At 41.1% G+C, this 264,270-nt stretch overlaps 5 protein-coding genes across 27 annotated transcripts; 3 read left to right on the top strand and 2 right to left on the bottom strand.

Annotated features, from left to right (window-relative positions):
• Positions 1 to 4,225: 4,225 nt before the first annotated feature.
• CCDC71 (coiled-coil domain containing 71) lies at positions 4,226 to 63,206 on the bottom strand. 15 transcript variants are annotated; one of them, XM_039324979.1, is made up of 6 exons: positions 62,974 to 63,201; positions 60,408 to 60,519; positions 55,643 to 55,720; positions 54,924 to 55,003; positions 44,807 to 44,966; positions 42,512 to 43,814 (listed from the first exon to the last, which is right to left on the bottom strand). In XM_039324979.1, exons 4-6 carry the CDS (start codon positions 54,993 to 54,995, stop codon positions 43,297 to 43,299), a joined length of 750 nt encoding a protein of 249 aa, XP_039180913.1. In that variant the 5' UTR covers positions 54,996 to 55,003; positions 55,643 to 55,720; positions 60,408 to 60,519; positions 62,974 to 63,201; the 3' UTR covers positions 42,512 to 43,296. The 15 variants fall into 15 exon arrangements, 14 of the variants coding, with proteins under 14 accessions (XP_039180905.1, XP_039180908.1, XP_039180909.1 ...); XM_039324976.1 differs by having other exon boundaries at positions 54,924 to 55,027; positions 62,974 to 63,200; XM_039324978.1 differs by having other exon boundaries at positions 54,924 to 55,048; positions 62,974 to 63,200.
• Positions 63,207 to 66,552: 3,346 nt separating this feature from the next.
• Positions 66,553 to 93,705, top strand: LOC120299794. Of its 3 annotated transcripts, none has more exons than XM_039325000.1 (7): positions 66,573 to 66,619; positions 68,792 to 68,882; positions 70,512 to 71,018; positions 80,918 to 81,303; positions 83,546 to 83,706; positions 88,858 to 88,990; positions 93,124 to 93,705. In XM_039325000.1, exons 3-7 carry the CDS (start codon positions 70,610 to 70,612, stop codon positions 93,304 to 93,306), a joined length of 1,272 nt encoding a protein of 423 aa, XP_039180934.1. In that variant the 5' UTR covers positions 66,573 to 66,619; positions 68,792 to 68,882; positions 70,512 to 70,609; the 3' UTR covers positions 93,307 to 93,705. The 3 variants fall into 3 exon arrangements, with proteins under 3 accessions (XP_039180933.1, XP_039180934.1, XP_039180936.1); XM_039325002.1 differs by having other exon boundaries at positions 68,795 to 68,882; XM_039324999.1 differs by lacking the exon at positions 68,792 to 68,882 and having other exon boundaries at positions 66,553 to 66,619.
• Positions 93,706 to 103,219: 9,514 nt separating this feature from the next.
• KLHDC8B (kelch domain containing 8B) lies at positions 103,220 to 161,238 on the top strand. 5 transcript variants are annotated; one of them, XM_039324989.1, is made up of 7 exons: positions 103,220 to 103,515; positions 109,666 to 109,767; positions 132,659 to 133,471; positions 148,289 to 148,453; positions 150,926 to 151,150; positions 152,657 to 152,758; positions 160,547 to 161,238. In XM_039324989.1, the coding sequence occupies exons 3-7, from the start codon at positions 133,087 to 133,089 to the stop codon at positions 160,741 to 160,743; spliced, it is 1,074 nt and encodes a 357-aa protein (XP_039180923.1). In that variant the 5' UTR covers positions 103,220 to 103,515; positions 109,666 to 109,767; positions 132,659 to 133,086; the 3' UTR covers positions 160,744 to 161,238. The 5 variants fall into 5 exon arrangements, with proteins under 5 accessions (XP_039180923.1, XP_039180921.1, XP_039180922.1 ...); XM_039324987.1 differs by lacking the exon at positions 109,666 to 109,767 and having other exon boundaries at positions 132,656 to 133,471; XM_039324988.1 differs by lacking the exon at positions 109,666 to 109,767.
• Positions 161,239 to 164,947: 3,709 nt separating this feature from the next.
• On the bottom strand, positions 164,948 to 201,126 carry CUNH3orf84 (chromosome unknown C3orf84 homolog). Of its 3 annotated transcripts, none has more exons than XM_039324984.1 (4): positions 199,904 to 201,126; positions 183,069 to 183,182; positions 167,665 to 167,742; positions 164,948 to 165,515 (listed from the first exon to the last, which is right to left on the bottom strand). In XM_039324984.1, the coding sequence occupies exons 1-4, from the start codon at positions 199,934 to 199,936 to the stop codon at positions 165,030 to 165,032; spliced, it is 711 nt and encodes a 236-aa protein (XP_039180918.1). In that variant the 5' UTR covers positions 199,937 to 201,126; the 3' UTR covers positions 164,948 to 165,029. The 3 variants fall into 3 exon arrangements, with proteins under 3 accessions (XP_039180918.1, XP_039180920.1, XP_039180919.1); XM_039324986.1 differs by having other exon boundaries at positions 200,234 to 201,125; XM_039324985.1 differs by lacking the exon at positions 199,904 to 201,126 and adding an exon at positions 190,775 to 190,891.
• Positions 200,249 to 233,631, top strand: IHO1 (interactor of HORMAD1 1). Its single transcript, XM_039325003.1, has 9 exons — positions 200,249 to 200,255; positions 200,291 to 200,309; positions 200,418 to 200,475; positions 203,818 to 203,886; positions 212,413 to 212,570; positions 213,875 to 213,923; positions 214,128 to 214,203; positions 228,915 to 229,018; positions 232,030 to 233,631. Exons 1-9 carry the CDS (start codon positions 200,249 to 200,251, stop codon positions 233,140 to 233,142), a joined length of 1,653 nt encoding a protein of 550 aa, XP_039180937.1. The 3' UTR covers positions 233,143 to 233,631.
• Positions 233,632 to 264,270: the final 30,639 nt, after the last annotated feature.

Raw genomic sequence — 264,270 nt, forward strand, 5'->3', positions numbered from 1 at the left:
ATAAAACTCTAGTAAAACCATACCTGGAATACTGCAGCCAATTTTGGTCACCATGTCACAAAAAAAAATATAGAGAGTTTGGAAAAAATTCAGAGAAGAGCAACTAAGGTGATCAAAGGCCTGGAGACTAAAACATACGAAGAACGGCTGCAGGACTTGGGTCTGGCTAGTCTAAAGAAAAGAAGAAATAGGGAAGTCATGAAACCAGTATTTCAGTATTTGAGAGGCTGCCATAAAAAAGGGATCCATTTGTTTTCCAAAGTACCAGAGGGCAGGACAAGAAACAATGGTTGGAAACTGATCAAAGAGAGAAGCAACCTGGAATTAAGGAGAAAGTTCCTGACAGCAAGGACAATTAACCAGTGGAAATTGTGGGCACTCCATCACTGGAGATTTTTAAGAAGAGGCTACACCCGTGGTGTCGAACCTATGGAACACATGCCACATGTGGCACAAAGAGCCCTCTCTGTGGGCATGTATACCATCATCCCAGTCCTAGGCCTTCAGCTGGGTTTTATAAAACCTTTTCGCTTTAGGCCTCCACCACCATGTACAAAAAAAAAAAAAGGTTCAATCAATTTCTTGCGGGGAAAAAAAAAGATCTTGCAAAGTTGGAATTGATTGATTGAACTTTTTAGTCCCACCCAGTCTGCCGTTACCACGGCAACCATGCCCACCCAATTGGCCATGCTCACCCAGTTGGCCACACCCACCCAATGGGCCATGCCCACTTGGCACCTGACAATACATAAATGGGTTTTGGGTTGCAGTTTGGGCACTCGGTCTCTAAAAGGTTCACCATCACTGAGTAAGACTGATAGTCAGTTAGTCACTTATCTGAGATGATATAGGTTCTCCTGCTTGAGCAGGGAGCTGGACTAGAAGACCTCCAAGGTCCCTTCCAGCTCTATTCTATTCTATTCTATTCTATTCTATTCTATTCCATTCCATTCCATTCTAAAATGTGACCACATGACCCTGGGACACTGCAACCGTCATAAATACGAACCAATTACCAAGCATCTGAAGTTTGATCACATGACCATCGGGATGCTGCAACAGTCGTATGAAAAACAATCATAAGTAAACTTCTTTAGTGTTCTTGTAACTTTGGTCACTAAACAAGCTGTTGTAAGTCAAAGACTACCTGAAAAGCATATGAGAACAATTAAGAAATAGCCCAATAGATGCAGCATACCCCCTAAAACCTCTATTTAACACTACTTTTATAGGAAAAGGGTCTCCATAAATGCAACTAACGTTCTTCTGTGGAGTTAAATTAATTGAAGCAAGGAATATTAGTAGTGGAGTTTGCTTTGGAAGTGAACAAACTTTGTTGGAGTACAAGCCGAAGAAAAATTTGTCTGCTACATTCAAATTCTGTTAAATTTGGCATTCTGGAGAATTATGGCTTTTCTGTGATTTAGCCAAGAAGGGAGAGTAGTCAGAATCAGATAACTCAGTGTTTCTCAACCTTGACAATTTTAAGGCATGTGGACTTCAACTCCCAGAATTCCACAGCCAGCAATGCTGGCTGTGGAATTCTGGGAGTTGAAGTCCACATGCCTTAAAATTGTCAAGGTTGAGAAACACTGATATAACTTAAAGATATGCTTTATGACTTGCTGCTGCTGCTCCTCCTCCTCCTCCTCCCTCTCTTTTCTCATATTTATCTGTAGTCTCTGGAGTTCTTGTCAATTGTCCTAAATGGTTCATTTCCACCTATATAGGATGACAGCTAATATTTGCTGAAAGCTTTGAGCTTCAAAAAGTGGTTTTAAAACACCTCCACCCCCATTTCTAGATTGTGTCTAAGAATATGTGTAGGTCAGATTCATAACATACAAAATCTTCTGAAGCATTTTTTTTTGTTGATATTCAAATAGTGAATTTGCATGAAAATGCCATCTGCCTGTTAACATTCTCCTTAGAATATCCATAGCTGTTTTTTTTTTTTTATCCCCATGTGGTCAATTGCTCACTTCAGCTGAAAGGTCTGAATGTCTTGTGCTGGATGGATGCAAAGTGGAACGTCAAAAGGTATGCAGTTTTCTCAAAGGCAGATGACCCCAAATGTACTCCGACATCTCCGATAAAAATGCTCACAAAGAGACAATGAGAAAAACTCTGTTGCCAGACCAGAGAGGAAATACTAGATCAGGGGTGTCAAACTTAATTTCATAGAGGGCCGTATCAGCATTGCAGTTGCCCTCGGGGGGGGGTGCGTGTGGCAAAGGTGGGTGCAGCCTACTGGGTGGGTGTGGCTGGAGTGTGTGTGGCCTACTGGGTAGGCGTGGCTGGAGTGTGTGTGGCTACTGGGTGGGCATGGCCAGCTCTACATCGTTCGCGTCAAGGGTGCCTGTGGGGGCCTGGGCAGGAGTGGGACAGATCTGAGGGTCTCTGGCAGAAGAGGGTGGGACCGGGGCAAGTGCCAAGGCGTGGTCCATTTCTTCCTTCCTCACAAAGGGTGACACCTCCCCAGCATGCACCCAGGGGACGGGGCTGACACGGCAGGGGCTGGTTCCTTGCTGGTTCCAGACACCTTGTGGAGCTAAGACTGAATGCGTTTCAGCACAGATGGCCACAAAATTGTACATTGGCTCCCGGACGGCCTGGGCCAGGGCCAAGGCAATGAGAGCCGTTCCCTCACTGTTTCCAGGATGGCTTCGCAGGCCACATGAAACCACTTTGCGGGCCGCATCTGGCCCCCGGGCCTTGTGTTTGACATGTCTGTACTAGATGGACAAAAAGTGGGCTCTGGCATATTACAACTTCCCACCTTCTTATGATTCATAACGTTAAGGATGCGTAAAGCTTTAGCACTCTCACGCAGACCCAAAACAGTCTGGTCAGAAGTGTCAGGAGGGGACAAAAGAGTGTTGTGAATTTACAGAGGTCTAAAATACCACAAGGATTCTGATAGCTGAGAACAAGACTGCAAACACACTGCAATCCAAAACAATGGTGAAACAGAAGGGAAAGCTGTTCCAAGTCTTTTGTAGAACAGGAGCTAGGAGGTCACCTAGTGGAGTACCAAAGTAACTTGACAGAATTCCCCTCCTCTACATGAAGAGCAAGGCTCTCGTTTCCTTATGGCATATCTGGGAAAGCAGAAAATAAGCAGAAGTTAAATTCCTTTTTTAACCTTCTCTTTGATGGGTTCTCTATACATTCTAATTCAGGGGTATCAAACTTGCCACGTCATGTGAGGACGTATCACCACTTTCCCCCCATTGCCGAAGCTGGGGGTGGGCATGGTTTCGGCATGACACATCCGACCCATGGGCCGGCAGTTTGACACCCCTATTCTAATTAGTGACTCTACTAGAATGTAGAGTGGGGGTTCTTTTTTTCTCCAATGTAAATGTTTTTAGCAAGTTGAAGTAAATGTATTTAGAAGCCCGTAAATTACCCACCTTCCCAAGGATTACCACCTTGATGTGATGGGAGAACTCAAATGCTTCAGTAATTCTGAGAACAACAGGCAGAGGAACCTAGATCTCCTTTTTTCTACAGGTGTTGCAATGTCATAGGCATGTGTAAAACAGGAGACGCTTGCATCACAACACAGCTCTTGTCCCCAGTAAACAGGTGCACTCCATGCCATGTTTTCCCAGGCTGATCATCCTCAGCTGCTTCTCATGGTTAGAATAGAATAGAATAGAATAGAATAGAATAGAATAGAATAGAATAGAAGCTGGAAGGGACCTTGGAGGTCTTCTAGATCAGGAGTGTCAAACTGCCAGCCCACAGGCCGGATGCGTCACGCCAAAACTGCGCCCACCCATGACGGCAATGGGGAAAAAAATCACGATACGTCGAGACATGTCACATGACATTGGGAGTTTGACACCCTTGTTCTAGATGTATGGAAGGGAGTACCTAGTGTTTCCATTGGTCTTCCTGGCTTTAAATGTTGGGAATTACAATCCAACTTAATCTGAAGACCATCAGCTTGATTCAGAATATTAAAAAAAATATCCAGTTAAGTAAAATACTCTCTCAAGTGTTAATTAACTTCTGGTGCTGGTGAAGCATTTTGATAGAGGTTCAAGAGATGTGAATGAAATATCTGAAAGCATTAGCCAAACATGGCTACCTTGCTTCCCGTGCATAAAGCTAGCATTTCTGAGCTGAAACAATCATTCTCACATTGTTTCTGGTTCAGTTCCTGCTACGTCCCCAGAAGAGAAAGGACACGAAAAACAAAAGAGACAGCACAGTGTACTTTGAAGCACCATTTTTACTGTAGAAGAATGGCAGAGTGGGATAATCTGCTACAATTTCAAAACCAAAAAGGGGGGGGGGAAATCCACTTTAAAATAAAGACAATCCGATTTTGCTCCCTTCATCCTCATTGAAAACATAATTGCACCACCCAAGGCTGCCCGAAACGTACAAACATTAAAACTGGGAAACGCGGGCTGCGTGTGTGTAATGCTGAAACAGAGAAACAGGGAAACATCCTGCAAGATAAACTGAAAAAAAAAAGAGTGGCACCCATTCTCTTGAGGCCACTGAGACGCTGATTCAAACCAGTAATACCAGACAGGAGTTAGAACACTCTGCACCTCCTCTTTTCAGCAACTGCCAAACGGTGGTCCTTGGAAATAATGTTTTTGAGAATCCAAGTAACCAATGGCCAGAGGAAATACGAGATAATGTTGTGCCGACGTTTATGCAGTATATTGTACAAACACCTTCTACAACCCAAATTCAAAATGGCAGAGGAGATCCATGGCAAAAGCTAGCTTCCGTGAAAGGAGACCAGGTTTGTGCTTGGCAATGTAGAAGAGTTCAGAGGAACCACATGCAACTTATGGAGTCCGGCTGGCATCTACCTGCTGGACAGATAACTTATATTAGGGAACAATGCATCAAAAGCACAAAGGAATAAAGGAGAGATGGATGGTATCTGCTACAAAAATCAATACCCCCTTTGCAGTTTCTGTGTCCTTCAGGCGTAAAAAGGAAACAATTCAAAGTGCTTAGCATATGGAGTTTGGTAGAAAGGAAAGCCAGGATACTGTGATTCTCAAGTGCCTTGTGGTTAACAACTGCTTGTCTAGCAATATGGTCAGAGACCTCTTCCCTTCCAGGCACTGATGTAGCAGCAATACCCTGTCCACAGTGATAGGAACAAAAACAAGAGAGGGGACAACGCAAGAGTGGCAACTCCAGGGGACTCTGTGGAGGACACAACCATGTCGTTCTGACTAAGAGCACTGATTTTAGTACTTTTGTTTTTTTTAATCTGCAGGGCACAAAAATTCTGTCAATTCTTTTCAAGCTAGCCTGCACGACAGAGGTGAATAACCCATGTCTTTGGGTTGTTCCCCATTTTACTAAACTGCATTGTCATATGTACCAACTAGACATGCCCCCCCCCCAGGAGAAGCACCTGAACAGACCTTGGTTCTGGAATCAAGATAGAGACAGGGGAAATGTATTTCAAACAAAGCCAAAAGAAGCTCGGCTTGGAAGTCATTCTCATGTCTTGTTAAGTCTGCGGTTCAATTGAAGGGCCCAGCTCCTGCCATTTACGGAAAATCCCGGCTCTTCTCAATAAAGGAGAAAACTCTTAAATTTACATTCTCCCCAAAAAGTGCCACAACAAGCTAATTAAGGGAGAAGGATTAGGCAATCACATTTATCTGTAGTTCAGCCTCTGCTACTCCTCAGATGTGTTGGGCTTCAACTCTTGTTATCTTCACTTTCCCATGCTGGCTCGAGATAGCAACAGTTATAGTCTGAAACATCAGCAGGCTGTCCAGGGTAACCATCTATCTTGTGACTGTTTTTCTCCTATTCCATATCTTCCTATAGCCCCCCCCCCTTTTTTTTTTTCACAGAAGCAGCACTTCTTCACATTTATCATATCCAGAGGCTACACACAGTGTTACCAACCAGCAAACAGAGCATAAACCAAGGATGTCAATGCATCTGTTAATGGACAACCGGGAGGCAACAAAATGTGTAATTCCTTATTAAAGGAACATTATCAACTTTGAAGCTGCTGAGATGTTTCCCGGTTATGGATTTATAAGTCACATTAAATAGAGAAGAGCCGAAGGGGCACAAACTTAAGTTGCCCAGCCTGAAGTCTCATCTCCAGGTACAATTGCCTATCGCAAGGCACTTGCTTTAAATCTAATTCTCATCTCTAAATTGGCGAGTATTTCAATTAAGAAATACAGGTAGTCCTTGATTTACAACCATTCGTTTAGTTCAAACGGCACTGAAAAAAAAACACGAGTTTTTCACACATATAACCATTGCAGCATCATAATTTGGATGCTTGGCAACTGACATTTATTTATGATTGCCGTGAGGGGGGGGATCACGTGCTCACCTTTTGTGACCTTCGGACAAGCAAAATCAATGGGGGAAAGCCAGATTCACTTAACAAGCATATTACAACTTAACAACTGCAGTGATTGTTTAACTGGGGCAAGACAAGTCATAACATGGAGCAAAACTCGCTTAACCATTGTCTCCCTTAGCAAAGGAAATTTTGGGCTCAATTGTGGCCGTTAAATCGAGGACTACCTGTGCAGTACGCAAATATTCAGTCCGTCCAATGACTCAAAAAGCTTTCCCAAGGAATTCCTTTTTTATTCGTTTGGTACAGATTAGCAGAAAGGAAGTCCTATATGATCTGTATTAACTACTGATTAGGACCCAAAAATGGAATTCAAGTAGCCATGTCAGATGGCCCATTTGTAGTCACAGGTATCCTTCCTGGTTAAATGTTTACAAACAGATGAAGTAGCTTTATAACCAGTTCCACTGCTGATCTATTCTACATCAGGACTGTGTGTTGCAGGAGTGGGTCTCTGTAGTTTCAAACGAAACATTTCTTTCTTTTTTTCCCCCCATCCTAAGATCTTTTTTTAGAATGCTGGAGACTGAATCCAGGTGGGCTGCGAAGGAATGGCTGCTGAACCTGCAATAAAAAGGACACAAGGCAGAAAAACACCTGTTTGAAGAACAAATGACAGGAAGTAAGGATAAATGAAGCAATAATCAGGCAGGCAAGCTGAGTGCTTCAGGGTGATCCTTCCAAATATCTCCGGAAAGGTATCGGCAGAGGCTGCGTACCCATCTGAAACGTCACTTTTCTTACTGCATGAAGCTGGTCTTTAAACAATTGGCACTGTGCATCAGCGTTTAACACAAAACACTTTCTCTCTTATAAAATTCTTATAGCAAATGGAAAACAATGTTAAAGCATCTGAAGACAAGGCAAGACACAACCTCTGCCTTATTCTTAAGTTGCTGCCAAAGCTGCCGGCGACTAAGGTGTCACAACTTTCGCCTCCATTTCAGCTGAAGGACCCCTAAGATCTTCTAAGCCATTCTTCCAATTCAAGACAGTGCACAAGCCACTTTGAAAACCGATTTCTGCTAATTGTACAGACTGTTTAACCGTCAACTGGGAAATGGCTGCATAAAAAGATAAGAAAATTGTAAAGGCACAAAAACTGTCTAGGTTTTAGCTTTAGATGTTTCTTTATAGGTTTAACTGCTGTGATGCCAGCATCTTCTGGGATCAGGATGCCTAACCACAATGAGTTCAAAGAATACTTTTTCAGAGTCACCCTTGCACTCTGGTTCTCTAAATCCAGGTTGTTGGGGGGGGTGGGTTTGGGCCTGGTGCTATTATCTTTGCAGATCAATATTGAGAAATAAAAATGGAGAACATTGTTATCGAAATTACCTTCCCTTCATCAGTCAAAGCTTATATTACTTCGCCCAGAAAGAGACAAGTCTAGGAATCAAGTGAGTAATTGCACAGTTTCATTCCCTATTAAACCAATTGCTGGGAACAAAGAAAACACTCTCATGAAGTACACTGCCTCCAGTGAAGTAGAATAGCCTCTTCTAACCAAGTCATTGGACTGACAAAAGCCAGCTCAATGATCTTCTGGGATTGCTAATTACTACAACCCTCCGATGCTAACAACCAAACAACAAAGCCTACCGTGAATATGGTCTAGAGGCCTCAACCTTGAATCAGTGACTGAGCAGCAATTTGTTGTGTAGATCCAATCTCTTCCACATAGGGGTTAATTAGCAATCTCCATCTGGCAAAAAAGATCTTCTCTACAGGAAGCCAGAACAACTTCTAATCTCCTGTGATTTCAAAAGCCCCCCAATATCTATCGTTCATGCAGTTTGATCAACACTTCAAGTCTCACACCAACACATGAATGCCAGGCTATTAGAACTCGACTTTCAGAGATAGTATAGACCAGGCATGTCAAACATGCGGCCCGCGGGCTGGATGCGGCCTGCGCAGGCCACACCCACCTCAGCCTCACAAAGGCAAAAAAAAGTCCCGATATGTCACAATATGATTTGATACCCCTGTTGTAGACAGAGCAATCCCCCCAGTGCAGATTCTCCAGCTGGCAACATAAAAGCGAAGAGAAAACCAACAGTGGTCTTAATTGATCTATGAAAGGTATTACCTGCATTGCTATATCACCTTTTTTCTTGAGGGTGGAGCATTCCTCTAAAATGCTTTCGCCGCATACTTTCACCTCAAAAGCCCAAATGTTTTTTTCCCCCCTAATGCTCTCTATTCCTTATTTCTTCCAGTGGTTTGGAAGGCATCCTTCTGCAAATGCAGAGACTACATAGAAAAAAAGAACAGTCTCCTTCTTTCCACGCTGATGTTATGCCAATGTATCTTTATGTTTTCAGATATTTTGTATGTGCATGTGATAACACAAAGGAAGTTTAAAGGGTAGCATGGAAAGATCTAAACAAAATGGTGTGTGTGTGGGGGGGGAGCTGTAGCTATTATATTTGGATAACAAATATCCCAAACAGAAAGGTTCACAGAAAGCCAGGGCTATTATAATTCAGAAAAGAATTAATTCTAGAAAAATCTGGGACACAACACCTGGAATCCAGTCAGGGTTGTAGAGACCCAAGCAGGACAGACTGAGGTTTCTCCTTGCCTTTTTCCTTAGCACAAATAGGGAGAGTAAAAGTTCAGGATCCTAGGAAGAATGCCAGGTAGCTAATTAAGGTTCTCTGCAATGTAAGCAAAGATTTGTCTCAACAGTGGCTCAGCAGAGAGCAGATTTTTCAAAGTCGTGTTGCAGGTAGAACTGTCATCAAAACATCTATGGAGGGCTCAGAGGAGGCTCCTCCCCCATCTTATGAAGCCTTGAAACTAACAAATTAACCAGATATCCTCCATGAAGCACAGCCTATCTATCATTGTTCAAGGGAGCCTCCAGAACCCCAGTGATGGGTTGATCTCATTTGAGGTTTGTTCCCCCAAAACAAACTACTTATGGGGAGGTCTGGCAAGCAAAGATCTTCCTTTCGTGAATTCCCACATAATGAAGGCAGTCTAATCCAAAGTGGCACAGAACAAATATTGTCTTTGGGGGTTAGAAATGTACTCGTTAAATCACCAGAGGGCTGGTTTTCTACATATTTACGGTGGAATTTCTGAATATACATCTACAACAAAATTTCCGCATGCGTACAGAAAATTAGCACTTGAGGGAGAAATTTTCAATACTGTCTATGGGAGGTAATGCTTAAAAATATTACCAATCACCATCACCATCTGACGTTCGCAAATAGCCCGAGTCTGATTTCTACTCCTCAAATCCATTCACCTTATTTTGCGTAAGTTGGAACAGGGGTTATTGGTTTTGGCTGGCCTAAATAGTAAAGCCCAATCAGTATTTTACAACTTATTTCAAAATCAGTCAACAGGACAAACTTAAAACTGCACCGAGAAGCAGCAGAGAAAGTAACCGCTATGCCTCCTAATAGCAGGGCTACATGAAAAAAAACCTGAATCGGTTTTAATTGTTGTGGTTTTGACAATCTGAATATCACAACTTCAAAGGAAGACGGAATCTCCCACGCTGATCTCAATACTTTCACTTAACTCTTACTGCCGTTGTTCTGAGTAGGGGAAAAAAAACCACAGTGGTAAAATAAGAGTAGATGTGGCACAAAGCAAATATAAAATTACACTTCTGAAATACTGAAAGAACGTATGAACCTCCAATGGTTTTAGGCCCGAAATTTCTATTATAGTTTAGCTCCACATTTGCAACACTAGACAAAAAAAAGAAAAACAAAAACAAAAAACCACACCCAACCATCTCTACGTCTAGCCCTAAAACCTCCTGCTTGTGTGAAAGGAGATATTAACACAGCCTGTTCAGATGCAGCCGATACATTCAAAAGCCCAATGTCTACAAGCCAGATTCACTGAAATGTCTGACTGCAGACATTGTCTAGTGTAACAATTGCACTAGAAAATTATTATTTGCCAATTTTACCAAGTTCTGAGGCTCATCAGCAGCCAGGGATTCATTTAAACAAACGAAAATAACAGAGGGACACAATGTTAACAATCTCGCTGGGTTCCTTAATGATCCCCCATAGGAGACCAATACATAGAAGAATACAGGACATTGATTGGTGGACACTGCCCCCCAGGGAAACACCGTAAAGAGGCACTGAGTCTTCAAAAAGTATATTCCGAAGAGGAACTTCCTGCCTCTGTGGCACAAATGTGGTACTAGCCACTTGGACAACATTCTTAGATTGCCTGGGATGCACTGGGGATTAGACCTGCCTTCCCTTCTCTAACCAAGCAGCCATGCCTCCATGCTTGGGATATGAAACTATTTTTCTCCCTCTCTCTCATACTCTGTTGGGAGATTTTAAAAAACTCTCTTCCAAAAGAGAAAAAGTGTACCAGAGAAAGGATGTTTCTCCAGCTCTCCCTTCCGGTGGACTCGGAATACTCCTCCAGCTTTCATGTACTTTTTCACTATGGTCAGCTAAGATGTGACAATAATGGGAATAAATAGGACCAGAGACTAGATGACAGCAAGCCACTAGCTTTTAGAGAAAAGAGAGGCAGTGCTGGAGACAAGCAAAGGCCTTTGTTGTGTTTTTCAACAAGTAACTGGGGGGAGACAAAGCTACGCCGGGGGGGGGGGGAGACGTCTGAACCCAGTTCTTGAAACAGGAAGAATTGAGGGATCACATTCTGACAGCCCTTGGGCAATGCATATGTACGAGTCAATAGATATTTATATTTCATAAGTATATAAAATAGGATCAAAATAAAGCCAAGTAGATTTACAGATCGAAAGATAAAAGGAACCAGAAATATCACAGTACGGGAACAGCCCAAGTGCCACCACATCCCAGATGTGCACTCTGCCATGTTTACAAAAGTACGTGTAAAAAAGTGTCCCAGAGGAAAGCCAGTGGTGGTCTCTATTCTTCTCAACGGGGCCTTAAAGATCTCCTCCGGTATTTCTAAACATGATTTTGTAATCCAGTTGTTGCTCAGCTCTGCGGAATTTCCCCCAAATGCCAGCCAGGACCTGAGGATCAGCCGCCTGAGTAGTTCAGACGTGTAGGCCCTCACCCGGTCCGAGAGACTTGACGCTGATTTGATCATCCTCACATGGTGGCCTTGGAGCTCCAACTCAACTGAATGACTCAAGGGATACTGAGAGACTGAGGCAATGGCCGAATTCTGATCACAGGGGACAGGTTAACTTTAAGGATCTGTTGTGCTCTCCTCCTCAATTCATCGTCTGAAGAGTTGTCCACTTTGATGGCCTGGAATTTCAGCAGGTTTGGCGTTTCCGAAGCCGGTTCTGGTTTATTAGGTGGTGGAACAGAACCGGGCGTCTTTCTACACGGCAACTCTTTCCCTTCGTCTGCTCGTCTTCTTTTCTCCCCAATTGCCTGATGATGGCTGTCCCCACTTTTCCATTCAGTTTTGGCCACCAGCGGTTCCTTAATTCTGGAGGCCCCTGTGCTACAGCTCTGGGAGTTGCTCCCAGAAATCCGGCCATTCAGGATTCCAGATGCTTTGCAAGCATAACTTTCCTGAAGCACCCCACCCTTTGGTCCTTTTATAAGGTTCATCGTGAGAGCAGCAGAGTCCGGCACTTTTGTTATTACCGGTAAATGCCTATATCCTTTGGGGTCCAACTGATTAGACGACATCTTAGCGGCCTTCCCTGCTGAAGACTGCATAGATGCAGTGGATGCTTTGAGATGCTTAAGGTCCGAAGGAGAGATCCCGAGGTGCCCTTGTTTGCATTTTGATTCCAAACAAGAGGCAGTGGCTTTCAGAGGGACTAAGGCTTCCAGCACCACTGAAAGCCTCATGGCTGGATAGACACCAGGGTACATATTAGCAGGGAAGCTCATTGCTGAAGCTTTTGATGTGCCCGAACGTGTCCGTTTCAATGAGTTCAATAGGAGGTTTGTGGAGTTACTGCTCTTTGACATCGGCTTAGCAGATTCTTTTGAAGAGTTCACGGTAATACTTGCCAAGGAGGCAGGTACTTTTTCTATGGTTACTATGTTCCTTGCTGGAGCCTTGGCAGACTTTGAAATAGGAACAGCTGTTTCTGAAATGCCTTGAATATTGCCTTTTGTTTGGCCAGGTGCATTGGCAGTGCAGGAACTATAACCATACACGTCTTTGCTCCGTAGGATTGTGGGTTGGTGGCCTTCTTCTTTAAGGCCTTGGAGAAAAGCTACTAACTGGGTCTCCGTGTCAGACAGGTCCTTGGACATGGGGTTAAACACCCGGAGAGCTTCTTCCAAGGCTTTCTGTCCTGCAGAGGAGATCCTTGACCAGGAATGGACAGCTTTCTCTTCCACATTGTCCGCTTCAACATTCATGGCATTAGGCTGGCAGGAGCTTCTAGTAGATCCAAACCCCACTGGGAAACCAGCACAGGTCACCTTAAAGGAAACAGGAAAAAAAAGTAAGTAACTTACAACCCAAGAAACGTTTACTTTGAAGATTTTAGGAGGTGAGGAGAACTGTAAACCTTTTCAATACACTTTTTCATTGGAACCAAACTTTACATATACTATTAGACCTCTTCTCCTCTATGTTGGTTTTTTATTTAACTGATTTCTGGCTTCCGTTATAAATTACGGTGTTTTTTTAAATGTTTTATTGATTTTCTAATTTTACATTTAAGCATTTAAAAAGCAACGTGGCGGTTGAGTTAATCAAAAATTCAGTGACAGTGACATCTTTACTACAAGTCTCAAACTACCACATTAAATATTTCCCCTCTTTTCCCCCTGGTATTTACTGTCTCATGTATAAACTAATACAATTCTTATTATATCAATTAAATAAAAATAACCTTCTTACATTTATCAATAATTTTTAGCTTATACATATCCTGGTTGTTTTAACATTAAGTCTTTATAGACAATCAATGTCCTAATTAGTTTTTCCCAATTTTTAGTTTCCCATTAATGTTTAAATTTAACATTTAATATTTATAATTTCCAAGTTTTAAGTGACCAAAGTTTCCTTTATCACAATTCATCACAAAGTCTAATATTCAGGATACACGTCTTATCTATTTGAATATATTCTATTTCTCACCATTTTACTTCTAATTAATAATATAGTATAACATTATTTTCTATTAATTTCCAAATGTCTTAAATTTAGTAAACAAAATTTCTCTTGTTTCAACACCAAATACTTCCTCTTTTTTTCTTAATGTCTACTATCTCATATTTAAGCTAGTACAGTTCTTATATCAGCTAAGTAAAAACATGTTTATTACATTTATCAATAGATTTTTAGCTTATATATATATACATATACATATACATATATATATATATATATCTTAATTACTTTTACATTCAACCTTTATAAACAAATCAATATTCAAATTTAACTTTGAATATTTATACTTCCAAGTTTTAAATGACCAAAGTTTTCTTTATCTCAGTTCATAACAAAATCTAGTATTCAAAGTACACATCTTGTCTATTTGAGTATATTCTATTTTAATCCTCACTAATAAGTCAAAACCCCAATTTTCTTCAGCCTTATTCTAGCTTTCTTTCTTTGCCAACTCGGCTTCCATATCCGTGCTTTTAAGTCATCAAATAATTCTCCCTCTGTTATTATATATATTGTTTGAGATAAAAGAGGCCATCCAGTCACCATTTTTTTGGAAGAGCTAACAAATCATCTCTCTATTTTCCCATCTCGACGTAGTTGTCCTGAAATGTTTATCTTCCCTTCAGTGTGGTCGTCTTGATCCTCAGGTTTCTTCTGGTGTGATAAATTAAAAGCTTTACAATCAGAGAATGAAAATAATTTTGTCACTGAGAATAGAACACAGCTGGGCTTCTCACAGTTGATATCTGCCAAGGTTGCAAAAGTCTTATCTATAGTCTGGGCTTCAAGCCTTTTAGACAATAACAAGTTGTAATATCAGGTTTAGCCACAAGATGTCGCCCATATCATTTAAGATTTTTGTCTTTTTTTTTAAGTCCAAATTTTTTATAATCCTTTTTCAATTTTACTTCTTTTTTGTAAGTAAAAACCCAAATCTTTAATAAGAATAAGAAATCTTTTAGTCCTCAAATTTTAGAAAGATAAAAATCCAGTTAGAATCAAGTTATTCTTTCAGCATTTTAAACTCCCCTGGATAGTCAGTCGCCACTGTTTTTAGAGGGTGGGATACAATTTCCCTTCCCTCTCTCCACAGGAGGGAAAATACTTTGGGCAGCTTATACAGGTGGAAAAAATAATTAGGCTTGAAGAGAGGTTCAGATCTCATCCAGTCTCATCCGCGCTGCGTTATAGGTGCCTGATGGTAAGTTTGACTTCGGCTTTCTGCAGCCTAGTGACAGGCCATATTTCTTTTTTCTTTTTAAATATATTTTATTGGTTTTATAGTTTTAACAAAAAGTGTTTAAGACACACCGTGGTGTTTGGGTAAACAAAGATTCCAATATAAAATCACACAATAACAGCTCAACTTAATACATTCGCTATCATCTCTCCATTTCCCTCAAGTAACATAGTAAATGTAATATATTTCATTTCTATCCTAAATTTCTATTACTACTAAACCTGTTTATTAAAACTTTAAATCAATTTCAATTACCATAATAGTGTTTTACATCAACATATTATTATTTCAAATACCTCTTGCAAATATATTCAAGTTCTTAATCCCTCTCATCCCTTTTTTTATCACCAATCTTATTTATTTCTTCTTCCAATAATAACAAGTTTAATTTAAAAAAACCAATATTATCATATCTTATCAAATCATATTATTATACACAAACATCTCTTAAGTAATTAAACTTACACATGTATATAATTATAGTTTTCTTACTTCTAAATCTAAATCATCATCCTTAACCTTTCAGCCAATAAGTCCATTTTTTTACTTATAGTAGTCTTTAACTTAATTCATTTCCATTCATTAAAGAAAACAAATTCTATCCAATTAATTATCATACCATATCAAGACGTATTATTATACACAAAAATCTCCTAATTAATTAAGCATTTCAAAATTCCAGTCTAAATCAATCTATTATTCCAAGGAATGCATTCTTAGTCTCTATAAAGCCAAGTTTCTTTTTTCACTCCACATTTAACTTTCATATTTCCATATCAAATTTCCATAAAACAAAAAAGTCATCAAACTAAATTAAACACACATAAATATTATTGTAGATTTCTTACTTCTAAATCTAAATCATTATCCTTAAAACAATCCATAGAACCAACATTGCCTTTTAATCCATTAAAGAGTTTTTACTAATTTAAACACGCATGTATATAATTGCATTTTTCCGTTCTAGATCATTATCCTTAAAACAATCCATGAAGTCAACATTGCCTTTTACTCCATTAAAGATTTTTAAATTTGTTTTTCAATCTAATTCTGGGTTTCTTTCTATGCCACACAGGCTTCCATAAAAATGCTTCCCTTTCAACCAATAAGTCCATTCTCAATGCTTGTAATAATCTTTGAGCAAATGTACGTCTCTTTCTCTGCAGTAAACATCTTTTTTCTCTTTCAACCAATAGATCAGTTCTTATTGCTTGTAGTAGTCTTTGAGAGAGTATAGATCTCTTCCTCTGCAGTAAACGTCTTTTTCTGTTCTCTTTGCAATATAGTTGCTTTGTATTTTGAAGTCTTAGTCTTTGCTTCTTTTGGTTCTCTAAGTTGCTAAAGAGGGGATTGTCAGATGAAGTAAATTCCACTTCTATCTCTGTAAATTCCTCTTCTGGTACATTTTGATTTATGACATGATCAGTTGTAACCTGGACATCAGTTTGAGCAAATGTAGTAGAGTCTCTGGATCTTAATTCTAAAGTACAGTTTTTAAATGTAGCACAAATTTCTGCAGTGGCCTCATAAATATTTTCCAATATAAGTGCACAGTTCAGTTGTATCTGAGGTTTCTCCATTTTAATACTCTTAAAAGGAAATCTCTTTTTCTTTTTTGTAGAGGCTTTGTTTAATGTAAAAACATCCACCCCCCATAGCATCACAGGTGTACAGCTTATCTTTAATGTTTGAAGTTCATAAAAAAAAAGTAAGCAAAGTTACAATATTAAATTTTTGCCACTAGATTTCCTCAGTGAGTTAGGAAAGTCTTTTCCAAAAATCAATTCTTTTTTTCTATCTTTTAAGGTATAATATGTATATATATATATAAAAGTAGAAATAATAACGTTCTTAAAAATAAAGGAGAGAGGAAACCTTTTCCTTCTTTTTTTCCCCTTTTTCGTGTCCAGTTTATAGCCTTTCAATATTTGTAAAATGCCTTTCTTCCCCCCCCCCCAAAAAAGTAGAAGCCGCCTTTCCAAGCCAGGTAAATAATTTCAAAAGCTCTTTACAGGCACACACACAAAGAAAAAACTGGAATAGAGAGAAAAATAAGAAAAAATTCTCACCCGGATTCACCACGGGGGCACTCAAAGCTTAGATGTTTTCTGACTTACGATCTGAAGCGGCAGGGCGATCGGCCATTTTCATGGCCGATCTTCTCCGTCGGCCCTCAGAGATTCATCCGGATAGCTGGAGGAGCTACCGCTCCTCCGCAGCCAGACCACAGCCTCCTCGACAGAAGTCGCACTCTCCAGGGTGACTTTGGACCCATATAAGGGTCCACCGACGAAGGGAAACCTAGTCGACGAGGAGAGAAGTCTCCCCGTGTGACTAGTGACGCCGCAAACAGGAACCGGCAGTCCGTGACGGGCCATATTTCTATGGCCGGTCTGTCGTCTGCCGGTTTGGAGGGCTGCCCCGGATCACGCAGGAGGGCTACCACCATCCTGTGATCTAGCAGGGATCCCCTCCTTGCTTGTCACCCTTACAGGGTGACTTTCTACCCTTTCCAGGGTCCCCCAGCAGTGCAAAATCGGACATGGAAGACGGGGCTCACCTTTCAGCATCCGTGGCGGCCGCATCAGCAAACCGGAAGTCTATGGTGTTTACCTACACATCCAAAGACAAAAATACTTAACCGCATGCCTGCTTCCACAGAATTTGTCTTTAAGCATCAACTTCATTTATGAATTCCCTAGCAGGGTGTGTCCAATATATTCAGAAGGTTGTCATGAAAGGGAGGGCCCTTTTCTCTCCTCCCCCATGGCAGCTATGGAATTTTCCCCCTATCATTTTGCCTGCCAAAAATTGCAGGCTTTTAGAATACATTACTATATAAATACGGATTGTATATAAATATGTGTTTCATTTATTTAATGTAATTTCAAACAAAGATGCTCAACTGCATGAAGGGTCCCTTAAATAACATGAACAAATTAAGATATAGTTAGGAGTGGGTTTCCTTCCAATAATCATAATTAAGAATAATTACAACATGTTGGAATTGGACATGACTGACTGAAGTAAATCTAAGATCAAATGAAAACTCCTGAACGATTATTTATAACCAAGATAAAGGAGAAAGCAAACAAATCCATGTTTCATTCTGGCTTGTTCTTATAAGCTAACTACTCGGTTGCTTGAAAGTACAAATGAACTAAATCTCTTACCGCTAGCATACATATATATTCTTGTAATATTTTTAAATTACAAACAATGAACAACAGTTATTTCTTTATTGAGAGACTTTTGTGATTAGTAGTTTTCTTTTTCCCCCCCATTTCCAATTCTTGGAGACTGCCTGGACACATCCCTACAGTTTTCTTTTCAAGGTTTTTCAGAAGTGGTTTGCCATTGCCTTCTTCCTAGGGCTGGGAGAAAGTGACTGGCCTAAACTGGGACTAGAACTCACAGTCTCCTGGTTTCTAGCCTGATGTCTTCAATAGTACAGCAAACCAGTTCTTGTCTTTCTCTTAAAGCGCTATAAATGGTGTAAATGTTTAGTCCACTTTTAAATTCTTTCATTTTAAAAAGGTTAACTTTCTAATCCTAAAACCAGATTTATCATGGGGATGTAAACACAAATGTCTGAACCATCAAATACAGGGGACCGTAACATGCTCTAATTCAGACATGTCAAACTCGCGACGTCACGTGACGTCGTGCAACATGTCGGAATGGTTTTGCCATTGCTGGCAAAGGGGTGGACGTGGCTTCCAGATGATGCGTCTGGCCCGCGGGCCGGCGGTTTGACACCCCTGCTCTAATTGTAATCCTAATTTTCCATTACTCTCTTAATAATTTAAGTGTGATCAGATGAAATCATCTGTCAATTCTTGTTCTAATAATGACAGTTCAATCCTTCAACAGAGGTCTTCATTTTGTATTTCTCCCAAACAGTAGTGTAGTTTTCTGGAAACCTTTAAATAATGGCTCTCAGAATTACCTAAAACACTTTCTGATAAATTCATATCATCCCTCAGAGTTGGCTCAATTGTTCTATGTTCATACAACCTTCTGGGACTGTTGTTTTTCTGATGTCCTTGTATTTTGAAGGACACTTGATCCACAAAGCTAAACACTCTACGTTTTCAATAAGGTAGACGGAAACAAAAATTACATAATCGCTCCAAGAAACTTAAGTCATTTGTATGTACTGTACAGTAACTCCAAACTCAGGCTATTAGCACAAACAATTCCCTTTCCAAGCCTAGAGACATTGCCAAAACATGTTATTACAGTACAGGTTTACAATGTTTTACAAGAACATTACAATAACTTGGATGCCAGACATTTGTAGATTATAATAGCTGTGTGTCAAGATTATAATTGCCATTTTGGATAGAAATTTTGGAAACAAATCTCCAAACTTATATGAAGAACACCAGATAAGGGAAGTTGATAATCAATTTCAGATGAAACCCCACACCCTTCTCCTCATCTTGTACCTGAAATTTCAAGGACTGAACTGTATGCCTTCAGCATGCAAAATATGTGCTCTACAAGTGAGTTATGACCTGCTTAGCTGTAGACAATAGCAAAATAAATTCCTTAATCAGCAACATTCCAATATTTCATGGAACTAATGTTAAAGTACTGGGAGATAGGCTACCCTTAAATAGCAGAGTATGCATCTATACCAGGGGTAGGCAGCCTTGGCTCTTTTATGATTTGTGGACTTCAACTCCCAGAATTCCTGAACCAGGCATGCTGGCTCAGGAATTCTAGGAGTTGTAGTCCACGAGTCATAAAAGAGCCAAGGCTGCCTACCCCTGAGCTATACCTTTCTTTGCAGTATGTTTTCAAGTGACAAAAACTATTCTCCAGGGGTGGGCACGACTCCCTCACTCCATGATACTGGGGGACACATTGCCACTGTTGCACCTACTACTAGCTCGTGGCTCACTAAGAGAGTGAACAGGGAAAACAGGGCTGAATTTGCCAATGGAGCTTAACGAAATAACAGAATTGGGAGGGATTTTGGAGGCCTCCAATTCAGCCCCCTGCTCAAGCAGGAGACCCCGGCCTACACCATTCCCAACAAATGGAGAATGTTGTTATGGACTCACCCACCAATGGCTTGGTGGCTGAGTCCATACAATATTTTCCTCAAAAATGAGAGTTGGTACTTAACCGGAGACCCTGAGAACAGAACAGAACCATTCTGTGATCATGATTTAAGAAAACAGAGTATGACCTGAAGGGCTTGCAGGGTTGTTGTTGTTGTTGTTGTTATTGTTGTTGTTTGGGTATTCCTGCCCTAAAACAATTTGGCTTACGCTACAGCAATTTAGAGTATGTAGCAATGCTTGAAGAAAATTATAAGATTAGAGCAGTGAGCAGCCATACTTCAGCTCACATAAGAGGACCAACAAAGCAGCCAAGAGAGGAAGCAATATTCTATACAGAGGAGAGGATCGTTTGTTGTTTGGAAAAAGCCCAATGAATGAGAAGCTGAATACACACCATAAATTCTACAGCGCTGGAACCATCTTACAGCTCCTCAACAAAGCAACTGGCTGTAGTGAACGACCAAATCCCATCAGGCACTTCCCTTTCCTGCATTAACTGAAAGAGTCGAAGACTCCTTAGTGTGCCTGAGTACACAGGTAGGAATATCCATAATGGCTGCAAATGGTATACAGTAGATAGGAACAAACCTTCACTGACTCGTACTTGCAACAAACGGAATGGAGGTACGCATTGGATAGAACTGGATTTGTGTTCAGTTTGAAGTCCAAGGAAGATGAAGGAAAGAAAGACACTTTCCTAGCTATTTGCCTAGCAGATCTTTCCCTGTCTCACTCTTGAGCAATTAAAGCTTTTGTGGCCAAGCCTAAAGAAAGGAAATTGAGGGGAAAGCATCTGAGTGAAGATTAAAGAGAGAACACGTGGAAGAAGGAAACTGGGATTGTCAAAAGATACAAGGGCAATTTGGAAATAAACCTCCATTTGGTTATCAATGACAGACACTCGCAGGTACAGACCTTTTGTTATACACATTAGAAAACTACAACATTACATTACGTTTCGACATAATCGCCATTCAAATTGAGGGACTTGTCATAATGTCTTACAAGGTTTGAAATTCCTTAGTAGTAGTTGCTTGGTGCTATAGGGGTGGGGTGATCAAAAACCTCACAACAGAACTGCTTCTAAAGTTCTGGGGTGTGTCTAGCGGTGTGTGGGCGAGCATTATTGTGAACCAACACACCAGAAGTGCCATAGAAAAGCCTGCCAAATGTGAAGATGCCAAAGGAGTACTGCTAGTGAAGTAATGGAGCATGGTTCAACCATCAATTCAGAAGTCTACTGTGAAACATTACGAAAACTCAGACAAGCCATACGTAACAAGCGTCGGGACATGCTGACTTCTGGTGTGGTGTTGGTTCACGATAATGCTCACACCACTAGACGCACCCAAGAACCTTTGAAGCAGTTCCATTGGGATGTTTTTGTTTTAATGTTTTATTGATTTTCTAATTTTACATTTAAGTATTTAAAAAGCAATGTGGAGGCTGAGTTAATCAAAAATTCAATGACATACAAACATCTTTAGTGCAAGTCTCAAACTACCATATTAAATATTTCCTCTCTTTTCCCTTAGTATTTATGGTCTCATATTTAAACTAATACAATTCTTATTATATCAATTAAATAAAAATAATATTCTTCCATTTATCAATATTTTTTAGCTTATACATGTCCCGGTTATTTTAACATTCAGACTTTATAGACAATCAATGTCCTAATTAGTTTTCCCCAATTTTTAGTTTCTCATTAATGTTTAAATTTAACATTTAATATTTATAATTTCCAAGTTTTAAGTGACCAAAGTTCCCTTTATCTCAATTCTTCACAAACTCTAATATTCAGGATACATGTCTTATCTATTTGAATATATTCTATTTCTCACCATCTTATATCATCTAACTAATAATACAGTATAACATTCTTATTTTCTATTAATTTCCTAATGTCTTAAATTTAGTAAACAAAATTTCTCTTGTTTCAACATTCCTCTCTTTTTCTTAGTGTCTATTATCTCATATTTAAGCTAGTACAGTTATTATATCAGATATATATATATACACACACACACACACACACACACACACACACACGTAGGTCTTTGGTTGTTCGGGTTTTCTCCCGCGTAAAATTGGAAGTGTCTTGGCGACGTTTCGACGAAGTCCCATTCGTCATCTTCAGGCTGGTGTTTTCAGCTTCGTGCTTTGAGCAGCAATGTGTGGTCTTAGCTGTTTCTTCCTTTTAACTGCCAGTGGGGGTATGAACTGATTGGGTGGGAGCTTGGCTGTGTTCTGATTGGGTGGAGGTGTGTTCTGAATGGTTAGGGGCTTGGCTGTGCTCTGATTGGCTGGGGGAGTGTTCTGTTTGGTTGTGCTCAGGTTAGTCTGAGTTGCAGAGGGGTTTAAGATTTTGGGCTGCCTTGCTATTTTTTGGCTTCGCGTTCGTGGTCGTGCCTCCTCTTCATGGAGGGTGTCAGTTTGCTTCATGTATGGATTGGAGGGGTTTAAAGTGGCTAATGATGCAGCTGTGGTCTGGCTTCTGGTTTGTGGTCGTGCCTCATCATCGGTGTGGCTTTGGGTTTGTTTTTTGCGTGGATGTGTGGTGGTGACATCCTGTGTGGTTTTTGTGAGTGTGGGTCTGGTATCATTTTTTGTGTTAGGGAGTCGTTTGTCAATAAGGGCGGGTTTCCAAATGGCTGGTAGGCGGGAGGTATCATCTCGCTTGTTCATGCTGTGTGGGCGTTTTTCTATCTCGATGGCTTCTCTGATTATTCTGTTATTAAAATGTTCACTTTTGGCAATGGTTCTGGTATTTTTAAAGTCAATTTCATGTCCTGTGGCTTTAAGGTGTTGGACCAGGGAAGATGTTGGTTCCTCTTTTTTGACTGAGTTCTTATGTTCTTCAATGCGTGCACTTATTCTTCTGTTGGTTTGTCCGATGTATGTGGTGGGACAAGTGGTGCATGGGATTTCGTATACTCCTTGATTTTCTAATTCAATTTTATCTTTGGGGTTTCTAAGGATGGTGGATATTTTTCTGTTTGTGCAGAATGCTGTTTTGATGTTGTGTTTATGGAGGATCTTACTGATTCTGTCTGTGGTGCCTTTTATGTATGGGAGGAGGGCTTTGCCGTTTTCTTGTTCTTTGTCTTGGATTTTAGTGGGGGTTTCTTTTTGGATTAGATTTGTAATCTTATTTCTATGGAATCCATTGGATGTTAGTACATTGGTGAGAGTGTGTAGTTCGGGTTTTAGGTGTTGTTCGTCAGCTAAGCGTTTTGTTCTGGAGATGAATGTCTTGGCTACAGAGTTGATCTGTGCTGGGTGGTGGTGTGAGAGAGCGTGCAGATAGCGGTTTGTGTGTGTTTTCTTCTGGTAGATGGTGTGTCCTAGAGAGTCATTGGATTTCTTGTAGACTAAGACATCCAGGAAGGGAAGATGGTTGTTAGCTTCTGTTTCCATGGTGAACTGTATTTTGGGGTGTAGGCTGTTGAGGTGTGTGAGGAAGTTGTCCAGTTTTTCTTTCCCATGTGGCCAGATTATGAAGGTGTCGTCTACATATCTGAGCCAGAGTTTGGGTTTGTGATCCGATTTTTCTAGAGCTTGGGTTTCAAAGTGTTCCATGTAGAGGTTGGCAATGACAGGTGAGAGGGGTGATCCCATGGGTGCTCCTTCTGTTTGTTTGTATTTTTGTCCATTATAGATGAAGTATGTGTTGGATAGGCAGTGGTTGGTCAGATCTAAGATGTGTTTGGGGGGGTTATATTTGTTTTGAATAGCTGTCAAGGAGGAGTTTCTAACTAGAATCAAGACTCTTAGAGTGGAGGATGACGAGACAATGGTGTCGTTCGACGTCACCTCCCTCTTCACCTCCATTCCCCAGGACTTAGCCATCTCAGTCCTGAGAGAACGGTTGACGTGCATGGGAGGAGGGCACCATCAGGACTCCCTGCAGACAGAGGACCTCGTGAAACTTATAGAAATATGCCTCCAGACCCATTTTACATTTCAGGACTCCATCTATGAACAGATCAAGGGAACTCCGATGGGCTCCCCCATCTCTAGTATTGTGGCTGAGGTGGTCCTCCAGCAACTTGAACATAAGGCTATGGCTTTATACCAACCCAAGTTTTGGGTGAGGTACGTGGATGACACGTTCGCGGTTGTCAAAAGACAACATGTAGCTGCATTTATGGGAATATTGAATTCCATCTACTCTGATATACAATTTACTGTGGAGGAGGAAAAACATAACACCCTTGCCTTCTTGGATGTATCTATCCATCGCCAATGGGATGGATCCTTGCATACTAAAGTGTTCCGTAAACCAACTCACATGGACAGGATCCTCCATTATCAGAGTAATCATCCAGTTTCCCATAAAATCAGCTGCATTAAAACGTTATTTAAGCGCGTTGACTCCCACTGCAGTACGGATGAGTATAGGAATGAAGAGAGGAGACACCTCTTTCGCATATGCCATTATAATGGTTACCTATTAAGATTCATCAGACGGCATAGCGTAACAACCCGTCTTCGGGCCAACCAACGTAGGGAAGAACCCTCCTTACAGAGAACACGCGTCTCCCTCCCATACATTAACAATATCTCAGAGGCCACGGCCAGATTGCTGGCCCCCCATGGAATAGAGGTGGCTCACAAGCCAAATCAAACTTTACGGTCTAAAGTCATGCGTCCAAAAGACCCCCTGCCTCCTATGGACAAATCATCTGTTGTCTATAAGATCAACTGTAGGAATTGCCAAGGCAACTATGTGGGGGAAACAGCCAAACGCCTGAAGACTCGTCTCCATGAACACCAATTGGCTATAAAACGGGGCGAGCAGCATTCACAACTTTGGATGCATATGGCGCAGGAGGGCCACCAATTTGACTTTGCTAATACCTGTATCGTAGCTAGTGATGCCACGAAGGGAGGCCAGCTACTGAAAGAGGCCTGGTTCTTGAATGACAGCTCAATTAATCGTTGCATTGACTTGCATTCAGCGCAACAAGCGCTGCGGAAATGGGACTCAAATTACCACTCATTACATCGCAAGCGATCTTACCAACACTTGCGGCGTTATGCAGCTTATTTCTTCATTAGCTGTAAGAACAGTTTCATAAATTGCTTTCAACATAAAAATAATTTCTTCCTGGTCTTATTCCATGTTCTCTTAGTAGTGTGTTAAATTAAAAGCTTTATAATCAGAGAATAAAAATAATTTTGTCACTGAGAATAAAACACAGCTGGGCTTCTCACAGCTGATATCTGCCAAGGTTGCAAAAGTCTTATCTATAGTCTGGGCTTCAAATCAAGTCTCTTTTAGACAATAACAAGTTGTAATATCAGGTTTAGCCACAAGATGTTGCCCATATCATTTAAGATTTTTGTGTTTTTTTTAAGTCCAAATTTTTTATAATCCTTTTTCAATTTTACTTCTTTTTTGTAAGTAAAAACCCAAATCTTCAATAAGAATAAGAAATCTTTTGGTCCTCAAATTTTAGAAACATAAAAATCCAATTAAAATCAAGTTATTTTTTCAGTGTTTTAAACTCCCCGGATAGTCAGTTACTGCTATTTTTAGAGGGTGGGACAGAATTTCCCTTCCCTCTCTCCACGGGGGGAAACTACTTTGGGCAGCTTATACAGGTGGAAAAAATAATTAGGCTTGAAGAGAGGTTCAGATCTCACCCAGTCTCATCCGCGCTACTTTTTAAGTGCCTGATGGTAAGTTTGACTTCGGCTGTCTGCAGCCTCATGATGAGCCATATTTCTATAGCGGTCTTTCGTCCGCCAGTTTGGAGGGCTGCCCAGATCGAGCGGAAGGGCTTCTGCTCTCCTGCAATCAAGCAGGAATCCCCTCCTTGCTCGTCACCCCTACAAGGCGACTTTTGACCCTTTCCAGGGTCCCCCAGCGATGCGAAATCAGACATAGAAGACGGCGCTCGCCTTTCAATCGTCTGTGGCAGCCGCGCTGGCAAACCGGAAGTCTTCCGTTGGGATGTTTTTGATCGACTCCCCCCAATGCCCAGATTTGGTGCCGAACGACTACTACTAAGGAATTTCAAAACTTTTACAATGCTATGACAAATGCCTCAATTTGAATGGTGATTATGTTGAAACATAATGTAATGTTGTAGTTTTCTAACGTTTATAATAAAAGTTCTGTATCTGCATGTGTCTGTCATTGATAACCAAATGGAGGTTTATTTCCGAATTGCCCTCGTATAACCAAAATGATTGGAAACAGCCACATAACCTTGGTATGTTAGTTTAGAGGAGAAAGCTAAATAATGCTTAGGTGGGAGAAACTATGGATGGAGCAAAGTCTTTTTTGGAACTAGAATATATTTAGGAGAAAAATCTCCTAAGCAGCGAGAAGGCAGAGACTCTAGCGCAGTATTTCTCAACTTCAGCAATTTTAAGATCTGTGGATTTTAACTCTCCATATTCCCAGCCAACATGAAGTCCATATAGTCTTACAGTTGCTGAGGTTGAGAAAAGCTGCTCTAGAGCAGGGGTCTTCAAACCTGGCACTTTTATGACTTGTGGACTTCAGCTCCCAGAATTCCTCAGCCAGTGTGCCTGGTGAGGAATTCTGGGAGCTGAAGTCTACAAATCATAAAAGAGCCAGGTTTGAAGACCCCTGCTCTAGAGGAATGGCATTGGCTGCCTGGTAGAAATGAACTAAGTCCTGGGTCAGAAGTGAAACCAGATGCCAAATTATGTCCCCGTAGCACTTTTGGGGATGGGTATTTGAGACACCGCAATTTTTCAGTGTTAAATGCCTTAGCTCATCCCACTGTGTAAAAGGAGAATAGACATGGCTCTGAAGAAGATATTCAACAGCCATTAGGCAAACACAAGCAGAGCTTTGAAAGGGAAGAGTGAGGAAGAAACTGAAGATCACCCCACCTTCATTCATTTGGAGTAAAAGGAAGGGGGGGAAACTTGGTCAGGCTTTCAAAATTCTGGTTTAAACATTGCAACACTGGAGTTATGGTAATCCTTGTGCAGTTTACTTCTGACTTTGAGCATTTGACTAGCCAACATAAAAAGAAAGCTTTAGTTTCCCCTCTGATTTTTTTTTTTTTAAAAATAATTCTTAAAGACTGAAGCTTTTGCTTTCATTTCCTTAAAAGGAGATGGGATTGCTGCTCTTTAGTCACATGCCACAAGCACAAGGTGATGCTACAGAGCTGGTTTTTCTTTTCTTAAAAACAAGTATCGTCTTCATCACCACGCATATTTTAGAGTAAATTGCTCAAGCTGTAAGAATCTCATCTGTCACACAAGCCAGTATTAATGGGAAGGAGTTGGTCAATGTATTTCCTTCCTGAGAAGGAGAGAGATAAGGCAAGAGAACAGCTGATAGAACAGAGACCCTTTCAGCCATTTTGTATCCCTCCCCTCAATAGAGTTAGGGAAATGGAATGGAATGGAAAGGGATGAGATGGATCCATGATGTGGATCTAAAAAGGAATTGTTAAAAGAACCATTAGAAACAACCCCCGTGAGGGGAAAATAATTGTGGTAGAGGAAGAAGCTAACATGGCTGCACAGAAAAGCGGGGAGATTCTCCAAACAGAGAGGAAGATGTTAGAAATACAGATTAACTCAGTTGGTCAAAAGACGCTGGGAGCAATAAAAATGGTTTAATCAAAATGATAAGCAAACAATGAGCATATGAGTTGCTCAACAAAAATGACATTTTGATAAACAACAAAATGAGAGAATTGGTTAATTACTATTTTGGATCCAACTTCTGGGCAAAGATAGCATATATTCTACCACAAAACTGAGGTGCAAGGTGAAAAGGCAGCATTAAAGTTTGAGACTGGTATCATAATAATAATAATAATAGTAAAGTTGGAAGGGACCTTGGAGGTCATCTAGTCCAACCCCCTGCTCGGGCAGGAAACCCTACACCATTTCGGACAAATGGCTGTCCAGTCTCTTCTTAAAAACTTCCAGTGTTGGAGCATTTACTGCTTCTGGAGGCAAGCTGTTCCACTGATTAATTGTTCTCACTGTCAGGAAGTTTCTCCTTAGTTCTAGGTTGCTTCTCTCCTTGATTAGTTTCCACCCGTTGCTTCTTGTCCTGCCTTCAGGTGCTTTGGAAAATAGCTTAATTCCCTCTTCTTTATGGCAGCCCCTGAGATATTGGAATACTGCTATCATGTCCCCCCTTGTCCTTCTCTTCGTTAAACTAGACATACCCAATTCTAGCAACCGTTCCTTATATGTTTTAGCCTCCAGTCCCCTAATCATCTTTGTTGCTCTTCTCTGTACTCTTTCTAGAGTCTCAACATCTTTTTACATCGTGGTGACCAAAACTGGATGCAGTATTCCAAGTGTGGCCTTACCAAGGCATTGAAGAGTGGTATTAATACTTCACGTGATCTTGATTCTATCCCTCTGTTAATGCAGCCTAGCACTGTGTTGGCCTTTTTGGCAGCTGCAGCACACTGCTGGCTCATATTTAAGTGATTGTCTACTAGGACTCCGAGGTCCCTCTCACAGTTACTACTATTGAGCATGGTGCCACCTATGCTGTACTTGTGCATTTGGTTTTTCTTGCCTAAATGTAGAACCTTGCTTTTTTCACCATTGAATTTCATTTTGTTAGTTAGTGCCCAGTGTTCAAGTCTGTCCAGATCCTTCTGTATCTGAAGCCTGTCTTCTGGAGTGTTGGCTATTCCTGCCAGCTTGGTGTCATCTGCAAATTTGATGAGTTCCCCATCTATCCCTTCATCCAAATCGTTGATGAAGATGTTGAAGAGTACTGGGCCCAGAACAGAGCCCTGGGGCACCCCACTACACACTTCCCTCCATATAGATGCAGTTCCATTGAGGACCACTCGCTGAGTACGGCCGGTCAGCCAGCTACGGATCCATCTGGTGGTGGTTCTGTCTACCCCACATTTTTCTATCTTGTCAAGTAGTAGGTTGTGATCTACTTTATCAAATGCCTTACTGAAGTCCAAGTAAATTATGTCCACAGCATTCCTCTGATCCACTAATTTTGTCACTTGGTCAAAGAATGCAATAAGATTTGTCTGGCATGATCTATTTTTGACAAACCCATGTTGGCTTTTAGTAATGACTTTGTTTGCCTCTAGGTGTTCGTTGATTCGTTGTTTGATTATCTTTTCCAGGATCTTCCCAGGTATTGAGGTCAGGCTGATAGGTCTGTAATTTCCTGGATCCATTTTTTTTCCTTTTTTGAGGATGGGAACTACATCAGCTCTTTTCCAGTCCTCTGGTAGTTCCCCTGTGTTCCAGGATCTTTGAAAAATATAGTTCAGTGGCTCCGATATCACATCTGCCAGTTCCTTGAGAACTCTGGGGTGTAATCCATCTGGTCCTGGCGATTTGAACTCATCTAGGCTGGACAGGTGCTCCCTAACCATTTTCTTGCCTATCTTAACTTGTGTTTCTGTTTTGTTTTTTATGGCACTATTTTTGATAGGTTGGTCTGTTTTTTCCCTTTGTGTAAAGACAGATGCAAAAAATGAGTTAAATAGTTCTGCTTTCTCCCTGTTGCTTGTCACCTTCTTGCCACTTCACCCACTAATGGACCAATCATTTCCTTCACTTTTTTCTTGTTTTTTACATGTTGAAAGAAGCTTTTTTTGTTATTTTTGACTTTGGTCGCAAGCCTTAGTTCATTTTGAGCCTTGGCTTTCTTCACTTCATCTTTGCAGGCTCGGGCTATTTGCTGATATTCTGACTTAGTTATGTTCCCCTCTTTCCACTTTCTGTACTTGTCCTTTTTATCTTTCAATTTGTCAGAGAGTTCTTTATGCAGCCATGCTGGTTTCTTTTGAGAGCTGTTATTTTTCCTCTTTGTTGGTATTGTGCTAGACTGTGCTTTTATTATCTCATTTTTCAAAATTTCCCAAGCTTCTTGAGTTGTTTTCCCCTTGAGGATTCTCATCCATGGAATCCTTCCCAAGCCCTCTCTAAGTTTATTGAAATTAGCTCTCTTGAAGTCCAAGACTCTAGTTTGACTGTGTTCTATTGGTTGTGCTTCTATAATGTTGAATTCTAATATTGCATGATCACTTCCTCCCAGGGTTCCTATGGCTTCAACACCGTCTATCATTTCATCTCTGTTAGTGAGAATTAGATCCAAAATGGCTAATCCCCTAGTTCCCTTCTCTACTTTTTGGGAGACAAAGTTGTCTGCTAGGTTTGCCAGGAACCTGTTTGATCTTCCACTTGGTGCGGAGTTTGTCTCCCAGTTGATGTCAGGGTAGTTAAAGTCCCCCATTACTATTGTGGTGTGCTTCCTACATACCTTAGTTAGCTGACTAGCAAAAAGTTCATCTATTTCCTCTGTTTGGTTGGGTGGTCTGTAGTATACACCTATGGCAGTGTCATTTCCCCCCCTTTTATATTGACCCAAATGCATTCAAGACAGTTTTTATCATTGTTGTACTCTATTTCTGTGGAGATGTAGTTATTTCTTATATAGAGAGCAACTCCACCTCCTCTTTTATTTGGTCTGTTTCTTTTAAATAATTTAAATCCCTCTAGCTGTGTGTTCCATGTGTGAGTTTCATCCCACCATGTTTCCGTAATGGCAACAATATCGTATCTGCCCTCGTTAACCTGAATTTCTAGTTCACCCTGTTTGCTGTTCATACTCTGTGCATTGGTGTATAAACATTTGAGTCCTTTGTGGGTGGCCCTGTGTTTCCTTTCTACATAACCTGTGTGGTGCCTGAGTTCCCCTATTGTCTTACCACCTATTTGGTTAGTGCACTTTATGTAGCACTCGCTATTAGAGGCTTCATTTTGATTGGTAGCAAGGTTGGTATTCTTGTCCACACACACATCTATGCTACATGCACTGATAGCCCTCATCCTTCAGTACTGAGAAAAAAACAGATGATGTTTTGGCCAAAGGTTTACATATTATGTTTGAGATATCCTAAATAATGGATTAAGTACCAGATGACTGGAAGAGGCAAAATTTTCCCTATCTTCAAACAGGAAACAGAAGAATGAAAGAAACTATAGATCAGAAGACTGCTGTGTTTCAGTTTGAAATGCTTCATTTCTTCATTATTAGAATTATATTAGCCAACCCATGACCTCTTGGGTCATCATTTCAGACATATTTGCTTACCAGATTCTTCACCTTCAAGAGTGGCAAAGCTTCTAACATACTTGAAAAGTTATTTAAAAATTCAGGGAGATATTCAGAGATGTATTTGCCTTGGACGTAGCGCACGTTGAGCTGCACAGCACAGTCCAGCGTCAGCAGCTGACCACAGGAAATGTTTTATGACATTTTGCAGTATGTCATAAAAGGCTTGATAATGTTTCTGTCACAAGGTATTTTATAAAATTTGCCAGATTTCAATTCCACAGTAGTCATGAACTCTGGATTCTGAACACATTCGATACGTTGGTCCATTTGAGATAACGTGGTCTCTCAGCAGTTGGTCTTCAGAGGCAATCACACTATTTGTTGTACTTTCACAGCTACAGAACTGTCTTCATTTCAAAATATACCAAATGTTGCATCTAAGTATGTTCTGCACTAGCTGGGAGATGTTTGTTACCATAGCAAATGTCTTCTTGTAATCTATAGTTTATTATTCTTTCAGAAACAATATGTCTCTACCAACACTCAAACTCAGGAAAAGGTGTGGAAGTGGAGTGGAAGCAGAAGTTTGAAATAAAGGAGATCCTGCCTCCAGAAGCAGTGAATGCTCCAACACTGGAAGTTTTTAAGAAGAGACTGGACAGCCATTTGTCCGAAATGGTGTAGGGCACAGGTCGGCAACCTGTGGCTCCAGAGCCGCATGCGGCTCTTTGAGCCTTCCCCTGTGGCTCCCAGCCTCCTCTGCCATTTGCAGAGAGAGACAGAGACAAAGCGAGGCAATTGTGCTTCCCTGCTTCTCTGTCTCTCTCTCTCCGTTTCTCTGTCTCTCTCTGTGTTTGTGTGTAAAACAGAGTACACTCACAGTGTTCTCCGAGGAGCTGAAAAGCTTATTGGGCAGAGCTCCTCCCTTTGCTGCGTCTCTGCAGGAAGCAGGAAGCAGAAAGGGCAGGAGAGAGCTAGCTAGCCCAGCTATGCTGACTCAGGAATTCTGGGAGTTGAAGTCCATGAGTCATAAAAGAGCCGAGATTGCCTACCCCTGAGCTTGTGGGAGAACAGCTTGAAGCCAGCTTGCCAGGTGACCAGCAGATAGGAGAGAGGGAGAGAGGGGGGAGAGAAAGAGAGAAAGAGAGGGAGGGAGGGAGAGAGAGGAAAGAGAGAGAGAAAGAAAGAGAGTGGGGGAAGAGGACTGGCAGACCAAGGGCAGATAGAGAGAGAGGGAGGGAGGGAGAGAGAGAGAGAGACCCTTTTGACATCTAAAATGAAGATAACACTGCATATATCCCTTTTTACCTGTGTGTGTATGTATATGTATGTGTGTGTGTGTGTGTGTGTGTGTGTATACACACATACATACACATACACACATACATACATACACACAAACAAACACAGACACAAACACACACATACCTATAATAAAGGTAAAAAAGGATATATGCAGTGTTATCTTCATTTTAGATATCAAAGGGTTTTGCGGCTCCCGGTGTTTTGTTTTCGGTGGGGAACGGGTCCAAGTGGCTCTTTGAGTGTTTTGGGTTGCCTACCTGAGGGTTGGGTTTCCTGCCTGAGCAGGGGGTTGGTGTACGGTTTCCTGCCTGAGCAGGGGGTTGGACTCAATGACCTCCAAGGTCCCTTCCAACATCATCATCATCATTACTACTACTACTACTACTACTACTACTACTACTACTACTACTACTACTATTATTATTATTTGTAGCTCAGGGTTGAAATGAAGGGTCCTTGGTATTCTCTGAACTTGCTTGTTTTCTTGCAGATGTTTAATTACCCAAACTAGGTATCATCATCAGTGCTAGATCCCTAGATAACGTCACTAGCACTAATGATGTTACCTAAATTTCGGTAATAAAACCTCTGCAAGAAAACAAGCAAGCTTAGAGAGCACCAAGGACCCCTCAGATGTTTGAAAGCCCTACATGAAATCTCATTGAACAAAGGGTTCATAAATGGAAATAACTTTGCTTACTTGTAAGGGATTTCACAAATTGTATCAATTAGTTTCCCATTTTACCTGTTGGATTAATCAACTGGTATTCTTTACAGGTTTTTGGATGAAAAGTTTTATAATAAGCCAGGGGTCTTCAAACTCGGCCCTTTTATGACTCATGGACTTCAACTCCCAGAATTCCTCAGCAAGGCATGCTGGCTGAGGAATTCTGAGAGTTGAAGTCCATGAGTCATAAAAGGGCCGAGTTTGAAGACCCCTGTAATAAGCCAAACAACATGGCCACCTATTATGACCACTGTAGTTCCAAAACAGTTGGATGGTTCCCTACTTCTAAATCAGCAAGAAGATCTGGTGAGCAGTACAGGCATTTAAGGATTTGCGTGTGGGTTCCAAACAACAGGAAGAAGAAACCTGCCTCCAAAAATAATGCTGTATTGTGTGGCAGAGGATTCTGGAATGCATTCAGCTTTAGGGAACACATCGATTTCTCTTCTCTTTGTTAGACCTTTTAAGTCTTGACACTGATCCACATAAATTCAAAATATAACACATCCGGTACTACTTGGTCACTGCCATTTTAGAGGACGAATAACAGTCTTAATTTTTTCAGATAAATCTGTGTCTTAGATCTTCACAATGCAAAACCTCAAATTAAATAGTGATTTGAAACCAACAAATATTTTCCTTTTGGCTATATGAGTCCAACAGCTAGTTAGAAGATTATATTTAACAAGGAGTAGGAGTGCTTTCAAAATAATTCAGGCTAACAAGTATAGTTTTAAATTCACACATAGCAATCGCTTCCCAACAAATATATGGTTATATTAAATGCAGAAATGAAATTACACTTCTTCATTTTGGTCACTTTTTAGATCGTTATTCCAGGATATGTTTAGAAATCTGAAGCGTATGAAATATCACACACAAGAAATGCTTAATTTAAACTAGGTTTTTTTAAAACACCCTATGACAGTGGTTTTCAACCTGTGGGTCAGGACCCCATTTGGGGTCGAACGACCATTTCACGGGCATCGCCAAACAATGTAGTCCACCATTTCCACCCCCCCTTTTTTTCTTAGCCGTGCTACTCCCTTTTATTTTATTTGCTTTTGAAAGCCAATAGAATAGACTCTCTTGAATAGAGTCTAATTCTATTGGCTTTCAAAAGCCAATAGAAATTGTCCAGGCTGTCTCCGCCCTGCTGAGCCCGCCAAAAGTCCCATTCTGCAAACGGTGCTGCACCAGTTGAATAGTCCTCAACTTACGATTGGTTGAGTAGTCCTCGACTTACGACCAATTGGGAGGTCGCGGCATTAAAAAGGTTGAGAACCACTGTCCTATGACTAAGTTTTTAAAAAAAAAACACCCTATGACTTCTAAATCTAGGTTTTAGTGCCAGGCTTCAGTTATAGTTCATGAAACAATAATAAAGATGATGCTCTGTTAAATAAATGCAAAATTTCACCTTCCAAAAACTATGCAACTTCCAAATAGTAGAGCATGTTGAACTGTATAACACAGTCCAGCATCAGTAGTTGACCACAGGAAATGTTTTATGACATTTTGTATTATGTCATAAAACATTTAACAAACAAATAATTAGTCATTGGTCAGCACAGACATGGAGGAATTCTAGATACATATTTTTATTTTAAAACTGAAACACTAGGACACAAAACAAAAGAATACAGGTTGGCCCAACAACTCAATTCAATAAGCCATTAAGGTTGAAGTAAACTATGGAACAAAGGCACAAGGATTCACATCTATAGTTGGACAAAAGTGAATGGAAAATTGGATAAGGCCACAATTTGCCACCAGTCTATGTTAAAAAAAAAATTACAACATACCATGTTAAAAAATAATATAAATTACTCTCTATTATGTTAAAAGCCAAAGGGGCTCATGAATAACAATCAAAACAGATAGCTGGTTCATTTATTATTTAAACTATTATGTGAGTTGTTTAATTTGGGCACACCATGTCGTCCAATCCTAATAAAATATAATATCTAGCCAAAATATGATTAGCCAAAATATGACTGATTGCAATGATTAAATATTCAACAAGGTTCAATTCGTACAAGCTCTACTTTTTATTAAATCTGATGGCAATTGAGACCAGATTTGGATTTAACAATAACTCAGCCCAGTTCATTTTCTCCATTCCTCATGTAATATCGTATGTTATGAACACAGAAAACATATCAGTGTCAGCACTGCAGCATGACACAATCCTATCATGTAATTAGGATGTTCAGTCACTAAGGGAGGAGAAAAATAATGACACAACACTGTTGTGCACCCAAAGCAAACATGCCTCTTCCAAATACAGTATTAGTCACTCTATATCAAAGCCAGCTGGTCCATTTGTAGGCATTTGATTTTTGCACATCACATTGTAATTTTTCTATGAAATGAAAAGATAAATTAAGCAAGTCTCTCACAAGTCTCTGGACACATTTGTAAAACAGAAAATATTTCAAATAACTGTTTCAAAGATGCACAAAGCACATTATATAAAAAGGTTTTCAAAACCAACGCTCTCATACCCCAAATAATTATCTCTATCATACACTAAAGTACCACTCAACACCACTCATTTAGGATCAAATTCAAACTCAAATAATCCAGTACCACTCAAAAGTCCTGCTGGAAATAACTGTTAATCAAAGCAACACACCCAGTTGTCACAATTGTGAACACTTATCAGGAAATAAGCTCTTCTTTATACAGGCAGAGTAACTTTCAAATAAACATGCATAAAGCTGCAATGCAAGACAGCTTTAGTGTTCTCACACAACACATTCATTATGCTTTATGACCTGTTTGTGAATAGATCTTAAGTTCTAGCCAGCTTCTCCTTACAACCAAAATGGCTCACTTATTAGTTTATTTTATGCTTTGGGTAGTTGTGCCAAAATTTGGGTAACAAGAAAACCAAACCTAAAAGAACTCTCAGCTTATTTTGTTTTAGCTTCACTTCTTTTAGTGATGGGTAAAAGTTTTTACAAAGACTTTGATTGGGGAGGAGAGAGACTCTAAAAATCAAGACTAATTATTAACCATAGTGAATATGTGAAGTAAATGATCCTTTGTAACAAAACTGGTGGCCAATATTCACAACCCCAAAGAGAAACTAAAGCCACCAAATTTTTAATGTAACAAAATGGTTTTGGATCTTCACATTAATCAGTCAAAGATGTAAGTTGGTTTTGAAAGAGTAGATGATATATTAACCAAATGAATTAAGAGCTATGGTACAGTAACAAGAGGATAATTTGCCTTTTGATGAAAGCTTGCTTGATAAAATAAATTTAAGAGTTACTTTGGATATTTTCTCAAAGACGTATACCACAAATTAACTTCATACCTGTTGAATGAAAAACAAATACTTCCAAGCAAAGATATATTTAATTCATTCCCAGAGTCTTGCAGCAGGTGTTGTGATACTGAAATAGATATAAGCAAATAACTGCAACCTTATGTATTGTCCACAAATGACTGAAGAAGTCCTAGAAATGTTGCAACTACTGCTTCTGAATGTATTATTACAGTACCTTTTCTTTATTGGCCTTCGAAATAGTATCTGATCTCTGCCATTCAAGACAGCAAAAATCTTGAGAATAAAAGCATTTCTGCCCTAATCATGTCTAATTCCAAATATATATAGATAGCCGCCGTATCCCCTGTGGGATGTTATTATTGTTTATTCTTTGTGGCAATGAAACTTGTGTGGAGCAATATATGAAGAACTCACATCAATTCATCCAAGAGGTGCACCCAAGCTGGGGCAAAACCATAGTCAAAATCCTTCTACAAAACCCAGTGACAACCACTTTTTTCTCCCTCTTTTTGAGAAAGCAGCCTAGACGCAGGGCCAAGGCAGAAGCAGAATTAGCGCAGCCTTGGCCAAGAGGATGGATCTCCCAAAACTAGTCCAGATCTTGAGGATGCCAGCTCCGTCTTGACAGCTGATCAGCTCGACCAGATCAGGCGTGGGGATGGGGCTTCCCTCCTCCCCGAAAACTAAGCCAAAGTAGCCGGGAGAAGAAGCAGGACGAGGGGACGACGATGCCAAGGCAAAAGAGGGGCGGCGGGGCGGGGCCAGGCGGCGGGGAAGGCGGCCGGGCTGGGGAAGGGGTGTGTCGGCGGGGGAGATCCCGCGCAAGCGGCGGCCAGGGGCTACCCGCAGACCGGCCGGGAGAGGGCGGGGAAGAGAGGCGGGGGAGAAGAGGCGGGAGCGCGAAGGGAGGAGCACCCCATAGCCGGAGGGGGAGAAGGCGAGGCCGAGGAGCGCCCCCCCCCCACGAGCCGCCACGCCTCGAGCCGAGTCCCAGCTGCAGCGCCCCCGTCGGGGATTCACGGCGCCCGGGCGGCGCCAGCCCGCAACCTACCGGCCACCGCGGGACCCAGCAAAAGCCGCTGCGCCGATCCACCCCTGCAACATGGCCGCCCGCCCGCGGAGCGCCGGAAATATGAGGCCACTTCCGCTTCCGGCCGCACGAAAAGTGCCCTAATTGCCCCCTCGGGGGGCCCCTCGTCCCCCCCCTCCCTTCAGCACCTGGGCAGCACCTCCACAGAAGCAGCTTCGGTCCCTCCTCTACTTGACCCCTCCCCTTTCCTTCCTACGTGTTGGCCCGCCCACCTTCAGAGCCCCGCCCCCAAGCCCCTGCCTCATTGGCAGCACTCAAGCCCCGCCCACCCCTTTGCCCATCTTCTGTCCACCTTCCCTGCCCACCAATCTTTGGGGGGGGGGGCTGTCCTTGCACCTGCCTCTCACCTTCTGCTCATCTCAAAAAGTTCTTCTGCCTCACAATTTTCCTCTTTCTTTTCTCATTTGCCAGAGCATCTTTTAGGTCACCTGATACCTTCTTGCAGCTTCCACCCCATGAAGACTAGATAAGGTCTCTAGATATGGATTCATATGGTGGGGAACCTCCCATAACAGTCTCTTCTGGATGATGATGATGATATGCCATTAAGTCATGGTTGACTCCTGGCAACTGTATAGATTTTCTCCATGACATTCTGTCCTTAATCTGGTCTTCCAATGGTGTCTTCCTTACCGCTGCAAGATGCTGGTCATCCTCTGGTTTTTCCTTCCATCTTTCCCAGCATTAAAGCTTTTCAAGGGAGCTTGGTCTTTGCATAATATGTCTAAAATAGGACAATGTGAGCCTGATCATTTGTGCCTTGACTGAGAACCTTGGGTTGACTTATTGAATGATCCGTTGATCCAAAATTCAGAGTCATCAATACTCTTTCTGTTGTATATCTTCAAATCCGACTTTTGCTTCCGAAGAGTGGGATACCATAACTTGTACAATTCTGATCTTTGTTAAGTGCAGTATAGAAAATCATCATTTGAATATCTTTTCCAAGACTTTCATGATTTCTCTACCAAGTGCTAGTCTGTGGCATATTTCTTTACTGTTGATAGTTGTGAACTGAAACATCAAATATTAGTATTCATCAATTGATGTCAAAGTGTTAAGCGTATTCTTAAATCCATGGCTGATTCCATATTGCGCCTATGATGACTCAATACTTGTAGTCCCTTGACTTACAATCACTGTGGAATCAGAATTTCCACTGTTGAGCAAGGCAGTTGTTAAGTGAGTCACGCCTCATTTTGTGATATTTTTGCCACAGTTATTAAGTGAATTGTGCAGTCATTAAGTAAATCCGCTTTCCCCAATTGACTTTGCTTGTCGGAACCTGACTGGGAAAGTTGTAAATGGCAATTATATGGCCCTAGGATTCTGCAATCATCATAAATACATGCCAGTTACCAATCACCCACATTTTTATCATGTGATTGTCCGGATGTTATGATGGTCACAAGACTGGTTGTGAGTCACTTTTTTCAGTGGAACATTGAACAATCACTAAACAAATGGTTGTAATCTGAGGATAATCTGTACCGCATTTGACTTATTCATTTAGCCAGCAGATGTCTTCAGATATGTTGTAACCACAATGTCTGGATTTCCCAGCTGATCGGAAACACTGCAAGCTGTAATTCCAACAAAACCTGCAGGCATCAATTGGGCAAGGCATCATTGCATCAGGATGTACTTGTCCTGCATATTATAAGCAGTACTGTTTTGTATTACTCATAAATTACTTAATGACCAATGTAGTGTATTGTGGGGGTCACCAACTTTTGATCCATGGCCCACTACCGGGCCGTGGGCTGTTGGCCACTGGGCTGTGAGAGTGGCTGGCCAGTGCATATGCATGTGTGCGCTCATGCCCCCCACTTGCCGTAGTGTTGCGGCGGTGCGTGGACACTTGCAATGCCATTGAATGTTGGGCAGGCGCTAGCCTTGCCACGAGTGCACCCCCACTCGCGCTAGAATTGCAACATCATGCCAGTATCATTGTTGCAAGCACAACATCCCCACTCGCGCTAGTATCACACGGGCACTAGCATTGCCCGAGCATCGCATGAGTGTTCATAGCCCCATTTGCATCGCACACGGAATCACGGCCCTGTTTGTGCACACGCAGCCCCATTTGCATGTGCACGTGCTCACACATGTAAAGGTGTCTCCAGCCCAGGCCGCCAATCCAGAAAGGTTGGGGACCCCTGGTGTACGGTTCATCCAGAAATGACCCAGATGACCACTAAAATCTTTGGATGACCTTGGACTGATCACAGTCTTTTCAGCCTATTTTCCTTTACATGGTCGTTATTGAAGATTCTCTCCTTCCTCCCAAACCTAAGCTGAAAATTAGAATCAATATGTGTTTTGGAAAAGTACTGAAAAACCGGATGAAATAGGTGCAGTGGCGTATGAGCTAAGTCTTATCTTTTACAACTTACATGCTCAAAGGTCAAGAACTGTACATTCCATCATCATAAAGTCAGCATCAACAAAATCTTGTTGTTGCATCCTCCAGCACTATTGATCAGTGGCAGGTATCTGGCAGAAGCCATAACATCACATGATGTCATGACACATCATAAATTGTATAATTTGCATTAATGTGCAGTCACATAATGAAGTCCATGGCTATAAAAAAAATAATTGCTCCTCCTTGCTCCCCTTGTCGATGCTTATGTGTTCACTGCCTCATACATTCACATGCAGTATATGTACACATGTACATCCTTACACAACTCAATATAAACAGCAGACAAAACTTGAGTTTCAGAAGAGTTGATGCCTTCAAAATACTAGAATTTTGTCCCTTTTATAACTTCTGAGAAGGCTTGGTCATAGTTTGTGCTTCTCATTCCTATCAGCACTTTCAATTTGAGTGCCATCACTTCATCCAGATAGGATCCATCTCTTATCTTGAGAAACATGTTTTGGGTACTGTTTTCTAAGAACTATCCTTTGTTAAGTCTTCTGGTATTTTTCCATATACTGTATAAGCTGAAATCCTCCAAAACATGTTGTTTTAACTCTCTGGTCTACTTTGACTGGGTTTCATGTATTTGGTCAATACTTCAAGACAGGCCAGATCAGGAACTTGGCATCACAAGGAATCCAGAAAAGCTACTTTATTATTATAGAGTATCATAACAGAATCTTGAGAACCTGTCAGAATTTCTGTGTGCCTCATCTTATATCAAACAGAACCAAGTGGACGCTGTTTTGTGTTTCTTTCTCATGCTTTCCACTGTCCCAAAAATTACGTTGCTGTTTTATCTCCCTTAACATTTCTTCCCTTTTGCAGTCATCTCTTCATTCCTTTACACATTCTTACTATCACAAAAAATATATGGCAAAAGATATATATGAACAAGATAACTATAAATTAATATGGATGATAAACTTTATATGTTGGTAACATGATTGCACAGATCATCACTCCTAAGGGTCACATGGGCATTTTGGAAAAAAATATGTCAATTAATAGTCTTCCAGCTAAGTACCAACAACAACCACCTGCCGCCACCCAGGCTATTATAAATACTGGCATTGTGTACATAATAGCTGTAGTTGAAGATTCCTTACTGGACAGGGAGTTGGACTAGATCTCTAAGATCCCTTCCAATTCTGACATTTTATCATTCTAAATCCCTTCACATTTTGACAATACGGGGTTTTTATCCCCCACGCCTCATGAGAGAACCACCTGTACAATTGTACAAAAAACCTGTACAAAAGATCTGTGCATCTTTAAGGTTGTTTAATTTTCCTTCTCTCTCACTGTTCATTTCTCCCAATTGGAATAATCATTAGAACCTTCAAAGTTAAACTTCAAGAAAGTGGTGTGGCAATGGAGGTTGAGTCTAATGCTCATGGATGCCTCCAAATGAGCATTTGTCACATGTTTCATTATTAATCTTGTATGGATCAAATCCTGTCTCACTCGTCATGGGAAAACTCATGATGTCTGACCTATGGTTTATGTATAAGCATAGTCAGTTGTCAGGCATGGCTCAGAGTTATTTCCTTACCAGATTCCTCAATGTCTTTAACAATGACAGAGCTTCTAACATGCTGCCTTCAGTGGAAAAACTGGGACACATTCAAAGATATATCTGCCTTGAAAATAGCCCGTGTTGGACTGTACTGTATAGCACAAATATCAGCACAGGACACAGGACATTTTTTATTATGTCATAAACCAGTGGTGGTGGAGCCCTCTCTGTGGGCACATGTGCTGTCACCTCAGCCCCACCTCCCCCCATGGCTCCCTCCTTACCAGCAGCACTCCTGGAGGAGAGTCGCCCCCACGTGCAGCCAAGGATGTGGCAGCCAGGCAGTGGGGACAAGACTCTGCCTTCGTGCCCCATCACCTGCAGTTGATGCTGTGGGGCACAGGTGGACAGTGTGGCCACCATGGTGCTGCTGGGCTGTGTGGGCAATCTGTGGCGGGCCATGGAGGCGGTGAGTGGCCCTGCGGGTGGGTACGGCGGGGGTGACAGGACGGGCGGTGGGCCCGGGTTTTGGGCACTCAGTCTCTAAAAGGTTCGCCATCACTGTCATAAACTGTTTATGATAATTGCTGTGTTAAACCGTTTTATAAAATTTGCCAGATTTCAGTTCCACAGGAGTTATGGGCCCAAGATTTTGGACCTAATAGGATTAACCCACCACCATCAGAATATCAGAAAGGCACACTGAACCTCAGGTCAAAATTCATGCCACAGAAACAGGAAACAACCTCAAAAGCCCAAGAAAGCATAAAAATCCACCACTCCCAGCAACATGTAGTCAGCTTTATCAGAGCCATCTTTCTGTCTGGCTCTGCTCTTCAATAAACTACAACCTTCTTTTTAAAGCAGTCTCCATTTTGTTTACTCCTGGCTTGGACTGGACCCTGATAATTTATTTATTTTTTAACAAACCAAAGGTGCTTTAGTATAACTTGCTTAGCTAAAAATGTGCATTTACTACCATTGGAAATATAACATGTTAAACTGAAAGAAAACAAAAAGCAACAAATTCTTGGAAAACTAAATGTTTAATTGATTTCTCTCGAAGGAATATGACATATTAATGCAAACTTATTGTTCAGAAACCTGAAAACTAATCATTTAATAAGAGTTTTTCTTGTAGAACATTTCCCAAAGTGATGCTAATATTAACACAAAATCAGTAGGTGATACCTTTCGTATATGTCTATGTTTTTTGACCGAAGTTCCTTTTTGGGTATTTTGAAGAATTTTTAAAAATATAGAGAGATAATAAGGAAATAAAATCTTGTTTCTGTAAAAAAAAAAAAAAAAAAAAAGGACATTGCTTCCTAATGAAAACAGCAGTTGGCTGTAGCATCAGTTGGAATACATGGATCCCTTATGAAGCAAATGTGATGGTCTTCATTAGAGACCTAGCAGATATTCCTGCCAGGGATACTTATGTTCTAATTTGTGCTAGTCAAATGTAACATTCCAAAGAGACCTGCTCTTGGACAGTTAAAGGGATCTTAGCAATGCATTGCTCTGGGTTCCCCTCCCATTAAAATACTGGAAGTAGCATTAGCAAAACGAAGCAATGAGCAGAAAGCAATATTGTTTGCATCATCTATAAACTTCGAGGAATAAGACGAGGAGACTGCATAGTAAAAGCCAAGTCTGCAAGTACTTCTGTGACCTTGAGTGCATTTGCTTTGATCTTATAAGTAAAGGCATTGGGCTTATTCTATAGGAAGGAAACTGGCCTCCATTTTCACAAAATAATTTCTCTTTCATTGTGCCGGGGATCAAGGATGCAATATTAAGAAGTTTAGAAATGAAATTAAAAGCCAGCATGATGCATCTCAACTAACTATTGTACCAATAAGATGCACTGTGCAAAAAAAAAAAAACAAACAAGAAATGCTATTAAATGAGTTCCTATAAACTGTACATTGCAGGTTCTGTATTCTGATCCCATAGTATTTTGCAGAAAATAATCCAACAAAAAGGACGGTTTCACTCGATACCCTATCAGAAGAGATGCTCTAACCGTGCTTGGCTTTCAGCTGGCTTAAGAAAGCACAACTAAGGGTCCGTAACAGCTATTATGGACACTTCTTAAACATGCGGGTGGAACCTGCAGTTGCCTCTTTGCCTGGCCTTTCAGCGCACAGAAGCTGGATGTGTTGATGTGCATTCAGAAAAGGTTTGTCTCTCTGAAGAAAGCCCAGCTTCTGCATTGCTTCATCCCGTGTAGATCTTTGAGCATTGGACCAAAGTCTCACAGCGTCCTTTGCTGGTTTTTTGGCAGGAGCAGAGTTGTCGAGGTGGTGCAGGAAATGCAAACGGAGTTCCTGAACGTTGACTCCTGACTTCAGTATGGTGTCAAACTTCTTTAAGTGGGTGGGGTGAGAGTTGGCTGATCTAGGAGGAAGTTTAGCTCGAGGACAATGAAGATCAGACCTTCTCCGAGTGATTTCATCAGACTCCTCTGAATGGGACTTGATCATTTTACTTTTAGAAACTGCTGGGCAGGGACCAGGTTTCAGCGGGGTGTCCTCCTCAAATTTACTTTGTTGCTGCATGCTACAGATGACATTATGCTGGCATTGGTCCCGAGAACCTGTACATACAATTGACATGAGGTCAGGTTATTAGAAGTACAAAAAAAAAAGGAGGCTATAGGAAACAGACAGAGGGATGTTTTTAAATTATTCTATCTAGTCATGGAAGATCACTCATATGTTATAGGGCAACTGGGGTGGCTGCCATGTAGCTCTTCTGACATGACGTTCGTCAGTAAACATATGCAGCACTGGGGCAAAAAGCAGGTGATGCTGATTGGAAATATGTAGCTACTGATTTTGTTTATATGTACATAGAGAGGACTACAAATAGCCCTTGACTTACAACACAATTGAGTCTGCTGTTTTGGTCGTAAGTTGTGAACAAGACCATATGACCATGCCTGATTTTGCAACCTTTTTTTTTTTTTTGCAGCAGCAGTTGTTAAATGAACATCAGTCGTTAAGCCAAGCCATTCTTAGCTATGGAGCATTTTTCCCATAAACTGAAAAACATCAGATTCTGCGTAAAAAAAAGTCATAAATCACAGTCACTTGGTTTTAGGATGCTCTAAATGGCTATAAATGTGTGCCAATGGCCAACTGTCCAAAATGTGGTTGTGTGACCATGGTGGAAGGCCTGGATGTTAGAACTTTGAATCCAGATCGCAAGTGGCTTTTTTCAAGATCTGTCATAATGTTGAATGATCACTAAGTGACTACTCGTAAGTCAAGGAATACTTATACACGTGCACACAACCTGCAAGAATGAATGAATGAATGAAAAGTGACAACTACAATCTAAATGCTGGGAAAATCTGCCACAGAATGACAAGAATAACACTGGCATGGAAAGGCAGTATGCTATCTCTTTGCTTTTATTGGATAAAAGTTAGAAAAGCAGGAGTGTAGTTATGTTGATTGAAACAAAGTTGGCCAAATCATATTTGGGGAAAGATCAAGTTTGACATTCAAAGGCCTACTCCATCAGCCAATTGGTTAAATGATAGTGCCCAGGGATCCATGTAAACAAACTACTACATAATTTTACCTAGAGATCCTTCCATTTTCTCATGACTCCACTCATCGTCTTCTAAGATTTCCTTATCCAAGTTGTTGATTGTCTGAATCAAGAATTCCAAACATTCTTTCTCCTCTGGATTCAGTCCATCCTCTTTTGAAAACTCTTCAGGATTAAGTCCCGGGATCAACTAATGACAGAATTAGAAGATTTAATATAATAAGCCTTCTCAAAGGTCACCTCACTTTCCTGGCTGGTTGCAAGATGATGTATTTAAGGAAATATAGTTGTTGGGGAGTACTAATATTGGAACAGAATTTAAGCATTAGGACAACTATTCCCATCATAGTGCACCTTAGTAATATTTGTTGGACTAAATATCTCATTGATGCATAGCACAAAATGATGCAAGCCACAGACCCATACTTCTGAAGAGCACAGGTTGAAACAGACTAAGGAAAAAGTTGGAAAGTGTTGGCTGGATGATGATTGATGATATAGCATTACCTATAAGATACTTCACCCCTAATAACAAGCCCAGGTCTGCTCCATGTTCCCACTGTTGAAACTCTTTTGAAAAAGTTTTGAAAGTGATCTGCAATTCTTCTCAACACAGTTAATCTTGAGATGTTGAGATCCCTTGTGAGGCTATTAGTTTTATCTCTATGTCAGAAGTCAAAATCCTATATTTTCTTACTTTAAAAACTTCCCTTTTTTCTATTTCTTACTTTTATCTTTTCAGTTTTTCACACACACAAACATACAAACATACACACTTGCCCAATGGAAAAACATTTTGCTTCCATGTTGTATCACCTGTACAATTCTGATCTTCTAGATCAGGGCTTTTCAACCTTTTCACCCATTGTACCACTTTTAAGATATGGCAATATCCGAGTACCACTAGTCGCCTAGCAAGGTGTCAAAAACTTGATGATCCAAAAAAAAGAAAAGAAAAAAAGTGATAAAATACAGGTAGTCCTCGACTTACAACAGTTCGCTTAGTAACTGTTCGAAGTTACAATGGCACTGAAAAAATTGCCCCCCAGCCACAGTGGAGCAAGACACCTGCCTGCCCGCCTGGCAGCGCTCTTCCTCCTGTCTGAGGTTTTCATTGTTATGAGCATTTCTGTTGAAAATTGGCAGTGGGGGTGGGGTGGGGGATGTTTGGTTTTTATTCCCTCTGCATGCTGGGTGGTTGCAGCAGGTTTTGGTCACTTCACATGACCCTGGGACATTGTGACCATCATAAATATGAATCAGTTGCCAAGTATCTGAATGTAAATCACAAGACCCTGGAGATGCTGCAACATTCCAGATGATCAGTGCTTCTGGGCTCAGCAGAAGTGCCAGGATCAGCACCGAGCTCCAGCTGGAGCCTGGTTCTGGCACTTCCGCTGAGCCCTGACAACCCTGCAGGGCTTGACACCAGCCATCTCTCGCTCAGGCTTGTGCGGTGCTGCCACCGGTTCAGCTCATTCCCCTCCCCCACTACCACTTTTCTAGGATGGTCGCGTACCACCTGCCAGGGCCAATGTACCACAGGTGGTACCCGTACCACTGGTTGAAAAGCCCTGTTCTAGATATAGCTATTGTTGCGTCCTTGGCGGGAAAACAGACACGAGAAGCAGCTGGAGTTCTCAGGTTCTTTTATTCAGCGTTCAGCTTACAGGAAGATGGCTTCAGCTCAGCCCAAACGCCTCACAGCCTCTTATATAGGCAACTCCCGGGTAAATGGGTTACTTTTCCCGCGCCAGCACCCGCGCATGCGCACGGCGCTGGCGACAGCCTGTCTGGTCCCGGGCAGCTTTGCACCTGCCCGGGACTGCCTGCAAACGCCCGAGCCGTTTGCAAGGCTCGGGACATAACACCCCTTTCCCCCGGGCTAAAACTACTATCAACATACAACATTTATTTTACACGACAATTTGCTCCCCAGTGTTCCCACTGTTTACTGGCTTTTGTCTTGCCAACAATGTTATGTAATCTTCTAGGTACTTAGGAGATTTCTTTGCTCTCTGTGACCTTCTTAGCTCTGGGTTACTGGCATAAGTCCCCTGACTGGAGGGAGGCGTGAGCCTGTTCTCTCTACTGTGCCCTGGTGTCTTCCAAGGACTGTGCCCCGATGCCTGGCCTGCTTGCTTGCCCACCGGGCTCGTCAGGCCAGGGCTTCTGTTGCTTTGTGACCTGGTTGTCCTACCTAGCTGTAGACCCTCAGGCCCCTTGAAGTGATAGCCACTGCTGGGCGTCTCTGTAGAACCCCCTAGGTCAGTCCAAGACCTGTCAGGAGGCTGTCTATTCCCTGAACCCCATTCTGTGTTTGGGCTCGTGTGGGTTTCTGTACTCTCCCAAAACTCAGGTGTCCCCTGATTTGTGCTAGGGGTGTTGTAGTCGGGACTTGGTTCCTCGACTAGCTCTGTGTATGTTTGACCCCCTGTAGGATTTGGGGTAAGGTCAGGCCAACCTTGGGCATTGTGTGCCAGCTCTCTTGCGGGGAATGATTTGTTGGGATGCCCCCGGGTATCCTCCGTTGCTGGAGTGCTGTGTGCTGTGTGTGGAAAGTGAGTATGCCCCCGGGGTAACTCCCTGGCTGGAGTAGGCGTGAGTGCCTGTTGTGTGGGTAAGCTCCAAGACTTCCTTTTCGGAGCAATTGCAGAACCTTGGGACGAGCCGTTTGTGGCTCCCTCAGTGGCGATGGGCAGTAGCTCTTGCCCTTCCCTTTGCTCCAAAGGGTCCCCCTCCCCCCCTGGAAAAGACCCAGGAGTTTCAGCAGAAAAGTCCCGCCTAGAGCGGAGTTGGTCGATGTGCCGACGCAGGACACGACCGTTGTCCAGGGCAACCTCGTAGGAGAGAGGACCTGTGATCCTGGACACAGAAGCGGGGACCCATGTATGACCAGGCCCGTAATTGCGAGCCCAAACCGGGGCACCCACAAGTAGTTGTCTAGGTGCCCTAGGATGTGAGGTAGATGAAGGCAGTCTGTCCGGATGCAACCGGTCAAGTCTCGTAGTAAGTTGGCGCCCCCAACGAAGTTCAGCTGGACTTCTCCCTGTAGAAGTGGACGGTGTGGTGCGATAAGAAAGGAGAAAGTCAGCCAACCTGTGATGCCAGTCCCCGTAGGTGAGTCTCTTCAAGGCGTCCTTTGCGATGCGCACCATGCGTTCAGCCATACCGTTGGTGGATGGGTGAAAAGGCGCAGATGTGGCATGACGAATCAGGTTTGCCTGTAAGAAAGCTTGGAATTCGGAGGAGGTGAATTGAGGGCCGTTGTCAGACACAATGACATCTGGCAGCCCGTGTGCAGCAAAAATCCCCCTCAGTACCTGAATAGTCTTTGCAGTGGTGGTGGACGAGACAGGCACAACCTCAAGCCATTTTGAATGGCTGTCAACAAGGACCAAGAAGAACTGGCCCTGAAAGGGCCCAGCGTAGTCAATGTGCACCCTAGACCATGGGGACTGTGTTTCCTCCCATTTATGCACAGGAGCTTGGGGCATCTCTGGGCGAGATCGTTGGCACATGTGGCATGCGTGTACCTTAGCCTCAATATCTTTATCTAAAGCAGGCCACCACAAGTGGCTGCGTGCAAGAGCCTTCATACGAACAATGCCAGGATGACCCTCGTGGAGGGATTCTAAGACCCTAGTCCTCATTGAGGTGGGAATGACAACTCTGTTTCCCCAAAGCAAACAACCCTGAGAAAGGGACAATTCGTTCCTTTTGGACCAGAAACTCTGAAACTCAGGACTAGGGCAGTGCTCAGGCCACCCGGACAGGACCCAGGAGCGGACACGTGAAAGTGTGTGATCTGTACCTGTTTCAGCGGTAACATCCCTGGCACTAAGAGGAAGCTCGGGCAAGGCTTGGATTGATAGAATGTTGACAGCTGGCGCGGGGTCAGCTTCTACTACTGGCAGAGGCAACCTACTGAGGCCATCAGCATGGCCCATTTCTTTCCCAGGCTTGTGGAGTAATGAAAAATCATATGCAGACAAAAAAAATAGACCACCTAAGCATTCTAGGGGAAATGATGTGGGGAGTCTGCTTACGTGTGGTAAACAGTCCCAGCAGAGGCTTATGGTCAGTGAAGACCGTGAAATGCCTGCCATATAGAAAATCGTGGAATTTTTTAATTCCAGCAACAACAGCCAGAGCCTCCCTGTCTATCTGAGCGTAGTTGCGCTCGGCAGAAGACAGTGTTCTGGAGTAGTATGCAATAGGAACCTGAGTTCCATCAGACCTGAGGTGACTCAGGACAGCTCCAACCCCGTAGGGGGATGCATCACAAGCGATGCACACAGGAAGAGACTCGTTGAAATGTGCAAGAACACTGTTAGAAGTGAGCAAGGCCTTGACTTCTTTAAAGCAAGCCTCATGTGCTTGTGACCACAGCCACACAGCTTGTTTGTCTAGTAGCCTGTGAAGAGGCTCAGCTACACTAGCTTTATGTGGAAGAAAAGAATTGTAGAAATTCAGGAGGCCTAAGAAGGCCTGAAGTTCGGCCTTAGACTTTGGCCTGGGTGCTTCTAAAATAGCAGTTAGTTTGGATTCAGCAGGATGAATCCCAGCAGCATCAATTTTGAATCCCAGAAATTCAGTAGAAGGCACCCCAATCTTGCATTTGTCTTTTCTGAGCTTAAGGCCTGATTTCCTGAATCTTGACAGGACAGCCCTAAGCCTTTCAGCTAGAATGTGTGTGGAGTCTCCTGCAATCAAGACATCGTCAAAGTAGGGGCAGACCCCTGGTATACCTCGTAGTGTGTTTTCCATTACGCTTTGGAAAATCCCAGGAGCGACATTCACTCCAAACTGCAGCCTTTTTACCTTAAAGGCTCCCCTGTGGGTCACAATAGTCTGAGCTATGGCAGCATCATCATCAACAGGCAGCTGTTGATATGCTTGAGCTAGGTCAAGCTTTGCAAAAACACGCCCCCCCTTGAGAGAGGCCAGGATGTGACTGACCACAGGAACAGGATAGGCATGTTGCTGCAATGCCTTATTGAGTGTGCATTTGTAATCAGCACAAATGCGAATGTCCCCATTTGCCTTTAGAGGCGTGACAATGGGGGTCTCCCATGGGCTGGAATCAACAGGTTCTAGGATTCCTTGTTGGATTAGTTTGTCTAATTCAGTGTCAATCTTACTTTTTAAAGCAAAAGGGACCCTTCTTGCTTTAATCCTAATGGGAGTGACAGTGGGGTCTAGCTTTAAGGACACAGGTGGTCCTTTGAATGTGCCCAGCTGGGGGCTGAAAACATCTGCAAATTCCTTGCAGACTTCCTGTAGGTCGAGTGTTTGTAAGCTGTTGAGTCCTGTGACGTGTATCCCCAGGGCCTCAAACCAATCGAGTCCTATGAGACTCGTTCTTTCACCCCCTACTACTAACAAGTCTAGTGGACCTTCAAAACTCTTGTATTGCACGTTAAGGGTGGCCTCCCCCTTAACACACACTCTTGAGTTCTGAAAATCAGTTAATACAATATCAGAAGGCCTTAACTTGGCCTTAGTCCCACTACTGGAACAAATCTTCCTAAATGTATGCAATGAAATGATGGAAAGGGCAGACCCTGTGTCTAGTTCCATAGATAATGGAACCCCTTGTAGCTTCACGTTGAGTGACAGCTTTTTCTTCATGGGCTTGTGTGTGCCTGTCCTACAAATGTTTCTACGCGAAGCGCAAAAACCTACCCTATTCTGGCTGGGGACTCTGGTACCCTTCAGGCGTTCTTCTTGAGGTTGTGCCTTTCGTCGGCCCAGACACACAGCTGCAATGTGCCCTTGTTTGCCGCATGCCCGGCAGGTAGCGGAGCGGAACTTGCAGTCGGTTCTCCTGTGGCGACCTCCACAGCCGATGCACTTGAGCGGAGCTGAAGAGCTTTCCTTCTGATTTTCTCCCTTCGCGGGGTGTAGACGGTCGACTTCTTCGTCCGGATCCTCCTCGGAGTTTCGTCGGACGTCTTCTTGGTGCACGGACGCACCCTCTGCACTGCTTCTGATCGGCCGCATGTTCTTGACGGCGCCGCCTGCTGCTTCTTCCGCGGTGGCTTCCCTTAAAGCGTCTTGGAAGGATAATTCTTCCTTAGCGAAAAGTCTCTGTTGTAGCTCTCGATGCCTCAACCCGCACACGAATCGGTCCCTCAGTCGTTCCTCGAGGTCCTTGAACTCGCAGGGCTTGGCGGCCTTCCGTAACGCGGCGATGTACTCCTTGGCTGACTCCCCGGACCGTTGATCCCTCTGCTCGAAGGTGTGGCGCCATGAGATAACGGACACCTTGGGGTGGAAGTGGTCCTTCAGCAGCTTCTTCAGGTCTGCGTAGCTTACAGACTCTACTGGAACAGGTGCTGCAAGGTTTTCTGCGATTTCGAAGGCGTCTTGGCCGCAAGCGCAAAGCAGGGTGGCAGCCTTCAAGCTATCTTCCCTCACTTGGTTTGCCTTGAAGTAGTTCTCCATTCTGGATACGTAGGACTCCCACCGCTCTGGATGTGAGACGTCGAATTCCGCAAGCCTTCCGATTTTCGCCATCTTCGGATCTTCAGGAGACGGGTCTATCAGCCAGCCTACCCCCGAATGCGCACTGGATTGGCGGGCAGCTGCTGAGTCAACACCGTTCCTCTTCCGCCGCTCAGGACTCCTTGGGTAAGCTTACACTTTTTCCTTTCCAGGTAGTGCAAGGCATCCCACCTTCGTCGCCAGTGTTGCGTCCTTGGCGGGAAAACAGACACGAGAAGCAGCTGGAGTTCTCAGGTTCTTTTATTCAGCGTTCAGCTTACAGGAAGATGGCTTCAGCTCAGCCCAAACGCCTCACAGCCTCTTATATAGGCAACTCCCGGGTTAATGGGTTACTTTTCCCGCGCCAGCACCCGCGCATGCGCACGGCGCTGGCGACAGCCTGTCTGGTCCCGGGCAGCTTTGCACCTGCCCGGGACTGCCTGCAAACGCCCGAGCCGTTTGCAAGGCTCGGGACATAACAGCTATAGTCCAGCATCTGAGTGTTTTTCCCAAGGGCTTCATGGCTATTCTACCAAACACTGGTCTACCAAGCATATGTCTTGACTTGATGTAATGGGAAGAAGGAATAACCTTGAGGAACAAGAGGAAGAGCTGCTACAAAGATAGAAGTCAGATAAAAGAAATTTGAGTCCAGAACAGGACTGTAATTTGAGAAAGCTTCTCAGATAAGACCATTCTAATTCTCATGAAGATAAAGGAAGGAGATGCATTCAGACTTGCAAGATTCTGTTATTACAGTCATAAAAAAATAGTCTGCATGACATGGGCTGAGAATTACTGGTTAATTCCTTGCTTAATAGTTGATCCTAAATGGCAGAAGCTATTCGCCACTTGAATGTCTTCATTGTCAATTCAAAGACTGGTTGATATACCTGTTGTCATTTGTCTGGTCTTCTTTCAGACTTTATGCCCTATCTGTGTGGGCTTGGACATGTACAACATAAATACTGTGGACTAGCAAACACAACTTCCAATTCATTGTGCAAGGGTAGGACAGTGAACTGTGTCAGGAATGTACATGACAAATTACCCGGCTATTAGACTGCACAACAGAGAATATGAAATAGGATCCCAGAAAACACTCCCTACTTCAAGCAGTGCTGTAATAATTATAATTAAAATAATTATATCCTAATAATTATAATAATGGAGAGTTGGCTTTTATATAACTAGACACCAATATGACTACTTAGTGATTTCTTCCCTCATAGGAGAACTCTGGCAAACCTCTTTTGTGTCAACATAGCATTCCCCAATGGATTGATTAACTGCTTTTTAAAAAAATAAAGAGCCATCACTTTGCTGCATTCTGCATCTACAGATAGACTATGAAAAAGATTAGATACCTGCACTTATTTATAAAAATAACAAAAATCAGGATGTAAATTAAATAAAATATATATGGCAGCTTTCTGTCTGCTTCCTTCTAAATACTTAAGTATTGCAGTTCCTAGAATTCTTCACCTGGCAGCCTCAATGCATTTGGAAGTTGCCAATTTGGTGTAGTGGTGAAGGCACCAGGCTAGAAACCAGGAGACCATAAGTTCTAGTTCTACTTTATGCAAAAACCAGTTGGGTGGCTTGGGGCTAATTCTCTCTCATCCTTCGGAAAAAAGCTAAAGGCAAGCCACTTCTTAAAATCTTGGTACATAAACTGCAGGGACTTGTCCAAGCAGTTACCAGGAATTAATGCTGACTCAAAAGGCACAGATAGACACACACACACAAAAGGTGACCATTTAGTTAGCTAAGCACAACTATCCCATGGAACTGCTTGTTTGATTACAGATAATCACATCCGTAATGATTGACCAACGACTTTGCAGCATCCTCAGTCTTCATCTGATATGATTAAAGGCCTCACAAGTCTGTTTTATTCCTCGTTAGACTATTAAGCTAGATGTGATTGGATCTCCAATTGGCAAGGATCTTTCCAGAAGTATCCAGACAATTCTTTTAGCAGACGATGCTAGGAAATAAAGGTGAGGCTTTTTGCATACAGAGGCAGAGGCTCTGTATGCAAAAAGTCCTCTTGTCCTCTTGTCCTAAAATCTGTTGTAGTTACGAAATTATAGGCAGCCCTCAACTTACAGCCATTTGTTTAGCGACCGATTGAAGTTACAATGGCAGTGTAAAAATACATCACAACCATTACAACATCCCCATGGATGTGTAATTAAAATTTGTGCGCATAGCAGCCGGCCTATTTTTACAATGGTTACAGGATCCTGGATTCATGTGATTCCCATTTGGAACCTTTCCAGCAGGGTTTCCCATGAGCAAAATTAATGAGGGATGTTGGATTTGCTTATTGACCATGCATTCACTAACTAAACCAGGGGTAGGCAACCTTGGCTCTTTTATGACTCGTGGACTTCAACTCCCAGAATTCCTGGCTTAGGAATTCTGGGAGTTGAAGTCCACGAGTCATAAAAGAGCCAAGGTTGCCTACCCCTGAACTAAAGAATGGCAATGATTCACTTAATAACCATGGCAAAAAAGGTAATAAAACTGGGCATGATTCACTTATCAACAGTCTTGCATAGCAACAAAATTATGCCCCTCCCCATTGTGGCTGTAAGTCGAGGATTACCAGTAACACATTTCTAGGCTAAGTTTCAGGACAAAAACTCAGCAAAGGCTGCTTAAGTTTCGCAAGGTCGGAGTGACTTAGATAACAGGCTTGTGATAGTAGGGTGTTGAGATATGTACCATCTAAGGCTTCTGTAATGGCAGGTGATTATAAAAATCAAGATGGTAGCTGCAACCATGTCATCAAGGCCCTGTCACTGTTTTTTTTTACATGGACTCCCTCCCATGGATACCCACAGATTGTCCCTTCCCCCCTGTGGGAAGAATCCAGAGAAAGAAATATTTTGGGAAACATTAAAAAGGCAGAATATATTTATCCAAAGGAATAATGGAGAAGATCTTAAAGGCAGAAAAGCAAGCCCAGTTTTCTTAATAACCCCAAGCAGAAACTACCAGGGGTAGGCAACCTTGGCTCTATGACTCATGGACTTCAACTCCCAGAATTCCTGAGCCAGCCATACTGAGGGGAAAGGCAGAGGCTTCCAAGCTGAGCCATGCTGGCTCAGGAATTCTGGGAGTTGAAGTCCACGAGTCATAAAAGAGCCAAGGTTGCCTACCCCTGGACTAGGCAGAGGCCAGCTTTTAGAAATGCAAATTCAATAATCCATTCAAGAAGGTTGAGGCCAGGAAGCTAGAAGCTATGAGATTAGGAAGACAAAGATCTCTAAAATCTGCATGCAAACTCTAAAAGACATGACCTTTGGGTCATAATAAGATTAACCCATCAATACCAAAAGGGCACACTCAGACTCAGGTCAAAGTGCATGACACAGGAAATACAAAGCCTCAAACAGGAACAGGAAACAATCTCAAGAGCCCCAGAAGGTATAAAAACCCATCATTCCCAATAACATGTGGTCGGCTTTCCCAGAGCCATGCTTCTGTCTGGCTTTGCTCTTCAATAAACTCCAACCTTCTTTCTAAAGCAGTCTCCATCAACACCCCCAGAAATATCCAATAATATTGGATATTATTACTATCCAAACAATAGTGATTAGTCCTCATGAAACAGTATTTTGCAAAGGAGAAGGGAAGTTGCCTGTACCTGCGATGTTTCTTCATTTGGCGTTTGCTCCATTCTATAGTGGTTATTTCTTGCTTTCTCAGCAGACTCCATTTCCAATCCTTACAAAAACAGCTTCATTAAATCTATAGGTTACAGGATAAAAGCTGAAAAGTTGAATTGTACAAAAGCAGGACTCTGTGTGAATAAAAGTCCAGCAACCCTCTTCCATATTCTTGACAGCAAAACCAGATGCACTGGAACTCTCCAAGAGTCACCAGTTGCCTCAAGAAAGAATTTGCCTTGATGGGGGGGAGGGGAGGGGGGGAGGGAAGAATGAGAGGGAGGAGGGGGTAAAGGAGAGGAAAAAGGGAAGAAAGGGAAAGAAAAGGAGAAGAAAAAAAGGAAGGGAAAGGGAGGAAAGGGAAAGGGGGATAAAAGAAGGGAAAGGAAAAGAAGGAAAGAGGAAAAGGAGGACAAAAGGAAAAGAGTGGAAATGAAAAGAAAAAGGGAAGAAAGGGAAAGGAAAGTAAAAGAAAAAGAGGAAATGAAAGGAAAAAGGGAGGAAAGGGAAGGGAAAGGAAAGGGAGAAGAAAGGAGGAAAGGAAAGGAAAAAGGAAGACCAGGCAAGGCACTGGCCCCCTTGAGGACTGAGAACAAGCAAGCATCTGCCCTCAGTGATTCAACAGTTTGAACTATCTCTTCCCTAGCAGCAGGCAAATTAGCAAAGATATAAATAACCCAGCACATCTGAATGGTACCTGGCTGGGAAGGTCAGAGAAGATGAGCAAGATCAAATCCCAGTTCGGTTCTTTCAGAGAGAAAAAAAACTCTTGATTCTGTGAATAAAAAAAGGCAATGCTCATTATGCAAAGCTATCGAACATGGATGAGAACGGTAAAAAAAAGGAGGCTGAGAGACTGGGAAGAAAACAGAGGTAAGCCATCAAGAAATTTGGCAGCTTTTCACATAAATGATAATTTGACCCTGGTGAAGAGAGGAATTCTGGGAGATGACGTACACAGGCTTTAAAAGTTGCCAAAGTTGAGAAATACCAATAGCAGTAGCACGTAAACTTATATACCACTTCGTAGTGCTTTACAGCCCTCTCTAAGCTGTTTACACAGCCAGCATATTGCCCCAAACAATCCGGATCCTCATTTTACCGACTTTGGAAGGATGGAAGGCTGAGTCAATCTTGAGCCAGGATCCAACCCCTGGCAGTCAGCAGAATTAGCCTGCAATACTGCATTCTAACCACTGCACTACCGTGGCTCTGCCCTAGATTCTCTGTTCTTGAGAATGGAGATAAGGAGGAAATGGGTCATCACCCGTGTTTTGTGTGCTGTCTTTAAAAGAAATGAGTGATTTATGGGACAGGGCATTCCTTTTTTGGATTATAAACAACTTGCAAATAGGGATCATTTCCTTGTAGCATTCAGATTATGTCAACAAACCAAAATCCTTCTGGATATTCAACTCTTGCTCTTAAAAAAACAAAGGTTTCATCTCTTCAAGCTTTGTTGCCAGCCTGAGGATCCAATACTCCCAAAGAGAAGAGCAACAAAGATGATTAGGGGACTGGAGGCTAAAGCATATAAGGAACGGTTGCTGGAATTGGGTATGTCTAGTTTAACAAAGAGAAGGACAAGGGGGGACATTATAGCAGTGTTCCAATATCTCAGGGGCTGCCACAAAGAAGAGGGAATCAAGCTATTTTCCAAAGCACCGGAAGGCAGGACAAGAAGCAAGGGGTGGAAACTAAGCAAGGAGAGAAGCAACCTAGAACTAAGGAGAAACTTCTTGACAGTTAGAACAATTAACCAGTGGAACAACCTACCTCCAGAAGTGGTGAATGCTCCAACACTGGAAGTTTTTAAGAAGAAACTGGACAGCCATTTGTCTGAAAATGGTATAGGGTTTCCTGCCTGAGCAGGGGGTTGGATTAGATCTCCAAGGTCCCTTCCAACTTTATTATTATTATTATTATTATTGATCATCGCACAGTCAGCCAGATGTTCAGACTGGATTTGGCATTTTGTTTACCTATCGAGTCCTTACCCAGGACCTGGGATAGGCAGATGTGGATGTTTGATGGTATTACAGGTATCGTCACAGGATGGAAGCAGTTCCTAGTAAGGCCGCCTTTTGCAATTGACTAATAGCGAATTTGTCAATGCCAATGGTGTTCAAGTGGTGCTCCAGTTGTTTTGGGATTGCACCCAAGGAGCCTGTTACTATTGGTACTACCCTTGCTTGCTTTTGCCACAGTCTTTCTATTTCTATTTGTAGGTCTTTGTATTTGTTATCTTCTCCAGTTCTTTCTCGTCTATTCTGCTGTCTCCAGGCACTGCCACATCCACTATCCAGACTTTTTTGTCTTTCTTATCGACAATTGTTAAGTCTGGGGTGTTATGTTGCAGGTGCTTGTCTGTTTGAATTCTGAAGTCCAGAGCAGTTTAATTTGATCATTTTCTATGACTTTCTCTATTTTATGATCCCACCAGTTTTTGCTTACAGGCAAATGATATTTTTTGCTTATTATTATTATTATTATGAAGAAGGAGAAGGAGAAGGAGAAGAAGAAGAAGAAGAAGAAGAAGAAGAAGAAGAAGAAGAAGAAGAAGAAGAAGAAGAAGAAGTTGGAAAGGACCTTGGAGGTCATCTAGTCCAACCCCCTGCTCAGGCAGGAAACCCTATACCAGTGATGGCGAACCTATGGCACACGTGCCAGAGGTGGCACTCAGAGCCCTCTCTGTGGGCAAGTGCACCGTTGCCCCAGCCCCCTCCTCACCAGCAGCCCCCCCCCAGAGGAGAGTTGCCCATGCAGGCACAGCCCATGCAGAACAGCGCAGTCAAAGACATGGCAGCCAGGCAGCAAGGACAAGACTCTGCCCTCACGGCCCATCACACGGAGATGATGCTGCGCGGAGCAGGTAGAGGGCGTGGAAGCCATGGTGCTGCAGGGCCGCCTGGGTGATCTGTTGCGGCGGGCCATGGAGGCGGTGGGTGGCCCTGCAGGCAGGCAGGGCAGGGGGCAGAACGGTGGCGGGCAGAGGGCGGGGTGCATTTGGTCACTCAGTCTCTAAAAGCTTCGCCATCACTGCCCTATACCATTTCAGACAAATGGCTGTCCAGTCTCTTCTTAAAAACTTCCAGTGTTGGAGCATTCACCGCTTCTGGAGGCAGGTTGTTCCACTGGTTAATTGTTCTGTCAGGAAGTTTCTCCTTAGTTCTAGGTTGCTTCTCTCCTTGATTAGTTTCCATTCGTTGCTTCTTGTCCTGCCTTCAGGTGCTTTGGAAAATAGTTTGACTCCCTCTTCTTTGTGGCAGCCCCTGAGATATTGGAACACTGCTATCATGTCCCCCCTCGTCCTTCTCTTCATTAAACTAGACATACCCAATTCCAGCAGCTGTTCCTTGTATGTTTTAGCCTCCAGTCCCCTACTCATCTTTATTGCTCTTCTCTTTACTCTTTCTAGAGTCTCAACATCTTTTTTACCTCATGGTGACCAAAACTGGATGCAATATTCCAAGTGTGGCCTTACCAAAGCATTGTAAAGTGGTATTAATACTTCACATGATCTTGATCAGGCATGTCAAACTCGCGACGTCACATGATGTCGTGCAACGTATCGGAGCTTTTTTGCCATTGCAGGCAATGGGTTGGGTGCGGCTCTGGTATGATGAAACCAGCCCGCGGGCCGGCAGTTTGACACCCCTGATCTTGATTCTGTCCCTCTGTTAATGCAGCCTAGCACTGTGTTGGCTTTTTTGGCAGCTGCAGCACATTGCTGGCTCATATTCAAGTGTTCATCCACTAGAACTCCAAGATCCCTCTCATAGTTGCTACTATTGAGCAAGGTACTGCCTATACTATACCTGTGCTTTGGTTTTTCTTGCCTAAATTTAGAACCTTGTTTTTTTTCACCACTGAATTTCATTTTGTTCGATACCGCCCAATGTTCAAGTCTGTCAAGATCCTTCTGTATCTTAAGTCTGTCTTCTGGAGTGTTGGCTATTCCTGCCAGCTTGGTGTCGTCTGCAAATTTGATGAGTTCCCCATCTATCCCCTGATCCAAATTATTGATGAAGGTGTTGAAGAGCCCTGGGGCACCCCACTACACACTTCCCTCCATGTAGATGCAGTTCCATTGAGGACCACACGCTGAGTACAACCGGTCAGCCAGCTACGAATCCATCTGGTGGTGATGCTGTCTAACCCACATTTTTCTATCTTATCAAGTAGTAGGTTGTGGTCTACTTTATCAAATGCCTTACTGAAGTCCAAGTAAATTATATTCACAGCATTCCTCTGGTCCACTAATTTTGTCACCTGGTCAAAGAATGCAATAAGATTTGTCTGGCATGATCTGTTTTTGACAAACCCATAGGGAGCTATCATTGGAGAAACCCCTGTACTTGATAGGGCACAAAACTCATCACTGTATGGCTCAGGGTAGCAGACTAAGCAATAATATTGGTCTTTTTGACAATATGACAGTGGAATAAGACTACCATGTAGAACAGTGTTTCCCAAACTTGACAATTTTAAGACATGAGGACTTCAACTCCCAGAATTCCACAGCCAGCAACGCTGGCTGTGGAATTCTGGGAGTTGAAGTCCACATGCCTTAAAATTGTCAAGTTTGGGAAACACTGATGTAGAAAAAACTTGGGCAACTGCTTTTTTGACATCTAGGGTAAGATGCTCTGAAGCTGAGTTTGACTGCTAGCAATTCAATGAACTCAGCCATGGCATTTTTGTGACAACAGTATGAAACCACTTAACCCTGCCTGCTTTCATACACTATTTTAACCTTCTGGTTTAGTTTAATGCCATGGGATTACCAGATGGTCTCCCATCCAAGTTCTAGTCAGGCTGGGTTCTATGCCTTGGCAAGTTCAGCTGGGTGCTAGCTCCTGCTGGGACATAATACACTGACACGCCATTTGAAAGTTACTTCTAAAGAAGAGATAGAAAAGAGATGATAAACAACAGCTTTGTGTAAAGCTACACATTCAAACCATTAAAAAAAAACCAGCAGGAAAAACACTATAACAGTGATGGCGAACCTTTTAGAGACTGAGTGCCCAAACTGCAACCCAAAACCCACTTATGCATCGTCGAGTGCCGGCTGGATGTGGCCCATTGGGTGGGCGTGGCCCATTGGGTGGGCGTGGCCCATTGGGTGGGTGTGGCTGCGGTGATAACGGCAGACTGGGTGGGACTAAAAAGTTCAATCAATCAATTCCAACTTTGCAAGATATTTTTTCCCCCCGTGGGAATTTGAAATTGACTGATTGAACCTTTTTTTTTTTTTTTTTGCACATGGCGGCGGAGGTCTAAAGTGAAAAGGTTTTATAAAACCCAGCTGAAGGCCTAGGACTGGGGTGATGGCGTGCGTGCCCACAGAGAGGGCTCTGAGTGCCGCCTCTGCCACCCGTGCCATAGGTTCGCCACCACTGCATTACAACAGCTGCTGATGGAATAATAACAATACATCTACCGCAATGTTTCCCAACCTTGGCAGCTTGAAGTTGTGTGGACTTCAACTTCCAGAATTCTCCAGCCAGCCCGACTCCTAGGGAATTCAATTCTTCAAGCTTCCAAGTTTGAGGAACACTGATCTAATGCCTGAGAGAAAAGAAGATGGTGCCAAAATGGGATAGCTGCCTTCATACAACATAACAAACCCCATTGTAGCCTTGGGTGTCTCAGCCTTCACCCCATAGGAGGAATGAACTACTTCAACTGGTTTACCAGAAACCAAAAAACTTCAAATGTATCATTTTTTGAAGAAAACTAAAAGCCATACCAGCAAATCTCAACACCTTTTGTAATTCAAAAACAAGCTGAGAACAACCATGCAATTATAAAGCCTTTAAATATTAATCAACAAATATAGAATAACCATGTTCAAACCCCTCTTGCATTTAGCTTTTTTACTTCCTGTCCTACAGAAAAGACTTTTGGGTCCAATCCTTTGCTCTCCTCCATCGCTCCCTTGTTTTTTGTAATTGTTCAATTGGCTATTTGTGAGTGAATTCTGATTCACCATAAGTCAACCTGTGCGTTTAGTTTCTGGTTAAGTGTATGACTTGAATCAGGACTCTTGAGATAATTTAACAGAGAAAATCTGAACAGTTTGGGGCAACCTAGAACTAAGGAGAAACTTCCTGACAGTTAGAACAATTAATCAGTAGAACAACCTGCCTCCAAAAGCGGTGAATGCTCCAACACTGGAAGTTTTTAAGAAGAGACTGGATGGCCATTTGTGCAAAATGGTATAGGGTTACCTGCCTAAGCAGTGTGTTGGACTTGATGACCTCCAAGGTCCCTTCAAACTTTATTATTATTACTATTATTATTATTATTATTGGCACATTAATAGTTGGGAAGTACATTGAAGGCACTCAAGAACATGGTTACCATACAGGAGGGCCTCTCCATTGACCAAAGACACTATTCTTGCAAGGATTTCGCCAGGCACAAAATATATGGGCAAATTCCCTTGTCATATTTTGTAACCTCTTAGAGTATTATCTATCAACTCTCCATCTTTTGTTCAGGCTACAGGCCCCCAGCATCTTTATATCCTAACAATGCTGTTGAGGCTTATGTTGAATCAAGAAATAAACTTGATAGTGGAAGCTGACACGTTCCCTCACAACAGACAGCATGTCTTTCCTTTCCATATTGAAGCTCAGAATCTTAAAAACAATACCAAACGGAATGAGGCCATCTGGTTTCAAGGGCTTATCAATGAGGCCTCAAATGAAATCAAGATGGTGGCCCCTTGAAACCCTTCTCTCACAACCATGGGGCAATTTGGCTGCCATCTTGACTTTTTTGATCCAACCTCACCCCTCATGGCCTTTTGCATACCCTGGAAACTTAAAGGCAGGTATTTTATGAAAACAGCTTCTAAGACTGGATGCCAACTGGAAATAAATAGTTTTTAAAATGATATACTTGGATCAAAAACTTTTTAATTACTACATGGAGAATTACTGGAAATATGACCTCAGCAAGAGTATTCATTTAATGAATAATAATTTATTAAAATTGTATGCCACCCAATTTTCACAGACTCTGGGCAGTTCACATGAACAAAAACACACAAGGGAAAGTTCTCTTAGGACCTGGATTTCTAGATCCTAAGCTATATGCAGCTTATATATGTTTGAAAACTAGCTGAGATGGGCAGCATACAAGTTCAATGAATAAATATAGGTCATCATAATTAAGCTTGGTTTGCATTCATTCCTGTTTCTCTGCTCTTTCACCTTGCAAATACGCTTAATTCACATTTTCAGCTTAAAATTGGAAAAATGTAATTGTCCTCCCCTGTGGCATAAACAATTTTGCCATAAATAACTAGCAAAAAAAGCCTTTATCAATAATTACCGCCTTGCGTGGAAAGCAGAATTATTAGTAGCTGAGCATATGGAAGCATTGGCTCCAATGTAAGAGTACCAGATTTAGGATTTGGTAGCCTTGCTTCAGTATGTTTCCAAGAAATTCAATATTTGCATCCCAGAATTTAAGATATTATATACCCTAGCCTTTTAGAACGGGTTACTGTAGAAAAAAAATAAGTGAAGCCTTTTGCAGGAATATAAAAATGGGATCTGTATAGCCAACAACTACTTTTAGTTAAGGTTTGTTGTAATCCCACAGCCAGTTACCTAGGAATAAAGACTGCATAAAAACCCTTGGAGTACATACACCACTTTCAGTATAGTAAAGCAGCGAGTATTTAAAAACAAATCTCCTTAAAGATAATAACACAGGAACAAAACGAAGCAGTCATTATTGCTAGCCAAAAGGGAAAAGCAAAAAAACTGAGCAGAACAAAGCACAATGTGTGAGAGAATGTGTTCTTCCTAGGATAGGATTTCTGCTGTACCTTTCAGGGTCCCACAGAGGAAACAAATTAACTTCCTTAAACTCCACCTTTTATAGCACCTGTCCCTCCACTTCGGAGCCCTTTAAACAATCTGAAATCAGTCTCAACAACACCTTGGTTAGCGGCAGTGACCACTTTCAAATCGGAGTTGCACCTGTAGAAGAAGTTGGTTGACTCACCTGGTAGCAATCGGCCTAGAAAGTGTTTTCAGGATCCAGTGTGTGAAATATATTGTACTGTGAAACTGCTCTGTATATGTTAAATACTTTGAGGTGTTTTGTTTGCTTTACTGCATAAAAAAAAAAACCTGTTGCCTTGACACTCCTCCCTGGCCTACAGCTTTAAAGTGTATGAATTTGATCACAACTTCCTTGTTCACTTGACAACAGCTCTCATCGAGGTTACCTAGATGGAATTGAGTCTAACTGCATTAAACCAGAGCATATTGAGATATTTAGGGTGGGGCTGAGAAGTCCAGCTGATATTTGCGTAGTATATTGGAGGCTACTATCAAAAAAGGGAGGGGGCTACAACAACAAAAGTAGGCAAACTCCAGGTAATATGGTAAATACACTGAGCTGTATTCATCTGGATGTCTATTAGATGGAGTAGAGCAGGGGGTTTTCAAACTTGGCCCTTTTATGACTTGTGGACTTCAATTCCCAGAATTTCTCAGCCAGTGTGCCTGGCTGAGGAATTCTGGGAATTGAAGTTCACAAGTCACAAAAGGGCCAAGTTTGAAGACCCCTGGAATAGAGTATAGAGTAGAGTATGCTGCTATTCAACAGTTTTATAGCCCAAATGAAATATTTTTTCCTGTTAATATCTTTGGTATGTGGAACTATCACTTGGGACAGCCTCTCCCTGGGGGCTATTTTAATCTACTTCATTTTATTGGTTTGGTTATATTTTTTATGAAGCTTTTGTATGAATTTCCTTATTGGACAACTGAAAACTTGTATGATGGGCAGGTTTTAAATAAAGCCTTTCAGGAAACATGAGCCTTGGAGCCTTTTTCTGTAAAGAGGTATAAGCTTACAATTTCTTCTTTGTCCTTTGTTTCAGATGATTGATTGGTGTGAGCAGAAATGTAGTATTTGTCAGAAATAATCCAGATAGAACATGTTGCTGAGAAAGCACGCTTAATTTGTCTGTTAAATATTGATGTGTATATTATGTAAATTATACTGCACCAACTGATGCATCCTAATAAACTTAACAGTAGTGTAGCTTCTAACTTTGATAGAAACAATGGATTCTTCCCACTTCTGACAGATGATAGATCTAAGCTACTTTTCTCTAACTGGTGGCTTTAGGATATGTTAGATATTTCTATCAGCATTTTGAAATTTTGCAAACTGGATGCACCATGGGGAAGGGCAAATCTTTGTTTCTTGGGGTATCTCAAGGCTGGTATAAATCGAATGAGATAGTGACATTATAAATGAACAGGCTAAATCACACCTCATTAGGCTGTACACAGGGAAATTGTTTTGGAATTGACCCTTACATTTATTGATTTGTAAGTTAGTTTTATAATTCAGGTTCTTAGATTCTTTCTCCCAGAAGAGAAAATTAGTACATCCAGATATAACGTACGCTAGAATTTTATCCATGACAAATTGATTTTCAACTTGCAAAGAGCAATTCCAATCAAAGCGTACTTGTATAAGCCAAGGGTTGTAACCAAGTTGAGGAAATGAGCACAGTTTCTGCAAACAGGTAGGTGCCACAAAGAACAAAGAAATAAGCCGGGGTGGGTGGGTTAAAAAGAGTAGGGGCAGTAATTACTCAGGGCAGATCAGAGCAAAGAGGGACAAAGATCAGAGGATGAGATGAAAAGGCCCCAAACAGCAGGGAGCCTGCAAAGAAATCTGAACTGGAGTCTTCTGAGGTGTGTGTGTGTGTATGTGTGGGTGTTGAGGGAGTCACCCATAAAATAGAGGGGAAGAAACAAAACTTGGACAAGTAAACCTGAGAAGTAAAAAAGGAGCCAGGGGTTTTAAAGTGAGACATAAAGATGACTTGAGAATAAGACAGAAAGCAGCTTGATTTATGGTGGGGCAGCCAGCTTCAGAAGCCAAAAGGGAGGGTGTATACAGGGCAGGCAAATTTCATCTTCCAAGGCAGTCAACCCAGTTGTCAGCAGGAGGAAAGACTGAAGCCAAAGGGAATGAAGAGCTTGCCAAATCCATATCTGGTGTCTGGACCCAGCAATGATCGCAGAGTATGTTATTTTTATTCTGTATTTATTATTGTTTCTAAATAACTCAAGGAGGCAAACGTATCAATACTTGTTCCTCCTCCTATTTTCCCCACAGTAGCTACTTTGTGAGATGAGTTTTGGGTTAGGAGGAAGTGATAGGCCCAAAATCACCCAGCCAAAGGCAGGACTACAATTCACAGTCTCCTGATTCCTAGCCTGTTTTAACCATTAGAGATTAGACCAAACTGGCTCTCTGGATAAATATGGTCCAACATGGTGATATGATCCAAAATATCAAGATGGCAAATGGGATGGTATAATGAAACTTTACCTGTTTTTAATGGCCCATGCAACATTTATTAAAATAGGCAGAGCTTTGATTGCAGGTTATGGCTGCCATTTTGACTTTTTGGCTCACACACTGCAAACATCCCTGCAGCTGCTGGAACAGATCATGTCTGGAAGAAGCGAAGAACCAACACTGTTCTAGCAGCTAAAAAAGATTTTGCTTAGAAAATTTCTGGCAGCTTACAGCCTTTGGATCCAGGGCTGGTTTAACGTAGTGTTTTCCTTCTAAAAACAAACAGCCCACTAAACAATCTTACCCCTCTCTGATTATGTGTCTTCCAATTGGCATTGATTTTTAGCAACCACATAGATTTTCTCTAGGGTGATCTGTCTCTAATCTGGCCTTTCAGGTCTTCCAATGGTGCACCTATCACCATTGTAACCGTCCATCCACCTTGTTGCTGGTCATTTTCTTCTTCCTTCCTTCCTTCAACCTTTCCCAGCATTGCAGCCTTTACCAGAGAACTGTTTTTTTAAAAAAAATAATATTGTATGTCTGAAGTGGGATAATTTGAGCCTAGTTATTTGTGCTTTGAGTGAGAACTCTGAGTTGATTTATTCAATAATGCCTTGGTTGTTTTCCTTGCTTGTCCATAGCATTCCCAGGAGTCTTCTCCAACACCAGACTTCAAAGGAATCAATATACTTCATTGAAGGCTAACTTTTGCCTCTCTAGCATGTCACAGGGAATTAACATGGCTTGTACAATTCTGATCTTTGTTAAGTATAGACACATCACAGCATTTGAATAGCTTTCCGAGGCCTTCACTAAGTTTACCAAGTACTAGTTTGTGGTATATTTCTTGATTGCTTGATCTTTTACTGTTGATGTTCAGTCCTAGAAGACAGAATCCATCCATCATTTTGATATCTCCATTGTTAGTGCTAAGTCTTGAATTGTTGTACCTCGTGTCTATGATATCTTCCTCGTATTTAACTTTTAGTCCCATTTTTTTCCTGGGATTCTTTACTTTTATTACTAGAACTCGCGGGTTCTTTGGATTTTCGGCTTTCAGGGCACCGTCATCGGCATCTCAAACCCCAGTCCTTCTAAGGGACGAGAAAACAAGATTATTGCACTTGTGGAGTTGCCAACCCATATGGAAGAGACTCGAGCAAACATACTCCGGTCACTAGAAGGCGCTACGTTCTTCGGCTTCGAAATAGGAAGTCCAAAGCCAGGAGTCTTTCTAGGCACTGGTGGGAAAAAAATTACTGGTGCATGGAGAGTTCTCCGGAGAGGAAGTGAGAAGCCGGGTGTCGGGAATTTGGTAATATTACATGCGGGACAGGGGGGATCGTTTTCTCCGGTCAGAGGGCGAGCCGGGTCTCAGCTCTTTTTGGGGTAGGAAAGAGAGAGAGCAAGCAAAAGTAGAAGCTGAATCCCAAGGATCCTCCCCGCATAAGTGGAAGGAGCCCGAAAGGTCGTGGGCACCGGGGATCATCTGGTGGTCTCCTTTTCCTCTCCGCCTGGTGGGATTTTTATTTTTTTTATTTAGCGAGGTTATAGTTTAGTGGTTTGCACCACTTTCCGAGGTTAGTTTTAAATAACTAGGATTGTGTGTGGTTGTACGCTAAACGCCTGATGTAAGCGCAGCTCATAGAGTAACCACGCCGCTTTGTACAAGGGGAGCCCCCGAGCTAATAGGTTTTTCCGTGCCGTGTAAAGGGAGGCAGCAAGTCGGGTGAGAAATTCGAAGAAGTTAGGACGGCAGCATCTCTTGTTAAGATTGACCGGTGGGAAACGAGAGAAGGGACTATTTTGGGCATTGGGTGGGGCTCACGTGCGGGAATCATTGGCGATTTTGCCTTGCGAGCCTCGCTGGGACCCCAGCCTGAGGCTCCTTATACAAAACCTGCACACATGCTGCGTTCAGGGAGCCTCGTTCCTACGGAAGTGGGGCCTGTGATTGTTGCCTTAGGCAGGGTAAGCGTATGCTTCCTTTTTTCTTTTCTTTTCGTTTTTAAGTATCGAGCACCTTGGACAAAATCCCTGTAGTTTTCCTGGTCAGAATTTTGGAAGTGAATTGTCCTTGTCTCTTTCTTCTCCCTAAGGTTGAGACAGAAGGACTGGCCCGAGGTCACTCAAGCTGGCTTCGGTGCCTAAGGCAGGACTAGAACTCACGGACTCCTGTGTTCTAGCTCAGGGGGTCTCCAAACTTGTGACTCCAGACTTATGGACTCCAGCTCCCAGAATTGGTTGGTGAATTTTGGGAGTGGAAGTTAACAAGTCTTAAAGTTGCCAAGCTTGGAGACCCCTATTCTAGCCTGGCATCTTAATCTCTACACAAGACTGGCTTTCTACATATGGTTAGGCTGTTTTTTGGGGTTTTTTTAGTAAGTAAAGCCAGTTTGTTATTCAATTTCTGTAGCTGCCCATTTCAATGACTCTGAACAATTTACAATTTCAAAACTATAAACACAATTGAAGCAATAAACATTTAAAACAATAATATCCAAAATAAATATACCCAGCAGCTGAGATAGTTAAGCATATAGAAACAGGGCCTTTAGCACATTCATCACCCGAGGCTCTGGAACAGGGGTGTCAAACTGCCGGCCCGTTGGCTGGATGCATCATAACGAAATCTTGCCCACCCCATTGCTGGCAATGGCAAAAAAAGTCTCAATACGTCATGATACGTCATGTGACATTGCAAGTTTGACACCCCTGCTCTGGAAGAAAGCTAGGTTTTTAAAGCCTTATGAAAAGCTAACAGGACTGGGGCCATTCTAGCAATAGCACTTAGACTTATATACCGCTTCATAGTGCTTTACAGCCCTCTCTAAGTGGTTTTACAGAGTCAGCATATTGCCCCCAACAATCTGAGTCCTCATTTTACTGACCTTGGAAGGATGGAAGGTTGAGTCAACTTTGAGCTGGTCAGGATCAAATCCTTGGCAGTCGGCAGAGTTAGCCTGGAATACTGCCTTCTAACAATTGCACCACGGCTTTTAATCTTTGAGATTATGTAAAATGTCTCCAAGATGATATAAGACTATATTATGCTGATGCCATTGTCAAGGCTATTTACCATTTTAATGACTTCAGAATTTTGTTATTTTTAGCACATAATTGGAGGCTTCTCGCTCCTAGGGATGAATATTATCAATCTCTATATATTGTGTTAAAGTTGGAAGTTAAAAATCTCACAGGTGGTATCTTTTGACATTTTCTGATTCTAGGATTCCAAGTTACAACTTAACTTAGTTTTCTTTTGAGAAGATGAGAAACAGGATGATATAGGCAGTGATGAGAAATACATTTGAGAAGGGACTATGATATTTATAGAATGCCCTATGTATGCTGAGCTTCCATATTAAAGTGTCACAAGTTACAGAGCTGATTCCAATTTGCATAGATTTGGCAATGACTAATCCTCTTTAAACTCAACCCTACTCGCACATGCACACCCTGTTAATGGCTTATGCTATATTTACAGCAGTGAGTTATTCAGGACGGGGATAACAAAATCTGAACTCTAACACAGCTGGAGTGTAAAGACTGCTCAATTCCTAGATCTGATCAGCAAGGTATGTCAGGATCTGGAATCCTACTTCCTGGGTTAAATTAAATTTAGTGTTTTAGATTAATCTCAAGAGAATGATAATGGTAATAGAAGTGGAAGGGACATTGGAGGTCTTCTAATCCAACACCCTGCTCAAGCAGGAGATCCTATACCATTTCAGACAGATGGTTGTCCAGTCTCTTCTTAAAAGCCTCCAGTGATGGGGCACCCACAAAGGCCAACAGTTCCACTGGTTAATTGTTCTCACTGGTAGGAAGTTTCTCCTTAATTCCAGGTTGCTTCTCTCCTGGATTAGTTTCCATCCATTGTTTTTTGTCTTGCCTTCTGGTGCTTTGGAAAGTAGGTTGGCCTCCTCTTCTTTGTGGCAGCTCCTCAAATATTGGAACACTGCTATTATGTCACCCCTATTCCTTTTTTTCACTAGGTTAGTGAAAAGTAGCAAGTGTGTAAATAAAAGAAAAAGGAATAGTTCAGTTGTCTAACGAATCCAGCTTTTTTTCACGGACCAAATTTCACTTGTGTGAAGAAGTTACAGTTTGCTAAAACTCTGAGTGAGACTGGAGTCAATAAATATAAATTAGGGCTATGCAGGGTTTTGGGTTTAAAGGCAGACTTTTTTTTGGTACATAGGTATGTTTTATATCCTCTTTCAGCAACTCTTTATATTAAGTGAATGTTCTTCCAAGTTTGTACTATTGTTGGTAAAGGAGCTATGCTGCTCACCCAAAAAGACAGAACAAGAAGCAACGGGTGGAAACTAAGCAAGAGAGAAGCAACCTAGAACTAAGGAGAAACTTCCTGACAGTTAGAACAATTAACCAGTGGAACAACCTGCCTTCAGAAGCGGTGAATACTCCAACACTGGAAGTTTTTAAGAAGAGACTGGACAGCCATTTGTCCAAAATGGTATAGGGTTTCCTGCCTGAGCAGGGGGTTGGACTAGATGACCTCCAAGATCCCTTCCAACTTTTATTATTGATCATCGTACAGTCAGCCAGATGTTCAGACTGGATTTGGCATTTTGTCTACCTATTGAGTCCTTACCCAGGACCTGGGATAGGCAGATGTGGATGTTTGATGGTATTACAGATATCGTCGCAGGATGGAAGCAGTTCCTAATAAGGCTGCCTTTTGCAATTGACTAATAGCGAATTTGTCAATGCCAATGGTGTTCAAGTGGTGCTCCAGTTGTTTTGGGATTGCACCCAAGGAGCCTATGACTATTGGTACTACCCTTGCTTGCTTTTGCCACAGTCTTTCTATTTCTATTTGTAGGTCTTTGTATTTTGTTATCTTCTCCAGCTCTTTCTCGTCTATTCTGCTGTCTCCAGGCACTGCCACGTCCATTATCCAGACTTTTTTGTCTTTCTTATCGACAATTGTTAAGTCTGGGGTGTTATGTTGTTGTTGTTGTTGTTGTTATTATTATTATTAAAAGATGCTGCTACTTTAAGGAGATACCAACAGAGGTTGTCTGAGGGTCTCCATAATCTTTTATTTTTGAATCCAAATTGCACACTCCTATGGTAAATCACTACACTATATAAGATAAAGATGCTGTGATTTGTATGTTAATAATAATATTCATCCAGACTGAGCTGGAAGCAATATATTTTCTTCTAATTTATCCCAGCCTAGTGTGATCCACTGGATTTGAGGGAGAGAAATCCCTCTGACCGTTGGACAAAAAAAGATAATTTATCCAACAGAGGCACTCTAAAACCTGAGCAGATGCCGTTACATGATGAGGTGTCGGTTGGACTGGTAGATGCAAAACCCATCTCCAACAGTGCCAGCAAGAGGAAGAGAAAAAGTTCTCTTTCTGGGATGAACAGTTGTGAGAACAGCCTCAGAAGTTCAGGGGAGCCAGTTGAGATGGTCGGCTGCGCAGAAAGGCCACACAGCCAGTCTCCCGAAAGGATGCAAGACGAAGACCAAATAGCTTGCGAGCCTTTAGGAACCACCACTCTCTCCAGACTTCTTCCTGGGCCAATCTCGAGTCCTAAGAAGCGAAAGCTGATTTTGCACATCGATTTGAACAACACCATCCTGGTGTCTGATTCGGTTACCAAACAGGACCCCGGTGATGCTTTAAACTATTACCTGAGTACGGTGACCTGGGGAAAATTTAGCCAGACAGGTAAGATCATTTGGTATGTTGGGGAATTTACAATCTTCCATTTTGGGCCTGGGATAGATTTTTTTTTTAAATCAATTACAGCAATTATGAACTAAGAGTTTCATGCCCCAAAATGTCATTAGGCAAGAAAGAACATGTGCAAATAGTCCTCGACTTATGACCACAATTGGGATCAGAATTTCTGTCACTAAGAAATACAGTCATTAAGCTGAGTTGCACCAAATTTTATGACCTTGCTGTGGGTTGTTAAGCAAATTCCCATGGTCATTAAGCAAATCATGCAGTTGTTCAGTGAATCTAGCTTTCCCCATTGACTTTGCTTGTTGGGAGTCCCTTAGGAAGGTTGTAAATGGTGATCTTATTTATTTATTTATTTATCATTTATTTATTTATTTATTTGATAGGCTGCTTGTTGGGAGTCCCTTAGGAAGGTTGCAAATGGTGATCTTATTTATTTATTTATTTATTTATTTATTTATTTATTTATTTGATGGGCCACCCATCTTACCTCAAGAGGACTCTGATGCTGTGACTGTCATAAATACATGCAAGTTGCCAAGTGCGCACATTTTGATCACATGACCACGGGATACTGTGGTGGTCATAAATGTGAGGACTAGTTATAAGCACGAGGACCAATCTCAAATCACTTTTTATAGTGATTGAAATCATTGTAACTTCAAACAGTCATTAAAACAATAGGTCGATGACTACCTGTATATCTAATATTCTTTTTCCTCTGGCAAATAACTTGTGTTGTAGGTATGGAGATAAAAATGGATACAGTTCACCAAACATTATGGGGTCAAATAATTTGTGGGGAAATATAGAAGACATTTTTTTAAATATTCTCCAAAAGTATGCTGGAATTTTGCTTCTTGTCAGTTGAGAATTTCTTGCGTACTGTTTTCTTCAGGTTATTCAAATTCTGCTCACGGGTATCTTGAGGACTATAAGCAATACATTTGGAATTCTTTCTCCAAAATCTCTGGCTGTAATAGCCCCATCAGCCCCATCCTATAATTTGATACAGTATAAAATTAATACATATACATCAGCCTTGCTGAAAATATTCTGAGCTTGAAACAAGGCCATTTAAAGATTAAAAAAGTGAAGTCAGAATAACCCACTTCACCTATTTCAAGCTTGAGTTGTTTTGAGTTCAGTGTGTTTTCTACAGTTTTATGCCAAATGCATTTTGAACTGCTTCAAAATGATGATCACTTCTTTTCTCCTGAAAGAAGAGTTTCACTGCTTTTTAGGAGAGACCTTAAAAGCTGTGAGGCATAACAAAAAAACCCAGATGATTTTCACAAATAATAGTCTGGGGTCCTTAGTGCTCTCTGATCTTGATGATGTTTCCTAGTTTGGTAATGAAACTTCTGCAAGAAAACTACCAAGCTCCGAGAGCAACAAGGACCCCACAGTTAAACCCTGAGCTACAAAAATATTCTCTTCTATTAAAACAATACTATGTTTTTGAACCTGGAATTGAAAAGTTTTTCCCTTAAAGCTCAAGCCATTTTCGTCCGTTTGACATCTTTAATTTTTGTGTTTTATGTTTAGTTGATTTGATTGTAATTTGATTGCTGTGAGCCACCTAGAGTCGGGCAGCATATTGGTGGTGGTGTTATTACAGACCTAGAGAGCTTAAAGCTGCGGTTTTACCCACACCCTACTTGGAAGCAAGCTTCTGAACTCACTGAGGTTTTATGGCTGAGTAGCTCTGCAGAAAATTGCTCTGGGAAGATTGCGTATGTCTCCTTCCCAGCTTCATTGTTACATTGCCCAAGAGCGGTAATGTACGTGACACAGGTAGTCCTCAACTTATGATCACAATTGAGCCCAATATTTCCATTGCTAAGCAAGACAGTTGTTAAGTGGGTTTTGCCCCATTTTATGACCTTTCCTGCCATAGTTGTTAAGTGAATCACTGCAGTTGTTAAATTAGTAACACAGTTGTTAAGTGAATCTCGCATCCCCATTGGCTTTGCTTGTCAGAAGGTCACAAAAGGTGACCACAGCACCCCGGGACACTGCAACCGTCATAAATACATGACAAGTGTCCAAATTTTAATCATCTGACCATGAGGAAGCTGCAACGGTTGTAAGTGTGAAAAACGGTCATAAGTCACTTTTTTCAGTGCCATCGTAACTTCAGATGGTCACTAAAGGAATGGGGGACTTGTCAGAAGGGGGACTACCTGTATTTTCAACAGTGAGCCTGCAGTACCCATTTTGAGTCTGATTGTAATTTGGAAACCTGGAATTTCAAGCCTCTGGTGTTTACAGTCCCAAACCTTGCCTGAACTGCCATTTTGCTTATGAAAAGTTCTGGAAAACATGAAAGATTTTTTTCTCTCTTTTAGGATTGTTTGGTTCATCTCAAGAAAGCTGGCAACCAGTTATGAACATTATGTTAATTGCAGTTTTAAGAAGGTTATCTCTTCCCTCTAGCCCAGTGATGGCGAACCTTTTAGAGACCGAGTGCCCAAACCGCAACCCAAAACCCACTTATGCATCGTCGGGTGCCGGGTGGCCATTGGCTGAGTATGGCCCATTGGCTGGGTGTGGCCCATTGGGTGGGTATGGCTGCAGTAGTAACAGCAGACTAGGTGGGACTAAAAAGTTCAATCAATCAATTCCAACTCTGCAAGATCTTTTTTTTTCCCGCGAGAAGTTGAAATTGACTGATTGAACCTTTTTTTTTTTTTTTTGCACACGGCAGCAGAGGCCTAAAGCGAAAAGGTTTTATAAAATCCAGCGGAAGGCCTAGGACTGGGGCGATGGCGCGTGTGCCCACAGAGAGGACTCTGAGTGCCGCCTCTGGCACCCGTGCCATAGGTTCGCCACTACTGCTCTAGCCTGCCTGTGGTGGTGTGTGATTTTTTGGGGAATGCTGGTATTTGGGCCCTACTTTGGTCATGAATAAATAATGCGTAGTATTTATATAGCTTTTTATTTTTAGTGTTTTCAACCTTGGGGGCATATTATCTCAGCCCTACAGTGCTACAGAAAATCTTCTAGAGATCAGTTGTTCTTCCATGCTGCTCATTTACCTTACCCGAATCAGGTTAAAAAAGAGCTCTATGGCTTAGGTTCAAGTAGTCCTTACAACCATTTGTTCAGCAACTATTGGAAGTTATAACGACACTGAAAAATGTGACTTACAATTAGTCCTCAAACTTACGACTGTTGCAGCATTCCCAGTCACAAATTCTAAATCTGGGCACTTGGCAACTTGCATGTACTTTCAACAGTCACAGTGTCATGCGATTGGCAAATACATGCAATTCAAATTCCTGAGTTTTGGATAGAAAGTCCAAGAGCTTTTTACCTAACCAAGAGGAACCTTGCGGAAAGAACCATGGTTGCATTTAACTGCCACTAAGGAAATAAGCCATCATCCATTATCTTTGAAAAGGCTCCCCAGCAACAGCAGCGGCTGCAACCAAGAGGGATTTTGTTCCTCACAGTTCTCATGATCATCTTTCTTGTTTCATCTTAACATTATGTGGGCTCACTATTTAGTATTAAACATCCTGCCTGTGGCTGACAGATTGGTTGAAAACAATTTAATTCTGCTCGACTATTAGCAGTTGGTAGGCATTTGTTTGATTTTATTAATACAGTGTCTAGCACAATATTAGACGCATTATTAACAGAGCCTAATGCATGTTAAACACATTATAAATAAAGAGCTGCAGCAGAGTAAATGAAAAAGAGGCAAGGTAGAAAAGAGAGGCTGGGGTGGGGGGGGCACACCTGCTTGCTAAGTTCTGTTCCCAGAGAGATGGTGTGTATCAACAGAGAGGATTTTGAAAAGCATTGTAGTACATTTGAAGCAGTTTTGTGTTAACTTAGTGTTGTAAATGAAGTAGTGCAACTTAATAAGCTTTAAATGATTGCACCAGCAGCTGATGGGCATTCAGCTTCTTCTTTTTTTTTTTTATTGAAAATTTTTAAAAGTTTTACAAATATACAACCCCCCAAAAAATCAACCCTCACCCCATCCCTCCCAAGCCCACCCCTCCCTCCCCCCTCCCCGAACTTCCCAGAACTGAATATAGGCTTATCTAAAATTTTAAAATATCTAAACAAATTTTACGTCTTGTAATAATAAAATATATATAAACATTAATAAAAAAAATACTTAAAAAAGAAAAAAGAAAGAAAGGAAAGAGAGAGAGAAAGAGAAAGAAAAAAAAATAAAAAAGAAAAAACAAAAAACAAAAAAAGAAAAGAAAAAACAATCTATAAAAGTTATAAAAAAGCTAAATGATATTTTTCCATATCCAAATTATATTGTATAAAATTTATCCATTTTTCCCATACAACAAAAAATTTCTCTTGGGATTGCTCCTTTAAGAAAGCTGAAATCTTTGCCATTTCCGCCAAATAAGAAACTTTATAAAACCATTCTTGCAAAGTAGGCAAAGAATCCTTCTTCCAATATTGTCCAACTAACAGCCTAGCGGCTGTGATCAAATTTAGTATCAGTATAACTTCCTTAGCATCACAGTCAGTAATAATACCTAATAAAAATAATTGCGGAGTAAATTTTACCCTCCTTCTAAAAATTCTTTGAATATTCCACCATATCTTAATCCAAAAGGCTTTTATATTTTTACACGACCACCAAATATGAGTCTGCTTCTGTCTATGAAAATTATTCATATTTATCAAAATCCCACACATAAAGGCTTTACTTGCATCCCATACCATTGACATTGATGTTCCCTTGTTCATATTTAAAACAAAATATTCCTTTAAACATTCCTTTAATTCTTGGACATTTTTTTCTTGTTTAAATAAATTCTCATTCAACCTCCAGGATCTCCTCTCTTCTTTCTCAGCAACCAATTCCATCCAGACTGGACTATGATCTGTCTCAATTCCCAATCTTCTTTCAATTCAAAAAAGGCTTTAGGTAGTTTAGCCTGTTTAAAAAAAATAGAAGAACCTTTTTTGTCCTTTTGTGTATCTAAAACACCATTCCAGTCTCCCATTAATATCACAGACCTATAGTCTAACAGAGTTATTTTCTGATGTAACAACTTATAAAATTGTTCCTGTTGCTGGTTTGGTGCATATAATCCCACAATAAGTATTTTCTTGCCATATAAACCAAGTTCAACCATAACATATCTCCCTTGGGGATCTGATTCTACCAAACAAGCTGGTAACTTTTGCTTAACATAAATTACCACACCCCCTTTTTTCCCAGGGGCAGGAGATATAAAATGAGATCCCAAACGAAGATTAGCTAAGTATTTTTGATCTTTAAGTAAAATATGAGTTTCCTGCAAACAAATAATGTCATTGTTATGTTGCTTTAAATAATGAAAAATTTTCTTCCTCTTCTGGGGAACGTTTAAACCGTTAACATTCCAGGCCAGGAACTTTGCCATCTCCCTCAACCAGGAGCCTGGAGAAGATTCCCTCAAGATCTGCTACTGAAGAATGTGTTGCAGAACTTTTAGGTCTTGCTCCTCCCACCGGCATTGAAACAATCTGATGAGCAGATTCGTTAACTTCTTTCTTCTGTTGCTCCTTTTCCTTACGTTTATGTGCTGCATGGGTCATTCTCTGTTCTTTAACCTAGCCTTGGGTTGTTGCACCGGTGGTGTTACTTTAAATTGTTGTTGGACAGTTGCAGTAACAGGAGAAGAAATCACCTTAGAAACTATAGAAGCTGGTTGTCTCTTTGAAGCCATTTTAAACTATCTTTCTTTCTTCTTAAAAAAGGGAAAAAAAGGACTTAAATCCTTACAAGTAAAAAACCAAGAAAAATACAATAAAAGTAAAAACTCCCAAGGCAGTTTAAAAGAAGAAAAAAGACTTAAGAGAAAAAACAATATTAAGCATACAGTTCAATCAGTCCGTCTTTTCTTTCCAGAGATAGGAAAAAAAACCTTTCAAAACGCCATTTTACTTTCACTCTCACTTTCCGCCCAAAGAAAAGAAAGTGAAAAAAAAAAAGTCAGCTTATACTAAAAAGAAGAAATTTAAAGAAAATAAATCTCTAACTCTAAGTAAAATCCTTTAAACAGTTCTGTCCGCTTTAAAAGTCACTCACCAAGCAGCTTTGAGTGCGGAGATGGTAGCGGCATTTTGCTTTGCTTCCGAAGAAGCAAAGACAGCTGAGAGGCGGAGAAGGCAATGAACTCTGAGGGAGCACTCTTTCTACCCCCCTAAAAAAAAAATCCAGGGAAGGTTAAGAGGTTCTACCTCTATTCATGCAATCTCTACCCCTTCCCTTCGCCTGGGAAGGGGATTTCGAACCGCGAGCCAGCTGATGAACGCTGTGCTCCGCGGATCTGACACCGTCTCAGAAGGACGGCTACAAGGTAGCCGCCATCATCGCCGCTTTAACCACCGGAAGTCGGGCATTCAGCTTCTTGACAAGGAATAGATTCTGCCCTAAAGAGCTAGACTGCTGAGTTTCTTATTTGTCTCTTTAAAAACTGAGTCAGGAAGCTGCTGTGCTTATAACAGAAGCATCACCTTGATAGGACCAATGACATTTGAGACTAAAACAGATATACACTGTAATACTTATTCCACTTTTAACCCACTCTTGGCCTGTAGGTTTTATTTCCTCCAGTTCTGATTTTTCACAGTTCCTAGAGGAAATAGGCTAGCTCAGTGTTTTTTCAGCCTTGGCAACTTTAAGATGTGTGGACTTCAACTCCCAGAATTCTTCAGCCACCCCTGAGGGCTGAGAAATTCTGGGAATTGAAGTTTAAAGTTGCCCTGGTTGAAAAATACTGTAGTAGGCAATGACAAATAGTTCTAGAGCCATAGGCCCTTCCACGCTGAATAGGGCTCATTTAAGGACTTCCAGGTTTTAGGCTGACAGTATATGTACAATGAATTAGTAGCTATGTTTCAAATGTGAACAGGATTGTGGGGAGGTAGGAAGAGTGGATGTTGAGGGGAGTTTCAAGAAGCAAAATGGGTGTCTTAAGTCTTTGCTCACCTTTTGTTCCATAATCATGCAACTCCTGCTTCTCCCACTAATAGCCACACAGATAAAAAGGCCAAAATCTGTTGCCCTACTCTGATTGGGGCATCCTTTTGGAATCACCTTCCCACTGAAGTAGTAGAATAGTACTTATATATCTACTAGTACTTATATATCTACTTATATATCTACTAGTATATTTTATATATTTACTTATATATCTACTAGTACTTATATATCTACTATTGTATATAATAGTACTTATATATCTACTCTCTTTACATAATTTTGAATTCCTAGGTGGACAGGACCTGCGGCAAAACAAGTGTTAATTTTATTGTGTCCAGTCTCAACCTGCATTTTTCACATTGCTCAAATCATGCTAAAAATAAATGTGTATACTTTGAATTTATACTTCTGGGATATATTTTGATATAGAAACTATTAGGGATGGGAATGAAGAATTATACCTACTAGGGTAACAAAGGGTTAACAGTTTGCAGTTTAAAAATTAGAATCTGTCCACTGAGGAGTGACTAAATTGGTTTATGTCATCCATGTGGGATTGCTGTCTATAGTAAACTGTACGCTTAAATATGGGAAAAAAATGCTTTGAAGTTCTCAGTCCATTTGATAATTGCCAGCAGCCATTTATCTTTCTCTGGATGAAGTACAGGAGTTTGAGGGATGGTAAGGACCATTAAGATCCTTTTCTGTTCTCCAGCTGGTTCTATTCCTTGGTGATAAGGATGTAATTCAGAAGAACAAAACTGTTTGTCACATTTGCACAATGTCATAATGTAAATCAAGTAGACAAGAAACAATTGATCCGAAAAGTGGGAAACAGACTCACAGGTAAGCCTCGCTTAAGAAACCATTCATTCAGCGACTGAAGTTACAGTCCTCAAAGTTATGGCCATTGCAGCAGCTCTGCAATCATGTGATCATGATTTGGACACTTGGCAGCCTGCCCAGACATATGACCACAAGGGCACTTCAATTAACCCAGGGATGTCAAACTCGCCGCGTCATGTGATGTGTCGTGATGTATTGCGACTTTTTCCCCCTTGCCGGAGCTGGGGTGGGCGCAGCTTCCACGTGATGCATCCGGCCCGCGGGCGGGCAGTTTGACACCCCTGAACTCACCCCACCCACCTCTCTGGCCACCTGCACTCCATCCAGTTGACCTTCGCTGGCTTCCTGATCTGACTGCTGGCCAAGTACGCCTGCCTGGATCTTCATAAGGCAGCTGCTGGCTGCATGAGGCTTTCTTCCCCAGGTCTCTCTCTCTCTCTCTCTCTCTCTCTCTCTCTCTCTCTCTCTCTCTCTCTCTCTCTCACACACACACACACACACACACACACACGTCAGTATTCTCAGGAGACCTGGGGAAGATGGCCTCACGTGGCCAGCAGTTGCCTCGTGAAGGGGCAGAATGGGCACGTCTCATCAGCCAGGAAGCAGGAAAATGGTGAGGGTCATCTGGGATGGTGGTGGAGCGCAGGGTGGCAAGGGCCTTAAGAGTCCAGAGTGGTGAGGGCAGTTGAAAGTGAGGCTGGGCTGGGTCTTTCCACTGTGCTACTGTGCCAGACTGGGGCTTCCCAGGATAGCTGCAGTTTCCTACTGTGCTGTAGTACAGGTAGTCCTCGACTTAACAACAATTTGTTTAATGACCATAAAAAGTTACGACAGTACAGGTAGTCCTCGAATTACAACAGTTCATTTAGTGACTGTTCAAAGTTACGACGTCATTGAAAAAAGTGACGTGTTACCATTTTTCACATTTACGACCGTTGCAGCATCCCCATACTCATGTGATCAAAATTCGGACACTTGGCAACTGACTCATGAGAGTTGCAGTGTGTCCCGCGGGGTCGTGGGATCCCCTTTTGCGACCTTCTGACAAACAAAGTCAAGGGGGAAGCCGGATTCACTTAACGACCGGGTTACTAACTTAACCACCGCAGTGATTCACTTAACAACCATGGCATGAAAGGTTGTAAAATGGGGCAAAACTCACTTAACAAATATCTCACTTAGGAAGAGAAATTTTGGGCTTATTTGAGATCGTAAGTCGAGGACTACCTGAATTGAAAAAAATGACTTATGACCGTTCTTCACACTTAACTATTGCAACATCCCCATGGTCACATGCTCAAAATTTCAGTGCTTGGCAACTTGCATGTATTTATGACAATTGCACCATCCCAGGGTCATGTGATCACCATTTGTAACCTTCCCAGCTGACTTCTGGCAAGCAAAGTCATTGCAGGAAGCCATATTTGCTTAATGACCAAGTGATTCAGTTAGCAACTGCAGTGATTTACTTAACAACTGTGGCAAAAAGGTAATAAAATGGGATTCTACTTACTTATCAACTGCCTCGCTTATCAATGAGCCATTTTGGACATTTTGGGCTCAATTCTGTTTATAAGTCAAGGATTATACTAGGCCAGGCTGAGGCAGCTGAGGCTTCAAGGGGTGATGCTGGTTTTGCATTTCGCTGTAGCTCAGAGGTATGTTCCAGCTACAGGGCTGTGGTGTGTCAAGGATGCCCCTGAGCCCCTGCATGGCTCTAGGGCTGTTTGCCACCCTGCAAAACAGGGTGCAGGGTAACCAAAAGAGCAGAGATGGGGAAAAATAGGCAGTTGGGTCTGTTGGAGGGGAGGCAGCCCCTTCCCTGGGAAGACCTGAGGCTCGGGACTGGGAGGGACCAAGCCTGGAATGACTTGAATTGGGATAGGTTAGCAACTCAAGGAATTCAGATAATGATGGCAACAGAACGTGCCAGGATTGCTGTTGCTAAGCGATGCAGTCCTGTGACATCCGCATGGCTTAGCGATGGAAATTCTGGTCCCAGTTACGGTTGTAACTCAAGGACTCCCTGTATTTTGAAGCAGAGCTTCACCTGGTCCCTTCCTTTCTTTTCTAGGGGAGTGGCAGTGGGTCAGTGAGTCTCCCTCTTTGCACCCTCCCTGCCAAGGTGCTGTGAGCTTCTATTCTTATTATGGCCGCCACGCCAAATTCACAGAGACGCCCTGCGGGAGGAAGTTCCGGGACCTTCACAGGCATCACTTGAAGCTGCTAGAGTGGCAGGGTCAGCCTCACCCTCAGCTCTCCGTCCAAGATGAGCAGGCCAGGCACTACCACTTGGTGCTACCTTCCTTCTTCTGCCTCCTGGAGAGCTTGCATCGAGAAGGGAGGGAATTTGCCATCATCTTTCGTACCTTCGGCACAGATCTGCCTCGTGTCCTGCGGGCGGTGAGCTGCACCCTGGAGGGGCAGCATCCCAGCTTCCCTGCCCTGGGAGAAATCTCGGTGAGCGGGCACACAGAATTTCCCCTTTGCTTAACGTTGCTTGAGCGATGCTCGCTTTTTTAGCCAACTTGGCAGATGTTTTAGCTCTTTTAGTTGAGATGCTCTAGAAGAGAAAGTAACTATTACTTGTTCTAAGATAGTAGCATCTCCTTCTCTCCGATTCTCCCTTTTAGCTTTTTCTCAAAAAAGCTCCTTGGTTCAAGTTTGATTGATTTTTTTTAAGCAGAGAGTGGCATAAAAATAATTCAACCATTTCAATAGATGTACGATTGGGTTTTTTCTGCGAAGTAAGCTCCCGATAGAAGAGAGAAGTTCTTGTTGGGTTTCCTTTGTGTGAGATTGTGGATCTGAAACAATGCAAGGAGAAATCCTACCTTTCTTGTAGATAGATCCTTCCTTTTTTTCTGGGAGATGAACAGGAGAAATTAAATCCCACAGCATGGTGTCCAATGCTAGAGATGGGATGCTCTGAAATGGGAAGCCATGAGGGTCCTATATTAGGTTGATTATGTGCCTTCAGGTCACTATTGATGTATTATTTATTGCTGAGGGATCCTGTCCTGAAAGAAAATGTCTGCTGACTTCGTCGGATTTGTTTAGAAAGACAGCTTTTGATTCTTCTCCAAAAAGATTATGGTCTGTGAATTGCAGAGAATACCTCCCAAATAAAGGTCATGGTTTGTTAAAAATTCAAGATGCAAAGAAAAACTGCTAGGAACTTCCTTGGCTGGGGAATCATTTGTGTATAGCTTGTAAAGCTTCTTGTTGCTTTCTTTGAGGCTCTGATAGTTTGGTGATAGCCAGTTTGGTGATTAAGGCACCAGGCTAGAAAGCAGAAGATTTGAATTCAAGTCCTGTCTTAGCCTTGAAAGCCAGCTGGGTGACTTTGGGCCAGTACCTCTTTCTCAGCCCAACTTACCTCACAGGGTTGTTATCCTGAGGAAAACAGGAGGAGGAAGATGTGTGGAATATGTTCGTCACCTTGAGTTACTTGTAAAAATAAAGATGGGATCTAAATAAAGAAATAAAATAAAAATAAAACGAAACATGGTTGCCTTCCATGTAGTTCTTCTTTTCACTTGCAGAAAGTGCTCTGAATTTTATATGCCCATTTTTTTTAAAAAAAAATGCAGATAATATCTGTAATATTTTTCAAAGACCGCAGGGCACATAGATGATATAGGGGCGTTAAGGATGGAATGATCAATCCTTTTTAACTGTTGGGGTTTTTAATTGATGATGTGCCATTGAGTCAGTACTGACTCTTGGTAGCCAGATAGGTAGGCCTTTTCTAGGATGATCCGTCCCCAACCTGACCCTTCTGGTATTCCAACAGTGTAATCATTGCAATTGTTATCAAGTTGATTTTTTAAACTAAAATACGTTTTCACCTGCTATTTTGCTAAAGGCTTCAATCTTTTGCATTAACACTGGGACAGTACTATAAGGTTCAGAAATAAACAAAACAATGTCACCTGAAAATAAAACCAATTTTTGTTCAATGGAAATATATCCTTCTCTATAGATCTCTCTGTGATGTCTAATAGCACAAGCTAAGAGTTCCACGCAGATATTAAAAAGCAAGGGTGAAAGTAAGCTTGTCTAGTTTCTTTAAATAATGAAAAAATGGGAAAGAAACATGTCACTAATCTTCACTTTAGATATTGGCGATTCATATAATATCTTAGTCCATTTTATGAACTCCAAAACAAATTATTTTTACAGCAAGCTGTAATGTTTGTGTATTTTATTAAAGACTTTTTAGCGTCTAGTGATAAAATTACAAGTTGACCTTTATTTTTATTCAAATCTGTCAGAACTACGACTGCTCCAGTGTTGTCAGCTGCTTGCCCAGTTTTTATAAATCCTGCTTGGTCATTATTAATAAGAAACAACATCACTTGCTGTAATCTGTCTGCTAGCACTGCTGTTAAAAATCTTTGTATCAACGTCAGTTAATGAGATTGTATGATAATGAGCATGCTGAATATGCTCATTACCTGCTTTTGGCATAACTGTAATATAAGCCTGATTAAATGCCGGTGATAAAATTCCCTTATCAAATATCTCTTCGTATACAAACTTAGCCTATATCCACTTAAGAGAGGTGATCTTTTTTCTGTCCTTTCCGGACCCTGTTCTTAAATTCCCCTCTACTTTGATCATCTCAGCCTGTTTGAGGCAGTCTAGAATTGGTGCTTTGAATAATGTTTCTTCTATCTCACTCTTATTTTTACTGCAGTTGCCTGTAGATCCCAGACTTGGAAGGATACGTTGCAGCAAGAAAAAAATAGCACTAAGCCATGGAGCTGAACAGCTCTCCAGCGACAATGGGTGCAGGAAAATGTATGCCTATTTCAGCTCCAGGGAAGGCATCAGTGGTTTCCAGGACCACTTTGAATGGTGAGATGTGTGCTTTCTTGTTGGCCTACATTTATTTACAGTGATTGGCTTTTTAACAACAAATATAGGTAGTCCTCGCTTACTGGCTGCCTTCTTTAGCTCCTGTTTGAAGTTATGGCAGTGTAAAAAAAAAGTCATCTCCTGCTTCCCTGGGGCTGGGCTAATGACTCTTAAGAGTTTCTTTGTCTTGAGTTCCCTGGCTCCAACTTCCTAATGGTGTTATATCTGCATTTCTATGAGGCTAGCTCTTGCTTGAGGCAAAGAAATTTGGGGTCAGGTTTGGTTTCTGCTTTTTAAAAAATACTTAAAAAAAAATCCTTGAGGAAAAATATATTTTCCTTTTTAATATTTCCTTCTGGGGGGCTAACTTCCCTCAGTATCATATGAGCCTAGCTTAGTCACAATATATATTTCTATTTCTAGTATACCTACTTAGTAACAGCCCCTTTATGGATTACTGCCTTGTCGTGGCGAAGGGGCTTGCGTAACTCAATGAAGCTATAAGCTATGCCGTGCAGGGCCACCCAAGACGGACAGGTTATAGCAGAGAGTTCTGACAAAATGTGATCCACTGGAGAAGGAAATGGCAAACCACTCCAGTATCTTTGCCATGAAAACCCCATGGACAGTACTAAAAGGAAAAAAGATATGACGCTGGAAGATGAGCCCCTCAGGTCGGAAGGTGTCCAATATGCTACTGGGGAAGAGCAGAGGGCTAGTACTAGTAGCGCCAGAAAGAATGAAGCGACTGGGCCAAAGCCGAAAGGACGCTCAGCTGTGGATATATCTGGTGGTGAAAGGAAAGTCCGATGCTGTAAAGATTTTTTCTCCATAGGAACCTGGAATGTAAGATCCATGAATCAAGGCAAGCTAGACGTAGTCAAAAAAGAGATGACAAGACTGAACATCGACATCTTAGGAATCAGCGAACTAAAATGGACAGGAATGGGTGAATTTAACTCAGATGACCATCAGGTATACTACTGTGGGCAAGAATCCCTCAGAAGAAATGGAGTAGCCTTCATAGTCAAGAATGATCTCAATTCGAATCCAAGGCAAACCATTCAATATCACAGTAGTCCAAATCTATGCCCCAACCACTGGTGCTGAAGAGGATGAAATTGACCGGTTCTATGAAGCCCTACAGCACCTTATAGAATTAACACCAAAAAATGATGTCCTTATCATCATGGGGGATTGGAATGCTAAGGTAGGAAGCCAAAAGATAACCGGAATAACAGGCAAGTTTGGCCTTGGAGTACAAAATGAAGCAGGGCACAGGCTAATAGAATTTTGTCAAGAGAATACGATGGTCATAACAAACACTCTTTTCCAACAACCCAAGAGACGGCTCTACACATGGACATCACCAGACGGTCAACATAGAAATCAGATTGACTATGTGCTCTGCAGCCAAAGATGGAGAAGCTCTATACAGTCAGTAAAAACAAGACCAGGAGCTGACTGTGGCTCAGATCATGAGCTTCTCGTTGCAAAATTTAGGCTTAAATTGAAAAAAGTAGGGAAAAGCACTAGGCCACTCAGGTATGAACTAAATCATATTCCTGATGAATATACAGTAGAGGTGACAAATAGATTTAAGGAATTAGATCTGATAGACAGAGTGCCTGAAGAACTATGGATGGAAGTTCGCAACATTGTACAAGAGGTAGCAACTAAAACCATCCCAAAGAAAAAGAAATGCAAGAAAGCAAAATGGCTGTCTGAGGAAGCTTTGCAAATAGCTGAGGAAAGAAGGGAAGCGAAAGGCAAAGGAGAAAGAGAAAGATACACCCAATTGAATGCAGAATTCCAGAGAGTAGCTAGAAGAGATAAGAATGCCTTCTTAAATGAACAGTGCAAAGAAATAGAAGAAAACAACAGAATAGGGAGGACCAGAGATCTCTTCAAGAAAATTGGAGATATGAAGGGAACGTTTCATGCAAAGATGGGCATGATAAAGGACCAAAATGGCAGAGACCTAACAGAGGCAGAAGAGATTAAGAAGAGATGGCAAAACTACACAGAAGAACTATACAAGAATGAGCTTAACGTCCCAGATAACCACAATGAGATGGTCACTGACCTCGAACCAGACATCCTAGAATGTGAAGTGAAATGGGCCTTAGAAAATCTGAGCAACAACAAAGCTAGTGGAGGTGACAGTATTCCAGCTGAGCTATTCAAAATCTTAAAAGACGATGCAGTAAAAGTGCTACACTCAATTTGCCAGCAAATTTGGAAAACTCAACAGTGGCCACAGGATTGGAAAAGGTCAGTTTACATTCCAATTCCAAAGAAAGGCAATGCCAAAGAATGTTCAAACTATCGCACCATTGCACTCATTTCACATGCTAGTAAAGTTATGCTTAAAATCCTACAAGCTAGACTCCAGCAGTATGTGGATCGAGAACTACCAGAAGTACAGGCAGGATTTCGAAGAGGCAGAGGAACTAGAGATCAAATTGCCAACATACGCTGGATCATGGAGAAAGCTAGGGAGTTCCAGAAAAACATCTACTTCTGCTTCATTGACTATGCAAAAGCCTTTGATTGTGTGGATCACAACAAATTGTGGCAAGTTCTTAAAGAGATGGGAGTACCAGACCATCTCATTTGTCTCTTGAGAAACCTATATGCGGGTCAAGAAGCAACAGTGAGAACTGGACACGGAACCACTGATTGGTTCAAAATTGGAAAAGGAGTCCGGCAAGGCTGTATACTGTCGCCCTGCCTATTTAACTTATATGCAGAGCACATCATGAGAAAGGCAGGGCTAGATGAATCAAAAGTTGGAATTAAGATTGCCGGGAGAAATATCAACAACCTAAGATATGCAGATGATACCACTCTAATGGCAGAAAGTGAAGAGGAACTAAAGAGCCTCTTGATGCGGGTGAAGAAGGAGAGTGCAAAAGTTGGCTTGAAACTCAACATTAAGAAAACCAAAATCATGGCATCCGGCCCTCTCAATTCCTGGCAAATAGATGGGGAAGAAATGGAGGTAGTGACAGATTTTATTTTTCTGGGCTCCAAGATCACCTCAGATGGAGACTGCAGCCAAGAAATTAAAAGACGCTTGCTCCTGGGGAGGAAAGCTATGGCAAATCTAGACAGCATTCTAAAAAGCAGAGACATCACCCTGCCAACAAAAGTGCGCATAGTCCAGGCCATGATTTTCCCAGTTGCAATGTATGGCTGTGAAAGTTGGACCATAAGAAAGGCTGAGCGCAAAAGAATTGAGGCCTTTGAACTGTGGTGCTGGAGAAGACTCCTGCGAGTCCCTTGGACTGCAAGGCGTTCAAACCGGTCGGTCCTAGAAGAGATCAACCCCGACTGCTCTTTAGAAGGCCAGATCCTGAAGTTGAAACTCAAGTACTTTGGCCACCTAATGAGAAGGAAGGATTCACTGGAGAAGAGCCTAATGCTGGGAAAGATTGAGGGCAATAGAAGAAGGGGACGACAGAGAATGAGATGGCTGGATGGAGTCACTGAAGCAGTAGGTGTGAATTTAAATGGACTCCAGAAGATGGTAGAGGACAGGAAGACGTGGAGGAATGTTGTCCATGGGGTCGCGATGGGTCGGACACGACTTCGCAATTAACAACAACAACAACTTAGTAACAGAACACATTTCCATTTCTATGATCTTCAGCATAGCGTTTGTGAGCATCAGCTTACTTGCAGTTTCCTTTGTGTCTACCAAACCTCTTCTCATGCCTGACTTTTAAAATATTTGTCTAAATGAATGAATGAATAAATATATGGGAAAAATGGAGCCTTAGTTATAATCTAAATTGGAATAGGACTTCCCAGCCCAATAGAGATGTTTTATATATTCATAAAAAAGAATGATGTTGGATGCCCAGACCACACAAAATATTGAAAGCTGGGGGGTGCTAGCATCCCAGGGACTAGAAAAGGTGGTAGGAAGCATCTTTAATTGTTTGCCTTCTAATTCAGTGACTGCCCACACCCATCTTGGTACCCATGTTGTAAGAGTATTCAACATACTCTGAAATTTGGAAGGTATTTTAAAAGGTTTGAAGTGCTCAGGGAACAATGAGAGCAAGATTGAGAGAATTCTAGAAACTGAATCTTATGAGGAATATTTGCTTCTTCTGTATCAGGAGAAGGGGAAAAAAATCTTGTTCTGTTGGTGGATGTCTGAAGGTCTGTCCATATAAAATGTAAAATAGACTTATCTTCTGATACTTCAAAGGGCAGAAGCAATGGATAGAACTGATAGGGAAGCAGGTTTTAACCGGACATTTACGGGAATGTTCTAAGATGTATTCAGTAGGATGTACAGAAGGTCTTCAGAGATGCTGGACTATATTTGCTAAGAATATTTAAACAAAGGCTGGATATCGGGGATCTTACATCCCTTTGTAGATCTTGCTTTGAATAACTCCTGCCCTGAACAAGACTTCCTAGGTTCCTTTGGAAACAGCCTGAGGCTTCAGCAGATGCTGCTACAGCACTTTATTTATTTGCTTGCTTGTTTACAGGCACCATTCTCTTTTCTTGAGTACTCTTTATAAGGGCACAAACAACTCTGATTAGATGCACAGAGAAGCAAGGTTACACATATTTCACATATTTGGCTTCATCTCCTAAATGCAGAGCTGGTTTTTTTCAGGCATACAGTATCCGGATACTTTTGTTTGTTTTTGAAAAGCGAAATCTAGTTCCTTTACCCTTATTTTACACAGAAACGTGGGAATTTATCCACCTTGTTGCAAAAGGATTGAGAAACACAGGGACAGTTCCAGTGGCCAAAATTTAGACCATAGGTGCTCAGCGCAATATTTCTTTTTATCTATCTTTACTGGCTGTTCACTTCCTGTCCCATCAGCTTACCGGCCATTATTTTCCTTGTTTGTTGGTTGGTAAGTAAGATAAGATAACCTTTATTGTCATTTTTTTAAGTAATAAGTAAATGATATTCAAAATCCTCTGAAACCTTGAATCTTAGAAACAGAATAAATTGAAGAAAGGACCAGATACTTTAATTAAAAAGGGACCACCCGGTATGGCCCTGTGTGCATTAATTCCTCGCTTTCCCTCTTTTATTCCATTCCTACAAGGAGCAAAATGAATGCATGTCTCAGCTGATCACTACAGATTGTGTCTCTTTTTGTGCTGCAGGTGGGCTAAGAATAATTATTCCAGCCAAGGTGGAAAGCCCCTTTGGGTTGATCCTCAGGACGCCAGAGTCCAGCATATCTTTATAGATGACAATATCCGACTGACTGATTCCGACACCATTGTCCACCCTCAGGTATTGTTAGGGAGAAGCGTTGCGCCAATCCTGTTCCTCCTAGAAGATTCTTTTGTGGGTCATTCGCAGCTTTTAATTATAATTCCGCCGTCCCCTTTTGTCAATGCTGGCAAATAAGCTACGCTTTCAGGAGGTTTTGTGCACTCAGTGGAGACTCGCTATTGTGATTCCTCCACTTTATTCCACCCTTAAGCAGAAAAATCCGTCTCCTTGGCTACTTTTAGAGCAGTGGTTCTCAATCTTTTTAGACCGGCGACCCCGATGCGCGGCAGCGCCCCTGCGCGGCATGCATGCGCAACACTGCCCCCTGTGCGGTGCGCATGCGCGGTGGTGGTGCATGCGCGGTGCGCATGCGTGGCACAACCCCCTGTGCCACCCTCTGTGTGGTGCGCATGCGCGGCGGTGCCCCCTGCGTGGCACGCATGCGTGGCACCGCCCCCTGCACCACTGAGAAAAAAAATGGCGGATTGCGTTGTTTGGTGACCCCCGTGAAATGGTCGTTCGACCCCAAATGGGGTCGCGACCCACAGGTTGAGAACCGCTGTTTTAGAGCAACACTGCCTCACTGGCAAGGATTGCTTATTTCTCCTTCTAAACTGTCCCGAAGGTGGCAGAGATTGGTAAGTGAGCTGCCTGTCGTAATTGCAGGTGATTAGCGGAGAATGGTGGCTGGCGTGGAACAGCAGATGCTTGGTGCCTGTTCTTGCGGCGTGCTCCTTCTGTCCATGGTGTGAATCATTTCCATTTCCCCTCACATCCACATCCAGCAACCTGCTTTTTAGCAAAGCTCCTTTGCAATACTGAGTGCTTAAAGGGCAGCTTTCACGCCAGAGCCAGGAAGTTGGGAGAGCCAAAGAGAAAGGCCGTCGTAGCGGGTCTTTAAATTGGCCTAAAAGCTTTCGCTTAGGAAAGGGAGGCAGCTGGGAGAGAGTGTGTGCTGCCTGAAGTAGGGGATGGAGAAAAAGCTGGGCAGGCAAGGTTAATTGGTTCTTGTTGGATTCAAGCCACCACATTGGTTCTTTGAGCCTTGGTGCCACTCACAGCATAGGGAAAATTACAAGTGGAGGCTGGGATTTTTTCATTTCTCGACAATGGACCCTCAAGGTGGTCAGTAAATACAGGTAGTCCTCGACTTGCAACGGTTCATTTAGTGAGCGTTCGAAGTTACAACGGGACTGAAAAAAGTAACTTTTGACCATTTTCACAGTTAGGACCGCTGCAGCGTCCCCGTGGTTACATGATTTACATTTAGAGGCTTGACAACCAGTTCATATTTGTGACGGTTGCTGTGTCCTGGGGGGGTGTCACGTGATCCTCTTTCGCAACTTTCTGACAAGCAAAAGTCAATGGGGAAGCCAGATTCACTTAACAACCGTGTTGCTAATTTAACAACCGCAGCAATTCACTTAACGACTGTGGCAACAAAAGCCGCAAAACGGGGCACAACTCATTTTGCAAAAATCTCAAATTAGCAATATAAATTCTGGGCTCACTTGTACTCAGGTCTTGGTGGAGGAGGCAAAGAGCCCTGCCTGGAACATTTTACCCTGCCTCAGCCTACAGAATGGTCTTTGAAGAAGGGGAGATGAAGAGAGAAGGGGATGCTGTCAGTGGTAGGATTCAAATATGTGAACAGCCGGTTCTCTGTGTGGATGCCGCTTCCGGAAGTCCATTCTGGGCCTGAGCAACAAAAAATTGGCTGAATCCCACCACAGGATGTTGTTCATTTTCTTCCCCAGCCAATCAGTTTCAGGTCATATTATATTTAGAAAGCAAGGGGGCAGAGAGGACTCCTGGGATTCCATGCCCTCCTTTCTCCTCCTGCTGGTTTCAGGTCAGATCTTGCAGTTTCAGAAGCCAGGAAAATTTTGCTGGGTCCGAGCCAGCCTTGATCCCTTTGAAAAGACCTTGCTTTTCCCCTTGAGTCCCAAGCTCAGCTCTTCCCTCTTAGTGGGTAGATCTGAGCGTGCTCCAAAGTGATCTTCTCTAGCTGTAATTCAGCCTGTGTGTGAGTTTCAAAGCTGGCTTGAGAGCCTGTTGTTTGTACAGTAGGTTCAGAGCAGGGCGGGAGATGTTATATGTTTTGGTGCTTTGCAATGGGATTTTCTAATTAGACGCAGGGGTAGGCAACCTTGGCTCTTTTCTGTCTCGTGGACTTCAACTCCCAGAATTCCTGAGCCAGCATGGCTCAGCTTGGAAACCTCTCCCTTTCCCCTCAGCATGGCTGGCTCAGGAATTCTGGGAGTTGAAGTCCACGAGTCATAAAAGAGCCAAGGTTGCCTACCCCTGAACTAGAGTAAGTGGTGGAGAAGAGGATATCTCAAGGTTTCCAAATCTTCTATTGCCAGGCCTTGCAGTATCAGTCCTACACAATCCCTGTCTAGAATTCACCTGGGCTCATAACATTTCAACCATTCACGCTGTCTACTGGAATCCTTCCCTTTCTATCGCCATCCACACTTAAAGGAACGGCGTTTGGGAACTCCATTCCCTTGCCAGCCCTTGCTGTTTGAGAATAGTTAGATACTCATCCGTGCAAGTCCTCCTTTTTGCAACCCCCAAGAATTGAGAATTGGAGTATAATTGTTCACGCTTCTTATACACATGAAAGAGTGACCCCCACCATGAAAACCAAGCTGAAAAATGTCAGTCCTATCTTCTTTGTGATGCCCCCACCACATTCCTCATGACCCTTTGAGCATAATACAGGTAATCTTCAACTTACAACCGTTTGCTTAATGACAGATCCAAGTTACAGCAGCACTCAAAAGGGTGACTTACAACCAGTCCTCACGCTTACGACTATTGTTGCATCGTCATGGTCACGTAATAAAAAATCAGGCACTTGGCCGCTGGCATGTATTTATGTTCATGGCATTGCCATTTGTGACTTTCCCAGCCATCTTCTGGCAAGCAAAGTCCAATATCTCAGGGGCTACCACAAAGAAGAGGAAGTCAAGCTATCCTCCAAAGCGCCTGAAGGCAGGACAAGAAGCAATGAATGGAAACTGACCAAAGGGAGAAGCAACCTAGAACTAAGGAGAAACTTCCTGATGGTTAAAACAATTAATTAGTGGAACAACCTGCCTCCAGAAGCAGTGAATGCTCCAACACTGGAAGTTTTTAAGAAGAGACTGGACAGCCATTTGTCCGAAATGGTATAAAGGGCCGTGGTGGCGAACCTATGGCACGCGTGCCACAGGTGGCATGCAGAGCCCTCTCTGTGGGCACACGTGCCATTGCCCCAGTCCTAGGCCTTCAGTTGGGTTTTATAAAACCTTTTCGCTTTAGGCCTCTACCGCCATGTACAAAAAAAAAAAGAAGTTCAAGCAATCAATTTCAACTTCTCGCGGAAAAAAAAAGATCTCGCAAAGTTGGAATTGATTGATTGAACTTTTTAGTCCCACCCGGTCTGCTGTTACCACGGCAGCCACACCCATGCAATGGGCCACGCCCACCCAATGGGCCACGCCCACCCGGCACCCAACGATACATAAGTGGGTTTTGGGTTGCAGTTTGGGCACTCGGTCTCTAAAAGGTTCGCCATTGCTGGTATACGGTTTCCTGCCTGAGCAGGGGGTTGGATTAGATGACCTCCAAGGTCCTTTCCAACTTCATTATTATCATCCTTATCCTCATTATTATTATTATTATTATGAGTATGATTATATCAATGGGGAAAGCCAGCTTTGTTTAACAACTAGATGATTCATTGAACGATGGCAGTGATTTGCTTAACAACCATGGGTTTAAAAAAAAGGTCATAAAATTGGGTATGACTTAGTTAACCACCACCTTACTTAGCCACAGAAATTGTCGCAAGACAAGGACTACTTTTAATAAGAACAACAATGATGTTGCCTGCTTCTGTAGCTTGAGTGGTTAGTCGCTGTGGCTAGCGGCTGAGGAGGAGGTTGTGGGGTACGAGCCCTCTGAAAAGCAAATGCTCCAAACTTAGGAGGGTTTGGGCTGACAAGTTCTCCAGAGGAAAGCCTCCTAAGAGGGTTTAAGATTTAGTATCTCTTTAGAGAAATCAAACAGTCCTGAAAAAGGGGATGGCGGATTTCCTTTTTTGCTTTGTCCCTCTGCTTTGTGAGTTAAAGGATTCTGACCTTCTTATCTTGGCCCAACAGGTATTCTTAGGGCAAGGAAGTGATTCTCCCCAGACAGTTCCTACTTCGGAGCACTATGACATCTGCCTAGTACAGACAGACCTTCTGGAGGCCATTGCCGATGTGAACTATTTCTGCCACTGCATAAAACGCTGTGAAGAGAATTATGAGAGCTACTTGTCCAGAGTTGGGGCCTGCATCTAACAGGGTTGGCTGAGCGGTCCCAAAGCCCTTTGTGGTACTGCAAGGGGAGCAAAGAACCCAAATCTCCCAGTTGGCCGCTGCTTGTCTACCTCCCAACGAAGTCAGTATTCTTGTTTTAACTTCCTGGTGAGGGCTCCATGCTGGAAGCTCCTTGAAAAGAGAGCTGGGCCTCCAAGCAAAGAAACATGCTGCCTGTTTTCTCTGTTGCTGCCTGGATCAGAGCATCTAAATAGAGGTGGCTGTGTTTTATTTATAATATTTATTCAGCGCTTAATGAGGGGGGGGGGATTTTCTTGCCCTACGGATGAGTGAAGCAGGTAACCACACTCACACACTGCACTCAAAACTGTTCCGTAACCCAGCCTTTCTCTGCAAACATTAAAATCATCTCTAACTGTTGCTGCTGATGGTTTGGCTACGATGACCTCTGACCCTGAAACATAATGCCTGTGCTAAGCAAGCTCTTGAGAGATATGCTTCAAGGGCAGCCAAACAAGGAGTTCAACAAGCCATAGATGGATTGTGGTTTTACTAGTTTTCTATCCCTTCACTTGCAAAATTCTTTTATGTCTCTGCTGGATTCCCAGTGTTTGATCTGAGTTTTGCTCTCTGCCAGCATTGATCTGCAGACAGAAAAAAACCAGCTTTTTTGAAAGAAATAAGAGACTAATTTTACCGGCTAGAGAAAGGTGACCCAGTCTTTTCTTGACAACCAGCCCCTTCCTGCTCTCTAGTTAAGAAAGCTTTTTTTAAAAAAGCCACCCCCTCCCTTTTCTTGATTCTTTTGCCAATTCACTGTGTATGAGGTCTTTGAGAATATTTATAGCTCATGGTTGAACTGTTCTCTGAGCTCGGTTGTTTTCTTGCAGACATTTCACTACCAAACTAAAGCAACATCATCAGTGCACTGATGACGTTGCCTAGTTTGGTAATGAAATGTCTGCAAGAAAACAGCCAAGCAAGGAGAGCACCAAGAACCCCACAGTTCAACCCTGAACTATAAATATTCTTTTCTATCAATTCATTGTGTTGTTAGCTGGAGAATACTTTGCTCACAGCTTCCTTCTTCCCAAAACAGGAGAGCAATATTTGGTTTGTTGCTTTGAATATGAGCCCAGAATTTTAGGTATTGCTCGAAAGAATAGCTTTAACCTCCCCAGCAGTGGGAGTTAGGAATCATTTGCCTGGAGCTCAGCAAAAAGCAAACTGTTTTTCACAAATCTGTTCTTGTCTTTTCCTGGGCTTTTAGGTAGCTTTTTGTTCTTGCAGAGACCTGGTCTCATGTAGCAGAAAGTAGTATGACTCTTTCAGGAGGTTAAATACATATAAGGGAAGATAGTTTTAAGCACCAGCTGTTACTCATTTTAGCAAAGTAGTTTCTTGTGCTCACAACTGTATATTTCTGAATACCAGATAATGGAGTAAAAGTACAGCATAAGGAGCTTTTGCTTTCCTGTTTCAGCTATGTATTTCTCAAAAGCATTTGTTTAGCCATAGCTGGATGCAGAATTAAAAAGATTCTTGGTTTGATACGTGAGGCTGAGGGGGGATGTAAGAGGCTGTTTGTTGCAGGTCTCCAGAGAGCTATTCAGTACATTTCTGTACAGTTTTTTTTTTCCTGTTCGTATCAAGTCCGTGGAGAGCACAGGCAAGAAATTGAGAACAAGACAAAGGCAGGTGACTTTTAAATTTAGAGAACTTAACTACTGTACATGACAGTCTTCAGATATGCAAATGGGGAAACACGGGGGGTGGTGGTGGTGGTGGTTGGTGCAGAGGATTGGCTACGAATTCCCTGCTCATCCAGTTGGAAAATAAAGCTTGGGTAGATTTTTGCAGAGTTCATTACTGAATGCCTCAGCACATTTTCACATCTTTGCTGCAACATATCTGCTGTGTCATTTGTACGCTGCTTCAGTGCCCATATGGCAAATCTCAGGTAAGTGCCAGGCTAGTTGGCAATGCCATCCTGTGACCAGTGACAAATGTTGAAGATTAGGAGCACTTCTCCTTTGGCCCTCCATAGCCCAGGTGTGATTAAATATATTTTAATCATCACTTCCTAGCATTTTAAGCCCTGATGATGCCGGCAAAAGCTGGCGAAAGCTTGGAGTTTTTTAATTAAACTTTTTATAGTTTTAACTTCCCTGGTGCTCACTTTTATTTCATACACATACATACATACATACATACATACATACATATTGGTAATAACATTAAAAATGTGAACCCTGGGTATATCCATATTTGAAATAAAAGTGAGCACCAGGAAAGTTAAAACTATAAAAAGTTTAATTAAAAAACGGCAAGCTTTCGCCGGTTGCTGCTGGCATCATCAGGGCTTAAAATGCTAGGAAGTGAGGAAGTCCTTTTATAGGTCAATTAAGATCTGCGCCCGGCTCCTCGATCTTGTTACCAGACCTAATTGAGTAAATTGTGCTCCGGTGATCTTTTTCTTCTTGCGCGACTTATCCATGTATACGGTATCACCTATCTTCCCTTCGTTGGGTTCTGGGTTGGGTAGAGTACCCTCCCTGTCCCCTTGGTATTCCCATCATCTTTTTCTTTTTCTCCCCCAAACTTTCTAGATGGTCTGTATTCTCTCCTTCTCTTTCCCCCCCAATCCACATCCATATAGCTGTCGTTTCTATGGGTGCCATTTCTTTCTCTGATGTCCCCCACTCGTCTATTGTTGTTACTAAGATAATCCTGTGCATCGTTCTGATCTATCTGGGTCATTATTGTGAGGTGGGGTGACTCGGCAATCAGTTCGCCAATGTTATGAGTTCCACGAGTACATTCCTGTTTGATCGTCACTTCTCTCCCCACTCCCTTCCTACCGTCTTCTGCATCTTTGCTCCACATACTACCATCCGGACTCCGCACTCTACCATCTGGACGGGGAGAGGGGGGACTCCGGTCTCTCCGGACACCATCACACTCATCCTCAACCCTCCTTGCCCCTCCAACATCTCCCGTTCGTGTACGATCACAATGCGGTGCGCTTGAGTCCATTAGAGCTGATATTATAGGATGCAGCGGGCCGGTCGTCGGGCCACTGCAAATACGATCCCCCCATGCATCATCCTGCCGGAGTTCATTCTTCTCCTCCTCCCCCGGATTCCCCATCTGTGCGTTGCTGCTCTCAAAGCTGTTCCACACCCTGCATAATTCCAGTTGGATCGGCGTCACTGGGTGGGGGGGGGCCCGTCTCGTCATCTCTGGGCCGATCATTTTCCCTCTCCTAGGTTGCAGGTGGGTGGTCGCTATTCCGAGCTGTCTCCTTGTTTCTACATCTGCAGTACTACTCTGTGTTCTAGTTGGGGTGTCCAGTAGTACTGCTAGAGCAAAGAAGGAAGAAAGAAACTATCTCTTCCGGATATGCAAGCGCAATGGGTACCCGGTAAGATTCATTAAACGTTACAGTATTCCATCCGAGTCCCGGAGTAACCCATTAACTGATGAATCAATATCACAGATGACACGTGTTACCCTCCCCTATATCTGCAATGTCTCAGAGGCAACAGCAAGATTACTAGCGCCATATAATGTAAAAGTAGCGCATAAACCTAATCAAATGCTATGCACTGCCATTATGCGCCCAAAGGACCCGCTCCCCAGCATGGAGAGATCGGCAGTCGTATACAGGATTGACTGTATGGACTACCCATGCAACTATGTTGGGGAGACTTCTAAACGTGTAAAGACCAGGGTCCACGAACATAAACCTGCAGTAAAAAGGGGCGAGCAGCGCTCCCAAGTATGGGTACATATGGCGGAATCTGGCCATCGTTTCAACTTCAATGAAGTGCGCGTCTTAGCCAGTGACAACACAAAGGGAGGCCGCTTACTTAAAGAAGCATGGCTCTCCAACAGAGACTCGATTAACCGGCATATTGACCTCTGCCCAACACACCTGGCGTTAAGATCACGGAGTGTGGACAATCGCCCACCCTGCTGCGGACAATCTGATGGCATATCTAATATACCAACAAGGGAGATCAAGGAGGAGGTGTTAACCCCCTAACACGATATAAACAACTCAATAGAGAAGGAACAATATCTAAAGACCCCCGTCGCCCCTGTGGCACGTACGCGCCTCCAAAAGATCAGGGAGGCGGCAAAAATTAAAGCCCAGAAATTTTACATTGGGAATACCCGAGACACTCCAACTAGAACACAGAAGTACTGCAGATGTAGAAACAAGGAGACAGCTCAGAATAGCGACCACCCACCTGCAACCTAGGAGAGGGAAAATGATCGGCCCAGAGATGACGAGACGCCCCCCCAGCCGGTGACGCCGATCCAACTGGAATTATGTGGGGTGTGGAACAGCTTTGAGAGCAGCGACGCACAGATGGGGAATCCGGGGGAGGAGGAGAAGAATGAACTCCGGCAGGATGATGCATGGGGGGATCGTATTTGCAGTGGCCTGACGACCGGCCCGCTGCATCCTATAATATAAGCTCTAATGGACTCAAGCGCACCGCATTGTGATTGTACACGAACGGGAGGTGTTGGAGGGGCGAGGAGGGTGGAGGATGAGTGTGATGGTGTCCGGAGAGACTGGAGTCCCCCCTCTCCCCGTCCAGATGGTAGATTGCGGAGTCCGGATGGTAGTATGTGGAGCAAAAATGCAGAAGACGGTAGGAAGGGAATGGGGAGAGAAGTGACAATCAAACAGGAGTGTACTCGTGGAACTCATAACATTGGCGAACTGATTGCCGAGTCACCCCACCTCACAATAATGACCCAGATAGATCAGAACGATGCACAGGATTATCTTAGTAACAACAATAGACGAGTGGGAGACATCAGAGAAAGAAATGGCACCCATAGAAACGACAGCTATATGGATGTGGATGGGGGGGAAAGAGAAGGAGAGAATACAGACCATCTAGAAAGTTTGGGGGAGAAAAAGAAAAGGATGATGGGAATACCCAAGGGGACAGGGAGGGTACTCTACCCAACCCAGAACCCAACGAAGGGAAGATAGGTGATACCGTATACATGGATAAGTCGCGCAAGAAGAAAAAGATCACCGGAGCACAATTTACTCAATTAGATCTGGTAACAAGATTGAGGAGCCGGGCGCAGATCTTAATTGACCTATAAAAGGACTTCCTCACTTCCTAGCATTTTAAGCCCTGATGATGCCAACAGCAGCCGGCGAAAGCTTGCCGTTCTTTAATTAAACTTTTTATAGTTTTAACTTCCCTGGTGCTCACTTTTATTTCATATATATATACACATACACATACACCTGGTTATATTTATAAAATTGATCAGCCTGCCATCAAAGAGTTACAAAATAAAGTGGAATTAGGCGAACGTTCTTAACAGCTTCACCCAAACCTATCTTTTTGGAGGCTGGAGTTTGCCTTGATTTATATAATCTTCTGACCAGGCCCCTTTGACCCAGGCCTCAGATGCGCTAGGGGACTGTGACCATCTGTCTTGAAATATCCTGAAAGAGACCGAGCTTGTTGAAGATTAATTTGTGATGCTTAGTAACCGATCAGCCGGAACATTTTATTTCACTCTTCCTTCTCATTTCCTTGACAGTCGGCCTCAAGCACTCCACTTTTAGCATCTGTGTGGCAGGATTCATTGGTTGGGTTTTCATTCATAACTGATTTAGTATATATTTTGAAACGCCCAAGATCTCACCAAAAATAAAGCTCACTCTAGCCTGCCAAGGCATCACAGGAGAAAAGCTATGTTAGTCTTTGGTGACATCTGAGGAAGTGAGCCAGAGCTGATGAAAACTTCAACTTTTTAATAAAATGGATTGGTCGGAAAGGCTGCTTCCAATTCCTCAGGATTTCAAGCCAGTTTGGGATCACTCCCAAGGGGGAGGGTAGCAAAAGGCTCTCAGCTGGGAGTGGTTTTTAAAAGCAGAGCATTCAGATTGTGAAGTGAAGGCCTGAGGTAAGGGCTTTCTTTCCTTTGCAAAACAGGATTCCCCCCCACTCTGGGGACCCTCCCCATGAGAACCCTTAAATTACTGTTCCCACCCCTTCTCCCCCTGTCCCCCTTTGCTTCCTGAGAAGTGAATGACAGCAGCTCTCCCTGAAGTCCCTCCTCTTCAATTACAGATTCAGTTGCCATCGAGACTGAGGGATTTAGTCAACGGGCGCCTCCCATTTTGCACCTGCTATAGAAATCAGGCCTGCCCAGGCCTCCTTCTCCAGCTCTTGAGCTTGATGAGATTGCAGGCTTTGCAGTGCTGCTCCTGTTCCTAAACATGCAGTCCCTCCCCCTCCAGGGCCTGACAGGAAGGCCAAAATTTAATGTTGCTGACAAGTAATCGGGAATAAGTCCCCGCTCCTGAATCCCCTGTGGTGGGATCCTCAGATTCCATGAATGTGAACTCTTTCACTGCCTTGAATCTCTTTCAGCCACTATTTTACATTTGCAGAAAGTATAGTAAGAATTGGCTTCCCCAGCCTGATTTTTCCTTTTAAAGGCAGTTTTGTTTTTAAATGCTGGGGGGGGGAGGGGGGAGAGGAAGGAATTTTGGAGGAAAGAAGAAGAAAGACAGTGGTGAGCTAATCACTTTTCCAAAATGGCAAGGAGGTCTGCCTGGATTGTAAATACCAGAAGCAGAGCTCGTAATGCTGTTGAATTTTTTTTTAAAAAGCGTTTATTCCAGATAAAGTCAGCCATCCACATTTTATTGGTACCAAAATGGGCTGCTCTAGAGCCTATTTTTTTAATTACTTTTCAGTCACAAGCAATGCACATATTAAAAGGACTAGAAGATTATGATCACGGTGGAAGGGATAAATTAAGGATTAAGTATAGAACGTTTTCAACATTGTAATTGGAAGTTTTTTTCTTCCAGAAACCTGCAGGGGGGCTGATTTTTTTTATTGCATATTATTTGAGCAGGTGCTTCAACTTTGCATACTCTCCGACTAAACCACATCTTAGCTTTATTTGGACACTGTTGAAAGAGTATTATTTTTGTTCACTGTTGGTGTTATGTTTGTAAACTCCCGTTGTGCTTCATGCTTCTGTTCAAAAATTAAGCCAAGGAAAGAGCCTAGAAATAAAGTATTTTGTAGATGTGGGTGTTGTGTTTTGTATGTTCTCTTTTGTAGCCAAGCTTCAGATTTTCTTCACCTGATGCAGCTAATAGAGAATACCTCCTATTTGGACAAATGGTGCTTAGAATGGCTTCATTAGCGAAAACTAAGGTACGGTGATCAGTGATAGCTTTGAATTCATTGTGCATCTTCAATGTGATTTAGTTCCCGGGCTGTTGCTCATCTCTGTCAACAGGTCAAATTGTGACAGATGGAGCCAGTCTGCCATTGGGGAGCTGCAAAGTTAGAAAGTAATGGGATTTTTAATATTTGATCATTTGTCTTCCTATGTGGAGATGATGGCCTAGGCAGGATCAGGACAGACAAAAACATATGTTTAGTCACAGATTGTCCCAACTAACTATATATGGCACATTGACATGTATAAAGAGGCAGAATATTAGGAAGAATGGGAATTTTTGGGATGTCATTGGAGAGGTCAGTGGGCTAAGCTGTCATCCTTACCTAGCCATCATAATTGGTCCTAAGATAGTTGGCTGGCTGAGAGGAAAGACAGGATGGGCCCCTCCCCTATTCCAAATATACAGAACTTGACTGAAGTGCTGGCTGATTTTTTGATAGCATGCCAGAATACTCTACCACTCCTAAGGAGCTTCCTACTCCATATGAGACTGGTTCTCAAGAAAAAAAATGAAAAAGCTAAATTACAGGTCCACCACTACCCTGCATTTGCTGCTGAAGATCTTTGGCCACGTCTAAAATTAAAATATAAAATAAAATTAATATAAACTACAGATCTCCACCTGAATCACAATAATTGTACTAATGAGATATAAAAAATATGTTGGATCTTCCAGTTCTAGTGTCAGCTAATCATTTTATTTAGGTCATTCAAAGAGTGTAAAAGTTTTCAGTAGCTCTGCTTAGGTTTGTTTTTGTAGTTTACTGATTGACTTTAATAAGTCATTATCTGCTTCTATTTTTTGCATTTGGTTTATTTTTTTGTAATCTTAGTATAAAATACAATAACTTGGGGGAAAATAAGGAGGGAGATAAATTGTAACGCCTCAGAATTGAACACATGTAGCTAAGAGGTTTGCAGCTTAAAATCAGGTTAGAAGCATCTGGCAGAGTGAATGAATTACTCATAGCTGAGTATTATGGCTATAAAATTATATCTAGCATTATGAGCAAAAGACAAATGATTAACCCTCAACAATTCTGGAAGCAAACAAAATAAGCTGCTGTATATCAGACCTGCCTCTTAGAGCTTTCTGTAGAATGTAGATTCCTTCTGTGTGAATACAAATACAGATACATGCACATATACACATATGGAGACAAATTTTAGATAGTGCCCAGGTAGAGAATCGTTTGATGTGAGGTAAAATTATGTAGTGCTGTGTGCACAACATAATTCACATTTTGTGAGTGGGAAACTATACAGACATGATGATAATAGTATTCACTCGCGTCCAACTCTTGGCAGTTCTCTAGGTCAGGTTTCCCCACATCTTCCAATCCTGCACTACTTGAGTTTTTCTATGCACTGGGTGGTGTGAGCTTTGATGGTGTCCAGCCATCGTGTTCTTTGCTGGTTTTCTTTCACTGATTAACTCTTCCCAATATAACTATTGGTACCTTCCCCAGTGATACAGATATAGCTTCAATCAATTTCATTCCTGGCCTTCTCTGGATATACAGGGTTATTGTGGACACAATCCTGAGGCAACAGGTGCTGCATTTGTATCCCTAACATAAAGGTCCCCAAAGTTTTGGGAACCAGGGACCGGTTACGTGGAGAGAGGTTTTTCTGTGGAGTGGAGGGTGCATGGTTTTGTGTGCTGCCTGCATCTCATGGATGGGGCTTTGCTTGTTTCGGCAGCTCGGTTGCTGGCATGCCACAGCCCAGTACTAGTCCACGGACCAGGGGTTGGGGACCCTTGCTCTAACAGGAGGAGATGATCAAGACTGTAGACCAGTGGTTCTCAAACCTTTCTAATGCCGTGACCCCATAATACAGTTCCCCATGTTGTGGTGACCCCCCAAGTGGGTGTGGCCACCAATAAGAGGGAGTAGGACAGCCAGGGAAAAGGGAAAAAAATGGCGGACAGCGTGGTTTGGCGACCCCCATGAAATGGTCGTTTGACCCCAAATGGGGTCCCAACCCACAGGTTGAGAACCACTGCTGTAGACTAAGCTATCCAGAGAATCTGAGATTGGGAAAGCTGGCCCAAGTAAAACATTGACTGCTGTTTGCTAAATATGAAAGATTTAAAATTCTGTGAAATGCTCTCTTTGGGGAAATTGGCATAAAATTGAGGAACAGTCTCAAAGGCCAAGCCAAGCCAAAAAGCCAGACCAAACACATCAGGCAGGCAAATACATTGACAAAGTAGTTTGACTTTATATTAAAATACTTGAAATAAAATTTTTAATTATCCTGATACCTATCTGCTCAGCCATGATTAACCAATAAATAAACCCTTCATGCATGGCTGGCTTGGCGTTACTAAGTCATAAATCATGGTTTAGAAATCGTAACTGCCCAGGTTCAGATAACAAGCTAAGGCAAACGAGACGTGCCACGGTGTGCCTTAGCGTCCTGGGTGAAATCAAGTCTAACCAACACCACAGTTGAGCTAACCCACCTGTATTGACTGACACCTTAGCATTGGGAGTTAAGGTTGCTTATTGGGACTCAGTATTCCTCCCCTCCCCCCCCCGTTAAAAACAGCAATGGCTTAAGTTGCCCCATGAATGAAATATTCAAGCCTCGATTAAGCCCAAACTTTCCGGAGAGCGACCTTTAGAGCACATCCGCAGCGGGCCTTTCGGTTTGTGAAAAAGGGGCAGATGCCCGCCCTTTTCCGGGCCTCCGACTTTGCAAAGCGGCCGCTGTCCCAAGCGCGCTGCAATTGGAGGAGGAAGAGTTAAGCCGCCGATTTGTGTGTGTGTGTGTGAGCGTGTGTTTGTGCGGTTTTTATTCCTCCCCTGCCGCCCCGCGATTCCGAGAGACTCGCCGAGAGCGGCGGAGAAAGCGGATCGCAACCGCAAAGCCAGAAGCTCCCGAGCAGAGCGGAGCGGGGCGGAGCGGAGCGCCACCCGCCGCACCAAGACTTTGCCCGGGTTCGGAAGGACCGCGCAGTCCGGAGAGGTGAGCTCCCCGCCGTGGGGAGGGATCGGGCGCTGCTCCGAAGGCTACTGGAGAACTCGGGTTCCCGCACTCTCCCGTCCCTCCAGCGGAGCTGCGGAGCCCTCGGGGCTGGGGGCCGCTGCACGGTGCCAAAGTTTCTCCCGATGGGAAGGAGGGAGGAGCGGGCGAGGCCGCGGGGAACCGGAGGAGAGGTTGAGGCTTCCACCCGCGCTGGGTCCTGGGGCGATCCCAGCCGGGTCGGGGTGCAGCTCTCCACGGGTGGCCAGGGGGGCGTTGCGCAGCGGACTCCGCGCCTGCCTCTGCGGCCATCTGGAGCGGGAGCTCTCGGTTGCAGTGGCTGCCAAAGAGAAAGAAAGAAATGCTCCCCCGGCCCTTGTAAGGTGATGCTTTCCCAACTCTTCTTTTGCTGGAAATTGTAAATATCCGATCAGTCTCAGGGAGGATCCGGGAATCGGTGCCTCGTGCCCTGGCCCTTCCTGTTTTGCTTTATTTCCCTTTCTTTCGTGGGCTATTCAGTTTTCTACGGTATGTATTCGCAAATAAGCGTTTCGGATTTGAGCCGGGGTTCATCCTCATAACTTGCTTGCAGTATTTGGCAAAGAGTAACTCTAAGCTTGTGCTGAGTGTTTTTCTACTTCCTGTCCCGTTTCCCACCTTCCTAACAGTGCCGGTAGTACAATGTATTTTTAACACAAAGTAATTCCTATTACTCAAGAAACATAATACGGAGAGAAAAAGGCTGGATAGTAAAAGGTTAATAATTTTTGCAAGGCAAAGTCAACTGCCTTTTCTGTAGAAGCCAGGGAAAAACTTCCTGGCTTTCTTCATCCAATCCAACCCAACCCTATTATTCTATGTTCTTTCTCCCCCATGTTTTTGCCCTTTTCTCTAAGCAAAACAGTTGCTGCCCTATATTTCCTTTGTGGGACCTCAACCATCAAGAGTGAGATTCTTTTCTTTCTCCGTTTTCATTATTATTGTTACATAACTGTTGCTTCCATATCACCACTTCTATCCCATTTTGGATCTGGATCTCTGTTCCAAATAGTTGTGAAGACCACAACGCTCTTCGTCAACGCAGTCACGATAGAGAGCATTTTTGGCAGTACCACACATTGCTATCAAAGGAGGAAAAAGATGGATCCAGTAAGACCCAAGAAGCTGTGAGATTCCCAAACAATTTCCAGTCAAATTTATCTTTGGAACTCAATCATCAGAATTAATTAGCCATTGATGGTCTTTTTCTACTTAACCTATGTGAAAAGTATTTTTCCCCCTAAATGTCCCTTTCTAAAAAAAAAACAACAACAAGCAAACACTGCACCCAGAGTCTTTCACTTAGAAAAAGACTAATCATTTTGCTACCCACATGGTCTGTATATCACAACCTTCTTTAACTTTTTATTGCCCCTAAATCAGTGGTTCTCAACCTTTCTAATGCCGCGACCCCATAATACAGTTCCCCATGTTGTGGTGACCCCCAACCACTTATACATCACCGGGTGCCAGGGGCGTGGCCAAAGAAAAGGGGGAAAAAATGGCGGACAGCCTTGTTTGGCGACCCCCATGAAATGGTTGTTCGACCCCAAATGGGGTCCCGACCCACAGGTTGAGAACCACTGCCCTAAATTAAACCTGCCCCAAATCTCTTTTTACCTCTCTTTGTCTGAGCCAATGAATGGGCTTATCTTCTAATAAGCAATTGGGGGGGAGTAATTGCACTTTATTAAGTGGCTAAATCTTTCTAACCCCTACCTCTCAAGGTGATGAAAATAAATATGTCAGCTTTCTCAGAAGCTTAGTAAAGGCATCAGGCTGTTAAACCAACTTACTTACCTGTAGTTTCTCATTAGCTTTATGCCTGTGAAATATTCAGCCATTCAGCACTGCTTGTAAAATATTAAATCAGAGCTTTGTGATACTGGACAATAGGAATCTGTCTTCTGTTAGATGCCAAACTGTCAAGGTGACAGTGAGGATTCGAACATTGCAATACTGGTTTTTCAGAGAAAATGTGAGGTTGAAAGTTGATAGCATGCCTTCTCAGTAAGGTAGAAATGGATAGTTATTAGCTCTGTGGGAATCCGAAGTTCTTGGTAGAGATTCTTAAGCTTTGATTCATGGATTCTTGACATCTTGGGAGGCATGGAGTGAAGATTTGGAGAAGGGTCATCAGGACAGGGCTGTTTCTTTGGAAGCGGTTTGGTTTCAGTTTTTCCAAACATTTATTTGTGTTTGTCAGAAGGAGCACCACAGAGATGACTGAAATAGGTACATCCAGCCTATTGAAGAGAAGGATTGGGGGTGGGGACATGATAACTGTCTTCCAGTACTTGAGGGGCTAGAATAGAATAGAACAGAACAGAACAGAATAGAATAGAATAGAATATAGAATAGAATATAGAATATAGCTGGAAGGGACTTTGGAGGTCTTCTAATCAGCCCCCTGCTCAAGCAAGAGAACCTACACTGTCTCAGACAGGTGAATGTCTGAGTTTCCTCTTAAAAATCCCCAGTGATGGAGCGCCCACAATTTCTGAGGGTAAGCTATTCCACTGGTTGACTGGGATTGACTCATTCTGTAGGGCACTAGAGGGCAGAACAAGAAGTAATGGGTGGAAGCTTATTAAAGAGAGATCCAGCATAGAAATAAGGAGAAATGTTCTGACAGCAAGAACAATTAGTCAAGGGAGTAGCTTGCCTCCCGGAGTTATGGGTACCCCATTATTGAAGGTTTTATAAATAGATGACAACCATTTGACTCGGATAGTATGAGACTTCTGCCGTGAGCAGGGAGTTGGAGTAGAAGACCTTCAAGGTCCCTTCCAGCTCTATGATTCTATGTTCTATGTCCTAAGGGGTAGGCAACCTTGGCTCTTTTATGACTCGTGGACTTCAACTCCCAGAATGGCTGGCTCAGGGAGTTGAAGTCCACGAGTCATAAAAGAGTCAAGGTTGCCTACCCCTGTCCTAAGACATAGTTCCTCTCCCTGGTGGGTTATTTTAGTTCCAGGGACTGACTTAGCCCAACCTTTCCTACCCTGACAGGTCTCGGGATTCAGAATCTGCCCCTAAAAAGTAATGAAAGAGAGAGTGACAAATGTCTGATTTTGTTAATCATGCACATGTAATCCAAATAAAGACATATTTAATAACTTTTTAGAGAAAAATATGTAGTGTTCTAAGTAGGGGGTGGGCCTTTAGGATTTTTGATAACGATTAAGGGCTTTGATAATGATTTGATGGCTCAAATACTAAAGGTCAGTTCTGTTCTGGTAAGAAGACTACTTAATTGAAGATAGTTGGCATGGTACCAAAAGCAACAACAGGTGCTGGAGGTGAATGGCAAAGCAGATAGGAAGGGAATGAAGCCTGAATATCCGAGTCTTAATTATTTTATTTATTAAATTTATATGCCATCCTTCTCACAGTCACGCAACTTACAATCTGATAAAACAACATTATAAAATTAAAATGAATATTATAAAAAATTAAAACAGCAAGGCAATAAATATAACAGGGGTCTTCAAACTTGGCCCTTTTATGACTTGTGGACTTCAACTCCCAGAATTCCTCAGCCAGCGTGCCCGGCTGAGGAATTCTGGGAGTTGAAGTCCACAAGTCATAAAAGGGCCAAGTTTGAAGACCCCTGAAATATAACCTTAAAAATAAACATAACATAATAATAATAATAATATATACTAAAACATGCTCTATTTCTAAGCAAGTATTCTGAATGTCATCTTCTAGCTATGTCTGTGTGGAAATATTTCCTTGAAAACTACAGTTAATCCTCGACGTACAACCACAGTTGATCCCCAAATTTCTGTTACTAAGCAAGACAGTTATTAAGCAAGTTTTGCACCATTTTACAACCGTTGTTAAGTGAATCACTGCAGATTAAATGAATCTGACTTCCCCATTGCCTTTGCTTGTCAGAAGGTTGCAAAAGCTGATCACATGATCGAGGACACACTGCAACCGTCATAAATACATGCCAGTTGCCAAGTGTCCAAGTTTTGATTGTGTGACTGTGGGGATGCTGCAACAATCATAAGTGTGAAAAACGATCAGGTCACTTCTTTCAGTGCCATCGTGACTTTGAACGGTCACTAAACAAATGGTTGTAAGTCGAGGACTTCCTCTATGGAGTTTCCATCCAAGTAACAAAGGTGCTTTTTCACAAGGCAACTGGACTTTTTTGTTTTTCTTTGAAGACGTTTCGCTTCTCATCCAAGAAGCTTCTTTAGCTCTGACTGGATGGGGGTGAAAGGAAGGATTTATACTCCTTTGTATTTATACCTAGGACAGTGATGGCAAACCTTTTAGAGACTGAGTGCCCAAACTGCAACTCAAAACCCACTTATTTATCGCAAAGTACCAGGGCCGCATCAGCATTGTGATGCCCTCTTGGGGGGGGGGCAGGGAGGCGCCTCTGAGTGCCGCCTCTGGTACCAAAAACCAGGGGTGCAAAAATGGGCCACCGTGATGCACAAAAATGGCCACCACCGCGCCGTGGGGCGCAGATACAAGGCGCTGCACCACGCAAGAATGGGGCAGGGCTAGTGAGTATCACGCAGGCACTAGCTCTGCCCCATTTGCAGCGGGTGCGTACTCGCGGCCCTGTGCGCGCATGCATGCATGTAAAATGCTTTCCCCTCCTTTTTCTTCCAGTCCATCAATCGACAATGGTTGGTGACCTCTGCTCTACCACCTCTACTCAAGATTGCTAGTCAGCCGCTTCGCCTCCTTTGTGCTGGGTGGGGCTTCTGTTCCGGGCGGCAGTGGCAGCCTGCTGCTGGCGGTGGTGGCGCGCGTGCCATCAGAGAGGGCTCTGAGTGCCGCCTCTGGCACGCATGCCATAGGTTCGCCACCACTGACTAGGAGTATAAATCCTTCCATTCCCCCCCATCCAGTCAGAGCTGAAAAGCTTCTTGGATGCGAAGCGAAATGTCTTCAAAGAAAAGACAAGAAAGTCCAGTAGCCTTGTGAAAAAGCACCTTTGGGACAACCACGACCTGGATGACTAAGAATCTCCACAGACATCCAAGTAATACATATAAGATAAGGTGTTGTTCTCCACACTGATGAATTTCCAAGTTATGAACAGCCAGCAAACCAGAGTTAAAGAAGCAGGATACTATTTTGTTTTTCCCTCCTTCACCCCAGCAAAATTAGAGCCCTCTTCCTTTTTCCTGCATCCTTTCTCAGAGATATCTGTGCTTTATCTTAAAATAAGATGGCCCTCCTTATGTATTATTCTATGTTTCGCCTATCAATCTGATCTTACCTTATTTGTTTTTAAAACACGCTGCACTCCAGGGGCAGAGTCATACCCACTTGGCAGGCTTTGGTTGACTTAAAAAACTTGGCTGGGGTTTGGCTAGACTCAGGCTCAAGAATGGTGAGTTCAGCAAATTATGTCTGAAAGAGAACTGCAGCTAAGCTTCTTTTTCCAACTGCTTGGTTCCTCCTGCCTCTTTCCTATTTAAGGAAGCTCCCCGTGGATAGATGAGAGCAAGAATAAATGAGGGAGGAGAGATTTTCAGAGAGGGCTGACAGGCAGGTGACAGTTGCAAAACCACCTCTTTGTACACTGATTTCCTTCTGCACATCTGCTTCCTGCCCCACCTTTGGCAGTTCAGGGGAATATCAGGCCAGACAATGAGAGAGACGCAGGGTGGACGAATTGACAAGGGGAATGAAATGAATTTTTTTTTTTTTACTGCTTTTACTTCGCATTTCATTGGAAAGGTTCCCAATGCAAAGTATATGTTGGTGTGTGGGTAGGAAGCAATCCCTGTTCATGCTTTGATGCAGAAAAACATACTTGTAGAAAGATGGAAAAGAAGAAACGAACAGATGTCTCTGTTTAATATTATAACAATCTCAATCACTTCCTCTGTGATCCGATTGAAGGATTGTGGTTGGAGAAGAGGGGAAACTTAATAGATCTGACTTCTCCAAAGAGCTGCTTTTTTCTTTTTTCTGCTTTCTTGTTGAATCTAGTGCTATGGGTTTTGAATTAGATCTTCAGATTTCCTCCTTTTTTAGGCTTCTACAGTTCCGTGTGTTTACTATACATGTTTGGAACCATCTGTGCATATTCTGAATATCTTGGTTTTTTTTTTCCTTCTTGTGACCATGAAGAATGATGGGGAAACTGATACTCGGCATCTGGCCTAATTGATTCAGAGATGTGAAGAATAGACAAAAGTTGTTGCAGGCTTCAGCATCCTCTCACTCCTGAAGGTCAGGCTCCAAAATCCATAGTATGTGTGCATAGGAAGAGAATGTTTTTAATTTGCGAAGAGCTGGGAAGATGGAGGGTTGCCCCATCCTGCATCACCTAGTACAGTGGTGGCAAACCTATGGATGGGTGCCAGAGGAGGCACTCAGAGCCCTCTCTGTGGGCACACAGGCTGTTGCCCCAGCCTCGCCTCCCCCCGTGACCCCCTCCTCTCCAGCAGCCCCCTTGGAGGAGAGTTGCCCCTGAGCGTGGCCCACACGGAGCAGAGCAGCCAAAGACATGGCAGCCAGGCAGACAAGACTCTGCCCTCACGCCCCATCATGCACAATTGATGCTGCGGGGCACAGGCAGAGGGCGTGACCGCCATAGTGCTGCTGGGCTGCCTGGGCGATCTGCGGCAGGCCCTGGAGGCAGTGAGTGGCCCTGTGGGCAGGCGGGGCAGGGGATGGGGGGGTGGAGCGGGGGCAGGGCAGGGGGTGGAGCGGGAGCGGAGCCAGTTTTTGGGCACTCGGTCTCTAACAGGTTTGCCATCACTGACCTAGTAAGAATAGAAGTTGTTGAAAAGAATAAGGAAGAGGAGGAAGTGACTGTCACTCTTCTTACAAAGCCTGGATATCTTTAAAGGTTAGCTATTATTTGAGATGATTTGTCTAGAAAATGTCTTATAGAATTTTGCTCTCTTTTACTTAACTCTTTTACATATTTTGTTGGAAGGAAGAAGGAAAATCTGTAGGCATGATGTGTGTGGATGTTAGAATAGTTGGTGTATGGAAGATTCAGTTGGTTTTATAATTAGTTGTCTAATTCAACTAATTAAGTGATCATTATTAATCTTGGTAGAATATTTGTAGCTCAAGATTGAACTGTGGGGTCCTTGGTGCTCTCTGAGCTTGATTGTTTTCTTGCAAACATTTCTTTACTCAACAAGCTAACAGTAAACAATCTAATCAAGGAAGCACCAACAGCACTCCCACCAATACTGGCAGGACAAACCAGTAATATATAAACAAAGAGAAAACACCACTCCCTTCTAGCACTGATGATGTTACCTAGTTGGATAATGAAACGTCTACAAGAAAACAGCCAGGTGCAAAGAGTACAAAGGACCCCAGTCAGCTTATGGTCACTCACTCACACACTTACAGGCCTAGAAAACAGCCACACTCAAATCACTTTCAACCCAACACTGAGACACAAATACAACCGGTTCTTTAGAATACATGGGGACAAAGTAAATTTAAAATAACAGCAAAACTTTACTGGTTACAATATGTATTCATTTACACTCTCTTTCTCTCTCACACACACACATAACACACACACAAATCCACATACAGATACTCATCCACGCTTACCCACTTCTCAACTAGGCTGGGAGGCGCTAAAAGAGGGAAAGAAGCCTACCCTTCTACTCCCCAAATTCCTTGCTTTGTTTATTCCCAAGTCTGGTAGCTGCTGATGGGATTTGGGGAGGAGTTTTCCATGTGCTCAGCCCAATTTCTTTTATTTGGTTCAGATGTGACATTTTTTCCTTTGTTTTCTGAACCACTTGGTTCATTTTTAACTACTTCTCCTAAAGGTCTTTTACGGAAAATTAGATGCCTTTGTTCACCCTGCTTATGTGCCTGCTTCATCTTTAGGTATGTCTTCAGTCTAGATCCACACCCCATAATACAATCCTTTGGGGGAAGGAATGTAGTCTGTGATAGGTATGGACTATGGAATCAGAGCAGGACCCAAAGCAAATCCTCATTACTGCAGGGCCTATTAGACAGCATGTACTGGTGGGACTCCCTTCAAGGGAATATTTAGAGGGACCCCACCCAACAAAGGCAGGCACTCATATTTATACATCTCAGAATGGCAGGAGAGACTAATCCATAAGCAACACATGATGTAAGCATAAAGGATCTCAAGTTACTACAGGTAATGGAGCTCAGGAATAAAGCAATAAATGAATAAAACAGGGAGGGGAGCATTTCCCATAAATTAAGAGGAGGAGGCAGTTTGGGAATGCCAGATGCCAAAACGAAGTTTCCTATTACAAATCTATGGGTTTGTTCTAATAAGATAACTAACTGGCCTTATATCTCTGTAGGTCAACTTGATTTAATTGATTCCACTCATCTAAGAACTAATTTCCCCCACAATCCAAACCAACAGATGTGTGCATACACGTATGCCAGTACGTCACATGCATACATTTATTGGTCAAGGCAGGAAAGGATTGAGCTTGACAAAATGGGGAACTTGGGCATTGTGCAGAACTTTGGGGTATATATTTTTTCTGCCTAATTTTCCTTTAAAAAAAAAAATCTTCAATTTAGGCCCTTTTCCTTGCTTCTTACCCTGCTTTCTACTTTGCCTTTTGTTTTGGTTACGTATTTTAATTTGCAGGATTGCAGCATATGGTAGCAAAACAGGCCTATTCCATTCAGAATATAGAACAGAAGCAAATCTCTAACTTCCTTTTACGTGCCGTAAGCATGATCTTCCAAATGAATTCAGGCTTATTGGACTCGAGTTAATAATAATAATAATAATAACAATAGTAGTAGTAGTAGTAGTAGTAGTAGTAGTAGTAGTGGTAAAGTTGGAAGGGACCTTGGAGGTCATCTAGTCCAACTCCCTGCTTGGGCAGGAAACCCTACACCATTTCGGACAAATGTCTGTCCAGTCTCTTCTTAAAAACTTCCAGTATTGGAGCATTTACTGCTTCTGGAGGCAGGTTGTTCCACTGATTAATTGTTCTCACTGTCAGGAAGTTTCTCCGTAGTTCTAGGTTGCTTTTCTCCTTGATTAGTTTCCACCTGTTGCTTCTTGACCTGCCTTCAGGTGCTTTGGAAAATAGCTTGATTCCCTCTTCTTTATGGCAGCCCCTGAGATATTGGAATACTGCTATCATGTCCCCCCTTGTCCTTCTCTTAATAAAAAGGAATTTTCTGACGGTTTAAAACCGATTTCTGAAGATGGTAAAAGTGGCAGTGAAATAATTAAAGTTAGCTGCCCTATGAATCTTGCTTTGTGAAAGCACCACATTTTTTTTTAAAAAAAATTGCTTTACAGAACTGCTTGGGTAGCCAAAGATACCAGGCATTTGATTTCTGTTCATTTCCATAGTTTTCATAAAGTAGTTCTTATTTAACAAACATAATTAGGGCTGGCAACTCTGTTGTTTAGTGCCACGGTTGCTAAGCAAAACATCATGTGACTGTGATGGAGTTACGGCCTCACTCCTACTGCAGTTGTTAGGTGAATCACCAGGGGTGTTACACAAAACATCACATGACCATGACTACTGCTGCCTTCTCCATTGGCTCTGCTAGATAGTTGCAAAGTACACAGTGTGGTGATTATCCAGTGGTGGGATTCAGCTGGTTCACACCGCTTCGGCAGAACTGACAGCTACTTTTTGATGCTCAGGCCCAGAATGGACTTCCGGAAGTGGTATCCACACAGAGAACTGGTTGTTCACATATTTTAATCCCACCACTGTGATTATCCAACTGCGAGATGCAGCACAGGTTGTAAATGCAAGGACCAGTCATAAAGTTTACCTTTTCAGTGCCATTGTAACTGGCAGGCACAAAAATCAGGAACCAGGATTGTCCAGATAAATACAAGTTTACTCCATTCTATCTCTCAACAAGAATCTGAATGCCCAAAGGTGCTTTTTCAAAAAGCAACTGGACTTTCTTTGTTTTTGCTTGAAGACATTTTGGTTTTCATCCAAGAAGCTTTCAGTTCTGAAGAAGCTTCTTGGATGAGAAGCAAAACATCTCCAAGGAAAAATAAAGAAAGTCCAGTTGCCTTTTGAAAAAGCACCTTTGGGACAGCCGTGACCTAGATGACTGAGAATCTCCATAGACAAGAATCTGAACTATTAATGATCAAGGCAAATTAGTGCCAAATAAGAATCAACAGAATTCAAGGTGGGATGGTTTTAGATCTCTTGTGGGGGTGAAATGACTCCAAACTAATGACACACTTGACTCCTCCCTCAGGCTCAGCCTGCTCATTTCCTACAGCAGGGGTCCTTAAACTACGGACTGCTGGCTCGATGCCTTGTCTTTTTATCCGGCCTGCTTTCACCCAGGATACCAGGTCCTATGCTGCTTGCCACCTCCTGTGAGCGTGCCGAGGCAGGTTCAGCTTCTTGTTAGCTTCGATTCGCCTGGTCTAGCCTCTCCGCGCTGTGAGGAGAGCGCAGAGCTGCCTGCCTGCTGGGCAGGCTGGGGGCTGGGTGGCAGATGCCGACTCTCACTCCTCTCTCAACGTCCCCTCCCCTGGAGCCTACAGAGTCAGGTGTGTGAAGTGGGCGAGGGCCAATTGCTAGTCATCTCCAGCCAATGGTGCCTTTCTTCATTCCTCATGGAGGGTGACACTTCCCCAGCTGCATTTCTTGCCTGTTTTTCTCCCTCATTGCAAATATCTTCCTGCCATTCTGCTGTTAAGGCTGTCTGGCTCTTGTCCAGGAATTTACAATGGCCTTTCAAGCCATGGCCACCGGCAACATGCTGGCAACCTCTCCCCCTCCCCTTGTCCCTTCCTGGGCCTGGAGGGAGGAAGGAAGGAGATGGGAATGAGAAAGAGGGAGGGAGGAAGGAAAGAGATGAAAAGGAGGGAGGCAGGGAAGGAAGGAGGGGAGGGAGGGAGATAGGAATGAGAAAGAGGGAGCCAGGGAAGGAAAGAGTGTAGGGATGGAGGGAGGAAGGAAGGAGATGGGAATGAGAAAAAGGGAGATAAGGATGGAAGGAGAGGAGGGAGGGAGGAAGGAGATTGGAATGAGAGGGAGGGATGATCTGAGAGAAATCCTGCCTTATTCCTGCCCTGATGCCCTTTTGCCATCCCCTTGCCCCTTCCTCCTGGCCTATCCTGATGGTCTCCCATCCTATCGCTAAGGATGCTTTGGTTATAATCATTAATTTTTTTCAAACTATAGTCCGGCCCCCCAACAGTCTGAGGGAAATAAACTGGCCCCCTGTTTAAAAAGTTTGAGGACCCCTGTCCTACAGTAACTTTAAATAACTGCTAAACAAAGTGGCCGGTAAGCGAAGAATACCTGTCCTGAACTCTTTGGATAAAGCTGCAGCATAGAGAGCACTACCTCAGTTTCAAGGTAGAAGGTTGCTGAAAGATCACTGCTAAAGGAACAGGATATAAATTTTTGCCAATTCCTCGAAGATGCTCCTTTTGGGGGGGGGGAAAGCAACAGTGATGAGAAATGATGGGGAGTATTTGTGAATATCATCCTTATCTGAAATTCTTTCTCTAGCTCAGTTGTTTCAGCGGGAATGTTGCGTATTCAGGGGATTCATTTAAAAACACCTGACCTGTCTTTCAACCAGACAGCAAAATATGACTCAGAAGTGGCCTTTCAATGACACTTTAAAAAAATACTATGGCTTCTAGGATCGTATTATTTCACATTATTTCCAACCAGGTATCCAGATGAATTTCTCTAGTTTAGAAGCTTCCTGTTTTTAGGTCTGGATAAAAACATTTAATATGTTGATGGCTGATCAAACTGCAACTAATTTATTGTATATGAAACAAAATACATTTTGTAATGCCAATAAACCAGGGAGATGGTTTATCAATTGAGAAAGAAGCAGAGACAGAGAACTATAGATAAAATAAATTATAATGGTAAGTTGGTATATCAGAAGGAGTTGATTAAGAAATCTTTTTTAGATTATTATCAAAAATTATATATGAGTACTAAAGTACAGGTTTTAGATATAGATAATTATTTAAAAGATGCTAATTTTCCTAAACTAACAGAAGATCAGAAACAAGAAATTAACGGTCTGATTACTAGTGAGGAAATTGAGACAGTAATTAAAGAATTAAAATTAGGTAAAGCACCGGGTACGGATGGATTGACATCTATTTATTATAAAACTTTGGTACAAGAGATGATTCAATCTTTAAGGGAGCTTTTTAATAATATATTACAGGGTTCAGAGATCCCCCCGTCATGGGGTAGAGCTTTTATATCCTTGATTCCAAAAGAAGATCAAGATCTCACTTTACCAAAGAATTATAGACCTATATCTCTTTTAAATGTAGATTATAAGATTTTTTCGAAAATTTTAGCTAATAGACTCATGAGGGTCCTGCATCATGTAATATATATGGATCAAACGGGTTTTATAACTGGAAGGTATATGAAGAATAATGTTAGACAAATTATTAATTTATTAGAATATTTAGATAAAAACAATCAAATTTCTGCAGGATTGATATTTTTAGATGCTGAAAAAGCTTTTGACCAGCTGAACTGGCAATTTATGTTAAGATTAATTGAGAAAATGAACTTTGGAGAAAAAATTTTACAAGCTCTTTGTGTTATTTATCAAAAGCAAACGGCACAACTTATAGTTAATGGGGGTTTGTCAGAGGTGTTTTCAATAGACAGGGTTGTCCATTGTCACCATTGCTGTTTGTTCTAACTTTGGAAATTTTGTTGATTAAAATTCAAGAATAACAGCAAATAAAAGGAATAGAAGTTAACAAAAAAGAATATAAATTAAGGGCTTTTGCAGATGACTTGGTTGTTACTTTATCTCAACCTACTTATTCTGTAATAGAGTTATTACAATTGATACATCAGTATGGACAGGTTTCTGGTTTTAAAATTAACAATAATAAGACTAAAATATTGCCTAAAAATATGACTAATTTGGATAAGGAGACCTTGGTTAGGTTGACAGATTTTGAGGTTGTTAACAAGGTAAAATATCTGGGGGTTACTTTATCTGTTTCTAATGCCAAATTGTATAAAAATAATTATGAAAGGCTGTGGGTCAAAATACAAAGAGATTTGGAAAATTGGGAGAAGCTGCAATTATCTCTTTTGGGGAGAATTGCGGTGATTAAAATGAATGTTTTGCCAAAGTTTCTTTTTTTATTTCAAATGACACCCATTTTAAAGAATGAGGTTAATTTAAATGAATGGCAGAAAGGTAGCAAAAAATTTATCTGGGCAGGGAAAAAACCAAGAGTAAAACTTAAAATTATACAAGATATTCGTGAGAGGGGTGGACTCAAGGTACCGAATTTGAAATTGTATTAAGATGCTGTGGCTTTAACATTAATTAGTGATTGGGTTAATTTAACAAATGTAGAAGTACTCCTCTTAGAGGGTTGGGATTTGCTTTTCGGATGGCATGCCTATTTAATTTTCAATAAAAAGGTTGACAGGGTTTTTAAATCTCATATTATAAGGACTTCTTTACTTTGGGTTTGGAAGAAATATTATAGAAATGATTTTAAAATTCCATTATGGGCTATACCATGGCATGCAACAGAAGGGATAAGGAGAGGAGTCAAGATGGATAGTGTTTCTTATGCACAATTACTTAGATGGGATGGTAAAAATTGGCAATTAAAATATCTCGAAGATTTAACACAAGAAAATATTATTTATTCATGGTTTCAGTATAGACAAATAGTAGAGAGGTGGAAGATAGATCGTAATTTGGGTTTGCTTAGAGAAGATGAGAATTTGTTAAAACAAATAAAAGATCAAAGACGAACTCACATTAAGAGACTTTACGGGGTGTTAGTAGAGTTGGATTCAGAAGCAGAATTAGTTAAAGAATGTATGGTTAAATGGGCACAAAACTTTGAGGAACCGGTTTTATTAGATACCTGGGAGATTATTTGGGTGAGGAATGTTAAATTTACACAAGCCCAAAATTTAAGGGAAAACTTTTATAAAATGTTTTATAGATGGCACCTTGATCCACAAAAAATGTCTCGTATGTATCCTGACTTGCAGCCTAAATGTTGGAGATGGGGATGTTTGGATGCTACTTATTACCATATCTGGTGGTTATGTAAAAATATAAAAGCTTTTTGGATTAAAATATGGTGGAATATTCAAAGAATTTTCAGAAGAAGGATAAAATTTACCCCACAATTGTTTTTGTTAGGTATTGTTTCTGATTGGGACAGTAAAGAGATTATATTGATGTTAAATTTAATTACAGCGGCCAGGTTGTTAGTAGGGCAATGTTGGAAGAAGGAATCTTTGCCTACATTGCAAAAATGTTTTTTTAAAGTTTCTTATTTGGCGGAAATGGCAAAGATTTCAGCTTTCTTGAAAGATCAATTGCAGGAGAAGTATCTCCTGGTATGGAAAAGATGGATAGATTTCATACAATATAAGTTGGATATAAAAAAATATTACTTAGTTTTTGAATAATTTATAATTAAAGTTTAAGATATTTCTTAGATATTTTCTTTTATTTTTATTTTTTTATTTTTTATTTTTCTGTTTTTTCTTTTCTTTCTTCTTGTATTTTTTTTATATATTGTTGTTAATTATTTTATAATTTTGTTTAATTAACGTATTTAGATTTGTTTATGGTTTATAAGTGTTTCAAGATTCTTTTAAAATTTTTCTAATTAAGCCTGTATTCAGCTCTGGGAAGATTGGGGGAGGGTAGGGGAGGGGTGGGAGGGTGTGGGGGAGGGGAATCTTTTCTTTTTGTAAAACCTAAAAATTTTCAATTAAAAAAAAAAAAGAAGTGGCCTTTCAATGACTCAATGACACTTTAAAAAAATACTATGGCTTCTAGGATCGTATTATTTCACATTATTTCCAACCAGGTATCCAGATGAATTTCTCTAGTTTAGAAGCTTCCTGTTTTTAGGTCTGGATAAAAACATACATTTTGTCATTATTTATCCCTATGCTGAACAATGATGTTGTAACGAAAATAATTTCAGCAGCTGTGAACTTATTCCTTGAAAGTCTTCCTCGCCCTTACATTAAAAATATAATTGAAATCTTGACAAATACAGCTGATGCTCACTTAACAACCACAATTGGAACTGGCAACTCCCATCACTAAGCAATGAAGTCATTAAGTGAGACATGACATGACCATGACAGACATGGTCATTACTTCTGCCACGGTAATTAAGCAAATCAGCTACAGTTATTAAATAGATATCACATGACCACAACTTGTGATTTAATGCTAGTTTCTCCATTGATTCTGTTTGTCAGAACCTGGCTGTGACGGGCCCAACTACCTATCACATGACCCCCAGAATGCTGTGACGGTCTTAAACATGTGGATCCGTCATAAAGTTACTTTTTCACAGGCATCATAAGTTCAGGCAGTCATTAAGCAAGGACTACCTTTAGCCTCTATTAGTGATCCATTGCTACGAATCAAGTGTAGGTATCTCTTTTCAATAGGATATAGTATTTCTTATGCCTGAAAAATCCACAGTTCTTGATGTGTTGATAGTGCCAAGTAGGATATAGTCAATGTGCAATCAAGAACAAAAAAAGCATTTTTTTAGCATTTGGTGAAGCTATATTAACAGTCCTGTTGATATTGGTGCCAAGTGTGTCAGTAATAGGACAAGATCGAAACATGTCAGTTCCTGTTTCAGCTCCAAGATTGCATCTCCAATTGCAAGACAATTGAAACCAGCTCTTATTAAATGTTCTCTGAGGCATTTTGAAGCAATTTTTGTTGTTCTATTCAGCTCATTTTTAAATCATAGGAAAACACTGCCACTTTTTTTAAAGCAAATCTGTATTAGTTTATTTAGCGTGTGACATTCAGTTGGTTATTTGAAAGGAAGTGCAAATAACACAATTTTCACCAATCATTTTTTTTGTTGCAATAGCCAGCCAGTTCTTAAATCCTTAGAAACTAGACAAAATGACAATATGATAAATTTCTCCTATTGTTGTTTCTTAGAAATAAATATTTAGAGGCAAGATACATCTTCTCATAATTATTTTTTACATCTATCAGGAATCTATAATCTCTTTCCTATGTATTTATAATCGGGGAAGAGTGTTAGAAAGTTAAGTTCAGGTTTATCTTTCTCTCATAAAAATCTTGAAATCTATTAGCTGAAACCAGACGTGTATGTTTATCGTTAAAGAATTCTGCATATAAAAATTCATTTTGAATATTAAAGTGAGTGAAATAATACAGTAATTTGTTTCCAATACTGTCAAGATTACCTTATTTAGCTGCTACTGAATAAATTGGAAGTCAGGAATCTGCTGATTTATGCAGATCGCCTGGAGAACTGTTCACTGTGGTCCCTTTTAAACTACAGTTTGCATTTCTTAAAATGATACGTTTTTGTAAAAAGTGCATGGGAAAAAATAAAATGATTTGGGGACATGAGAGGATTCCTGATAAATATTATTGAACCATAGAATTGAGTCATTTAAGTCATACTGAGTCCAAATTTCTGTATAGCTCAGAAATACAAATTAAAGAATTTCAGACAAGTAATTGTCTAGCTTCTGCTTGCATACATCTAAGGAAGAACAGCTCATCCGCACTTCAAGAAATTGATTGCACTGTCAAAATTATCTTTCTGTGAGATATTTCTTATGTTCAGTCTGAATCTGCATGACTGTATTCCATTATTTTGTGTCTTATTCCTAGAACAATAGGGAACATGTTTTAACTTTATGTAGTTGCCTTGTGGTGAGATGGGCAGCTAACAAATTTAATAAATAAAACAAAAATAAAAAATAAATATTTTATATATCATCCTTTTTGGTACTTCAAGAGTACATCGTATCCCTCCTAAGTCTTCTTGGTGCTAAACATGGACAGTTCCTTCTTCGCCTCTTCATAAACTTTACTTTCTATACCAGTGGTTCTCAACCTGTGGGTCGGGCCCCATTTAGGGTCGAACGACCATTTCACGGGGGTCGCCAAACAACACAGTCTGCCATTTTCCCCCCCTTTTCCTTAGCTGTGCTACTCTCTTTTATTCTATTGGCTTTTGAAAGCCAATAGAATAGACTCTCTTGAATAGAGTCTAATTCTATTGGCTTTCAAAAGCCAATAGGAATTGTCCAGACTGTCTCTGCCCTGCTGAGCCCGCCAAAAGTCCCATTCTGCAAATGGTGCTGCACCAGTTGAGTAGTCCTCGACTTACGACTGGTTGAGTAGTCCTCGACTTACGACCGGTTGGGGGTCGCGGCATTAAAAAGGTTGAGAACCACTGTTCTACACTATTCTCACTGCCATTCTAGGAACTCTTTCCAGTTTTTTTAAACTGTATTGCCCAGAACTGGATGCAGTACTGGTAGGGCCTGACCAAAGAACTATATAGAATAAAGTAGAATTAGTAGTGTTCATTGTTTGAATATTAACCCTAACCTAAATGTTACATTTGCCTTCTTACAGACACTTTACATTGGTGGCGTATTTAATTAGTACTCAACAATCTTTTTCAGTCTTTTTCAGTAGTACCATTATCAGCGGAAGCAAGGGACTCCTGTCTTGGGCAGGAGGGTGGACTAGAAGACCTCCAAGGTCCCTTCTGGCCTCGTGATTTAATGATATAAAAAATCGAGATGGTGGCTGTAACCACATATTCAAAAATCTTTTTAACACTTGTCATGTAAAAAAAGGATAGACTTCATTGTTTGGTTATGATCCCTATGTTGATTTTTTTTTAACTGCCTCAGCAGACGACTCTGATTTCCAACCCCTCCCCCCCAATCATAGCTCTGCATTTGATTCTTGTTTCCTAAGGGAACAACTTTAAAATTTCTATTAAATTTCACATAGTTTATTTCAACTCATTTCTCTAGGCCAGTGTTTCTTAAAAGTGTGGTCCTAAGATGCTTAGGAATCCCCCGAGGCTCTCTCAAGGATCCGCAAGATCAGAAAGATTTGCCAGCCTAGGTTAAAAAGTAATACACTATTAAAATCCAGTCAAACAATTGTGAGAAACTGTAGCTGCAGCAAATGCATCATTTTTAATTTTTAATACAGTAAACATCAGTAAGTACAAGGCATACAAACAAAAGCTCTTTTGGGATCCGCCCTAATTTTTAAAATAGGGAAGGGTGTTCAGAGAGAAAAGCTTAAGAAGCACTGTTTTAGAATGCCAAGATAATTTTATTTGTATTTCTCTGTTCTAGGCCAGTAGTGGCGAACCTATGGCACATGTGCCAGAGGCGGCACTCAGAGCCCTCTCTGATGGTACGCGCACCACCACCACCAGTAGCAGACTACAATTGCCGCCCAGAGCAGGAGCCCCGCCCAGCACAAAGGAGGCGAAGCAGCTGACTAGCAAGCTTGAGTAGAGGTGGTAGAACAGAGGTCACCAACCACTGTCGATTGGTGGACTGGAAGAGAAGGGAGGGGGAAGTATTTTACATGCATGCATGCGCGCACAGGGCCACGAACACCCACACACTGCAAATGGGGCAGAGCTAGTGCCTGCGTGATACTCACTAGCCCTGCCCCATTCCTGCGTAGTGTGTCGCCTTGTATCTGCACCCCATGATGCTGTGGTGGCCGTTTTTGTGCCTTGCAGCATGGTGGCCCATTTTTGCGCTTCTGGTTTTTGGGTGCCAGAGGCGGCACTCAGAGGCGCTCCCTGCCCCCCCCCCCCCCCGAGGACATCACAATGCTGATGCGGCATTGTGGCACTTTGCGATAAATAAGTGGGTTTTGGGTTGCAGTTTGGGCATTCGGTCTCTAAAAGGTTTGCCATCACTGTTCTAGGCTATTCCCCCAATTTTGTGTCATGTGTAGAGATTTCATAGGTATTCCTCCCACCTGCCCTTCTGTGTTATTAATAGAAATAACAATGAATTGGGGAACCAGCACTCTGTGATAACCCAACTGATCCCCCATAGTACTATTGTTACTTCTTGTACTTCTTTTTATCTGAATTCTTTTGGCACCATTGCCTTCTACACCAGTAGAGCGGTAGTAAACAGTTTTAACATACCACTGCACCTTCTCTTCTTCTGACACTCCTGTTAATTTTGAACATACTGTATCCTTCAACTTCCATCGCCAGGTCCTCCTTCCATCTGTTAAACTATATTTACTTTCCTAATGAAGCTCATCTAACAGTTTTTCCAGTACTCTGAGCATTAGCCTAGAGACAGTGAACAGCATTTATTTTATGAGCTTTTCTCCCTAATTTTCATTAACTTTTAATAGATTTGTATTTGTATTTAATTTTATTTATATGCTGCCCAATCCCAAAGGACTCAGGGTGGCGTACAGAGTTAAAACAATCATAAAACAATAAAATAATAAAATAATACAGTCATACCGCGAGTCCGATCATATCCCGGCCCCCCCGGGGACATCAGCCCCAGGCCTGCCAGAACAGGAGAGTTTTAACGGCTTTCTTAAAGGCCGGCAGGGTGGGAGTAGTTCGAACCTCGGGGGGAAGATGATTCCACCAGGTCGGAGCCACCACAGAAAAGGCCCTTCCCCGAGGGCCCGCCAGCCGACATTGTCTGGCCGACGGGACCTGAAGGAGGCCCAATCTATGGGACCTCACCGGTCTCTGGGAACTATGCGGCAGAATGCGGTCCTGTAAGTAACCTGGTCCTTTGCCATGTAGGGCTTTAAAGGTGATAACCACACCTTGAATTGCGTCCGGAGACCCACAGGAAGCCAGTGCAGCTCGCGGAGGATAGGTGACACATGGGCGTACCTTGGCGCGCCCACAATCGCTCTCGCGGCTGCATTCTGAACCAACTGCAGCCTCCGAACGCCCTTCAAGGGTAGCCCCATGTAGAGCACGTTATAGTAATCCAGTCTTGAGGTGACAAGGGCATGAGTGACTGTGAGTAAAGCCTCCCGGTCCAAATAAGGCCGCAACTAGTGCACTAGGCGAACCTATGCAAAGGTCCCCCTGGCCACAGCCGATAGATGTTGTTCCAAATTTAGATGCATCAGGATAACACTTTTGGTTCTTTCTACAGTGTTTAGGTTCTTGAGGTTTTTCAGCATTTTCTAATTCTTTGAAGAGAAAACATTTTTACTTGTCCTTGGGAGATGCAACCAACTTATCTCTGAGGCCCATTATCAGATAATTGTCAATGGTCTTGATCAGTCTTGGAAATCTAGTTCCAAGCAAAGTGTATATTTAACATTGCATGTATTAACAGCAGCGAGGATTGTATTTGCTCAGCACTGGAAGAATGAAGAAAGATCACTAGACGAAGAGATAATCAAGAAGATATTGGCCTATGCTGAAATGGACAGACATTGTGAATCAAAGAGAAAGAAGATACAGAATATTTTCAAGCATGGAATTTATTTTATCAATGGTTGGAAAAAAGGGGCAGAGACTAACTTGTAACTTGTATTATTAAACAAACAACACAATGTTTATTAAGCACTAATCAAATGTAATAATAGAAACGTAATACAATTTTTTTGGGGAAAAAAAGGAAATCTAGTTCTGTCACATCTCTGAAACTTGCTGCTAATAGAAAAAACATATTTCATGAAGTATTGGGGCTACTGGACACATCCTTGCTTCGATAGTGAGTCACCAACTACCACAAATATTCTCTTCTTGTAGTTTCATCTCTTCTGCTGTGTTTCTCCAAAAATAAAGCTGGGTCTTATATATATACCAAAAGACCCATTAGGGCTTATTTTCGGAGGATGTCTGACTTTGCGGTTGCCCGCCCTCTCCATCCCACCATTTGGTTGCTCACAGTCACAGCGGGGCAGGAGAGCGTGCGTCGCATCAATGGTAGGCTCTCTCTCTCACAGCCACAGGAGAGCCTACCACCGCCTCCAGAGCTGCTGCCACTGAAACCAAACAGTATAGGCGGCAAATGGGGAACAGGCAGCGTGATGCAGACTTGCAGGACCCAAGTGGCAGGCGGAGGAGGAGGCGGCCACCAATGCTGGCAGGTGATAGGTAGGGTGGGGTGGGGCTGGTGGGGACCGAAGAAAGCCCCTTCAGTGGCAGTCGCAGCTGTTATGCAGTGGCAGTCTGCTTGGGAGGGGAGTGAAAGGGAAGAGGTGGGTGCGGGGCACATGGGGCAGCTCCATCTCAAATCCAACAGCCTTGCCTCACCTTGTGGCAGCACTGGCGCACAGCACTCTCTCCTATCCCTTTGCAGCCACAAGCAACCATACAGAGTAGGCGGGTCTTAACTAGGGCTTATTTTAGGGGTAGGGCTTATATTAGGTGCATGCCAAAAATCAGGCTAGGGCTTATTTTCTGGGTGGGTCTTATTTTCAGGGAAGTACGGTATTTCTCTGTCTCCTCTTCCGCAGTGTCTTTCCCTCTTTCCCCGAAGGCCTGAGAACTGAGTTCTCAGTGATGCTGAAATCTGCTATGTCTCTTTCTTTTGATTGTCACACTTGTCCACCAAGTTTGTTCTTTTGTTTAGTGTCTTATGAAGTGGGGCCTCTAAGTATAACTTTTTGTGATAGCTCCTTTCTTGGACTTGATCTGTCTTCATCTTTCATCAGCTGAGGTATGGCTATTTACTGCTCCAATTCTTAATTTTTTTTTCTTTAAAGCTTGTCATAAATATATATTTGAGAATTCTTGGACAGTCGCTGATGCTATTAGGAACTGCATACCGTATATTCCGGCGTATTAGGCGACCCGGCGTATAAGACGACCCCCGAGTTCGACGCCGGGTCGCAAGACGATCGACGCCGAGTCGCATATAAGACGACTTTCTAGGCATGCGACTCGGCATCGATCATCTTATACGCCGGAAATGACGTCATTTCCAGCGTATAAGATGACTTTCTAGGCATGCGACTCGGTGTCGATCATCTTATACGCCGGAAATAACGTCATTTCCGGCGTATAAGATGATCGACACCGAGTCGCATGCCTAGAAAGTCATCTTATATGCCGGAAATAAACGTAGTTTATAACGTTATTTCCGGCGTATAAGATGACTTTCTAGGCATGCGACTCGGTGTCGATCATCTTATACACCGGAAATGACGTCATTTCCGGCGTATAAGATGATCGACACCGAGTCGTATGCCTAGAACGTCATCTTATACGCCGGAAATAATAAATAAATAAATAAATGTTATGACTCGGCGTATAAGACGACCCCCGAGTTCGGAGGCTGTTTCATCGTTCTCAAAAGTCGTCTTATACGCCGGAATATACGGTAGTTCTTACAGGTAATCCTCAACTTACAACCATTTGTTTAACAGCAGTTCAAAGTTACTACAGCCTCAGAAGAAGTGATGGTTGCATTTAGGACCCCCACACCACCCCTGCATTCAGGCATTTGGCAAAAGGCTCACATTTAGGACCAGTTGCAGTGTCCTGGAGTCCTGGGGTCATATGATTGTTATTTGAGACCTTGCCACCCAGTTTCCAATAAAAAACGCCAGCTGGGGAAACTGAATTTGCTTAACAGTAGCTGGAAAAATGGCTATAAAATTGGGATTCAACATATGACTGTGCTGGCTTTTGAAGGAAATTCTGGTCCCAATTGGGATCACAACTCTGAGGATTGCATATAATCTTGCATATAGATTCAACTGTTACTTTTTTATTTTTGAGGTTTTTTTGTAAGCCTTCATACTCAGTATTTTCTGGTTCCCATAGGTGCAGAAGATAACAAAAGCAAAATATATTTTCTTCTGAGAGGCAAACACAGTGGCAGTCCCCAAAGGCAGCAACTATTTCTGATTGGGAGGGACACATAATCAGTATTTGTGTCTAAGTTACTAAATCCTGCCGCCTTCTGTTCTTAAGCTACTAAAGTGCCTAATTTTGTGAGTGGAAAATAAATGAGTCATGGAGTCCTCCTAGACCGCAAGATTTAGAGCAAGGGAATTTTTTTTTTTTTTTTTTTTTTTTTATTAAAAGTTTTATAAATTTTACAAAAAAAAACAAGAACAATACAGAACAAAAAACAACATATACAAAAAAAAAAAAAAAATTAAACAATACATATAAAAAAAACCCCCCACCCCACACCCCTCCCAAAAACCCTCCCTTCCCCCCCCCTGAGCTTCCCAGAGCAGAATATAGGCTTAAGATAATAATAATAAAAAAAAAAATAAAAAAATAAAAATTAAATTAAAAACTTTATATTTATATATATAAAAAAGATATCTATAATATATATAAAAATAAAACTTATGAAAAAGCTATATAATATTTTGTATACCCAATCTAAATTGTATAAATTTTATCCATTTGTCCCAGATAGCAAAAAACTTCTCTTGCGTTTGTTGCTTTAAGAAAGCCGAAATCTTTGCCATTTCTGCCAGATAAGCTACTTTAAAAAACCATTCCTGCAATGTAGGCAAAGATTCCTTCTTCCAATATTGTCCAATTAACAGCCTCGCGGCTGTGATCAAGTTTAACATCAATACAACCTCCTTTGTATCACAATCTGTAACAATACCTAACAAAAGAGAGCAAGGGAATTTATCACACTTAGGGACCAGCTACAAATTAAAAGCTTCAGGTGGAGTTTAGAGAGTGAACAGTTAGGGATCGAGTGTCCATTGCAGAGATCGTGGAGTTACACGGAATAAAGTAGCAAGTTGGCTGAACATCCAGAATCCTAAAGATGGCTGCCATGTATCTTCTCTCTTCCCTTATTTCGTGGTATTCTGACGTCAAGGAGTCATAGTTCATTAATAATTGCACCAAAGAGGAGATTTTGCTCCTTGGGCTATAAAGTTGCTATAAAGTTGCCAAATGACCTTGTTTGTGTGGGGTCTTGATGCTCTCTCAGCTTGGTTGTTTTCTTGTAGACGTTTCATTATCAGATGAAGTAACATCATCAGTGCTAGTGATATTACCTAGTTTGGTAATGAAATAGCTGCAAGAAAACAACCAAGCTCTGATAGCACCAAGAACACCATAATTCAACCCTCAGCTACAAATATTCTCTTCTACCAGGATCTTGCTTATCCTGCACATTAGAAGCCCTTTGATTTCTTGAAATCAGCAAAGAAAAACTTTTAAATACTATAATGACAATCACTGGCTAACTTCTGCATACTAATAGTCCAGGATCGGTGGTGTGAAAGATGACAACCATACACAAACAGGCAGCTTTTAGGAACACTCAGCTTTTCATTGTATTGATTTCTTCTCTCTTCCAAAGAGCCAGTCACAATAATTTATTATGTTTATTCTTTTTAAATGATTTTTCTTTACTTTTACATATATCAGTAATAGCCCTTAATTATATTTTCCAGGAGTTTATAGGAAGAACAAGGAATTAAAATGTCAAGTTTTACATAAATGGTGACTAACTAGAGGAAGTAGATGAAATTGTGTAATTTGATAGAATAGGACAAGGGAGAAATTTTAGTGGGCTATTGTGGATAGAAGGGATGTGGGTGGTCTGCAGCCTTTCACGAAGAACAAATGTTTTGCCAAAAGAATTAAAAACGGCTGTGTATAAGAGTCTGCTTCTGTCCATTATACAGAGAATTGGGTCTGAAACATAAAATGTAATGGAGTTACGATAAATAGAAAGTATATGGTGAAAAACAAGAATTGATCATGAAATACAGGTGATGAATGAACGTGGATGAGTACACAAGTGACTGGTGTGAAAGCAGTAGATTGAAGTATGGGGGGAGGGAGGAGGGCTAGTCAGACAGGAAGAACAAATGAGGATGGGATTGTATAGCATACAGCAGGGGTGAGGAATGATGGACCTCATGACTTGTGGACTTCAACTCCTAAAATTCCTGAGCCAGCATTGAAGGAAGGAAAGAAGAATTGATGGGTTGAGAGGAAGGAAAAAACCAAGGAAATCTTGGTTGGATGGAATTAATGAAATCCTCAAAAAGAATGAGGTAAGAAGGGTGGCTTGCAAAAATGGAAAGATACTGGAGGTATGGAGAGGTTTAGGGCGGTCTTTCTCAACCTCAGCAACTTTAAGATGTGTAGACTCCAACTCCCAGAATTCCCCAGTTCACAGATCTTAAAATTGTGAAGGTTGAGAAACACTGATATAGGGAACAGTATTGGTGTAAAGTAATAGGTTTCTTTTCTCCTACTTTTCTAGGTAGTTCTTGACATATAACCATCATAGAGCCTGCATATTAAAGTCATAAGTCTGCAATGATACCAAAACAGTTCAGTCAAATGATTGACCCAATATTGTGACCTTTTTATGGCAGTTGTTAAGCGAATCAGTGTGGTTATTATGCATATCCTTGGTCATTAAGAGAACCAATGGTTTGGTATGGGCGCAGTTTTGCCAAAAACCAGAAGTAAGTACCAGTTTTCAAAAAAACTGTTGTAAAATGCAGCCATGTGACTGCGGGAGGGTGCAAATGCTTGTAAATATTTCCGTGTTGCCAAGCCCCTGAAATTCTGTCACGGGACTACAGAGGGGGCCATCAGAACTTCAAATCTGGGTCATAAATCTCTTTTTTAAAGATTGGTAGTAACTTTGAACAGTTGCCAAGCAACTGTCATAAGTCGAGGACTACCTGTATTTTATTTGCCTTATTAATTCTGACTCCTTGTCTATGCTTCGCATACACCTGCTTACCCTAAACGGGAAGAATGTGATTAAGTAAATACATATGAAAGCCACAACAAAATAAAAGCAGTGCATTACATTCCAGTTGTAACAGAATAACAGAGTTGGAAGGGATCTTGGAGGTCTTCTAGTCCAACTCCCTGCTCAAGCAGGAGACCCTATACCAGTGATGGCGAAACTTTTAGAGACTGAATGCCCCCAAACCGCCCCCCGTCCCCGCTCCGCTGTGCTCACTGGGCCACCCACCACCTCCACAGCCCACCACAGATCACCCAGGCAGCCCAGCACTGCCATGGTGGCCACGCCCTCTGCCCATGCCCTGCAGCAGCATCTGCGCGCGACGGGGCGCAAGGGCGGAATCTTGTCCCCGCTGCCTGGCTACCATGTCCTTGGCTGCACTGCTTCACGTGGTCCATGCCCGGGGACAACTCTCGGGGGGCTGCTGGTGAGAAGGGGGCCATGGGAGGAGGCGGGGCTGGGGCGACAGTGCGTGTGCCCACAGAGAGGACTCCAAGTGCCGCCTCTGGCTTGCGTGCCATAGGTTTGCCACCACTGCCCTATACAGTTCTGGGCAAATGGCTCTCCAGTTACTTCTTAAAAACCTCCAGTGATGGAACATCCACAACTTCTGAAGGAAGCCATTCGACTGATTGTTTTCACTGTCATGAAATTTCTGCTTAGTTGTAGGTTGGCTTTCTCTTTAATGATCTTCTATCAGTTACTTCTTGTCTTGCCTTCTGATGTTTTGGAGAAAAGGTTGAACCCCTCTTCTTTGTGGCATCCTCTTAGATATTGGAACATGCCATCATGTCACCCCAGTCCTTCTTTTCATTAAACTAGACATAACCAATTCCAGCAACCATTCTTCATATGTTTTAGCCTCCAGTCCCTTAATCTTTTGTTAAATATTTCTGTCTGCAACGAAAAAGGGCAATACTGTAAAGTTGATTGCAAATTACTTTGGAGAGAATTTTCTTACACTCACTCCCTCTGAGAAGACATTCTTTGACAGACACATTCACATCTTATGCGTTAGTAAAAGAGTTTTTTCAAGAGTCCATCAACTGAAGATTTTAAAGGATAGATAGATGTGTTTCTCTCTCTCTCTCTCTCTCTCTCTGTGTGTGTGTGTGTGTATGTGTGTGTGAAAGAGAGAGAGAGAGAGAGAGAATCAAACCATCCTGCTTTTAAATTGCATCTAAGACATCTTTTCAGTATTACTGCACAGGGATCGTTGCTTTTCATACTCTTTCAGAAGCAATTTCAGACTTCTCAGAAGTATGATATGTCCATTCACAATCAATGTGGCTTGATGAAAGGTATATTAGAGGTTACTATAAGACAGTGAAAGACATTGATTCTCACTACATAGTTATTTATGAGTTGTCAGGAGATGAGATTTCTTCTTTCCCTTAATTTTGTGGCTAAAGACGTGTTCTTGTGACAAGACTGGTGGACTTGAATGTTAATGAAAGAGAAGGCCCTTAACTGTTGCCCATGGTCGGTTGTCTTCTGTCTGATTTCTAAGTTTTTAAGACCAGGTGTCACTTTCATAAACATAATTATTTCACAATTATTATCAGAAAGAGGAAGGTCAATAGAAACCCAGTTAACAATTTGCTGTCACATTCCTGAATTAGGGCTACAGCAGGTGTGTCTAACCTTGGCAATTTTAAGGCTTGTGGACTTCAACTCGCAGAATTCTCTAGCCAGCCATGCTAGGGAGTTGAAATTCTGGGACCTGAAATTCACAAATCTTAAATTTGCCAAGGTTGGACACCTCCATAATAAAGGAAAGTGAGCAAGGATGTCTGCCTTCCTCTTTTCTTTTCACTGCTTCCTAATTTTCTCATCTTCTGTGACCCATTCCACTAGCGTAATTTTGCAATAAATTGCTTTGAAAATAATCTAAATGGCAGTAGTCACCTTTCACATTTACTTAACGTTTGTCTTTTTTTCCAATAGTTGTTGTCCTTCCATCAAAATATGAACATACCCCGCAGCCATGATTTGTCCTCTGGGAGTATCTGGTTACACATTTGACAAGGACTTTCTTAAGGTTGGCTGATATTGACATGAGGACATCATGGATGCTTTTCCCTGGGGTAGGAAGAGGAGTTAAATGCTGCTGCTGTTGCTTCTATAACTAAGAGAGCCAGTTTGGTCTAGAGTGGTTAAGTCACCAGGCTATAAAGCAAGAAACCATGAGTTCAAGTCCTGCCTTAGCCATGAAAGCCAGCTGGGTGATCTTGGTCCAGTCACTCTCTCTCAGTTCAGCTCACCTCACAGGGTTGTTTTTGCCGGTAAAATAGGAGGAGGAGGAAGGAGGATGAGATGCGTTTGTCGCCTTAAATTATTTGTAAAAATAATAAAGGCGGGATATAAATAAATAAAAATATTAAGCTCATTGGGAACTCGACTAGTAATAATCAAAGGGCTCTCTTTCCTCCTTAAAAGAGGAAAAAGATGCACATTAAATAATTCAGAATAATAACTCTTTGATACTGATTCTGTGTTCACAAACAAATTCACCAACACATTTCAGACAGCTTGATCATAATCTGTGAGATAGATTGCGTGAAGAGCGATTGGCTTACAAACATGCTGGCTGGGGAATTCTGGGAGTTGAAGTCCGTCACTTTAAGTTCAAGTTCTTAAGATTGAGAAACACTGTCCTAGAGTTACCCAAGGAGTCCCTGACAGAATGGTGATGACCCTGGATTTCTGTCAGATCCCCAAAGAAATGTATTACTCTTCTTTCTATCCTATACATGCTTCTATAGCCATTTTGGGGGGCCTGCCATTCTGTTGGGAGGGGGGATGCTTTGCATTGCCTTGCCACGTTGCTCCTCCCCTAGGGGAAGGAATGCAGCCGAATAACATCATCCTTATCTGACCCACGGTTTGCGCTTGGAGCCAGAGGGCAATGAAATCGAGAGAGACCTTGAAGAGCACGCCCAGAGGAGCCAGTTACCAAAACAAATCTGTGGATTGGCTGAGATTCAAATGGACATTGGGACTCTGGGGAGAGGAGTAATGAATATGGCTTTTGACATACTGTGTGCGTGGGATTTTTCCTCAGACCTCGCTTTGATTCCTTGCTATCACTAGCTCCTAATAAAAGTTCCTTTTGAGACAATGCCTGTTTCATGAGCTCTGCTTTCTTGGGAACCTAATTGAGGCAGGTCCTTAACAATTTCCTTGGTCCAAGACCTGGCCCTCATCTTAAACCACTCCTGAATGGCATGGCTTTTCAAAGAAGACTCTTGCAGGACAACTCATTCTCAGGAAAGATACTTTTTTTTTTTCCAGAAGAGGACCACCTAGGATGTCAAATGGAATCCATGGGATGTATGAAAGTGCTATTATGAAATCCAAACTGAAAGCTACTCTGTTGAAGCTCTTTCTGCTTGCTTGATCTAGGATTATTGCCTAGGTGTGAAGGACAGATGGAAGCTTGAGGGATTTACTTTGGGAGCTAGCTTTTAATCCAGTGTCAGTGATTTTCAGTATAATCAAATTTCTTGAACTGGCTTCCTTAGCAGCCAGTGATTTTGTGCATTATCTCTCTTTCTCTCTCTCTCTCTCTCTCTCTGCAGCAGAACTCAACATCAATTCAGAGACACCGAGGTACCGACTTCATTCAGGAGAACCTCCTGAATGTGTCCTGGTTTCTGAGACTGGTTGACCACTTATGGTTAGGGGCTGAGCTCCAGCATTATTGACCACCCTCAGTGTCTGGACCATCCATTCCTTCCAAGTTATTCCTAGCCATTCTGGAGAGGAATGATTCCTTCTCCTGTGGAGACCCCATCTCTTGGTCATCACGGCAGTCTTTGCCTGCTTCCTTGGGGCACCCTGGCCTCTCCTGGCAGTCAGATCTTCCTCCCAACCTCCTCAGTCTTTGTGGATGTGGAGTTCCAAAGGTGGAAGAAATAAGTCCTTCGACTTGCTTCAGGTGAATCTTTCCTTGTCTCGGGGACCCAATGCAGGGACAATTCCCATGTCTGTCTCCTGAGATGCCAGGCCCATGGGCAAAATGGAAGCAGCCAATGTCAAGTCATTCTTCTGGGAGACCTTCCCACCCATGCCTACCTGTCGGGTCTATTGCAGCCCAACCTATCAGGATGGACATCTCTTTGTGGTGGGGGGGTGCAGCCAGCAGGGTCAGCCATTGGACACCCTGGAAATGTTGGACGTGGTTTCCCACAAGTGGACAGTGTTACCTTCTATGCCCACTCCACGGGCAGGGGCAGCGGCCGTGATGCTTGGCAAAGAAGTGTTGGTGATTGGTGGAGTTGACTCCACACAGCGACCCCTGGCCTCCGTCGAAGTCTACCACACAGATGAAGACAGGTGGGAGAAGAAAGCAGACCTGGCTCAGGCTTCAATGGGCATTTCAGCCCTTGAGAAAGGTAGGTGGCCAAATTCCTTCATTTTGGGGGATTGATAGTGAGCTAGAGAAGGGACGGTACAAGGCAGTCCTTGACTAACGATCACAACTGCAGCCAAAACTTGTGTGGCTAAGTGAGACATTTGTTAAGTGAGTTTTGCCCCATTTTATGACATTTCTTGTTACAGTTGTTAAGTGAATCACTGCAGCTGATAACGTTAGTAACACAGTTGTTCAATGAATCTGGCTTCCCCATTGATTTTGCTTGTCCGAAGGTCACAAAAGGGGGTCCTGTGACCTTGGGACACAGCAACGGTCATAACCATGAACCAGTTGCCAAGGGTCTGAATTTTGATGGCATGATCATGGGGATGTTACAAGGTCATAAGTGTGAAAAATGGTCATAAGTCTGTTTTTTCAACGCCATTATAACTTTGAACGGTCACTGAATGAACCGTTGTAAGTCGAGGACCACCTGTACAGTAGTTGCTTTGACTGGCTCCAGACATTGGGGAAACCAGTTGTTCTACCTTTTTAAGGTGAAGTTTTAGCCAGGCATATCCCTTTACGGACATCCCATTCTGTTCCACATTGACAATTTTCCTGCCCACTTGAATGCCCATTTTTCCTGAGCTGATTTTGCTGTTCATCATTTCTGCAAAACGAGTACCGTCCTCCCCAATCCTGTTCATAATCTTGTTCTTATGTAGTGCTTGTAAGGACCCACCTCAGCTAACCCCCAAGAAAGCAGAACTCTGGAAACAGGCATTGTCTCAAAAGGGAACTTTTATTAGGGGTTAGTGACAGTAGGGAAGTCAGGGCAAGATCTGAGGAAAATTCTGCTTAAACAGTATAATTCAGCCAGGGGTAGGCAACCTTGGCTCTTTTATGACTCATGGACTTCAACTCCCAGAATTCCTGAGCCAGCATGGCTCAGCTTGGAAACCTCTCCCTTTCCCCTCAGCATGGCTGGCTCAGGAATTCTGGGAGTTGAAGTCCACGAGTCATAAAAGAGCCAACTATACCCCTGTATAGTTAAACCAGCAATATTCCTCCTCCCACCAGAATCATAATGTCCATTTGAAATCCAGCCAATCCACAGGTGGCACAATGTTTGGGTAACTGGCACAGCTGGCGCACATCTCAAGGTCTTCTCCAGTTTCATTTCTCTACAACCATCTCTCTGATAAGGGAGACACACATTCCTTTCTCAAGTGGATGGAGGCGGGAGAGGAAAAATAGAAAGCGAAGTTATCCCAAGCGGAAGCAATTATCTCCCCTACCCCCAGCAGAATGGCAGGCCCCAAAACAAGAGCACAAGAATATATATGCAAGAAAGACAATAAGGATTTGGGGACCTGACAGTGGCTGGAGCTGAAGAGCCACTGTAGGAGAATATAAGCTAGCCTTGATGGGTGCCCATGGGTTTTCTTGAAAGCGTCACGAAAAGGAGGCTAGGAAGAAGTGGGCACAGTGGAACAGCATGTCACAGTAAAAGAAAAAACTCTTTTTAAAACTCAAGCTACCATTTTAAAATGATTTTTCCCTCCTTTTTCATTGCTTTCTTCCTTACCTGAACCCCTGTAATTTTTAATTCAAATTTGGTGGTAGCTGAGAAGTAAGCTAGGGTGGTAGCATAAAAAGAAGTTGGAGAGCTTCAGTGCTGGTTAGCATCCATGGAATATAGAAGAATTTTTTTCCCCCAGGCTTTTGGACAGAGTTGGCTTTTGAAGGCTCATTGGGGTTTGGGGAGCGCCCCAAAAATAACAGGTAGGGCAAAGACGTTTCCTTTCAGTTGTATTTACATTGATTTAAAATTAATAAATTAATTTATTAATAAATTAATCATCTTCTGGGAGGAGGCTACCTGGTATCCGAAGCAGAACATCCAGATTCAGTCACAGCTTTGTTCCAGACAGTATCAACCTTGTGAAGCTTCCTCCTTCGGTTATGTATTCAAGATGGACAGAGATGAATATTTATAAGTTACTTATATGTAAGGGTGTAGGTCTATACATATGTTGTATATAGTATGTTTAAATGTGTGTTATGTACGTGTACACTTTGAGAGCAAGCAACTGAATTCATTTTTAATGTGTGCCATTGTTCCCACAGTAAAAAAAAATGACAATAAAGGTTATCTAATCTAACCTGAACTTAAAATTATCCTTTGCCATAATATTTGATAGTTTTTCCTTCATGCCAACTTAATAATTACGACTGAATGAAACTTTGGGAGGCTGCTGGGGATGATACGGTGTGTGTGTGTGTGAGTGTGTGTGTGTGTGTGTGTGTATGTCACAGAGCTATAAGTCTGCACACAAATATTATACAAGTAATCTTTGACTTAACGACCACATTTGAGACTGGAATTCCCATGGTAACTTGTTGAGGTTGTAAGTTGACTTCGACTCAATTTTACAACAGTTTTTGGGGTGGTTCTTCAATGGGCCTTTTTTGTTAGAAATCACCAAGTGCCTGAATAGTGATCACATGACCGTGGCACAATGGTTGTAAGTGTGAGTACAGGTTGTCTGCCACTTTTTCTGATGCTGTCGTAACTTTGACCTGTCATTGAATGAATGGTCGTAAGTTGAGGACTATCTGTAGAGCAGGTATCTTAATTAAGTATTCTTAACATGATAAGGGTACCTTTCTAGGTAAAGTTAGGCAGGCACAAAGGAATGTCCTGCTGCGCTCAAAGAAATCTTGTGGGTTTTTTTTTTACTTTCAAATGGGAAATGTGCAATGTTCTATTACAGTGGTGGCGAACCTATGGCATGCGTGCTAGAGGCGGCAGTCACAGCCCTCTCTGTGGGCACATGCGCCATCACCCCAGCCCCCTCTTCACCAGCAGCCCCCCTGGAGGAGAATCACCCCCAAGCAGCCAAAGACATGGCAGCCGGGCAGTGGGAACAAGACACTGCACTCATGCCCTGTCATGCGCAGATGATGCTGCGGGGCACGGGTGGAGGGCGTGGCTGCCATGGTGCTGCTGGGCTGCCTGGGCAATCTGCCGCGGGCTGTGGAAGTGGTGGGTGGCCCTGTGGGCAGGTGGTGGCGGGGGCGATTTTGGGGCACTCAGTCTCTAAAAAATACGCCATCACTGTTCTGTTATGTGTGTGATTGACGTACCAGCAGCTGCCCTCAAAAGGAAAAAGGGGGTGAGAAAAAGGGATAAAATAAACTTGTATAGGTAGTCCTCAACTTACAGCCACAATTGAGCCCGAAATCTCTGTGGTTAAGTGAAACCTTCGTTAAGTGAGGTTTGCCCCATTTTATGACCTTCCTTGCCACAGTTGCTAAGTGAATCACTGCAGTTGTTAAGTTGGTAGCCCCGTTGTTAAACGAATTTGGCCCTTCCTTGTCAGAAGGCCGCAAAAGGAGATCACATAACCCCAGAACCTTGCAATGATCATAAATACGAGTCAGTTACCAAGCATCTGAATTTTGATCACATGACCGTGGGGACAATGCAATGGTTGTAAGTGTGAAAAACGGTTATAAGTCATTTTTTTCAATGCCACTGTAGCCTTGAATGGTCACTAAATGAACTGTTGTAAGTTGAGGACTACCTATAATAGCAACTAGATTTTCAGGCACGGTGTGTGCAAGATGCCAGCATCGCATCTCTTTTACACGTAACATTCCTTCCCTTCCAGCCCAAAAAAGAAAGGGAGAGGGGAAGGCTTAAAACCCGGTTTCTGTCTTTTTGTATTTGTCATTACAAATAAGTACAATGCAAAAGGTGCATTTGACAGGCACCGAACTGATTGGCAACAAAGAGGCCGTTTCAGTAGAAATTGTACCCCTGTCTCTCCACAGCCTTGTTTCTGATTTAAAGCAGCCACAGGAGGCTGCCAGTTTGGCTGCAGAAGTGGGAAGCAGAAAGGCTATTTTCCCTCAGAAAAATTTGTTGGCCCCACAAGAAAATCCGGAATCCCTTTCACGACCAGGCACAGCTTTGGGAAGGGTGACTTAGAGCGGGGGGGGGGGGGGGAAGGGTGATGCACTTGGCAGCAGAGAGAAGATTTGATTCCTCTGCTCTCAGCACTGTTGCTGTGATAAGATCTGGAGTCCTCCGGAGCTGCAGTAACCGAAAAATTCTACTACAAAAAGAAGATGTGATTATAGATGACCCCTGAAATGTGTCACATGACTTATAAGTGCCCCTTTGTATTATGCAGTTAACTGATCTTGCTTGCAGAAAAGTACATTATTTATAAGAGAGAGACAGAGACAGAGTCGGAGACAGAGACATATTTGCGATTTTTAAGACTTACCTGTTTTCCATTTATGAAGTCTTCCTTATATTTTTATTCTGTGCTATCTCAGAAATTGGCTATGCTATGGTCCTTTAGTTCCACATTTTTTTCCATTACGTTCCATTTCATTCCTTTCCTTCTCTTTTTTTCTGTTAGATTTCGGATCATTTGCAGACAATCCTAAATGTGATGTTTATAAGGATAATAATTTCATCAGGAAGAACTTAAATGTGAAAGTTATCAGCCGTTCAGTAGAATGCATTCATTTAATACAATCAAATATATCCATTTAATACATTCAAACATTGGTTGGTTCATTTTTATCCATTCAGCAAAGATTACTGGATATAAAATTTTCAAGTTTGTTTGAAAACATATTCCATTCAAATGGAATCTTATAATTAATTCAGTCAAACTAGTCAATTTAGGCTTGGGTTATAAAAAATAAACATTCTGTTTTGCTTCAGTAAATATTAATGCAAATATACTTCTTCCAACTAGCTAATGTTTTAAACATTTAAATGTATTAGCTATTAACATTTCTGGAGTATGTATATAGTAGAAACAAAATGCATATAACCTTATTTAATTACATTATCCGAGACCTGGACCTGGGGAGTAAACAATTGTGCTTTTCTTGTGTTTAATAAGCCAGGTAAAATAGAAATTGCCTGTATTATCATAATATGGCTGTCTCTTTTTTGATATTGTTTTTCATTAGATCAATTTTCCAGCACATTTGCTACCATATAGACATTTTCAAATTCTGCTTTGTTTTTTAACATCTTGCTACTGCTTGTTGGAATGCAGCCAATAAGAAAATTCTTTAGACTTCAATGTGTTTTTGATTATCAAAACAAAACAAAAACTTAGTAAGGCCAAGGAAGGATCCATTGTAATTTTCTGAGTTGTGATTTGGTTCAAATAGGGATTTGTCCTATTTTAATAAAAATTTGCAACCCCAAAACTGGACAGCTTTATAAGACTACTACATATGATAATAGGAATCTATTTCTTTTTATTTTCTCTAACATACTGAATTTAATGTCAGGCCAAGTCCACACAGGATGGTCTAATTAAACTAATTTGTTGCTAAGCAACCTATGCACAAGAATCTTCTTAATGCACCTGCTTGGAAACAAATAAGGGTGCATTGAATTCAAGCAAAGTTGGATTTAGTCCACCTGTGGCTACATAGGAATTATAGGCTGATCCCTCTTTTAACTCCCTCCAGAGGCTCTGCCATTCCTTCTTCTACACTTATGATAGTGTTGAAGGAAAAGGCTTCATCATGGTTCAGTCCAAGCCAGGAATAAACAACATGGCGACTGCTTTAGGAAGAAGGTTGCAGTTTATTGAAGAGGAGAGCCAGACAGAAAGATGGCTCTGGAAGAAAAGAGAGAGAGAGAGAGCACATGTAGGGAGTGGGTTTTTATACCCGCTGGGGCTTTTGTTTGGAGTTGTTTCCTGTTCCTGTTTGAGGCTTTGTATTTCCCGTGTCATGTATTCTGACCTGAGTCTGGGTGTGCCCTTTGGCATCTGTGGGTTAATCCTATTATGTCCTGTCTTAGAGTTTGGGTGAGGTATGTAGATTTTAGGTGTCTTTGTCTTCCTAAGCATCTAGCTTTCTGAATGGTTTACATCTGCATTTCTACAGAGCTGGTTTCTGCTTGGGGGACGGAGACTTAGGGCTATTAAGAAAAACTGGGCATGCTTTTCTGCCTCTTTAAGATCCTTTGAGGAAATATATTTTTCTGCCCTTTTAATATTTCCTTCTCTGGGGGGCTGACTTCCCACAATAGAATCTATCATGTTGAATTCATTTGATATGAAATACCAGCTATAAAACTCACTGCGTTTTCCCTAACTTAGGGCAAAATTGTTCTCAGTGGTTTTTTTTTTTTTTTATGTCAGTTGGATAGCAATCAGATCAAACATATCGGGGCTTTCCCATCTAATATATTATTTTCAACTCACTCAGAAAGTTTGTCTTCTAACAGAATGTTGTACATTTTTGAAATTCTCACCCATTCCCTATTATCTGATGAATTTAGCTTAATCTTAGATTTAATGTTGATTCAAACTCTTCGTATTATAACTGCTGGAACTGTAGCGAAATGTAGAATTTCTTCATGAATGAACAACAGTTCTTAAAATTATTTGCAATTGCGCTCTATTTATCAGAACGTATTTGTTACAGCAAAAGTTAAGTGACAGCATAACCTAATCCTAAATTAACAAAACAAGTGATCCATGCTGCATCTAGTTTAATCTACATCTAATATGACATATTAATGAAAAAAAATCATATCCCAGATTACATGGCTTATCATCATGTTCCTCCTCATCTGAAATTATAGTTTGCAATCCTATCCTGTAGACTGAAGTCATTTTGGTGATAGTCTGCAAGAGAACAATGGACAGGGAAGACAATGGCTGAGAACTCAATAGACTTCTAAAGATCCAAGGGAGGGAATGGTGTTAAAGGAAGAAATTTTATGGTTCTTGCTCATTCTTCAGGCAGTCTGCGCAGCAATTTCCTCATGGCCTTAGACCAGAGGTGGGCAATTATATTTCCCAGTGGGCCACATGAAAAACTGAGACTGTTGTGGAGGACTGAACAAACAGGGCTGTGAAGGTGTGTAGACATGCACACACGGACATAAATAAATTGAAAAAAAAAATAGTTGCCTTCAAAATGAAAGCAATCCACACAGGCAGGATGGGGATAGGGCAGGCAAAGGGCCAGATGTGGCCCGGGGGCCATAAAACATCCAAATCTGCCTTAGCCTAATATTTTTCATAATTTGTGATTAATAATAATAATTTATTAAACTTGGATCCTACCCGACTCTCAACAACTCTGAGAGGCTCACAACAGAAATTAAAATAAAAATAAAAGATGGAAATGTGATGAAGCGAAGGGTCTACCTTCTTCCTTCCTTCTTGAGGGCCCAAATAAAGAGCCAGACCTTCATGGATAAAGAAATAAGAAAGGCAGATCCCAGAAGCACCATGGAATAAATTTCCAGAGGTTCCTCAAGACCTGGCTATGTCAGCAGGCCTGGGGATGGGTGAACTAGTGTGTGGCTCTATTTTTAAACATATTTTTGTTTATTATTTTTGCTTTAGCATGGTTTTTGTGATTTTTAATATATGTATTAACTGTTTTTAGTTCTACTGTATGTGGTCCTGAGTCATTTGTTGTGACCTAAACTGGTTAAATAAACATTTTTTTTATTTATAGGAATAAAAAATTTACAGGTTACAGGAATTGGCTACATCTAGTCTAATGAAAAGAAGGAGTGGGGGAGCTGGATAGCGCTGTTCCAATATTTGAGGGGCTCCTACAGAGACAAGCGGGTCAGGCTATTTTCCAAAGCACCAATAAGCAAAACAAGAAACGATAGATTGAAACTAACCAAGGAGAGAAGGAACCTAGAACTAAGAAGAAATTTCTTAATGGTGAGAGCAATTAACCAATGGAATAACTTGCCTTCAGAATTTGTGGGTGCTCCATCACTGAAGGCTTTCAAAAAGAGACTGGACAACCATTTGTCTGAAATGATACAGGGTCTCCTGCTTAATCAGGAGATTGGATTAGAACAGTGGTGGCGAACCTATGGCACGGGTGCCAGAGGCGGCACTTGGAGCCCTCTCTGTGGGCACATGTGCCGTTGCCCCAGCCTCGCCTCCCCCCGTGACCCCCTCCTCTCCAGCAGCCCCCCTGAAGGAGAGTCGTTCCTGAGCGTGGCCCACGTGGAGCATCGCAGCCAAGGACATGGCAGCCAGGCAGCGTAGACAAGACTCTGCCCTCACATCCGATTGTGCATAGCTGATGCTGTAGAGCGCGGGCAGAGGGCGTGACCGCCATAGTGCTGCTGGGCTGCCTGGGCGATCTACGGCGGGCCCTGGAGGTGGGGAGTGGCCCTGCAGGCAGACGGGGCAGGGAATGGGGCAGAGCAGGGGTGGGGCAGGGGGTGGAGTGGGGGTGGGGCCAGTTTTTGGGCACTTGGTCTCTAAAAGGTTCGCCATACTGGACTAGAAGACTCTGAGGTACTTTCCAACTCTATTATTCTATGCTCTAAATCTATGGTGAAAGCAGTGTCAATGGCTCTCCCCATTTTGTATGAATATTGTGCAGGTGTGCCTACTAAAAGCAGGAATATGCTTGACAATGGGTCACTATATTTTGAAGAAAGCCTTCAGTCCTGGAAGGATATTTTAACAGATGTTTTCCAGGTTCCCCTCTGCATTCCAAGGAGCTAGAAATATTTCTATGACTTAGTCTAAATGGAATGTAAAATTTATAATTAGAATCTCCTTTTAATCTTCACAAACACCCTACGATATGTTATTATAGGAGAGAAGTGGGAAAATGTACCAAAATAGGGATTTATGGAGAGTGATAACATTTCTTTGTTGCTTGGTTTGGGTGATGTTATCTGACAAAAGATGCAATCTCCATATTTTTTGTTTCCACACTGTTGTGCAAAGCAGATCAAAATAGTCTGAAGGGGCCTTAACTGAATGCCTTTATTCTTCATTCTATAGCAGTGGCAGCTGAGCCATGTGCCAATTAGGTACATGCTAGGTGTGACATTAAAACAACAACAACATACAGTCTTTTTAAAAGCTTAAACCAGCCTTCTCTGGTCTGGTACTTTTGAGTAGAACTTTTGAGAGGTCTAATGGACAGCACTAGGCTTGAAAGAGCTGTTTTGAGTCCTTTAAGAATAGAGCAAAGAGTAACCAATTAATCTTTTACAGTTAGGGGCAAATCAGTAATGAATAAATAATGGAGAATCAGTATGTAGCATTTAGGATGTTGGGCTATGGTGGAAGAGACCAGCTTTCAAATTTCTATTAGGCATGAAACCTATTTGATGATTCTGGATCAGTCACTATAACAGAATAACAGAGTTGGAAGGGACTTTGGAGGTCTTCTAGTCTGGTCTAGTCGAGCAGGAAACCCCATACTATTCCAGACAAGCTCTTCCTAAAAGCCTCCAGTGATAGAGCATCCACAACTTCTAAAGGCAAGTAGTTCCACTGGTTAATTGTTCTAACCATCAGAAAAATTCTCCTTATATTTAGGTTGCTTCTCTCCTTGATTAGTTTCCATCCATTGCTTCTTGTTCTGCCTTCAGGTGCTTCGGAGAATAGGTTGACCCCCCCTCTTCTTTGCGACAGCCCCTTAGATACAGGAACACTGCCATCATGTCACTCCTAGTCCTTCCAATATTTGGGGGCTGTTCACAGAGAGGAGGGGATCAACCTATTTTCCAAAGCACCTGAAGGCCAGACAAGGAATAAGAGATGGAAACTGATCAAGGAGAGATTCATCCTAGAAATAAGGAGAAGTTTTCTGACAGTGAGAACTATAAACCAATGGAACAGCTTGCCTTCAGAAGTTGTGGGAGCTTCATCAATGGAAGATTTCAAGAAGAGACTGGACTGCCATCTGTCAGAAACGGTGTAGGGTCTCCTGCTTGGGCAGGGGGTTGGATTGGATGACCTACAAGGTCCCTTCCAATTCTCTTGTTCTATTCTGTTCTTTTCATTAAACTATACACCCACAATTCCTGCAACCATTCTTCATATGTTTTAGCCCCAACCATCTTTGTTGTTCTTCTCTGCACTTAACATCTTTTTTATATTGTGACGACCAAAACTGGATGCAATATTCTAAGTGTGGTCTTCCCAAGGTGGTACTAACACTTCACTTGACCTTGATTCTAACCCTCTGGTAATGCAGCCTAGGATTGCATGGGTTTTTTTGGCAGCTGGAAGTCAATAATGTTGTAAGAGGTTAAAAGCCACATGTATTGCTTTGGGATCTCTGGAAGCAGATAAAGAGTTATTACAAAAATAACTCAAGAAATTACTGTACACTTTGGTAGTCACACTAGTGTTGTCATCAGTCGGATTCTTCCACTTCTAAAGTCTTTCAGTGCCTCTTTTTTCTCAGCACAAGTTCCTAGGCAATTCCGTCTTTGAAGCTTGTTGATGGAGAATGGGAGATGAAAAGTAGCAGCTGCAAAAGGGTGGTTCAGATTTTACATCCGCTCTCGACATTCTTCCTCTGTAGTAGATTTGAAGAGGGGAGATGAAAAGAGCTGCGCTGTGCTTTGGAAGCTCTCTGAAATACAATTATCACTAGAGGGCAGCAAAGAGATATGGAGCCCAAATATGGCAGCCTTGATTAAAGTCCACAGATCTATAGTAGATGGTGCCAAATTTAGAAGGCAGAGCTTCCATCCAGCTCCAGACTTAAGAAAGATGGGAAGAGACTGATCTTTATCCCAAACCACTTTTCTCAGTTTGTAGGACTTTAACGTCAAAGGCCTGGAGACTAAAACATATGAAGAACTGCTGCAGGATTTGGGATTGGCTAGTCTAAAGAAAAGAAAAATAGGGGTGACATGATAGCAGTATTCCAGTATTTGAAGGGCTGCCACAAAGAAGAGGGGGGTCAAATTATTCTCCAGAGCACCAGAGGGTAGGACAAGAAACAATGGTTGGAAACTAATCAAAGAAAGAAGCAACCTGGAATTAAGAAGAAACTTCCTAACAGTGAGGACAATTAACCAGAAATCGTGGAAAAAGCTCATATTCTGGTCCCTGCCAGCTGACACTTTTTGGAGGATGAGATCTGCACCTTGCCCATTCTGCTTTCTTGCAAAACTATTCAGCTGTTTCCACTCACGCACCAAGGTTGGCATCCTCTGTGTTCTTTCCGTTAGAAAATGTCTTCTTGTGGGACCAAGGAGCTGTGACCTGTGTGTTGAAGCGTCTGCCCCGTGAAACAGTATCTCCTCCCCTCGCCCCAGAAATCTGGAGAGACCTGATTTTCCTGTTGACATTATAGACCTGGATATTTACCCTGGCATTGGGACCAGGAGGTTAAATCAGCCTTGTTGGTGGATTTGTTTGATTGGTTTTTACATATTAATACTGGATTGTTCAGGCCCAACATATATTACATGTTATAAATATTAATACTGATATAAAGTTCTCTTGGTTGTATTAAGTTTTAATCCTCTGTGCATCATCCTGTAGGGGGGGGGTCACTGCTGTTGAGATGGGCAGCAGTATAAATTGCTGAAATAAATAAATCTGCCAAGCAGGTCCTCTGCCACTGATTTGTGTCAGTCCTAATTGGTCAGAATCATTCATTCTCTTCACCCCATTCAGTAATTTTTTACATTACACCCAGATCGTGTGTATCAATAGATCCTGTTGTCATGCCTTCAGCCAGAAAAAGAATGAAGCTGCCTGAATGGCTTGTTCATATGAGCGGTTATATAACTGATTCATTTTATCTGTTTGATTTAATTATGCAAGATTTAATTACCGCATATCGGTTCCAGAAATTGGCTGCAGTGATTTCCCTCAGGGCGTTTTATCTTTTTAAACATCTCTGTCATAACTCTCTAAAATAAGATTGGCTGCTTATGCCTTTCCCTCATTATCTGATTTTTTTTTAATCTTGTCAAGAAATAGGGAATTTTCATCCAGCAGGTGCCTGAAGGATTCTGCCTTTCTTGGTGTGCCTCTACTGTCTTGGTGGAACAAAGAGGAGCTTGTGAGCCATTGTTGGAGATCACAATTGTAGGTTTTCATCCAGATCTGGAGTTAGAGGTGATTGTTCAGACAAGGAAGCCTGTTGTATCTTCTTGATGTCATATTTGGCAATGTGAGATAATGAAAAGGAGGCTAACAACAGATGCAAATCAATTAAGATCTGCAAGAAATTCTGGATCTGGTTAACTAATAATTTTGTGTCCCTCCGCTCAAATTGGAAGCTGTAACCTTCTCTTGTATTCCCACCCTCCCTTACTATGTGCAGAGTGGTGGGGAGGCTATGGTGGAAGCAGAATTTGGCAGCATGGTTGGGTTGCCATGGTGTCTCCAGGGATACTACATGGCGAATATAATTAGTTGTGATAGCCTGGTATCCCAGTGTTGTTCCTGTGTTATATTTGTTAAAAGAAGCAGGTACCCACGTGAGGCAGTTGCTAGAGTCTTATCAGAGCACAGCTAGCTTGAGTCTTAAGGCGATTGTGAGTAGGGTAGGATGCCAGGCTGTACAGGGAACAAAGCAAGCCTTCTTCAACAAGTTGTATTCTGGAATGGCAGACTGCTGGGCCCAGTATTCTTGACAAGATTATGTCAATCATGGAGGAAGTTTGAGGAAGATTTTTTTACGGAGCATGGGCAGGGTTTGGTTAGATAGTGTCTTCAGTGCCATGAACATGAATCTGGACAAACTCTGAAAGAGTTGAGTTCAGGGGAGTCTGGTATGCTGTGATCCATGGGGTTGTGAAGAGTCGGACATGACTTACCAACTGAACAACAACAACCAAGGGGCACAATTAGTCATGAGGAAAATACCCCTTGAGTTCTTTCCGAAATTTGTTTCTTCCATTGCTGAGAAATAAGAGTCCTTCTGTGTGGGAGGTGGGGGAAGTTCCAAATGTGAAAAGAAAAGAAAAGAAGGAAGGAAGGAAAAGAGGGAAGGAGGGAGAAAGAAAGGAAGAAAGAGAAAGAAAGAAAGAAAGAAAGAAAGAAAGAAAGAAAGAAAGAAAGAGAAAGAAGGGAAAATAAAATAAAATAAAAAAGGAAGTTATTGCCTATTGATTTTCCGAGATTTACTGTTGGAACCAAATCCACCTCAAATCATTGGTTAAAATACTGATTCTGTATCTTAACCTGGCCATCTTCAGTTGTATTGGGCTACTTCTGTTATCAATTCTGACATTTAGCTAGGACTGGTGAGAATTGGAGTCTCAAAGTTCTGGAGGATGTTGTTTTCAGATATTGACCTATCAGATCATTTTGGAGGAATGATTGTTGATAATTAGAAACAGTGTTTATGAACAGTTGCTGATTTGGTCATTCTATTTGTGTAGAATGACCATGTAATAATGAGAATATCTTATTCCTAGGTTACCAATTTTAAGAAATGTGAATTATGTCAAAGACTTTAATATGAGATATGGGAAGTCCAGGGAATCTTCCTCAGATCACAGGATGATGGTTTGCCTAAGGAAGAGATTAATGTGCATCACATAAAGGTGCAGTTCAAGAAGGAAAGGAAGAGGATAGCATTCCATTCACAATTATCTAGACCAGGGGTAGGCAACCTTGGCTCTTTTATGACTCATGGACTTCAACTCCCAGAATTCCTGAGCCAGCCATGCTGAGGGGAAAGGGAGAGGTTTCCAAGCTGAGCCATGCTGGCTCAGGAATTCTGGGAGTTGAAGTCCATGAGTCATAAAAGAGCCAAGGTTGCCTACCCCTGGTTCATTACAGGTTTTACCATCTTAAGGTAGCACCAGCCACTGTATTTTCTGAGTAATAAAAATTATATTTCAGTACATCTCCAGTTTGGGGCTAATGATGGGGCTCTGAATCAGAAAAAAAGCAAAGCGACAAGTCAAGAAATTGAAACAGTTTTCCTATTGAGGGCTCTAAAATATGAATTGCCTTAATAAAAGCAACATAGATTAGGGGAGGGGAAGAGCTATTATTCTGCCCTTGAGCAGTTTAGACTATAAGAAAGGCAAATCATGCTTTATTCTGATAGAAGATAAAATATGGGCTGATGACTGAAGGATTATATTTCTTGACTTCCCCATGAAATTGCTGCAATGAACTGTGCACCTTGTGCATTAAAAGGCCCATGTGGGCTTTTAATTATGCAGGTATCCAGGCCAGTGAGAACAAGAAGGTAATATTTAATTCTAGCAATTAGTATTCTAATTCATGCACAGGAGAGATCTCAAGTTTTTCTGCTAGTCATTTATTAATAGAAACTGTCCTTTAAATGCTAGAGAAATATCTGAAGGGGCTTATTCTGATGATCTATTACCTAGCACCTGTAATTCTACATATAGATTTTAATCCCTCCCCCACATAATCTCAAAAAGATCCAGAATTTCATTTCCATCTGAATTCGACACCTCACTAGCCATTTCAATCAATCACAAGCAGATGTTCAACTCCATGGCCATGGTGGCTATGGGGGTTGGTCCAGCCGAGTAGGAAGGCACCAGGATGAGAAAGCTAAATTTTGAGTGGAAGAATCAGAAGAATGATGGCATGCTGTAGGATCAGCCTATTATAAATATGACAAAAAAAGTGATTATGTAAACTTGCTGCATTGCCTTGCTGTAGCATTGGCCGTTAATTGTAAAGGGATAGCTTCTCTTGTCACTTTTCTCTGCTTTGAGTTTCTTCAGTAATTTTGGTAAGGCTATAACTTGCATTAAGCCTAAAGTCTCTTGAATCTTTCCTTCGTGTATTGTTAATTATTATTTTGTTCAATTTATTTACTTACTTACTTACTTTCTGATTGATTGATTGTACATCCTGCCCTTTGCAAAGACCGACTTCAGAGTAGATAACATCCATAAGAACTTAAGTAAGAATAAAAAACAAAGACAGAGAAAAACAGAAAGATGGATCCCAAAATCCTGGCACCGTAAGGTAGAATTACAAGATGCTTTTTTTTTTTTAAATTTCCATCACTCGTCCCTTTTACATGCACCCATTTCTCCTTTTCTTAGATGGACTGGTTTATGCTTTAGGAGGGATGGGTGCAGACACATCTCCACAAGCCCTCCTGCAACTGTATGAACCAGCTAAGGATCAGTGGCAGTCTTTACCATCCATGCCAACACCTTGCTACGGGGCTTCTACTTTCTTGCATGGGAACAAGATCTACGTGATGGGTAAGGATTCAGCCAACAGGGTCTAGCTGTGGATTAAGTTGGATTACTTAACTGCAAACTCTGGTCACAGAAGCTTCCCAGCCACAGATCTGTGGAGATCTGGAGTCTCCACATTCCAATTAGAGGTGGCCCTTGGCTTACAACAGTTTGTTTAGAGAGACTGCTCAAAGTTACATTGGCACCAAAAAAAAAATGACTTACAACTGGTCCTCACATTTATGATGGTCGCAGCATTCCCTAGGGTCATGTGATCAAAATTTGGGCACATGGCAACTGGCATGTATTTAAGACGATTGCCGTGTCCCAGGGTCATGTGATTGTCCTGTGCGACCTTCCCAGTTGTTTTTCCACAAAATATAACAATAACAAAAAAGTTGGAAGGGATCTTGGAGGTCATCTAGTCCAACCCCCTGCTCAGGCAGGAATCCCTATACCATTTCAGACAAATGGCTGTCCAGTCTCTTCTTAAAAACTTCCAGTGTTGGAGCACTCACAACTTCTGGAGGCATTGAAAGAGACCAGATTTGCTTAATGGCCACATGATTCACTTAACAACTGCAGTGATTCACTTAGCAACCGTGGCAAAAAAAAAGGTCATGAAATCACTTAACAACTTACTTAGCCACAGAAATTCTGGTCCCAATTGTAGTCTTAAATTGACCTGTACATGTCAAGAGATGCTCAAATGCCATTTTATAAATGCTTATCCAAAATTTGTTATCCTGAGATAGAAATCCAGCACCCATAATGAGGTCAAGCCTTTATTGAGGCCAATGAAAGAGACACAAAGAAAAGTGCAGCCTTTCAAATTCTCCAGAATCCTTCCGGCACAAAATATTGTGAACAAACAGGAGATGGGGGGGAAAAAAAGCTAGACTTTCTTGCTTCTTTCCTATCGTCTGCTTTTTGGAACATCATGCCTTGATGAAAGATTTCTGGAGTACTCACAAGCTTGTAGACATTTTTGTATTATTTTAGTTGCAACATTTCTTTCCTTCATGAACCAACATGGCTGTCATTGTTTTTAATAAGTTAATGGGTCATATTATCTTTCAGCAAGGAATCACTATAATGTTTTATACCTGCTTTGTGGCTTAATCTTGGGTCGTTCACAGTTCTTTATGGAATGGAAAAGATTTCCATTACAGATGACAGTTTGGGGAAATGTTCACATATTCATTAATTGTGGGTGTGCAGCCAGGCAAATCTGATCTAAAACTAATCATATCTGATCTAAAACTAATCAGAGAGAGAAGCAACCTAGAACTAAGGAGAAATTTCCTGAGAGTAAGAACAATTAACCAGTGGAACGGCTTGACTTCAGAAGTTGGGTGGGTGCTTCATCACTGGAGGCTTTTAAAAACAGACCTGTCTGGAATGGTATAGGTCCGTGGTGGCAAACTTATGGCACGTGTGCCACAGGTGGCATGCAGAGCCCTCTCTATGGGCACGCGCGCCCTCACCCCAGTCCTAGGCCTTCAGCTGGGTTTTATAAAACCTTTTCGGTTTAGGCCTCCACCACCATGTGCAAAAAAAAAAAAAAAAAAAGTTCAATCAATCAACTTCAACTTCTCGCGGGGAAAAAAAAAAGATCTCGTAAAGTTGGAATTGATTGATTGAACTTTTTAGTCCTACCCAGTCTGTCGTTACCACCGTAGCCATGCCCACTCAATGGGCCATATCCACCCAATTGGCCACACCCAGCCAATGGGCCACGCCCACCCAGCACCCGACGGTACATAAATGGATTTTGGGTTGCAGTTTGGGCACTCAGTCTCTAAAAGATTCGCCATCACTGGTATAGGTATAGGGCAGACATGTCAAACACAAGGCATGGGGGCCGGATGCGGCCTGCGAAGTGGTTTCATGTGGCCTGCGAAGCCATCCTGGAAACAGTGAGGGAATGGGCCCCGCTGCCTTGGCCCTGGCTCAGGCCAGCCGGGAGCCAATGTACAATTTTGTGGTGGCCATCTTGGCACTTGCCCCGGTGGACCGTGCCTTGGCACTTGCCCCGGTCCCACCCCCTTCTACCAGAGACTCTCAATCTGTCCCACTCCTGCCCAGGCCCCCATAGGCACCCTTGACGCAAATTGGGCACGCCTACCAGTAGGTCACACCCACTCCATTCACGCCCACCAGTAGGCTGCACCCACCCGGCCCCCCAGGGCAACCGCAATGCTGATGTGGCCCTCAGTGAAATTGAGTTTGACACCCCTGGTATAGGGTCTCCTGCTTGAGCAGGGGGTTAGACTAGAAGACCTCCAAGGTCCCTTCCAACTCTGTTATTCTGTTTTTGATCCTGGTAAACATTTTGAAGCTGAACTGAGCTTGGTGGCTTTTGTCTTGTTTTCACAAGATCTTAACTTGCTTGGCTCTAGAACCGTGCCATCTGTTGTATATTTCTTCAGTTTGCTACACTTTGCTATATACTTCATGAGTGACTTGCAGTCATGCTGTGTCCATTTTCCATAGGAGGAAGACAAGGCAAGCTGCCCGTCACAGCCTTTGAAGCCTTTGATCTGGAAATGAGAAGCTGGACACGCTACCCCAGTGTGCCCAGTCGGCGTGCCTTTGCCAGCTGTGCCATGGCTGAGGGTTGCTTCTTCAGCCTGGGAGGACTGCAGCAGCCCGGCCCCCATAACTTCTATTCCCGGCCCCACTTTGTCAACACCGTGGAGATGTTTGACTTAGAGGAAGGTAAACTAGAGATGTAATTATACAAGTTAAGTGGAAGAACTGTGAGTCCTAAGATGATGGTTATTATGTCTCGTTAATAGGCAGAATAAAGGGATAAGGACTGAGTACAGGCAGTCCTCAACTTACGACCACAGTTGAGCCCAAAATTTCTGTTGCTAAGCAAGACAGTTGTTAAATGAGTTTGCCCGTTTTATGACCTTCCTAGCCATAGTTGTTAAATCACTGCAATTGTTGATTTATTGATATACTAAAACGGTTAAGTGAACCCAGCTTCCCCATTGACTGTTTGTCAGAAGGTCGCAAAAGGTGATCACATGAACCTGGGACAAATACAGGCCAATTGCCAAGAGTCCAAATTTTGATCACATGACCATGGGGATGCTGCAAAGATGGTAAGTATGAAAAATGGTCATAAGCCCTCTTTTCTACTGACATTGTAACTTCAAACAATCATTAAACCAATAGTTGTAAATCAAGGACTATCTGTAATCCATAGTTTCACACACCCAGATTAGAACAGGCAGTCACCCTCCGGTCAAATTCCATTTTTGAATTCAGGCGTCTTAATAATAATAAATGCCTTTTACGTTGGAGACGTAAGGCAAGTTCAGTTCTTGGTGACTTCGTTGATACAATCACGAGATTTTATTCAGCAAACCTGCAAGTAGTTTACCATTACCCCTGTGATGGTTGTTATCAATTCAAGAAGTAACCAGGTTGACTCAGCCTTCCATCCTTCCGAGGTCGGTAAAATGAGGACCCAGATTGTTGGGTCAAGTTGCTGACTTTGTAAACCGCTTGGAGAGGCACTGTGAAGTGGTATATAAGTCTAAGTGCTAGTGCTGTTGCTAACGAGATCCACTCCTGCTTAGTTTCCAGACTTAGAAAAAGGAGTTCTCGTTGCTTCTATTTGTCAAAGCTAAGTACAGATAGTTTTCCATTTACGACCCCAGTTGGGATTGGAATTTTGGTCACTAAGCAATGCAGTCATTAAGCAAGTCATCACACCACCGGCCCCAAATTTACAACCTTTTTTACCATGGTCGTTAACTGACTTACTGCACTTAATTGAATCAGATGGTTGATTAGTGAATCACATGGTTGACAGTGAATCATGTGAAGCAAATCTAGCTTCCCTAATTGACTTTGTTTGACAGAAGATGAGTGGGAAGGTTACAAATCGCAATCCCTTGACCACAAGATGCTATAACCATCATAAATTTGAGCTGGTTGCCAAACACCAGGTAGCAGCCCCATGATTATGTGTGTGTGATGGTTGTGACTTTGAGGATAGGTCATAAATCACTTTTTACGAGGTCATTGTAACTTCAAACCATCATTAAATGAATGGTTATAAGTCAAGGAGTACCTATAGCAGGGATCTTAAAACTTGGGCCTTTTATGACTTGTGGACTTCAACTCCCAGAATTCCTGACCTGTAGCCTTATTATCTTCCTCTCCCTTTAGATGAAGCTAAGTTCTTTCTGTCTCCAATTTTCCAATTAGGATCCTGGAGTCGGCTGAGCCGTGCCATCCGTATGAGAGACAAAAGGGCTGACTTCGTAGCTGGCCATCTTGGTGGACGTGTGATAGTAGCTGGTGGCCTTGGTAAGTGTTGCTGATCTTTGAATCCTGGCTCAACATATGAGGTGGCTTCCATTATTCTTCTGAGCTAGGAAAGATTTTAGTTCCTTCAAATAAACAAACCCTACCTATCTCATTCAAATACCTCACTCACATCTTATTTGTCTAAGAGATTCTTACTAATTTTGAAAACCTTGATTTATTTATTTTTTTTTAAAAAAACAGCACTTTGATAGTCAACTGTTTTTCTCTGTCTAATTTTCTATTCTAGCCACAACAATGTCTCTTACTTTTTCTATGCTATTGTGCAGGGAGTGTTAATAACAGCTTAAGCACAGCAAATGATGACTCTGCAGCAAGTTTTTTTAAAAAAACGAAAGTGCCATTTTAGTGGCATAATAAAGGCTTTACACTTTGAAGTCCTGTTTTAACATTTGACGCCTCTATTTCAAGGATCTTGGGGAATTTGCTAGAAAGGCTTTGAAGAACTGGAGTTAGGCTAGGTAAAGAGAATAGAAGATTTCATGAAACAATTGGTGACATTCATAGCTCTTGATTCTGTATTTTTCACATTTGATTTATTGTGGAAAAACTGTTTTTTACTATTTCATCAGTCTATCTTCCCAAAGAAAGAAACTAAGCTGTGACAATGAGCATCTGCTTCTAAAACCTTGCCTCACACTCTATGTTATGTGTTTTATATATTTACCTTCACCACCACTGATTATAATATCAGTAATAACAATAATTGTTACCTTACTTGTGTAGGAATCCAGTTTGATTCATATATGCGGGAAAGGATATATCCCTTTCCAAGCCTCCTTTAAAATCTCTGAAAATTCCCAATTATTGTGCACATGAAGAACACTGACTCCAGCTAGGCAGAAAGATAAAATCAGCTACAGTTTCCAACTGAGCATATTTATCAAGGAATCATGCAGAAGGTATTTGGGAACGTTGCTTCTAAAAATAAAGACTTGGCTGAAATTGAACAGGAGCCAAATCTTTTAAGAGTTGAGATGTCTTGGGATAGCTGTAGCCCAAGTTTGTTATACATATCATCCTTTTAGTTGAGCTTCTATAGACTTACGTCAGAGAAATCCAACTAAAAGGATCATTATCTTATCAAAGGAGCTTGCAGAGGGAAAACCTTTGGACTGTACAGTGTAGCAAATCCATAATCTTGACTCTTAATTCCTTGGACAAACAGCAATAGCACTTAGACCAGCGGTTCTCAACCTATGGGTCGTGACCCCATTTGGGGTCGATCGACCATTTCATGGGGGTCGGCAAGCAAGGCTGTCCGCCATTTTTTTCCCCTTTTCCGGCACGTGCCTTACCTCCCTTGGGCTGGGCCAGCTGGTGGCCCAGCCGGTGGTCGGCCTGCTCCGTCTCTGCCGCTTGCCAGCTACGCCTCGGCCAGCGCAGGGGGCGGCACCACGCATGCGCGGTGCTCCTGGGCAGGGAAAGTCCTCAACTTACAACCGGTTGGGTAGTCCTCGATTTACAACTGGTTTAGTCCTCAACTTACGACCAGTTGGGTGTTGCGGCATTAAAAAGGTTGAGAACCACTGACTTAGACTTATATACCACTCCATAGTGCTTTATAGCACTCTCTGGGTGGTTTACAATATCAGTATATTGCCCCCAACTATCTGGTGGTTCTCATTTTACCGACCTCAGAAGGACGGAAGGCTGAATCAACTGTGAGCTGGTCAAGATCAAACACCTGGCTGTGGGCAGAATTAGCTTGCAATACTTCATTCTAACCACTGTGACACCATGGCAGTATTGCAGGCTAATTCTGCCCACCATTTCACCAAAGGGAAATGAAGATTTTTTTTAAGCAAATGTTTTTCAATAGGAATAGTTAGATCAGCGGTTCTCAACCTGTGGGTCGCAACCCCATTTGGGGTCGAACGACCATTTCACGGGGGTCACCAAACAACGCGATCCGCCATTTTTTCCGCCATTTTTTTCCCCTTTTCCTTAGCTGTTCTACTCCCTCTTATTCTATTGGCTTTCGAAAGCCAATAGAATAGACTCTCTTGAACAGAGTCTAATTCTATTGGCTTTCAAAAGCCAATAGGAATTGTCCAGGGCAGTCTCTGCCCTGCTGAGCCCGCCAAAAGCCCCAGTCTGCAAACGGTGCTGCAAGGGGAACAGTCTGCAGAGCTTCCCTCCCTGTTGAGCAACTAAAAAGTAAGTAAAAGAGGGGTGGGAGATGGGAGGCTGGTGGGTGCAGGGAGGGTTGCTGGCGCGCGTGGGGCCCGGCAGGTGCCTTACTTGCCTTGGGCTGGGCCAGCTGGTGGCCCAGCCGGTGGTCGCACTGCGCCGCTGCGGCCGCCCGGGGGCGTCCGGGCCTGCCTGCCGCCGCCCCTTGCCGGCTATGCCTCAGCCGGCGCAGGGGGCGGCACCGTGCATGCACGTCGCGCATGCGCGCCGCGTGCTTATGACCGGGGTCGCCAGTATAAAAAGGTTGAGAACCACTGAGTTAGATAATGCCCTAAGAGCAAAATTCAGACTAACTCATCAATACTGGAATACTGTAGGGCAATGTGTCCCATGTTGCTTAACTGGAGCAACTTGAGCCTGAATAAGAGAAAAAAATTCTTCCAGGAGGGAGAACTGGAAGACATATTTGGCTGCCTGAACTTAGGGCATCCTTGACATACAAGGATATGGCATGAAGACTCATATTCTGGAAAAAGTGATGGGGAGGGGTCTTTGGTGCTCCTTCAGCTTGGCTGTTTTCGTGCAGACATTTAATTACCCAACTAGCTAACGTCATCAGTGCTGTAAATAAATGCTTAATAGTAACAGTATAACACAAATGGTAAGAGGGTCTTTTTTATACCAAGCAAGGAGAATGTTTGGATGTGACCCATGTATCTTCCGGTTGATTCCTGTACAAATCGTCCTCAACTTACAACCATTGGTTTAGTTACAGTAGCACTGAAGAAACTGACTTACAGCTGGTCCTCACAATTAACAACCGTTGCAGCATCCCCACAGTCACGTGATCAGAATTTGAAAGCTTGGCAACCAGCATGTATTTATGGCAGTTGCAGCATCCTGGGGTCATGGGATCACCATTTGCGACCTTCCGAGCCAACGTCTGACCAGCAAAGTCAGTGGGAGAAGCCAGCTACCACGTGATTCAGTTAACACCTGAATATTTATCCACCGTGGGAAAAAAGCTCATGAAATTGAGTGCAACTCATTTAACAACTGCCTTGCTTAGCAATGAAAATTCTGGTCCCAATTCTGGTAATAAATTGAGGATTAAATGTATATAATTAACATGAAGTGGAGGCTGAGTAAGAGGGGCAAGTCATTCTTGGATGTGCAGGGGGGCAGATTTTGTTTCTGATGTGCCTGGATTTCTTTGTTTGGAGATATGTTCTACAAAAGAGGAAAGGGGCTGGGCTTGCCACATAAGGTGATAACTAAGAATGGATTCCGGTGTTGGCTGTGTTGTTTGAAAATCAGAGGAGTAATACACCTGTGTGAACCCAGAAGCTAATTCAGTTTTGCTCACCCAGTTTCTTTGATGTTCAGAGGTTTCACAAGTGCCTTTCTCCGGTAATCAAGAGAATTGTATAAATAGTTGTCCTGAAATGGCTTGGCTGTGTTTTTATGTAGATTCAAAGCAAGGGGAGAAAAGGACATGTTTTCAGCTAGATCAGCAAACACCAGGCCAGAATCAGTTAGATCAGTGGTTCTCAACCTTTTTAATGCCACGACCCCCCAACCGGTCGTAAGTCGAGGACTACCCAACCGGTCATAAGTTGAGGACTACCCAACCGGTCGTAAGTCTAGGACTTTCCCTGCCCGGGAGCGCCGTGCATGCGTAGTGCCGCCCCCTGCGCCGGCCGAGGCGTAGTTGGCAAGCGGCAGAGACGGAGCAGGCTGACCACCGGCTGGGACACCAGCTGGCCCAGCCCAAGGGAGGTAAGGCACCCGCCGGGCCCCATGGGCGCCAGCAACCCTCCCTGCGCCCGCCGGCCTCCCACTTCCCACCCCTGGCCCTCTTTTACTTACATTTTTAGTAGTTGCTCAGCCGGGAGGGGTGGAAACTTCCAGACAGCTCGCCTTCGCTGCAGAGAACTTGCAGCACCGTTTGCAGAATGGGACTTTTGGTGGGCTCAGCAGGGCAGAAACAGCCTGGACAATTCCTATTGGCTTTTGAAAGCCAATAGAATTAGACTCTATTCAAGAGAGTCTATTCTATTGGCTTTCAAAAGCCAATAGAATAAAAGGGAATAGCACAGCTAAGGAAAAGGGGGGGGAAATGGCGGACTGCGTTGTTTGGCGACCCCGTGAAATGGTCGTTCGACCCCAAATGGGGTCGCGACCCACAGGTTGAGAACCGCTAAGTTAGATGAAAACTAGGTCACTCAGCAAATATGGTACAATATCTGTGGATGCAAACTCACTTGAAAAGAAAGAATATTGTTAGTCAATGTGGACGAAAGACCAGGCCTTGGAGTACCAGGAGCAGATGCTTCATCCTTCTCCTGTGTGTCACTTCTGCCGTCCATTCTTCCTAACAACTTTTTCCCCTGGCGAAAACCATTAAGAAATTTGATGAGCAAAAGCTAGCAAAGGGCAGAGGCAGTAAATGGCTCCAGGGGAAAACAAGCAGATTAGGAGTAAATCCATTATTTTTCCTCTGCTAATGCTGACCATCGCAATGATATGATGCAGCAAAGGCCTAGCCATTCCATTTTAGTCCTATTCTTCAGCATCCATTAACCTTACTGCATTCAACACAAGTCAGAAGATCTTGTCTCTCCTGGCATTCTGCCAGCAGCATTTTTTCTGAATTATTTAAGCAGTGAGGAAAAGCAGATTTGGAGTATACTGTGCTGAATGTTGCCTGATATGAGACATGTTGCGTAGGCAAAATGTTCCAGATTAAGCCTTGGCACATCCAATGAACTGAGCTCAAGCATCTTGGCTACAAAGATGCTGTCGGAATAGCAGGCAGATAGAGCGATAGAGCCATCTCCTATGTAGACAATAACTGGTGGGAGTTCTCAAGAACATATTTTATGAGGAACATAAAATATGGGTTTATATACTATTTCAGAACTAGAATAAATGAAGACAAAGTGTTTTGCTGCACTTTAGCCACTTTTTAAAGGTAATAAATAGAACTAGTCAGGTAAATAACATCTTCTGCCTCCTACAAACTGTGAGTATGCCTTGTGGTATTTGGTTTTTTTAATGGATTTATAGGAAGGGGAATCTAATATTGGGAATTAGATCAGGGGTATGCTGTGTTGTGCTTATTATACCTCTTGCGAAAGGGTAAGACTAATTGGATTGAAAATTATTTCCCTTGACTTCTTAAAACTTTATCTGCTTCATTTGGGGTAGTTTGTTCAGGCTGAAGGCCACATTTGACACAGGAAGGCACATGTTTAGTAATAGTAATAGTAGTAAAGTTGGAGGGGATCTTGGAGGTCATCTAGTTCAACCCCCTGCTCAGGCAGGAAACCCTACACCATTTCGGACAAATGGCTGTCCAGTCTCTTCTTAAAAACTTCCAGTGTTGGAGCATTTACTGCTTCTGGAGGCAGGCTGTTCCACTGGTTAATTGTTCTCACTGTCAGGAAGTTTCTCCTTAGTTCTAGGTTGCTTCTCTCCTTGATTAGTTTCCACCCGTTGCTTCTTGTCCTGCCTTCAGGTGCCTTGGAAAATAGGTTAATTCCCTCTTCTTTATGGCAACCCCTGAGATATTGGAATACTGCTATCATGTCCCCCCTTGTCCTTCTCTTCGTTAAACTAGACATACCCAATTCTAGCAACCATTCCTTATATGTTTTAGCCTCCAGTCCCCTAATCATCTTTGTTGCTCTTTCTCTATACTCTATGTTGAAACAATAAGACATATTTCAATCAGTAGGTGACACCAGGACAGTCTCTAAAACTGATGTAACTTAATTTCCATTTATACTAAGTCAAAGTGATGATTTTCTGTTATTCCACTTTATTTTGAACAGAAAAGCGGTGCTACATATTATTTTGTGTCTTTTTACCATCCTCTGTGGTGGTATCATCTACCCTGTTTAGAGTTGAAGGCAGGGAGAAAAGCGTTCAATATATTTTGTGTGAACAGATCTTATGATGAGCCCAAACAGCAATTAGTTGTAGTCTGTCTTCCCTCTGAAATGGACAGTGCCTGTACTTGTCACCTCTGCTCCCCTCTTTACACCTTAACCTGAGTGTAACTGAGTTCCATTTGCACCTTTGTTAGACTAGCACAGTGGTGGCGAACCTATGGCACGGGTGCCAGAGGCGGCATTCAGAGCCCTCTCTGTGGGCATGCGTGCCGTCACCCCAGTCCTAGGCCTTCAGCTGGGTTTTATAAAACCTTTTCACTTTAGGCCTCCACTGCCATGCGCAAAAAAAAAAAAAAAAGGTTCAATCAATTAGTCAATTTCAACTTCTTGTGGGGAAAAAAAAGATCTTGCAAAGTTGAATTGATTGATTGAACTTTTTAGTCCCACCCAGCCGTTACCACTGCAGCCACGCCCATCCAATGAGCCACACCCACCTGGCACCCGACGATGCATAAGTGGGTTTTGGGTTGCAGTTTGGGCACTCAGTCTTTGAAAGGTTCGCCATCACTGGACTAGCATATTAAGTACTCTTGTAGATCTTGACAATGATACTTCATCTGGGTGTCGTGTGATGCATAGCCCTGGGTCTTCCTTTGACCCTGAACCTGTAGCTCATTTCCTGCCCCAATCCACTGTTGCAATGTCCCCCTTCTTATGTAGATTGAAGGACATATAGGTAAGTTTTGTCCTTCACTTCCACCACAAAAATATCTCCTATAAACTGTGGAAACTTACCATCATAGCATCATAGCGGAACTGCTGTGGGTGACTTCTGCCCCACTGAAAATAACACCAAACAGTATAATTTTCTGCAGCTATAGAAAGTTTTTCAGACAGACCGGTCTGATTGATTGCACCTTGACATTTTTTGACTGCTATATTGCAGTTCTATTTTTATAATCACTTTTGCCTTGCTGCCCCCCATACTAAGGGCATTAAGCAGGCTCAAGTCGCTACTGCGAGAGATTACAAATTCAGATTTCTTTTTGCTGACAAAGAGTTAGAAAATTAAGTGAGAGACTATTATAGCTATTTCAGGCTCATTAGCCCTCATCAGCTAGCCACACCCTTTATGGGATTTGAACCTAGGCAACCTATATGCAAGGCAGTTGTATTAACCACCAGGCCACCGGCTCTCCTCCCCTCTTTGTCAGCCGAGTCAAGGGAGTATATATAGAAAGTTTTTCAGACAGACTTAACATCTAAATATAAAATGTAAGCATTCTCTATATGAAATAAATAAAATCCAAAAAGATCTGATTTGAAACAGAAGTTAGAAAATATTGCAGCCCAAATCCCTTGGCAGTCTCACTGGCTTTCATGGAGAATTACAGTAAGCAGCGCCGATGGTGTTGTTGGCAATATGATCGATCCCTGCACCATTTCTGGCTTTAATTTTGGCTCCAGGCTTCCAGCTTCCAGAAGTCTGTCAGCTTCAGAAGCACCACACATCCTGCCACAATCCTTTGTTTCAACAGCAAGACATGCCTGGCAGTAGATCCTGGGAGATATTTGGCTTGGCAGAATTCAGTCAGCGCAGTTCTCGTTTAATTAACAGAGTGTGCAATTTTGATGCCTTCAGTATATGGGACTCTGCAGCCGGAGACAAATGCCAGCAGAGTCTCAGTTGGGTAAGGCAACTGCCGCTCAGTTCACGCATCTTTCTCTCTCCTTCTTCTAGGGAACCAGTCGAGTCCGCTGGGATCCACGGAAGGATTTAATCTGGCTAAGAAGAAATGGGAGACTTTGCCCTCCATGCCTACTGGGCGCTGTTCTTCCGCTAGTTTGGAGGCTCCCAACCTGCTGTTTGTGATTGGAGGGGTGGCTCAAGGCCCCAGCAGTGCGGTGGAGGCCCTGAGCTTACAGGAAGAGGTCTGATCGAACGTCACTGTGAAAGGATTCCCAGCCAGTGTGCGCCAAGAGGACTCAAGTGCCTATTGACAACAGAAATTAGCATATGAGGGAGCAGTGAGAAGCGCTTTGTTGCCAACGTGGAGGTGGCAACAAAGGTGACTTTTCCTCTAGCTGGTTCTGCAAATAACTCATCTCTGCAAAGCATCCAGTAGCTCAGAGACTAAAGCAGTCTGTTCTGTAGGCGAGGCCAGGGTCAAGCAGTTTAGCGGCTCTGACGGCTGCGACAAAAGTCGGTCTGATGCAGCTGATTCTTTTGATGTGCAGCTGCAATTTGTTTCGCCTAGTTTTCCAAAGGAACCAGATTGGGAATTTGGGCTGGTCTGGGTGAAGTCTGATTGAAGCAGCCGTGCGACTGTCTCTCCCCATAAGCAAAGTCTCGATTCTGCTCTCTTCCCTTGGCTTATTTAACTTATATTCCACTGCAATAGAATATAAAGCCAATACACCACAACGATACAATCTTTTATTTTATTTTTATTTTGCTTTGTTGAAGCTCTCTAGCTTGAAGATCTTCCCTTCCCTCTCTGTGGCTCAGCTACTCTGCAAAATTGTCACTGCTGCATTAGTAGACTCCTACGTAGCATCCGCTATTAAATCGTCCATGAAAAAGGGGTTAAGATGTGACCTGATAACCACCGGTTGAGTTTGGGAGATCAGTTTGCAATTCAGTAATCACAAAGCTTGGGGACACGGCTTCACCCACATTCTAGCCATGCCTGATTTGGTAGCGCAGATTGTTTCTTATTTAGGAAAGGCAGCAGCGTTTCTTCAGCTGGGTCTGGGAAAGACTAACGGGAAGCGCTGTCCCTGTGGAGCAGGTACTCCGGTATTTTTGCTTCAAGTTGTGATTGCTATCCTTGTGTTGATACCTCTCTTGCTGCATAGCTGAGTTGATTCTAGGACTCTGGGTGTAGCCATTGCACCCCACCTGGTATGTTCCTAACTTCCTCTGTGTCTCCTGTAGCACATAAGGTGCCCTCTAGTTCAATGCCTGGGAGGTGGTGTAGCATCTCACACCAATAAAATCTGGATTCCCCCCCCCCCCCGGCATTGCCTCATTCAGTGTTGGGTTATATCCTCAGTCAATGTTGGATTAGAGCAGTGTTTCCCAAACTTGACAATTTTAAGGCATGAGGACTTCAACTCCCAGAATTCCACAGCCAGCAACGCTGGCTGTGGAATTCTGGGAGTTGAAGTCCACATGCCTTAAAATTGTCAAGTTTGGGAAACACTGGATTAGAGATTACCACTGCAATGTCTTCACAGTGTTACAAGCTCTCTATTTTCATCAATATTAAATGCTCAACTGCATTCTTTAGAGACCAGAAAGGGACAATGTCTGACCTTTAGATGGCGGATTGTAGCTCCCATGATACTTTATAACTGTTCAGCTTGGCCTGAAACTTAGATTCATGCTAATCTTTATCCAAAAACCAGCCTATCATCAAAAGATGAAGCAATTAGTTAAAAAAAAAAAAACCTCTTGATTTAAGTGTTCAGATGAACATACGTGATTATAAGCACTCTGGTCGCAAACCCGGGTTTGTGATCATCCACACTGTAACCATGCCTGTTTGGCAGCGTAGACTGTTTGGCAGCTGGAGAGCTGACCAGCTCAGCGTCTTTAACCACTGAGCCATTGTGCCGATGGGGTGGGCTCCCGTTACTCGCCCCAGCTCCTGCCCAGTTCAAAAGCATGCAAAATGTGAGAATTTAAATAGATACCACTTTGGTGGGAAGGTAATAGTGTTCTGTGAACCTCGATGTAAAGTCATGCTGGCCACATGACCGACTGAAGCGTGGCTCTCTCGGCTAAGAAATGGAGATAAGCACTGCCCCTTAGAGTTGGACACGACTGGACAAGGGAAACCTTTACCTTTTATGTAATTGTAAAGTTGGAAGAAGTACACAGATTCCCATCTCGGTGTGTTCTTTCTCTAGTTCTGACTTTTGAGCGTTCAAGCAAGGTCAGAAGTAGGCCACAGTTACTGGAGGAGGATGTTCAAACGAAGCTATCTCCCATTCTAAAATCCCGTAGTTGCAGAATTCCAAATTACAGAGCGGCTTCTAAAGATGTCCAAGTCATGGCATTCCCGTAAACTGAGATAGCCAGTCTTGAGTAAGCAGAAAACTACTGTTGTGAAATTTGCTATCCCTGTAGCCCCATGGTGGCGAACCTATGGCACAAGTGCCAGAGGCGGCACTTAGAGCCCTCTCTGTGGGCACGCGTGCTGTCACCCCAGTCCTAGGCCTTCAGCTGGGTTTTATAAAAGCTTTTCGCTTTAGGCCACACCCACCCAGTTGGGCACATCCATCCAATGGGCCACGCCCACCCGGCACCCGACGATACATAAGTAGGTTTTGGGTTGCAGTTTGGGCACTCAGTCTCTAAAAGGTTCGCCCTCACTGTTATGGCCAATCCTAATCTGGCCTCTATTCCCAGCTGCTACTGTATATAACAGTGTCAAGTTACTGCAATTTCTTGACTTCGAGCCAAGATAATTTTGAGGCTGCCCTTTAGAGATTGTTAGAATAATGACAACCTAAAGCTTTTTTTCATATGCAGGCTGGGAGTGAAATAAAGGCAGCATCACTGGGACACAGTAGAAAAAGAGATGTCCTTAAGATACATTTGTAATTTATCCAGGTTCAAGAGGACAAAGGCCCTTAAAATCACTTCTTCATGCTGAAAGTGCAAAGATGTACAGCATTATGGAACAGCTTCCTAGAACTGAATTTTAGGAAACCTGTGATTGAGAATGCAAATGTGGCCACCAGGAAGCTTTAGAGTTGCTGGGTGGCATATAAATTTAATAAATAAATAAATTAGAAAGCAGGCTACCAAGGGCCGTCTCAAACTTGAAGCCAACCTTGACAATGTCTGTACACATTTTGGGTTTCACTTTTTTAAGGATACTTGGATTTGGACCCAATACCACACTCAAAATACAGCACAATTTTGGCTATACACAATCCATACTCAACAGCGTATGGACTTATTACCAGCAATCATTAAACCTTAGATCAGTGGTGGCGAACCTATGGCACGGGTGCCAGAGGCGGCATTTGGAGCCCTCTCTGTGGGCACATGCGCCGTCCCCCAGTCCTAGGCCTTCAGCTGGGTTTTATAAAACCTTTTTGCTTTAGGCCTCCGCCGCCGTGTGCAAAAAAAAAAAAAAGGTTCAATCAATCAGTCAATTTCAACTTCTCACAGGAAAAAAAAAGATCTTGCAAAGTTGGAATTGATTGATTGAACTTTTTAGTCCCACCCTGCCTGCCGTTACCACCGCAGCCACGCCCACCCAATGGGCCACACCCACCTGGCACCCGACGATGCATAAGTGGGTTTTGGGTTGCAGTTTGGGCACTCGGTCTCTAAAAGGTTTGCCATCACTGCCTTAGATCATATCAGATTAGATCATATCATCCGTTAATCATACCTTATAAATATGGATCTTGGCATTGGGTATATTTCTATCATGGCACAAGCATGAGTTACAAGATTTTGCTGCCCAGAATCTTCTTAATTTCCAATTTCAAACTATACTGTTAAGGAAAGAATAATCCAATACTTCAAAATAATGGTGACCTATGAAAGTTTAATGCATACCAAAAGTTATGAACACATGACATTTTCCAACCAAGACATTGCTGAGTTAAAATCCAATCTAACAAGTGTTGATTATTATCCATCTTTCGGTTGTCATGTGAAAAGTTAAAAGTCACTACTGATCGATCTAAAAAAAAAAGTCATTTTTGAAGTCACTAATGATAGATCTAGAAGAAAGACGCTTCCTCTTTCACAAACTGATGCTCATTCTTCATGCCTGCTACTTCTCCCAAATGCTTTCCTAACCAGTTCCCCTGCCCTAACTTTATTTCAGTTACTTATTTTGAAACACAAAATGATGACATTACATGCTACAAATAAACTTCAACAAGCTGAACAGAAAGATTTTCAACAACAAAAAAGCACACTTCCTTTGTGAGAAAAATTATCCAAGGAAGTGTGCTTTTTTTTTTTTTAAGAAAACACAACACATAAAACTGATAGGATCCTTTCTGTTGCCATTCATAGCAAATATTCTACCTTGGCAGAACCTGACTGTGAGCTACACAATATCCTCCACTGTGGCAAATACTTGGCACGCCAGCAAGATTTTATTTATTTTTTCTCTCACTTTTAGCATTTACAAAAGAGCATCTCGTTTTCCTCAAGTCAAATGAATATGGAACTATCCCATGTTTGATCAACAATTATGCCAGTGCAAACAGTCGTAAACTGTCAGTCGGGGTGGAAGAAGAAACTCAGAGCGCTTAGAAGCAGGTGCTGGAACAACAGCTTCTGCAGCTGTCGTGTGGTCTGCTGCCGTGGCCTCGCTGGAGGCAGGAGCTGGAAGATCATTGGCGGCAAGAGTGCTAGGCTCGCAGGAGGCAGGAACAGTAGATTTGGGATCCTGGGCCAACTGCTGCTCCTGGAGTAGGCTTGGGTTGGGCTGAGACAAACAGTAGCTGTGGTAGGTATGTTGGTAGGTGGTGCTGGGTATGCGTTGGAGGAGTTGCCCTTGCAACTGGTGCTGGATTAAGAGCTGGGGAAGCTTCCCTTTGGAGTGGAAATCACACTGATAACTTGTGAAAAGGGGCCTATCGCGTTCTAATTCCTCCTTCAAGGGGATCCAGTCGATCAGGTTCCGGGTATTGGGAAGGCTCCCTTCTATTCTCCTTCTCCCTAAACCCTGCCACGAAACAAGGAGAATCTGTTCAGACCTGCAGTGCTGAAAGGCGACGCCCAATCAGTTTAATCCAGTGGTTCTCAACCTGTGGGTCGGGACCCCATTTGGGGTCGAACGACCATTTCACGGGGGTCGCCAAACAACGCAGTCCGCCATTTTTCCCCCCTTTTCCTTAGCTGTGCTACTCCCTTTTATTCTATTGGCTTTTGAAAGCCAATAGAATAGACTCTCTTGAATAGAGTCTAATTCTGTTGGCTTTCAGAAGCCAATAGGAATTGTCCAGGCTGTCTCTGCCCTGCTGAGCCCGCCAAAAGTCCCATTCTGCAAACGGTGCTGCACCAGTTGAGTAGTCCTCGACTTACAACCGTTTGAGTAGTCCTCGACTTACGACCGGTTGGGGGTTGCGGCATTAAAAAGGTTGAGAACCACTGGTTTAACCCAAAAGTTAAAAAAAGGATACAAGTAGTAGTAGTAGAAGTACTAATAATATAACAACAAACAACAACAATAATAATACATGAAGTTGGAAGGGACCTTGGAGGTCATCTAGCCCAACCCCCTGCTCAGGCAGGAAACCCTAAACCATTTCGGACAAATAGCTGTCCAGTCTCTTCTTAAAAACTTCCAGTGTTGGAGCATTCACCACTTCTGGAGGCAGGTTGTTCCACTGGTTAATTGATACCCAATTCCAGTTACCAAAGCTGAAGATCAAGCAAGTTGTGGAGACCGTCAAAAAGAGCCTCTACAACGGGTGGGCAACCATGGGTAATCCTCAACTTACAACGGCTCATTGAGTGACCTAAGTTACAAAGGCAGCGAAAAAAGTGGCTTATAACCGTTTTTCACACTTAGGACAGTTGCAGTATCCTCATGGTCACGTGATTAAAATTCGGGTGCTTGGCAGCTGACTCAGCGTCTCATGGTCCCCTCTTGCGACCTTCCGATAAGCAAAGTCAAGGGTCAAGCCAGATTCACTTAACAACCGTGTTACTAACTGAACAATGGCAATGATTCACTTAACAATTGTGGCAAGAGAAGATGTAAAATGGGGCAAAACTCCCTTAACAAATAAATGTCTTGCTTAGCAACAGAAATTTTGGGCTTAATTATGGTCGTAAGTCAAGGACTACCTATATTTTTAGCCAACCCAGAGGAAAACACATAGAGTGTGTTCTGTTAGCATCCTGGCCCCAAAGCTACTGATTTCTGACCCAATGGGGGGAGGAGATTTGAAACTGTAAGCAATTAAGAGACTTAGGTACATAGCTCAGCTGCTGCTTTTACAAAGACTTCCCACTGGTGATAGCAGTTCCTGAGAGAACCCAAGACGTTGCTGAAGGAAATTTAGTGACAAGGGGAATTTTTGAGAAATAACCAAGCACTAAATGTACTGCTTCCTCTTGTTACTAGGAGCCAGCAGTGTGCAGCAACAACCAAAAAAGCTAATACAATCCTGGGTTGTATAAACAAGAGGCATAGAATCAAGATCACGCGAAGTATTAGTACCGCTTTACAAAGCCCTAGTGAGACCACACCCGGAATACTGCAGCCAATTTTGGTCACCATATCACAAAAAAGGTTAGAGAGTTTGGAAAAAAATCAGAGAAGAGCAAAATTCAAAGGCTGGAGGCTAAAGCATACGAAGAACAGCTGCAGGATTTGGGTTTGTCTAGTCTAAAGAAAAGAAGAAATAGAGGAGACATGATATCTGAGGGGCTGCCACAAGGCAGAGGGAGTCACGTTCACCAAAGCACCAGAGGGAAGGACGAGAAACAATGGTTGGAAACTGATCAAAGAGAGAAGCAACCTAAAATTAAGGAGAAACTTCCTGACAGTGAGGACAATCAACCAGTGGAACAGCTTACCCCCGGAAATCATGGGCGCTCCATCACTAGGGATTTTAAAGAAGAGACTAGATGATCACCTGTCTGAAATGGTATAGGTTCTCCTGCTTGAGGGGGTTGTACTAGAAGACCTCCAAGGTCCCTTCCAGCTCCTATTCTATTCTATTCTATTCTATTCTATTCTATTCTATTCTATTCTATTCTATTCTTCTTCTATTCTATTATTCTTCTATTCTATTCTATTCTATTCTATTGACAAACATGATACCTAGAATCTTCCCCCTTCTCTTTCCCTGTAATATACTCACATGCTCAAAATAGGTAGCTGATCCTGGGAAGGCTTGTCGGTTATCATGCTTGGAGAATATGTGCTTTGAAGGGTTTTCCTTTAAAAAAAAAAAAGACATGATTAGTCCCCCACCAAATGCACAACCCAGAAGGCATGTATTCATTTGGGCTGTGTGAGATACAGGCAGCCTCCTTCATTTTATGTCCCTCTTCTCCACTCAAATTAGAAGCACAATTGGGGCTAGAATTTCTGTTACTAAGCAAGGTGGTTGCTAAGGGAGTCACGCACAATTTTAGGACCTTTTTGCGACAGTGAAGTGTATCACTGCAGTTGTTAATTGAATCCCACAGTTGTTAGGCAAAGTTGGCTTCCCCCATTGATGTTGCTTGCCAGAAGCTGGCTGGGAAAGTCACAAATGGTGATCACATTGCCTGGGGACACTGCAGCCTTGATGAAACACATGGTTGCCAAGTGCCTGAATTTTGATCATATGACAATGGGGATCATAAGTCTGAGAACCAGTTGTGATTTTTCAGTGCCACTGTAACTTCGAACAGTTGCTAAAGGAATGATTATAAGTTGAGGATTATCTGAATTGGAGTAGAGTATGGTGAATACAAGACTAAAACTTTTCTCAGAGTATTCTTCCTTTTGGAAAAGCTACTAGATAGTACCTTGCTCAATAGTAGTAACTGTGAGAGGGATCTCGGAGTCCTAGTGGACAATCACTTAAATATGAGCCAGCAGTGTGCTGCAGCTGCCAAAAAGGCCAACACAGTGCTAGGCTGCATTAACAGAGGGATAGAATCAAGATCACGTGAAGTATTAATACCACTCTTCAATGCCTTGGTAAGGCCACACTTGGAATACTGCATCCAGTTTTGGTCACCACGATGTAAAAAAGATGTTGAGACTCTAGAAAGAGTACAGAGAAGAGCAACAAAGATGATTAGGGGAGTGGAGGCTAAAGCATATAAGGAACGGCTGCTGGAATTGGGTATGTCTAGTTTAATGAAGAGAAGGAAGAGGGGGGACATGATAGCAGTGTTCCAATATCTCAGGGGCTGCCACAAAGAAGAGGGAGTCAAGCTATTCTCCAAAGCGCCTGAGGGCAGGACGAGAAGCAACGGGTGGAAACTAATCAAAGAAAGAAGCAACCTAGAACTAAGGAGAAACTTCCTGACAGTTAGAACAATTAAGCAGTGGAACAACCTGCCTCCAGAAATTGTGAATGCTCCAACACTGGAAGTTTTTAAGAAGAGACTGGACAGCCATTTGTCTGAAATGGTATAGGGTTTGCTGTCTGAGCAGGGGGTTGGACTAGATGACCTCCAAGATCCCTTCCAACTTTATTATTATTATTATTAATTTTTAATTATTATTATTTCATGATAGCTACTAGATATTGAAAAAGCTACTAGATATTGAAATAATAATAACAATAGTTATAATAATAGTTTTATCATGAACTATTAAAGTACTTAAGGGAAGTAAACAACAGGAACAAGGTTACAAGCATCATGTGTGCTATTCCCTAAGCAACTGCAACTCACTGGAATTTTTTTAAATCAACACCTTCTTATCATACATGATACATATCTGTTGGCAACAAGATCACACAAATTCCCTGAAATGAAGTTCTGCTTAACAAGACAGCTCATAAACATCATCAATGACTAATACTTGACCAATTCCTAACATTGGCAACAAAATTGCAGGCATCACAAGTTAATGTTAATTGATCTGATGGGCAATCTTCTGATTAGCTGATTAGTACATCCCTAGTGAACTTTATTCTTTGTCCAAGACAATGAACTTTTATGCTCCAAAATGTGAAAAAAATGATGAAATTGTTTCAGAGACTTTAAATTATTTAAGGAGATGCTTTCAAGGATCAAATCAAATCATTTTTGTCTTGTCTGCAACCTTTCCTTTTTAGGAAGATTGTTGAGAAGGTTGTTGGGCTACAAGTTGAGAAAGCTCTGCAGGAAACAAGATTATTTGGCCACTTTCAGTTTTATTTCAGACCCCATTAATAGTACAGGTAGTCCTCAACTTATGACCACAATTGAGCCCAACATTTTTGTTGCTAAGCGAAACAGTTGTTAAATGAATTTTGTCCCATTTTATGACTTTTCTTGCCACAGTTGTTAAGTGAACCACTGCAGTTGTTAATAACACAGTTGTCAAGTGAATCTATCTATATCAGTGGTTCTCAACCTTTTTAATGCCGCAACCCCCAACCGGTCGTAAGTCGAGGACTACTCAAACGGTCGTAAGTCGAGGACTACTCAACTGGTGCAGCACCGTTTGCAGAATGGGACTTTTGGCAGGCTCAACAGGGCAGAGACAGCCTGGACAATTCCTATTGGCTTTTGAAAGCCAATAGAATTAGACTCTATTCAAGAGAGTCTATTCTATTGGCTTTCGAAAGCCAATAGAATAAAAGGAAGTAGCACAGCTAAGGAAAAGGGGAAAAAAATGGCAGACTGCGTTGTTTGGCGACCCCCGTGAAATGGTCGTTCGACCCCAAATAGGGTCCTGAACCACAGGTTGAGAACCACTGATCTATATCTATCTGTCTGTCTGTCTGTCTGTCTGTCTGTCTGTCTGTCTGTCTGTCTATCTATCTATCTATCTATCTATCTATCTATCTATCTATGTAGGTCTTTGGTTATTCGGGTAACCTCAGAAAACAACTATCTATCTATCTATCTATCTATCTATCTATCTATCTATCTATCTATCTATCTATCTATCTTCTATTTCATCTATTTATCTATATCTATCTATTTTCTATCTTCTATCTCTATCTTCTATCTATCTCTATCTTCTATCTATCTATCTATCTATCTATCTATCTATCTATCTACTATATCTTCTATCTCTATATCTATCTTCTATCCATCTTCTCTCTCTCTCTCTCTCTCTCTCTCACACACACACACACACACACACACACACACACACACACACATTTATTCTCTCTCTCCTGATTGTTATTGGCCACTCACAGTAGTATGAATCGATTGGCCATATAAATTAAATCTATAAATAAACAAACATACTGTGCACAAAATGTAGCTATGCAAAAGTCCTCCTGACCGCAGCTGCCACCTGCTCTCCAAGCAGCAGTGGTGAGCCCAGGAGGACCCCAGGTTGCACATAACTCAGTCGTGTCAGGATTGAGCCACAATCTCTTCTTTCCCATCCTGACTCAAATAGATACTGCACCAGCAACTTGACAGCTTAATTTGTGTATCCGGGATAGAGATGTAAAGCTGGGTATCATTAGCATACTGATGCTATCAAACCCTGAACCCGTGGAGACCTCATCCAGCAGTTTATATAGATAAACAAGAGAAGGAGAAGTGTCAGACTTTGATATCCTAGTTATCTTGGAAAGATGATTGGCCCATCTAAAATTAGTTAAATCCAGTTCTACACAAACATTTCCAGGTGCTCGTTTGAAGACAGATATTGTATCGATACAAATTTTGGTTCCTTTTCCTAACAATCATTACAGTACAATGAAATGTTACAATATTTAATACTGAGTGACAGGGCAGTATAAACAGTACAAACCAGATTATGGAGATTTAGATTCAGATCCAAAATCATTAACAAGGTTGCTAGTATTCAAACAACTATTAAATATCTTCCAGCCTGGATTTGCACATTATACTACAGAATATTACAATACAGTAATTTAAACCATGGTTTGCTGACTATTTCACTGTTGCCTAACTTCACACATCACACCAATTCAAAATTAAACAAAACAAGAGGATGTGTGAACTTAGCCAAAAATTGTTGTGAATCTAAAATAATCTCAAACTGACAGGAAGAAAGTTCAAAAGTAATGTTAGAAAATATTACTTCACCAAAAGAGTAGTGGAAGCTTGGAACCATCGTCCAGCAGAGATAGTGGGTCAGTTCTCGTTAACTGAGTTTAAACATGCTTGGGATAAACACACAGTCCATCATCCGACAAAAATTAAAAAATAAAATAAAAATCAATAAAATATAAAAATAATGAATAAATAAATTAAAAAGAAAACAAAAAACAAACTCAAAAAGCAGTCTTTTTTTTTTTTGCCATCAATTTTCTATGTTTCTATCTTGGAGGAAAGGTAGGAAAATATATATAAAATAAAAGAAGCATAACAGTCTTGCACCCTGAAATTGCTAATATTCTGACAAGGCCGTAGCGTCACTTGTGGCATATTTTTCATTTCAAATTTTGTTCTCATACATTTTTTTAAAATGCAGAATATATTGTGAATCATGATTCTGCAAAGAAACCAATGTGGGAGTTTTTCCCCATGATTTCCAAGCATGTATCAAGAAATGAACAAGATTTAATTTATTATGATATGGATGTTATGTTATGTTATAAATTAACTTACAAAGCCAAATTCTCTTAAAAGTGTCAACTGAACTTCCCATATGGTTATTTCATTGCAATTATCTAATAAATCCCATCATGGCATACAAAAAGCCTTTTCTAATGGATTTCCATTTTTCCCTTTTTAACATTAGTAATCCACTTGCAATGTTTGATATAGTTTTAAAATAAAATCAGTATAAAGGGGGAAAAATGAGAAGCTTAAATAATAAATCTATTCTCCGTTAAGGTCCCGCTAATGATGTTAGCAGATAGTCCTCATTTAACGGCTGGTCACTTAACAACTGTTCAAAGTTATGATGGACCCCCTTCCCCAAAAGCTGCTTATAATCTGGTTCTGGAGTTACACACACACACACACACACACACAAAGGGGGGGAGCACCTACAGTCACATGACATCATTTCAGGGTCTTAGCAACTGGTTCACCATTATGGCCTGTTGTAGCAATTTACAATATTTTTTGATAGTTTCCATCCTTTTCACCTAGTTTCCAGCAAAAAAAAAAAAACAAAAAAACAAAACAAAAAAAAACACCCATAGGAATAATACATTCACTAAATGATCATCATTTGTTTAATGACTGCTGCAAAAAAGTCATAAAATTGGTTCTTCTAATGACCTAATGGAAATTCCAGGCTCCATTAGGGTCATAAATTGAGAACTACCTGCGTTCTGCCCAGTACTGAGCTGAGAGTCTTTCCTCTTCCAGTAATTGATCCGTCCCTGAATAATAAACGCTGCGGTTCACTGTGTGCTGTCAGTTTCATGGGATACTCTGTTAGCAGATGAACTTAATCAACCTGCTCTAGAAATGATTATTCAATGGGAATATTTATTGTGCCAGTGATTGATGCTGGAGAGCATTTGCCAACTGACAGCTAAAAGTCAGATTTATATTCTCCTGGAGGTGCTTTTTCTGTTACAAGGTGTTCTCCCACACTATGCAAAGGCTGCCATCTGCAAACTTCAGTTTCTTCAGCATATCAGTCAGAGCTGAGGAGGCAGTAGGGCCAACAAGATGGAACATAAGCAGTAGCTTCTCTGTTGGTTTCAACTGAATAAATGTTTTGGTGGACAGCTTTGGTTGTTAAAGTGTCTGTGTAATGTCTTAAATTCTTCATGAATACTGTACACAAACTAAAATACACCAAACTAATTACTTTACTAAAACTAATAAAGAAGGAAAGTAACAGAAGGAAAGAAAAGGAAAGAATAAAAAGAAATTGAAAGAAAAAGCTTCCGATTTCCTTTGCAGCAAATGTAAGTCTAGAACACAGGAAAATACTACTGGTAAAAGAGAAGATCAAGGAAATATATTATTTATTAATATATTAATTATGGAATTATGGAAATTAATCACTGATTGCTTTTAAATATATGAATCCAGACAACACGTTGCTTATTAAGCACAACAGATTGCTATTGTAAAAAAACAATAAAATATATTGAAAAAAATAAGTATAGAACAGTGATGGTGAACCTTTTAGAGATTGAGTGCCCAAACTGCAACCCAAAACCCACTTATGCATCGTCGAGTGCCGACTGGGTGTGGCTCATTGACTGGGTGTGGCCCATTGGCTGGGCGTGGCCCACTGGGTGGGCGTGGCCCATTGGCTGGGCGTGGCTGCGGTGGTAACGGTAGACTGGGTGGGACTAAAAAGTTCAATCAATCAATTCCAACTTTGCAAGATCTTTTTTTTCCCGTGAAAGTTGAAATTGACTGATTGATTGAAACTTTTTTTTTTTTTTTTGCACATGGCGGCGGAGACCTAAAGCGAAAAGGTTTTATAAAACCCAGCTGAAGGCCTAGGACTGGGGCGATGGCATGTGTGGTCACAGAGAGGGTTCTGAGTGCCGCCTCTGGCACCCGTGCCATAGGTTTGCCGCCACTGATATAGAATAACACAGTTGGAAGGGACCTTGGAGGTCTTCTAGTCCAGAAGTCTCCAACCTTTTAGGCACCAGGGACCAGTTATGTGAAGAGAGGCTTTTCCATGGACCAGAGGGGGCGTGGTTTTGTGTGCTGCCTGCATCCTGTGGATGGGGCTTTCCTTGTTTGTGTGGCCCGGTTGCTGGCATGCCACGGCCCAGTACTGGTCCACGGGCCGGGGGTTGGGGACCCCTGTTCTAGTTCAATTCTCTGCTCAAACAGGAGGCTCTATTGAATTTCAGACAGGTGGCTGTCCAGTGTCTTCTTAAAAGCCTCCAGTAATGAAGCACCCACAACTACTAAAGGCAGGCTGTTCCACTGGTTGATTGTTCTGACTGTCAGGAAATTACTCCTTAGTTCTAGCTTGCTTCTCTCTTTGGTAAGTTTCCATCCATTGCTTCTTGTCCTGCCTTCAGATGCTTTGGAGAATAGGATGACCCCCCTCTTCTTTGTGGTAGCCCCACAGTTATTGGACAGCTATCATGTCACCCCAGTCCTTCTTTTCACTAGACCTGACATACCCAATTCCAGCAACCGTTCCTTATATGTTTTAGCCTTCAGTCCTCCAATCATCTTTGTTGCTCTTCTCTGCACTCTTTTCAGAGTCTTAACATCTTTTTTATATTGTGGTGACCAAAACATCAACGTTATCTCTTACTAGGATTACAAAAATTCTTTTCTATTATCCAGGGCACTTTTTTCATAAAAAAAATCATAAATCACAACTGCATTTTGTTCTGTTTTACACAAAAAAATCAGTAAAGGGTGTCCAGTCAGCCATAAATGTAGGTATTTTTTTTCCTATAATGAAAAAAGTTAATTTAGCCACCTCTGCATGTTCCATCATCTTCACCGACCGTTCCTCCGTAGTGGGTATTGTCAAGCCATTCCATTTTTGAACAAAACTGTATTCACTTGTCATGTATAGGTATAATTCCAATTAAATATGATTTGTTGAATGAGCCACAGAAAGCCCAGGCGTGCAACTTTTGGATGATTGCAGATATACTTACAGTTTTTGGAAGGCTGAAAAAATGTTAAGCTGATTTTAGAGTTTATATTACAATTGCAAAAAATATATATATACTTTAAATGTAAAGCTACATGAAGCCCGAAAGGTGTTCAAGGTCCTCACCCTTGCTATCCATCTAGATTAACAAAAAACCCTGGCTAGGTTCATACCTAACAATAACGAAAGAAAAGCCAAGTAAGCTACATTATGATTTAGGGCAGGAATTAGCAAAATGATGCTCTTAAACAGCACCGAAACACAGTTAATTTTCCTCCCCCAAAACCTCTCAAGAAATTTCAGCCATTAAAATGTTTTAAAATATATTTTAGTGCCTTTATAATTGTGCAAGTTCCTGGAGCCTGACTTGGGATGACATGATAGCAGTGTTCCAATATCTCAGGGGCTGCCACAAAGAAGAGGGAGTCAAGCTATTCTCCAAAGCGCCTGAAGGCAGGACAAGAAGCAACGGATGGAAACTAATCAAGGAGAGAAGCAACCTAGAACTAAGGAGAAACTTCCTGACAGTTAGAACAATTAATCAGTGGAATAACCTGCCTCCAGAAGTGGTGAATGCTCCAACACTGGAAGTTTTTAAGAAGAGATTGGACAACCATTTGTCTGAAAAATGGTATAGGATTTCTCTGCCTAAGCAGGGGGTTGGACTAGAAGACCTCCAAGGTCCCTTCCAACTTTATTATCTTTTATTCATTAAATATGAACCTCAGTCAACTGAACATTCAAATTGGCTGGCGCTGATGGTTGACAGGGGTTGCTACCAGCATCCTAGGTGTCAACCAGGTATCTCCTTAAAATGTAAGATGTTCCGAGTAGCGCAGTTTTTGTAACATTGTTGGAGTTATTGCAGGAAGCTGTAGTTTCTTGATGTATTTTGCAAAGTTTTGGGACATAGTTCCCAGTGCCCCGATGACAATGGTATCACTGTTACACATTTCATCATCATCATCATCATCATCTAGTAAAAGAATCTGTGGCAGCAGTACTACATAATATCCAACCCAGCCAAATACAGTAAGATCAAAATACCCACAATCATGGACCTCATCAACCTCTGCTCCACTATCTACACTATCTACTTTTAGTCTGATGGACACATATATCAAGAAATCATCATTCTTGTGACTCATAGCAGAGACTATAAGGCAGCATCTAGAAATTATAGTACTTCCACACATACAGTTTAAATTATGAATTCGGTATGTAGATAACACCTTTGTCATAACAAAAAAGGAACAACTAAAGAAGACACATGAAGCTATTAACAACATCCTCAACACACTATATTTTTTTATTTAATCTATAAGCTGCCCATCTCACTAGCATGAGAATATTATTCAACTACATATAAATGCACTGAAGCTAGTTAAAACATCAGAAGGACACAGACCACCTATATAACATCTTCCAATAACCCACATTTTATAAAAAAATACTTGACCCCTCAACCCATTATAGCACAACCAACACAGACAATGAAAAGTGCCATCCATCAAAGACAGAAACAACCAACAAAACTATTACAACAATATAGCATCACCACAGCACACAAATCAACTAAAGCCCTCCAAAGCATCTTAAGTAAACCAAAAGACTGAGTAGCTCAAGAAGCAAACCAGGAGTCAATTACAGCATATACAGTATAAAGGACTATAATGCCCACTATGTAAGACAAACAAGCAAAAAATTAGAGAGTGCATCCATGAACATCAACTAATAGAAGATGTGATGAAAACTCATTAATCTCACAGCACATGGACAGACTGAACTATGAACATCCTAGATCAAGCTAAATCCAAAAGTACTAGAGAGTTCCTGGAAGCTTGGCATTCAGACAGATCAGCTATCAACAGACACATAAGGATAAATCACATTTACACACACAAAGGAGACAATAGGAAGAAAACAAAAATGCCAGAATACTGCCTCTCCAACAGCCTATGCTCAGATAAGCAGAGATTAACACCAGACAAACAATCAAGCAGAAAACAATAACCGAGCATCAAGGAATTACCAAGGAAAAAAACCACATCCCTATCAACACTGGTAGGGCAAACTACTGTTTATAAATAAAAAGCAAAGCCCACATTCATTACTACTGATGATATTACCTAGTCAGGTAATGAAACATCTGCAAGCAAACATTCAACCTCAGCACCAGGGGCTCCACTGTCCAACCCTGAACTACATATATTCTCTTCTATTAAAAGCAGGAATTTTAGCGCGTGCAATTTATCATGCTGAATTGCTATAGGAATAAGAAAAGAATAATCTACTACTTTAAATAAACACAAAGTGACTGGAATCCCTATCTGTTGCATCTGACCTCAACTCCAGAATTACATCAGAATCCCACTGGTACATATCAGGCTTTACCATTTTTCCATTGTATGAAATAAATAAGAACCAATGTTTCGATTAGAAAATCAGCAGTGTGAACTCTCTCTAGCAAATTGAAAGGATCAGAGATTATCTAACCAAGGCAGATGCAGAGTCGCATGAGCTAAATCTGCTATCACAATACGATGTTCAATTAGACTTACCAAGTCTGAACCACAAAAATCCAGACAACAACTGGGCTGGTTGCAAAGAGATACAGAAAATGTTAACTCTTTTGCTGCTACTGCCTAAGTTTACGCTGCCTAATTGTAATAATAATAGTAGTAAAGTTGGAAGGGACCTTGGAGGTCATCTAGTCCAACAACAAGATGGCAGAAATCCAGGCACGGGGAGAGAGATGCACCCAACAGATTTTACCTGTTGTCAAAATTGCTGTGGGTCTAAGAAGAGAATTAGGAAACAGCTGCCATTATCTGGTACAGGTAATCCTTGACTGAACAACAGTTCGCTTAGTGACCATTTGAAGTTACAGCTTGACTGAAAGAAGTGACTTATGACCATTTTCATACTGACAACCTTGGCAGAATCCCCATGGTCACGTGATCAAAATTCAGAAGCTTGGCAACTGACTGTTGCTGTGTCCCAGAGTCAGGCAATCATCTTTTGCAGCCTTTTGACAAGCAGTGTCAATGAGGAAGCCAGGTTCACTGTATAATGGTGCTATTCTTAATTTAACAAGTGCAGTGATTCACTTAAAAGTGGACAAGAAAGATCATAAAATGGGGCAAAACTCACTTAACAACTGTCTCAGAAATTTTGGGCTCAGTTGTGGTCATAAGTCAAGGACTACTTGTGCAGGGGACAAATGCTATCGTTGCCCAAACGAGGTGGCAAGAATCTAACGCACCATATTCAAGGTAAGACTGTGGCCCAGGCAATTAAATACAGCTGAACTGCTACCTCAAATGCCAGCAGGCAGAATTCATAGAAGCAAGAATAGAGCTTTTTTTATCGGGACTTTCCTGAAGCTGAAATGAGCTGCCTGCAATCGATTCAGTATCTTTCTCATAAGCAGATAACAGCAAAGAGGAGAATTCCCACTAATCTTCTCTTAACGCCTTTAGAATTTGATTTTTGACAGAAGAGATTACTTGATAGAGGAATATTTGGTGTTTGATTGAGGAGAATAGCACTGATGACGTTACCTAGTTTGGGTAAGGAAAGGTCTGCAAGAGAATTTATTTACGTAATATATTTAAGGATATATTTAAACCAGGGGTCTTCAAATCTGGCCCTTTTAGGACTTGTGGACTTCAACTCCCAGAATTCCTCAGCCAGCGGGCCCGCTGGCTGAGGAATTCTGGGAGTTGAAGTCCACAAGTCATAAAAGGGCAAGTTTGAATCACAGCGGCAAGGTTGTTAGTAGGGCAATGTTGGAAGAAGGAATCTTTGCCTACCTTGCAAGAGTGGTTTTTTTAAAGTTTCTTATTTGGTGGAAATGGCAAAGATTTCGGCTTTCTTGAAAGACCAATCGCAAGAGAAGTATTTTTTGGTATGGAAAAAATGGATAGACTTTATACAATATAAGTTGGATATAAAAAAATATTATTTAGCTTTTCAATAACTTATACTTAAAATTTAAGATATTTTATAGACTTTTTTCCTTTTTCTTTCTTCCTATTTCCTCGTATTTCCTTGTATTTTTGTTTTTTTATACATATATTATTGTTAACTAGTTTACAATTTGTTTAATTAATGTATTTAGATTTGTTTATGGTTTATATTTGTTTTAAGACTTTTTGAAAAAATATTAATTAAGCCTGTATTCAGCTCTGGGAAGGTCGGGGGAGGGCATGGGAGGGCTGGGGGGGCTTGGGGAAGGGAACCGTATTGTTTTGTAAAATTTAAAAATTTTCAATTAAAAAAAAAAAAAAGGGCAAGTTTGAAGAGCCCTGATTTAAACCCTTCTTTTCAGTATAGAAGCCCTTAGAGCAGCAACAGGAAAATAATTAACAAAATTGTACTCTCTAACAAGCATTTTCCCATCAGAAATTTGCTTTGAATTTTAATATATTGCTGTGATGTAATTCTTTCAGTTTAAAGCAGACCTGGGCAATTTACAGCCCCTGGACCACCTCTGACCCTTTGGCTGTCCCTGTCCACTCAGATGGATTGCTTTTACTTTGAAGTTGATTACATTTCCCCCCCCCCTCCCCCGCTTTACATATGTGCATGTGTGCCTGCCTACATACCTTCATAGCCCTATTGGTTCAGCCCTCCACAATAGTTCCAGTTTCTGCTCACCCCTGGTTTATAAATTAGATTTTGACAAGTAATGATTTAAGGCTTTTATCCTGGAGTGTACAAATATAATTCCTTTCTCTCCTCCTTTGCAATCAGGTAACGAATTCAAGAGTTACCTTGCAGCAAAATGGGAAACAAATAAATAATATAAATAAACAAACAAACAAATAAATAATAAAAAAACTAAGTGCCTTCTTACCAAACTTTGCATCCTTTCTGGATTTCTAAGGCGTGAGGATGGGGAGTAACACTTTGCAAGTCATGACAACATTGTGCAAATGATACAGTTTTGTACTGCATCATTTGCATTGTAAAACAACTGACGGAAATAATTTGTTTTGTTTTTTTGCCTGATGATCTTGTGATGTATGTCATTGTGATTTCAACCAGATGCCTCTGCTATGGCAATCATAATGCTGGCAGGGATTCAATTCTTTCAGTCAGCTATGCTGTCATTTATGAAGGGAGAATAGAATTAGAATCACAATAAAACTTTATAAAAATATATATTCCAATTATTTTACAAGTTCCAGACTTGATTGCAAAGTGCTTAGATTGGTAAAGACATAGAATCGGCTGCTTCCATAAGTCAAAGATGGATAATTTATGGCCTGCATTATGTTTTTGAATGTCTTTTTACAGTCTTCGGCATCATGGAAAGTTGTACTGTTGAAATTGCAAGTCAAATTGCAGAGATGCAGTTTTCTCATAGTTTATATTCAGTGCTTGATAGATAGATAGGCAGGTAGATGATAGATAGATAGGTAGGTAGGTAGATAGACGTAGATAATATACAGAAGAGAGAGGGGGGAAATAATAGATAGACAGATAGATAATCTAAACAGAAAAAATACAATTATTCCAGTGCAGTCATTCATGCTATTCCTACCTATCTAGCACATGGCCATTTAATGCATATATATATTTCCTTGAAATTCTTGCAGACTGTAAAAATAACCTGGCTCATCCTCATGCCTTGCTAAGCATGGCACAAAGATCTGTTACTAACTCTTTACGGGAGGATGTAGTCTGATGACATTACTATTATCTTATCCCCAGCCTCCTCCAAATGCAGTATAAATCCAACCTTTACTGTTTTAACCTCTCTCTTCCCCTGACACGCTGGCATTGTCCGGGGTTGGTATTTGTCCACTTCCTATCTGCCACTTGTGGTGCTACAGGTATGCCATTCCAATCACTGGCATTATCCCTTGTGGCTATTTTAACTTGCGTTGTCAGAGAGAATGGCTATTATGGAGATTCTTTTCAGAAATGGGTTTAATACTCTTCTGAAGGAATCCTAGACATGTTGTTAAGCATGTGCTCAGTGGTCTTTTGAAAAAGTAGTAGAACTCCTTTAAAAAAAAACAGACAGGAACTCCAATTGATTTAAATTGGGAAAAGAGCCAAATTCTACAGCTCTCTGCATCCGATTCTGTCCCAAAGGCCTGCATCATAAAGTCTCTTTTTTAATAATAGTTTTATCGATCTATCAAACTATAAAATACAAGGAGAAATTCAAAAAAAAGTAATAGAAAACTAGGAGGGGGGAGGGAAAATAAAAAAAAATAGTGTAAAGAGGGAAAAGAAAAAAGGGACCAACTTCCAACTGTCTTCACATCATAGAGTTTTTGATTTATTGCTGTTGTTGTTGTTGATGATGTTGCTTTGGAGTTTTGCGTGGCTGTATTCTCTATTTGTTTTATTATTTGAGGAAGTGCCATTTAATTTCTGCCAACGCTATTTGGTGTATCCTCTGGATTATTTCCAGATGCTACCAGCCACAGCCATTTGCTGTCAATACTTCACCTTGCAGCATTTATCAATAAACTCCTTCCAGTTCATCCCACACTGGCTGACAAGAGTACACACACAGTGGAGACAAAGACTAAAGTGAGACAAAGCTCTTTGAACTCATCTGCCACACCTGTGACCTGTCAATTGGGCTATCACTCAACCTATGTTTAGCGCTCTTCCTGAAGACCACTAAACCCATATCCAACAGCTAGCCCAGGGGTGTAGGATAAGCAACAGCGACCTGTGCTGTGTAGCAACCCGGCAGCTAGGCTATTTTTAAATATAGTTTCCTGCTATTCATGATTGCACTCATATTTGAATAAGCATCTCCAGCATATGACATCAGGACATTTACCTTTTTTTTTTTAAGCTTTGAACTTTAGCTAAGAGCAAACAAGGGTTGGAAAGAGAAAGAAAAAATAATCACAAGAGAGAAAAAAACAGTGCCACATTTAAAAAGTAGGGTTTTTTTTTTTTTTTACAGCAGGAGTTGAAGATGGATGTCAGATTTGAATAACTGGGTTCTAATCAAGTAGAGAAAAGTTCTGAAGTCCAAAACTGTAGGAATTTTATATCTGCTCAGAGCTTACACTGGGGCAGACTACCAGTGTATGCATTTTTTTGTCTCTGAGCAAAACCAAGCTGTTACTAGAGATCACAGGATCCTTTATTCCAAGGGTCTTCAAACTTGGCCCTTTTATGACTTGTGGACTTCAACTCATGCCTGGCTGAGGAATTCTGGGAGTTGAAATCCACAAGTCATAAAAGGGCCAAATTTGAAGACCCCAGCTTTATTCTATTAGTACAGATAGACCTCAAGTTATGACTACAATTGAGTCCAAAAATCTATGTTGCTAAGTGAGAAATTTGTTGTGAATGTTGTCCCATTTTACGACTTTTCTTGCCACATTTCTTAAGTGAATCACTGACGTTGTTAAATTAATAACACGGATTAAATTATTTAATTAATAACTTCTCCATTGTCTTTGCTTATCAGAAGGTTGCCAAAGGAGATCACATGAGCCCGGGACACTGCAACTGTCATAAATATAAACCAGTGGTCAAGCATCCAAATGTAAATCATGTGACCCTAGGGCAGTGGTTCTCAACCTGTGAGTCGGGACCCCATTTGGGGTCGAACGACCATTTCACGGGGGTCGCCAAACAACGCAGTCCACCATTTTTTTCCCCCTTTTCCTTAGCTGTGCTATTCCCTTTTATTCTATTGGCTTTTGTCCAGGCTGTCTCTGCCCTGCTGAGCCCGCCAAAAGTCTCATTCTGCAAACAGTGCTGCACCAGTTGAGTAGTCCTCGACTTACGACCGGTTGAGTAGTCCTCGACTTACGACCGGTTGGGGGGTCACGGCATTAAAAAGGTTGAGAACCACTGCCCTAGGGGTTGCTGCTGCCATAGTCGTAAGTGTGGAAAAATGGCCGTAAGTCACTTTTTTCAATGCCGTCGTAACTTCAAACAGTCCCTAAACAAACTGTTGTATGTCGAGGACTACCTGTACCTACTAAGGTGTGCTGTCAAGGGTGAAGTCTTTGTGCAACCGTCCCTCGCCTTCTCTGGCCGCTCTGTGAGAAAGCGACCAGACAGACCCCAGCCACTCACCTTCATCCTCTTCAGAAAGATATCAGGAGGTTGTGGACGGGCTGCTTTACGATACTCCTGGTTGAAGTCACTCCTGCATCTGCTTCTGTGGTTGCCATAGAAACCATTGGCATGCTAAAGAAAGATAAGCAAGAGAGGGTCCCTAATTAATAACTGGGCAATATGGATCGCACGGATGCTCCAAACTTTCTGGTTAGCTTGATACTATAAAACAGACATGTCAAACTCGCGACGTGATGTCGTGCAACATATCGGGACAGTTTTGCCATTGCTGGCAATGGGGTGGGCGTGGCTTCCGCGTCACACGTCCGGCCCACAGGCAGCAGTTTGACATCCCTGCTATAAAACCCGGGGAAGTCACATTTTGTCTTTGACGATGAGAGAAATAATTGAAAAGGATTTGTTATATCACTCTTACACTTGATCAGAAAAGTTGCTCTTCAGACAGGGGCAAAGGACCAGGCGAAGAAATGTTACAGGTGGTCCTTGACTTACGACTGGTTGCTTAGTGACTGTTCGAAGTTCCACTGGGCCTATCTGTGGGATACTTATGACCCAGATTGAAAGTTCCAATCGTCTCTCTCTCTCTCCCCCACCCCTTACGGTCACACGACTGCACTTCAGGTGCTTTGGCAAGCAGGCACATTTATGGCTATTTGCAGCATCCCACGATTACACGAAACCGTGGTTTGCTTAATTGACACGGTCTTCACTTAATGGCCGCTACAAAAATGGTCGTAAAATAGGGTCCGTCACATGACTGATACATTTTTATCACCATCACGTGGTAATGGGCGGTTGTGACACGATGGGCAGCCTTCATTGCGATCGTTAACTCGAGGATTACCTGCTTTGGGAGAAATCAAGACAGCTTCCAAGTCTAAAAAACAAAGGCTACTCTTTCAAAGACATCAAAGTCCACATTTTGGATAGAGAGGACCACTGGTTTGAAAGAGGGGTCAAAGAGGCCATCTATGTCAAAACTGAACAGCCCTCTCTCAACACAGGGGGAAGGGGATATGACATCATCCATCTCCAGTCTACAACACAGTCCTTTCAACAGCTCCAAACAGGCTCCACACCCATTTGCACTACTCAGGTGACCCTGAGGAGTCCTAATAGATAATCACCTAAATATGAGCCAGCAGTGTGCTGCAGCTGCCAAAAAAGCCAACTTAGCGCTGGACTGCATTAACAGAGGGATAGAATCAAGATCACGTGAAGTATTAATACCACTCTACAATGCCTTGGTAAGGCTACACTTGGAATACTGCATCCAGTTTTGGTCACCACGATGTAAAAAAGATGTTGAGACTCTAGAAAGAGTACAGAGAAGAGCAACAAAGATGATTAGGGGACTGGAGGCTAAAACATATAAGGAACGGTTGCGAGAATTGGGTATGTCTAGTTTAACCGAAGAGAAGGACAAGGGGGGACATGATAGCAGTATTCCAATATCTCAGGGCTGCCATAAAGAAGAGGGAATTAAGCTATTTTCCAAAGCACCTGAAGGCAGGACAAGAAGCAACGGGTGGAAACTAATCAAGGAGAGAAGCAACCTAGAACTAAGGAGAAACTTCCTGACAGTGAGAACAATTAATCAGTGGAACAGCCTGCCTCCAGAAGCAGTAAATGCTCCAACACTGGAAGTTTTTAAGAAGAGACTGGACAGCCATTTGTCCGAAATGGTGTAGGGTTTCCTGCCTGAGCAGGGGGTTGGACTAGATGACCTCCAAGGTCCCTTCCAACTTTATTATTATTATTATTATGGATCATCGCACAGTCAGCCAGATGTTCAGACTGGATTTGGCATTTTGTCTACCTATCGAGTCCTTACCCAGGACCTGGGATAGGCAGATGTGGATGTTTGATGGTATTACAGGTATCGTCGCAGGATGGAAGCAGTTCCTAATAAGGCCGCCTTTTGCAATTGACTAATAGCAAATTTGTCAATGCCAATGGTGTTCAAGTGGTGTTATTATTATTATTATTATTATTATTATTATTATTATTATTATAAACTCCCAGGTAGCTTTAACGACTTGCTAAAAGAATGGAAATGAACAGCTGTCTGCAGGAGTATAAATCTTTCCATTCCCCACCATCCAGTCAGAGCTGAAGAAGCTTCTTGGATGAGAAATGAAACATCTTCAAAAAAAAAACCAAAAAAACCCCAAGAAAGTCCAGTTGCCTCAGGAAAAAGCTTCTTTGGGATGCATTTTATGATCTTTAAGTGTTCCTTCAAATGTAATTATCTATATTGTAGACAAGTGACATTCATCCAGATAGAAGTTTAACTTGGCTCTATTCAAATAATAATAACTCTAATAACTCAAATTCTTAGCAACACAATGCCCTGAACAAAAGTCAGGATAGCAAATTACTATCGATCAGAATTAGAAAATAGAAGCTATTTCTGATAAAGAGGAGAACCGAGAAGCTTGTTAATTATAGATGATAGGCCAAAAAGGATCTTGGATTATCAGACATGATATTAAATGGGGGTTGGACTAGATGACCTCCAAGGTGCCTTCCAACTTTACTACTATTATTATTAAATTCCAAAATAATGTTTAGATTTTTGCCTTTAGATTTTCCAACTTATTTTTATAGACCTTACTGGATAAAAAAATATTTTTAAAAATTGAATGCCATGATATGTTGATTTTTGCACGTCTTTTGTGGGTGAGACTTTAGAATAGTCACAAAGCAAAATCTGGAGATTCTGAATTTATGCTGCTGGAAAAGAATGGAATGGAAGCTGGAGACAAAGACTTAGTTTTTCTACACCATTTTTTCTGAGTCTCGTTTTTGACATTTGTAGACAGCTCCCAGGGATACAGCTAATAACATAGTTCCATATTTCATCTAATATGGCAGTGTATATCATACAAACTCCCACCCGGGGTATATTGTGTTAGAACACATCCTTCAGCTTTTCTTGATGTAAAAAAGATGAGACTCTAGAAAGAGCAGAGAAGAGCAACAGAGATGATCACAGGACTGGAGGCTAAAACATATAAGGAACAATTGCTGGAATTGGGTATGTCTAGTTTAATGAAAAGGAGTCAGGGTGACATGATAGTAGTGTTCCAATATCTCACGCAAAACTCCAAAGCAACATCAGCCACAAAGAAGAGGGAGTCAAGCTACTCCCCAAAGCACCAGAAGGCAGAACAAGAAGCAATGCATGGAAACTAATCAAGGAGAGAAGCAACCTAGAACTAAGGAAAAACTTCCTGACAAGAAAGATAAACTTGCTTCCAGAAGTTATGAATGCTCCAATACTGGAAGTTTTTACAAAGAGATTGGACAACCATTTGTCTGAAACGGTATAGGGTTTCCTGACTGAGCAAGAGGTTGGACTAGAAGACCTCTAAGGTTCCTTCCAACTCTGTCACTCTGTTATTTTGATTTATTAATTTACTGAGGGAAGGGTTGAAAGAGGATAATTCGAATGCTTTCTTAAATTATATTTCTGAATCTGGCAGAAGAAAAGACTGTTTATAATATTTATCAAGTGTTGTGAAAGAAATTTTCAGAAAAACATTAGGAAAATTCTCTACAGATGAACAAAATTTGGAAATGGGTTGCTTTCACTGAGGATTTGCTAGAAAAGGCGAAACTATAATTGTAGGGGTCTTATTTAAGCATGCTGCTTCACTGCAAAATCTGGACCCAATGTAGGATAGCTAAGATTTAAGAATATTTTTCTGGAATTCAGAAATAATAATAATAATCAAACAATAGCATCTGTCTGTCCCAGGTCCCTAGGAAGGACTCAATAGATGGTTAAAAATTATCTCTGAAATCACTGGTTGTCCAGTTGTTTCTAATGAAAGCCTCTTGTCATATAGTCTGAAACATACCATCTTTCTTGCTCAAACCATGGTTGGCATCTCTAAAAGGTCACTGGGTTCACATACCTTTATAATCACTTGAAAATTGCTTGTCAATTATGTTCAGCTTTAGAAACCTTTGAACTAAACAATATTGGGTGAGTGTCCTTCGTACCTTAGCAAAACAATACAAATTTAAGGATGACAAAACATTATTTTGAAATAAACAGCAAAAGGGTAATTAGAACTTTGATTTTGGAAAGTTGCAAACAGATTAAGAGTCCAGATGGATTTGAAATAAGATTTTGGAATTAGTTATAAGAATCTTTCCCATGGGAAAAAATTGTTTTGAATGCTCTAAAAAAAACATGATAGGATGAGACTTTGACTGTTGGACACTAGAGTGAACCAGAGGAACTAAAGATTACAATTAAAGGAGAAATTTGACTTACAGGTACTTCTTGTTTAAAAACTGGTTGCTTAGCAACTATTGAAGTTACCCCCCAAATGTTGCTTACAACCCAGTTCCTGAATTCTAAATGCAGCAACTATCCACCTACCCCTATCACATGACTGCATTTTGGACACTTGGCAACTGGCTCATTGTTACGGCCGGTTGCATGTTACACAGTAATGTGACCACAATTTATTATGTTTTGAGCAGTTTCTAGTCTTTTAGTCAAGTTTCTGACAAAAAATGGAATTTATAGGAATTAATGACATATAATGCCAAGATCATGGCATCCGGCCCTCTCAATTCCTGGCAAATATATGGGGAAGAAATGGAGGTAGTGACAGATTTTATCTTCCTGGGCTCCAAGATTACCGCAGATGGGGACTGAAGCCAAGAAATTAAAAGACGCTTACTCCTGGGGAGGAAAGCTATGGCAAATCTAGACAGCATACTAAAAAGCAGAGACATCACCCTGCCAACAAAAGTACGTATAGTCAAGGCCATGGTTTTCCCAGTTGCAATATATGGATGTGAAAGTTGGACCATAAGAAAGGCTGAGTGCCGAAGAATTGAGGCCTTTGAACTACAGTGCTGGAGAAGACTCCTGTGAGTCCCCTGGACTGCAAGACGATCAAACCGGTCAATCCTAGAGGAGATCAACCCTGATTGCTCTTTAGAAGGCCAGATCCTGAAGCTGAAATTCAAAATACTTTGGCCACCTAATGAGAAGGAAGGACTCACTGGAGAAGGGCCTAATGCTGGGAAAGATTGAGGGCAATAGAAGAAGGGACGACAGAGAATGAGGTGGCTGGATGGAGTCACTGAAGCAGTAGGCGTGAGCTTAAATGCACTCCAGAAGATGGTAGAGGACAGGAAGGCCTGGAGGAACGTTGTTCATGGGGTCGTGATGGGTCAGACACGACTTCGCAATTAACAATAACACTTAATCACCATTTTGTTCATTTATCTACTGCTGTGTTTCTTTAACTATTGCTGCATTCACTTAATGACCACCACAAAAAAGTTGTAAATCGGATCAGTCACATGGTTGCTTTGACTTTCAACCATCATGACTTACATTGGAAATTCCAAGCTCCAATGATCTTAAGTCAAGGATTCTCTACTAACAGAGAATGAACATTAGACATACTAAAGTATATTTTTGAACAATGGACCTAGAAGTTAATTTTAAGGGTGTCTGTCTCTATAGTGTGTGTACAGTCTATAGAATATACTTTGAAGACTGTGTTTAAAAGATGTTATGAAAGAGGAACAAGTTTTATATGACAAGATTGAGGCTGATCTGAAAGTAGATTTGAAAATAACAGGCTACAAGAATGACTTGGAAAAAGATGCCACACTGAACATGCAAAAAAACCCTAGTTGATATCTTAATAATTAAAATGGATATACTGTACAAATAACAAACCAAGAGAGCGAGCTGGATAATTTTCATATATTAGATTTCCAAAATAGTCTTGTTGAAACACTGAAGAATTTTGTGAGAAGGAATAAATAAAAAAATATAAAAAATTAAGTTCTAGGACATTATTTGAAGGAGCATATGACCAAGATTGTTAAAAATAAGGAATATAAAGTTAGTTTATTTGATCAAGCTTAAAATAGATACAGTCTGCTATTAAATCTGGTAACTCTTAATGGACTTTTGCTGATCAGGACTGAATAGTGAGGCATTAAAGATCTGTTTATAGAGTTGAGATAAGGGAAGAAGAAATCACTTGTTACATGTTAAAAGAAGGTGGTAAGTTACTAAAATTATTTGTAATTATAAAGACTGGGGAAGTCTTTATATATTTCTTTATATATTTCTTTTCTATAGTCTTTTTTCAGCATTTTCTGTTTTTCTATTTTTTCATTTTCTATTTCTTCTTTTTATTCTTTTTTAAGTTTGCATTAGTTTTTTATCTTTGTAATTTTTAATAAAATTACTATTAAAATGAAACATATTCTCCTTAAGTAGTAGCTCCAAAATTAAAAGTTAAGGGCTCAGTGGCTAGTATGGTAAAATTATTATGTAAGATCCATATTTGTCTTTTCTGTCATTCATCTTTTATTCTTCCTTGGGATACATTACAGCAGCAATCTTCCTACACAACACTTACTTGATGGCATATTCAGTTGCTCAAAATCTTAAGAGGGAAAAGAATGACAGCTCTAATGGAAAATGAAGGTTAAGAAATCAGGAATCAAGAAAAAGAAATATCCAGCAGTAGCCTTCTAAATGGTCAGATGAGAATTCCTAGCTGTCTGATCAACCAAAACATCTACTGTTAACAGCCTGGAGAATTGTTATAATTTAAAGAATGGAGGAGTGAGGTTTGGTGGAAGTTTGCAATACAGTTATATACATTAGTGAAGACAGGTAGACCATGTACAGTTATGGGGGAGGGCAATTGTCATTTTTATCATTGGCCTAAATCGGCTCCTGTTTTCTGCCTGAGATGAACATGCTGTGGTTGCCAGGCAACAACAGGGCTTATTCCCTAATCATTTTCTTTTGAGGAAAACAGGGAAGGGTCAGCCATGAGACTGCGGGGAGGGATGCAGCAGCAGAAACAGGGAAAAAAGAAGTGCGAATTCATAGGATCCTAGCTCAGGATTGATCCAGTACATAGAACAATTGTAAGGATTTGAATCAAATTAACTCTCGTCGTTTCTGTCCTCTTCTGCAGAGAAACATCAGCCTAAAATCATCCATTGCCATCCCACAATATAAATAAGTCTACCATTTAATTATTGGGGGAAGAAGTGGAAAGGGTCACCTAGCTGACCCCGTCTCTGTCATTCAGAACTGGGTTGATCTGTTGCAAGACCAAATTAACCTCAACAGCCAAGTCATGTCATCCCTTAGGCACTTTTGTGCCCTGGTTCAGTGACACTAATGTGCAAAGATTCAATTCTTAACTGAAGAAGCAATAACAAGGATGAAATATTCTCTTAGTATAGTAACCTTTTTCGCCCTAAGGTTTCTTTGAGGGGGGAGCATAGCTCACCATGGCAGGTAGGGAAAACTTTGCTGTCCCTTTGTAATGTAAGAGGGTATATACCATTAAGAGGGTATATAATTTTAATATACCAAATCTGTGAATCATGTCTCTCTGAAGCTTAATACACCTACCGAGCTACCTTCTCTATGGACAGAAAAAAAAAAAAAACCCTCCTTTGGCTGTTGAATTTTGGACCCTGCAATTCTGGGGTCTCTTAAGGGTTGGAAACCGAGGCTGGTCAGATCCAGTAATAGCATTTCTTTGCCTCAGGTTTTAAGGCAAAGAGTTTCCAGATCAAAGGGGGATATTTGCAGGCGCTTCTTTACTCTCTGAAAAGTAGAAAGCGCTGCTGATGGGGCCCTACTTATAACCACAAACCACACTCATCACAACGGTTGAGCTTACCCATGTCCCTACAATAGGACTTGGCATCCCCTCACAGTTTGAGGGGAGCCTCCTAAAAGCAGCCAGTCCCTTCTGCTTTTACAGCCGCCACCTGAAGCTGGCTGTGATGGGGCCTAGAATCCTCCATGTTTATATAGTTGCTAAGCAACCATTCTATGAGGAAAGCAGTTAGATTGTTTGAACAAGGCCAAGACATTCAGTGGCGCCTGGGAGTCCTTTCATCTTGGAAGAACCTTATCTCGGAATGTAAACACTTACTGGCTATTAGTTCTTTGCCGCAGGTGTGTGTGTATCCACACACAGTTGTGTGAGTGTGATGATAGAATAACAGGTGGGGTCTATAATTATAGTGAGATATTTTCTCAGAAATAATAGACAAATCCAAAAAGGGGACAAATTTGAAAAAGGTTCATAAGGATAATTGTTCAATTGTTTATATTTATAGTTTCCTTTGCAATGGAAAATTCAAGAGCAAAACCAGGAAAAAACTTTACAGAAATGCATATTCTAATAAATATATCTACAATCAAACAGTATGTGTAAAGGTATTTTAAAAAAATTCCATTTCCATATTTTTCTCATGAGCGTGATAGATTGTGCACGAAGTAGTACCATTTATATAGGAAGCGTCGCAGGATCAGAATAAAAGTTAAAACAGGTTTTGAAAAATTAATGAATCTAAAAGATAGTTTTTTTACCATAATGGGCTGCCCTTTTTAATAAAGGACATAGGGTCACTATATCTGTAATGCAAAAGAAATAAAAAAAACGTGGCTGTGAGTTGGAAGAAGAGCAAAATAGGCTAAGAAATCAGAAATGTTTACAAACAACTTTCCAATCCCAGTTAACAAGAATTAAGTAGTCTAACCCAGTGTTTCTTAAAGTGTGATCCGAAAGACCGTCTCAGGGGTTGCCAGAATTTGCCATAGTGAAAATATTTGCAAAAATATAAAACAATGTCACTCTTCTTAATTATTATTTTTTAAAAAGGATTCTTTAATGAAAAATATTTTGTGAATATCTAGTACATTATTATTTATATGTTTCAATAAATAAATAAGCAGCAGCAGATGCACATTTTAGTTTTTAATACAGTAAATTTTAATAAATATAACTCATACAACAAAAACTCTTTGGAGAGTTTTTTTTTTTTAAGTTTTAAAAATTAATTTTTAAAATAGAAAGTGGTTTGGTCCTAAGAGCAAAAAGTTTAGGAAACACTGGTCTAATCTAATCCTACAGATTTAACAGAGGTTTTATTTAATAAGTTTTATTCCATAAGTTTTATTTATTATGGTGACCTGAAGTCTTTACCAATAACTACATCCACTTTCTGTAGATCAAATTACTGTTTTAAAAAAAGAGCAACCAGGACTATTTCTACAATAAAATTTGCAGTTGACAAACAATATGGAGAGCTAAGTCTTAACAGATGAGATTTACTGTCTTTTTGTAGTATTAAAATAGAGCAGGATGCATCTATCCTTGAATTGTTACAGCTATTAAGGATAGCATTCTAAATTGGATCTAAAGGAGTTTGTCAAGTGTTGGTCATTTTGGTTATGCCTTGATATTGATGTTTCTTCTTGCTTAAAATTGTAATCTCACTTTGAAAGATGAACACATTCACAGGCATATATAGATTCGGCTACATATTACTTACATGTTCGTAAATTTAAATCTACATTTTGGTCTATCACTGAGATGTGAAGTTCAGCAGCATTGTTATGCACAGTAAAATGTTCTGAATTCTCAAGGGCTGAAAAAGTCACAATCTTGCTGAAGGACAAAAATGAAGACTGTTAACATGTTCAGGAAACCATATTCAGGACAAGATTTTTTGCTAGAAGAATCATGATAAGTGAGCGATGCAAGCCTTTTGAGATGGACTGGCTCTGTGATTTTTCTCATAGTTTTATATGCATTAACTTAACTAAAATAAATTGATTTTACATCTTTATAACTTTAGTTTTAAAAATGTATCTTGTATCCCATAGCTATACTCATTATGGTGATCCCTGAGGGGAATCAATTCAAAGAAGGAACTAGTCTCTAATGAAATTTGTATACCTTCAAGAACTTCACAGCCTTGTCTGACAGTAGCCCTAAGCTCTGAATTTTGGAGGCGAAAGAAAGGAGACTGTGATGATGGCATTAACAATCATAAATGTCAGCAGGGGCTTTTTTCTTCTTCAATATTTTTTAACATTGGTATATAATCCCTTTAAACCAAACTTTTACAGCATCTCACAGAAACAACGTACAATCTTAAGAAAGTTCAATCTCCACAACAGCATCCCAAATTGGATATTTTCCATATAATAGCAGAAAATGACAAGACAGACCAATGCCAAATTTAATTGAAACTGTAAAGCACAAAGCAGTTTGTAGGATTCTTGCTGAGATTGTGAAAACAAAAAGAAAAAATCCATAGAAATAAAAGTTAGAAAAACAAAGCATTTATGCAGTGCAGGTTGGTTGGACACATAGCAATTATGATTCATTAAATAAATCACAGTGCCTAATTTACACATGTTATACCACAGTGCCTGAGTTTACATATACAATTTTGTTTATAAAGTTGCCGCTACATTATAGCTTTGTGCACTGCATAAATTTAGTCATAAACTTATAGACTACAAAATATTATAATTCAAACCTCTTGTGCAGATTCAAACATTGAGAATCTAAATCCTATAAAATATACTCATTTCTCACATTCTTGGTGGCAAATAGAAAATTAACTATGTGGAAGCCAACCCCCCCCCCCCAAACAGGTTTTTGTAGCATTGTTATTATTGGCCTGGAGCAAGAAAATACTACTATCCCAAGTGTTTTTGTTACATGTATTTGGGGATATTTTAGGGTTCATATATTTTAATATACAAACCATAATGGCTGACATTTTTATTGGAATAAGCCATAATATGACTCATTTGATTTTGGCCTATGAAATACAGTATGTGAATCTAATCCAGAGGTGGTGAACCTATGGCACGCGTGCCAGAGGCAGCACTCAGAGCCCTCTCTGTGGGCACATGCGCTGTTACCCCAGTCCCGCCTCCCCCCACAGCTGCCTCCTCATCAGCAGCTCCCTCAGTGGAAAGTCGCCCCCGGGCATGGCCCCTTCAGAGCAGCGCAGCCATGGACATGGCAGCCGGGCAGCGGGGACAAGACTCTGCCCTTGTGCCCCATCGCACGCAGTTGGTGCTGTGGGGCATGGGCGGAGGGCGTAGCCACCATGGTGCTGCTGGGCCGCCTGAGCAATGTGCTGCGGTAGGCCATGGAGGCAGTGGGTGGCCCTGTGGGCGGGGCGGAGCACAGAGTGAGGGTGGAGAGGGGGGGCAGAGTGTGGATGGGGTGGGGTGGGGCGGGTGAGTTTTAGGCACTTGGTCTCTAAAAGGTTCGCCATCACTGATCTAATCTGTAATTTTTTTACTCTGTAAACCATTTCTTGAGAGTTAGTTTGGTGTAGTGCTCAAGGCACCAGGGTAGAGACTGGGAGACCATGAGTTCTAGTCCCATTTTAGGCACAAAGGCAAAAAGTCAGCTGAGTGACCTTGGGCCAGTCACTTTCTCTGAGCCCTAGGAAGGAGGTAATGGGAAGCCACTTCTGAAACATCTTGCCAAGAAAATTGCAAGGACTTGTCCAGGCAGTTTGTAGCAATGAAATACGATTAAATAGAAGAAGAAAAATACAATTCCTTGTTTGAACTGATTTTTTTTCATTTTTAGAAATATATTTTCCAATATTTGGGAGGAAAGATTAGAATCATTATTACAGTTTTTTTCTAATATCAATTGCTACAAAACTAAATTCTACAAGTCATATTGTTTGTGAACTAGATTTATATAGAATGAACGTTCTGATTTTTTCTTAAATATTTCAATACATAGGTTTTTGCACTTAAGACATGGGAATGAACTTCTAGAAGGACTGACTAATCGTAAATCTGAAGCAAAATCAGGAAAGATAACATTAGGTCCCACATTAATTAATATCTCCCCTTCTGAACTATACTTTCAGTTTCTTTTTAACTCTACCATATATGGGGCATCCATACAGAACAGCCCTCATATCATATTTTTCACATGTGAGCAATATATTAACTTGTATTTAGATTACTTAAAATGGAACACTGTATAAAGCTTTTTGTATGGAGAAGGTAGTACATTAAAATGGTACAGTCAGTTTTCTTTTGTGCCTAATTAGTATAAGAAATGTTTTTATGTAATACGTAAACATTATTAAAGTACTAAAGAACAAAGGGAATGCATGCTGTTCAGGTTATGCTATATATAGCATTCATGAAATTATATGCAAAAAGTATAGTGTTGAGCAATGTTAGTTACAAAAAAGTTGATATATAAAATGTATAATTATGAAGATAAAAAAGAACTATTACTCTCTCTATCTGCTTTTCCAGTTCTTTAGCAAGATATCGAAACAATAGTTAATAAGTCATTACATCTGTATAACCAAGGCTGAAATCTTCTCTTGTGAATAGTCTGCTCATGGATTATTTACCTATCTGTTATGATGGGAAAAATTAATCACCCATAATTACTCCATAAGTAAAAGCCCCAGGGTATTTATACATTATAAATGCTAGCATTTCTGATAGAGATAAATACAAAATATCATAGCATCATAAGATAAAGAAAATAGCCAATAAGTTATAAACTACTGATGGTAAGTGATTGTAATCAAACATCCTAAGATTGCAATTCTAAACATACCAAGTTATTTCTAACATAATTATGGAAACTGAATTTCTATTACATATGTTTGAATCAAACTGTAAAGCAGCATGTAGGCCCTACATATCATAACTTTTAATTGACTTTGAAAATTATCTTTTCTTTGCTAAGGGAAAAGAAATTATACAAGAAGAACTAAGGACTCCCTATAGTACAGTGGTTCTCAACCTGTGGGTCGGGACCCCATTTGGGGTCGAACGATCATTTCACGGGGGTCGCCAAACAATGCAGTCCGCCATTTTTTTCCCCTTTTCCTTAGCTGTGCTACTCCCCTTTATTCTATTGGCTTTTGAAAGCCAATAGAATAGACTCTCTTGAATAGAGTCTAATTCTATTGACTTTCAAAAGCCAATAGGAATTGTCCAGGCTGTCTCTGCCCTGCTGAGCCCGCCAAAAGTCCCATTCTGCAAACGGTGCTGCACCAGTTGAGCAGTCCGCGACTTACGACCGGTTGAGTAGTCCTCGACTTATGACCGGTTGGGGGTCGCGGCATTAAAAAGGTTGAGAACCACTGCTATAGTATGTATCTGAATGGCTGGATATTGTTTGGGAGAAGTCCACAGGGGAATTTCAGTGAGAATGAATGACTTTAAATTTCTCTGATACATTATGGGAAAAGATTGTTTCCTCTGTTTTATAACTTTATATAGAAAATGGGTTTGTAATATCTGCTTTAATGAATGTTACAATGTTGTACACCAATACGGGAGCTATTTTCCTTTTTTAATCCTTTAAACTCTTGAATGAAATGAGATTTTTTTTCTCTTGATTTTGATCTCTATGGAATGACTTGAGGTTATTAAATAGCAAGTATAAACTTCTTCAATAGAAAGCCTTCAGGATCAAAATCCGGCTCAAAGCTTCTGCTACTTTTGAAGTATCAGAGGCTGTCTGCTGCCTAAATTAAATGTCTTTGTTCTGCCATTGTTAAAAGGTCTGCCGCAAAGCACTTTATATAGCATTATGTAAAAAATATGAGGGCTAGGATTAATGTCATGACTCATTAGGAAACCAGTAAAGCAAACCTATCCCCAATTTATTCCCCCAAACAGAAAATCCCTACTCTTTAATGAAGGTTTAGCAAAGGCTTTGTTAACACACAGATCTTGTTTTCAACCAATCCCCAAAATGTATGACGGTTCACCAACACTGGCTTAGAATTTAGAACAGTGGTTCTCAACCTGTGGGTCGGGACCCCATTTGGGGTCGAACGACCATTTCACGGGGGTCGCCAAACAAGGCTGTCTGCCATTTTCCCCCCCTTTTCTTTGGCCACGCCCCTGGAACCCGGTGATGTATAAGTGGTTGGGGGTCACCACAACATGGGGAACTGTATTATGGGGTCGCGGCATTAGAAAGGTTGAGAACCACTGATTTAGAATAACAGAACTGGAAGGAACCTTGGAGGACTTCTAGACCAACCCCCAGCTCAAGCAGGAGACCCTATACCATTCTGGGCAAATGGCTGTCCAATCTCGTCCTGAAAACCTCTATCAATGGAGCACCCAGAAGTCCTGAAGGCAAGCTGTTCCACTGGTTAAAATTGTTGGTAGAACTGATTAATTCACTGGTAGTGCCTACTCTCTGATTCTTATACCAAATAGTATTAAGTATCACAATGCAGCATATATAAAACCTAAGCAGGGACTACACTCAGCATAACTCTCCCAAGATAAGAGATGAATCTTGCAGGATGCTCTAATTAAGGAAAATATAACGATTTAGTTATATAAGCAGCTGAGTTTTCACTTGTATTTGACGCATTTTGAGTGCAACAAAGGCAAGAGTCTTTTCTTGTCTTCTAATAGACTTTGTCCTTTGGATGAGTCCTACACAATACAATTCAATTCTACTGAATCCAATCCAATCAATTTCAATGCAATTCAATTCAATGTTATGGTTGCCCAGTCCATTAGACCAGAGTTCCCCAACCTTTCTGGCTTTACAGACTGGCGGTGAGAGGGGGGAGAGAGGGGATGATTCCACGCAAGCAGCTGGTAAGTGCACATGTGTGCAGCTCCATTTGCACACGCACCCACCGCTCACGCATATGGAGCATATGTGCACACACTCGCCCACCATTTCCACAGCCCGGTTGCAAATAGCTATGGCCCACTAGTGGGCTGGAGCCCAGAGTCTTAGGACCCCTGCATAAGATGAGATGAGATGAGATAAGATAGCGGACTTAGGATACAGCCCTGAAGAGAATCTGTGCTCAAGAAAATGGTGTTAGAAATATTAGTCCCAACTCGCACAAACTGGGTTCTATTAATAAGAAAATCAAGAATCCAGTTAAACAAAGGAGTATCAAAGCCTAAAAGGCCAGTTTGTCTACTAGATATTGAGGAATGATTGCATGAAATGCAGAACTGAAATCGAGAAACAGGATTCCCACATGACTGTTTCTTTCCTATAAGTACGCCAAGCTCAGATGGAGAACAGAAGTAGCATCCCCTGTAGAGCAATTTGGACGGTAAGCAAACTGAAGCGAGTCAAATGCTGGAGGGAGGCTGGATACAATAATGTCCTTTATCAGCCTGTTTTGAGAGGCTGATGAATGACATTATTGTATCCAGCCTCCCTCCAGATTCATAATGATGGATGAAAGTGCAACTAGACGGTAATAATTGAGACCTGTAACTGTAGACTTTTTTGGCACTGGCAAAATAATGGCTGTCTTAAAACACAATGGGACTACTGCCTGCTGCAGTAAAAGATTGAAAATGCTTACAAAAAAAAACAAGCCTACTAAAAATAGTTTAAAAAACACAAACAGGAAACCAGAATAAAACAATCAGAATAAATAAGCAGTACAATTATGACAGGAACCTCACAAATATATTACCAAAGACAGTAACCCCAGGCTTGGGACACAGTTGAGTCTTAAGTGCTTTGGAATCCCAGGAAACTGGGATGCTGCTTTGGAAAGGAAAGGCAGCAACACAAAAGGAACAATCAATCAATCAATCTGTTTATTACAGCCATAAGGCCAGACATAATCAAAGTATAACAGCAGTGACAATTTTACTTCCATATTTACAGAATATAAAACCATCAAACAATCAATGTACCGTAAATGCCGGCGTATAAGACGACTTCCGCGAGCGCTGAAATCGGTGCCAAAGATGGGAGTCGTCTTATACGCTGAGTCGTCTTATACGCCGGAAATACTGGTAGTTTCTGGCGTATAAGACGACGTTCTAGGAATGCGGCCCAGCTATAAAGACGGGGGTCGTCTTATACGCCGGGTCGCCTAATACGCCGGCATATACGATAATATAATCCGAAAAAGGAGCACAGACTAATTAGGCCACTGAAGCTCATGGGGTACCTTTGGGCTACTCACTCTCTCTTAACCCAATCTCCCTCACAAGGTTGTGGCGCAGAAAAAATGGGAGTTTTTTTTAGAAAACTTTTTTTTTACCTTAAAAAAAAGTTAAACAGTATGTTGACTTTAAAACAAATGTTGGAAATAAAAATATATGTATATAAATCTCATCATGGTATACAAGCATTGACGTGAATGAAAAATTCACCTCATCGATGGGATTTTCTTTATATAGTCTTATTCCAATGTCCTACAAATGTGTAGGATTGCTAGGCCACCATTCCTGGTTTGATATTTGATATATTGGCTGAAAGAGTTTCAGTCCAACTCTATGCCATTTGATTGCAGAATTTGCTATATTCTATATTAGGACTATTTGTATCAATTTTATACCATTCTTTGTCAAGTTAATACAAACAGCAGATGGGCTTTAATTTTATTATATAGTAGGTGGGGATTATTTTTTTTCCCCTACACTGTGTTTTTATTGTTTGTAAGCCGCCTAGAGTTGGTCTGAGCTAGTAGATTTTCTAAATGACAGTGAGAACAATTAATCAGTGGAACAGCCTGCCTCCAGAAGCGGTGAATGCTCCAATACTGGAAGTTTTTAAGAAGAGACTGGACAGCCATTTGTCCGAAATGGTGTAGGGTTTCCTGCCTGAGCAGGGGGTTGGACTAGATGACCTCCAAGGTCCCTACCAACTTTACTACTATTACTATATTTTCTAAATAAATAAATAAATAGTGGATTTTTAAAAATTTTGTAACCCTCCCCTCGTCCCCTCTAATTTGTTCAATAAATAATAAATCAACTTTTCCCTTTTCCCTCACGCTTTTTCCTTTTCCCTTTCTCCTTTTTTACTTTCCTACTGTTTTCAATTTTATTTTGCATGACTGTATTTTACATTTTGATCAGCTGATAAAACAATTGAAAAACCAACAGTAAATAACAATCAATAAAACAGAGGAAAGAGAAAAGCTTCCGAGACAGGAGAAGGGGGGGGGGGAGGCCAGCTCATCCCTGAACACCCTTTTCTCACCTGTGAGTAAGATAGCAATAAAAAGTCTGCCATTTCCCGGGTGGAAGAAAGTGTTAATTTCTATTTCACCCACGAGATTGGATTTCTCCCGAGAAAGTGTCCCGGTGAAAGAGGGGAGTTTTGTTTTGTTTTGTTTTAAAAAAGAGACTCCCGCACAAGGGTAGATTTGGCGGGTGGGATTCTTGCAAAAGCGTCATACTAAAGTTCGCGGCGCGCGCGGCTCCCGTGGCTGATCTTGCGAAGCGAAAAGCGGCGAGCACGCGAGTTCCCGCGCATGGCGGCGGGGGAGGGGGACGACGACACCTGATTGCATTCAGACTGCCTTCGTACCGTATTGTCTGTGCGATGTCGCGTTCAGTTCTCATTTGCCCGAGAAATAGAGCTGAGTTACTCCACTCCTAGAACCGTAAGAGTAGTGGATATATTGTGGTGAGGAAGATCAGAAGCCATTTCCTCAGAGGTCGAACAACTAACTTCTCTCATGTGTTCCTCGCTTGTCTCCCTTTTCTTCCAGGTCCTGCATAGAGAAAAATACGTACGAGACTGCACACGTTTATGAAACAGAGTGTGCCGTAAGCTGTTTGCTGCAACGTTATTGTTATTATTTTTATTAATAGGGGTATCGTTTTGAAAACTTTTTTTAGTTATTGCTTCTGTGCTTCGTTTCGTTCAGAGTAAGATAACGATTCCCACATTTTCTGTTAGACTTCTGTGCTTTTGACAGATGGCATTGGTCAGATACAAGTTGGCAGGCCATTATTAGACAGTAAAGTTGTGGGCATTATATAGATTTTGATTTAAAAGTCAAAAAGGTATTCAAGGTTCGGGATTTATTCCAACCATTCCGAATTAAGATGTGGGTGTGACACAAGCATAGCCTGAAATTTCTCTGCTTTATGATTTTTTTTTTAAAGTTTCAGAAATAACCCAGTTATTGGATTTCTGATTGACATTTCTACACATTTAAAAGGTTCTATAAACTTCAAAAAGGTTTCTTAATCCATCCTTTTATTATCAATCTTAAAATAATGAAAAAGCATCTGTGACACCATATAGTTCATCTTGGAATTGAGAGTACCTGGAAAGCTGTCATAGTACTTTTCTGCAGTATGTTTGTTATTTGTTCTAGGAACAAGCAGAGTTCAATGCTTAAGTTTAAAGAATTTCTCTTCCTCTCTTTTATTTTTTTGCTACACTGCTAAGACCCAGTAATTAAAACCAAATGTAAGTGAAAATATGAATTAGTGTGTGAATTGAGAATATGAATTAAAAATAAGAGTAGGAATTGAAGAATTATGAGTCTAGCCTAGGAATTTTTTGTATGTATATTTAGGCTATTGTACATGGAAGATGCAGTCATTGCATGGAATTTTCCTCTCAAGAATGATAGATCTGCTTAATGTCATAAGTATAATTTGTTAGACATTCAGTATGAGAAATCTTGATACCGTAGCTTTCCATGTAGCATCCTTTTTTTTTTCTTTAGTGCATTTTTTGGCTACTTTCACATTTCCAGCTGAACTTGTTAATGGAATGACAGGAAACTAAGTGCATCGGTTCTTGTGCTGATTTTCAGTGCTGAATGCCATTACGACAATTCTTTTTTGCGTTATTTTTACTTCTAAGAGGCAATATGGAAGACTTGTCACTGTAACAGATACTCTAAAAAAGCTGGATTTGACAAGAAAGTGTGGATATTGTTCTAAAAATTCAAGATCAAAGAAACCAGCATTTAGGAATGCTGTTATCGAGTACATGCTATTGCAATCTGTATCAGTTTTTTTTTTTTTCTGAAATTCTGTGAATCAGAAATGTTATCCTGAATGTAATCTCCTTTGGGCAAGTGATCATCCCTCAGGATCGTCTCCCTTGGATCATTTTGATGTTAAATATAATTGACTTTCTACTGATGCTCAAATACAAATGTAAATAATAACTTGTATGACAATGCCAGGCAACATCTTATGTAAAGTAGCTAGCAGCTATTACTGTTAAGGAGAATTTAATGAGTTTCAGTCTCCAGGGCCAGATTAACTACATTGTGTGATACAGTAGAAACTTAATAGTCTCGCTAAAACTTTTATTTTTTTTTTCCTTTCAAGAAATCTTTAAGAAGTGGAGGAAGTCACATATTCTCTCTGTATTTAAAAAAGGGAGGAAGGGACAATCTGGGGATTTGCAGACTAATCAATCTCTGACTTATCTGAAAAAATTATAGTACAGACTCAAAAAGTGATCTGTAAGCACCTTGAAAACAGGGCAATAATTGTCCACAACCTGGATATGGATGAAACTTTGAAATTTAAGAAATTTTGCAGAATATTTTCTAGGACAACACAAAGAGGAATCTTACCATGATATATTTGTAAAATTTACAAGACATATTGGAACTTCTTTAAAACCTGGAAATATAATTATTTTTTTTAAACAAATATACCTCCAGGCATACTCAAGAAAAGGAAAAAATATGAGCTTTTACTACTGTTTAGTGCAGCGGTTCTCAACCTATGGGTCGCGACCCCATTTGGGGTCGATCGACCATTTTTCGGGGGTCGCCAAAGGCGGCGATCTGCCATTTTCTCCCCTCCGGGGGCGGTGCTGCGCATGCACGCTGCGCATGGGGGAGGTGCTGTGCCGTGCATGCGCATAACGTTTGTGTGACGGGGGTAGCCGTCACACAAACGTTGAGAACCGCTGGTTTAGTGGTTAAGGTACTGGGTCTGTAAACCAGGACACTGTGAGTTCTAAGTCTTCCTTAGGCATGAAAGCCATCAAAGTGACTCTCAGCCTAACTCACCTGATTGGGTTGTTGTGGGGAAAATAGGAGGAAGAAAGAGTTAATTATGTTCGCCACCTTGAGTTATTTATAAAAATAATAAAGGGAGGATATAAATACTTTTTTGCTACTAGTTCATACAGTTAGACTACTTTTTATAGAGTCTTTCTCTACGGATGCTGGCAAAATGTGAACTCCACTGAATATGTCAATATTCTCTCCCTTATTTATATTTTGGAAATATAAACATCCTAGGAAGAGAGTTTATTATTCTTCAGTTCATAAAACAAACCCAATAATAGATATGAGTAGGATTTTTAATTCATTGTTACTAATTTTATAGATGTAAAATTAGAAACTCCTATTGGATTACCGTTAAAATTCAATAACTGTAAGACTAAATACAGAAACTTCCAAATTGAAAAAAAAGGAGATAAATGAACTTTTATTATCACAAGAGGATATTAGATTGAAGTATCATCATGAACTAAGAGCTTTCCCCAAATCAGTTTAAATCTTTAATGTTTCTTTGCCAACTGGATGGAATGAGAACAAATAAACAAATAAGAAACAATATAGAATATACATTGCTGAATGAACAAACAATTAGAACCAATTTTGGATTAAGTACAAAGGATAAACGCAATCAACAAAATTGATTGCTTGTTAATGCAAGTATACAAGACTTACAAGAAACTGAATTTGTTAAACTGAAATGTTTTGAGAAAGGCAACCTCAAATAAATTGTTGGCCTAGTAAATGCATAAGGAAAAAACAAATGAACTATTATTTCTATTTGGGATAGTACCAAATATTGCTTGATGAAGCAATCTACTTATTATTAATCCAGATTTTATAATAAACAGACATTTTATCAAGAAATATTGAAGAATATTAAGCCAAACCTTACAAAAATACAACTCAACAAAAACAAACATTCATTCACTCAATATATGTATGTATTCAACCCAGACATTCATCTGTTGGACTTTGAAATAATTAACTTAGTTTTCTGCCCAGGCTTGGACGCATTAGGCTAAGAACCTCCTTTTAAATATATGCTTTTGTGATATACATAGAAAGATGAATATAACATTTATAACAGGCCTCATATATTTCTCTATATTTCTCGCAACAGACAAGCCTAAAAGATGAATCTGAATCTTTGGAATACCAAAGATATATTTATGACTCCAACAAAAGTGGGGTAAGAAGCTTATTGCTGCCATTGCTATTGATTTGTATTATTTTGTAATGATCAACACTGTGATTTTCAAACCATGATTTTTTTTAAGTTGAAAGCAAGATGTGGTCAGTAATACTCACAATTTGTTCAGTGTGGTCCTTATGTCAAATTCTTGTTAAAAGTAATCTTAAATGGAGGAGATCAGGACTGGATTAGAACAGGACTGGATAGAGGGTTTATAGGTATAGCTCATTTCTACAAATTATACTGTGATTTGACTGTAATGTCCTGATTGAATCTTTGAGACAATACATGCAATACATTGTAGTTTAAGATTTGGACAAATTGTTGTTGTCTTAAGTAGTTCACTCACTTGACCAATACAGGGGCAGAGGTTCACTGGAACAATCAGAATTGGTTTGATGGATCGGCCTAAATAAAGTCCATCTAATCTAGCTTCCTGTTTCTGGCAAAAGATAGTTGGATGCCTACTCATAAGCAGAGAACTGAAGTAATAGCCATTTTTGTCCCCCATAGTTCATATTGATAGGAATCCAGTATAGTACTCTTTATTTGGCAGTTCTGTTTAGGTGCTTGCAATGACTAGTATTTCTAAAGGAATTTCAAATCAGGAAAGTTATTGCTTAATCATCCATGAAAATATGTCATCTTAAGTGCTATTTATTTTATAAATATGTTGTATATATTAAATGTTCTTAAATGCATATTTAATTGCTCTGTTATTTTTGTTTTGTTTCGTTAATTGCCTTGGGCATTACTTTTGGCTGGAAAGGCACAGCATAGAATTAAATAGATGCATAAGCTTTTCTCTGATATTGCACTCATGAGAACAGTAGTTTGTTCATGTCAGAACTGATTTCATGAGATCTGAATAATTCCCAGTGATCAAAACACCATACTATCCTGCCTTTTAGAATAGGAAATCATAGTTGCCTCAGTGAATTTACATCAAAAACATTTGTTTAGTTTATTTACAAATTTAAAAACAAAGGATGCCACTCATGAGGATGCATTTTGAAGCCAATAGTTTTATAAATTAATGAAATCTATAATATGAACTTACAAAGTCAATGCTGCTAATATTTCTTGTGATGTACAAATATACCTACTAAATTTGAGAGAAAGTATAGTTTGCTGTTTTTTTCGGCAAGCCTTTTTCAGATTGGAACATCGGTCTGATGTTTACTGGAGGAGAAATATTAAAATATGCATAAGTTATTGTTTGACTGCCAGATTAAATTTCTGGAGGCTTTATAAGCATTTTATTGCTGTGATTTCTCTTGTGCTTTATTATGTGAAAAGGCCTCTTCAGTGTTGATGCACTAAAATGAATCATAATGCTCAAAATATAATTTACTCATTATACAACAGTATAGGATATTTTACATGCTTATGAGCTTGGGTATGAGCTTCTGATTAGACTTTATTTCTTTATCAAATCAAATTGCAATAGCTCTTCCAAGAACAAACATATTTTTCCCTGTAGATTAACCAGAACAAAAAATGGCAAAGGTTTTTTTTTAAAAAAAAAAAACACGACAGACAAGGAGAGAAAGAAAATAGAACATTCTATAATCAAGATAATCAGTATGCTAATTGCAATGCAGTTAAGTGAGGAATGGCGTCCAACCGATCATGTACTATCTATATCATACTAGTAAAACTGTAGTGAAAATTTACCAATGTAGGTACCATATTCCCTGCCCCCTTGCTTTGCTATGATGATGGTAAAAAGAAGAAAATTAATGCAAGAAAATAATTATAAACAACACAAAAAAGGTAAATTAATAGAATTTGTAAAGCAGAAGGTATTAACATGGAAATAGTGTAATTAATATTTCTGACACGAGTTCCCATTTAAATAATCACATGCTGCTTGATTGTGTTATGAGTTAGGATTAGGGGTTTGGATTTTTTTAAAATAAAGCTCTGGAGTTAAGCTTATTAGATTCATATCCAAATCGCTTCCAGTATTACGGTTTTTTTCTCAGTGCACATAAGGAGCACGTTAGCCCAAGAAAACTCATGAAGAAAATCTCAAAGGGAGGAAGGAATTATCCTTTTTGAAGATAGCACTGAAGTTCTTTCTTTAGGACTATGAGATACATTTGATTTTCCAACTAATGATACAGAGTTTTATAAACCCTGGAGAAATAGAAGCTCCAGATGCTGGATGGCTACTCTTTTTGGCGTTGATCATCTCGTGCCAGCTTAATTTTGAGGTATTTATGTAGCTTGCATATTTTCCAGGAAGATACACTGAACTGTAGCAGCCGATTTAAAATATCTGAATTGTTTGTGCTTGTTGAACCAGGAAGCACACTGTGACACAGTATATATTCAGTTTGGATATACAGTTCAGATTTTGTCGCAGTGTGTGCTATGGATAAATTTATCTGAGGGCAAAAATTAATTTCTCACAGATATGCTGACACAATCCATTTCAGGACTGGGAAACAGTCGACTCAGAGGATGCAAAGGAGAAAAAAAAATTAAAAATTGGCAGAGATTATACTGTTTGAGCTATTGGTGTAGCCAGGCCAAGGAAAATCATTTTTTTATTAACACAATATTGAGACTAGGTAAATAATACATTTTAATATTTGGATAGTTTTTTTTACAAAGAGAGAACTTGGCCCTAATTAGGAGCTAAATGCATAATCCGAGGCATCAGGTTGCCTCTATACATATTTTGAATGCTAAATACTTTATTTAATTATTACATGTATATGCTGCCCATCTCATCAGAGATGACTCTAGGTAGCTTACAAACATTAAAATGAGTACACATTAAAATAATAAAACAAAAAATAAAAAGGATAATAATAATAATAATAAAGTTGGAAGGGACCTTGGAGGTCATCAAGTCCAACCCCCTACTCAGGAAGGTCCTATACCATTTTGGACAAATGGCTGTCCAGTCTCTTCTTAAAAACTTCCAGGGCTGGAGCATTCACCGCTTCTGGAGGCAGGTTGTTCCACTGGTTAATTGTTCTAAATGTCAGGAAGTTTCTCCTTAGTTCTAGGTTGCTTCTCTCCTTGATTTAATTTCCATCTGATAATATATACATTGTTAAAAGATGGGGAGTAGGGGAACACAGAGTGCACAGGGAAAGGTGGAATCTTTCCTAATCCAATAGCCACCTCCAGAATGGTGCATCTCCATTGGTACCCCAGCCCAGTTGGCAAAGCCGGGTCTTCAGGCCCTTACAGATGGTCAAAAGGGTGGGTATGGATCTCATCTTGGTGGGTACAGTGTTACAAAGGGCTGGAACCTTGGCAGAAAAGACTCTTCTCCTGCATCTCGGCAGCTGAAAATCCTTGACTGACAGGGTTTGCAGCTTGCCCCCCTCTGCCGGGATGGATGGGGCAAGCCAATGCTGTTAGGATGAGACATTAACTAAACATCAGGTCTTGATACAGCAAAGTAACCCCAAACCATAACATTTCCACCACCATGCTTTACAGTTGGCATCAGGTTCTTATGGTGAAATACTGTCTTTGGTTTTCACCAAACATGTCTTCTGGTCCTGTGGCCAAATAACCCTACCTTTGTCTCATCTGTCCAGAAGGCATTGTTCTAGAATATTGTTCTTTGCCTATATGTTCATGAGAAAACTATTTGAAATCTTCAGATATCCACTTGTAGATAATGTTCCGCACAGTAGAATGATTGATGTTCATTTATTTAGCAATCAATTTTTAAGTCCCTTTTAGCCATCTTATTTTTTCTGAAAGCCTCAGAGAGCTTTTTCCGTCTGGGCATGATGATAGCACACACTTCAACAACAAAGAGGCAAATCACAGTAAATCTCAGAGCTTTCAATAAGCCAGGCTTCAACCAGATCCTCTCTAATGATATTCTAATCATTTTCACCTGATCTGGTGCACCTGATTCTAATTTTAGGTGTCTGAGGTAATGGTAGGGGTGTAGTTATTTTTTTTCACATGCAAAATTTGCTTTTACGTTTATTTAAATTACATGATGCATTACACAGTGCATGATATTTTAACCCTTCTATCAGTATTGACACACCGATCAAATATATGAATGTATCTTACCGCTGTGAGTATATATAACCCATGCTATAAATCAAAGCAGTTCTAGGAAACATTTTGATGTGAAATTATTGCAGATGTTTCTCTGCATGGTTTGCTATTTTAAAATACCAAGTTCCATCATTAGTGTAGGACAGAGGAAAAGTACATTGTGGTAGGTGGTATTCACTTGCTGTTTAGAGATATAATTTTTGCATAGCATAGGGCTTTGTCTGCATCTGGTGTACGGCTAAATTCATGCTTTGGTTTTATTTTATTTCTAGGAACATTTGCATATTTATTGCATTTCCACAATCGCTTGCTTCCCAATCATTTTCCTGATATGACAGTATTTCTAATCCAACATGCTCAAGTTTCCTATAACTAGCGATGAAAAAAGGGAAAGGTATACTTTGTTGAAATAGAGCTGCTGACGTCACATAAACATGACAGTGTTTGACTTGTACCAAAGCACTACCTGAAAGATTCTGAAAAATAAAAACACCTGGCATATAAGATGGCAGACAGCAGATGCTGACATAAAAAAGCAACTTCTTAAACATTACATGAATTGTGTAGTCAAATCAGAATTTCATCCATGCAAACTTTATGGCAGGGGTCTGTAATCCCTGGGCCACGGCCCTCTACTCGGTCATTGTCTGCTTGGAATCGGGCCGCACAGGTGGCAGGCAAACGTGTGTACACATGCATATAACTCCGTGTGTGTGAGTGCGCCCACCACTTGCATAAATGGAGTTGCATAGAACCATCCTCTCCCCTCCCCACCAGTCTGACAAGCCAGAAAAGTTGGGGAGCGCTGCTCTATGGGATTTCCAATGAGAAAGAATACCAGTCCAAAATGAGATTTTTAGGTCACAGGTAAATGCAAAACCAAAGCATTTATGGAGTGAAAATATTGACTATAGAGCTAGGCCAATTATTTCTTTTTTTTTTAATTTTAATTTTAATTTTAGACCAACAAAACAAAACAAAATACAGCAAAACATTACACACATACATACATAATATATCCTTTTTTGTTAACAGCAATTTGTAACAGTAGTCTTCTATTATTTACATTTCCCCCCTCATTCTTCTTTGAAATATTTGTCTTTATTGCCCCATTGTTTCTTATTTACATTTTCCTTCTTTCATATTCTACTACTTACTAGGAATAATTCATATTATTATTATTATTATTATACATTATTATACACATATCGCCTCTACCAACACCTCATTTTAAATTTCCAACATTATTCATTGTAGTAACTCTCGTATTTTTTATAAGACTCGATCGGGATTCCATCTAAGGCCAATTATTTCTTATTAGTTCTATATTTTAAATCATAAGGCATGAAGATTGCCTCACAGTTTCAGTTCCTTAATGAAAATATGTCAGGATAGCTAGACACTGAATGTATTTTTATTAAGGAGTTTGGACTAACTTAGGAATCACAGCACAGGTAGTCTTCAATGTACGACCACAATTGAGCCAAACATTTCTTTACTAAGTGAAATATTTGTTAAGTGAATTTTAGCCCATTTTATGACCTTTCTTGCTACAATTGCTTAGTGAATCACTGCAGTTATTAAGTTAATAACACGGTTGTTAAGTGAATCTGGCTTCCCCATTGACTTTGCTTGTCAGAAGGTCGCAAAAGGTGATCACATGACCCCAAGACACTGCAACTGTCATAAATATGAGTCAATTGCCAAATGTCTGAATTTTGATCACATGGCCAGGTGATCATGGTCGTAAGTGTGAAAAACGATCAGAAGTAACTTTGAACAGTCACTAAATGAACTATTGTAAGTCGAGGACAACCCCAAAAAAGAAAGTAATGATATTTGTTTACTAATAAGGAACTTTTTTCTTACTTCTCTGTTTAGTTAAATGGATTACCACAGTAACTTAAAAATACCTGTTATGATTTGTTCATGCCTCTTGCTTGAGGCATTCCTCTTTCCTTTTTCAGGTCCCATAAATCATCTGGCTGGACCAGCGCTCCCAACGAACATAACAGTCTGAGTGATTCTCAGTTCCTTTTTGGCTCCCAGTTTTGCCCAGAGAATTCACAGTGTGCTTCAGCCTCAGCTGAATTTAGTATCCCACAAAGGCAGGACAAAGGCTCACAACAGAATTCTCAGGAAGTGAGTCCAATGTGTAGCGTACGCTGTACTGTATTACACAGGCTCAATAGTCAAAATTAGAATGTGATGATATTCTTTCTGCAAAAGCTGGATGTTAAATATTAGACTCAAAAAAATCCCAATAAAACAGCATAGGGCAAGACTTAAAATTTACCCAAGATCTTGGCCCAAATGTTCCTACTGATCAATGGGGTATCAAGTCTTTTTTAAAAATTGTGTAGCACAAATATTATATAGATTTTTTAAAATAGAAACGTTTCTGATCATAGATAAAAACAATAATGTTTTTGTTTATTTTCTCACATAAGAGATATTTATATCTAATTAGATTTGTATCTAATTTTCTTAGAAATATCTTTCATGGCCATTGTAATCCATGGTAGCTAATCAGAACTTTTGAGAGAGGCTGCATTTTCATCAGCGTTTAGCACAAGAGCTGAGTAGGAAGAAGTTGCAGAAAGTCCCATGCTATTTTCTTTCCTTGATGTGGTTGGGAGAAAAATAGCAGCTTCTGTATTTCTTTCTGATGTGTGGAACTTGTTATTGATTAATGTGTGTTTTATTTATTATGAATAATCTTAACTATAGATAAGATAAGATATGATAAGATAAGATAACCTTTATTGTCATTTTTATACTGTGGGCACAGTGGCACAATCAAAAATGAAATTTAGTTGCCCGCTCTCAAAGTGAAACATACATGACACACACCTAAACATACTATGAACAACATATGTATAGACCTACATCCCTACATATATGTAGCAAATAAATATTAAATATTGTCCATCTTGAATATATAATGGAAGGAGGAAGCTTGAGAGTTCACAAGGTTAATGCTGTATGGAATGAAACTCTTGGCTGAATCTGGATGTTCTGCTTCGGATACCACGAAGCCTCCTCCCAGAAGGTAACAAGGAAAACAGGTCATGAAGAGGATGTGTAGTGTCCCAGTTAATCTTGTGGACCCTGCTCAAGCAACGCTTCTGGGCTATGTCCTAGATGGGAGGGAGGGAACTACCCATGATCTTTTTGGCCATTCTCACCACTCTCTGCACCGCCTTCCTGTGTGAAGCAGTGATGCCTCCAAACCAGATGTCAGCGTCAGTACTGCTGATTCCATATTGCTTCCTTGAGCCTAAACATAGTTATTATTAATTACAATTTGTCTTCTGTTGTACTAAACAGTTTGTCAATTGCTAAACTAGTCAGTAGAGGCTTCCATATATTTCCTTCTAGCCGTACCAAAAAAGAGATGGCATGTAGGGATAAGGAGAATACACATCTGAGCCAGGAGCTTGCAGTAACTTCTGATACAATGATGGCGAACCTTTTGGGCTCGGTGTGTCAAAAATTTGGAAAAATGCCTAACTTGACTGCTGATGTATATCTCTCTCTCTCTCACACACACACAGACATCTGAACAAAAGACAGTTTTTTACATATTCATTTATTTTTTAAAAATACAGTTGCATTGAAGCAGCTCTGAGTTGCACAAGGTTTTCGTTCTTGAAGTGGCTTTCCTCAGCAGCCTCCAAAAACGGTGTGAAAGCACAGCACGTTTTCATGTAATTTTTAGATGCTCCAGAAAGGCTACGCAAGAGCCCGGCCCTTTTGCACGACTTCTGGAAGGTTCGGAGGCTGTACAAGAGTAGACCCCATTCTCACATAGTTTCATCCAGACCCATGCTATAGGTTCACCATCACTATTCTAGTACCTTGTATCACACTAAAGTATGGTTTATTGATAGTTGAACATGATTGCAATGAATCCAAGCTGATGGAATGCAAAGCTAGAAAACACTTTCATGGTTCCTGATGGGTTTCCTAGATATACTATATTGAATCATATAAAAGCTAAGATGATGTATTAGAGCAACTTTTGGTTTAATCAAATAGGATGCTATAGTATCACTTTCACGTTACCCAAAATTTCTGGCAAATTTCATGCTGTTTGTAATGGAAGTGAAATGATTCCTCTGTTTTTCATTACAAACCAATACCTTTAAATAGGCAGTGAGGGGATTTGCCATTGTGCTGTTTTCTGGAACGTTACCAGTTCTCCAGAATTTCTTGAAGAAAATACATAGGATTCAAATAGGCTACCAGCTGGCTCCTTTAGTATTCTAGGATATATTTAATTAAACCTTGGATATTAGTTACCATAAGAACCTTCTGACTGAATGGGATTGTAAATATTTTTGGGGAAAAAAATACAATTCTATCTAGTGCACCCACTCATACAAGTATATTTAGCAGTGACTGAATGTCACTGATTTGTCCTTTTCTTAATTTATATTAAACACATTTTTTCATTTTTCCTGATAAAAACAGAATGATATCAGTATTTTTGCCAAATACCAGTCTAAACCACAGCTCTTTGGAAAAGAGGAAAGGGAAAATGTCTCTCTTAATAATTTTGCTGGAAGATTCAAAGGAGTCATGGAGCAATTTGAAGAAAACAAGAAAAAGATCAAGGAAAAATATGATAAGTATGCAGACATTTCTGCAATTATTTTTTCCTCCTATTAAAAACAATACTGTACAACTATATAAGCTCTTCAAGAAATAGTTAGGGTTAGGATATTTTATATCATCTGAATTTGGATGAGAAATTGTCTAATACCAGTAGGAAAGTCCACATGGAAATAGCCTTTATAGTTAGAGAGAATGGCAGCATCTTGCAACAATGGCTGAAATTATTTGAAGAAGGACTCACATCTTGTGAATTTATCTGTCTGCAAAAAATTAAAAAAAATTAAATGGGAGAAGAATGATGTCTGCAATCAGGAAGTATGTATATATATATATACATACACCAGCTGTTGGCTGGTGTATGTATGTATATATATACATACATACATACATACATACATACATACATACATATATGTGGGTCTTTGGTTGCTCGGGTTTTCTCCCGTGTAAAGTTGGGAGTGTCTTGGCAACGTTGCGACGAAGTCCCATTCGTCATCTTCAGGCTGGTGTTTTCAGCTTCGTTGCTCCTCGAAGCACGAAGCTGAAAACATCAGCCTGAAGATGACGAATGGGACTTTGTCGAAACGTCGCCAAGACACTTCCAATTTTACGCGGGAGAAAACCCGAACAACCAAAGACCTACATACAAACACCCGCGAAAACCTCAGAAAATAAATATGTATGTATGTATGCATGCATGTATGCATGCATGCATGTATATATTTACATAAACTATCAAATACATATACATGCATTGAAAATATGCTCTAAGATCAGTAGTAAGTTGGAAGGGGGACACATATTGAATGATGTCTGTGTACTTTCTTATTGGTCATTGCTTGTTTTATTGTATTCCCTGTATGTTTTCAGTGTTTTTAGATCTGTAGACATTAGAAAGACTAAGAGTCAAATTTAAACTGCTTTTTGAGGAATTGGAGATGGAAATGCTATATGTGAAAATGCTTGTAAATACCAGTATATGCATAATATAAAGACGTATAAGAGCTCACTGGTTCCATTTATCTTTTCTTGTTAAATTCTGCATTTAATTAATTTGGCTGGCATCTCTCCTTTAGTGCTAGCCATCTGACAGCATTTCAGAAAGACCCATCAGCTTGGGATTTTTACTAATGGAATTTATTTGGCTGTAAAAATGAATGTTTCATTAATATTTTAATATGGAATTAAGGCATTTCCAACCCACATATTATTGTTTATTGCACAAACACTCTCGTGAGATTCTCCTAGTTTTTCCTATCCATTTTCTTCTGATTACTGTACATACAAAGTTAGTAATTCCCCAACATGTCTCTTTCAGTGACCTTTTAAATGCTTTTATTTTGAACACCAAAGAAAGTCTTCAAAAAGTAAGTGAAAGTTTGATTGTCAGAAGTTGAAAGTAGGGGTGGGAAAGTTGCATTACATTTTGATATTTTGTCTTTCTTATTTACTATTTGATAAAATATAATTGCAACTTCTCTATTGATTCAGCTGAAAACATTAATACTCAGAACGTATAATAAAAGAAATGAACACCCATTAGCCAACAACATTATTAATTTATTTTTCAGTTGCAGTCCTCCTTCAGCATGTTAGAAGAAATTCTAAAATCTGTTTTGGATGATTTGGGAAATATTTCTAAGACAAGTAAGTATGTGGAATATTTCTGTATCTAACAGAAAACAAAATCAGATGAGTCTCTGTACTGACCTATTCCATTGTGGGAATATTTCATGATACCCTGGATAATCTATATCTATATGCCTATGTCTGTCTGTCTGTCTGTCTGCGGGAATATTTCCTGATGGTATGGTTTACCCTGGATAAACTATATCTATATGCCTATGTCTGTCTGTCTGTCTGTCTGTCTTTATCTATCTATCTATCTATCTATCTATCTATCTATCTATCTATCTATCTATCATCTCCTGCCTTTATTATTTTTATAAACAATTCAAGGCAGCAAATATACATAATACTACTACTCCTATTTTCCCTACAACAACAATGCTGTGAAGTGGGTTGGATGAGAGAGAGTGACTGGCCCAATATCACCCAGCCGGCTTTTAGGCCTAAGGCGGAACTAGAACTAACAGTTTCCCAGTTTCTAGCCTGGTGCCTTCACCACTAAACCAAAGAAGATTGCTGAAAAATTCCTGAAAGATTGGGCAAGCAATACCCATTGGTCGTGATGCCTATATACGATATCCCATATAACAGATAACATACCTTAAAATAATAGCTGATGGGAGAAGCATGAAAAATGTTGATACTTGCTTGTGTTTCTCAACTTCCCAAACATATCTTGCTGGTCATTGTGTGATACAGAATGCTGGACATTTTGCCTGATCTAGCCAGACTGTACTTGTATTCTTACCAGAAGAATGCTAGGCAGCTATAAGAAAGAAAGTTTTGTGAACCATGATTTTCCAATCAAAAATGTTTAAATTTAAAAGGAGTGACTGACATCTTATTATCTGTAAGAGGTTGTTTTCCTATATTTAGGCCATATGAATAATTTAAATGTTTTATTCTGTCCTGTTTGGGTTCCTACCTCATTTATTGGTAATAATATTAATATTATATATTTTAACACTTACTTAAATCTTAATTATTATGATGAAGACCAACATTTCAGAACAAATACAAGATACTAAGTAGTAGAAACAAGTATTTCCAAGATAATCAAAGTAGGATGTGCAAGGACCATGAAAATATCTAAAATACTAAGGAAAGAGAATTTGGATATATATCTTAGCTTACTTTCTATATAGCTATATTTACTCATCATGTATTACCTTGAAACTGCAGTTCTTTGTTTTCTCCAAAACACTTACACAACCATAAACCACTTGGCAAATAAAACATTCTGTTTAGATAGTAAACACTAAAAGTGATTCACTGTAAAAGTCCTGCATCCTTCACTTGGCCATCTGGAATTCTTCCTACGTGTCCTCCTTATTCCTTCTTTTTTTTTTTTTTTCCAGTAGTTACCTTGGAACAAATCCCAGTCTTCTTTTTAGTCCTCCAAGTTCTGGAAAAGCACACTTGATATTTACCACAAATGTACCACAAACACATAGCAGAGTGTTACAGTATATGCATGATGAAAATGAATCCACCGCTTTCAATATATTCCCCTCTCTGTCCACATGGATTCATCTTTGTAAGAATGCTAATAAATATGCTTTTTGACTTGGTACACAGTGATGATTAAATATCTTCCTACCATCTAAATAACAAGGAGACATGAAAAGAAACTGTGTTCTCCATTGAAGCCCAATATCTTATCTTCTGGATGTAGTTCATGCTTTCCCCCAATGTATTTAAGAATGCAATTGTCCCTTCAAAAAAATTTGGGAGGAACTGTTTATATTCATTTGTATTGGTCAGTAGAAAAGCAGCAATGAATGAGCTGGTGAATTAGATTTCACAGATGTCATTAGATGGGCAATGTCCAGAACCCTAGATGCTATGAATAGAAACCTTTTCTGTTTTGAGATTGCGACCTCCTATAAAGAAGGCAATGATTTAGCTTCTGATTTAAAGTTGCTGTTTGGGGAAAACAGATATGCATTCATAGCTAAACAAGTTCTGCTATCTATTTTTGGCTCTGTGTTTGTGCAGTTCTTCAGCGATTGAATAATTGCATTGACATGCCCCATTGATGCAGCACAGTAGGAACAGTGTTATAATAAAGGCTTCAGAAGACATTTAAGCACTCCATGCTGCTGTGCAAAGATGTTTATACACTGCCAGAGCTTATGGCAAAGTTTTACAGGTAGCTTAATCTTTTTTTTTAAAAAAAACTGATTTTTCATGGTCATAAAAACATCATAAATATATAAATCTACTTAGTAATTTGAACTAATTGTAGCAGTATAGCTGAGCTAGCAGGGTAAAAGAATTGAGGTCTCATACATTTTCTCACAGAAGTCTTGTGGATCTTCAGATCCTGGCTCACCCTCCCTGGGGTAGTTCTTGTTGTCATCACTTATTGTCCAAGGGTTACCTCATGCAGAGTCCATTGGAGTTGGGAGGGTTACAAATTCAAATAAATACATAAATAAATAAATCTAATATAATAATAATAATAATAATATCCTTCAAGCTGACAACATCAAGCATACTGAAGTCAAGAAAAAGATTAGAGGTGAATACATCAAAAGAGTGAAGAAGATCTTAAAGTCCAAACTCAATAGAGGAAATACCATAAAGGCAATCAACACCTGGGCAATTCCAGTCATTAGGTACACAGCTGGAATAGTGGACTGGACTCAAGCAGAACTAAAAGCAATGGATAGGAAGACCAGAAAAATAATGACAATGAATCATGCCCTTCATCCACGCAATGACATTGACAGACTTTATCTACCAAGGCAAATAGGTGGGCGTGGAATGTTACAAGTACATCAGATGGTTGAAGAAGAAAAAATGGCTGCTTCCATCCTGCAACGATATCTGTAATACCATCAAACATCCACATCTGCCTATCCCAGGTCCTGGGTAAGGACTCGATAGGTAGACAAAATGCCAAATCCAGTCTGAACATCTAGCTGACTGTGCGATGATCCATAATAATAATAAAGTTGGAAGGGACCTTGGAGGTCATCTAGTCCAACCCCCTGTTCATGCAGGAAACCCTATACCATTTCAGACAAATGGCTGTCCAGTCTTTTCTTAAAAACTTCCAGTGTTGGAGCATTTACCACTTCTGGAGGCAGGTTGTTCCACTGGTTAATTGTTCTAACTGTCAGGAAGTTTCTCCTTAGTTCTAGGTTGCTTCTCTCCTTGATTAGTTTCCATCCCTTGCTTCTTGTCCTGCCTTCAGGCGCTTTGGAGAATAGCTTGACTCCCTCTTCTTTGTGGCAGCCCCTGAGATATTGGAGCACTGCTATCATGTCCCCCCTCGTCCTTCTCTTCATTAAACTAGACATACCCAATTCCAGCAACCGTTCCTTATATGCTTTAGCCTCCAGTCCCCTAATTACCTTTGTTGCTCTTCTCTGTACTCTTTCTAGAGTCTCAACATCTTTTTTACATCGTGGTGACCAAAACTGGATGCAGTATTCCAAGTGTGGCCTTACCAAGGCATTGTAAAGTGGTATTAATACTTCACGTTTCTCCCATATCTTCCTATGAGACGGGGTTGCTACAACCCATGTTGCTGGTTTTTTTTCTGGAAAATTGTGAGAGAAACATAAATAAATAAAAATGATATAATGCCACCTCCTGGCCTTGTGACACTGAGGCACATAGCTATGGAAATCAGCCCTTCTTTCCCCTCTTCTTTGGGAGACAGATCAATCTCACAAGAAATAAATAAAATCTAACTACATTTTTAAAAAGTATATAAAACAGACCTCCAGGTAGTCAAGAAAGTTAAATACCTGGGGATATATTCAACTGCAAGGTTGCAACAATAAAAGAAGATAATTATGTAAAACCATTAAAACAAATAAAACTAGACCTGGGAAAATCTACAACTATCAATATTGGGAAGAATAGCGACGGTGAAAATGAACATTTTACCCAAACTACTTTTTTTATTTCAAACAATGTCTATAAAAATTGAGATTTTTTTTGATGATTTAAATACATTGATTTTGAAATTTATCAAGTAGCTGCATTAACATGGTTAAAAGAATGGATAACTCTTAGACACAAAAGATTACTATACTTAGAAGGACACAACCTACAACTTGGATGGCACACTTTCCTATAGTATGGGAAGAACAAAATCCATAAATACTTTCAAAATCACTATGTAAGAAATGCTTTGCTTCTAACATGGGAAAAGATAAAAACAAAAATTTAATACCAGGATGGATCTCAATAATAGAAGCGTTTGTGCACCCAAATTTAATTAACTATGAAAAACCTGTGACTTATAGAGATATTTTGAATACTGAAGGGAAATTACAAACTAAACAAGCACTGGAAGAACAGGGCATTGAGCTATCATGGTGGCCACACTTGCAAATGCAAATGAGATATGAGAAACATGGTTTTTATAAAGACCAGACAATGTTTGACCAAATACTATTGTCATCAGATGAAAAATTGATTAAGAAACTGTATAGCTTTTTGTTAAACTTAAAGATGGAAGATGAACAAGTCAAAGAATCAGGGATAACATGGGCAAAAAAGTTTGGGCACAATGTAGAGTTAGAAAAATGGCAAAACCTGTGGGAAAGAAACTGTAAAATAACAAGGGCAGCTACCTATAAAGAAAAATTATATAAAATATTTTATAGATAGCATTTACAACCTGCAAGATTAGCAAAAATGTTTAAAAACATGTCTAGCAATTGTTGGAAATGTAAGCAAAAGCCAGGCAGGTATTACCACCTTTGGTGGATATGCCCTAAAGGAAAAAAATTCTGGTCAAAAATACATATGTAGTTAGAGAAAATGATAAGAAAACATGTTGATTTTAAGCCGGAACTATTTCTTTTAGATATAATATCAGAAAACTATGATAAAGAACGTGTATATTTAATATTACATGTACTAACAGCAGCGAGAATTACATTTGCACAGTATTGGAAAAATGAAGAAACACCAACTGAAGAAGACATAATTAAGAAAATTCTGGACTGTGCAGAAATGGATAGGAGATTAACAGCTGGGAATCCTTGACCTCTGATCATTCAGCCTGGAGGCTAAAGACGCAGCATGGCCTTCTCCAATTCGAAGAGACACTTGTGCGGCAGGCTGAGCAAAGAGGCAGTCCTGGAACCAGTGAAATCTGGGGGCTGGACAGGGGACAGAGTGTATCTGCCCTCAGTATGGAAAGGACTGTTGCTCTTGAATTGACCTTTTTAGCCACACCAGATGCTGTTTTAGGACCTCTTTCCAGAGCACGATACCATAGTCTCTCGAGACTGAAGGATGCCAATGCCAATGATGATGACATTGAAAATGAAAGGGAAAGAAGATACAGAATACTTTTAAAAATGGGATAATTTTTACAAATGGCTAGAAAAATAGAGTAGAGAGTAGGAATGGAAGTTGTGTTATTATTAATGTTAAATATGTGGACCCAGACAACACGTTGTTTATTAAGCACTAAAGATCTATAATTATAAAAAATCAATAAAATATTTTTTTAAGTATATAAAACTCCCTTTTTAACTTTAAGTATACACATCAAAAATATTCATTGGCAAAGGAGATAAAAATACAGAGCTGTACTTGACCTTGTAGCTGTCTGGGACCAGCCCATAATACTTAGAAAAAAACTCATTTCTGCCTTCTTTCTCGTCTACTCCTCTCATGGCACAGCTTTGTTTCCTATCGCAATAAAAAAAAACTAACAGTAAAACATATTGTATTCAGAAATTTTAGCTTATGTAGCTAAGTTTAGTATAGAGAAACAGAAAGATTGCTAGTTAATTAGCTCAGATTCCCACCATCACCAGCGAGACACTGGTGAAATTTCAGACCAGGGCCACCTGTACCTGTGAAAGGGGCTGGAATTAATTCACTAGTGTAGGGGTGTCAAACTGCCGACCACGGGCCGGATGTGTCATGCCAAAACCACGCCCGCCCCATTGTCGGCAATGAGGGAAAAGTCGCAATATGTTGTGACACGTCATGTGACGTTGCGAGTTTGACACCCCTGCACTAGTGTATCAAAATCATTGGTCTACTTTATGCTGATTGGCACTTCTTTAGTATTTCAATTTATTAGAATCCTTAATGGAGATTTTTGAGACTGAGCTTATACCAGAGCGACTGTTGTATCATTTAGCTGGACCTCTATTACTCTACTGGAATATGTTTCTTGACATCATGGTGTAGGAATATGATATTTCAGATAGGAAGAATATGCTTTTAAGTTAAACACAGCTAATTCTTGTGTTATTTATGAAAGTTTTGCTAAGAATGAACAATGGGCAGCTAAACAGGCCGACAAGGACTATTGAAACTTTTTTTTGAGAGTTATACAGTATTCTCAAACTGCATAATGCCAAAGCGTGTGCATTTTCTCCAGTCCTCTGAAAGTATTTTCTGAAAAACTATTTTTCTACTCGATTACATTGTATGAAAATTTTCTTAGAATTTCAGTTAAAAAAAATTAAGAATTTCATTAAAGGAAAAAATAAAAAATGAGTCCTCGTATTCAGATACAGTAATCTCAGAAAATGGATGGATTTTGTGTAAATATTAGAAGTCAGACTAAAAGCATCAGTGCTTCCCCTGCTGCTTAAACTAATAAGCTCAAAACAAATCGTATGAGCTATTAGTGAAGGATCAGTCACTCAGCAGTAGTCATTTTAGGGTAGAAAGAAAAAAAAATCCTCTTTTCACTTGTAGAATTGTGCAATAATGTAATATCCATTAATAATAATTGTAGTAGATGAAAAACATTTTATTCAAGGAAATATGAGTTTGATATAATAGCTAGCCATTTATTTAATGCAACTTCTGCCTTTTCTGTAGCTTTTGAACAAGGTTAAATAAGATCAACTAATATGCTCAATAGCAATTGCAACATCAGTGATAGATCTAACTGCTTCAACATAAGATCTACAAAACTAATAATGAAAAATGCTAGTTTTGTAATAATTTAAAAGGCAGTTTTATTTACCTGTTCCTATTCCTTTTGAGAAATAGTAATAAATTCAGCTCAATTCATTGAATGAATTGTGCAATACTCTTAAGAGATACTTAGTGGCTGTCTTGAAGAAATAAGTGGTCTGGTGTAATACAGAATTGGGAAAAGCAGCCTAGACATTTTACAAAATACTGGAAAAATTCATCAGCCCCATGAATACAAATGATTCAAATGACTAGGAAAAATATAGACTATTAAAATGCAAAATGGATAATAAAATGGAAAAAAAGGGATCCCAAAATTATCAGTTTCATGGCAGAGTTTTCTATTAGCACTAGATACGCATATTTTTGTGTGCTTTTTTTCAAGTGACTTCAAACCACTCTTAATCCAAAGATCAAGGTAATATTAATTGGTTCTCCTTTTATTCTCAAATAAGTCTATCGTGTTAGGCAAGTTAGAAATAGTGATAGCTTCAGGACTTCTGGTTTGGCATTGTAGCGAGACGGGCGCTGCAGAACAGGGCTCTGCTTACCGTGGTCGATTTCACCTTGCTGGGGGCCCGAAAAGGGTCTAAAGTTGCCCTGGAGAGGCGACGAAGAAGGAGGGGACTCTTGTGGATCATGGAAAGATGGAAGTCAATCCATTTGATCTGAGGAAGCCCCCCCCCCAACTGGCAGGGGAAAGACTGGCTGTATTTATGCTTCCAGTCAGAAGCTACTGACAACGGAGGAAAGCACTAATTAGCAAAATCTGAACATCATGGCTGGAACTGAGTGAGAATACTATCTTTTCTCTACAATTTTAAAACTTTGTCCCTGGAAAAGGATATCCTAAAAGCAAGAAAAGCCTCCACCCTTTTCCTTACGAGAAAGGAAGTGGCGATCTAATTTTTATTGGGGGAAAAACAGAGAAGACTACAATCTTAATTTGGAAATAATACAGAGACATAATGTTGATAAATTTGGGCTTTGAGAGAACTTTTGAGCTTTTCATTTTGGGAAACAAAAGAGCGAACTTTATGAAATAACTTGCGGTTTAAAGGTGGAAAAACAGACATCTAATAACATCTAGTGGTCAGAGGTGGAATAAATAGGAATAAAACACTGAATTTTGTTATGTCTGGAGTGAGCTTGGTGTGAAGCCCAGACATAGATAGACTCTTAGATGTTCCTGGAAACTTTCACTTTTGCAGACTGCAGCTGGAAAAGGGGAAAAAACCTCTTTGGGTTGTTTTTCTGCATGGTGGAAACTATAAACTACTTTGAAGTAGGCCTGCTTGGATCACAAAGATTTAAGAACTACCTAGAGACAGAAAGAAAATTGATTTTTGGCTACTTTCTTTTGGGGAGGTTCTATGGATTAGCAACTGAGGTAGCTAGATACTTTGGATTATAAAGGCTGGTTGATTTATTTATTTATTTATTAATAAAATTTATATGCCGCCCAATCCCTAGGGACTCAGGGCGGCGTACAAAATTAAAACAAGAAATATAACAATAAAAATGAGTGCATTCATACAGCATGTCCCAATCGTGTCCTGGCCCCCCCCGGGGACATCAACCCCAGGCCTGCCGGAACAAGAGAGTTGATTGAAAACTATTGGGTTTTTTGAATTGAAGAGACGTGATAGGCCTTGTATTTTTCCTTTTGGACTTGCTGCTGAAAGACACTGGTAGATTACAAATCTTTTTTTTTCTTCATTCTTTTTTCTTCCTTTGGTGGTGGACCTATAAACTGGACAATTGAATTATAAGGCTAAAGAACTACAAGAACTATTTGGGACAATTCAAAATACAAATTGGAAGTTAAATATTGTATTGTGATATTGATTATAAGATTGTTTGTTTGTTTTGTATAAAGCTGACAATTAGGGGACATACTAGATTTGATAGTAAAGCTTGAGGGGAAGAGTAAAAATGAGTGTTCCAAGCTTGACTAAAACAGGCAAGAAACCCACCTCAGCACCTTCTTCTGGTGCCCCCAGTCCTGTTTACCAGAGATCAATTGACTCAATGCTTCAGCAAGAAAAAAAAACCAACAACTTTCAGAAGGAAGTGCAGGCCACAGTACTATTAATACAAGAAGTGATAACTTTGCATAAAGAAGACACAAGAAAAATCATGATGAGACAAAAGAAAATTTTGATAAAATAAATGAAAAAATTCACAATTTAAAATCATAACTAGAAAATTTCCAACAAATGATGACAAAGAATTCTGAATATAGAAGACAAATCAGAGGAAACTGATCAAAAGATGGAAGAAATAAAAGAAGAAAGCCAAAGGCTGATGCAGACTAATAAAGACTTGGAGGATTCAGTGGCAGTTCTGGAAATGGAGAAGGCATCTTATTTCTTAAGATTTCAGAATATAATGGAAGACAAAGAAGACCTCTCAGATCTGATGATAGAACTAGCAGATGCATTGGAAATTGGGAAAGAGGAAATGGAAGGAGACATAAATCAAACATTTAGAATCAACTCAAGTTGTGCAAGAAAACACAGACTACCCAGAGAGGTACATGTTAGATTCGTGAAAAAAATCAACAAGAGATGAGATATTGAGAAGAGTGAGAGATGACCCATTGCAGTATAAAGAAAAGGAAATTGTAGTCTTGAAACAGGTTCTTAGAAGGATAAGAGATTCACAAAAAGAATAACAATTTTTGACCAAAAAATTAATTGAAAAAGCACTGAACTTTAGAAGGCTGGAAGGGATTCTAATCAATTGGGATATTAAGAGATATAGACTGGACTCTATCTTTAAAGCAATGGAATTTTATGAGAGATACAGATTTTTCTTTGAAGAAAAAAGTTCAGAATTTCAAATAGATAAGGAATATCGAAAGCAGAGAGAGGTTGCACTAGAAGAGGCAGCTGCACAAGGAGAGCAAGAAATAGAAAACACAGACCAAGAAGTTATGAAGAGGACATAATTAAAAAATACTGGAATTTGCAGAAATGGATAGACTCACTTTGAAGATTAAAGAAAAAGAAGATACTGAATATTTTCAAATATGGGATGCATTTTACCAATGGCTGGAAAAATGGCATAGAGAGTAGGATTTTACTACATGTTATTAGAATAAGACCCAGACAACAGGTTGTTTATTAAGCATTTATGAGTTGTAAACTTAAAAAATTAAAAACAAAATATACACTGGGGAAAAAAAGAAATAGTGATGGCTGTTTCACCGACAACTGAATAGTAGCCTCATCCTAGATTTTCTTCTTCTACCAAGTCCTTCTTGGTTTATGTGGATTAAGCTTCACAGGGTTAGTCTACCGTCAGTTATTCTTACTACATATTTTTGTCTCAGCTGTTACCAAAATAATCAGAAGTAGCAATACCTAATTTTAAATTCTTGTAAATGTGCTTTATGTATTTCATTATTAGAAACTGGAGAGGAAATAATTTAAAAGTATTGTGGAAATTTTCTCCTTCCAAGGGTTCCCCAATGAAAGATAATTATGATTAGATTGCCGCCAATCAAATTTCACTTTTTTGTGAGATGGGTGCCATACAAATTTGATAAATAAATACGTAGAACTGGATTCAGAACCAGAACTAATCAAAGAATGTATGATTAAATGGGCACAAAATTTTGGTGAACCAGTTCTACTAGATACCTGGGAAACTATTTGGGTGAGGAATGTTAAATTTACACAAGCCCAGAACTTAAGGGAGAATTTTTACAAGATGTTTTATAGATGGCACCTTGATCCACAAAAAATGTCTCGTATGTATCCTGACATACAGCCTAAATGTTGGAGATGTGGTTGTTTGGATGCTACTTATTATCATATTTGGTGGTCGTGTAAAAATATAAAAGCTTTTTGGATTAAGATATGGTGGAATATTCAAAGAATTTTTAGAAAGAGGGTAAAATTTACCCCACAATTGTTTTTGTTAGGTATTGTTACAGATTGTGACAATTGTGACGCTAAGGAGGTTATATTGATGTTAAATTTGATTACAGCCGCAAGGCTGTTAGTAGGGCAATATTGGAAGAAGGAATCTTTGCCTACCTTGCAAGAGTGGTTTTTTAAAGTTTCTTATTTGGCGGAAATGGCAAAGATTTCGGCTTTCTTAAAGGACCAATCGCAAGAGAAATTTTTTGCGGTATGGGAAAAATGGATAGATTTTATACAACATAAATTGAATATAAAAAAATATTATTTAGTTTTTCAATAACTTATATATAAATTTTAATATTTTATAGATTGTATTTTTTATATATCTCTTTTCTTCTTTCTTTTTTTTTCTTCTTCTTTTCCTTTCAAGTACTCTTTCTTTTCAATATTTATGCCTTTTTTATATATATATTATTGTCAATTATTTTATAAGTTGTTTATGTAATGTATTTAGATATATTTATGATTTATACTTTCTTAATTTTTCTTAAGATTCTTAGAAATTCTAATTAAGCCTATACTCAGCTCTGGGAAGGTTGGGGGGATGGAGAGGGAGGGTTGGGGTGGGTGGGGTAGGGTTGTTTTTTGTTTTTTGTTTTTTTTTCTTCTTTATTTGTAAAAATTTTAAAAATTTTCAATAAAAAAAAAATTGATAAATAAATAGATAAAACCTCCTGACATACCCTAGGCCAGTGATGGCGAACCTTTTAGAGACCGAGTGTCCAAAAACTGACCCTGCCCCCGCTCCACCTCTCTGGTCCACCCCTGCTCCGCCCCGCCTGCCCACAGGACCACTCACCACCTCCAGGGCCCACCGCAGATCTCCCAGGCAGCCCAGCAGCGCTATGGTGGCCACACCCTTTGCCCACGTCCTGCAGCATCAACTGCATGATGGGGTGTGAGGGCAGAGTGTTGTCTACGCTGCCTGGCTGCCATGTCCTTGGCTGCACTGCTCCATGTGGGCCACGCTCGAGGGCGACTCTCCTTCAGGGGGGCTGCTGGAGAGGAGGGGGTCACGGGGGAAGGCAAGGCTGGGGCAACAGCAGGTGTGCCCACAGAGAGGGCTCCAAGTGCCACCTCTGGCACCCATGCCATAGGTTCACCACCACTGCCCTAGGCCAGTATTTCTCAACCTCACCAACTTTAGGATTTGTGGACTTCAACTCCCCAAATTTCCCAGTCATCAGGCTGTTCTTAATGATTCTATTCAGGGCTTCTCCATTCAACTCAAAATTAGGAAAATAGAAGTCAAAAGTAGTTTTGATTTTCCTGCCCCAAATCCAGAATTACAGAACTTAACTATATGCCAATCCTATAATGTGAAATTCTCTTATAAAACCAATGAAGTTAAATTTCTAGATACAAAGAATTGCTTGGGAGAAAAGAGATATACAGTGAAAATAAGGGAAGGCAGCAATCACACACAGAATACAATGCTTACATTCAGCCTAGCTAAAATAAACTCTTGGGATTCAGCAGATTTTTTTTTTTTTTTAGAGAGGATCATTGAATAGAGATCATTCACCCACTTACAGGCTGAATTCATAAGCAGGCTCTTACTTTTCTTTTTTTTCTTATTGCTTTTTTTTTTTGCCTGTTCTCTCAGCACTCCTCCCTAGTTTTGTAGCATATGTGAAAGACCCACTTTTGGGGGAGATTAACTGTTGCTTCATCCGTCAAGGACAATTTTCCATTTCAGATGTTCTAGATTTAGCCAGGAAATCAGAAACAAGCTAATTCCTAAACATATCTTTTAACAACCCTTGATGGATTACAAACATGTAGCCTCTATAACTTTCATCATCATTTCATTTGAATAAATGGGAGTAAATGGGAGAAGTATGTGGAAAGCCAAAACATTTCCGCCTATTCAAGTTTTCTCTGCATAGGGTCAATTCATTAAATGGAGTAGGGAACATTGTGAGGCCATACCAGAACTAGGAATCTGTCTCGCCTAATTAGAATTGAGCAAGGCCTTTGAAAATAGAAATTCAGTAACTGACATCAGAATTATCCTTTTCAGTTACCTTCAGCTGGACCTACTCCCTTGACAAATATAGTACTGACAATACATTTGTCTTCCGATTGTAGCAAATTAGGATCTGAATTTTCCAAGATTTTCTGAAATGTGATACATGATGGAATGTGTGTATTTATTAAGTCTGCTGTCAAAGCAAGAACATCCAATGTTAGCAATGCTAACCAATGCCCAGAAGTTCTTTGAAATGTTTCGTTAATTGGAACCATGACATCTGCTCAATTTTATTATCCATATTCCACAAGCGGGCAAGATTTTAGAAAACAAGCAACTTGGTGCAAATACCAAATGGCAGTGGTTAACCACCAACTACCTTTGTCAGATCAAATGTGAAATGAGGAGGAGAACTAGATTGAGTGCTGTGTGTTGTGGTCATGGGCGTTATCCTGTGGTGGAAGATGGTCCAGCTCCCCAACAAGGAGGGGCTGCATTTCAGTGAAACAAAAAATAGTGAAGTTTAGATAATTTGACTGGGAGGAAGAAAGTCAAGTCCCTAGGAGTTCTCGGAGCATATCTTTAACGATGCAAGAAGTTTGCTTTTTTTTTTTGGGCAAGATTGATATCAGGCTTCAAAAAAACAAGGAAGACACACTGAGTTTCTTCTAAGCAGTTTCCTTTATTGTTCCTCACCTATAGACAGAAACCTTGTCAAATTAAAGCTTACTACTGGCATCATTAAAGATAGACAGTGAGAACTCCTACGGAGGAACTATCTTATCCGTCTTCCAACTCGGTTCTTTCTTACTCCTCTGGAATGCATCTCTCCCTGCTGGAAATCCAAACTATTTTCTACCACATCTCCCTTGATCATTAACCCCTTGAAGAGCTGTCTCTCGTCCTCCAAGTTTTAGATTACAGGATGAGTTCAGTAACTGTAATGTAGACATATGGAAGGGTGTTTTAGCGGCTGCCAGGAATGGTTTTTTTGGCTGTTGGATTATTGTTTCCATTTTGATTGCTGTTTTGGTGAGCGGCTCAGGGTTATTGAACATAATCTGGGCAGCCATATAAGTTATTAAATAAAGAATGTAGGTACATTATGGAAGAACATTCCAGAACCTTGAAAAATTTCAAAATGTTACTCCAAGAAAATATTCTCCTTTAATTCTGTGTGTCCCAGACTGAATATTCTATAGGAGTGGAGCAGAACTGAAAGGCGCAGTTGAAAGATGTAGAAATTACAACAGCCTCTTTTTCTCTGTGTGTGTGTAATCCATAAATGGAATTTAAGACAAAAGCTACCAAGTGGTTAGAATGTTTTCGTTGTGCAAAGCCATCACAAGAGTCTCATGGCTCTTTAAATATTAACCTAATTATTATCATATTAGCTTTTGTGGATCTCGGTCTACTTCATCAAGTGTGTCTGAGGTTTTTAACTACTCACAGTTGTGGGATCAGAACAGAAATGGAGAAATAAGGGTAGAGAGGAAAGAGGCAGAATCGACTGAGAGATAAAATTATTTTGGATGTTGATTACGAGTAACAATTAAGTAACAAAAAGTAATATTTTGAGAGGATTATTCTTATCAGATCATTGTAGCAAAAGTAACTTCACAGACCACACAAAGAGGACAACATTTTGTTCTTAAAGTATTTTAGTTAATTTAATGTTAAACCAAATAGCATTGTGTAAATTGTTCAGCCCTCCATCTGTGTTAAACGTTACATCTACATTAGTCTTTGGCAACCTGTCTAAACTGGGTTGTCTCTTGCTGCTCTGGAATGCACTTGTCACTAAAGTATAGTATTTCAATCCAGTTCCATTGAAAAACCTGGAATGGCATTTTATTCATGTATTCAGGTGACAAATAAATGTGGTTTATATTGATTTCTCTGTCTAGTGCAAGAAACCTCTCAGTCCCATTATGGACTGTTACTGAATGCTCTTGGTGAGAAAAATGAAATGGGACAGGTATTACTGGGAATGGAGAAAAGGCTGCAAGAAGTAAGTGTGAAATTGTTCTTTACCAAGCTGAAATTTGCCCTAGTTTCACTGTTTCTTCAGAAGAGATAGTCTACTAATCAGGTTGTGTCTTAAGAGACAGAGCCTAATGTTATGTTATCATATGTTATGAAATAATCATGCAATCTTTTTTTAGATGTTAAAGACTCTGCAAATCAAAACCTAAAGTTGCAGAAACGGCATGTTTGCCATCATTGATAGCCTATCAGTGAAATACATTTATAAAAGTTACATGACCACACGCTGCATGCATTACGAATCATTTTTCAGAATGTAACTTAGAATAGTAATGGAAAATTCTTACCTTTATTTAATCCTGTATGTAGATTCTTTGTTTAGCTAGTGAGAAAGAAAGAAAGAAAAATTAATGTATTATTTGGAATTTATTTGATTGGACAAAAATAGGTCAATTTTGCTTTTAAGTAATTATCTGCCTGATGTTAAAGATCTATAATTGATTGCTTAAATGCCAGATCTGCCTATAAAAAAGTCCTGCTCTCAGAATCTATACCACGTCGCTTTCTTGGGAAAATATGACAATGAAAACAAGGATAGCTTTGCAAATAAATCGGGAAAATTATGACCTTACTAAGGTTTGGTTCGTTAATATCTATGTCATGCTGATGACTTAATAAATTAACATTGTTTGTCTGATTGAACCATTTAATTCTTACCTTCTAGATAACTAGGTTAGAGATGTTTTTTAAGACAAAAAGACTGCTCTCTGTAAAGGAATGCTTCATGCTAACATTTTTCCCTTTCATTAGCAGAACAAAATATTTTGCCCTGGGGTTACAGTATAGCATTTTGAAGACAGCCAAGAAGCTGATGTGGGTTAATAAGGGTCTCGGAGTGTAGAAAATCTATTAAGGTTACAAAGAGACCCCAAATCAGAATCTTTTTTTATGGATTTCAGCTTTCAAAACTACCACTGTGGAATTACATTTTTAATACTCTAGGTTCCTCAGTGTTAAAAAGTTTTGAAAACTGACATCTGTAACAAATGTTATGATCATTTAACTCTCCAGAGGCAGCTTACAGCATATTAAAAGATGAAACTACATAATCTCATGTTACAGACAATAAAATCAAAGGGTTTGTCTAGGTGTCCATCCTCAGTCTTTGCTTTTAAGAATTGCAGAGCCCATTGGGGACATGTGGGATGTAAGAGGAAAGAAAGTAAGGTCATTTTATTTTATTGATTTTTTTTCCCCTCATTTCTGAACCACCCATCTCCTTCAAAGAGGGACTCTCTGGGTGGTGTACAGTAAACCTCAAAGTATAAAAACAGTATCTACGATTAAAATTTTATAATTAAAATTTTTAAAGGAGACAAGAATAATAAAATTATGTTAAAAATTAATTAAGAAAGGTGAAGGGAGGCTCTCGTGGCAGCAACCAGCCCCACAGCTGCGTGCTCTTTTGGGTTCCCCATGTGAGGTCAGAGAACCATGTTTTAACTGCTTTTCAGAAGACCAGGAGAGTGGGGGCCTGCCTCACCTCTGAGGGAGGGAATAGTCCACAGGGTGGGGGCCATGGCAAGGAAGAATCTCTTCCTACACCCTGCCAGTCAGAGTTCTTTAACTGACGGGGTCTGCAACATGCTTTCTCTGCCTGACTGGGTGGGACAGGCCAATACAATTGGACGAAGTTGTTTCTATAGATAGCCTGGTCCTATGCCACTGGTGGCGAACCTATGGCATGCGTGCCAGAGGCGGCACTCAGAGCCCTCTCTGTGGGCACACGCGCCATGCCCCGGAGATGGCAACCGTCCCTCTTCAACCAGCCGCCTGCTAACTTACCGAGATCCCATATGGCCGGATGCATCCCAGCACGGCTGGTTTCCCTCCCTCCCTCCCCATCCCATCCCTCCTGGCCTCGCATGCTCTCCTTTTCCCGGGCACAACCCACTGCATCGGCTCCTCAGCTGTCGACTGGCCATCTAGCTCAGAGGCAGCTTCTCTGAACTGCTGGCAGTGGGCTGTGGAGCCCCAGAGTGCGCTGGTTGAGGGGCCGGCAGGCTGTGGCTGCTGATAGACACTGTTGGCCCCCATGCGCTCCCTGGCCTCTGTGTGCGGGGGCCGACGGTGTCAGGCATCAGCCACCCCGACCCCTGCCTCGCCTTGCCTTGTGACAATGGCATCCCTGCCCTGCCTCGCCTTGCCTTGCCTCACCCTGGAGGACAAGCCTCCTGCCCACCGCCCCACCTGCCAGAGACCCCTCCTGGATCTCCCCCAATGCTGCCCGGCCCCCACAGGTGTCCCTCCCCATGAGCAACATCGAGGTGACCATGCCCACTTTGGCCACAGTCACCCAGTCTGCCATGACCACCACAGCCACACCCACCCAGTGGGCCACGCCTACTTGGCACCCGGCTATAAATAAGTGGGTTTTGGGTTGCAGTTTGGGCACTCGGTCTCTACAAGGTTCGCCATCACTGCCCTATGCCATGTAGGAGCATGTACATGACATGTAAGTCATAACCAACACCTTGATGGAACCCAGAAGTAAACAGATACCCAGTGCAGTTTGAGGAGCGGAGATGTTACATGTGCTGCTCTTAGTTGCTTTGTACAAATTACAGTCCTATATGATACTGGATGTACCCCAAAATTGATAAAATCCCAAGGTGGAGGAGGGGGGGGGATGTCTTTTTTGATAGATGGGAAATTCAAAGTAAGAAATCACTTGTCTGTTTCGTGATGTAGTGAAAGTCGCACAAATGTTAGTTACAGTTCACGTGTTTTGAAGTTGTTGTGTGTTTGGCTTCAAGGCATAACAATAAATTCTTTATATGTCTCATCTATCTATCTATCTATCTAAAAACCCATCCCTACTTCCTCCACACTTTATAAGGAAAATACAATGCATGAAATGCCCTTCAGTGGAGAGGAAAATTCAATAACTTATATTGCAGTATTGTATAGGAATGAAAGCATTTTTAAAACCCATCTTAACCATTATCTCTGCTGTCGTGACCACTTTTCACACAGAAAGACACAGAAATCTCAGATCTGACGTCTAGCCTACGGTTACTAAAAGATAGCCTGGAGCAATTTACAGTTCAGCAGAACCAGCAGCACTTGAAGATCTGTGAACATTTGGACCCCGTGAAGCTCTCCAAAATTCTGGATGACTTACAAGCATTCATTTGTGCGCCCAGAGAATCTCATCGCCTCAAGGACAGCAGCTCCCAGACTTCTCCAGATATTCTGTTGAACCAATTATCTTATAGTTGCCACTTGAACGTTTTAAACATCTCTCCTGCAAACAAAGACATCTCTGATAAAGCTGCCTCAGAAAGCAGAGAAAAGGTTGACACGCAGCGGAGGAGGCGTGTTCCAGACAGAGGCCCCAATGCTGAGAAGACATTTTGCTGCTCCAGTGCAGGTCTTCTTGCAAAAAGCCAAGAGAGAAACTGGTTCCTTAGTCAAGAGCCCAACGAAGCTACTCCGGTGAGGAAAGTGATCCAGAGAAACAACCAATCAAAAGGCCACAGTGCTACAAAACATTCACTGCTAAGCCATCCTGAAATGGAGGACGGATTCGTGCGAGACGGCGCAGGTGATGGGCAAAGCCAGGAACTCATTGCAGGCAAGATGAATAATAATAAAAGCAAAGGAAACAGAGTTAAACAGGGCAAGCCACGGTTGTCTAGCCAGAGGAAAAGAATGTACCCCTCCAGGAAAGGAAATGGTTTGAAATATTCCAGAACTGATGTAAAACAAGAAACAACAGGAAAAGGACGTTCCATTGCGGAACACTCCTGTAGAGATCTGAGGGAATCTGGTAGTATTAGCTTGAGGCCTCTGGCTTTGAGTGAGAAAAAGATAGGCAGTCTCCAGGACAGAAAGAAAAAGAAGGCTAAGCTCCTGTTCCTTTCCCATGAAAAGCAGCAGCCCACGCCGAATCTCAACGAGAGGACTGGCACGAAGGGCAAACATTGTTTCTGGCCCTGCTGCTCTCCAGAAAGTTTGTTTCCCCAAACCCAGATCAAGTGGCTAGATCTTTTTGATAATTACTCCCTGAGTAATTGCAATACTCCTGTCCCCAAGAATGCCACGGCCTGTTGCCAATTGTTTTTTGACAGTGAATATTCTGATTAAATGGGGTTTGTGTATATCAATAATCTGCTATGGAACTCCCCTTGTAAAACGTTACCCCAAAAGAACCCCTTTTGTTTATCGTAACTAGTAATCCCAGCATCCTCCTGGACCTACCCCAGCCACTGTCCCTGAAAAGCTGTTTTGTGGTTGTGACATTCTGAGAAAGACTATAGTAAAGTAGAAAAGGGGAGCATATCTCATTTAATTTCTCCGCAGCTCTGGAGAGGGGAAGGGAAGTACATGACTAAAGTTGAGGTTGTTTTCTTTAGTAGGTCTATACTGGCTCTTTGCTTTTTTTGTCTCCAAAAATTTAATTTTGCCCACTGTTGTTATATACATAATGCCCCAAATAAGTACTGTACATTCTGAGCTTATTAATAGTATGGGTTGTGACCATAGGAACGAATGTTTGATTAATAATACAACATACAGTATCTATTTGATATATGTGTTTATTGAACCTGTACAATAAATGTTCTATGGTTTCTGGCCAGTTCTAGGACTGGGAAGATTCTTGCAACCGGCTGTGCTGACACACTGAATACCCTTTTGGTCACCCCTGAGGCTTTACTGCAGGTGTGCCCTGCCATTCTCCCTCTCCAGAGCCATTTCAGTTGTCAAGACCTTAAGGCAGGGGTGTCCAACTGCCGGCCCGCAGGCCAGTTGCATCATATGGAGGCTGCGCCCACCTCAGCTTCGGCAATGCAAAAAAAGTCACAATACATCGCGTCACGTGACGCAGCGAGTTTGACCCCCGTGCCTTAAGGGAACAGTCTCCTACAACATGTCACAAAGACATCTCTCTTTCCAACCAATGGGAGGGAGAGAAGAAGAGGAAATGGGCCTGTTTGATGCTAGCTCTCCAGACACCACCTGGTTCACCTGCTCAAGGCTTCCCATAGTAGCTAAGTTGCTTCCCCTTAAATAGCTTAGGTGATCTCTTCAGCAGAAGGGAGTTTGTTTAAAATATGGTTTCAACAGACTTCCTATAGAGCAGAGGTGGGGAACCATGGCCCTTTTATTACTTGTGGACTTCAACTCCCAGAATTCCTGAATGTCAGTTCTGTCATCTTTGGCTCTGAGCCTCATCGGCATCCTGCCATCAATAGCTGGGGACGGGGAGAGAAGGAAGCAAGGGACCAAATGGGCAATAAACATGTATTAATTTAGCATTGGGAAACCAGGAGGGGGGAATGACAGTTGAGGAAGACCAGGGATGCTTTGAACCAGTTTGTGCCGATCTTCAAGGAGACTGAGAAAACAGAGATGCTTGGGAATAGAGTGTCAGTTGCTCCAAACATCACACAGTTCTCAAAACACCTAGACATCCACCCATTGGTTGGAGATGGACTGGTCAAGGGGGAAGGGCCAAATTGGGGGGGGGACACAAGTCTCTATGCTTTTGGGTGGGAAATTTAGTTCTAGCCTGATTTTATTGCATCCGGCACCCTTTAGTAAAAGAATCTTATCACTTCAAATCAAATGGAGTCAAGGGTCTTTCTTTCCTAAGGAGGTGATCTGACTGGGGCAGGATTGACACTGAGCAAGCATGGCCGGTTCGGGAATTTTGGAAGTCCATATAAGTCATTAAAGGGCCATCGCTCCCCACCCCTGTTATAGAGAACACCGGATAGGTCAGGGGTAGGCAACCTTGGCTCTTTTATGACTCGTGGACTTCAACTCCCAGAATTCCTGAGCCAGCTATGCTGAGGGGAAAGGGAGAGGTTTCCAAGCTGAGCCATACTGGCTCAGGAATTCTGGGAGTTGAAGTCCACGAGTCATAAAAGAGCCAAGGTTGCCTACCCTGGGATAGGTGTTTCATGCCCTAAAGCTTCTTACACAGTACAAGGCTACCCAAAGCCTTAAAGCATTTTAAGGCAGAGGAGCATTGCAACTAAGAGAAGTAACTTTGCACCTTGTACTCCCCGGGTGGGGTGGGGACACAGGTTGCAGAGTTGCTTCCCCTGGGTGGCTTTGCAGGCCACAGTCCCTCAGGAAAGGGTGAGAATTCTTTTCCTTGCTCCACTTTCCCTGCTCTCCTCTCTTCCCATCCCCCACAAGGAGGAGAGAGAGAATTGGGGAGAGGAGAAATGATACGATAACGGTTTCTTTGATGGCAGTTCTTTGATCTCACCTGTATGATCGGACTTCTGGTGCCAATAGCTGCTGTCAAGGAGATGTTCCTCACCCCATCTCTTTCCCCTTCCCAGGTTCTCAGAGAAGAAAGAGACCCTATTCTGCTCCTGGGGAATGGGGGTTCCAAAGTGCCATCAGCACTGTACTTCTTTGAGGCGTCTTGACTATTTCAATGGCAGCTCTCACTCTTTAGTGCTGCCATGCAATAGAAAATGTGTAAAAGTGTCAGGAATGCTGTATTTCTCATCTTGTTTTCCTGTTTGGTTTGCCGTAATTGGGACTGAGGTAGAAGAAGGGAGAGTGATTCTCTCCTTAAATGTCAGTGGAGGGTTTCAGATAATTTATTTTTTTTAAAATTTTTGTAGTAGTTGAAATAAACTCTTGGTTTAATTAGGGAGGTTTCAAATAAAGGTGCCATCTCTCCCACACCTAGAAAACGGATTGCTTTCAACAATGCTTTTGCTCTGATTAGAGCCATTCTTTGCTGCAAGTTAATATTGTTAGAGTTTAGCTCAACTATTAAATTTCTCCTGGGTTAAAAAAAAATGTAACTTATTTTGTATATTTTGCAATGTCACATGATATGTCGTGATGTATCGCAACTTTTTCCCCATTGCCAGAGCTGGGGTGGGCGCAGTTTCGGCATGACACATCCAGCCCGCAGGCCAGCAGTTTGACACCCCTGATCTACATCTACCATGCTGGGTGAAAGGATCCATCCATTTTTGTTTGCTTGAAGGAAAGTGTGGGAAGTTAGCTCCCCAGAGAAGGAAATATTAAAAAGGGCAGAAAAATATATTTCCTTCAAGGATCTTAAAGAGACAGAAAAACATGCCCAGTTTTCCTTGATAGCCCCAGGTCTCCCTCCTCCAAGCAGAAGCCAGCCCTGTATAAATGCAAATGTAAACCATCAGGAAAGTTGGAGCCAGAAGTTCAAGAAGACAAAAGACCTAAAGTCTGCATGCCCCACCTGTGACAAGACATGGTAGGATTAACTCACAAAGGCTAGAGGGCACACCCAGACTCAGGTCAGAATATGTGACACAGGAAATAGCCTCAAAGTTCATGCCAAAGGAACAGGAAACTATTCCAAACAAAAGGCTAGAGAGGGTATAAAAACCTACTACCCGTGTGCCCTTCCCTTTTTTTCCTCTGATCTTTCCTGCAAGAACCATCTTTCTGCCTCTTCAATAAACTGCAACCTTCTTTCTAAAGCAGTGGCCATGTTGTTTGTTTATCCCTGGCTTGGATGAACCAGGATGAAGACTTTTGTTTCAACAATTTGGCACCCCAGAGATGGGACTCCAAGCTTGGATGAAGCAGGATGAAGACTTTTCTTTCAACAAAAGGATGGGGAGATTTTCTGTTTTCATGCAGCAAAACTGGAGAGGGAGCATGAAATCCTTGACCAATACTTAAGAGCTCTTTTCATATCTTCATTCCTTTATTCCCAAGTTTTGATTGGCTGTCGGCTCTATTAAGCATTAAAATTATAACACTCAAGTGTACCTAAAGCGCAGACAACAGCCTACACCATATTTCATTTCAGTTCTGAAATCCGAAAACCTGAGGGCAGAATCACTAATCTCTTGGCCAAGTGTCCCTGGCCTGTGTTGACAGAATTCCCACAAGATTATAAATCAAACTTCTCAAGATGGGCAGTACTTGAGAGAAAATGAAGAGAGTCACCAGTAGAAGATAATTGTTTAGCAGGAGTTAATTTACATTTGCCAAACAATTCCGAGTCCCCCAAGCCAGTAGTAGATAACCCAGACAGAAGGAAAATTGCTCCTTAATTGAAATTCACTTTTCCATGGATCTAAGAATCTTATTAATGTGATTCTGCTCAGCAGGCATTCATAGCAGCCTGGGGACCAGTTTGGATTTACAAGTGGCAGGTGTATCAACTTTAAATCAATAATTGCATCACAACAGGATAGCTTTTAGCTAGATATGAATCTATGGAAATAAAATTGTCACTGGCCAAAAAAGCAGCTGAACTTAAGTCATGGCTGTGAGGAAGATAACAAGAGGCAAAATGTACTGTCATTGGTTCATTAGATAGTATCAATATTTATTTAACCACTGCAAGGCACTTATACTTCAAAAAGGCAAACAAGAAAGATTAAAGTAATAAATATTTCATAATACAGAGCAAATAATATTCATAACCTTCACATTCATCATACTGAGGAATATATTTCCCAGTAAACCCAACAGTGACTTGCCACAGGATGGGAGCTCATTATTTTATCAAAGTTCAAACACTTCTGAAAGAACAGCTTGAAGGCTTTTAAAGGTTTTTTTTAAAGGCAGCAACCAGCATTTTGAATTGTCTCTGGAAGTCAACTGACATTTTAACTAAGTGAAGTGTTAAAATGCCCTTAACTAATCAAGCCGCTCCGTTCTGGACCAACAGTAGCTTCTGAGTAGTTTTCAAGGAAAGTCTCATGTGAACTAAATTATAATAACTGTAAACATAATACGAAGGATGAAGAGGTTCAGTCAAGAAGAGATCAAATCATAAATAGCTGTGTACAGGCCTCTTCATGCAGGAATGATCATAATTGATAAAATGTCTTTTAAACCACAGCTAAAAGCCGTTGCTCAAGCTCTGAGGATAGAAGGTTTCCCAAGTTACAAGCCAGTTCAGCCTAGCGCAAGGGGGAGGCAACCTTGGCTCTTTTGTGGACTTCAACTCCCAGAATTCATGAGCCAGCTTGGAAACTCTCCCTTCCTCTCAGCATGGCTGGCTCAGGAATTCTGGGAGTTGAAGTCCACAAATCATAAAAGAGCCAAGGTCGCCTACCCCTGGCCTAGAGGAACATGCCCATCTAAAATAAAGAAGGAATATAACTAGTTTCAGTTGGTTTACAAATCCATAGATTTTCTAGTTAACCCAAATATGTTCTTCGTCACCCAGACCCTCTCAGACTCCAGACACTGAGACAGCATTTTGCTGCTGATGACGCATGCCAACAGATTTCTCCCAATGTTACATAATAGGGGCGAGTGAGTAAAATCCTCAGGTACCTCATAGTGCAAGGACGGGTGTCTTCTTTGGGTCACCATTTTCTGTTAACCTGGAAAGAAGAAGGGAATTTTCTTATGTCTGGACCAATTAATTATAACCACTATTAACCTTGATCTTATGAGAGATATTGCCCCACCATGATCAGGTGTTAACAAAGGGATAATGAGTAGTTGTAATTCAGATGTGCCCTAATCAGTATGCGGTCACTGGAAGAAAATCAAGATCATGGCATCCGGTGCTCTCAATTCCCGGCAAATAGATGGGGAAGAAATGGAGGTAGTGTCAGATTTTATCTTTCTGGGTTCCAAGATCACCACAGATGGGGACTGCAAGAAATTAAAAGATGCTTGCTCCTGGGGAGGAAAGCTATGGCAAATGTAGACAGCATACTAAAAAGCAGAGACATCACCCTGCCAACAAAAGTATGTATAGTCAAGGCCATGGTTTTCCCAGTTGCAATGTATGGCTGTGAAAGTTGGACCATAAGAAAGGCTGCTTGCAAAAGAATTGAGGCCTTTGAACTACGGTGCTGGAGAAGACTCCTGTGAGTCCCTTGGACTGCAAGGTGATCAAACTGGTCAGTCCTAGAGGAGATCAACCCTGACTGCTCTTTAGAAGGCCAGATCCTGAAGTTGAAACCTAGGTACTTTGGCCACCTAGTGAGAAGGAAGGACTCACTGGAGAAGGGCCTAATGCTGGGAAAGATTGAGGGCAATAGAAGAAGGGGACGACAGAGAATGAGGTGGTTGGATGGAGTCACTGAAGCAGTAGGTGTGAACTTAAATGGACTCCAGAAGATGGTAGAGGACAGGAAGGCCTGGAGGAACGTTGTCCATGGGGCCGGGATGTGTCAGACACGACTTCACAACTAACAACAACAACGTTGGACTCTGCCGCCCAGTGTCACCTTACAGGGGAGATGGGTGGCATAATTAATAAAATAATAATAATAAAAAAATAATAAAATAAAATAAGCAATAAAATAAAATAATAAAAAAATAAAATAGAAAAGAAAAGAAAAGAAAACCCTGGAGGAGGAGAAGGAAGCATGGGGGGGGGGCAAATCCTGAAAGAACAGTTAGCAAGGTATCTTTATTGGAGAAACAAAGGAGGATGGTTTCTACTCTTCATAATGCAGGGATGCCTGCGTCATTTTGCATGGAGTCTGGAAACATCAACTGGTTTCAGAATGCAGTGGCGTGAGCAGTTATTTGTGAGTTCAGAACTGTAGACGTGTCACACGTCTGCTCTGTGAGCTACATTAGTTGCCGGTTTGTTTCCGGGTCCAAGTCAAGGGGATGGTTTTAACCTTTAAAGCCCTTTATGGCAGTGGTTCTCAACCTGTGGGTCAGGATCCCATTTGGGGTCGAACGACCATTTCACGGGGGTCGCCAAACAAGGCTGTCCGCCATTTTTTCCCCCTTTTCTTTGGCCACGCCCCTGGCACCCGGTGATGTATAAGTGGTTGAGGGTCACCACAACATGGGGAACTGTATTATGGGGTCGCGGCATTAGAAAGGTTGAGAACCACTGCTTTATGGCATTGAACTGCATTATCTGAGGGACTGCCTCTCCCCGATTACTTCGGCCTGTGCATTAGACCTGGCAGAGAAGGCCTGCTGCCAAGACTTATCTTTGGTGGGTCCCAGGGGAACGGGCCTTCTCTGCAGTGGCACACGCCTGGTAGAATATCCCCCCTCCAAAAAGGTTAATTAGCTCCACCCCTTTTGATATGCCGAAAGACCGTCGAGTCCTGGCTATGCCAGGAGGCCTGGGGTCCCAGGGGAGCAGTGCCTTTCTAAGAAGTCTCCATCATTGTGGTTAATAAAAAATAGGCTATGACTATAATGGACCCTGCCTATCATCCATCATAATTCATGACATTTGCAAATGGGTTGGTAATGTGACCGACTTGACTTTATGACATTTTTTTGCAATGGTCATTAAGAATGCTTATTTATTGTTTTACTTAATAGTTATATGCTGCCCACTTCTTGTGAGGTGGTCAGTTATATAAATTTGATAAATAAATGAATGAAACACAATATATTAGCCTGTTTCTATATTTCATCAGTATAGTCTTCATAAAGTGGACCTTATTGCTTATTTGTGTGTGTCGCATTAAGAATATCAACATTCAACACCGGTACATGTACACACACACACACACACACACACACACACACACACACACACACACATATCAGTATAGATTGCTGTCATACCTATTTTCTCTCTGGGCAATCAGTGGGAAAACAGCTGCTTGAATTTAATTTCGACAAGTGGAAGAATCGGGATGAGATAGATTGGCATATGGTGCAGAGACTGCTGCTGCTTTAGCTGAGTTTAATTTATTTTGGTCCCTCAGAAGATAAAGCCAAAAAAATAATAGTTACTCCTCTTACCTTGGTATTTATAGGACCAGATCCCTTCATTTTCTTTCCTTTTGTAATTCTGCGGTGTACATGTTTCATTTGGCAAACATGACAGACTGACATTTTCAATCAATGCGTCAACATCTCCTGGCGAGTCAACGCTCCTTGGAAAATGACAGCAGTACAAATGATTAAGGAAATCTGGAGAGTCCAGTGTGCAGTGGATAATAAGCCTGATGTGACAGCCAATCCTGTGCACATCTCCATTGAGGTCTTATGAAATTATTACTAGAGCGTAAGAAGTGCCCACTGGGTCATGTCAAAGCTTGCATGTTGCTCAATTATTAGGTTTTCCTCAGTGGTCAGCTAGTTGCCTCCAGGAAGTTGCCAGATAGACCATCCTGATAGCAAAATCCTCCTGCTCTTGATTCTTAGTGGAGTATAAATACAGCCCTTGATAGGGATGTCGGGGAGAAAATAAATGTAGCAAATAACATGGAGGCTGCTTCACCCTTTTTCTCCCTCTCTTTAAAAAAACCCTCTCTTTGCCTACTCTTCATTGCCTAATGAAGAATGGTTGCAGGAATTGGGTATGTCTAATTTAATGAAAAGAAGGACTAAGAGTGACATAATAATAATAATAGACAGTAATAATATTAATAATATTATTATTAATATTATTATTATTAATAATGATAGTAATAACGACAGTAAGTGCCGCCTATGCAAAGAAGCTGAAGAAACAGTGGACCACTTGGTAAGCTGTTGCAAGAAGATTGCACAGACTGACTACAAGCAGCAGCATGACAAAGTAGCAACAATGGTGCATTGGAAGATCTGCAAAAAATATCATTTGCCTGTAAGCAAAAACTGGTGGGATCATAAAATAGAGAAAGTCATAGAAAATGATAAAATTAAACTGCTCTGGGACTTCAGAATTCAAACAGACAAGCACCTGCAACATAACACCCCAGACTTAACAATTGTCGATAAGAAAGACAAAAAAGTCTGGATAGTGGACGTGGCAGTGCCTGGAGACAGCAGAATAGACGAGAAAGAACTGGAGAAGATAACAAAATACAAAGACCTACAAATAGAAATAGAAAGACTGTGGCAAAAGCAAGCAAGGGTAGTACCAATAGTAATAGGCTCCTTGGGTGCAATCCCAAAACAACTGGAGCACCACTTGAACACCATTGGCATTGACAAATTCGCTATTAGTCAATTGCAAAAGGCAGCCTTATTAGGAACTGCTTCCATCCTGCGACGATATCTGTAATACCATCAAACATCCACATCTGCCTATCCCAGGTCCTGGGTAAGGACTCGATAGGTAGACAAAATGCCAAATCCAGTCTGAACATCTGGCTGACTGTGCGATGATCCATAATAATAATAATAATAATAATAATAATGTTGAAAGGGACCTTGGAGATCATCTAGTCCAACCCCCTGCTCAGACAGGAAACCTTATACCATTTCAGACAAATGGCTGTCGAGTCTCTTCTTAAAAACTTCCAGTGTTGGAGCCTTCACAACTTCTGGAGGTAGGTTGTTCCACTGATTAATTGTTCTAACTGTCAGGAAATTTCTCCTTAGTTCTAGGTTGCTTCTCTCCTTGATTAATTTCCACCCATTGCTTCTTTTTCCTGCCTTCAGGTACTTTGGGGGATAGGTTGACCCCCTCTTCTATGTGGCAGCCCCTGAGATATTGGAACACTGCTATCACGTCACCTCTCATCCTTCTCTTCATTAAACTAGACCTTAAACTAGACATGATAGCAGTATTCCAGTATCTAAGGGGCTGCCACAAAGAAGAGGGGGTCAACCTATTTTTCCAAAGCACCAGAAGGCAGGACAAGAAGGAAGAAGATGGAAACTAATCAAGGACAGAACTAACCTATAAATAAGGAGAAATTTCATGATAGTGAGAACAATAAACCAGAGAAATGACTTGACTTCAGAAATTGTGGGTGCTCTATCACTGGAGATTTTAAGAAAAAATTGGACAGACACTTGTCTGAAATGGTATAGGGTAGGGATAGGCAACCTTGGCTCTTTTATGACTCGTGGACTTCAACTGCCAGAAGCCCTGAGCCAGCATGGCTGGCTCAGAAATTCTGCAAATTGAAGTCCACAAGGGAGCTGGACTGGAAGACCCCCAAGGTCCTTTCCAACTCTGTTCTTCTGTTAATCTTATCAGACTAAAATTGACCCTATCAGACAAAGCACCCTGTCATCTACATGAAAGAATAGAAGCCTCTTCAGAAGCTCATAGTGCAGTCCAAGGACAGCTTCTACAAGAGAGTTGCAGCCTAGAGAATCCCCAGCATTCCATCCTCAACTAGCCTGATGGCTTTAAAAGTTCATCGTCTTTACAATGGTCTTTTCCAGCTTTGCTGCCCTTCTGAAAGGCTCATTTTACCTAACAATAGAAATAACCTAGAGACAATGACAAGGATTGGCCTTGCTTTCCCAAACTGGCCAGCTAATCAAATCCCTAGGGCAGGGGTAAGCAACCTTGGCTCTTTTATGACTCGTGGACTTCAACTCCCAGAATTCCTGAGCCAGCCATGCTGAGAGGAAAGGGAGAGGTTTCCAAGCTGAGCCATGCTGGTTGAGGAATTCTGGGAGTTGAAGTCCACGAGTCATAAAAGAGCCAAGGTTTCCTACCCCTGCCCTAGGACAATGTTCCCCACCCTTGACAAATTGAAGGTAAGTAGGCTTCAACTCCCAAAATTCTCAGCAACAGCTATGCTGGCTGTGGAATTCTGGAGGCGGAAGTCCATATACCTGAAAATTACCAAGGTTGGGAAACTCTGATCTTGGACTTTCCATTTTGTAGCCCTCAAATCTATAGCAATCTTTGCTTTCTCTTTGTTCAGAGTCCCTCTTTCTTGCAAAACAGGGGTCAATGATTGTTGCACTGAAGCTTGATTCTCTCTAGCATTGTGTTCCTTCTTCAAATGGAATTCACAACAAGGAAGTTTCATCTGGCAATAATGGCTAAAAGACAATAATTAAGAAATTCTTAGGGCCAAAAAAATCCCTTCCAAAGGGGATGACAGCTTTTAGACAATCATCTCATTCTCACTGCTGGCTCTGGCTTCTGGAAGGACAGGTAGTCCTCAACTTGCCACCTTTCATTTAGTGACTGTTTAAAGTTACAACAGCACTAAAAAAAGTGACATATGTCCATTTTTCATGCAGCCGTTGCAGCATCCCCAGGGTCACGTGATCAGAATTCAGATGCTTGGCAACTGGTTCATATTTATGACCGCTGCCATGTCCTGGGGCAATGTGATTCCCCTTTTGCGACCTTTTGACCAGCAAAGTCAATGGGAAAGCCAGATTCATTTTACAACCACATTACTAATTCAACAACTGTGGCAATTCACTTAACAACCACGGCAAGAAAGATCATAGAATGGAGCAAAACTCAGTTAACAATAGAAATTTTGGGCTCAATTGTGGTCATAAGTCGAGGACTACCTGTATGTTCTTTTTTATTCCACAGATAGAGGAATAAATAGTGATCATTCTTGGCTTTTATAGTTTCCCTTCTGCCAGTGGGGAAAATGTTCAGTGTTAATTTTAATGTTTTACCTTTGGGGAGTTTTGTGGGACCTCTTGAATAATAAAGGTGGGGTGTCAATGAAATAGATAGATAGATAGATAGATAGATAGATAGATAGATAGATAGATAGATATAGATAGATGAGAGGATATATATATAGATAAAAAGAGATGAAAGGAAGGAAGGAAAGAAAAAGAAAGAGACAGAAAGAAAGAGAAAGAAAGAAAGAAAGAAAGAAAGAAAGAAAGAAAGAAAGAAAGAAAGAAAGAAAGGAAGAAAGAAGAGATGATATATATAGAGATGATATAGATAGATAGATAGATAGATGAGAGGATATATATAGAGAGAAAGATGAAAGAAAGGAAGGAAGGAAAGAAAGAAAGAAAGAAGAGATGATATATATAGAGATGATATTGATAGATAGATAGATAGATAGATAGATGAAAGGAGATATATATATATATATATATATATATATATATATATATATATAGAGAGAGAGAGAGAGAGAGAGAGAGAGAGAGAGAGAGAGAGATATGAAAGAAAGGAAGAAAGAAAGAAAAAGAAAGAAAGAAGAGAGATGATATATAGAGAGATGATAGATAGATAGATAGATAGATAGATAGATAGATAGATAGATAGATAGATAGATAGATGAGAGGATATATATATATAAAGAGATGAAAGAAAGGAAGAAAGAAAAAGAAAAAGAGAAGAGATGATATATATAAAGATGATAGATAGATAGATGATAGATAGATAGATAGATAGATAGATAGATAGATAGATAGATAGATAGATAGATAAAAATTAATGTTGGGCCTGAGCCCCAATTATTCCTGCTTGTCTCCATTTCATATCATTTCAGGATAAAGCAACCTACCATTATAATATGTCCATGAAATTTTAAACCACTGACCATCCACTACTACTAGTTACCATAGAAATATAAGGATCTGCCTTTTATTGAGTCACATTATTATTTGCTCCTTCAAGCTCTCAGAGAAAGAGGCTTCCAGTTGGCGTTTCTAGGCTGTAGAGAGATCAGATCTATGGGGATGAGTTTGAGGACAGCCAGAAGTCTCCTTGCTGAGCTGCCGGTTTCATGTGACGGTTCCCTAAGTAGCAATTCAAGAAAAAAATCTGATGTGCTGAGACCTTGACATTTCATTCAGAGCCCTGTTCTCCATCCAGCCCTGAAAATGGCTGTGCTGTATCTCATTTTCTATTGCTTCTGATTGCACCTGAACAAGGAAGCTAGTTTCGGACACCTATGATTTGATGGCAGCCTGCTCCCTCTAGTGCAGAAAACTGAGATGCAGATGCCTGTCTGAATATTTCCCCCCCCCCTTTTTTTTTAGAAGTGCCCTCCAGCCTCCCAAAACCACCCTTGTCTGCCCTCTTTTAGGAAACGATGCCAACACGTGAGAGCTTTCTCTCTTCCTTCATTAAGATATTAGCCTACCGGTAGTCCTCGACATACGATCACAATTGAGTCCAAAATTTATGTTGCTAAGTGAGAAATCTGTTCAGTGAGGTTTGTCCCGTTTTACGACTTTTCTTGCCACATTTGTTAAGTGGATCACTGCAGTTGTGAAGAGCAGTAACACGCTTGTTAAGTGAATCTGGCTTCCCCATTGACTCTGCTTATCAGAAGGTTACAAAAGGGGATCACGTGGCCCAGGGACATGACATAAATATATGCCAGTTGTCAAGCCTCTGAATGTAAATCACATGACTCTGGGGATGCTGTAATGCAGGGGTCCCCAACCCCTGGTTTGTGGACCGGTACCGGGCCACGGCATGCCAGCAACCGGTCTGCACAAACAAGCAAAGCCCCATCCACAGGATGCAGGCAGCACACGAAACCACACCCCCCCCTTTGGTCTGCAGGAAAACCTCTCTCCACATAACTGGTCCCTGGTGCCCAAAAGGTTGGGGACCTCTGCTGTAACAGACGTAAGTGTGAAAAATGGTCATAAGTCACTTTTTTCAGTGCCGTTGTAACTTTGAAAGGTCACTTGTAAATCGAGGTCTACCTGTATTGAAAAAACAGCACTCCCTAGCACTGCTGGAGATATCTTATAGTGCTTTGCCTTGATCGTGCTTTGAGCAAAAAGAGGCTACAGGATAGCAATAGCATTTAAACTTGTATACCTCTTCACGGCGCTTTACAGGTCTCTCTAAGGAGTTTACCGAGTCAGCATATGGCCCCCAACAATCTGGGTCCTCATTCTAGAATGGAAGGCTGAATCAACTTTCAGCCGGTGAAAATTGAACTGCTGAACTGCTGGCAGCTGGCAGTCAGCAGAAGTAGCCTGCAGTACCGCACTCTAACTACTGCGCCACCACAGCTCACGATGCTCCTTCCTACAGAGGAGCACTGCTCAGAGGGAGCTCCTTGGATGCTGATGTTCTTCTCTGCTCTGTCCAGGTGCAAACTTAGGCATGGGCAGAAGCCTCTGCTGATCACAGGAAGTGCTGGTGATCGCTGGGAAGCTGAAAGGAACATCACCACCTCTACTGCAATGCATCTGAGAAAACATGCAGCCCCCTTGCACAGCCTACTATTTTGGAAATTAATTTAGAATTAATTCAGAAATTAATTTAGAAATTAAATTTCAAAACAGGCTTCGGGACTGGCCCAACAGCCTGTCACATTTAAATAGCCCACAACCAGTTTTCTATCTTGAGAACATCTCTTTAAGATTCCTGCACAGGGCAGGTGCTGGTCTGGCTTATTGCCAAGACCCCTGCTAACCTCTGTGTTTATACACGATTTTAAATGTTATAGGTATAAAAGAATTGAGAACATAAATAAGAATGGACAAAGATCTGCACACCGGCCTACTAATATCTGGATGCTAAACCATATAAACATCCTGTTATAACAGACAGGGCTTCTGTTAGCATGCAGGTCCCGCAAGCCAGCAAGCCAGAATCTCTGGGAAGCCCAAAAACAAAATGGTAATTTGTAGCTAACCAGCACTGAACAGAAATTCAGTATGCATCTTGAATTGTGTCCATATATAAGTACTGCATCTGTTCAAAAGGGCAGTGTGACGTTATTAGCATCCTTTACTTGGCGCCTTGCACCATGCTCTGAAGTAATGTATTTTTTTTATCATATTTTAATCACAGGCCTCTCAGACATCTGCTCCACAAAATTCTGACTTAGAAAATTATTTTGGGATTTTTCCCAACCACCTGAACACCTGTTAAATATTTATCTTTCCCTTGTTTACCTCTAGAGATCAGGACAAGTAGCATGTTGTGGCAGGCAAGCGATTTACCTATTTGGCTTTCTGAATTGGAGCATATCCGGTGATAAAAAGCTATTACAGTATTGACAGGATTGAAAACTGGCTCTAGGTTCCTTGTTTTAATGATAGGAATAAACATGGTTGTCCTTAGTCTTATGAAGATTTACTCCTCCTCTTCCTCTTCCTCTTCCTCTTCCTCTTCCTCCTCCTCCTCCTCGTCCTCCTCCTCCTCTTCTTCTTCATCTTCCTCCTCCTCCCCCTCCCCCTCCTCCTCCTAGAATTTGCTCTTTCCCCCCCTCCCAAATTTTGACCATGCAACCATGTTCTTCTTCCTCCTCCTCCTCCTCCTCTTCTTCTTCATCTTCCTCCTCCTCCCCCTCCTCCTCCTAGAATTTGCTCTTTCCACCCCCCTCCCAAATTTTGACCATGCAACCATGCGACCGTTCTGAAAACAACAAAATGGACTTTGGGAAACCTGCATGCATAGATCTGTGGGTCATAGGTTCCCTACCATGGTCTAGATACGGGTGTCCAAACTTTTGGCTTGACTCGGCCCCATTGAATGAAGAGGAATTAACCAACTTCCTTTATTTTGGGGGGCTGCATTACTAGCTGTCCTGTGAGCTGAGGGTCAGACAGTCCTGGTGTAGGTGCTCTAGCTTCTGCCCTAAACTGTTGGAAGCATTGAACAACTGCTTTCTTTTTTTAAAAAAAAAAAATATTAACCTCTGTGATTATTTGAGTTAAATGATTAGTTTAGCCGTTACCACTTTTATAGCTTTTGAATTACACTATCAAACTTCCCCTGAAATATGTCCCCTGCGGTTTTAGATGCGTCAGTATTTATCTTTAAATCATTTTCTGAGGCAAATCAAGGACTTTCTCTCTTTTTACTAAAGCATAAATCAATTACAAGTTAAAACAAGCTATTGTAACATCAAAGGATTCTAATCTTGGTTTAGTATGGCATAATGTTTACCTAATTAAGTTATTAACACATTTCTACATCAAGGCTTTTAAAGTAATTGCTTATGAGGCCTGTTTGAGACACAAGCTTAAATAAGAACAAAATTCAGCTTTCCTCCTACAATAGCTGGAATGGCTTTTCAATCACCTCCTTTTTAATATCTTTTTCCCCCATAATTTAAATGTTTACTTGGCTCATGTTTGACAGGTATGAGCAGATAACCTGAGAACTTCCTCCTCTCCCAAATGAGATTATATTATTGCATCAGTAACTTAGTATAAACTCCTGTGATAGAGATAAGTATGTTACATAACTGGAATATGATTTTGGAGACTTCTTTTACAACTACAGGTGGCCCTCAAGTTATGACCACAACTGAGCCCAAAATGTCAACGCTGCAAATATTGTATATTCTTGCTTATGACAATATGTAGAACTGTCTGGTATTTATGGGGTTAATACAGAGCAGAATGGGGGTGGGGATAAAGCCTGGGAAAGAAAGAGGAAGGAAACATTTGATCTTCACACTAATTGGATGATGTGATAGATGGCGGCTAATTTAGGGAGCGAACATGCTGATAATTTAACTGCTCAGAGGAAGAGAACTTAGATCTTAGCATCCCTCCAGTTATGCCTGTGCCGACATTTTGTAACAATGACTTTTAGGAAAATAAATGCCTGGAAGCTCTTTGAAGTGTTTCATTAGCCGGAACGATAACACAAAATTTATGTTGCCAAGAAAGACAGTTTTTAAGAGTTTTGCGACCATTCTTGCCACAGTTGTTAAGTTAGTAACATGGTTGTTAAGTGAATCTGGCTTCCCCATTGACTTTGCTTGTCAGAAAGTTGCAAAGGGTGATCACATGACCCCGGGACACACTGCAACCGTCCTAAGTATGAGTCAGTTGCCAGCCATCTGAGTTTTGATCACATGATCACGGGGAAACTGAAACGGTGGTATGAAAAGGGGTCATTAAGTCACTTTTTCCAGTGCAGTTATAACTTGAACTGTCACTAAATGAACGGATGGAAGTCAAGGACTACCTGTATGTCACTTTTCCAGAGGCTGACTAAAAAAAACAAATATGAAATGTGATAATACAGCTTGATCTCTGCTAACATGACAATGCAACACTAACATGACAATACAACGCAGGCAATGCTATTTTTCACGTTACCTGCCATTTCTGGTCAAAAGCCTTTCTTGAGACATTTTAATCAGTGTTTTTTTGGAGAGTGACGTTATGTCAGAAGACCTTACCACACTCCTGGCTCCAACAAGAAACAAGCCGTTGAGTTCACAGGTGGCTGGCTTTAATCACGGAATGTTCTGGCATGCGTTTAGTCACAGAAACAACAAACAAAGTTAGTGCTGGGAGCTAACTCTCCTGCAAAATGTCCATCATATGCTGCTCCATTCCCCTTCATCATCTGTTAGGCGCCGACTAGCTGCTCGTTGGGACACGCTGCAGGCTTCTGGTGTCCTGGTGCTTCCCTGCGCCAAACAGCTGTTCGGCGGGCTGGCCGTGGAGCCGGTCAGCTGTTCAGCGGGACGACCGTGGAGCCAATGGCCATGCCACCATGCTCTGCCAAGTTCCCCTTCAACGGTCCAGGTAACGGGGGAGGGAAGGGCTGTCACTGTTGCTTGTGTCGCTGGCCTTCTCCGCTGTATCTGGATGCCCCCCGTCGCTGTCCTTGTCCCCCTCCCCCCTTCCATCAGTGTTGAACCCACAGAGGCTTGACATGTTATATGACTCATTTTCTCCCAAATTAAAGTGGATCTGAGCAGAGTTTGAGGCTGCTGAGCACCATGCTTGATTTCATAACTAACATTTGGCACCAGAAGCAGAAGTCTAATCTTTTTTCGTATATGCAGCATATATTTCTGTTCCTCTTGTGTCATTCATTTTCTTGTTGGATCTGTAAAATAATGAAAAAAGCAAGAAGCAATAAAAAAAAACAAGCAAGAATATTCTGGCTTTAATATGTTGCCAAATTAAAAAGAATCTTTGTCAAATATCTCATTCCAATATTCCCCCCCCCCCTGTAGATATGATCGATCTCATCAGAGAGACGGTCCAGAAGAGTTGATATATGGAACTCGTTTGGCATTAGGGCTCTTAGGAAGTAAAAATGCTTATACCTTCACATTTTTCACCTTCAAACAAATGAACAAAATTCAAAGAAATGAATGATCATGTAGAAAACAAGGACTGCAAACTTTTCCTCTCTTGTGTAGTGTTGTGAATCAGTGGTGGTACAGAGATTAAAAAAAGAAAACCTCAGTGGAGTCTTGATTCCCATTTTTCACTGCTTTAACGCAGCCTTTCCCAACCTGGTGCCTTTTTAATGGGCTGACTGCAACTCTCATTGCTTTCATGGCTGGGTGAAGTAGAAGGGTAGTGCAAGGTAGGTATAGTGGCAAAGGAAATCAGTGTTGAAGGAAAAATCTTCATCAGGGTCCAGTCCAAGCCGGGAATAAACGAAATGGAGACTGCTTTAGAAAGAAGGTTGTAGTTTATTGAAGAGCAGAGCCAGACAGAAATGCCGTTCTGGAAAAGCTGACCACATGGAGCAGGGAGTGGTAGGTTTTTATACCTTCTTGGGCTTTTGTGTTTGGAGTTGTTCCTGTGGCATGAACTTTGACCTGAGGTTCAGTGTGCCCTTCTGGTGTTCTGATGGTGGTGGGTTAATCCTATTAAAGGTCACGTACTGCTTCTTGGGGCTGGGGCTGATGGTTTACTTCCTGTGTTGGATTTCTTGGTGAGTTATTGATTCTAAGGATCTTTGTCTTTCTAATCCCATCAGCTCCAGTCTTCCTACCCTCAACCTTTCTGAATAGGATTATCAAATCTGCATTTGTACAGACCTGGCATCTGCCTGGGGGAGAGGGCTGGGGCTGGTTTCTGACTTTTAAGATTTTCTTTCTCCCTTACTGTAATTCAGTGGTTCTCAACCTTTTTAATGCCGCGACCCCCAACCGGTCGTAAGTCGAGGACTACCCAACCGGTCATAAGTCGAGAACTACCCAACCAGTCATAAGTCGAGGACTACCCAACCGGTCGTAAGTTGAGGACTTTTCCTGCCTGGGAGCGCCGTGCATACGTGGTGCCACCCCCTGCGCCGGCTGAGGCGTAGCTGGCAAGCGGCAGAGACGGCGCAGGCCAACCACCGGCTGGGCCACCAGCTGGCCCAGCCTAAGGGAGGTAAGGCATCCGCCGGGCCCCACGTGCGCCAGCAACCTTCCCTGCGCCCACCGGCCTCCCACCTCCCACACCTGGCCCTCTTTTACTTACATTTTTAGTAGTTGCTCAGCAGGGAGGGGTGGAAGCTTCCAGACAGTTTGCCTTCGCTGCAGACAACTTGCAGCACCGTTTGCAGAATGGGACTTTTGGCGGGCTCAGCAGGGCAGAGACAGCCTGGACAATTCCTATTGGCTTTTGAAAGCCAATAGAATAAAAGGGAGTAGCACAGCTAAGGAAAAGGGGAAAAAAATGGCGGACTGCGTTGTTTGGCGACCCCCGTGAAATGATCATTCAACCCCAAATGGGGTCGCGACCCACAGGTTGAGAACCACTGCTGTAATTCCTTTGGGAAATATAATATTCTGCTTTTTATAATCCCCCAAAATATTTCTTTCTCTGGTGGGTGCTGTCCTTCTACACCAGGAAACTGTTGAATTCTAGTCCATAAACACGAAAGCCAGTTGGCTGACTTTGGCCAATAATAAAGAGGCTCTGAGTTCTAGTCCTGTCTTTAGGCACAAAAGCTTCCTGGCTGACCTTGGGCTAATCACCAGGAGATTCTGAGTTCTAGTCTCACCTTGAGCACAAAAGTAGGCTGGCTGACTTTCAGCCCGGCACTCTCTCTCAACCCAACTCACCTCATAGGGTTGTTATTGTGGGGAAAATTGGAGGAGGAAGAAGTGTAATGTACATTTGCTGCCTTAAGTTACTTATAAAATAATATAGGTGAGATAAAAATCTAATAAATAAATGCACTAGGAGGGAATGATAGAGTTAATGGAACATAATCTACAGGTACTAGGTTGTAGAAAGCTGGACTACAACTCTGTAAAGCAGTACAATATAATCAAATCATTCTACCTCCTTTTGAAAAGAACAAAGCTGTTTTAAGGATGGTACAATTGGAAAAGGAAAGGGGGGGGAGAGAAAAAGGCTTTTGAATCTTACCATTTCTTCCCAAATGGCTTCCTTCAAGTGTTTTTTTTTTCAGACCACCCCCAAACAATCAACACCTTCTTCCCAACTATTAGTATCACGAAGTGTAGGATGAGGCGTTTCAGTGCCAGCAAAGCTATGATTGCCTCTGCCCAGGCCAGAGAAATTGCTTTAAAAGCAGCTTTCAGCTTTTAAAAGAGAAGAAAAGCTGCACCAAATCCAGACATCCCTGTCTTCTTGCTGTACCACACTGCCACCTTGTGGAACAAGCGGCTGTCTATCCAATTAAATTATACATTCATTTAATTAGCCGGTGTCGGTTTTTCTACTGCTAACCCCACACATTTACATTGTGTTTTTCATGCAATGTTAATATTTTAATATGGATTGGCTTGCTTGTTTGGGGGTGTATAAATGACGCAAACAAGTCAATAAAAAAGGAATAAACCAACGTTTGCAACAAAGGTGGACTAATAACAGTTTACTGTAGTAGTGAAGGTGCTGGCCTAAAATGCAGGAGATGGTGAGTTCTAGGACTCCTCTGGACATGAAAGCGGCTGAGTAGTGTGGGAAGTCAGCAACCCCCCACCGAGAGAAAGAAATATTATTGGAAATATTTAAAAAGCAGAATATATTTCCCTAAAGGATTTTAAAGGCAGAAACCAACCCCCCCCCCAAAGTCTCTCCATCCCAAACAGAAACCAAGTCTGCAGAAATGCAGAAGTGATAATCTTGTCAGAAAGATTGGAGTCAGGAAACTGGGATTAGGAAGAAAGATCCCTAGAATCAACAATCCCTCACACCAAAAATCTAACAGTCATCAGCCACAGCCCCAGAGAATAGGCTGTAGGCTTACTTTCTCAGAGGTTTTACCAGTGTATAAGGAGCAAAACGGAAAAGGCCAGCGCATAGCACAATTCAATATGTGGCTAAAGGAGTGGTGTAAAGGGGAAGGCTTCGGATATATTAGTCACGATGTCAGTAGCTGGTCCAATCAAAAGATGTACAAAAGAGATGGTTCGCATCCATCAAAAAAAGGGACTGAGTTACTCGGCTATAAATTCACAGATTTTCTGGAGGGAAATTTAAACTAAACAGCGGGGACAGGGAGTTAATTGATACGGAACAACCCTGTCCCCGGCAATTTAAAAACTATAGGGCTATCAGTGCATGTAGCATAGATGTGTGTGTGGACAAGAATACCAACCTTGCTACCAATCAAAATGAAGCCTCTAATAGCGAGTGCCACATAAAGTGCACTAACCAAATAGGTGGTAAGACAATAGGGGAACTCAGGCACCACACAGGTTATGTAGAAAGGAAACACAGGGCCACCCACAAAGGACTCAAATGTTTATACACCAATGCACAGAGTATGAACAGCAAACAGGGTGAACTAGAAATTCAGGTTAACGAGGGCAGATACGATATTGTTGCCATTACGGAAACATGGTGGGATGAAACTCACACATGGAACATACAGCTAGAGGGATTTAAATTATTTAAAAGAAACAGACCAAATAAAAGAGGAGGTGGAGTTGCTCTCTATATAAGAAATAACTACATCTCCACAGAAATAGAGTACAACAATGATAAAAACTGTCTTGAATGCATTTGGGTCAATATAAAAGGGGGGGGGAATGACATTGCCATAGGTGTATACTACAGACCACCCAACCAAACAGAGGAAATAGATGAACTTTTTGCTAGTCAGCTAACTAAGGTATGTAGGAAGCACATCACAATAGTAATGGGGGACTTTAACTACCCTGACATCAACTGGGAGACAAACTCCGCACCAAGTGGAAGATCAAACAGGTTCCTGGCAAACCTAGCAGACAACTTTGTCTCCCAAAAAGTAGAGAAGGGAACTAGGGGATTAGCCATTTTGGATCTAATTCTCACTAACAGAGATGAAATGATAGACGGTGTTGAAGCCATAGGAACCCTGGGAGGAAGTGATCATGCAATATTAGAATTCAACATTATAGAAGCACAACCAATAGAACACAGTCAAACTAGAGTCTTGGACTTCAAGAGAGCTAATTTCAATAAACTTAGAGAGGGCTTGGGAAGGATTCCATGGATGAGAATCCTCAAGGGGAAAACAACTCAAGAAGCTTGGGAAATTTTGAAAAATGAGATAATAAAAGCACAGTCTAGCACAATACCAACAAAGAGGAAAAATAACAGCTCTCAAAAGAAACCAGCATGGCTGCATAAAGAACTCTCTGACAAATTGAAAGATAAAAAGGACAAGTACAGAAAGTGGAAAGAGGGGAACATAACTAAGTCAGAATATCAGCAAATAGCCCGAGCCTGCAAAGATGAAGTGAAGAAAGCCAAGGCTCAAAATGAACTAAGGCTTGCGACCAAAGTCAAAAATAACAAAAAAAGCTTCTTTCAACATGTAAAAAACAAGAAAAAAGTGAAGGAAATGATTGGTCCATTAGTGGGTGGAAGTGGCAAGAAGGTGACAAGCAACAGGGAGAAAGCAGAACTATTTAACTCATTTTTTGCATCTGTCTTTACACAAAGGGAAAAAACAGACCAACCTATCAAAAATAGTGCCATAAAAAACAAAACAGAAACACAAGTTAAGATAGGCAAGAAAATGGTTAGGAGCACCTGTCCAGCCTAGATGAGTTCAAATCGCCAGGACCAGATGGATTACACCCCAGAGTTCTCAAGGAACTGGCAGATGTGATATCGGAGCCACTGAACTATATTTTTCAAAGATCCTGGAACACAGGGGAACTACCAGAGGACTGGAAAAGAGCTGATGTAGTTCCCATCCTCAAAAAAGGAAAAAAAATGGATCCAGGAAATTACAGACCTATCAGCCTGACCTCAATACCTGGGAAGATCCTGGAAAAGATAATCAAACAACGAATCAACGAACACCTAGAGGCAAACAAAGTCATTACTAAAAGCCAACATGGGTTTGTCAAAAATAGATCATGCCAGACAAATCTTATTGCATTCTTTGACCAAGTGACAAAATTAGTGGATCAGAGGAATGCTGTGGACATAATTTACTTGGACTTCAGTAAGGCATTTGATAAAGTAGATCACAACCTACTACTTGACAAGATAGAAAAATGTGGGGTAGACAGAACCACCACCAGATGGATCCGTAGCTGGCTGACCGGCCGTACTCAGCGAGTGGTCCTCAATGGAACTGCATCTATATGGAGGGAAGTGTGTAGTGGGGTGCCCCAGGGCTCTGTTCTGGGCCCAGTACTCTTCAACATCTTCATCAACGATTTGGATGAAGGGATAGATGGGGAACTCATCAAATTTGCAGATGACACCAAGCTGGCAGGAATAGCCAACACTCCAGAAGACAGGCTTCAGGTACAGAAGGATCTGGACAGACTTGAACACTGGGCACTAACTAACAAAATGAAATTCAATGGTGAAAAAAGCAAGGTTCTACATTTAGGCAAGAAAAACCAAATGCACAAGTACAGCATAGGTGGCACCATGCTCAATAGTAGTAACTGTGAGAGGGACCTCGGAGTCCTAGTAGACAATCAGTTAAATATGAGCCAGCAGTGTGCGGCAGCTGCCAAAAAGGCCAACACAGTACTAGGCTGCATTAACAGAGGGATAGAATCAAGATCACGCGAAGTATTAATACCACTCTTCAATGCCTTGGTAAGGCCACACTTGGAATACTGCATCCAGTTTTGGTCACCACGATGTAAAAAAGATGTTGAGACTCTAGAAAGAGTACAGAGAAGAGCAACAAAGATGATTAGGGGACTGGAGGCTAAAACATATAAGGAACGGTTGCTAGAATTGGGTATGTCTAGTTTAACGAAGAGAAGGACAAGGGGGGACATGATAGCAGTATTCCAATATCTCAGGGGCTGCCATAAAGAAGAGGGAATTAAGCTATTTTCCAAAGCACCTGAAGGCAGGACAAGAAGCAACGGGTGGAAACTAATCAAGGAGAGAAGCAACCTAGAACTAAGGAGAAACTTCCTGACAGTGAGAACAATTAATCAGTGGAACAGCTTGCCTCCAGAAGCAGTAAATGCTCCAACACTGGAAGTTTTTAAGAAGAGACTGGACAGCCATTTGTCCGAAATGGTGTAGGGTTTCCTGCCCGAGCAGGGGGTTGGACTAGATGACCTCCAAGGTCCCTTCCAACTTTACTATTATTATTATAGAAGCAGGATATGACTTTTGGGACATAATAGGATTAACCCACCACGATCAGAATACCAGAAAGGCACATTCAGACTTAGGTCAAAGTTCATGCCATAGGAACAACTCAAACAAAAGGCTCCAGAAGGTATAAAAACCCACTCCCTACATGTGCTCACTTTTTTCTTCCAGAGCCATTTTTCTGTCTGGCTCTCCTCTTCAATAAACTGCAACCTTCTTTCTAAAGCAGTTGCCATGTTGTTTATTCCTGGCTTGGACTGAACCACGATGAAGACTTTTCCTTCAACAGTAGCTTCGTTTATTTAAAAAAATATTAATTTTCAGCAAAAATAAAATACAAAAAAAGCAAAAAACATAAGGGGGATAGGGAAAAGAGAGTTTGTTTTTTGTTTTTGTTTTTTTTAAAAAGCAGAACCAGGAGTGCAAAAAGAAAGAAAAAGAGGGAAAAGGGGACAAAAGAATTTTCTTTATTATAGATCTAAAATGCATTAATCATTTAATCTAAAATCAACAACAGTACACATAAACAATTCTAATCGTCAAATCCCAAAATTAAATTTTCATTTCTCTTTGTTTCTAGTAAAGAAGTCGTGGGTTTTTTCTTTGTTTCCAGAAGCAGAAAGCAGCTGGGTGACTTTGGACCAGTCACTCTCACTCAGCCCAACCCACCACACAGAGTTGTAGGTGGATAAAAATGTCACATTCAGTCTAAACATCTGGCTGATGTGCAATCAACCGCAATAATAATAGATTTCTTGGACCACGGTATTCTGTAATTCCATCCTAACTGAGCTGTTGTGGGATTTTTAATGTTGTGCACATGTGGGTCCATGCATATAGAGCACATGTTATAGTTCTGCTGTGTGAGCTGCATTGGTTAACAGTTTGTTTCTGGGTCCAATTCAAAATGCTGGTGTCAACCTTTAAAGCCCTACATAGCATGGAACTAGAATAGAATAGGATAGAATAGAATAGAATAGAATAGAATAGAATAGAATAGAATAGAATAGAACTGGAAGGGACCTTGGAGGTCTTCTAGTCCAGACCCCTGCTCAAGCAGGAGAACCTACATCCTCCCAGACAGGTGAATGTCTAGTCTCTTCTTAAAAATCTCCAGTGATGGCGCTCCCATGATTTTTGGGGGTAAGCTGTTCCACTGGTTGATTGTCCTCACTGTCAGGAAGTTTCTCCTTAATTCCAGATTGCTTCTCTCTTTGATCAGTTTCCAACAATTGTTTCTCACCCTTCCCTCTGGTGCTTTGGTGAACAACTTAGCCCCCTCTGTCTTGTGGCAGCCTGTCAGATACTGGAATACTGCTATCATGTCTCCCCTATTTCTTCTTTTCATTAGACTAGCCAAACCCAAGTTCTGCAGCCATTCTTCGTATGCTTTAGTCTCCAGGCCTTTGATCATCTTAGTTGCTCTTCTCTGATTTTTTTCCAAACTCTCAACATCTTTTTTGCGATGTGGTGACCAAAATTGGCTGCAGTATTCCAAGTGTGGTCTCACTAGAGCTTTGTAAAGCGGTAATAATACTTCGTTGATCTTGATTCTATGCCTCTGTAAATATAATCCAGGATTGTATTAGCTTCTTTGGTTGCTGCTGCACCCTGCTGGCTCATAATCAAGTGATAGTCCACTAGGACTGCAAGGTCCCTCTCACAGTTACTGTTTTTAAGCCAGGTCTCGCCCAATTTGTATTCGTGCCTTTGGTTTTTCCTGCCTAAATGTAAGACTTTGCTTTTCTCCACATTGAAATTCATTTTGTTGGATAGGGTCCATTGTTCAAGTTTGTCAAGATCTTTTTGGATCCTGAGTTTGTTTTCTGGGGTGTTGGCTACTCCTGCCAGTTTGGTGTCATCTGTAAATTTGATGAGTTCCCCTTCTATTCTCTCATCTGGGTTGCCTTTCCCTGATGTCATCCAACCATCCTATCAGATTGCACAGAATGAGCGTATTATGGATTCCTCTGCCTACCGAGGTACATTTGGTGGATCATAGGTGGTGGGCCTTTTCTATTATGGCCCCACACTGTGGAATCTCCTCCCCCACCCCTCATTGATTCTAAGCTTCCAAGAGTCCCTCAGGATCTGGTTATGCCAGCAGGACTGGGAATCCCTGGGAATGGGTTAACAAGTGAGATGGTTCCATTAGTATTAACATCCCTCCATCTATTTGTTGGAAGAAAAACCAGGTCTGGTTCCAAGCCAGGAGAAAGATGCTGAAATAAAATGGAGGCAGGCTGCAGGAAAGAAGGTCTCTGTTTATTTGGTAGCCAGAAATCTCAGTGACAGCAGTATGTTTCTGGAGTGACTGACAAAACGGGGTTGAGAGTGGATGGATTTTTATACATTCTTTGGGGCTTTGTGAATGAGATGCCTGTTCCTATGTAAGAGTATGTCCTTTAATTCAGGGCTTTCAACCTTTTCATCCATTGTACCACTTTTAGAATATGGCAATATCCAAGTACCACCAGTCGCCTAGCAAGGTGTCAAAACCTGATGACCAAAAAAACAAAAAAAAGGAAAAAAGTGATAAAGTACAGGTAGTCCTCGACTTACAACAGTTCGCTTAGTGACTGTTCGAAGTTACAATGGCACTGAAAAAAGTGCCCCCCAAGCCACAGCCGAGGAAGACACCTGCCTGCCCGCCTGGTGGCGCTCTTCCTCCTGTCCGAGGTTTTCATTTTTGTGAGCATTTATGTTGAAGATTGGCAGCAGAGGTGGGGTGGGGGTGTTTGGTTTTTATTCCCCCCCGTCTGCTGAGTGGTTGCAGCAGGTTTTGGTCACTTCACATGACCCTGGGACACTGTGACCGTCATAAATATGAATCAGTTGCCAAGCATCTGAATGTAAATCACAAGACCCTGGAGATGCTGCAACATTCCAGCTGATCAGCGCTTCTTCTGGGCTCAGCAGAAGTGCCAGAATCAGCGCTGAGCTCCAGCTGGAGCCTGGGGCTAATCCTGGCGCTTCCACTGAGCCCTGACAGCCCCGAAGAAGCACTGATCCTGGCACTTCCGCTGAGCCCTGATAACCCTGCAGCTCCAGCCATCTCTCGCTCAGGCTTGTATGGTGCTGCCACCGGTTCAGCTCATTCCCCTTCCCCACTACCACTTTTCTAGGATGGTCGTGTACCACCTTCCAAGGGCCAATGTACCACAGGTGGTACCCGTACCACTGGTTGAAAAGCCCTGATGTAGGGGGTCATGGCTGGCTCTTCAGGCAAGAGGGGAAAATGCAAATCCTAAATGTTTTGTTTGTCTGAGCTAATCTTGTGAGTTTGGCTCCTTGCCTGTTGTGTTGCTTATTTAGGGTTTCTGGCTGTTTTTTGTTTATGAATAGTGTGACCCATCTTTCTGAATGGATGCAAAATATCCATTCCTAAAGACTATCCTCTTCAAGCTTCTGCTTGAGGCTCTTTTCCTATAGTAGGAAAACTGGGGCTGCTTTCTGCCTTTGTTAAGATTTTTCTCCTCTTCTCCTTTAAGGGAAATATCCTCCCTCTTTTAATATCCTGTAGAATATTTTTATTCTGGAAAGGTGGGGGCTTCCCACACATTGTTCCTGTTTAACTGTTTTCGTTGTTTTTTTTAGGTCCGTTTAATGTTTGTGAATGATAATGTTTTTAGATATTTATTGCTAGTTTTGTTGTATGCACTCAGCGTCACTGACCCGTGAGCTGGGCAGCTCTATAAATCAGATAAATAAATGAATAAAATACAGGGCTGCTGTCATCATGGAATGATATGAACCTTAGAAATTCTTGCTTATGTTTTTCTGGAATTCATACCATTCGTCTTCTTTAGTGCAAGGCACTAGGAGAAAATGGATAGTGCTTTATAGGTTGGGTAGATAATTCTTTAGAACAGAAAATTCTAAAGATGTTTTAGAGTGGCCGCTATTATATCTTGAAAACCACTAATGATGCTGTCAGACCAGCCCTCCCATGAGTCAGTGGGAGTTGCTTGCTCCAGGCAGCTGGTGGGAAGAGATGAAACATCGCAACAAGTTAGTAAAAGGTAACCACAGTGCAGGCGGCTCGCTCTGTACCCTGATGCTAACTGTCTGCTTTCTGACAGAATATGCTTTGGATTTCCTATAACCTTTTGCTCCCCCTTGCTTAATGGTGCGGCTGGCCCTACCAATAGCCAATTTTAAAATATGTGGTAGAATGTAGTGAAGAGCTGGATTCCCTAATCCTAATCTAAGATGGTGGGCTTAGACATCTTGAAAGAAGGGAGCACCATCTTTGCCCAAACTAGCTTTGGAAGCTTTATGGACACAGCGTTCACATACTTTTAAATCACTTTTTTTTTTATTGAAAATTTTTAGATATTTTTACAAAAAGCAAAAAAAACAAAAAAAAACAACCCTAACCCACCCACCCCAACCCTCCCTCTCCATCCCCCCCGATCTTCCCAGAGCTGAATATAGGCTTAATTAAAATTTTTAAGAATCTTAAAAAAATTGAAAAAATATAAATCATAAATATATCTAAATACCTTACATAAACAATTTATAAAGTAATTAACAATAAAATATATGTAAAAAAAAGCATACGTATTAAAAGGAAAAAGTACTTGAAAGAAAAAAAGATAATAAAAAAGAAAAAAAGAGAAAGAAGAAAAGAGATATAAAAAAGTACAATCTATAAAATATTAAAATTTATATACAAGTTATTAGAAAGCTAAATGATATTTTTTTATATCCAATTTATATTGTATAAAATTTATCCATTTTTCCCATACCGCAAAGAATTTCTCTTGCGATTGCTCCTTTAAGAAAGCTGAAATCTTTGCCATTTCCGCCAAATAAGAAACTTTAAAAAACCACTCTTGCAAGGTAGGCAAAGATTCCTTCTTCCAATATTGCCCTACTAACAGCCTAGCGGCCGTAATCAAATTTCACATCAATATAACTTCCTTAGCATCACAATCAGTAACAATACCTAACAAAAACAATTGTGGGGTAAATTTTACCCTCTTTCTAAAAATTCTTTGAATATTCCACCATATCTTAATCCAAAAGACTTTTATATTTTTACACGACCACCAAATATGATAATAAGTAGCATCCAAACAACCACATCTCCAACATTTAGGCTGTAAGTCAGGATACATACAAGACATTTTTTGTGGATCAAGGTGCCATCTGTAAAACATTTTGTAAAAATTCTCCCTTAAGTTCTGGGCTTGTGTAAATTTAACATTCCTCACCCAGATGGTTTCCCAGGTATCTAGTAGAACTGGTTCACCAAAATTTTGTGCCTATTTAATCATACATTCTTTAATTAGTTCTGATTCTGAGTCCAGTTCTACTAGCACCCTATAAATTCTCTTAATGTGAGTTCGCCTTTGATCTTTTACTTGTTTAAAAAGATTTTCATCTTCTCTGAGCAGACCCACATTACGATCTATCTTCCATCTATCAGCTATTTGTCTATACTGAAACCATGAATATATAATATTTTCATGTGCTAAATCTTCCAAAGATTTTAACTGCCAATTTTTACCATCCCACCTGAGTAATTGCGCATAAGAAACACTATCCATCTTAACTCCTCTTCTTATCCCCTCTATCGCATGCCAAGGTATAGCCCATAATGGTATTTTAAACTCACTTTTATAATATTTCCTCCAAACCCGAAGTAAAGAAATCCTTATAATATGAGATTTAAAAACCCGATCCACTTTTTTATTAAAAATTAGATAGGCATGCCATCCAAAAAGTAAATCCCAACCCTCCAAATGGAGTATTTCTACATTTGTTAAATCAACCCAATCACTAATTAGTGTTAAAGCCACAGCATCATAATATAATTTCAGATTCGGTACCTTGAGTCCACCTCTCTCACGGAAGTCTTGCATAATTTTAAGCTTTACCCTTGGTTTTTTCCCTGCCCAAATAAATTTGTTGATACCTTTCTGCCATTCATTTAAATTAACCTCATTCTTTAAAATAGGTAACATTTGAAATAAAAAGAGAAATTTTGGCAGGACATTCATTTTAATCACTGCAATTCTTCCCATAAGAGATAACTGTAACTTCTCCCAATTTTTCAAATCTTTTTGTACCCTGACCCACAGCCTTTCATAATTGTTTTTATACAATTTTAAATTAGAAACAGATAGGGTAACCCCCAGATATTTTATCTTATCAACAACTTCAAAGTCTGTCAGATTAACCAAAATCTGCTTATCCAAATTAGTCATGTTTTTAGATAATATTTTAGTCTTATTATTATTAATTTTAAAACCCGAAACCCGTCCATATTGGTAAATCAGTTGTAATAAATTTACTACAGAATAGGTAGGTTGAGACAAAGTAACCACCAAGTCATCTGCAAAAGCTCTTAATTTATATTCTTTTTTGTTAACTTCTATTCCTTTTATTTCCTGCGACTCTCGAATTTTGATCAGCAAAATTTCCAGAGTTAAAACAAACAGTAACGGTGACAATGGACATCCCTGTCTTGTACCTTTTTCTATTGTAAAAACCTCTGACAAACCCCCATTAACAATAAGTTGTGCCGTTTGTTTTTGATATATAGCACCAAAAGCTTGTGATATTTTTTCTCCAAAATTCATTTCCTCAATTAATCTTAACATAAACTGCCAATTCAATTGATCAAAAGCTTTTTCAGCATCTAAAAATATCAGCCCTGCGGAAATTTGGTTATTCTTATCTAAATATTCTAATAAATTAATTTGTCTAACATTATTCTTCATATACCTACCAGTTATAAAACCCGACTGGTCCTTATGTATAAGCTGATGCAAAACCCTCATAAGCCTATTAGCTAAAATTTTTGCAAAAATCTTATAATCTACATTTAAAAGAGATATAGGCCTATAATTCTTCGGTAAAGTGAGATCTTGATCCTCTTTTGGAATCAAAGATATAAAAGCTCTACGCCATGACGGAGGAATCTCTGAGCCCTGTAGTATATTATTAAAAAGCTCACATAAAGGTTGAATCATCTCTTCTACCAAGGTTTTATAATAAATGGATGTCAAACCATCCATACCCGATGCTTTACCTAATTTTAATTGCTTAATAACTGTCACAATTTCCTCATTGGTGATTAAACCATTAATTTCTTGTTTCTGATCTTCTGTTAATTTAGGGAAGTTGGCCTCACTTAAATAATTATTTATATCTAAAGTTTGTACATTAGTATAATTTTTGATAGTAATCTAAAAAAGATTTCTTGATCAACTCCTTCTGATAAACTAATTTACCATTATAATTTATTTTGTCTATAATTCCCTGTCTCTGTTTCTTTCTTAATTGATAAGCCAACCATCTCCCTGGTTTATTAGCATTGCAAAATGTATTTTGTTTCATAAACAATAAATTAGTTGCGGTTTGATCCGCCATCAACATATTAAATTGTGTTTTTAACAACTTTATAGA

The sequence above is a fragment of the Crotalus tigris genome, unplaced genomic scaffold (assembly GCF_016545835.1).
Source record: "Crotalus tigris isolate CLP2741 ecotype Arizona unplaced genomic scaffold, ASM1654583v1 scf7180000024313.351630, whole genome shotgun sequence".
NCBI classification, from domain to species: Eukaryota; Metazoa; Chordata; class Lepidosauria; order Squamata; family Viperidae; genus Crotalus; species Crotalus tigris.

Excerpts from the sequence above, each read along its gene's own strand:
- LOC120299794 (XM_039324999.1), top strand. The coding sequence starts at position 70,610 with ATGCCGTTACATGATGAGGTGTCGGTTGGACTGGTAGATGCAAAACCC. Across the intron at positions 71,019-80,917 it reads GGGAAAATTTAGCCAGACAG|GGGAGTGGCAGTGGGTCAGT; the intron begins GTAAGATCATTT and ends TTTCTTTTCTAG. Across the intron at positions 83,707-88,857 it reads TTCCAGGACCACTTTGAATG|GTGGGCTAAGAATAATTATT; the intron begins GTGAGATGTGTG and ends TTTGTGCTGCAG.
- KLHDC8B (XM_039324989.1), top strand. The coding sequence starts at position 133,087 with ATGGGCAAAATGGAAGCAGCCAATGTCAAGTCATTCTTCTGGGAGACC. Across the intron at positions 148,454-150,925 it reads GAACAAGATCTACGTGATGG|GAGGAAGACAAGGCAAGCTG; the intron begins GTAAGGATTCAG and ends CATTTTCCATAG. Across the intron at positions 151,151-152,656 it reads GATGTTTGACTTAGAGGAAG|GATCCTGGAGTCGGCTGAGC; the intron begins GTAAACTAGAGA and ends TTTTCCAATTAG.
- IHO1 (XM_039325003.1), top strand. Across the intron at positions 203,887-212,412 it reads ATGACTCCAACAAAAGTGGG|AATGATATCAGTATTTTTGC; the intron begins GTAAGAAGCTTA and ends TGATAAAAACAG. Across the intron at positions 213,924-214,127 it reads CCAAAGAAAGTCTTCAAAAA|TTGCAGTCCTCCTTCAGCAT; the intron begins GTAAGTGAAAGT and ends TTTATTTTTCAG.
- CUNH3orf84 (XM_039324984.1), bottom strand. The coding sequence starts at position 199,936 with ATGGCAGACTTTTTATTGCTATCTTACTCACAG. Across the intron at positions 183,183-199,903 it reads TATTGCTATCTTACTCACAG|CATGCCAATGGTTTCTATGG; the intron begins GTGAGAAAAGGG and ends ATCTTTCTTTAG. Across the intron at positions 167,743-183,068 it reads TCTTTCTGAAGAGGATGAAG|GAAAACCCTTCAAAGCACAT; the intron begins GTGAGTGGCTGG and ends TTTTTTTTAAAG.